At 37.1% G+C, this 288,358-nt stretch overlaps 10 protein-coding genes and 1 long non-coding RNA gene across 12 annotated transcripts; 5 read left to right on the forward strand and 6 right to left on the reverse strand.

Moving 5' to 3' along the window:
- The first annotated feature begins 8,133 nt into the window (after positions 1-8,133).
- LOC137927462 (cytochrome P450 307a1-like) lies at positions 8,134-18,030 on the forward strand. Its single transcript, XM_068771276.1, has 2 exons — positions 8,134-8,586; positions 16,666-18,030. Exons 1-2 carry the CDS (start codon positions 8,208-8,210, stop codon positions 17,904-17,906), a joined length of 1,620 nt encoding a protein of 539 aa, XP_068627377.1. The 5' UTR covers positions 8,134-8,207; the 3' UTR covers positions 17,907-18,030.
- Positions 18,031-38,083: 20,053 nt separating this feature from the next.
- On the reverse strand, positions 38,084-55,354 carry LOC137927348 (tubulin beta-1 chain-like). The gene is made up of 12 exons (XM_068771142.1): positions 55,105-55,354; positions 51,441-51,552; positions 50,408-50,530; positions 48,693-48,794; positions 47,921-48,048; positions 46,831-46,998; positions 46,191-46,305; positions 44,441-44,511; positions 41,209-41,348; positions 40,458-40,617; positions 39,076-39,177; positions 38,084-38,219 (listed from the first exon to the last, which is right to left on the reverse strand). The coding sequence occupies exons 1-12, from the start codon at positions 55,159-55,161 to the stop codon at positions 38,127-38,129; spliced, it is 1,371 nt and encodes a 456-aa protein (XP_068627243.1). The 5' UTR covers positions 55,162-55,354; the 3' UTR covers positions 38,084-38,126.
- Positions 55,355-55,949: 595 nt separating this feature from the next.
- Positions 55,950-58,965, forward strand: LOC137927347 (transmembrane protein 267). The gene is made up of 2 exons (XM_068771141.1): positions 55,950-56,270; positions 58,477-58,965. The coding sequence occupies exons 1-2, from the start codon at positions 55,989-55,991 to the stop codon at positions 58,804-58,806; spliced, it is 612 nt and encodes a 203-aa protein (XP_068627242.1). The 5' UTR covers positions 55,950-55,988; the 3' UTR covers positions 58,807-58,965.
- A 3,599-nt stretch (positions 58,966-62,564) lies between these two features.
- On the reverse strand, positions 62,565-69,863 carry LOC137927280 (serine protease snake-like). Its single transcript, XM_068771062.1, has 7 exons — positions 69,859-69,863; positions 68,900-68,946; positions 67,417-67,584; positions 66,006-66,196; positions 65,088-65,277; positions 64,322-64,485; positions 62,565-62,741 (listed from the first exon to the last, which is right to left on the reverse strand). Exons 1-7 carry the CDS (start codon positions 69,861-69,863, stop codon positions 62,565-62,567), a joined length of 942 nt encoding a protein of 313 aa, XP_068627163.1.
- A 370-nt stretch (positions 69,864-70,233) lies between these two features.
- On the reverse strand, positions 70,234-78,604 carry LOC137927361 (uncharacterized). Its single transcript, XR_011107758.1, has 4 exons — positions 78,519-78,604; positions 72,659-72,759; positions 70,754-70,841; positions 70,234-70,337 (listed from the first exon to the last, which is right to left on the reverse strand). It is a non-coding gene; the product is annotated as an uncharacterized lncRNA (long non-coding RNA).
- Positions 78,605-82,109: 3,505 nt separating this feature from the next.
- Positions 82,110-102,487, reverse strand: LOC137927432 (zinc finger protein 626-like). Its single transcript, XM_068771240.1, has 15 exons — positions 102,306-102,487; positions 100,835-101,009; positions 99,353-99,385; positions 98,759-98,851; positions 97,443-97,574; positions 95,845-96,387; positions 93,562-93,692; positions 92,819-92,893; positions 92,188-92,326; positions 91,513-91,619; positions 89,557-89,716; positions 88,601-88,732; positions 85,673-85,873; positions 84,267-84,410; positions 82,110-82,300 (listed from the first exon to the last, which is right to left on the reverse strand). The coding sequence occupies exons 1-15, from the start codon at positions 102,377-102,379 to the stop codon at positions 82,157-82,159; spliced, it is 2,283 nt and encodes a 760-aa protein (XP_068627341.1). The 5' UTR covers positions 102,380-102,487; the 3' UTR covers positions 82,110-82,156.
- A 1,322-nt stretch (positions 102,488-103,809) lies between these two features.
- LOC137927439 (zinc finger protein 879-like) lies at positions 103,810-124,183 on the forward strand. The gene is made up of 15 exons (XM_068771249.1): positions 103,810-103,941; positions 104,099-104,273; positions 105,581-105,619; positions 107,082-107,174; positions 107,842-107,976; positions 109,159-109,604; positions 110,952-111,168; positions 114,119-114,249; positions 115,190-115,264; positions 115,728-115,866; positions 116,768-116,877; positions 118,361-118,508; positions 120,600-120,731; positions 121,525-121,725; positions 123,808-124,183. The coding sequence occupies exons 1-15, from the start codon at positions 103,868-103,870 to the stop codon at positions 123,961-123,963; spliced, it is 2,271 nt and encodes a 756-aa protein (XP_068627350.1). The 5' UTR covers positions 103,810-103,867; the 3' UTR covers positions 123,964-124,183.
- Positions 124,184-127,727: 3,544 nt separating this feature from the next.
- On the reverse strand, positions 127,728-147,822 carry LOC137927433 (oocyte zinc finger protein XlCOF6-like). 2 transcript variants are annotated; one of them, XM_068771241.1, is made up of 15 exons: positions 147,689-147,822; positions 145,156-145,333; positions 144,207-144,296; positions 141,881-141,973; positions 140,154-140,285; positions 139,050-139,574; positions 137,831-137,958; positions 136,296-136,370; positions 134,780-134,918; positions 134,106-134,206; positions 132,490-132,625; positions 132,245-132,376; positions 129,698-129,898; positions 128,214-128,357; positions 127,728-127,839 (listed from the first exon to the last, which is right to left on the reverse strand). In XM_068771241.1, exons 1-15 carry the CDS (start codon positions 147,760-147,762, stop codon positions 127,768-127,770), a joined length of 2,220 nt encoding a protein of 739 aa, XP_068627342.1. In that variant the 5' UTR covers positions 147,763-147,822; the 3' UTR covers positions 127,728-127,767. The 2 variants fall into 2 exon arrangements, with proteins under 2 accessions (XP_068627342.1, XP_068627343.1); XM_068771242.1 differs by lacking the exons at positions 144,207-144,296; positions 145,156-145,333; positions 147,689-147,822 and having other exon boundaries at positions 140,154-140,281; positions 141,881-141,949.
- A 19,914-nt stretch (positions 147,823-167,736) lies between these two features.
- On the forward strand, positions 167,737-168,868 carry Polr1E (RNA polymerase I subunit E). Its single transcript, XM_068771248.1, has one exon. It carries the CDS (start codon positions 167,780-167,782, stop codon positions 168,854-168,856), a length of 1,077 nt encoding a protein of 358 aa, XP_068627349.1. The 5' UTR covers positions 167,737-167,779; the 3' UTR covers positions 168,857-168,868.
- Positions 168,869-173,749: 4,881 nt separating this feature from the next.
- On the reverse strand, positions 173,750-183,635 carry LOC137927431 (zinc finger protein 600-like). The gene is made up of 2 exons (XM_068771239.1): positions 183,530-183,635; positions 173,750-177,994 (listed from the first exon to the last, which is right to left on the reverse strand). Exon 2 carries the CDS (start codon positions 177,983-177,985, stop codon positions 175,637-175,639), a length of 2,349 nt encoding a protein of 782 aa, XP_068627340.1. The 5' UTR covers positions 177,986-177,994; positions 183,530-183,635; the 3' UTR covers positions 173,750-175,636.
- A 918-nt stretch (positions 183,636-184,553) lies between these two features.
- On the forward strand, positions 184,554-208,476 carry LOC137927281 (zinc finger protein ZFP2-like). The gene is made up of 13 exons (XM_068771063.1): positions 184,554-184,636; positions 190,726-190,857; positions 191,218-191,413; positions 192,113-192,262; positions 192,760-192,932; positions 194,880-195,010; positions 195,763-195,837; positions 197,056-197,188; positions 198,555-198,685; positions 200,237-200,375; positions 202,358-202,471; positions 206,292-206,489; positions 208,312-208,476. The coding sequence occupies exons 1-13, from the start codon at positions 184,577-184,579 to the stop codon at positions 208,474-208,476; spliced, it is 1,797 nt and encodes a 598-aa protein (XP_068627164.1). The 5' UTR covers positions 184,554-184,576.
- Positions 208,477-288,358: the final 79,882 nt, after the last annotated feature.

Below are 288,358 nucleotides of genomic sequence, written 5' to 3' on the forward strand. Positions count from 1 at the left end.
TTTCAATAAAAAAAACTCTTAAATGCTAAAATCTAATAGTCTAATGCTTGATTTATTTAGTAATATACGAAAGGTCTATACCTTGTGGAACTTTATTATATATACGTACACTCAGACCCATGAAGGATTTATTAACTTAAATCGACACAAGTATATTATTATATCTTATATTTATCATATGTCTGTCACTATATTATATATAAACTAACTGATCCCGCAAACGTTGTTTTGCAAAAAAAAAATTGATATTTTAATTTACAAATAAAAAATAAGGGTTGATCGTAGAGGGGTGAAAATTTATGGTTGTATGTATTCTTGTATGTTGTATTATAAAAAAATAAAAACAAAAAATTTCGTTAAAAAAAATAAAAATTTTTTTTTAAGTGTGAACAACCTTTATCACTTAGGGGTATGAAAAATAGATAGTAGCCGATTCTCAGATCTACTGAATACGCATATTAAATTTGGTAAAAATCAGTCAAGCCGTTTCAGAGGAGTTCAAGTTCGAACACAGTGACACGAGAATTTTATATATTAGATAAAATTTTTCCGCATAAACAATATTAAATATTTATTGAAGAAACACCCGTTAGAATATCAATTTATTTAAAAACATCTCTTCGACATTTTCTAGCTTTTAAGTTCTCGTCCGCAAAGTTCTTTTTTGAAAAATAAATATGAAATCGATTTCAACAGTGGATCCCTTTAATAAATGTTTTATTTAGGAAATACTGCAGAGATAAGTTCGCCTGCGAGTTTTGGAAGAACGAAGGTTAACAGGAAGGCTGTTGTTGTTACCCTAAAAGATATCTATGGGGGGGGGGGGGATATAAAAGCATTTCTTTGCAAGCGGGTTGACCCCAAACCCCCTCATAGCGAACTCCACTCGCTACACCCCCGGCTTTTCCTTCAGAAACCTCGTGAGGTGTCCTAAAGACGTCCTTACTGATCCTATCGTAGGGTTCCGACAATCCACTCACCACACACCGCACGCTTCAGACACTTACCACACTGCAAGCGATAACTCACCATCTTTTTTTTTTTTTTCGGTTGGGGAAATCTTCTGGTATTCAAAATGCCCTGCCTCTGGGGGGAGGACAGGGGTATGTAGGATTCCTACCCACTAAAACCCCACTCGGTGGTCGCCCTCTGCGCTAAACGGGGGACCACGGTATCTCCCGGTCAGGGATCGCCACGCGGTCTTCCCTCGCGCCGTGCTGTTTTTCGATAGCCCGTCCCGGGGTATGCGTGGATACGCTACCTCCGAAACCCTCGTGGTACTATCACGATGGTTCGAGACCACAACTCACCATCTACAACAACCACTCAACTGGCGACCGCTCACCACACGAAAACACGCGTGCGATGCACAAAAATCACTCACCACACTTTCTACCGTCCGTTACATAAACGGCGTCGGCCTTCCAACGCTGTCGCCGCGAACAGCGTGGTCGATCTGAGGTAGGATCAGTATCCTTCCTTAGATTGCCGAGTGGTCTACGCTTCTATACACACATAACACGTTCACTGCGGGCCCAATTTTGAAGAACTTTCAGCTGGTGCGGCTGAGGTCGAATCAGCCTCAAGCTGAACTTCCTAGTAGTGCGGTTTAGGCCTTTTCTGCCTCATGTTTCGGTTGAGTGTAAACAGCCGCCGCACTAGAGAGAAAACACGAGTTTTACGCGCCGCACCAGTGCAAAGTCTACCATGAGGCTGAATCGGCCTCAAGCCGCAGTGAATGTGTTAACTCCTCGCTCAGTACACTTCAGCAACACTAACCAGACACGCGCGTTAGCCGCGAGTTCTTCCGACCGTCTGGGACGCTGGGTTTGTGTCCTCGAGGGCTGGCTGGGTAAGCCCCGTTGCTTCTATCTCGCGGCCACTACCCTTGTGACTTCCTCCTCTCCTTTCCTCTACTGATGCGGGTTCGGAAGCTCGAATCCTGTAAATTTTATATATTTCACGGACCCCTACGTTCCGTGAACTCGTTTCCGATGAAGCTGTAAAAGCCGCAAGGCTAAAAGCAAAAACTTCACACGAGACAATAGACAATAGCGAGTTGACGATCGCAGTATGGTATTATGGTACGCAGAGAGCGCTGCTATACATCCTCTGTAAACTTATCTGTAAGCCGTGGTAATCCTATATAATCAATGCACAAAGTGTGAATTATATAATATTGTATCCCGGGCATCGAATCCGCGACCTACGAATGTTATGTCCCCTGCTATTGGTGACCTTTCGTACCCTTATCTTTGGGAAAGACAGGGTCGTTTATTTTCTTTATTTATTTTTTCACGCTTTTTTGTATCACTATCTTTCTCTTCTTTCATTCGTCACATAATCTATCATTCTACTTCTTTCATTCATCACATAAGCATCTTTCTACTTCTTTCATTAATCATATAATCTATCTTTCTACTTCTTTTATTCATCACATAAGCTATCTTTCTACTTCTTTCATTCATTATATAATCTATCTTTCTACTTCTTTTATTCATCACATAATTTATCTTTCATTCATCACATAATCTATCTTTCTGCTTCTTTCATTCATCTCATAAGCTATCTTTCTACTTCTTTGATTCGTCACATAATATATCTTTCTACTTTTTTCATTCATCACATAATCTATCTTTCTACTTCTTTTATTCATCACATAATCTATCTTTCTACTTCTTTTATTCATCACATAATCTATCTTTCTACTTCTTTCATTCATCACATAAGCTATCTTTCTACTTCTTTCATTCATCATATAAGCTATCTTTCTACTTCTTTCATTTATCACATAAGCTATCTTTCTACTTCTTTCATTCCACAATTTTCTCAGTCTTTCTCTTTCTTTCTATTCGCCATACATCCATCCTCAACTACTACATTCTAGATATATTTTACACATTCTAGATATATTTCACAATTTTCTTTATACAGCTTTACATTCTATTATTTACATATATTTATTACAGTTTTTATATTTTATTTTAGTTATTGCAAAATTTTTATTTAAAATTTTATTTAATTTCTTTCTTCAGTTTATTGCTTACTTAATATTTAATTTCCTTTCTGACAATATCTGAGCCTATAATTGTGTTTTATTTCTCTCTATTGCTGTTTTGGTTACCTTCTTACAGTAGTTGGGGAAGGATTTTCTTTCCTCTTCTTTTAACATGATGGAGGCGATGGTTGCTTTTTCTATCTTCTTGCCTAATCTTTATTCGGAGTCAAACCGGAGTACTCTGAATGCGGGAGAATAAGCTACTAGGTCGACCACTGTCTGGTCCACGCTTACATCATAACATTTAGTACTTAAATGGTGACCACGGGCCTGTGGATTTAGCGCTGGTAAACCAAGTATATGAAGCGACAATATAGTTATGCAAGATCATTGTAGCGATTTTTGGGGAAGGTGTATGCCTTGTAGTGAATGTGTATCGGTAAGAGAAATAATCTCGTATAAAGTATAAAATTAAATATGTTTTAATTGTAGTCGTAGTACATGCCTTACATATGTTGATAACTTATTAAAACAGAAAATATTACATACTTTCGTTACAGTGATGTTAAAGGAGAATATACTACTACTACTACTCCGCTAGCTCAGTGACCCAAAGTGGGTCTTGGCCTCCGAAGCGAGAGACTTCCACTTTCCTCTATCTTGCGCCATCGTCTGCCATTGATTGACATTCAATTCTCGCAAGTCTGCCTCAACGCGATCGATCCAGCGATACCTGGGTCTACCCACTGGTCTTCGACTCCTCGGTTTTTCCAGGTACGCTACCTTCACGCTCCGATCCGATCCTATTCGCTCCAAGTGACCAAGCCAGCGGATTCGTTGAGCTTTATATTCGCCAATGATATTTGGCTGTGCTACTAAAGTCTCAATTTCGGCATTCTTTCGGAGCTTCCAAGACAAAGATAAGATAAAGGAGAATATATTTACTATGTATTTATTAATTCTTATTTAGTTTACGAAACTTTTGTTTAAGTTAAGTATGTTCTTTTATATATATTTTACCATGGAACAGCTGTTCTATTTCTTTTTATGTGACTTCCCCTGCTGCCCAAATGGCGTTTGAATATTTCGTGGATGCGAGTGGGCAGAGCGCTGAAGGCGCTTATTTTAAAACCTATTTTAACACTGTTACTGCCTCACGCAATCATATTGACCTACGTATACCTTGTATTATGTGTAGAGAAAATAAATATTTAATGGAATCAGGCGTAACCTCGCGGAAGTCCATCCTAAGTAAGAAAAGGACCAATATTTAGCCACTTCCGCACATGCATACATGTGGTAGTCGTGCAATAAAGTGCACCGCCCGCCAGCCCGCTGATAAATGCGTATGCGGCAAACAATGCGAATCGCACAACCGCCACCATACTCAACTCGTGTTTCACCCCTCCACGGGGCATCTTCAGGAGTTATGTTACACCAATTAGTGCCAAACACAGAGCCCCTGTGTTTTACGCATTTATCAGCGGGCTGGCGGGCGGTGCATTATATTGCACGACTACCACTGCATGTGCGGAAGTGGCTAAATATTGGTCCTTTTCTTACTTAGAGAAAATAAACGTACTCTCCCTCACTGCGGCAGTAATATCTCAGTGATTGATGACAATTCCATTTATTTATGTTTATGTATTAAAAACAATGACATTTCAATGCGTTGTTTAGATAAAAAGTTGATAGAGGAAAGGAATATCTCGGCCATCATGCAAGACGAAGGGGAGAGAGAATGCTTCCTCAGCTACTGCAGGAAGGTGGTAATAAATACAATAGGTAAAAATAAAACGAACACTAAAATATGGAAATAAAAGGAATATAGTAGTACCAAAAATAGTTTAATAAATAGTATAATATAAGATGATAATTACAGAGAAAATACGTGTTAAATATTTGAACAATAAATAATGTTGCAAAATAAAATAGTAAGGAAACCTAGAATGTAGTGGTTGAGGATGAATGTATGGCTAATGGAATGAAAGAGAAAGACTGGGAAAATTGTAGAATGAAAGAAACAGTACGACAGATAAGATGATATATGAAAGAGAAGAATGATAATAATAATAAAAAATGAATAAATTACTAGAATTAAAAAGTCCCTGTCCCACACGAGATAGGGGAACGAGAGGACCCCAACAGCGGGGACCATTTAAAAAAAATGCGTTGTTTACTGAGAGTCAATTTAAAACATCGTCTGTGGGCGGATATAACCACATGTCGCAATAAAAAAGGTTCTATTAAGTTCTATACTGCAATTATCGTGTTAAGGTAGCAAGGCTCGAGATCTCCCTAGAAAGCCTCGGCTGGGGACGCTACATATTTTTATTTATTTAATATTCTTGTACACGTAAGGATACATTTAAAAAATTTCATAATAACATACAAAAAAGTACAATGGGCGGTCTTATCGCACGAGGCAATCTCTTCGGACAGCCATAGTATGGAAACAGTCGAAGTATGAATAACACATAGTTAACGTGTACAAAACATATATAGACATACATACATATGTATATATCATATATAGTTACAAAAAATAATGTTTTATGTATCATAATAAATGCAAAAATAAATGAAAACACCAAACTGATTTTAATCACACTTGCCTTAAAAAAGGATAATAAAACATGGATAGATACAGAAGTGAACTAACGGATAAATAATCATAGGTCTAGTATATATACTGAGAACTATTGTTCTTAAACATTTTCTTAACCCTTTTCTTAATCCTTAATAGCCTAGAGTTTCAATTTTGATACCAATCTTTTAAACCGAATATTTACATTACTATTAGTTTTTTACATAGGTTGGCTGTACATATTTTACTGTTGTATAATATTCTTTCTAACGAAATTTAAAAAAAAGTCTATTTTTCCCTTCATCTAGACCCGCAAGCAAACACAGTAATATTAAAAAAAATCACTTTCGTAAATCAGGCTGTTAAGGGTTAAATATAGGCAGTGAGTTATCACGTCTTATATTCAACGGTAAATCATTACACAATCGAACGACATGTGCTGTAAAAGATTTTGATATAAACCAGGGCTTCTTAAACTATGGGTCGCGACCCCAAACGGGGCCGCATGGCAAAATTCTGGGGTCGGGGGATTTTAATGTCAAACTAATATACATACAATTTTATAATTTTTTGTGCAATTTTAAATTTTAGATTTTCGTATGTTTTAAAACGAATTCTAAAACTGTATAATTTCATATGTATATGCATATTGTTACCTAGTAAATAAATCATCAAAAAAAATTTTTTTTTTATATTTGTATGGCGTCGTTAAGAAACTGGTAATCATAAATGAGGTCATGAATGACAAAAGTTTAAGAAGCCCTGATATAAACGAAAAAGAATGTGCCGGCATTTTTAATTTCAGATTCTCTGATGATGTTAAAGACAAATACTACAATTTCACTGGATTAGGAGGCTTTCAAGCTGTTTGATCACTTCGATGAAGGCTCTCTGGGGTGTTATTTTGTTATTAGAATCAAGGATACCTTGACGAACTATCTCTCATCAATAATACCCGTTAATTGTAATGCTATACGTATAAAAGGCCTTTAAAATAGAAAATCTTTCCATATAGAAGACATACACATATCAATACGAATTTATATTGATTCACGTATTTAACTAAAGTACGTATAAATAAGTTACAGATATAAAAGCCTTAGAGGATCGAATGTATTGCTCATTTGTTGTCAAATAATGTATGTACCTATAAAAAAACTTATTTTTATTTTTTTTACTCGTTCAGAAAACTTAAAACTGATTTTAACTGACGATTTATACATCAAGGAGTCATGACAAGTTTCCGCCTTTAGCATTATTTAGATTGTGAGGGTGTGCAAAAGGATCATAATCCTATATAGAAGAAAGTTACTCAATAATCACTGTAGCATATACAGGATGAGCAACAAAGTTTTACAAGATACGATACGATATAGATATGTACTCACATACATATTATATATAATAAATTGTCGTTTCTAACCAAAAGATATCTATGGGAGGATATACCATAATTTTCACACCTGGCAGGTGATCAAAGTGTGATGAAGAGATGTGGAGGATATAACTGCCCATCATCTGAAAACTTGTTTGTGAGCAGTGGCAATCATATATAAATAATGCACAAAGTGTGAATTACGTATAATTCTATTCAGGGCATAGAACCCGCGACCTATGAGTGCAAGTCTCACTCTACCGCTTGGCTACCATTGATAAATATATTAATTACGTAATCTATATATATAAAATTCTCGTGTCACGGTGTTCGAACTTGAACTCCTCCTAAACGGCTTGACCGACTTTTACCAAATTTTATATGCGTATTCAGTAGATCTGAGAATCGGCTACTATCTATTATTCATACCCCTAAGTGATAAGGGTGGTCCACCCCTAAATTATTTTTTTTTATTTTTTAGACAATTTTTTTGGTTTTTATTTTATTATGATACAGCATACAAAAATACATACAACCTTAAATTTTCACCCCTCTACGATCAACCATTATTTTTTTTGTTAATTAAAACCATATATTTTTTTTGCAAAACAACGTTTGCGGGAACAGCTAGTGATAATATAAAAATTCAAAATTCAAATTACTGCATATTAAAATATATTTTTTTACAATCGGTCCCTGTATTATCTGTTAAATGGAAAAAATAATGTTACATATTACAAAGTTATCACTTTATAAACAAAAGGAAATAGTTGTAAAAACTTAAAAGATTTTTGATAACAAATATAGACTTTTGTTGCTTTTATTTTAAGCAATCACCCTGTATATTTATCCTTTAAATATTATGTATGGTTTGATATTTTATTTATAAACAGAAGCATGAATTAGAATGAATGTGTATATCCTCTTGCATCCAATATTATTTTCTAACGAAAACAAGTTAAATATCTCCGTATATTATATGCTTCATACGGTACAAGTCTGCTAAACACAGGATGCAGTCTTAAACGCCTTATGGTTATAGATATAAGGTATAATTTGCAGCGTATCGGGTGTAAAGTAACAAAACGGTGTACAGGCCTAAAATGCAAATGGCGTGAGTATAAAATGGCTGCCGCACTCCCAGCTGACGCAGTGCCGGACGGAGAACGCTCCTTGTTCCCTCCAAAACTCCTGTCAAACTAGTGTTGCCACTCGAATAAAAAATTTCTTTTTTAGGAAAATATAAAATGAGTGTGCTTCTAGTTCTCGCCGTATTGGCCCTTGTGGCTTATAAGCTTTTCACGCGAAAAACCATAGCGTTGAAGAGGTCCAGTAAATACGGGGACGAGGCAGTGACGGAGTTGAGAGAGGCTCCGGGGCCAATACCGTTGCCTGTGATTGGCAGTTTACACCTTCTCGGCAAGCACGAATCACCGTTCCAGGCGTTCACCGAACTGGCGAAGAGCTATGGCGATATATTCAGCATTAAACTGGGTACCACCCAGTGTTTAGTTGTTAACAACCTCGAGCTGATTAGAGAGGTCCTGAATCAAAACGGAAAATTCTTCGGTGGCAGACCCGATTTCCTGAGGTTCCACCAGCTCTTCGCTGGCGATCGGAATAATTGTAAGCAATTTCTTTTATTCTTAACTATTTTTCACAAATATTCGATTATATATATTGATATAAAATAACTTCAATTCAAGTGTACTTTATAAGAATGTGAGAAAAGTTGAATTTATTAACAATTGTACAGTTTAGAACTACATTCAGGTTGAACTCCTAAGACTTTATTCAACTTATATAAGTGTAAAAAACGCACAATGATAACACTAACTTAGGCTGGTTTTTTATGGTCAATTTTATAACATCCCTACTCCTTGCCTAAACTATTATTTTCTGTTAAAAATATTTCGCAGTTTTTACAAGTTTATTTTAAATAAATATCTTAAATGTATATATGTAATGAAATACCGGTACACAGTTGCCTCCAAAACAGTTTAAACCTTAAGATATAGTACATATTACTGTAAATACTAAAATATATGTTTCAATATTCTTACGAATTATTTAACCATTAAAATAGTTTTCATTTATAAACCTTTCAATTTCAATTGATTTTAATTACGTTAGTCGATATATTGAAGATTAATTTTTCTATTTATTTATTTATATTTTGTCCAATTCGAATATTTTTTGTGATCACAGATGGATGTGTGAGTGTTTAATTTGATATAAACTGAAATCAAATTGTCCTCCCAAACTTAAATTCAAGTCATGAAAATTCAAACAGGTCTTAATCCAAGTATAAATTAATTAAAAATAGATATATTACAAATAATACTTACCATTTTCGATATCACAATTATGTTCACATATACACACACAACTTGTAATGTAAAATCACATAATAATGTACGAACTAAAAAAACTGAAAACTTTAGATATCAGTTACAATTAAAAGCGATTTTTTTTTAAATTTTCAATATCGACTATGGAACATGCACAAGGTCTTGCACCACAATAACTGACAACGCCGTCCGAGATATACCCCTCCCCTCCCAACCCCCCAAGCGTACCTCACTCATACACTAAAACTATATAATTAAAAAAGTAACATGTATAAACATCTCTTTAAAACCAACATTCAATTACATACACAACAGAAATACATGAAGCAGAAATAAATTTTGTATACATTAGAGGAAAAGTTTCAGAAACTTTCCATTGCCAGATTCAAAAAAATTCAAAGAACGTTCGTGTATTAAAGTTTCTGACTTTTTTTACCTTTCTTCCATTGAACATCAATACATGGTTGAAACTCCTTAAATATTCACAAAAAAAAACCTATCGGCATCGTTCTTCCCAGCTACATATAACTTAGAAGGCTTTACATCAAGAGTCAACAGGTTTCTTCAAGTCAATCATGAACCTTCAAAGACTTCGTTAAATGAAGCAAGACAGATGTCAAATGCTTTGCCTATTACAAATTAAAAAAAAAACATATATGAAATATATCCGCTTTCAGTCTATTTCGAATGTTTATTTTAGCATTTAATGCTATATATTATTTTAAAAAATATAGGCACATCTGAGATATTTCATCCGATCAAATAATAAATTCGAATTTACGTTAATTAGAAAAGTGATTATTTGTACAAATATTTTTAAAATTGGAATTAGAATAACGAACATAAACAGATTAAAAAGTAAATATATTTTCAACCGTCAAACAAAAGAGTTTTTACATGCCATTTGTTTCTTATAAATTGCCCCGTAGAAATCTCTACAGGAAAAAAGAAATATAAAGTAAGAATCTATTCTTACTTGTTACTAAATTGGATTACCTTAAAAATATCTTACTAGATTAATGCCACGAAAATATACAGGTTGATCTATTATTGAAGTTTCTTTAAAAGTGTTCTGGTGTTATCTGTCAGCAAAATATTTAAAAGCCCATACACCTATTTTAAATCATCCTATATAAAGTAATTGATCTGAAACATGCCAACAACTTCTAGCAGAATAAAGTCTACATGGCCAGATATTAAACAATAATTTATTTTAAAACATACTAATCTCATTTTCTTACCACGTTATTTATTTGATATTTAGATATATAGCTATATATTTACCCTATTAAAGTTTTTTTATCTGTAAACAATCAACCTGTCGAATAAAACCTATAGAAACAATAAGGAAAGGAACCACACGTGAAGTTTTATTTGTTTAAACACTTCGCCCACTCATCACGCCGCGGTATACTTTCTGCGACGCATTAAAATCTATTCAACAAATTCAAAGGTTTGATAGTTTTGCACCTGTATCCGATCAATCTATATAAGATTTATGTTTAATACTGTACATTGTTATAAAAGATATAAGATAATTCATTCAATAATAATTATCATCAATGTTGTTTCATAAGACAAGAAGCGATGCCAAGACGTTTTGTGTTTAGTATGTATATCATTGCGACAAAGATGATAATAAAAATAAAAAATCTACAACACGAAAAACAAAAAATTCAAATAAATTATAATTGTTCCGTATATTAATTTATAACAAAAAAAAAACGTATCTCAATTTACAACTTAATGATCGACACGCTAAACGATCCCTATATGACCTAATAACATAGAACATAGCCTTGTGAACTTTACACCAGGAACATTAAAATATTACCACGGTCTATATCACAAGCGGGAGCGGGTTAAATTTTAATTATATTTTTTTTGTTCACTATTTCGCTCTTGGAAGTAATTTTGACTTATTTTAATTTCAATAAATAAAACAATTATGTATATAATTTCTTTAAATTTTATTGTTGATTTTTATAATCATTTAGTCATTATAATATAATAAGACAGATAAAATTATAATAAGACTGACAGGAAAGCCTTTCATTTCAGCAGTATATATAATTACAGTAATGGCGATAGTAAAATGCCGGTATTCAACGAATTCCCACGTCTTTAACAAGGCCGTCAGTCGACCTGAACAGACATTCTACATTCCTGTACTTAAAGGCTTTAGCGGACATGTGTTCTACACGCTAGGCGGGCGGAATACTGCCACTTTGATTTAAGAAACCACTAGGCTATATCGGTTACTTTAGAACGTGTTTTTACTATCATTTTTTAACATTTAACTTGAATGTTTTAACAAAATAGAAGTAACACTAATATAGTGCCTTTGGTGGTATTCACTGCTCGTTTTAATTAGGTAAAGTCTATGAGAACTGAGTATTAAAGGTCATGGGCTACCTCGGGGTCTTTAACTTGGGTCACCACTTTAAATTCTTCATCTAAATAGCAGACAAATAAACACTTATATAATAATTTTATAAGCGATTTTTAACCCGCTAATCGCTTATGGCTTACACCGCACGCGATGAACTTGTAATTTGACACTATAATTAGACAATACGCACTAGCGCCTTATAGACTTGCAGCGTGGGTTTTTTTACGCAACCTGATTCGTGTCACAGCCTAGTTCGTGAAACTCGCGGCATCAGCGAACTGGGTGCTATGCGTATATATATGTTTCGTAAATTTTAACATATATATATGTATCTGATAGCATAGATATACAATAATAGTTTAATATTCCCTTGGTAACAAAATATTAGTTATTATATTTAGGTTCAATTTGTTCCGAATGCAATCAAAATGATCTCCCTTTTAGTACTAACCTTCAAATTTAGATCCGAAGCAATACACAAAATTGATTTTCTTTGTGCTCTTTTTCATTCATTGTACTGTTTTGTTCATTATTATTAAACTATTTATATGTTTTTGGCGGGTATAATAAAGTATATGAAATGAAATTAACGAAGGTGTACTAAATGTCTGCGATGCCGGTGATAGCTTAAGGATCTGAGATGTGGTAGTATGTGATGGACTTTACAAGAAGGCTCAAGGTCACTAAGAGCAATGGGGAAAGCTCGGAGGTCCACTGCGAGATCGAATCAGAGAATAAAAATTCTCGAGTCGTAATGTGGGTAGGTCCACTAGATACATCGGAATAGTCAAGGTCGTGGGAAGTCTTGGGAAGTCGGGGATAGTCGCGGGAAGTCGGGGGAAGTCGTGGGGAGTCGCTGAATGCGAGCAACATAGAACCAGTCGTTTGCGATCTTTGGGGGGAGCCCTATGTCTTCTAGTGGACTACCATCGACTGACATGACGGTGATTGAATTAGAGAAATTAATTCCCAGGTGTTTATTATCACAAAAATTTCATTTCATAACAGATTTTTTTGTTAATAAATAAATATGATGTCACGTAACAAAAAGTAAACTTTGTAGGTGTACTTTTGTGGGAATTTATTTACTTTATTGGAGATAAACAGTAACAAAAGGCAGTAAGAAAGTACAAAACTAGAAGCTTAGACATATAAAATTAGTTACAATTGTTACCTTATAACTATCTCACTGAGAACATTTAATGATATATAGTCAAACAATGACAAAACAAGTAAAAACATTACTAAACAGGGAAGATTATGGTTTATATACTTATATTATGTTTGTTTATATATCTATATCATATATTTATATAATGGTTTAAATTGTATTGTGTGTACTCAATAATTTCGAACGAAATGCGACGGAACGGGAAGCGATGAAAGTGATGAATGAAAGGATTTGTGCTTGATTTCGGTTGAAGTTGATGCTGTTAGCCTTAAGGCTTTTACAGCTTCATAGGAACTGAGTTCACGGAGCGGAAGGGTCCGTGAACTTAAAAATAAAACAGAAGCTGAACAGATACTCTAGTTGTACGAAGACATTCGCACGTAGTAAACCGCTCTACTCGAGTAGAGCTGTAGTATTGATATTTGAAAATTTATGAAAAATAAAAGATGAAAAAATAAATTACATTGTCAAGAATTTTTTTATTAATAACAGGGGAACATAAAAATATAAAGCGAGAAACGAAAATATATGTCGTGAAATAAGCTATCTGATACGTGTTACATTCTATTTCTATTTCCTATTTACTGAATCAGCTTGTACTGTCAAACACGAGGTGGCGTCAGGCGTCAATTTACACATAGCACACATTTTTTTCTATACGAAAACATTACACGTGGCGTCTGAAATAAATAATATTTAATTTACATTGTAATATAACATTTTATCGACTAATCATCATCATTTAAATCTAACACGCCCACAGTTGGACAAAAACCTTCATGAATTTTCAATTAAACTCGCCGGAAGTTGGCTAATACAAAATCATCTGTCAAATATATACGTGATATTAAAAAGTAAATCGCATGAAATGTCATGAAGCCGAAGTTCGTAATTGACGTAATTTTTTTTTTAATTAAATACACGACGATTAGTCAAAGGCGTAATAGCTTTTAAGAAGTTATTATATAGCATATTCGTCAGCTAAAAGCATTATATAAAGTATATTTTTTTTCTATTGGAATGTGACAATCTTTTAAATTCTTTCTGTTTTGTAAACAAAATAACTGTAAAACAAAATTTTGTGAGGAATTAGGTGACGGAAGAAAGGTATCGAAAAAGAGGGAAATTGAATGAAAGTAAGAAAAGGACCAATATTTAGCCACTTCCGCACATGCAGTGGTAGTCTTGCAACAAAGTGCACCGCCCGCCAGCCCGCTGATAAATGCGTATGCGGCAAACAATGCGAATTACACAACTGCCACCGCTAAATCACTCAACGTGCTTTACCCCTCCACGGGGTATCTTCAGGAGCCATGCCAATGTCACACCGATTAGTGCAGGTCACTCTGTGTTTTGCACTAATCGTACAAGTAATTATGTTTAGCATGGCATGGCGGGTGGTGCACTTTGTTGCACGACTACCACTGCATATGCGGAAGTGGCTAAATATTGGTCCTTTTCTTACTTAGGATGGACTTCCGCAAGGTAACGCCTGATTCCAATAAATATTGAATGAAAGGGTAAGGCAGACGAAATGTGGAAAGTAATAAAAATAATGAAATAACTTAATATGAATTGATGTAGAAGTGCTGAAATAAAATAAGATGTGAAAAAAAAAATTAAAACGAAAAGAAATGACCCTGTACTTCCACAAGAGCAACGAAGATCTAATAACAGTGCCTAAAAAACTTCTTTCTGGTAATAATTCCAATTTTAATAAACAATTACCAAAAAATGTACATGTTACTATCATATATTTGAACTAGTTACTGGAAATCTGTTGCTAAGCAATAAACAAGAAGCTACTTTATCTTGAATCCGTATTAAATAATGCACATAACAGACAGGCATATGATTACACATTGTATTGCAACTTAAACCGCGATCTGAAACACGGATACGCTTATTAACACACATCTCTCGTACAGACGCAAGAATCAGATAATACTACATCTAATCGACTTAATATACTTCATTATAAATACAGATAATATAATCGTGAAGAAAAAAAACTGTAAATCTATTGTAGGTTCTTTGATAAACACGTATTTTGAAACCTTGTATAAATATTATATAAAAGTTCAATCTGATGCAAGGTTATATCAAAGACACTTCTTTCATCTTGTAGTTTTTACAATAATTATAATAGAGTAATTCTAGAATGAATACAATAGTTGTCTTTATTAAGATTGTCTCTACGGGATCTAAAATCTAATGATCTGTGTTTAGCTTTGGACGTTTAACGGTAGAAATGACGATGGTTTTTTTTTTATGACCCCCGCTATTGGGGGCCTCCCGTACCCCTATTTATGGTGGGATAGGGACTTTATTAGCATTAAATTTATTCACTTAATTATTTTATTTTCATTCTCTTTTTCATTCTTCACATAATCTTTCATTCTGTTCTTTTATACCACAATTCTGCTTTCTTTCCCTTTTGCTCTGTTTTACCATTCTTTCATCGTCTTTTCATTTTACATCTTCTTAATTTCTAGTTTTGTTGTATCACATTTTTATCTTTATCTTTATCACAGTTTAATATTATTTATTATTACATATCTTTTTTGTGTTTGTTTGTTGATGCCTAACTTTTATTTATTTCTATTGCATATTGTATAATTCTTTTGCAATAACTTAGGAATTCTTTCATGGTTTCTTTTCCGCCTATCAGGGAGGGTATTGTCTCCTCCCTGATTTCAACGCCAGAAATGATGATGGTTGCAGGCAGATAGAATAGTGCAGCATAAGGCCTTTGGGCCGGCAAGAAATAAGTCACTTGAAATTGATTCTAAAATCAAATAGAGAGGCATATGTCCAGCTGTGGAAGTTGTGCTTCTAAAATTACTATAATGAACCTTTTTTACACAACTTTTCTATTTATCTCTCGTATGTTCTAGCTTTTATAACCGGTTTATTCTTGTCTATGGTATTATTAAGCCATAAATAAATGTTACATATCACCCCGCCCCATCACGTGTTGTTTTTATTACGGCTCACTGATTGCATCGGCTGCACGCATCGTCGCACGTTGCATTTTCAATTTCTTTTGCTGTACATCGTTGCTTCTTACATGAGTTACATCACGATGTTTTAAATTTATCGGAGCGTGATATATTTTTTATACGACAGCTCAGATGCGAGACTTTGGCCATCACACTCGTATATTACTGTACCTAGTGAACTAATTATGAACATAACCTTAAAGAATCCTAAAAATGGTTCAATAGAACCAGAAAAACGTTTTTTTAGCTTTTTAGAAGAGTGAGGGGAAATATTTTTTGAAAGAATGAGAGTTGTGTTATTCATACTTATCAAAACCCCCTGTAACGTTGGTAGGTTGCCCAATTGGTGGACTGACAACATAGTGAAGGTCGCTGGATACGGATAGCGCAAAACTAATCATAGTTTCAATTTTTAGGGAGACATTATGCCCAGCAGTGGGCGTCTATGACATGATGGTGATGATAATGTAAACGCCTTCGATGGTCGCCATGTGCGCTGTTGTAGTATCTCCATTACGAACTTTTTTATATTGCAATAGTCCCTCACACCACGCACGTTGTTGATATCAGATCCTCTGATCCCAGAGGGAATAGCTCTCTACCCTAAACATCCACGAATCCAAAGACTCCGTTCCTGGTAGAGGAACAACATTCTCTATAAAGTCGTCAAGAAGTACGTCTCTGGGCTGACGGTGTCGTCTCATAGAAGGATCTGGACTATGACAGTCTCAAAGTATGACTTCTGTGTTGTTATATATTGTATTAAATGTTTTTGTATTTTGTTCACAGCTCTTGCACTCTGCGACTGGTCGAACTTGCAACTGCGCCGACGGAACTTGGCGCGACGTCACTGCGGACCAAAGCAGCACACCGACAATTTCTCGCGCATCGGCAGCGTTGCAACTTTCGAATCAATAGAACTGATCCAAACCCTCAAACATATCACCAGGACCACTGACTCCAGTATTAACTTGAAGCCACTCCTCATGATGAGCGCAATGAACATGTTCTCCAACTACATGTGCAATGTTCGCTTCGACTCTGAATCGGATACGGAATTCAGAAAAATAGTCGATCACTTCGACGAAATTTTCTGGGAGATCAACCAGGGTTACGCTGTCGACTTTCTACCATGGCTGGCACCTTTCTACAAGAAACACATGGACAAACTCGCAAACTGGTCTCAGGATATCCGTTCCTTCATTTTATCCAGAATCGTTGAACAGAGGGAGACTAATTTAGACACGGAAGGTCCTGAGAAAGATTTTCTGGATGGTCTACTTAGAGTGCTTCACGATGATCCGACTGTTGACAGGAACACAATTATATTCATGTTGGAAGATTTTCTAGGTGGTCATTCATCGGTTGGCAATTTGGTTATGTTGTGTTTAGCGGCCGTGGCTAGAGATGGAGATGTTGGGAGGAGAATCAAAGCAGAGATTGACAGCGTAACTAAAGGTAAACGTGCAGTCACGCTAACAGATAGGAGTAACTTACCTTACACTGAAGCTACTGTACTAGAGTGCCTGAGGTATGCATCATCTCCCATAGTACCGCACGTGGCGACAGAAACAGCCGCAGTGGCTGGTTACGGTGTAGAAAAGGGAACAGTTGTCTTCATAAATAACTATGAACTGAACAAATCAGAAAAGTATTGGGAGGAACCTGAGAAATTTGATCCCAGCCGATTCCTAGAACGCACCAAGATGAGGGTGCGTCGTAATTCTCAATGCGATTCTGGAATGGAGTCAGACAGCGAGAGATCCAGACCACTGAACAAGGCGTTGGAGACAGAGAAGGAGATAGTGAGCGTCAAGAAGAACATCCCACACTTTTTACCGTTCAGCATTGGAAAACGTACGTGTATAGGCCAGACCCTGGTCACAACAATGACCTTTGTAATGTTCGCAAACATCATCCAGGAGTTCGACGTCGCTGCAGAAAACCTGGAAGATCTGAAGCAGAAACCCGCTTGCGTTGCCCTACCAAAAGACACCTTCAATTTATACCTCTTACCGAGAAAGCATTGAAAATAAGTAGTTTTACTTTTAGATAAACATGGCTGGCCATACGGAAAAGATGTAGATATTTTTGGTGCTAATCTTCTTGAATCTATTCCGATAAATAATCCATTTTTTTTTAAATAGCTCTGTATGTTACTGTTTTTAATCTGTATTTTTTTAATTCAATGAAGATACTATATACACCGATGCCGTATGGCCGTGGAGATTCGCTCAAACTGTTATTTATTTTCGAAGTAATTGAATTTCTAGTTTATATACAGCCTCACCACATCGCATCGAGCGCTAAAAAGAACTTATAATTAAAAAAGATAATTTAATTTAAAACGACTGCATATTGTTTAGTGGATATCGATTAATTTTTATTTTTTATCTGTTATGAACGTGCCGGCGTGAACCTTTTTAATCTATTTCTTTATTTCATTCATATATCAATAGTTTCTTTAAAGAATGTAGATTATATAATTTTTAAATCATTCTTATTCCCAATGCATTTATATGGGCATTTATTAAAGGTTCCTAAGTCTTGAATTTTAGTATATATATTATAATTTGTATAATATTTATCTACATTCTTTGCACATTTTGTAAAAAATGGTTACGAAAAAGATTAACTACATATTAACAATTGACATGTAATGGGTTTTTAAACGCCATTATTATAAAAAAAAACTTTGATAACCTTAAATCATGATTTCCCGCGTTTTCATTTGTCAAAATTTACGTAAACGTAACTTTTTTTTAAAACCATTGTCAACTGAATTTAATTTTTATTATGTATTATTTTAAATAAATAGTTATTAGTAAAATAGAAAAATCTTTGTGATCTGTAGACTGTATATTAGAATTTGAAATTATAGTATTTTGCTATTTTAATGTTTTGTTTTAATTTTTTTACGCACACTAAAAATAGTTAAGTATAGTTTTCTAAGCAATGGCACTTTTAAATATTCCTTTAATTACATTGAATCATATTTATACAAGTAACCACATACGTTTTTAGCCTGTAAAGATACTACAACAATATTACCCGTGTTTTTTATGGAAGAATCTGTCTTTTTAAAAATGCAATAAACAATCCCGTATCGCACCTTTTTAAATTAGACACATGCTTTTAGACTCTTATAGCTTCACCAGACAAATATTCAGTATAAATGACCTGAAGATATATAATTTAGTCAATAAATTCCTGACATTTTTGAACTGTCATCATCATCATGGCGGACTATTTCGTCTCACAAATAAAAAAACCCTATATAAAAATGATAGAAAAAATTTACCACCATCATTCAGCCGTGGGACGCCCACAGCTGCACATCAGGCTACTTCATAGATTTTTTTTTATGGTCCCCGCTGTTGGGAACCTCTCGTTCCCTTATCTCGTGTGGGACAGGGACTTTTTAATTCTAGTAATTTATTCAATTTTTTTATTATTATCATTCTTCTCTTTCATTTATCATATTATCTGTCGTACTGTTTCTTTCTACAATTTTCCCAGTCTTTCTCTATCATTCCATTAGCCATACATCCATCCTCAACCCCTACATTCTAGGTTTCCTTACTTTTTTATTTTGCAACGTTACATTTATTGTTCAAATATTTAACACATATTTTCTTTATAATTATCATAACTTCATAGATTAACAATAACACAGATTAGAAATCTTTGTGGGAGTAGACAATTCGGACGATTTTAACAAGCCAATACCTCTCCTGTTACGGCTTAAAACACAGACGACAGATTAAAAAAATATTTAACAAAGATAATAAAATCTGAACGCGTTTCCGTCTTATTAGATTGTCATTTTTTATTAATTACCATTTATTTTAAAAATAAAAGAAACAAATCAAGAGATCTGCGACAGAATTAAGGTAAGGGATGTAGCACGAATAATTGCTTGCATTTCGAAATCGAGGTCTGGGAAAGTCGCTGAACCGGACGACGTGGCGATCTTTGGGGGCGGCCTAAACCTTGTAATTGGGGTCTAACAGCTGAGATGAATGAATGATTAAGAAAAAATAAATATAATCACCGTATCACATCCTCATGGGCTTTTTTGTGGTGATATCTTAAGGGTACAGTCCATGAAATAAACCTCAAAATCATTTCTTTTGCGAGGTCAGTGCTTTAATATGAAATACCGATGTCAGATTCTAAGAGTGTTCCTGACGGAATGATCTGCATTTAGACAACACAGTTAAAAAATTAAATCCACTTTATTCTTCTATTTATTTTTCACCTTAATAAATATATAACTGTAGTAGTTTTCTTTTAATTTGCATTAAAAATACTAATTCTGCTAGCGGACATCACCAGAGTTATAAGTAAAAAATTACTATGGGCTGTCTTATTACTCGAAGCGATTTTGAACAGATAAACATAGTATAAAAATATAAGTAAATCTAGTAGTAAGAAATCAGCATGTACAATATACGAGATGATAGAGTATATATATATGATAAAAAGAAAATTAATATCATTATATATACCATATTAATTTATAAAGACTAATTAAAATACATATACACGTATATATATATATATAAATATATATATTTATATTTATATGTATATATATATACATATATGCATTATTGTTGCAAGCTATTTCAATATTTATCAAACAATTTGATTTTAAATTATTTTATAAAATACTTAGACGCATTTTAACCGCATAAGTATAAATGAGTAGTTTATTACATTCGTAGCTTTATATAGAAGTATGTTATTATATGTATAATAAATTCAATTTTTTAAGATACATCACCAACCTCCACGATGCAATCACACAGGCTATATAATAAAATGGTGATGGGCGTTGACTGCTGTCAACATAGCAAAAAGGTCCAATAAGCAAAAGAAAAGTTGGTCGGCCGTACAAAAGATGAAAGGATATAGTTCAGGCTATATATTGCATGGAAACTAGGAATCCTTTAAGAGAAGTTTTTAATACACCTTGTATTTTTATGGTTATATCGCAATACATGCATAATAATATTTTGTTTGCAAAAACATATAATACATCTAATATATAAAATTCTCGTGTCACAGTGTTCGAACTTGAACTCCTCTGAAACGGCTTGACTGATTTTTACCAAATTTAATATGCGTATTCAGTAGGTCTGAGAATCGGCTACTTTTTTTTTTCTATACCCCTAAGTGATGAAGGTTGTTCACACTTAAAAAAAAATCTTATTTTTTAACGAAATTTTTTGTTTTTATTTTTTTATGATACAGCCTACAAGAATACATAAAACCATAAATTTTCACCCCTCTACGATCAACCCTTATTTTTTATTTGTAAATTAAAATATCAATTTTTTTTTGCAAAACAACGTTTGCGGGATCAGCTAGTAATTATATAAAGCAAACCAGAGATAGACATGATGTGTACAAGGAATAAAAATAATCTATATGCTCTCAGCTTTCGTTTTAAAAAATTAAACAAATCGTTTATAGCACAAGGTATAGGAACAATAAAATTCCACTTTCGATTTCAGATATGACACTGAAGAAATTTAAAACCAATATTAAAAAAAATATTATAAAAAGAAGTATATTATTGTAACCAAGAATACTATACTGATGTTAATGCGTGGAATTAAATATTGTTGATGCACAGGAATCTAATTATTGTGGCTCGCTCTTTATAAAACTGTATTTGTAAAGAGCAACTGTTGATTTTCTCGCCGGCTCTCAGCAGAACTGCCTTCAGAGCTGGTGGTAGCTTCCTGTAGGGACAACAATACCGAGATTTTATGTTGATTGATGATTCTAAAGTGCTTGTAATAATCTATTAAAATAAAAATATTTTGATTTTGGTTATTGATTTTGTTTTTTTTTTATTTTGATTGAAGCGGGCTCCATCTAGCGAGTTCTGACGATCTAAACAAAATTTGTCTTCATCCTTACAAACTGATTTATCTATACGTCAACAAAAGATTTAAAACATCGTATGTTAAATAAAGAATTTTCTAATTTGTATTTAAAAATAAACATTGTATTTATTTCAAATTAAACATTCTCTTATCGTCAACACTTATGTCATTATATACTTACTCTGGCCATAAATACTGTTATAATTAAAAATAAACAAAACATTACTTTTGAATTTGGAATCTGTCAATTTTATATGAATTTTCATTGTGTTTATTTTCGCGCCAATATATTGTCAAATATTTTGTGATATTAAAACGGTGTGGGGTGAGAAAAAGAACCGAATCGTTGCGATTTCATTACATAAAGTACAATAAATACACGGGACATCTTCAGGAGTTATGTTACACCGATTAGTGCCAAACACAGAGTTTCTGTTGTTTGGCACTAATAGGTGTAACATATTTATCAGCGGACTGGCGGGCGGTGCACTTTGTTGCACGACTACCACTGCATGTGCGGAAGTGGCTAAATATTGGTCCTTTTCTTACTTAGTCAATAGAGTACAACGTGGTCATTATCTGACTTCTGTTATGGTTTGGTGGGCTGTTTTTTATTATTTCTGTTTTGTTTACAAAATTTTATTTCTCGTTTATTGATCGCAGACAGTTGGAAGAGGCTTTGTCGGTATTTGATACGGATCTATCTTTTCCCAGCTGGTAGTTACGACTGCGTTTTATCATTATTTACAATTTTGCTTATTGATAAATACAGCTAAATGTATATACATGTGAAAAATATAATTTTGAAATTTTACTCAATTATACATTAATTGATACATTATATTATTTCAAGTCGCTGCCCAAGCGCTACAGACCGTTAAATGCCTTGAGATTTAGGAGAATGTGCCGGGCCAACTCATCAAAAGATTCTGCTGTAGATTTTTTCTTGAGAAGGTCCGGTAAGTTGAACGGAGTTATATTAACGCTTTCACATAAGGTCACGCGGTTACGTCTTTTGGATTCGATTCGGGAGCAGTGTCTGAGTATGTGGTGAAAAGTCTGTACTGTGGAGCCGTCACATGGGCAAGTATCGTCGATTGTTTTTAAAACGGTGCAGGTACTTGCAGTACCTGTGTCTCTTTAGTAGTTTGTTGTTGTGTGAAATGAAAAGGTGTCTTGATGAGTCCTATAGTGTGCAGACCCTGCGTCGAGCTCTCATATCTAGTCTGCTTGGTCAGGTGTAAGCCATGAAAGAGGGACTGAGCCATATTTTAGTTAAAAACATCGGCAAAAGTGTATCAATATACCATTCTTGAAAAAACAGTTACTCAACAACACCATGTTTAATAACTACGAATGGTTGTTTCAGCAAGACGCCGCTGGGTCATAAAGTTCGATCCACCCAATCTTGGTTAGAATCAACTGTTCTGGACTTCATCAGAGCAGAACCGCTGGGTCATAAATATCGATCCACTCAATCTTGGTTAGAATTAAATGTTCTGGACTTCATCAGAGCTAAACCGCTGGGTCATAAAGTTCGATCCACCCAATCTTGGTTAGAATCAAATGTTCTGGACTTCATCAGAGCTGAACCGCTGGGTCATAAAGTTCGATCCACCCAATCTTGGTTAGAATCAAAAGTTCTGGACTTCATCAGAGCTGAACCGCTGGGTCATAAAGTTCGATCCACCCAATCTTGGTTAGAATCAAATGTTCTGGACTTCATCAGAGCCGAACCGCTGGGTCATAAAGTTCGATCCACCCAATCTTGGTTAGAATCAAATGTTCTGGACTTCATCAGAGCCGAACCGCTGGGTCATAAAGTTCGATCCACCCAATCTTGGTTAGAATCAAATGTTCTGGACTTCATCAGAGCCGAACCGCTGGGTCATAAAGTTCGATCCACCCAATCTTGGTTAGAATCAAATGTTCTGGACTTCATCAGAGCCGAACTGCTGGGTCATAAAGTTCGATCCACCCAATCTTGGTTAGAATCAACTGTTCTGGACTTCATCAGAGCAGAACCGCTGGGTCATAAATATCGATCCACTCAATCTTGGTTAGAATTAAATGTTCTGGACTTCATCAGAGCTAAACCGCTGGGTCATAAAGTTCGATCCACCCAATCTTGGTTAGAATCAAATGTTCTGGACTTCATCAGAGCTGAACCGCTGGGTCATAAAGTTCGATCCACCCAATCTTGGTTAGAATCAAAAGTTCTGGACTTCATCAGAGCTGAACCGCTGGGTCATAAAGTTCGATCCACCCAATCTTGGTTAGAATCAAATGTTCTGGACTTCATCAGAGCCGAACCGCTGGGTCATAAAGTTCGATCCACCCAATCTTGGTTAGAATCAAATGTTCTGGACTTCATCAGAGCCGAACCGCTGGGTCATAAAGTTCGATCCACCCAATCTTGGTTAGAATCAAATGTTCTGGACTTCATCAGAGCCGAACCGCTGGGTCATAAAGTTCGATCCACCCAATCTTGGTTAGAATCAAATGTTCTGGACTTCATCAGAGCCGAACTGCTGGGTCATAAAGTTCGATCCACCCAATCTTGGTTAGAATCAAATGTTCTGGACTTCATCAGAGCTAAACCGCTGGGTCATAAAGTTCGATCCACCCAATCTTGGTTAGAATCAAAAGTTCTGGACTTCATCAGAGCTGAACCGCTGGGTCATAAAGTTCGATCCACTCAATCTTGGTTAGAATCAAAAGTTCTGGACTTCATCAGAGCTGAACCGCTGGGTCATAAAGTTCGATCCACCCAATCTTGGTTAGAATCAAATGTTCTGGACTTCATCAGAGCCGAACCGCTGGGTCATAAAGTTCGATCCACCCAATCTTGGTTAGAATCAAAAGTTCTGTACTTCATCAGAGCTGAACACTGGCCATTATCTAGATATATTTTTAATCCCATGGATCATAATTTATGATCAGTTTCAGAGAGTAAGGCTTGCTATAAACGCCATGATAATTTGGAGTACCTAAAACAATCCATGCGATTGATAGTAAAGAATTTTTCAATAGAAATAGTGCATGCTGCTATTGATAACTGATCTCAACGTAAGGACTGTATTGCAGCCAATGGAACCACTACGAATAAGCTTTGTATCAATGTATTAAACATAGACCCATTAAATATAGACCACTTTGGGAATCACTGCCCAAAGTGGTCTATATCGACCCCTAGGGGTCTATGACAACCTGCAAGGGGTCTACGTCAGCGAAAAGAAATTTGGGGGTCCATGAAATGAAAATGGGGGTCCACAGACTGGACATCATTAGCCGAGATTTAAAATTAACCCTTACATAATTGACACCAAATGTTGATAATTTATTATTAAAGCATCAGGTTTATCCTTCTCACTAAAAATATTGACTTTTTGCTTATGTTATTTTATGTATAGTTTATTTTATGTTTATTTAATGTTATGTATATTTACATAACAGATACAAAATTTTATTTAGAGTAGTTTTAATTTAAATTCAATTAATAAATGTATAAATTTACATGTGTTTTTACTTTAAGTTTTTAACACTAAACTTCACTACAGTTAGAAATTTACAGGAAATCAATATCGGGTAAGTAGAGGGTCTACCCAACACGGAAAAACATGGCAAGGGGTCTACGACATAAAAAAGTTTGGGGAACTCTGTATTAAACTAACACATTGTAATAGTAATAAATGTTACGTACAATAAAAAAATGAATGTATTTGTAACAATATTTATGTAAAAACTGACTGTACCAGCTTCATAAAAATATATAACTAACGCAATATTTATTTATATTCAGCAGAATATTTGCGAACAACGTGAAAAAAATTGGGACAATGTGTGTTGATCAACTTCAAATATAATATATACAATTTTGATATTTAGATCATTATGTGTATACAACTCTGGTGATGATGATTTTAAGCCTGAATCCTCAAAGAGAGTTGGGTAGGAGATATTATTATCACCTTTTCAGTGGTACGAGCTTCGCTAAACCACATAGATCACCGATATAATATGATATGTTTTCGCAGAGAATTCCCAAACAAATACATAATAACATATATACAGAGTAATTGCTATATAAACGTGTTCATATTAAATTTCAATTTAACATTTTACAAAACGTAATACTATACACGAAAGACTTTCTAAGAGAAAAGAGAAGTGTGAATTATAATTGATATACATGTTCATTGTACAGGACGATTCCTCAAAGGTTTCAAAACTTAAAAAAGATGAATGTATTTTCATTTGCTTTCAAGTGATGAATGGTACACTCTATATAAAGTCAATGCTATCAGATATAAGTTAATATTATAATGTATATGTAAAAATCGTAGTATTGAAATCAGGAGGAACCGAAGATGACACCGCTTCGAGAATCTCTAAGGAAAAGACAGCCTTCGCACGGCTCCGTTCTGTATGGCAATCACAGAAGCTGATTAGGAGAGTTAAGCTCAAAATATTCCGGTCCAATGTGAAAACCGTGTTGCTATATGGATGCGAGACGTGGTAGGTTACCAAAGATATCGCTCGTCGGCTCTAAGTCTTCGTTAACAACTGTCTTCGACGTATTTTCAGTATACACTGGTCTGAGAAAGCCTTTAGCGTAGACCTCTGGAAACGCTGCGGTGAGATGTCGATCGACCAGCAGATCAAACGCCGCAAGTGGAACTGGATAGGCCACACGAATGGACCCTGGTCACATACAGAGGCAAGCGCTAGAATGGAATCATCAAGGAAAGCGAAGACGTGGCCGCCCAAAGCAAACCTGGCGGATGATCACTGCAGAAGTGAAGGCAGTTGGAATGACGCGGAGCGAAGTAAAGCGCGAGGTTTAAGACCGCTCGGGTTGGCGACGTACTGTGGACGCACTCTTCCCCATCTTGGGGACATAGGAATAAATGATGAATGATGGTGTATAAAAAATTTTAATTTTAATTTAAAAATGAAACTGTCTTGTTTTAGGGCGGCTCTTAACAGAACAGCGTATAGAGCTGTTGGTAGATTGTAATATTAAAATATTTGACGATTTAAAAGCATATAAATACATACTTAAATAAAGATGTTATCATTTTTTAAATTCATACATCGAATTGCTACATATTAAAATAAATTATTGTTTACTGTCTGTCCGTGCAGACTTTGTACTGCTAGAAGTTACTGGCATGTCGCAATAAAAATAAAAACATTTAAAAAACTTTTAAGTAAAACGGTTTTTCATACCCATATTGTGGTGGTTGTGGAAAAATATGTACCTAGTCCGCCATATTGGAACGGCGTCCATCTTGAATTTTAAATTTTGACATAATCATCGTATTTTACTAGCGTAGCCCTTTCATTTGATACCCATATTGAGGGGGTTAAGGAAAAATATGTAATCCGCCATTTTGTATCGGCGGCCATCTTAGATTGATAATGTTATTGATTTTATTATATTGTATTGTCATCTAAATTAAATGTGTGTACCAAATTTTAGATCATTCTGACAACGGGAAGGTGCTTAAATTTAAATTTCTAATTTTGACCCAAATAAATAAACAAATTCCGTACGGGTCGAACTAAATAAAACCGTTTAATAAACTAATGTAACATATTTCAGACTGATGACTTTATACAGGTTGTTTAGAAATAAGTGCGAAACTCTACGTTGACTAATGAGCTATACATTCATCACTTTTATAACTTGTACAACTGTAACGAATCATACTATATATTTATATATATATATTTATATATTTATATATATTTTTATATATATATATATATATATATATATATTTATATATATATATATATATATATATATATATATAACTGGGAGTTCTTCTACGACGACAAAGTTCTTGCAACGACTCCTAATACACTTGACTCGTAAAACCAATGATCATAATTGATTCAACAATTTTATTAAACGGAAATCTCTTTATTGGCGGAGTTAAACCTGGGGTTTCCAGATTCTGGACCTCCTGCAGCTACTGAATATGGAATACGCAAGTTTGTTTACAGCCAAATATAACTAGATAGTTTTTAAGTGTGAGGAGGTTCCTGTTCGGAGCAAGAATGTACTTTATATAGAGCAATGGAGAGGACTATGCTCGGAGTTTCGATGCGAGATCGACTCAGAAATAAACCGCAGAAGAACCAGGACCAGCTCGAAGAATTTCTCGTCTGAATTGGCAGTGAGCGGAGCACATCGCTCCTGCAACCAATGGCGAGATGGACAGAAAGTTTCTCGAGTGGTGATCACGGGTTGGTAGACCTGCGCAGGTAGACATTCTACTAGATGGACTCAAAACATAGGGTCACATGAAGTTACGTGAATGCGGGCAGGGCAGGACCGATCATTTTCAAGATTTTTTTTTCTTTATGCCCCCCGCTATTGGGGGCCTCTCGTAGCTTTTGTGGGACAGGGACTTTACGGGCAAATTTATTTAATTATTCACATCTTTTTTTATTTTCTTTCTCTTCATGTATACTTCTTAAGATCTTTCATTCAGTTTTCTTACACATTTCTCCTTTCATTCTCTTTCGCTCTGTGACCTTTCATTCCTATCTCGTTACACATTACATTTTATATTTTTATTTCTGTTTGTTTACATTAATATCACATTTTGTATATAACATTTTATCACATTTACATTTCTTGTTATCTATTTACATTTCTATTATTTTCTTTACTTTTTGTTTCTGTGTATCACTTTTTTAATTATTTGTTTACAATATGCGAGGAAGTCGTCTTTGGTCTCTTTTTCGCTTATCAGAGAGGCTATTGACTCCTCCCTGATTTTAACTCCCGACCGGCACTCGAAGTCGAACCGGAGTCCCCCGCGGGACACCGGGCAACAAGGTGGATCACGGTCTGGTCCACGCTCGGTTCACAGAAGCACGAGGGGTCCTCCTTGAGCTTGAACCTGTGGAGGTACTCAGAGAACCCCCGTGAAGAGCTGGGCAGAGACTGCGTCCACCTCGATACTGCGGAGCACGCGGTAGGCTGAAACATTTTCAAGATTGACTAACATCAGTCGAGACAGAGGTCTAAATATCCTCCCAAAAATAATAAAAAAGGAGATGAATTTTTTGAGGTCAAATGATTACGAATTGTAAACTTCCATTTCTTTGTTACCTGAACGTAGACCGCAGTTCAAGACCGCGATCAAGTCTTCCGTGGAATTTTGCGAGATCCTTGATGTAAATGAAGTTGTTCGCAAATAAATTAATATGAATCACTTCTATAACATCCGGTGTGCACTTGGTTGAAATAAATCAAGCGGTGTAAAAATACCAAAAGGGATACGATATGATAAACATTCATGAATAAAACAGAATTGTCTCACCTTCCTGATATCGATGTCTTTAATCGTGTTAATAAAAAAATGTATTATAAATATATTTATTTATTGTAATGCGAATTCCGCTGAACATTGACGGTGGAAAAGTATGCAAATTTTTTTACGTCACAGACAGTTTCATTTGGAAAATGTCGTGTTTAATTTGGTGATGTTCCATAAGCTAATGTATATTTAGAATAAACTACCTATTTTCAAGAAAAAGGTCAAGAACCATTTACTAGACCTATAATTATCTATCTCTTAGTTAATTTCTTTTTCTTCTTCTGTTTCTTTCTGAGGCAAGTGCGATCGAACCAATACTGATCGAAGTCAGTTAGATGTTTTTATTTATTATTGTATTATATTTATAATATGTATTAAATCTTTTATTATAAGTATATAGGTTATATATGTATGTATGTTTAAGTATGTATGTCTATGTGTGTTTATATATATTTATGTTCATTTGTTTGTGAATATGTATTATTTTGTACACGGGAACTATCCTTTACAAGTACTTTTATCTTTTCCATACTATGGTTGTCTGTAAGAGATTGCCTTGTGTGATAAGACCGCCCATTGTACTTTTCTGTATATTATTGTATCTGTATATTATGTATCTTATCGTGTACAATAAAGAATATTAAATAAATAAAATAAATATCTTTACTTCGCTTTTAGTAACAAATTTACTCTGTACATCGGTGTTGCCCAACATGGAGCCCACGCCCACGAGAGGTAATTTCATTGTAAAGGAAGACTCGAAAGTGGACTTGACACGAGTTTAAGCTTTTTAAACAAAAAGTCCGACACTACCTATGTGACGTTTAGTCAGTCGTTGTATTTCGTGCGACAGAGATAACGCTATACGAAGTCGAATTTAGCCGATTGTCTCTTTCCAAAGGTCGATGTGAAATATTTATCGCCGGGTATTGTACACAAAAGTGTTAGTAATCTTATGTAGTCTGGTGAAAAGTATGAAAAGATTATTTTTAGACAACAATAATACTTAACTACAAGTCAAGTAAATAACTTTAAATACAAACTTAAATAATCTAACGAATTTAATTGCAATATACTCAGGACTTTTTTTGTTATAACACATATATACATCAAAGTGAATTTCTAAATTATTATATAATCAACAAAAAATATCGAAAAAACATCATGAGTTTTAAAATTAAAATAAAACAATATATTTCCATATTTTGTTTTGTATTTTATTAGAGGGATCGGAAAGTAACATAGCTTTCTCAAGTTAAATTCACACGACTACATTATTAAAAAAAATTATTTCTAATCAACAATATATTCACCTTCGTTATCAACAACCTTTTGCCGTTTAGTATACAAATCAATGCCGGAGCGGTAATAAATCGATCGATTTATCTGTAAAATATGTCGACAGAAACGACGTTACTTTCCTGTACCCCTAATAATAGAGCGAAATTAAAACAATAAAGAGAATCTTTTTTTATTATATATAGGCATATGCCTCCCAAAGATATCTACACTATGACATTGCGCTGCTTGCGTTCAAAGACTTACTGCAAGCTTCACTTTATCTTCGGTACATCTTAACTTTATTGAAAGGCCATTAAGACCAATAGGTAGACCGAAAATATAGGTAAATTCGCAGGAAGTAATTAGATGCAGTCAGCGTAACACCGCACGTCGTGGCCATCTTTGAGGAAGACTGGAGATGAATGAGGCTCAGGGTAAGAAACCACGTCTTTATGCCCTAAGCTATTGTTTAATAAAACTGCTTTTAAATTTTAACAATAAATATAGATTTATTAAAATAAAACACGCGTCGCGTTATCAAGCAAGAATAAGAGAAGCAAAAATGACAGCTGTCAGTGTTACTGCAAATGTCTGTGTTGACAGAATTACATAACATTTTATAGAATAAATTACAATTAAAAACTAAATAATTAAATTGTTTTATGTTCTGAACTGAACAGCTATATCTGGTAATATATATTAATAGTTAATTTTCATAATACAAGTTACAATGTAGACGGAATGATCTTGTTAAATTAGTTGAAATACGCCAGATCGCAGTGCCTTATTATTTGTATATTGTACACGATACAAAATTTTGATTTATAATACATTTATGCATAATTGTAAAGAGAAATTACAATATACAGTCTTGGACGAGGCAATTTCTTCTAGACCAGAGTTCCCCAAACTTTTTTGTGTCGTAGACCCCTTGCCATGATTTTCCGTGTTGGGTAGACCCCCTACTTACCTGTTATAGATTTCCTATAAATTTCTAACTGTAGTGAAGTTTAGTGTTAAAAACTAAAAGTAAAAACACATGTTAATTTATACATTTATTCATTGAATTTAAATTAAAACTACTCAAAATAAAATTTTGTATCTGTTATGTAAAATATACGTAACATTAAATAAACATAAACTATAAATAAAATAACATAAGCAAAAAGTCAGTATTTTTAGTGAGAAGGATGAACCTGATGCTTTAATAATAAATTATCAACATTTGGCGTCAATTTTGTAAGGGTTAAACTTTAATCTCCTCGGCTAATGATGTCCAGTCTGTGGACCCCCATTTTCATTTTATGTACCCCCCAATTTTTTTTGCTGACGTAGACCCCTTGCAGGTTGTTATAGACCCTTAGGGGTCGATATAGACCACTTTGGAAATCACTGTTCTAGACAATGAGCTATAAGGTTTCTATACTTCCAACTTGATGCATGGACCATATGCTTTTTTTTATGACCCCCGCTATTGGGGGCCTCTCGTACCCCTATCTTGTGGTGGGACAGGGTCTTTTTTGGGCAATTTATTTTTTTCACTTAGTTTTTTTTTTTATTTCCGTTCTCTGCTTCCATTCTTCACATGATCTTTCATTCCATTCTTTTATACCACATTTCTTCTTTCTTACCCTTTTGCTCTGTTCGTCTATCATTCTTCCCTTTTTCTTTTTACATTTTTTGATTTATATTTTTATTTTACATTTTTTTTTACACATTATTACTTATTCTATAATTATTTCTATCACAGTTTTGTTTTCTATTTACATTTTTAATCTGTTTATCTTTTTATACTCTGTTTTATTTCTTTCTATCGCCCTTTTGGCGATCTCTTTACGAAGGGATATGAACGCCTGTTTGTCATCACCGCCTATCAGGGTGGCTAGACCATATGTTTTTTTTTTTTTTTAAATGTCCCCCGCTATTGGGGGCCTCTCGTACCCCTATCTGATTTTGGGACAGGGACCTTTTATACAATATATTTTTTCACATTAATTTTTATTTTTATACTGCTAGACCATATGTTAGGTGTATGACGGGTCGTTCCAATGTCATGATGGTGACGTGATAGGCCCGTGTGCGGCACGCCTAAGCTTATCATCAGATGGAAAAATTTAGTTAGCCTAACTCCAGACTTCATGCATTATGCACACCGGGACCTACCTCAATGTCATTTTAAAAATCACGAGAGACTTGTATTATGTCGAATACACGTCACAATGCGAAAAGCTAATGTCACAATGAAAGCGATAAATAAATTAAATTATGTTAATTGTTTTTTGAACCAGACATTAGACTTACAATCAGGGGCGGCTTGACCTATAGTGCAGGGTGTATAATGCACACGAAAAAGAAATTCAATACATTTCGCTTGTATTCCGCTGTCCATAAAACTTAAAACACAAGACGGAACGTAAACTATCGCGGTTCGCCGCTCAGTTTCGCAACAGAGATGTGCTACAGGCATAAAAACAATGAGTGTTATTCTGCCGTCATAAGAAAGGCCGTAACTAATACCATACTGTAAGCTATAACTATTTATAAAATAGCTTGTTGGAATATGAACAAAACTTTCTTGTTACGACGGCAATGTTAATAGTTATAGCCGCAGGGGGGGGAGGCTAGGGGGCGCCAGGGTTTCATTGCACACGGGCGCTACAAGAGCTAGAGCCGCCCCTGCTTACACTACTGTTTCTAGGCATCCCTCATAGGATCCCCTATCCAATATGACCGGACAAAAGCTGCATACATCTTACATATTCCGCCTCCCTTTTAGGTAGACGATAAACACTGAATTTTCGAAATTTAAAAGTAATATTAAAAAAAATAATTTTGAATTTTGAAAATGGAATGCGTGATAGCGTTATTATGAATTCCAAATTTGAAAGTGTTCTTTGTGTATTAATTATGCTCAATCGTGAATTGAGGATAGGGAAACGTAGACTCAATAAAAATACGACTTTTAATGGTCTAAAGCAGGGCTTCTTAAATTATGGGTCGCAACCCCAAATGGGGTTGCGTAGCAAAATTCTGGGGTCGAGAGATTTTAATGTCAAATATTTGTATATACCATTTTATAACATCACTAGAGTTGACGGAATACAGTGAACTTACAGCGTCTAGACACACGCATTTCTTGAAGGTTTTAAACTAATATAAATACAATTTTATAATTTTTTGTGTAATTTTTAATTTTAGATTTTTGTGTTTCAAAACGAATTCTAAAACTATATATTTTCATATGTACATGTATATTGTTACCTAATAAATAAATCATCACAAATTATTATTTTTTTTCTTTTACATTTTTTTTTGTTAATGGCCCCCGCTATTGAGAGAGGCCTCTCGTACCCCTAATTAGTTGGGATCAGGGTCTTCGTTTACAAATAAGTTTTTCAGATTTTTCATCTTTAGTCTTCACTCACTGTCATACTTCTCAATTTCTTTTATTATTACCTTATTTCCATCACAATATCTTTCATTTTGTTCTTTCATTCCTTCTTGCTTTCATCACCTTCCTTCCATCATCTTATTACTCTTAGGTGGCTAGGTACATTTCTTTTATATTTGTATGGGGTCGTCAAGAAACTCGCAATCATCAATGGGGTGGTGAATGACAAAAGTTTAAGAAACCCTGATCTAGAGTTCGGGCAACGAAACTGGCAGGGATTCTGCCCTTCTCCTTCCATGGTTATTATTATGAGTCTTCTTGTCTCTCACTTCTCTTCAGGATGTAGACTGGCTTAGAATGCCTCCAGTATCGGCTTTTATAGTCGTCAACAATGTTGAATAGGTATTCTGGTAAGTAATAATTTTGATATTTGAAAGTGTAAAATTAATGACATTGTCAATTTTCTTGAAAGCCAACTGTAGTATTAAACCTTTGCAGTAGGAAAACTATAATTTAGATACTCGTTCTAATTGATTTCAGTCATAGAAACTTCTTGAATCTTTTCTAAACATTTTCTGTGTGACAGCTATATTGACGTTAATTTCCTTCGTGATAATTACCTTTCATCTAAATACAAAAATACAACACTTTTGTCGAATATATTCGATCCCAAAACAAATTAATACTGTTACAAAGCACGAGTTACAGAACCCCCTAAACAATAAACACGGAACCCTACGATCAAAAAGTGCTGTAAACACGCGTGACCTTGAAGTTATTTATAGATTTTCGTGTGCGGTTCTCGGAAATTCTAAACGAGAACTATCTCGAACTTACTAGAACCTTCTCCGTGGTATAAATAGGTGTACTCCCCATGTCGACAGTTCAGTGTTGTGTTTCGAGTTATAAGATTAATATCTACGATCAGTGATATATATTGACTATTTGGTAAGTTATTTGGACAAATATTTCTTGAGCTATTTGGAAGCTAAGTTTGGACTAAGCGAAAGTATACTTTGTGTTAAAGTAGGGCGACCATCTGATTTGTGAATAAAAGAATCCTTGTGAACAAGCGGTGTTTTATTCCGAATCAGAACCCATAGTACGTAACAATACAATCGAAGGTATACATAGCCTAGTGAATTGATAAGTCGAAGTGATATTAGATAAGCTTTATACCGCAGAACAGATGGTCGATGGATCCAAGGTAGATACCAGGTAACCACCAAACGATGTCATCGAGGTAGACATGTGAGGTAGATATACGTAACGTTTAACATAAAAATTACAGACATTGTACTACCAGGTGCTAAAGGCCTGGTGCATTTAAAACAAATAATAATAAGTATTTCATATTGATAGTAAAACTTTTAAACGTTTTTTCTCTCGCAAATTTGTCCGCTATCGCTTCGCATCGCGTATGCTACCAACCTTTCAGGATACGCTTATTTAACTTTAATAGCCAAGGACATTTGTGTTGCCCTTGAAATGTGCACACTTCTATATTCATTGATGTAACTCTATGATGTATATATCCTCACGCTTTATCTCCAAAAAGGGTTGGTGGAGTTCGATATAAATTGTTAGGTGAATATCAATATACAATATCGGGTATGCTAATAGAGATATTAAATCATATTGTTACGTATCAGGGTGGAGATTGAATTGTAATTCCATTTATACTCAACGTGTCGTGAGACGACACGTGTTATTTTACAGCACCAAACTTAATCATAGCAATGGATCACTATAATCTCTATTAGTGCACAATTTCGTAACAAAGGGAACACTGGTACTTTTCCACCTTGTAATGTTTCATTTATAGCTTTGTTATCGATTCGTATCGCTGACGAGACGTCAGACGAGAAACTTCCTGCCTTCCTTTTAATGTCTAGACAGTTCAATGCCGGGTCTGGAAGCATCTATTGTAGTTCATACTTTATTTTATCTTGTGGCGTTCATTAGAACGCACCCAAATTATCTGTGAACGCATCTGTTTTTGGCATGCCCCTTCTTACACTGGGTACATCTAGCTCACTTTGCGACGCGCCGCGCTACCGAGCGGACGTGTCGCTCCAACCGCTGTTCAACAAAGGAAATACTTGTAACTCAGATTAAGATCTATTGTTCTGTGATATTATAAGTTTAACCATCCGGCAAGTGTTTTTCTTTACATCGAATTATCTATTACCGGACGAGGGGCCCGTACTAACGACCACTCCTCAATCTTAATACCATCCAGCTACTGTGAAAGATGCGATGAAGTAACGTTTAATAGATCCAGCATATTTTTATTGTCACAATAACCCCCACTGTATCTTTAAGATATCGCGCCGTCAGCCCCGATAGTGTCGTTCGTGGAATTCGTTCTTTGTTCCCGTCGGTCTTGTTTCACAATGTTTTTCATTATGTCATCGGCAGAATAACATTACAGGATTTATGTCTATTACATACACTTTATAACTACAATGTAGGCTATATTCTTTGAAAATATATAGCTATATAATGAAGGATATTTATTTATAACGGCTCCGCTATTAGGGGCATCTTATACCCCTGTCTTTGGGAAGGACAGGGTCGTTTATTGTCTTTACTGTTTCATTCACGCTCTTTTTTTTTATTATCTTTCTTTTCTTTCAAATCACATGATCTGTCTTTCTACTTCTTTCATTTCACAATTTTCTCTCTTTCTCTTTCGTTCTATTCGCCATACATCCATCCTAAACAACTACATTCTAGGTATCTCTATTTACATATTTAATGGAATCAGGCGTTATTTTGCGGGAGTCCATCCTAAGTAAGAAAAGAACCAATATTTAGCCACTTCCGCACATGCAGTGGTAGTCGTACAACAAAACCGCCCGCCAGCCCGCTGATAAATGCGCATGCCACTCTGTGTTTGGCACTAAAAAAGCCCCGTGGAGGGATGAAACACGTGTTGAGTAATTTAACAGTGGTAGTTTTGTAATCCGCATTACAAGAACATACAAAATATATGCTTCTACCTACCTACCACTATCACTACCAATATCATTACCACTACCACTACCACTACCACTACCACTACCACTACTACTACTACTACTACCTGCTAGATCTACCGGCTCGTGGTCGCTACTCGAGAATCTTTCAGCTCCAACGGTCAGCGACGTACCACGCCCGTAGATTCATTCTTCGAGATACGTCGGTGATCTTGAATCAAGCAGCGAAACTCTGAACTTAAACCCTTCTGTTGCTTAGATGACCTTGAGTCTGTTTATGAGGTTCCAACTTAGCCTTTCTAAAATTCATAAGCCCCCCTATGTAACATACATATATACATACTCGTGTCAGGTCCACTTTCGAATTGCACCTTTAACAATCAAATTGCCACCCTGTATGGCGTGGGCCGCACGTTAGGGAACCACGTAAATGCCAGTGTTTCCCTAAGTTTCCTTGTTAAGTGTATTTTTATACATCTCAATTCATACTTCATAATTCGTAATTATTTCTTATCAGAGAATTTTTTTAAGTCTCTCATGATATATTCTAAATATCTTCTGCTATACAGAAATTAAAAATATATGATATTTCTAATCACTCTGTATAAATGATCGATCGTAAATATGTTGCGTTAATTTATTTTTTCTAATGGAATACGACAGGCAAATTACTTCCAGCAGTGCAGTCTGCATGTAGTAAACAATATTTAATCTAATATATAAAATTCTCGTGTGACGGTGTTCGAACTTGAACTCCTCCGAAACGGCTTGACTGATTTTTACCAAATTTAATATGCGTATTCAGTAGGTCTGAGAATCGGCTACTATCTATTTTCTATACCCCTAATTGATAAAGGTTGTTCACACTTAAAAAAATTATTTTAACGAAATTTTTTGTTTTTATTTTTATGATACAGCATACAAGAATACATACAACCATAAATTTTCACCCCTCTACGATCAACCCTTATTTTTTATTTGTAAATTAAAATATCAATTTTTTTTTTGCAAAACAACGTTTGCGGGATCAGCTAGTTTTAATATATAATAAACCCGATTTTTCAAACTATTTTTTCTTAGTATATTAACATTACGTTAATTATTATTTATGAAACCATTGAATGAACATGAACAAAATATACCGTAAATTGATTTTTACCATTCTAAAACTTTTAACTAATCACCTGTATATTGATCATGTGTTTTTATAATTCTTACTTCTCTTTTCTCTTTAGAAAGTCTTTATATCTCATATTACATTCTTCATATTCTATAGTACGAAAAATAAAGATAAGTGGGATATAAAAAACAAAAGAATATTAAATTATTTATTAATAAAAAAATCGTTTATATGAATTCAGCGCGCCAACTGAGCAGCGTCAATTGGATATTGTTCCCTTTCTTCTTCTTCTTCGTCGAACTCAATCTCTTCGTCTTCCACCTGCGCATCCTGGGAGGCAGATGATATAAAATACATTAAACATCATCGTGGTCATTTCAATTGGTTAAGTATGAGCCTGATTGGTGAATATGAACGCCAATTCATTGCAAAGAGTCATCCCTAACCCAAGTACACGAGGCGTCAGCCCCGATAACGGTAATCGTCAAACACAATAACAAATCTTAGGTAATCTATCGAAGCGCCTTTCTAGAACCTAATGAATACAGTTCATTATCATTATCATCGTTTCAGCTGTAAAACGTAAAGCTCTCTTATTTACAATAGAACCTCTTGAAGGTCTAAGTCAAGTGCTTTATCACCTGAACAAGGTAATCTGTCATATGTCCACATTGTAGTCAATTCTCTGCTTACTGTTCAGTGGTTTTCAGAATCTTTTACAAATTACTAGGAAAATTGAGAAAAAATTGGTTTGATCTTTGGAAAGGGGGGATCTATTTACATTATAATAATAATTGATTGTCATGCCATTTTATAATAACTTACTTTTCTATCCTTTCCTTCAAATCGTCAAAGCTATATATTACCAACATATTTTTTTTAAAATGCTTTTATTGGGGACATCTCGTTCACCTCTATCTAGTGAGGTACAGGATGTTTTTTATTTTATATTTTTTCTACTCCTTACATTCGTTACATTATCATTCATTCGTTCTCTGTCTTTCATCACAATGTTTAGCTTTCTTCTAGCTTACTCGTCTTCTTACATCCTTCGCTTCCGCTCCCAGAATTTTACAATAGGTTCTTTTTAAAATTATTACAGTTTTCATTTTTAATTTTGATTATTAATACCAAAATATTACAGTTGATACGAGAGCTATCGTACCAAAATTACAGAAGTACGTACCTGATATTGCTGGTATTCTGAAATGAGGTCGGCCATGTTGCTCGCAGCCTCTGTGAACTCCATCTCATCCATACCCTCACCGGTATACCAGTGAAGGAAGGCCTGAAAACAATTTGCATTTCGTATCGTTATTTCAGTGTTATATTATAAATCGGCACAAAAGGCACCTAGACCTCTTTTAAGGCAGCAAAGCTAAAAGTTAGAGGCCAATAAGTATTTACACAGTAGAAAGCTGCAACCAGCTCTAAACACCTGTTGCGAAGAGCCGCTCCAGAAACTGAACATTTGCTTAATATAAATCATGTAAATAAGTCAACAAACCAAGTTTCACGTATTTCGATCAACTACAAACTATTGAATGCTATAAATAGGTTTAATTTAAATATATTGTAACGAAATAATCACAGTTGTCAAAATGCTTTCGCTTATCTGTCAATCCATCGGTCTGCGCATGCGCAAAATGTAAGGACGCGCGGCGTATGATTTGTAGGCGGCTGTCAAAACCGCGTCTCACGCCGAAAAATATTATGAAATATAATAATGGCGAACAGCGTCAAGTGACATATGTGTTGTTTGTGAATTTGTATTAAATCTTTAGTGCTGTGATGGAATATGTAATTAAATACTACTATATATCAATTTTGAATCAATATTTAATATTTACAAATGAGTGATGAAAGTTTTATATAAAATTATTTAATACGCATGACAAATAATTTATTGCGGCGTTGGTGTGTCTGAAGTTGTAGGCGGATGACTTTTAAAATAAACTGTGTCTATCTTACATCCGAGCGTTTTAATTTTTGTGCTCCAGCTCGCTAGGTGTTGTCTCTAACATTGCCTACCTAACCTGTTAAACTCCACCATAATATACTTTCTAATTTTAGAATAAACTATAAAGCAAAAGATCTAAGATATCTTGTGGAACCTTATTATATATGCATACAACCCGTGAAGTATTTGTTAACTTTTTTATGACGATATTTAGGCGTTACTGGTTTATTAAGGTTTAAAAGCCCCCAGAGAGCAATGGAGAAAGCTGTGCCAAGTTTGGAGTGATGACCACGGTACGGTAGAAGCGATGTGGGTGAGACAGGCAGTAGGTGGATTGCTACCATGGCTGAGGTCAGTCCAAAACTGGTCATCTTGGCGAATTTTGGAGGTGGCCTGTGCATTGTAATGGACGTCCATCGCCTGGATGGAAGAAGTAGAAGCTCGAGGACTCCCGAAGGAGCCAGAATTAAAGTCTTCAATACTATTTCTCCGGGTTAGTAGACCGCCTAAGTCTTGGATCGCTTCGACCAATGCTCCTACGACTAAATTCAAGTGTTATTTATGTCGCATTTAAAATTGTAAGAGGTTTGAAGAATTGGAGATCTCACCCGTCGACGGAACATAGCGGAGAACTGCTCCGAAATCCTCTTGAAGATCTCCTGGATAGCGGTGGAGTTACCGATGAAGGTGGCCGACATCTTCAGACCGCGCGGTGGAACATCACATACCGACACCTTCAAGTTGTTAGGGATCCACTCCACAAAATAACTGGAAACAACCAGGTTACAGTAACTAGTGACCTCAGAAGCCGCAAGGACCCTTCCGATCCGTGATCTTAATTATGATAAACCTGTAAAAGTCCACAGGCTAAGTGTTGACATCATCTGTGACATTAGTCTTGATATATAATATAGAGATGAATAAACGAATAAATATCTTATATATATTTAAATATATATAAGATATTTATTATAAATATCTTATATATATATTATAAGAAAAGGACCAAGATTTAGCCACTTTCAAACATGCCACTGCATGTGCGAAAGTGGCTAAATCTTGGTCGTGCAACAAAGTGCACCGCCCGCCAGCACGCTGATAAATGCGTATGCGGCAAACAATGCGAATCACACAACCGCCACCACCAAATTACTCAACACGTGTTTCACCCCTCCACGGGGCATCTTCAGGAGTTACGTTACACCGATTAGTGCCAAACACAATAATTATTACAAATATAAAATATTACTAATAAATATACAAATATTGTTAAAAAAATAAATTTTACACACTAGTGAATTATTTGAATAATTTTTGAGAATAAATAATAATAAAGGGCTACAAAAATGTACATAATACCTTGAATTCTTGTTCTGGATAGCGAGGATCTGATCATCGACCTCCCGCATGGACATGTGGCCACGGAACATGGTGGCTACAGTCAGGTAGCGGCCATGCCGTGGGTCCGAAGCCGTCATCATATTACCCGGGTTGAACATCTGCGGAAATTAAATATAGCGCCATCTATTGATATAAAGTTAACCACTTCTGTCAATTTTTCGATGTATATATAAATATATATACACACACACACATATATATCTATCTAATAGATACAGACGTTACCTCGCGGAAGTCCATCCTAAGTAAGAAAGGGACCAATATATAGCTATTTCCGCTATGCAGCAGTAGTCGTGCAATGAAGTGCACCGCCCGCCAGACCGCTGATAAATGCGCGCGCGGCAAACAATGTGAAACATAACTACCACCTTTCATCTACTCTACACGTGTTTCACCTCTTCACGGGGCATCCTCAGGAGATGTTAGACCAGTGCCAAACACCGACCGTCACTAATATTAGTCCTTTTCTTAGTATATATACATATACATACTAAGAATACTATATATATATATATATAAATATATATATTTCACACCATTTCATCGCCAGCACCTAATAAACCCTATTACATAGTATTGTACTATTGTGGACTTATTTCGTTTCTATCAGATTCGGTATATACAGGTAGTATTACATTACATATTTACACTACATATTTCTAACGTGAAATAAAGTAATCGAAATTCTCACAAGTAGAGTCGTAAGAGCGAATATTAAATTCAGGAAAAAGGTTCTAGAAGTTTCCATTGGTGGATCAATTTTTTTATGAACATATTTACGGTGTAGTATCATCACCAGAATCTAATTTAAATCGATTACAAACAAAGCGTAGAACTGTAAAAAAAAAACTATTGCGATGAAGTTGGCAGAGATGTACACATGAACAATATCGTATTGCTGCCATACGGTCGATATGAAATTTCACTGGAATAACATTGTAAAATACATTACTCTCAAAGATATTTAAATTTAATTCCAGTAAATTCTATTATCCATCATAACTCAGATATTTTTCTGAATAAAGAAACAAAAAAAGAAAAAAAAGCTTTGATTTGATATATAAATAATCCCTGTAGGTTTAATATAATGGAATTTATTACATAAATTAGGTTATTTGTTTCTCATGTATAATAAATTTTTGGTGTTTACGAGTTTATTTGGTAGTGATTTATAAATACATTATATTTGTTTTAAAAATAGTACATATATTATTATTATTATCTTTGGGCTTTATGAGCCGATGGAGGTTTCGTGGGTAAATCCCTCACTTTTTTTATTACTAAGTCACCTGACATTCTCTGCCGCCATAGCACCTTTCATATAGGTGATATATCTTTTTTTAATTTACCTTTTATTTTAAAATTCATATCTGTATTTACTTTCTTATTTACCTGTGCGATCAACGCTTATAAGGTACCCGGCGATAAATATTCCACATGGATCTTTGGAAAGAAACAATCGGCTAATTTCGGCTTCGTAGAGCGTTATCTCTGTCGCACGAAATACAAACAGTCCGGTATCTATTAGGAGCTGTTACAACAAGTATCATTTGATTACTTTTATTTTTTGTATAAAATACACCAACTTTTCTATAAGTGGTGGCTTTAGGTTGGGGTAAAATAAAATAAAAAATCACCTTATGTTTGCGTATTTAATTATTTTGGAAAATTAAAACTGTATATAATAAACACCGCTGTACCTATTTTTATTTTTATTTCAATATCTCATTTTAACGATTAAAGCCACCACCTATAGAAACAAATAATGCTCTACGAAGCCGAAATTAGCTGATTGTCTCTTTCCAAAGGTCGATGTGCAATATTTATCGCCAAGTACTGTACATTTATTCCTGTTTTTTTTCTAGATTGTTTATTATCAATTACTATATAGAAATTACTAATCATCTGTACATCTTTACGTGATTTTTTTTTTTTTAATTTTTGGTATTTTATCCCTTTCAGGACCATAAGGTTACGGTACCTTATTTAATTAATTTAGCTAGATGTAATGAATTAATAGGCATCCTAAAAACATAATTTATACTAAAAATTCAAAAAAGTTTTACATTTTTTTTGGAAATTTATGGGACAAATATGTCCCTATGGTCGCTAAGGGTTACTTTCTACTTAAACTCCAAATTTTGGTTTACTTGTTGGTAAGCCTGTTTTGTTGTAAATAATGTACATTTGTTACTTAGTGTACTTTTTTTACTTGTTTATGAATAATATAAATATAATAGGGCAAGTTATTTGTGGTACTGGGTGAAACAATTCCTGTTGTTAGATGATTGGTTAATGATTAGATGGATTGTTTTTTTGAGACGTTGAAGGTTCAGGTGATTCTTGCCGTTGAAGAGTCGTCGTCTCTTCAACCTCGACATCAAATACCCCTTGGTCATCATCCTGTACTAGAAGTCTTTGGTCTTCGTCATCAAGCGCTAAGTCATCTTCCTCATCGCTATTGTCGCCCACAAAAATTTGAAGAATTTTATTTTTTCGAAGTTCAAAAACTCCACGTCCCTTACGAAACATATTCTGAGAAAAATATGAATAAGAAAATGATAGCATTTTGGTATATCACCAGGCTAAAAGTTAAGAAATTCCGTATAAAAAGTATCCCTTTACGCCGACAGGGACATCCGTGTCCCATAATCTTTATAACGATATATCACAGAATACAACATAAATACATTACTACTGAATATTTAGAATAACAATTTACTTAACAGGTAATGATAATTTGACACTGTAAAAACTTGAAAAGCACTTTTACAATATCAATTATTTATTCCAAACAGCAGATCATTCGCGCCAAAAGAACTCTAACGTTCCGATGACGATAAACAATAAACGGTGTTAGTTATCCTATATTGCCAGTAAAAAATAATAAAAAGGTACTTTCCGAAATATTAAAACAAAAAAATAATTTACAATGGTTACGTAAATATTTAATTAATCCATGATTTTTGCTTGGGACACCGGTGTCCCCGTGGTCGTGAAAGGGTTAAATCAGGGGGGCCTTGACTGATATGAAGATTTTTTTGTCATCAGGAATATTAATGAGTTTATTCGATTACTTGGATCCGAATGACAGGCACTGCTACTGAGGACCCGACCCACTCGGATCCGAGTGATGAGCACTGGATATGTTAGTAATGAAAAGGTGATTACATATCTTCACATCACTTACTTGACTCATCAGCTCTGGCACTGTCTGGGCGCGGTAGTTGAAGGCATTACGAGCTGTCAGTGGTGCAAAACCTGCGAAGAGAATTATATCTTCAAAAATCTGGTATGTTTAAAATAAATTGGATCTGTCTGTCTATACATGGTGATTGTAAATAGGGATTAAAGCAAACAAATATACATTCATTATTTACACCTATTTTCAATTACACTGTTTATATATGGGAACTATTACTTCGAACGAGGCTGATAGATGTCGCTAGTAGTGGATTGCATCGCGCTATCTTTTGATACGGGTCAATATAAGAACACCGTTAGTTGTCCGGGATTGACTTACTAATAAGAATCAATATATAAAGTATTCACAATGATTGTAAATAGTTATAAAAGCCAACAAATGAGTAATATATTTATAGTATTTACGCCTATTTACAATTACTCTGTTGATATATCGGAATGTTATCAATTCGGATGACGCTGATAGATGTCGCTAGTAGTATATTGCCTCGCGCTATCTTTTGACACGGGTCAAAAAGAACGCCGCCTAATTGTCTCAGAATTGACTTACTAATAAGAATCAATATATAAAGTATTCACAATGATTGGAAATAGCTATTAAAGCCAACAAATGAGTAATGTATTCATAGTCTTTACACCTATTTCCAATTACTCTGTTGATATATCGGAATGTTGTCAATTCGGATGACGCTGATAGATGTCGCTAGTAGTATATTGCCTCGCGCTATCTTTTGACACGGGTCAAAAAGAACGCCGCCTAATTGTCTCAGAATTGACTTACTAATAAGAATCATATGTTATATATAATATATACATGGTGATTGATAATTGGTATATAGGAGATGAACGTATCTCTCATGTCGGCCAAATAATATATTTACAGATTGTACTTGTGTATTACCCATTTTGGAAGTATACAGAAAAATTACTAAAATGATAAAGTAGATACAGTAATACCCCGCTTTACGCGACCCCGTTATACGCGGTTTCACTATAACGCGAATTGCAAATTTCGCGCTCAAATGCCTCGAATTACGCGAAAGAGTGCGTATAAATATAATGAGTCATCAACTTCTCTATGGTGTCTTGACCATCTGTCAAACAATTAAAAACAGTGTTGGGTGTTATGAACGTATTTTACAAGAACGTAAACAAAACGTTACCCAAAAGACTATAGATGTATTTTTCCGTAAAAAATAAGTAGTATGTATTGCATAATGTGTTCCTAGAATTAAAGTGATTGATTAAAATGATTTGTACTTTTTTGTAATAATTTTTGACGTATGTTTAATCATAAACCTCGTTATACGCGAATTTCAGTTAACGCGATTTTTTTTGGAACGTATCCCTCGCGTAAAGCGGGGTATTACTGTACTCTGATATATGTCACATTAATTAATTGTGTTACATCTGGAATTGCAAAACCTGCAGGGACAAATAGTAAACAATAATTGATTTTGACATATAGTAATATGAATTTTAAAAGGCTTCCGGCATTATGTTATTTTTTTTCGAAATCATCGATTTTTCTAGGGACGTACCATTAATAGGCACAAAAAAGATCTAAACATTGACTGTTTTACAAGATATTGCACCTAGAATTGATCACCCTGTATTTATTATGATGCACGGAAACTTCGTATTTACATGCTGTATTTGTATAGAAAAATTGAGACATTTTTTTTCTATACAGATTCAAACAACAAATTTAAAATTAGAATACAGTTGATTCTTACCAGGCATGAAGAAGTGGAGTCTAGGGAATGGGACCATGTTCACCGCCAGCTTCCTAAGATCCGCATTCAGCTGTCCCGGGAACCGGAGGCACGTGGTCACACCTGACATCGTGAGCTAAAAGGAGGCATGATAGATAAAGGTAAAATAGAAAGGTGTAGCCAACGTCATTCTCGTATATACATATATATATATGTACATATATATCATATTATATACATATGCAAAATGATACAATAACCTCAAAATCTCATTATCACGCCTTCCAAGTATGTAATGGGGTACCAAATAACAATCAAATTCTTTTCCGGTCCCCCCTATATATATATATATATATATATATATATATATATTTACCCGACACAATTCTCTCATACACAACGATCTTAATAGACTTCTCCCAACTCAAAAAAATGCTTCTGCGTATAAATTTGCACAAAGGAATATACCCTTTGCCAATACTCACGCACTTTGTGAAGTAGTAAGTTACATCACAACTATATAGGGTGTTTAAATGTTAAGCTTTGGCAAGGGAAAGTTATTTATCTAGATACGAAGATGCTGTCACATATCCCCCCCTAACTCCCCCCCTTTAAGGTACTAAGTACTAAACTATAACAAATCATCCTGTATATATATTACCGAGATTAGGTGGTTGAGGTCCCCGTAGCTAGGGCTGCTGAGCCTGAGGGTCCGGAAGCAGATGTTATAGAGGGCCTCGTTGTCGATGCAGAACGTCATGTCGGTATTCTCCACCAGCTGATGCACCGACAGGGTCGCGTTGTACGGCTCCAACACCACCTCGCTCACCTGAGGAATACGAAATTATTATGTCCTTTGGTGGTGAAACGTTTGGAACTATATTTAACAAACAGGATACAATAATACCTCGCTTTGCGTCGTTTCGTGTTGTGGTTTTTTGGAAATTGCGTCGCTGCTTAATTAGTACTAATTTTCACTGTGCGTCGTTAGATTTTAGAGATTGCGTCGTTTTGGGTTCGAGTCTTTAATTTTTCTTTTTAATTTTCTTTTTTTCTAAAAGATGGCAACACTTTTGTTGTGCTTTTTTAAAAGAGAATAATAAATTTATATAAATTTTTAACGTGTTGTTTCTGGTTACAAAAAAGGTATATATTGTTCCAATTTATTTATTGGCACAGTTATATTATTTTGGTTTTTTAAATGTTTACTTTGTACAATTTTGTTTTTAAAAAGTAGTATTTTCGTAACCCTGGAACCTATCTTCGATCTTTACATGGTTTGCTATAAAAAATCTTAATTCACTTTGCGGCGTTTCAATACTCGTCGTGTTTTTTTCGGAACGTAACCACGACGCAAAGTGAGGTATTGGTGTATTTAATTAAAATTCTTCGTGTCGAAGAACTGCGCATCTGAATGTCAGTGGACAAGGCACTTCGCTAGTGCAACAGACGGCTGTTAGATCCGTTGTCCACCACTGCCCCCCCCCCCCAACTAGGAGGACCGTCGATATAGTCCACATCACGTGACTTCGCTTTATGTGGGCAACACAAAACCAGTAGTGGCCGACCGAAGGTGGACACACAACCTTGTTATGATCTTCGTTGGACTGTGTAAAGCTGCCTAAAGATACCTATGTCCAGCTGTGGACGCCTTCTGGCTGGAATTCTGATGATGACTTTTAAATGAAGGTCCTAATAAAAGTAAAAATCTTGTCAAATCTTCTACATTAAAAAAAACTTTAAATACGTACCTTGGGAGAGGGGACGACGCTGAAGGTGTTCATGATCCTATCCGGATACTCTTCCCTGATCTTGCTGAGGAGCAGCGTGCCAAGTCCGGAGCCAGTGCCACCGCCCAGGGAGTGAGTCAACTGGAACCCTAGTAAAAAGTAACCCAATTGTAATATTATTTATATTTGACGAGTCTAAGGTCTGAATTGAGGAGATTCGATGAAGAACCGATCACCAAAGTAGCAGGATTATTCGTCTGAAGTGCAATGCTGCAAATCGTATACCATCCCGTGATCCAGTTGCTAGGTGCCTAATGAAGCTAATAATTACCGGAGGGTCGGAAAAAAATAATATTCCTTAGATGTACAGATGAAAAATTGTGAGGTAGCCGGCGGCCCTCACGGCACCTATTGTTGGGTATCGTGAGGCAGCCGGCGGTCCTCATGGCACTTAAAAAGTTAAAGATTTTTACACCTACAATCAATCATCCTGTATAAATACCATCACAATAAAAATATTTAGGTCTCACCAGCTGTTGGTGGCAGTGACCCACATCACTGCCACCAACAGCTATTGGGGTCAAAAGTGTCTCAAGTGGCAACCACGTGCCGGTAGACGCGACGTGGATAGGCCCCTCGTTAGTTGAACCGACATAGTCTAGTTCACGAGAAGTCAATACAAGCAGCGCAAGACGTGTCGTTGTGATGACCTTTGAAAGGGAGGACTATACCTTTGCCTGCTTTTTTTCTCTTTATAATTTTTTTCTGTTAAGATGATTAATAAAAAGTTTACCTTGCAGACAGTCACAACCTTCCGCCTCTTTTCTAATCACGTCGAGCACAGCGTCCACCAGCTCAGCGCCTTCTGTGTAGTGGCCCTTTGCCCAGTTGTTTCCTGAACAAAAAAAAATTAAATTTAACTCGAACAACTAATTCAAACTAAATAATCTTCAACTGTTTTTTTTCTAATTTTGAAAACAACACTAATTTAAATAATTAAAACTAAATTTTAAAATAAATAGTAACAATATATATTAATCGTCTTAAATAATAGTTGAGTTTGACAGATGTGGACGTATCGTTGCGATCTTTGTCTCATGTCAGTTAAAAAAATAATATAAAATGACATACATTCAAACATCACATAGATCTAATATAACCATTCCAGACTATATAAATGAGTCGCTACGAATAATTCACATTATTTTTTCTAAAGGAATATGACAAGTAAAAAAAATTACTTTGGTTAAACCAGTAGCGTAGCTAGGGGGTGGCGAGCGAAGCGGCCGCACCAGGCACCACAAGCAGGGGGCACCAAAGTTGAAAATAATTTATTTTAATTTTTTTTAATTATTTTGAACCAAAAAAATTATATATTAACTACATTCTGTTCTGTATTTTGAAATTATTTACTCTTTGGGGGGGGGGGGCAATAAGCCCCAATCTGCCCCAGGCCCCAAATGCCATAGCTACGCCACTGGGTTAAACCATTGGATACGGTGTGTTATATATTTATTTACAGTAAATATCTATATATACAGCCCCTCAGAGCTTTCATATCTATAATAAATCACCTGTGTGGTGATCGGTCTGAAATATTTATTTATTCTAATAAAATACTTCAAGTTAATTACTTCTGGCTGTACAAAGTGTACAGGAACAGATTATACACAATTATTAGTTTTAATATCTAGTAACACGTATTTTGTAAAAGCCTTTTTACTATTCGTTCGTTATTATAATTAAGAAAATGCATTATTTATTATATGTTAGGGATATATTTGTTGCCGACTCCGATGGTTTATTTGCTCTGCTACAAATTAGTTTACAGTACCCGGCGATAAATATTGCACATCGACCTTTTGAAAGAGACAATCGGCTAATTTCGGCTTCGTAGAGCGTTATCTCTATTGCACGAAATACAACGACTAACAAAACGTCACATAGATAGTGTGGGACAGAGTGTATTTTCGATGTCGTTTACGTCTAATACAATTTGTTTTTCGAACTCTGCATGATGTAAATAGTATTACAGAAAATTCACTAGATGGCGCTAATTTACATAATTGGTATCGACAACTCTATTTACATGCAAGTGACGCAACTAGATGGCGCTGTCCTCCGCTTTATATCTGAAGCCTGTATTTTTAAAAATACAATAATTGTCAGCAAATGAGTTATAAATTAACCCATTCACCGCTTCTAAAACATGCTGCAAATCGTATACCATCCCGTGATCCAGTTGCTAGGTGCCTAATGAAGCTAATAATTACCGGCGGGTCGGAAAAAAATAATATTCCTTAGATGTACAGATGAAAAACTGTGAGGTAGCCGGCGGCCCTCACGGCACCTATTGTTGGGTATCGTGAGGCAGCCGGCGGTCCTCATGGCACTTAAAAGGTTAAAGATTTTTACACCTACAATCAATCATACCATCACATACATCACATATAAATATCACAATCATCACATATAAATACCATCACACCAAAAATATTTAGGTCTCACCAGCTCCACTCTGTCCGAACACGAAGTTATCAGGACGAAACAGCTGGCCATAAGGTCCTGAACGTACGGCATCCATTGTCCCTGGTTCCAGGTCTACCAATACGGCTCTGGGCACGTACTTTCCTATATAATCAAAATATATTGGACATTAAAAACATCATCAGTATATTATTGTACACCATAGATAATAAGAATAGAAGAAGTCAATATAGAGGTACAATATATATATATATATATATATATATATGTGTGTGTGTGTGTGTGTGTGTGTGTGTGTGTGTGTGTGTAAAAGATATTAAATAAATACGAATAAATAACAAATGTTGCACAATATCCTATTTTAGAGGCCAGGGACGTGCTCTTTATCATCTTTTTAAATGCTGACAGCGATTTAGAGCATCTTATTGGTTCTGGTATCTCATACCATAACCTAACAGCGACAACAGTGAAACATTTCTCCACAAACATAGTAAAATGAACAGGTTTTATTTCAGGTTCTCCGATTATCTAAGAAATAACGTGAAAAAAGAAATAATTATAATCTACAAATAAATGTACTTATATATGTAAATATTGACTACCCCCTACTTATCCTTCGGTTTCCATACTATGTTTGGCTGTTAGATATTTGAGCCTTGTGTAATAAAATCCCCCATTGTACTTTTTTATATTTATTATACATTATTTATATTACATAACACGGGCATAAAAACAATGAATGTTATTCTGCCGTCATAAGAATAAAGGCCGTAACTAATACCATACTGTAAGCTATACCTACTTATAAAATAGCTTTTTTGAATATGATAAACCTTTCTTGTTACGACAGCAAAGTTAATAGTTATAGCCGCGGGGGGGGGGGTCAGGCCTAGGGGGCGCCAGGGTTTCATTGCACACGGGCGCTACACAAGCTAGAGCCGCCCCTGGATACAGGCCGATACCTACATGCCCTTTAGCAAATTTATGGCGGAGACCTATGTCCAGAGAACGTACTACGGATAATGATGATGAAGTCAGTCGAGTCAGATAATACCTGATGATGCTTCGTTATAGTACACATTGATCCTTTCCTGCTGCATTGGATTCTCTCCATTGTAATATCCAGAGTGATCGACGCCATGCTCATCCGATATGATCTCCCAAAACTGTAACCAAAATGTTAATATAATCCAGAGTTCCAAATACTTTTTTGTGTCGTAGACCCCTTGCCATGTTTTTCCGTGTTGGGTAGACCCCCTACTTACCTGATATTGATTTCCTGTAAATTTCTAACTGTAGTGAAGTTTAGTGTCAAAAACTTAAAGCAAAAACACATGTTAAATTATACATTTATTAATTGAATTTAAATTAAAACTAATCAAAATAAAATTTTGTATCTGTTATGTAAAATATACGTAACATTAAATAAACAATTTTTTTTTACATCATAGGTACTTTTATAAATAATGTAGATGTTTTGATATTATAAGATAGTATGATGTAAGTAAATAGGTACTATCAGTGTATGTGTTGAGATCCACTATTGTGGACCCCATTTTCATGTCATGGACCCCCAAATTTTTTTTCGCTGACGTAGACCTTTTGCAAGTTGTCATAGACCCCTGTGGGTCGATATAGACCACTTTGGAAATCACTGATATAATCTATGGTACTTATTCAAAGTCATTAAATATGGGTTACTTCGTATAGTAATACGAAGTATTGTGGCCTACTGGCCAGTACAGCCACAATACTTTTAAATATAGAATTATTTTTACGCGTTCGAAATCATATTCGAACGCCGATTTGAATATAGAAGCCATCATTAAGATAGTCACTGCAGGGCAAAAAATTTTATCAGCAGTCACGGTATAATTAAAAAATATATATTTTCATTTCTGAATGGTTCTGTATAAAGGCGGCTAAATGCGTTAATTCGACTCTGAGTTGCTGCCATTATGTTTAGATCGAATTTGAGAAAAAAAATACGTGACAACCCGCCAAACGCATATAAGTATTTTGACATCTGTCATTATTGTCTATGTTTCCTTAAAAACAAAGAAATATGACGATCGAAATTTAAAAATTAAGCATAGAAGTTCTCTATTCAAATTCAAACGATTTGGCATTGTTGTGCAAGTTAAACCGTATGGATGTTCAAAACGGAAAGGTTTTATTAACAAAGTTACATGCAGCAGAAATAATACCATGAAAGGTTCATCATCAGCTCCTGGAGATCCACTAAACATACGCCTCCGCTATAGATTTTTGAAAACCTTAACAAGTAAAAAAAATAAAAAAAAACCTTAACAAATAACCTGTCCACCTTGTGGAAGTACCATGCTACGCTCGCCGGTCTGTGACTCCGGTCTTGACTGTGGGAACCCTTCATGCCTAAAATTACCGCATGTACCTTTGTCAATAAAAGAATTTCATAATAATATGAAATTTAGACACGAGTTTTTCTGCATAAAACCGTTTGATTTCTGTTAAGAACCTGTCCACAACTGAAATATATAAGGATATATTTATGAGGTATATACTATTCAATCAAATTGAAATAAATAATTATCAATAAATAAATAAAATTTATTTTCGTTCTTTCCTGGTACAGCAAAAAAATGTTCTAATCTAAATATGTCACAAGAACTTTTGAATTTAGAATGACATTAGCATATCAATTCATCCTTTTCTTTTATTTTATAACAGCCATTTTAATTTCGTGCATGTTTTATAAGCATTCATATTGTTTTAAGTAAAACTACCGCTCTATACAAGATTATCGGAATATGTGTAAAACCTTTAAATGGGCGAATAGCGTATGTGCTTTTTTTAATTAATGTATATATAACATTATGATAATATAATAAGAAGTAAAGGTTTCCAAATACGAATTATTAAATAAAAAATGAATTATTGTTTACTATCTGTCCATGCAGACTTTGTAATGTCAGGAGTTGTTGGCATAGTGGAAAAAAAATTAAGAATGTAATGTATTTTATGGTGATCACTTTATGTAAGTTTATTAAAAATTTGTGTAAAAGTTTTATAGCTTTTTGCTGACAAATGATTACCCATAACCTATTCTGTATAAAAATATACAATAGAAACACAGAAAAAGATTCAATTTATTCCAATTTTTCAATTAGAAAGAAACGGAAAATGTTCACCACGCCATATTTGAATTTCCCGCCACGTCACTGTCATAGGGTTCATTGCCCTCGTGGTTAACAGATCGGAACGAATGACTCGCTTTTCTATGGAATTATATATCAGATTATGTGTTGTGTAGGAAGAGTCGAAAGGCGAACAGATATTTATTTATTATTTTATTTAGGTTGGAATAATGAATAATTGTCTAATCGGAGTTAAGCTAATAACCATAGTAAAGATATAGATTAATTAAATAATATTTAAAAAACCTTACAATGTAAAAGAAAAATGGAATACAAAAAGAAATTTATTTAAAGGCAAACTAAATTTTTACTCCGAGGATAGCTTATAGTAAACATCGATTTTAGAAGTATTTAAGGACACAACATGTAGGTCCATATCAGGAAAACGAAATACAAACAGATAAGAAAAGATATGTGTATTCTCAAAAAAAATATGAGTAATGTAGTATTTATGAATCACTCATTTAACAATGGTTTTTGAAAAGAATGTTTTTAATATAAATCTTTATTTAAATTTATATTAAAAACAATCTTTTTTAAATATTAAAAATTGTCATTTTTTTTTTATAAATGTTTATTATTGTCTGTCATAATATATATAATTATGATTCTATTCGCGGGAACGTTGACGTTTCTAACTTTTTTTTTTTAAAGAAAACGATCCAGGTAACTTTACCCGACTTACCGACCGCAACCGCATCCTATATTTAAACATAGAATCTGCCGTTACAATATATTATTTACATTCGTATGTAAATTAGATTTTACATTAAAATAACTATTTTATGATTATTTATTTTTATTTACTTAGTAAAAAATGAACAATTTTTTTAAAATAAATGGTTTAATTTAGAAATACGTCAAACCACAAACAGGCTATAATTTAAAAATCTTTGTCATACAATTTCACATTTTAACAAATGATAAGAAAATAAAACAATATTTTGTTATTATTACATTTGTTGTATTGTTCACGAATTCTTGTATTTCAGTTGATTTACGTATAATATACTTTTTAATGCAATTTTATCAAAATCTGTTATTTCATCTTTTTCATTACTTTATTTCCACATTTATCTAAAAAGATTATCTAAGATTCAAAATATATTACGTTTTGTGATGATGCAATCTATACTTCAGATTTAATACTAAACGTCTATTTAACAAAATTATGGAGAAGATGCATTGCGCACAATTACTTTTACATAATTCTGAGGTGAAACCGTAATTTTCTTTTCGTGTTAAAGTGAAAGTCGACCGTCACTGTCATTTAAGTAAAAGCAAAAAAATGTGCTACTTCGTGAGTATAGTCTGCACTTCACTTATCAAAGTCTGTCGCTAGTGAATTTTATTATTAATTAACAAACAAATTATAACATTCGACAGCCTCTCATCACAACCTTTAACATAATTTACTAGTAAACAAGTCATTAATATTTAACATAAAATTAATGTATTTTAACGAACTTTAGGTTAACAATGAAGTTCATATAGCTTATGTTAAACGTCTATTGTGTTCTTTTATATAAAAAAAAGTTTCACCTTCGATCCAATCTGATTTCCGCACTGACCAGCCTGTACGTGCACAATTTCACGCATTTTGATGGTACACTCACAAAACACTGGCGTAATAACTAAATTTAACGATAAATGTTAACGCATACTTTTGAAAGCAATGATTGACCGAGGAAAGCCTGGTATTATCGGCGTTATCGAACTTTATCAATGTTATCAACCCATTCGTAGTAAACCGACACAGGCGCGGATAAAGAATGACTAAAACGTGCTTTTAACTGATCTCTCGATTCTGACTGAATGTTACTTAGGAGGGGTCTAATAATATTGGATAATGTGACAAATCGGAATAATGCGATTAAATCGGTTACGTGTGTACCTTGATAAGTATAGTTATACAATACAAAGTATATTTTTATACATATCATTGCATACTTAATTACAAAACCTAGTCTTCTTTTCAATACACTATTAATATATAACACTAATTTATAAACATTTTTAAGTAAAGGCAACAAAAATTACTTCATTTTAAAGAATATTATATTTAACTCAAACTTTTATAAGTATTATTTAGTTAATATTCTTTTTTCTATTATGTAAAAATATTTATTGTGAGTATTTATCATGTAATTTCAAATACTACATATTATTGTATTTTCATATTAAAATTTTAAATAACAATTAAAAATTATTAATACTTATTAATAAGTTAAATTATATTAATTATGGGAATTATTACAGATAGTTTAAAAATTTCAAAGATTGTAGTTTCGTTACCGAACGCAACGCTAATGTCAAAAACCTTTATTATTATAATGTAAATATTTATTAATTAAAACGAAAAGCGATATAAAAGTAACAATGTCTAGATAATAACAAATAATGTGTTGATTGAAACAAAAGAAAAAATGAAATTAATTAGTGTAATACTCACTGTTTTAATATGTTGCACCGCCTTAATTGGAGATTTTGTAGTATTTAAGTCTAAATACTCGGATTCGCAAGTTTTCCGGGCGATTTCTGATAGCAGTACTCATGCGGCTATTGGGCTTCTCTCCGCTTTACTGTTTTTCACGTATGAAACAGGATTAAGTGATCAAGCGCGTTTATACAACGTTATGTTTTGCACTGCCCTCTCATCTTTGATAGACATCGACCATTTTATTGCAGCCAAGTCTTTTAAATTAAAGGTAAATGAAACAAACCTTTTATATGTTATGTGCTATATACTAAATAATTAAAATCATTAATCAAGTATACACTCAACATGCATGCTCCTTAAGTCTCAATATAATAGACTATCCTCATAAAGAACAAAAACTATGTTTAGTTCTACTGTAGAAACGGTTTTAATCTGAATTTATGTATGTCATTCGCCGTTTACTAATTTTAATATATTATATGTAATTCAGTCAATTACAAATGTCCTCTAAAAAACAAAAAAAATTAGAATAGCATAGAAATGCTTTAATATTTAAGAAAGTTATTCATTAGACAAATTGGTCATAACATCTGCAGTTTTCATAGGACTGTGGAGATAAAAACGGAATCCAAGAAGGTTTTGAAGGCTGTACTGGAAAAAGACTGCTGATGCAACCATGTGTTAATGGTAGAATAAATAAAGAATTTATATTTTATAAACAATTTCATTTCATTTCATCTTACTTTTTGATTATAGAATATTTTAATTTATAACAGGATAGTAGATAATGTAATGTACAAAAAGTATTTATTGTTAGATTAAAAAATAATACAAAGTATGTATATGTGCTAAAGGTACACAGTCAATGACTTTATTAAAGAACGCACATGTTGAGATGACATGACACATTCACCAGGCTATTTCAATATCTATTAAATGTCTAATTTTAGATTGCTTTTTAAAAAATATTTATTCACACCGATTTTATTTTGACTGGTGTTATCAGGATTATATCACGGAACAAACAGGTATAAGACTCTCCGTGATATAATCCATTGTATGTGAACATATTCAAATAAATAATATCTTAATTAAAAAGTTTTGGATGCTGCGAAGCATATTCATTGCTTTCATCATTTACTTATTCCATAAAAACAGCAATTATATATAATATGTATATTATGCTTTTAAATCATATACAGGTTGATTGGAAATAGATGTAAACACTTTAACCACTTTGGGTTCTGTTTGTTGGCCATAAAAACAATACACACGGCCAAGCATTGACTTTAGTTTTCAACCAATAAATTTTTATCTATCTCTACAATTATAGTTCTTTGTAATAACATTAAGTTAATGTAATGTATATCTGTATCAGCTTATAATGTAAAAACAATCCAATCACAAATGTGCTTAAGATCAAGATGAGCTCAGTGTTATGGCAGGTAAAAGCCAGTTGTGTACATTCACCGGTGGCCATCTAGTATATAGTCAACACTTGTATAGAAGTAGTAAAAGGGGTATATGTCTAGCTAATTTGTTGTCAATTAACATATGGTCCACCTTATCCAAACATAAATGGTTTCAGAAATAATAAACAATGTTAAAATTCCTATTACAACATATTAAAATTAATTGTTGTTTACTATCTGTGCCTGCAGGCTATACTGCCAGGAGCTACAAGCCTTTCATATTCCAATTGAAAAAAATAATGTGACTTATTTCAGAGTGTTTATTTTATAAATGGCAATTGAAGATGTAATATAAAGCTTTTACTAATAAGCAATCACCCTGTATATCTCAGATTCACAAGTTAAACTAGTATTGGGCAGGCCACAAAGTGCATGATAGCCGCAGGGGCCTTAATGTACTTCAGGACCACAGGTCAGCAAATGCATTGAAAGGCCATATCCACCCACCAGGATGGTCAGAAGGCTTTGGATAATAGTTTAGGTGACTCTTGTAGATAAAAGTAAAACTCGAATGCAGAGAACGGATTGAATTTTATTTGTTTTGTAGTTTATTGTTTCGAAGATGTAAATGGCTTTTACAGCTTTGTCTGACATAAGTTTACGAAGCAGCAAGGGTTGGTGAACTATAAAATTTTATCTGCAGAGACCCTGTATTTATACCAAACTTTAAAGTTATCTTAACTAATCCTAGAACTAACTTTATTTATATAACCAATTTCAATCTTTGTAAATCACAAGTGTTGTTTGTGTGAGAGCGATGGAAGATGCTGCAGAGAAAGATATATATATTGGTTTATTTAAAATCAAACACTCCTAGTTTTGTAACACACAGTCACCGACACAATTGGTTGTAATTGGTACACAGGCTTGTTCTAACTGATTTATATCTATATCTATCTATATCTCAACTATGTTTCACTAGAAGATATATTTTACTAGTTTTTGTATGATGTCTTTTAGATTTTATTGTACGATAAATCAAATGTGTTATCCTTGTTACAGGACCTGGTCCATTTGAAACAACGTGGCATTTTACACTGCACCACACTATGGATCCTTCTCACCGCTATTTCGCTTTTCTTATCACATTTAACAAAGAGATTGAATATATATACATTAACTTTCATGGCGGTACTGGCTTACATGAGCCACCACGTCCGGGATGCGAACCGTAGAGGTCTCTGGTTGTATCCTTTTGGACATACGCCACCTTTAAGCAAATACTTTTACATATTTCTACTTTTGGTATTACCGAGGGTAGTTGCAAATTTGTATTTGTACATGAAACCTGCATATAGACATACTGTGTTGTATTATGATTCTTTAGTATAGATACATTGTTACTTTGGGACCGTTTATAAAATACTTTGTCTTTATATGATCGCTTGGTTCAAAAGGCCCTCAAAGTGATCCAGATGACCACCAGGGATCAACGGAAGACGCGATGGGACTACTTTAGTGTGACAAAAAATGAGATTTCACAGATTAAAGTGAGAACAAAAATGCTGCTTCCATGTTACCTGTCATCATTTTTGTCTGGGGCCTTTCATTTTTTTTGCTTTGAAAGGCTCCCCCTTCAAGGGAGTGTCGTTTAATGTGATATGATGTCGCCCACTGCAAGGCTTTACCCCCCCCCCTCAAATATCACAACTATGACAGGTCTCGCGTTGCCCTTATTGACTTCTCACGATCTAGACTATGTCATCGGTCACTAGGCTAGCCTTTCCTACGTCCACCAGCTCGTGGTCGCCACTCGTCAACCTTTCGACCCCAACGGCCATTGGTTGGCAAGTGATGTGCCACGCCCACTTCCATTTTAGACGAGCAATTTTTCGAGCTACGTCAGTGACTGTCAAGAATGAATATTTAAAAACCCTTGGCGTTTAAAAAACTAGGATGTTATTTATTTGTTTTAATTTTAGATATATTTCATCAGGTCAAGTATTTTCACGTATTTTGGGGGGGGGGGGGGTAAGTATACCGAAGCGTGACAATGACGAGGTAAGATGTTTAGAACGTGACTTATTTTATGAACGGTTCCTCTCTTTCTCTTTGTTGCTCTTTCTCATGTTTCTATAGGTTGTATTCTACAGGATGATTAGTTAGAGATATAATAGTTTTAAAGGGGTGAACGTATAGCTCATTTGCTGTTGATAAATGTATGTTTAAAAAATTGTAATGTAATGATAATACAGTATGAAAAAGCGTTTTTAAAATTCAGATTACAACATATTAAGATGTATTATTGTTTACTATATGTCTGAGTTATAGATATTTTAGAGATCACTTTATATCATCCTTATAGCGTGGTCTTTACATAAAATTTTGGACTCAACGGCAAGTTGCATAAGCGATGATCAACTGCTAGTCGTGCTATTCTTCAAGGTGCGTCTGTGACCTTGGTTCTAGGTAACTCCTCATTTCTTTTTCGATCCTGAAGGTCCAAATAAAATCCTATCCATTGCTCTGTAGGTGATCATGAGCTTTGTTATAACGTCACTCATAAAATGAAGCTTTTCATTCATTTTCAGTCATTCACCTTTTTAAAACTTTTACACCTATAGCTTCACTGTTCCTGTCTGTTCTGACAATTGTTTGCAACATACCTTCCAGTTATCTAGTCACTAATTGGAATTACACCAATACCTCGCTTTGCGTCGTTTCGTTTTGCGTTTTTTTCGAAGTTGCGTCGCTGCTTAATTAGCACTAATTTTCACTGTGCGTCGTTAGATTTTCGAGGTTGCGTTGTTTTGGGTTCGAGTCTTTAATTTTCTTTCTTCTTTTTTCGAAAAGATGGCAACACTTTTGTTTCTTATTGCGCCATGCCATCAAAACTCGGGGATTCCCTTTCTAACTAAAAATCAACGCAATTTGAATACATTTTTATTTTCACTTTGATTTGCTAATTTTATAGTTCAGTTTCAATTACATAGTGTGTTGTAATGTAGTGTGTTGTGCTTTTTTTTTTAAAAAAATAATAAATTTATATAAATTTTTACGTGTTGTTTCTGGTTACAAAAAAGGTAAATACTATTCCAATTTATTTATTGGCAGAGTTATATTATTTTTGTTTTTTAAATGTTTACTTTGTTCGATTTTCTTTTTAATAAGTAGTATTTTCGTAACCCTGGAATCTATCTTCGATCTTTACATGGTTTGCTATAGAAAATCTTAATTCACTTTGCGGCGTTTCAATTTGCGTCGTGTTTTTTTTTGGAACGTAACCAAAGTGAAGCATTGGTGTACAAGTTATTAGAAACTCCAAATTCATTGTATATTAGACCATAAATATATATTATAGTTTGATTTTAAACTGTGTTTGTATGTATGTTAAATATTATATATCTTAATGTTTTTGTAAATAAAATTATGTTGTATTGCTTCAAACCTGTTTTATTAAATAAAATATCCTAATGATACGATTTGTGTCCTTGTAAGTAAAATCGTGGAGATTCGCTGGTCTCATCACAAGTCTGGTCATCTTTGTAATCTTTGAGAGGTTAAGGCTTGCAGAAGGCGTCTATCGGCTCTCGATAAAGATCTATAATTTACATCACAACTATGATCATCACATCTTCTTCTCTAGTCGCACAAGAGGGATTCTTCATAGCGCCGGTAGATCTTGGAGATAATAACAACACCAAGTCCAAAGAACTAAGGAATATGCACATATTCAAACTCAGCACATATTTATAATGATTTAGAATTATTAAAACAATGTTTGACTAATAATAATCATCAGCCAATCACAAGTCGAGAAATAGTGCCCTCTTTGACCCGATGTATGCAAGGAATTATGTTTCTGTGGAATTCCCCTTTTCGATGCGAAGTTGACGTCATGTAGCTCATACAAAGTGGAGACCACAGCAAGCGCAAGAAATGCTGTAGAGTGCCCTCTTTGGCCCGATGTATACAAGGAATTATGTTTCTGTGGAATTCCCCTTTTCGATGCGACGATGACGTCATATAGCTCACACAAAGTGGTGACCACGGTAAGCGAAGAAATGCTGTTGAGCGACCTCTTTATCTCGATGTATATAAGGAATTATGTGTCTGTGGAATTCCCCTTTTCGATACGACGATGACGTCATGTAACTCATACAAAGTGGTGACCACGGTAAGCGAAGAAATCCTGTTGAGTATCCTCTTTGACCCGATATATACATGGAATTACATTTCTGTGAAATTCCCCTTTTTGATGCGACGATGACGTCATGTAGCTCATACAAAGTGGAGATCGCGGCAAGCGCAAGAAATGCTGTATAGCGACCTCTTTGGCCCGATGTATATAAGGAATTATGTTTCTGTGGAATTCCCCTTTTTGATGCGACGATGACGTCATATAGCTCATACAAAGTGGAGATCACGGCAAGCGCAAGAAATGCTGTAGGGCGACCTCTTTGGCCCGATGTATACAAGGAATTATGTTTCTGTGGAATTCCCCTTTTCGATGCGACGATGACGTCATGTAGCTCATACAGAGTAGTGACCACGGCAAGAGCAAGAAATGCTGTAGAGCGACCTCTTTATCCCGATGTATATAAGGAATTATGTTTCTGAGGAATTCCCCTTTTCGATGCGACGATGACTTCATGTAGCTCATACAGAGTGGTGACCACGGTAAGCGCAAGAAATACTGTAGAGCGACCTCTTTGGCCCGATGTATACAAGGAATTATATTTCTGTGGAATTCCCTTTTTCGATGCGACGATGACGTCATGTAGGTCGTACAAAGTACAGACCAAGGCAGGCGCAGCGAATGACGATCTTGGCTTAAACAAGAGGCTGATGATGATGAATATATTTTACTCTATAATACAATATGACACAATATTGCCATTTCATTCAGAAAGCCTGTATTCTTTAAAATGTAAAATGTTGTCTTAAATATAGGATTTATTTCTTCTAAAAAATAGATTTCACTATTCGTCCCCATTAAATTTTTTTTACGCGATAAATATATATAATGAGTTTTTTTCATCCATCCTTAGGCTAAGTTAAAAAAAAAATTAAAAGGTTCTATTCAAGGATATTTATTATAAAATCCTTGTAAAAATGTGTACATTGCCCAGCTGTGGGTAAGACATTGTTTACACCTCATCAGGCCACACTATACTCTCGATCCAATCCAAATAACTGGAGACTCGTGTGTAGATCGATGGTGTGTTCCTGAGAGCACAGTTCTTCCCGAAGGAGGTCACCCCCAGCACGTGGAAGATGCAATGGTTGTCAGACGAAGTCACTTGCAGCGGTGTTCCCGAGTCACCCTGAGGGTAGTACAAAAAAATATTTTAAGTGTTTGACTCTGTGTTTGGCACTAATCGGTGTAGAATGGCTCCTGGGGATGCCCCATGGAGGGGTGAAACACGTGTGGAGTGATTTGGTGGTGGCGGTTGTGTGATTCGCATTGTTTGCCGCATACACATTTATCAGCGGGCTGGCGGGCGGTGCATTTCATTGCACGACTATCACTGCATGTGCGGAAGTGGCTAAATATTGGTCCTTTTCTTACTTAGTATGGACTTACGCGAGGTAACACCTGATTCCATTAAAATATTTTGAGAACTTGGGCACTAAGTTATACCTGCCACTTCAACCCTCATTTTTATCGGTCAATTGCTAACAATAGAGTCTCAAGTGCCAAAACAGATGACGGACCGGCAAAGGCGAAAATTCACACAACTTTCTTTTATTTCAATTAGAATAAGTAATCCTCTGATCCAAACGTCTTCAACTCCTAAAGTGTTGTCATGTTCAATGTGACATTCCGCATCTCACAGCTATGCAAACTGCTATTCCATACAAAATATCTTTGTTTGTACTTGTCGAAGTTACATGGCATTTGACAAAATTATATATATACTTTGCTATCCTAAATAGTATAGCCTGGTAGCAGGGGCGGCTTAACCTATAGTGCAGGGTGTGCAATGCACACAGGCGCCGCGGCAAAAGAGATGTGCTACAGGCATAAAAACAATGAGTGTTATTCTGCCGTCATAAGAAGAAAGGCCGTAACTAATACCACACTGTAAGCTATACCTGTTTATAAAATAGCTTGTTGGATTATGAAAAAACTTTCTTGTTACGACAACAAAGTTGGTAGTTATAACCGCGGGGGAGGTTGGAGGAGAGTCAGGCCTAGGGGGCGCCAGGGTTTCATTGCACACGGGCGCTACACGAGCTAGAGCTGCTCCAGCCTGAGAGACTGTGAGAAGAATAAAAAAGGTCCTAACTGAAAAACAGGAGTCTCTCATGCCGCACAGAGAGCGATCAGTGAGGGCGTTTTAAGGCATTGGGACCCCACTTAACTCATAGGTGTATTTAAAATTCATAAGATGCGAAAATAAAAATTACGTTACTTTGAGTGATCGTCAACATATACCCATTAGCTGTTAATACGGTACATCCTATCGTAAAATCTACGGTTTCAGAAATAATAAATAACATATCGATAATGTAGTAAGATAATCGATTTCCAAATTCCGATATCATATTAAAATTAATTATTTTTTATCTGTCCGTAGTTTGTACTGCGACAAGTTATTGGCCAGTCGCATTACAATACAAAAAAATTAATTAATTTGATATTTAGAAATAATCGCTTTATACAGGGTGATTGTAAATGGGAGTAAAAAAATTTTAAACAGAAAAAATGAGTTATACATTCATTGGTCTAACCTTTTACAATTTCACATCCGTCAAAATGTCATATGTAGCCTTTGAAACACGATGCTAGATTTTTTTAGTGTAGTTCACGGACCCTCCTTCTCTTTTATCGACGAAGCTGGAAAAGCCTTACACCTATAAATAATATGTAAATAGAAAAACTAAGGTGCTTGAGTCGTACCTGACAGGTATCCTTGCCTCCACTAAGTTCCCCAGCGCAGATCTGGGTCGAAGCTAACCGTGGAAAGTGTCTGTGTATGATTGGTGCCAGCAGTTTGTCGCAGGGTTCGTTCTCCAGCAGTGGCAGTGAAACTTTGTTCAGCTCTTTTGAAGGTTCACGTAAAACTGGAATAACAATTGATTCTATTCATTAACCACTCTTCACAACAACGGTAGCTGGTGGTGGTGGTACTGAACTGTCTGGCCAAAGGGAATCCCTCTTGCATCTCTGACCCAGCGGTGGACTAGATCGTGGTGCAAGTAATTACTTGCTGTTCTTCTGCTCTTTCATTCGATATCTTTCACTCCTCACCTCATTTCACAGTTTTACCATTTCCTTATTTTATTTTAAACATTTTGTTCATTTCATTTTTATTTTGATTTATTTTCTATGTTATTGTTATCACTTATTTTTATTTTTAACTTTTATTACTACTTTTTCTGCAAATTTCCTGCAAAGTTCGAGGAATATTCGTCTCTTTCCTCCTTCTTTATTAGCGAGGCCATTAACTCCTCGCAGATTTTCATGCCTCACTAGCATTCGGAGTCAACCAAAGGTCCTCTGGGTCAGTGGGCTACCAGGTGCTCCATCCTCCTTGAGTTTAATCCAGAGAAGGTGCTCGGAGAACCCCCTGTGCCTTGTGAAAAACTGGACCAAAAACGTGTCCACCTCGATACTGTGAAGCACGCGGTAGGCTTAGATGGCCTCCGTGATCAGTAGCACTTACCAGTATCTAAGATACCCCATCCAGTTGCGATCGCCCTCGTGTGGTTCCAGAAATCCGGTCTAGTCCAGAGGCAAGCGGGCCGAATGTTCTCCTCGATGTCCACGTCAGCTGCTAACTCGAACAGAGCTATGTCGTTGTATTTCTTCGGGGGCTTAAAGTCCGGATGCGTGTAAATTGTTTTTATGGGCACCTGAAACATTAACTCGATTATTTAATGGAATCAAGCGTTACCTTGCGGAAGTCCATCCGAAGTAAGAAAAGGACCAATATTTAGCCAATTCCGCACCGATTAGCGCCACTATGTTGTGACTCTATGATTTCCACTAATCGGTGTATCATAACTCATGAAGATGCCCCGTGGAGGGGTGAAACACGTGTTGAGTGATTTGACGGTGGCAGTTGTGTGATTCGCATTGTTTGCCGCTTGCGCATCTATCAGCGAGCTGGCGGGCAGTGCACTTTATTGCACAACTACCACTGCATGTGCGAAAGTGGCTAAATATTAGTCCTTTTCTTAATGAACTCGATTTTATTTATTTATTTAAACACCTGTACCATATAATGACAAACGAACAGTGTTCATATTTTATTTGGACCTGCGCAGATAGCGACTAGATTAAGACTTCTTTTAAGGTAGAGAAGCTTGAAGGCTTTTTCTTGAAGGATCCTTGGCTTGGGCATCGGTTTACATATATCAAAATGTTTCAAACGATATAAAATAAGGGGTCACAATTCGTAAGGGTCCACGAAAACATATATGCTTGTGATAGTGAACTATAGTTGCATATTATATATTCAATAGTGCGTGTATGTGTGCGTGCGTGTGTGTGCGTGTGCGTGCGTGCGTGTGCGTGTGCGTACGTGTGTGTGTGTGTGTGTGTATTTGTGTGTGATGTGCAAGCAATTAATATTTCTCACATCTATTGGGTTGGCACCGTCCTTCACAGACGGGTCGATGTTCTGATCCCCGAGCCTGACAATCGCTGGTCGAGGGTCAAAGGCCCGAGGGTCGCGTGCGCAGTGTCCAGCCGTCAAGACAAACCGGGGGCTGATGAGAGTTCCACCACAGCCAAACTTGTACCCACCATCGTAATCCGGCCAACCGACCGCTGCCTGAAATCAATGTTTATTTTGAAAATTCTAATCACTGTAAAAATCAAAGCTAAAAATTAACCTATCAACTGCCTTTGTACATATATGTACATATATATGTCAAACACAGACTCTGTGTCAGGCACTAATCGGTGTAACATAACTCCTAAGGATGCCCCGTGGAGGGGTGAAACACGTGTTGAGTGATTTAACGGTGGCAGTCGTGTAATTCGCATTGTTTGCCGCATACGCATTTACAGCGGGCTGGCGGGCGGTGCACTTTGTTGCACGACTACTACTGTATGTGCGGAAGTGGCTAAATATTGATCCTTTTTTTACCCTATGGGTGCCTACGGGTCAACTTTGCCCGAAGGGAAACAAGCTGCATTATATCGAATTACATTAGAAATACAGTTTAAAATCACTCGCTTTAGATATTCTACAAACAATTTCAAAAAAATTAAAAAAAGTTCCCGAAACTGACAGGTGTCATGTTGCAATCTTACCCACACCGAAAGGTTAATAAAGAATATGATAACCTGCAAGTGTTAGAAATGCCAATATAAATTATTATAGCATAAAAATAAAACTAAAAAAGCGATATACTCCGACCAACTGAAACTTCAGACGACCAATTCTTAAATTTACTTCGCTGATCTTGGATGTTCTATGTAATTATTTATTTCTGATCCAATCTAGCTCTGTACATTGAATTAGTTGAAATTTAAATAAATAACTAAATTGTAATTGAATATATCTTCAATATTTAATGGAATCAGGCGTTCCCTCGCGGAAGTCCATCCTCAGCAAGAAAAGGACCTATCGGTGTAACATAATTCCTGAAGATGCGCCGTGGAGGGGTGAAACACGTGTTGAGTGATTTGACGGTGGCGGTTGTGTGATTCGCATTGTTTGCCGCATACGCATTTATCAGCGGGCTGGCGGGCGGTGCATTTTATTGCATGTGCGGAAGTGGCTAAATATTGGTCCTTTTCTTGCTTAGAATATATCTTCGTTTGAGCCCATAAACATTCATTACAACACCTCCCCCAAAGATATCTATGAGGGAATATACTATAATCGCCACGCTTGGTAGACAAGATGGCGATCGCAGTTTGTGGTACTATGGTACACAGAAAACTCTGCTGCCTATCCTCTGGAAACTTGAATGTGAGCAATACTAATCCTTATATAACAAGTGAAATACGAAAAAGTAATTTACAATACTTTAATAAACATACCATATGTGGGAATTCCCCGTTTAAGGCAACCTGTCCACCCACTATCAGTTCCACGCTTGAGTGTAGACAGTATGGTATTTTGATCGTCTTGGAGCCATCAGGGTCGAGTTCCAGCGGAATAAATTCCACCTCTTTCACAGCAGCCTTGCTATATTCCTCGCATTCTGAAAATTATTCCCTTGGCGTTACAATTCCGTAAGCTGGTTTATGATCGTATCTTACGATGGTTACTTCGTTGAACTGATAGTGATCACGAGTCAGCAGGTGTGTCTTGGATAAATCCACCACTGGGTGACAGTGTGACCAAGCTTTTTGTTTTAAAATTAAGTTTGAAAAGAACATTAATGTTGATATTTCTCTGACATTTACTATGCCGCAATATTCGTATTAAACCTTGAAATAATTACAGCAAAAAATAATAATAAATAGAGTATCTATGTCAGTTTGAATAAATAGATTATATATTCTGATTTATTGAAATATTCTAGCAGATTTGAACAAGTTATAACTTGTCTATCAGCTACTAAAAGCAGCATAATGTGGTCATATATTAGTGGGACCTGAAAGTAATGTCGCTTTCTTAAGTTAAATTCACACGACTACATTATTAAAAAGTTTTTATTTCTAATCAACAATATATTCACCTTCGTTATCAACAACCTTTTGCCGTCTAGTATACAAATCAATGCCGGAGCGGTAACAAATCAATTGCTTTTTCTGTACATTTCGACAGAAACGACATTACTTTCCGATCCCTCTAATATTTTAGTCACATACTTTGACAACACGCTAATATAAAATTTCGTGTTAAATTGCAAAAAAATGCCAAGAAAGCTTATGATATTGTTACGTACTGTGAGTTCTAACTCGAAATGAAACACCATTGGTTCACAAGGAGACCTTCACAAATCAGATGGTCACCCTTCTTTAACACAAAGTATACTTTCGCTTAGTCCAAACTACGCTTTCAAATCGCTCAGGAAATCACTGTACAAATAACTTACCAAATAGTCACTTTGTATCACTGATCGTAGATATTAATCTTATAATTCGAAAAACAACACTGAACTGTCGACATGGAGAGTACACATATACTACGGAGAAGGTTCTAGTAAGTTCGAGATAGTACTCGGTTAGAATTTCCGAGAACCGTACGCAAAAATCTATAAATAACTTCAAGGTCACGCGTGTTTACGGCATTTCTTGATCCTAGGGTTCCGTGTTTATTGTTTATAGGGTTCTGTAACTCGTGTTTTGTAACAATATGTTAAAATTTTGAAGACCTGTTTACAACTGACTTCAAAAACCAACGAAAATACGCAAACAGTAGCAAAAATAAATGAAACAGAGAACTTTGAAATAGATTGATTTAAATTTGATACAAACTTAAAAGAAAATTCGCAATAAAATTAGTATACATATTATACACATACACACACATATATATATATGTATATATATATATATATATCTACTCACTTCTCTCGCTCACTCTTCTTCCGTCTGTGGACAATTTCCTTTCAGACCTGCGAACATTATAATCTCTATGTTAATTGGTTGAACTTCATACATCCGTAAATAAACATGGAAATTGTTTACAGACCTAAAATAAATAATGTAGTAAGAGAATAAATTTTAAAAATTCTGATTACTACGTATTAAAATTAATTATTTGTTTACTATTTCTTCCTAAAGACTTTATACTGCCAGAAGGTATTGTCCTGTAGGATTCTAAAAGAGGTGTGGAACGTATCAGCGATCTCTGCACAGATACTGAAATAAAACCTGAGGATTTGTTCTTAGGTTTATGCAGAAAGGTAGTGCAGTATGCAATAAGTAAAAACAAGACCCAAGAGTAAAACAGGGGTTGAACAAGACACTAAGGCAAGTAAATTAAGTAAAATTGTAAATAATGTAAGAAAGAAAAATAAAAAAATAAATTAAATAAAAATGACCGGTGATCTAGTAGCGAAAATGGGGGAAGGAAGGTGATGAAAGCTGTATGATATAAAAGAGATAGAAAGATATATAGAAGGAAAGGGAAAGGATTTATGCTGAATAGAAGGAGAATGTAAAATATTTAACTAAAAATAATCACCCGTATATGTAATGTCCAGGGCCAAATAACAAAAAACTGTGGGTGTGTAGTGTGAAGTAGGTACGAGGGAGAGGTCGTATTTACCGTTGTGTTAAAATCAAACGAACTGGACAATTTCCTTGGACGTATATACGTAAAAGTTTCAGAATATAATACGAAAAAGCACAAAAAAATACATTATTTTGGTTTAAAATTAGTTTAACAAGGAACTTTGGGTATCTTATTCACTAATATTGAGTATCGCTGGCAGAATTCGAATTTCAAATTCAAATTAAAAAAAAAACGATCGACGAATGATTGGCCTTTGATTGCGAACGCCGGTAGATCTTTAATCTAATACGACATGTTTATAAAACCCCCATCAATAACACAGATACCGCTATCTCTCTCCCGCTCGCTTGTTTTATGGTATTAGATAATTTTTAATTTGAAATCCAAATTCTGCAACCGGCCATTCCGTTTGTATAATTAAACACCATGACACTCAAGGTTAAGAGCAAAAGAGGAAACAAACAAAGGCACACACACGCTATAGTACGGACTACATAGTGATCACTTGATACAGGGTGATTGTGTAATAGATGTAAAAGATTTTTATTAACAAACGATCTATACAATCAACCTTTTAGAGCTTTTACAACTATTACCAACCATCCTGTATATAAAATACTTATATGCGGTTATAAAGTTCTGTTTGCAACAAGAACTCACCCCACACTGCCTGCCCAGGCCGCTTGAAGAATACTACTCCCGTCCCTGCAGCAGATGAGGAGCTGGTCAAAGGAATGCACGCAGTACGTTGGACGTATTCCATTGAATCTGTGAAGGTATTGATACAGAACAAATTTTTGTAAACACAGAAAAAATTGTTGTAAACACAGAACAAATTGTTGTAAACATAGAACAAATTGTTGAAAACACGTAGAACAAACTGTTGAAAATACAGAACAAATTGTTGATTATTGATATTTTCATTTTTGCCGGAGGCAGTCGTTTCAATAGGACCGATTGGAACAGACCAGCACATAGCGAAGAACACAGGATGATTTTGATACAGTTTCCAACTGCTTCTCCAACAATTTGTTTAATCACAATTCCGTACAATAATTTGTTCTTCTAGCAAACAGGTATTGGAAATCTGCAGGGGAGACCAATGCGTATATATAATAGTACATCCACTTGACATTTCAAGTGGATGTACTACTAAATGATGACGATGACCAGCGGTTACTTACTGGAAGTCATTCTTCGCGGTCATACACTTGTCTGGTGGTGTACACTTCCCCAGTATGTTGGTGTGTTCATTCACGCAGCTGTCACCCTCTTGAATCAAACAATTGATTATTAAAAACTCGACCATTGAAATAAGTTTTTCATTTTTAAACGGTTTTAATTAGTTCGACCCGTACGGAATTTATTTATTCGGGTCAAAATTAGAAATTGAAATTTAAGCACCTTCCCGTTGTCAGATTAATCTGGGATTTGGTACACACATTTAATTTAGATGACAATACAGTATAATAAAATCAATAACATTATAAATCTAAGATCCGATTAGTGCCAAACACAGAGTCACTGTGTTTGGCACTAATCGGTGGAGGGGTGAAACACGTGTTAAGTAGTTTGGCGGTGGCGGTTGTGTGATTCACATTGTTTGCCGCATACGCATTTATCAGCGGGCTGGCGGGCGGTGCATTTCATTGCTCGACTACCACTGCATGTGCGGAAGTGGCTAAATATTGGTCCTTTTCTTACTTAGAATCGACTTCCGCAAGGTAACGCCTGATTCCATTAAACATTTAAAGATCTCAACTATGTCGATCCACCTAGAAGGATATCTACCCACGCTGCGTCTACCGTCTCGTAAATGCCAATGAACCTTTCGGTCCCAACGAACATTGCTGGAACGATGTGCCACACCTAATGCCACTTTAACACGTTCACTGCGGCTTGAGGCCGATTCAGCCTCATGGTAGACTTTGCACTGGTGCGGCGCGTAAAACTCGTGTTTTCTCTCTAGTGCGGCGGCTGTTTACACTCAACCGTATGAGATATGACAAAGACAAATATAGCTTTCTTTATGTCTGCGAAGCATTGACTCAATATTGAAAAAAATGATTGAAACATGAGGCAGAAAAGGCCTCAACCGCACTACTAGGAAGTTCATCTTGAGGCTGATTCGACCTCAGCCGCACCATCTGAAAGTTCTTCAAAATTATGCCCGCAGTGAACGTGTTAAATGGGCAACACTTCAATCTGCATCCTTGATCTTTCATCTACCATACATTAATTTCTATACTAACAACTTTTACACATATTTTTTTTTCCTTACCCCTAATATACAGCTCATTTCGAACATTGTAATATTACAAATACATTAAACGATTTTGTTAGGGTCATCTAAAAATAAAATACACTAAATAAGGGCAGCATTCAGAAAATATTTTTGGAAAACTGTAGAAAAAGTTTATGTCAGAGACATTATAATAATGAAATGGTAATAATAATTTGAAGCAGATAAAATTGATTGATAGTTCTTTCTTTAGCAGGATTTATCTTCTAATGTTGCGTTTGAAATCTTCCGATATTTACCAATAGAGATGGGCGAAATGTATCTCTGACAAGAAAAGAGCGATTATATGTTTTCGATCTTGCTATATATATCTCTCTTTTATATCTTTAACTCATTCAGTTTGGTGCGGCTCAGAGAGAAAATAATGCAGCTGAAACTAAACATATATCCTTTATATCTTCGTCTCTTTTAGCTCAGACTTAGAACTCAGTAAGGCGGAATAAAACGTGTGAAATATTCCTATTAAGCATTTCATGTCTTTGTCATAAAGCACAACAACGCTAAACACGCGCGCGTGATGACGTCGTTTCAACAAACCTATCCGTCTCTCTCTTTTACGTGTAAATTGCTATATAGGCCCATCTCTCTCTAACTCTGAACGAACCGCAACTCGTTATAAGTATAAAGATATAGAGATACAATTGCAACGCGCGCGCTGGAGAGTGATTATATCTTTTGCTAAGATATATATCTTTCTTGTCTTTAGCTCGCGAGCTACCCATCTCTAGTTACCAAGATAATGGTTACATAAATATTTAATTAAGAATAAAAATTCAAAATAACATACCTTTCAACTCTGCCATGAGACTGCGGACCATCAAACATATTATAAAAATTTTCAACATGTCCCCTTGTTTTAAATCAATATCGTTCTGAATTTTGTTATCTCTGGAAATAAATGAGAAAATTCATTATTAACACATTCCATCCCATGCGGGGCGTATATGACCCCCGCTGCACTTTCCGTTCAGGCCATTTGCAGTTCTCATTGAAGAACAAGGGATTCTTAAACAAATGAATTGTAGGTTCGAATATATATAACTTCACATCACGTACGTAATGTATTTTTTTTATATGGCCCCCGCTATTGGGAGCCTCTCGTACCTCCTATCTTGTGTGGGACAGGGACTATTCAACATTATTTAATTTTTCACATATTTTTTTTATTTTCATTATCGTCTTTCATACATCGTATGATCTTTCGTTCTTTTCATTCATGCCACAATTCTTCTGTCTTTCCCTTTCGCTCTGTAACACCTTTCATACATCCCTCATTACTCTTTTACATTTTTATTATTTTATTTCTATATAGGATTATTACAATATCACTTGGTTTTACATTTTTTTTATTTTTGTTGTTTACATTTTTATTAGCTTTAATTTCTATGTATAGTAATACTTATTATTTTTCTATAGAGTAGGAGGAACTCTTCTTTGGTTTTTTCTTCTCTTATCAGGGAGGCTATTGATTCCTACCTGATTTTCACACCAGACCAGCACTCGATGTCGAACGTAATGCATATTGAAATTTATAACTTTTTACAACTAATTACAGCTTCGCAGTATTTTATATTTATTTTTAAAGTGTGGGTCGTATACGCACCACGCGGCCTGATTGGAAAATCTTCGAAAAGTGCCGTGGCACCGACCGTTTCAATACTCGGCTATAAATATTGCACATCGACCTTTAGAAAGAGACAATCGGCTAATTTCGACAGATTACAGGGATACATTTTGCCCATCTCTATCGCGTACCCAAGACGTCAAACGATGAGGTGGACATACGAAAATGTAAAAATCGTCGAAGTACAGTGAAGTAGGTCGCTCTCAACTCACTTATTTATACAGGATGATCGTCAGCAAAAGGTTTTCATACCAATCACCTATATAAAGTGATCATTATGAAATATATTACATTCATTTATCTTATACAATACAATAGTAAAATAACTTCAAAGTCTGCATGCACAGATAGTAAATAATAAATAATTGTATTATGTACTTATTCTTATTTAGAAAAAAAACCTGTTACTATATTAGTATGTCGTTAATATATCTGAAACAATTTATTTTTGAATACTATATACCATACATTAATTATATACAATACAGTACCCGGCGATAAATATTGCACATCGACCATTGGAAAGAGACAATCGGCTAAATTCCGCTTTGTAGAGCGTTATCTTTGTCGCACGAAATACGACTGACAAAACGTCACACAGGTAATGCGGGACAGAGATAGTGCTCTACGAAGCCGAAATTAGTCGATTGTCTCTTTCCACAGGTCGATGTGCAATATTTATCGCCGGTTATTGTATATAAACATGGTATTTAAAATAAAAAAAATAATTAAAACTAAATCATCCAACACATATAAAGATTTAACATAATAATTATATGTACAGAGATAACAAAATCAAATAAATAATTGTTATTGATATCGTTCCTTTAGACAAAAAGCGTTCCAAGTAGACGACCCTCGTATGAGAAACCGGTTTCGTTTTATCAAATGAGTCATAATGAAGTAGGCACTATTGTTTATATAAGGAAAGAGATATTAAATATTATTTTATATCTTCTTTAAGGAAGGAGCTATGCTTGGGATTTTTATAAGAAATCAAATAAGAAATGCGAATATCCATTTTCGTACGAATTAGAAGGTTTAACTTGCAGTGATGCCAATAAGCGTGCAGATGGTCGATGATGATTTAGGACAGAGTTCCCCAAACTTTTTTGTGTCGTAGACCCTTTGCCATGTTTTTCCGTGTTGGGTAGACCCCCTACTTACCTGATATTGATTTCCTGTTAATTTCTATCTGTAGTGAAGTTTAGTGTTAAAAACTTAAAGTAAAAACACATGTTAATTTATTAATTGAATTTAAATTAAAACTAATCAAAATATAATTTTATATCCGTTATGTAAAATATACGTAACATTAAATAAACACGAGACTGCGACTCTCAGGTTTTTACAAGTTCAAAATGCATTGCGACCACAAAGCGAATACCAACATCCTACAACTTACACAATTTTATAAACATATATAATATTTATTTTACTTCATAGGTACTTTTATAAATAATGTAAATGTTTTGATATTATAAGATAGTATGATGTAAGTAAATAGATACTATCAGGGTATGTGTTAAGATCCACTATCGTGGACCCCCATTTTCATTTCATGGACCCCCAAATTTTTTTTCGCTGACATAGACCCCTTGCAGGTTGTCATAGACCCCTAGGGGTCGATATAGACCACTTTGGGAATCACTGATTTAGGATGAACCGACAAAACTTGTTAAATTCGTCTAAAAATAAATGGTCCTTCCCACCAGTGCTATTGGAAGAAACCTATGTCCAACAGTGAACATTCTAAGACTGAAATCATGTACATATTTTATATATTAAGGGTACCGGAAAGTTATGTCGTTTCTGTCAACATATATTACAGAAAAATCTATTGACTTTACAGCTCCGGCATTGATTTTGTATACTAGATGCAGTGGCGTAGCTAGGGGGTGGAGAGCGGGGCGGCCGCACCAGGCACCACAAGCAGGGGGGGCACCAAAGTTGAAAAAAATTTTAATAATGAATAATGAAATGTTAAAAGAAAAATGAAAATGAAATGTTAAAAAAAAACATAAATTAAAGTAAATAACATAAAAAGAATAGGGAATTTTACTATTTTTGTGCTAAAAAAGTTGTTAAATAATATGAACATTAAAAAAAATAAACGGTTACAAATTATAATATACACAGTGTTTAATTCTTTCATTTGCAAAACACATAAAGTGTTTTTAAAAGGGCCCTAAATGACAAAATAATAAATTGCAAATTTTTATTATTGCAAGATTATTTAATGATAAATAGATTAAATCATCTTGCAGTCGACACTATTGATTTTGAAAATGTGATTAAGGACTTTGCAGGCCAAAAAGCGAGGAATTTTCTTTTTAAATTTTCCCAATCAATTTTATTGAGATCTAATGTTATTTTATATATATTTATTATTATTTTGAACCAAAAAAAATATATTAACTACATTCTGTTCTGAATTTTGAAATTATTTAGACTCTATGAGGGGGGGGGGGGGCACCAAGCCCCAATCTGCCCCAGGCCCTAAATACCTTAGCTACGCCACTAACTAGATGGCAAAAGGTTGTTGATAACGAATGTGAATATATTGTTGATTAGAAATTAAAACTTGTTAAAATGTAGTCGTGTGAATTTAACTTAAAAAGCGACATTACTTTCCGGTCCCCCTAATAAAAAATGCGCGTTGTATATTTTTTAATCTATGCATTAAGCTGTAGACTAAATTGTTTCATTTATAACTCACACGTAATTATGTTTCATTTATTGATATTCTTTTATTAAACTGTGAAATACTAATAAAGAAGTCAATCGAAAAAATTACCACAAAATGAAAATAAGTTAGTTCAAAGACACCGAGAAAATTGTATATTTTCAATTTGGCTATTAAAGGCGGTATTGCAATAGATGATATTTATTTCACAGCACAAAAATATACACACAATACCGTAACAAATATATACAGTTTTAGTAACCTCAAGTCTATTATCTTAAATATCTGTAAAATTATAATAAATTTACAAAGGATTTCTTTCGATTAGATTTATCTTTTATAGCATGTATCGCTACAGACAAATGCTTATACGATTTGTTTTTAAACGGTTTTATTTATTTCGACCCGTACGGAATTTGTTTATTCGGGTCAAAATTAGAAATTGAAATTTAAGCACCTTCCCGTTGACAGATTGATCCGAAATTTGGTACACACATTTAATTTTGATGACAATATAATATAATAAAATCAATAACATTATAAATCTAAAATGGTCGCCGATACAAAAAGGCGGACATATTTTTTCTTAACCTCCTCAATATGGGTATCAAATGAAAGGGCCACACTAGTAAAACACGATGGTTATGTCAAAATTATAATTCAAGATGGACGCCGTTCCAATATGGCGGACTAGGTACATATTTTTCCACAACCACCACAATATGGGTATCAAAAAACCGTTTAACTTAAAAGTTTTTTAAATGTATTTATTATTAAAAAAATTACATTCGTCTGGAAATTATCGTGTTTATATGATTTTATAAAAAAATAATGTATATGTTACATGAATCAATAACTTTTTTTTAAAGTAATAAAACCCAAAAGATTTTAGAACTGGTTCTAGAAATTGATAAAAATGAAAATTAACTTGTGTATATACTTCTTAATTGTCTGAAATAAGGATTAGTAAACACAAGTATAAGAGACTTTATATAACAAACCATGGTGAGGATTGTATTCGGGATTTCTTAACAAGATCGAAAAAGTAATGAAAAGATTCTTAGACGAATATAAGTATCAGACATATCCCAGCGATGGGCATAAGAAGGCCATCAGAGACTTGAAGCGAAGACTGCGGACTAGATATGTTCGCTCGCTAGCTAAAGAAAGATATATATCTTTGCAAAAGATATAATCACTCTTCAGCGCGTGGGTATCAATTGTTTCTCTATATCTTTATACTTATAACAAGTTGCGGCTTTTCCAGAGTTAGAGAGAGAGAGAGAGAGATAGGCTGGATAATTTTCGGCACATAACATGCGCGCGCGTTTAGCTTTTGCGCATTATGACAAAGACACAAAATGTTTAATAGGAATATCTCACACATTTTATTCCGCTTTACCGAGTTCTAAGTCTGAGCTAAAAGCCGAAGATATAGAGGATATATGTTTAGTGTTAGCTGCCTTATTCTCTCTCTGAGCCGCAGTCAGCTAAATAAGTTAAAGATATAAAAGAGTGATATATAGCACAAGATCGAAAAGATATATTTTGCCAATCTCTAGTACGGAACCAAGATGTCCAACTATAAAATGGAAATACAGTGAAGTAGGTCGCGTCTACCCCACCTATTTATACAGGATGATTATAGTTTAAAAGTTTTAATACGTAGCTCATTTATCAGCAAAAGACTTTGATATCAATCACCTGTATAAAGTGATCATACTAAAATAAGATACATTAATTTATTTTATTTCCTAGAATATAATAGCAAAATAACTTCGGTGTACAAGGACAGAAACATTAAAAAAATATATTTTATATAAACAATAAATAATTTTATTATGTAGTTATTCTTATTTAGAAAAGAAACCATTTATTTTTGAATATTACATACCATACATTAATTATATACATTACAGTACCCGGCAATAAATATTGCACATCGACATTTTGAAAGAGACAATCGGCTAATTTCGGCTTCGTAGAGCACTATCCCTGTCCCACAATACTTATGTGACGTTTTGTCAATCGTATTTCGTGCGACAGAGATAACGCTCTACAAAGCCGATTATCTCGCCGATTGTCTCTTTCCAAAAGTCGAAGTGCAATATTTATCGCCGGATACTGTACAAAAGTATATTAATTATATATGTCTATATTGTTATTTAGCTTTTTATTAAATTTGAATAATATTTAGCTAAAAAGAATTTCGATGTAACTCAATCACTGTATCCTTATTACGTAAATGTAACGTAATAAAAGATATTATTTACATGAATTATTATAAATATGAAACTATAATTAATAATAATTTAAATAATAATTAATAAAACTAACCTTCAAATGACTCAAGTGTGTAGATTCATTTAAAATATATACATAATGACATTGTAACAAGACGTATCTCGACCGTCAAGTTGCCCATACTACTGCATCAACTCACATTTGCATATAATGCTAACTGGTTTTATATATATAGCCTGCGGCTATGTATGTATTTCTTGTTGTATATTGTTATAGAACATATTTAGGTCCGGGATAAATGTTTTAGTAGATAGAGAACAACTTTTTTTTGAACACAAAATGTATCTGTTTTCATATTTGGAAGAAAAAAGATAACATGTTTGGGATTAGAATGTTTTCGGCCAAATACAATCTTTTATTATTTATTCGTATTTATGTCATACTTTTCCCACGAAAATTTATAATAATGAAAAAAAAAAGAAAAATATATATTTATGTATATATATATATATATTATATATATATATATATATATATTTATGTATATATATATATATTATATATATATATATATATAAACATATATATATATATATATATGCATAATAAAAATTTAGAGTAGAAGTAGATTTATGTAATATATATATAGGTAGCTGATCCCGCAAACGTTGTTTTACAAAAAGTTTTTAATTATCAAATTAAAAAATAGGGGTAGCTCATAGAGGAGTGAAAATTTTTTTTTATATGTTGTATCATAAAAAAATAAGAACCAAAAGTTTCGTCAAAAATTTAAAAAAAGAAATAAAGGATGAACAACCCTTATCACTTAGGGGAATGGAAAATAGATAGTAGCCGATTCTCAAATCTACTGAATACGCATATAGAATTTAGTAAATATCGGTCAAGCCGTTTCGGAGGAGTACGGCAACTAACATTGTGACGTGGAAATTTTATATATATATATATATATATATATATATATATATATATATATATATATTTGTGGGAGTGGGTCTAAATGAAAGACGACAATTTAGTATTATAACTAATTTTATTCAAGAGGAAATCTTAATACGTCTAACACAATGACGGCGTCGTCGTGAGAGAGAGAACTATACTCCCGCATTCATCCATCTGTCTCATTCTTCATTCATACGTTTTCCAGAAATCATCTTACACTCCGTTTACCAATTATATTATTACTACATTTAGTACAATTTTTGTACTATGTATCTGCGTATAGTATTGTACGTATGTACACCCTAAACTGCCTTCTCCTTCTTGTCTCTCATCTCCATCCAAAGGTTGTCTATAAGAGATCGCCTCAAGCGATAAGACCGCCTCATGTACCTCCTATATGATTTGTTTCTTATTTTTTAGTTATTACCTATGGTGTACAATAAAGTGTAAATAAATAAAAATCAATACGTTCCATAAAAACCTTAAAAGCTTGCAAAAATATTTTTGGACTCATTCAACAATTAATCTCTAATTATTTTCCCAAAAAAACCCTGTAAAAGAAATATATTTTTTTACGTTTGTAACACTGCGTAATGACGAACTTGGTGTTGAAGGCGGTGTAAAAAATAACACGTTTTGAAGTCGACATTGTTATAAGCGAGGTAAAAAAATACTATATACTATATACGGTGATTGGTAAACTACACCAGTTTAAATTTTAAAAGAATGTATGCATAATCAATATATGATCGTAAATAAGCGATCTTACTACCCCCTACTCACAACCCACTTTCTAATACCCACTACTCAGTGCCTATTACTCACTATCGACTACGCACTACCCAATACCCACTATATCTACCCACTAAATACTGCCCAGTACTTACTACCCACTACTCACAACCCACTACCTAATACCCACTACTCAGTGCCTATTACTCACTATCGACTACGCACTACCCAATACCCACTATATCTACCCACTAAATACTGCCCAGTACTTACTACCCACTACTCACAACCCACTACCTAATACCCACTACTCAGTGCCTATTACTCACTATCGACTACGCACTACCCAATACCCACTATATCTACCCACTAAATACTGCCCAGTACTTACTACCCACTACTCACAACCCACTACCTAATACCCACTACTCAGTGCCTATTACTCACTATCGACTACGCACTACCCAATACCCACTATATCTACCCACTAAATACTGCCCAGTACTTACTACCCACTACTCACAACCCACTACCTAATACCCACTACTCATTGCTAATGACCCACTACAGACTACGCACTACGGACAGCGCACTACCCAATACCCAATAAATACTGCCCACTACTCACAATCTAATACCCACTACTCACTATTCACTGGCCACTACTTACTACCCATTACCTAATACCCACTACCCACTACCGACTACATACTACGGACTGCGCACTACCCAATACCCTCTATCACTACCCACTAATCACTTCCTACTATCCACTACTTATTACTCAGTACCTATTACCCACTAACTAGCTAAGAAAACTTTATTTGCTGTCACCCTTTAAACAGGAAGTCTGGTATCCGATTTAATTTCTTAAATACGATTATTATAAAAAGTAATAAACGGTGCGGGGGTAGGGCGGTAGGTGGCGTTGGAATCGCTGATCGTGCGGATTTTCTCAGTCACAACGTAGCAGCGGTCGAGTGAACATCGCGTCCGCCGTCGAGGCATTTTTTTTCTTCATTAAATTATTTATTCTTACATAACTATAAGGGATATTGTATACAAATAAAAAAACAATATATATTACCACATTTATTACAACCAATAAATACATTATTAAAATAAATTTTCCACACATACGCTGCATTCTCCTATATTTAATTATATCAAGTTATTCTACAATACTTCGACGTACTATATCTATAATTAAAACACTATATTAGTTTCAAGGATACTGGAAACTTACCAGAGGAAGGAACTGGAGATTAGTGAAAGAGATAAAGAATATGAGAGAAGTAAAGACTGGTGAAAAAGGTCTTTGACCAGTGTGTTGTCGGTGATGAATTATAGATCTGATCACTTACCAATCAGAAATAAGGAAAAAGAACCCAGATCACCGACATAGCTTGAATTGCTAGTTTCAAGTGACATAGGGCGGATCATCGTTTGTACAACCTTTGGAGTTGAAAGATTTTAAAGTGGCAACCATGAACCACCAACCATCAGGTGGTCCAACGAATAGAAGCTTGGTCTTGACCAAGGCATGGCGATCTTTTAGGGAGGCATAACATGCCTTACAGTGGGCTTCGTATTACCTGGCGTGATGATGAAGAAATGGAGGGACATGATTTATGACATTCTTCATTTATATTTGACATACTGCCCATAAAAGGTTTCTCCACGAATTTTAAACTACAAAATCAAATATTACAGAATGGATGCTCGATATTTTGATGAAAAAATCCTCAAAAGGTTCCAGCGATGTTCCTCACCACATTCACCAGGAGACTATTAAAGAACAGCATTATTATGATCCTGAGGCAGATAAAGCCAACGTGACTCTATGGAAAGATAGGAACGAAACTTGCAAAACCTGTTCATCAAGATTTTGCATTTTTAAATTATTTTTCATATCAAAATTACGTATCACTGTAACCAAAAAACTGTTCAACCGGAGTTATCAGGGAAAACGTATGAAGGCAGATAAAGAGAGAGAGAAGAGTGGAATAGAGAAGGGAGAAGTAGTGATACACGTGACACTATATCTTCATATTATAATACATAGGTTTATCGCTTATCATGTTCATGTCGTTCAACTTCTGTTCACACGACGGCCAGACCGGCTGAGTTGTGTCCATCTCGCTCGCACCCACCGGCAAAGCCGCCTGCCCCGGCATCTGTCCCTGTCCATCGATCAAACTATACTTATTTCACTAATAAATTAATCTATATAAAAGTTTAGAGTTACGATTTATCTAAAATAAAAAAAAATTAACACCTCTATCACTTTTTTACTACTTCCATTACCATTCCTTATTTTATTTTCTTCAAAGTGGTTCAAGTGGCAGTTGCAGGTTCGTTGCAGCAGGGCGAAAAAGCTTGGCCTAAAACCTCTTTAGAGGTAGGGAAGTCTAGTTAGTACCGCTTGATACTATAGTTTTGTCTGCCATTTCTCTTAAAATTATGTAACCCTGATATTGAAGATGACCACCTTGGGGTTCTCTTCATCAAAAATAAGAAAGGACCAATATCTAGCCACTTCCATTCAATCCATTAAATGTTCTCTTCATCGTCATAAGATTTCCCCCCCTCCCCCTTAGATTTCTAATAGGACCGTTTGGTAGAAGCCTGTATCACAGCATCTTCAACAAGGCCTTTCCACCATAATATCTCTCCTAAGCTGCGCCAGTCACATGGTCTCTACACCCAGCAGATGTTTGCACGCTATATGACACACACTGCCACTTTAAATCGCCTATCCGCTTGGTATGTTTACTTTTATTTTTCTGAAGATCTCATTACAATTGTAGTGGATAGGAACTCCATACTGTCTTCCCCAGATAACGATGGTATGTTAGTTAGACTTAAGGATCTTATAAGTGGTAGTTCACGTTGAGCTTGAAAACAACGCTAAAATCACATAGCAATCAGAAAAGAACCAAGGATACATACAGACATAGTTTGAATAATGTTTAGCTTAAAGTGGCATTAGGCGAAGCACATCGCTTGTACAACCTTTGGAGCTGAAAGGTTCTAGAGTTACGACTATGGCCCACTACATGCCCACTAAGTGGACCGACAACATAGTGGGAAGTCGCTAGATTGGGGGGCGACCATAACAATGACGCTCTTGCGAGTGTAACTTGCAACACTAACGCCCTCTTTTATTATCAATATCCTCACAAGTACTTTTTCCAAGATTTATCATCATATCAGCCAATATACGCCCACAGCAAGCCAGAGGTCTTCTCCTGAGGTCATCGTGGCGTTCTTTGGGGGAAGCCTATACTAGCTAGATAGGGGGTGTCCATAACAATGACGCTCTTGCGAGTCTAACTTGCGACACTAACGCCCTCTTTTATTATCAATATCTCCACTAGTACTTTTTTCAAGATTTATCATCATCTTAGCCAATATACGCCTACAGCAAGCCAGAGGTCTCCTTCTGAAGTCATCGTGGCGATCTTTGGGGGAACCCTATACCAGTGGTGTCCAACCTAGGGCTAGCGAGCTACATGCGGCTCTTTGAACGATTATTTTTAGCTCCGATTGATTGTCGAATTATTTTAATATTTAAATCTATATTACCCATGCCAGCTGCTGGGAAATCGAAACAAATTACTGGCGTGAACAATTATTATTATTATTCCAGCATAGAATTAGCGAAATCCAAACACCGATCGTAATGAACTAAACGGCGTCTTGAGTATTGTTAGGAGTGCTGTCATATACGTGTGCATATATCTAACTTTAATACACATATTTTATACTTTTGTTTAAATGATTTTATTAAGTATGATTTCTGTAAAAAAAAAAACATTCTTTTGCGTGTTTTAAACGCGTAATTGTGGCTCGAAATAAATTTTAAATTTCGACAAATAACTCGCAATATCAAAGTGTTTGCCACCCCTGCTCTACACCTTGTAGTGAATATCAACAAAGACATGTTGTTTTAAAGGCACCCCCCCCCCCGCGTCTTATTTTGGTCACCGATTGGACTTTTTCATTACGGAACACACTGTATATCTACCAAGTAGAATCTATGTACTTTTACACAAATAAATCTATTGCTAGTGTGATAAGGAGGACAAGAGGAAGATTAATACAACTTGTAGTGATTATCTATCAGCTGATATGATGAGTCCTTACCTGACGGTCGGTACGTTTGGCACGCGCACGCTTGGGCCAGGGTTTCTTGAGGTGAACATAGGCGACGTGGGCTCGCTTCTCACTGGCGTGTTTGAAGCATTTGCCGCACATCTCACAAGCGAACGGCTTCAGACCCGTATGGATCTATCGACATTATATCATCACACATTTTAATAACGAATGTTTTATATTAGAAAACTCGCGTATGTTATTTTGCGGCATCAGAACGTATTTTATAGAGATAGGAAGAAAGATAATATTTTTTTTCATGTTTTGTTTTATGGCCCCCGCTATTCGGGACAGGGTTTTTAATCCCTTTTTATTAATTTTTCCACATCCTATTTATTTTTATGCTCTTATGTCATTCCTCTTAAAGATATATCTTTCCTCTTCTTTCATTCTACAATTGTCTTTCATTCTTTTCCAGACTAATATTCGTTCATTCATTCCCTCACTTCATTCTAGAGATAGGTGCTTCAAACCCGTGTAGATCTATCGACATTATATCATTTAAAACTTTCTTTTACATAACACATTTTAATAACGAATGTTTTATATTAGAAAACTCGCGTCTCTTATTTTGCGGCATCAGAACGGATTTTGTAGAGATAGGAAGAAAGTCAGATGTCGATAACATTTTTTTTCATGATCTGTTTTATGGCCCCCGCGATTTGGGACCTCTCGTACTACTATCTTATTTTGGGACAGGGTTTTTACTCCCTTTTTATTAATTTTTCCACATCCTATTTATTATTATGCTCTTATGTCATTCCTCTTAAAGATAAATCTTTCCTCTTCTTTCATTCTTTTCCATACTAATATCCGTTCATTCATTCCCTCACTTCATTCTAGAGATGGGTAGCTCGCGAGCTAAAGACAACAAAGATATATATCTTTGCGAAAGATATATATCTTTGCAAAAGATATAATCACTCACCAGCGCGCGCGTTGCAATTGTATCTCTATTTCTTTATACTTATAACGAGTTGCAGCTCGTTCAGAGTTAGAGAGAAAGAGATGGGTTTACAGCAATTCACACGTAAAAAAGAGAGACGGACAAATAGATATCTTCAGTGGAGGTCTATGGTTTTATACATATAGAAACCACAAAAAGCCTCACATAGATAAGTCAAAACTGTAATATCTATATAGTCCGATAATACGAGGACTTTTTGGTTTTGACTTTTGACTTAGACTACCTCGCACTTATTAGATTGTACTTCTGTAATCCACTTTAGTACAGTATTACTACACTCTGTTCTCGATATCCAAATTTATAAGATCCTTTTGAACTGCATTAATATCCTTCTAATTTGATTATTATTTTATAAACTGTACAAATAAAAATCGCACAAAAACATGTCTCACTAAATTTCTTTTTTAAAGTCAAGCAGTTTTTGACTTACAAACATATGCCTCTGTCGATTGCTATGCGTCGAGAAGTGCTTCCCGCACAGCGAGCACACGTACGTTGCCCGACGCTGGGCATGGACACGTCTGTGGGCAACCAGACGCTGTCTCATACGGAACGACTTCCCACACGCCTCGCATGCGAATGGTCGCTCTCCCGTATGCACCCAACGGTGGTCTTTTAGTAGCGCATAGCTCTGCCAAAAACAATAAAACATACAGGATGTTCCGTAATTAATAAATACCTATAATTTTTTTAAAAATTACAGGAGATTATATATATAATAAGTAAAAATAAACAGATAACACCTAAATTTTGCTTTGTTTAACCAATCCTTCAAGGATCTAAATCAGTGTTTCGAAACACCCACGTCCCACAGGTGGGCAAATTGATTGTTAATAGGGGCAATCTGAAAATGGACTCGAGGCTGGTTTAAACATTCTACTTTAATAAAATTATATATGTTACATGGTGGGACATATGAATTTTATGAAAGACTAGAATAAAAAAGGTTGGTAAACACTGATATAAATACTATATCTGGCAATAAATATTACACATCGATCTTTGGAATGAGACAATCGGCTCATTTCACACTAACTATGAGAAGTTTTGTCAGACGTGCGACAGAGATAACGCTCTACGAAGCCGAAATTAGCCCATTGTCTCTTTACAAAGGTCGATGTGCAATAATTTTCGCCGGGTACCGTAGTTGTTACATACCATTAATATTGTTACAAATAAAAACAACATTTATTACTATTACAGTGAGTTAGTTTAATATATTAATATAAAGCCTTTAAAAATATATAAAGCCTATTTTAAGTGGTCTCCATTGGCTGAAATAAAGTACTTACGTTGAGTCCATATCAATAGCAGCACGCACTCTATGGGAAAATTCTTTACCGCCAATCGTAGGGATTCAAGACAGATCTTGGAGGCTCCGAAAGAATGCCGAAATTGAGACTTTAGTAGCACAGCCAAATATCATTGGCGAATATAAAGCTCAACGAATCCGCTGGCTTGGTCACTTGGAGCGAATGGGATCGGATCGGAGCATGAAGGTAGCGTACCTGGAAAAACCGAGGGGTCGAAGACCAGTGGGTAGACCCAGGTATCGCTGGATCGATCGCGTTGAGGCAGACTTGCGCGAATTGAACGTCAACCAATGGCAGACGATGGCGCAAGATAGAGGAAAGTGGAAGTCTCTCGCTTCGGAGGCCGAGACCCACTTTGGGTCACTGAGCCAGCGGAGTAAGTAAGTATTCGTCGGGATTGCTTTAGGGACATATTATCATAGCGTTAATAACAAGCTTTACTCTGTAAAACTGACCATAGATCATAAACCAGTGAATTAAGATCTAGAATAGATGACCAATTTTCAGCGATGATACAAAATTGTGTATAAATGCTCATTTGAACTAATATGAATTTCTGAAATTTCATAAGCTAAGTCAACAAAAACCCGTTTTTTTAAAAAGGTACCCCCCCCCCTCTCCCGTCTTTTGGTCACCAATTGGTCTTTTTCATTACAAAACACACTGTAGAATCTATGTCCTTTTACACAAATAAATCTATTGCTAGTGTGATAAGGAGGACAAGAGGAAGATTTACATAACGCACATGAGATATTTGAGAATACGGCTTGACGTTTTGACTACCTATCCCATTCTACCGCAAGCATTAGACCGGAGATATAGCGATTGACAAAACGCACATGAGATTTTTACGGATATATCTTCGGATAACCGTGTTAGAAACATAGTTTTAATTAATATAATAAATTATTATATTATTTTACTTTAGATACCTTAGGATTACTAACAAACGCACATGTCCTATGATACTCAAGTACCAGACCAGGGTAGATAAACATATGTCAAATCGTTTGTTCTGATATATCTCGTGTGCGTCTTGTCAATAACGGACTCTGATTAACAACTCCGTGCACACTAAAGACCACCTCTTAAGGTATAGAGGCAGGAGAAGGGTGGTGAACAAGCGTACGTGGTCTGTTTTGAAATATCTCATGTGCGTCTGTCAATAGCACACTAAGTGACCAATATTTCGCGAACACTATAGACCACCTACTAAGGTATATGAGAGGCAGGAGAAGGGCGGTGAACAAACGCATGAGGTCTTTTCTGTAATATCTCATGTGCGTCTTGTCAATAACTCACTCAGTGATCAACATCTCCGTGCACACTTAAGACCACCTCCTAGGGTATATGAGAGGCAGGAGAAGGGTGGTGAAAAATCGTACGTGGTCTGTTCTGAAATACCTCATGTGCATCTGGTCTATAACGCACTTAGTGATCAACGTCTCCGTGCACACTTAAGACCACCTCCTAGGGTATATGAGAGGCAGGAGAAGGGTGGTGAACAAACGTACGTGGTCTGTTCTGAAATATCTCATGTGCGTCTGTCAATAGCGACCTAAGAGACAGACTATTACGCGCACATTATAGACCACCTTCTGATGTGAGAAGCATGGCAACCAAGGTGGATAAAAGTCAAGCCATATGTTCTTAAATATCTTGTGTGCGTTTTGTCAATCATCAGATACCAATATTTCTGCGTACAAAGTAGGTGATGCCTGAGGTATGTGAGCAGCAGGGCGGGGGAGGTGAATAAAAGTCCAGCCTTTTGTTCTGAAGTCAATAACGAACTTAGCGACTAATACTTCCGCGCATACTACAGACACGTTCTGAGGTATGTAAGAAGCATGGCAATGGGGGTGGATAAAAGTAAAGCCTTTTGTTCTGAAATATCTCGTGTGCGTCTTGTCAATAGCGCACTCAGTGACACTGTCAGAGATATGCGAGCGGCAGGGCGGGTTAGATGAACAAACATAAGTGGTCTGTTCTGAACTATCTCATGTGCGTCTCTTGCCGTGCTATCGCCTTATTTCTAGTGAACTCACCTGGAACATGCGTCCGCATAGCTCGCACATGCACGGCGACTTCATAGACGGGTAGTTGGTTCGATTCTTGTCCGGGTGCATCCTCCTGAAATGACCGTGGTAGGCCCTTGAGTCTTCCAATTGAAGGCCACACTGCGCAGAAAAATCCTTATTATGAACGAACATTGTTTCTATATAAACAATGATAGACTTAATCATATACTAATTACTAGTTACTAGTTTATTTAATGGAGAATTTAAAAAAAAATTAAGTTTATTCAAAATGTCCCCCCTATATATTAGATCAGGAATAGCCATACCTTTGAACATTTAAATATGTTTATGTGGATTTTTTCCCATCAATACAATACTATTATGATATAATAAATCAAAACAATTTCTTTGTGACGAGTTACTTTCACAGCGACTCATTCAAACATTCAATATGAATACGACGCCATTTTTATGTATTAAATATGTATATAATTTTTTTGTTAATTTCACATATTTTTATTCTAATATTTATTTTAAATATAGTTTTGCAGATTATAAATAAGTGTTACAGTACCCGGCGATAAATATTACACATCGACCTTTGGAAAGAGAATTAGCTAATCTCGGCTTCGTAGAGCATTATCTCTGTCCCACACTACCTATGTGACGTTTTATCAGTAGTTGTATTTTGTGCGACAGAAATAACGTTTTACGAATGCGAAATTAGCCGATTGTCTCTTACCAAAGGTCGATGTGCAATATTATCTATCTTGACCTTTTCCAAGAGTACATTAACATGCTATTTGATCTAAGTTGCAGTTTCAATACCTTATTTATTATACTGTGTAGTTTCGGGCGACATTATTAGATGGCGCTCATCGTTAATAAATGTATAAAAGGAATACTGCGCTGTATATGGATATATATATATATATAAACATATGTATATATATCTGGGTTCAAGTTTCAAATTACAATCTTACCTGTTCACAGGGTATAGGTCCAACGACATTCCTTAGTTGACTCGGATACATCTTCCTTTTCTCGCTCGGCTCTCTGCTTTTATCTCTAGTTCTTTTGTCTCTCTCTTTCACTTCTCTTGGCTTTCTACCTTTTTTCGGCTTATCGGGGTCTTTCGAATCTCTGTTAATTGTAACAAACATGATTATTTATTTAGAAAACACATCAGAAACAAATTCATTAAAATGATTACAATCATGACATATATATATATATATATATATATATATATATATATATATATATATATATATATATATATATTAGAACATGATTATTTATTTAGAAAACACATCAGAAACAAATTCATTAAAATGATAACAATCATGACATATATATATACTAACTGATCCCGCAAACGTTGTTTTGCAAAAAAAATATTTTTAATTTTCAATTTAAAAATAAGGGTTGATCGTAGAGGGGTGAAAATTTAGGGTTGTATGTATTTTTGTATGTTGTATCATAAAAAAATAAAAACAAAAAATTTCGTCAAAAAAATGAAAAATAAATTTTAAGGGTGAACAACCCTTATCACTAAGGGGTATGAAAAATAGATAGTAGCCGATTCTCAGACCTACTGAATACGCATATTAAATTTGGTAAAAATCAGTCAAGCCGTTTCAGAGGAGTTCAAGTTCGAACACCGTGACACGAGAATTTTATATATTAGATATATATACAATATTAAGGATATTGTAAAAATAAGCACAAAAAAACTCGCCCGAGAAAAAAAAGTGATATTAAATTCTAATTACTATTAAATTGGGCTCTTTCGGTATTATACGAACGAAGCTATCGGGGCTGACGGCGCGATATTAAACAAGTACAGGTTTATTGTGCATCCCTCGCTATGAAATAATTACCTGCCAGTATTTAAGCTATTGTTACCTCGACGCCGTGAATAAATACATATTTTAAATACAAGTGACATTTTTTAATTCGAGTTTCACTCTCACGCCTTGAAGAAATATTGGACATGTGTACAACATTGAAGGTGATTGACCAATGTACGTTGTCCGATGATGACATGGAGATCCAAGAAGTGGTGAAGGTCACCCAGAACGCCATGAAGAGAGCTATGCTCTGAGTTTCGCTGCGAGATCAAATCAGAAGAACCAAGATACTTGGTTATATTGGTTCTTCTGAATGATTCGAACAATTGATCATCTGAAGTAATAGTGGGCGTGGCACATCGTGCAACCAATAGGCGTTCGGGACGAAAGTTTCTAGAGTGGCGACCACTAGCCGGTAGGCGCAGCGTGAGTGGGTCCCCACTAGGTGGACAAACAACTTACTTAAGGTCGCTTGATGCGGGAAGCGCAGAACCAGTCATTGTGGCGACCTATGAGGGAAGCCTATACAAGTAAGAAAAGGACCAATATATAGCTACTTCCGCCAACGCAGTAATAGTCGTGCAACAAAGTGCACCGCCCGCCAGCCCGCTGATAAATGCGCATGCGGCAAACAATGCGAATTACACAACTGCTACCATTAAATCACTCAACATGTGTTTCACCCATCCACGGGGCATCTTCAGGAGTTATGTTACACCGATTAGTTTACACAGTTACTAAATATTGGTCCTTTTCTTACTTAAGATGGACTTCCGCAAAATAACACAAGAATCCATTAGATATGGAAGCCTATACCTTGCAATGACCGTCTACCAACTGAAACGGAGGCACATTGGCAGATGTCTGGATTACCAAAACATCTTTCTTAAAGAAGAATTGAGAAGCGATTATCCTTGAGTCTCCTAGAGCTCTCTGATGAGGAACCATTCCCCGAGGACCTAGGTAGATAGGTTCCTAAACTCTTTTAGTATATACCACTTGGAAAATATGGCTGGTTTGAGGAAAGCTTATGTCTAGCAGCGAATGTGTTTTGTCTGAAATCATGAAATATATTAGATATCTCACCCCTCGCCCGCTCCATGTCTCGCTGAGACCATAAGGTGTCGTCTATATGCGTCCTGTGATACAAATCGAACACTGCACGTGTCACAGTAGGGACCGTCCTCCGGTACCTGAAAAAATTTATAAACATATATATATATATATAGAGAGAGAGAGAGAGGGATAGAGAGAGGGAGAGGGAGAGAGAGGGGGAGAGAGATAGGGGGGAGAGAGAGAGGGAGAGAGAGATAGGGGAGAGAGAGAGAGGGAGAGAGATGGGGGAGAGAGGGAGAGAGAGGGGGAGAGAGGGGGAGAGAGAGGGAGAGAGAGGGAGAGAGAGAGAGTGAGGAACTTGGTCAGTAGACTCATTTATACGGTTGATATTGTAATATACACATCAAACATTTAAAAAACTTTCATTTAAAATGAGCAGCTGTTGAGCAGATGCTAGCTTATTAATTATAATGTTAAAATAAAATAAACCACAATTCAAAACTGTGTAAATTTCTTCTTGAATAATGATATTCTAATTTTGAATTTGCTTTCAAATCTCCAATAACAATACCGGATGATTGATTATATGTAAATATAGGATGATTTAATAGATGTAATATCTTTGAAGATTTAATCTGATAAATAATCTCTTCACCAATCACCCTATACAATGATTATCCTAATGATCGAATTGTATAGTCTCACCTTGTCACTCTCTAGGCGATGCTTGAGTTTCTTGTGTAGCTCTATCCCTTTCTCGCTCACGAAGGAATACCCGCATAGCTCGCAGACGAAATCCGATGGATGCTTTATACGTATATGTCCCATATATGTCGTGAACTTGCTGAAATACATAATATACAGAGAAATTATATAAAAGATTATAATTTTTTACACCATTAACCAAACATTCTGTATAAAAAATATATTTCTTTATTATGTGTATGTGTGTGTGTGTGTATGCGAGTTATGTTGTTTTGTGTATGTGTGCAAACGGACACTCAGCATGGGACCACGGCCTAGCCACGCTGGGCTTTCATAGGCAAGTGGTAAGAGAGAGAAAGAGACGGAGAGAGAGAGAGAAGAACAAGTGGGGAGTAGTTTCTCAAGTGACGACCAAAAGTCGGTAGACGCAGCGTGGGGTATATGGAAGCCATTTTTTTTGTAAGAAGCCATTAGGTGGAGATGGTAAATCGCTAGATGCTGACAGCACAAGACCAAACATCGTGGCGATCTTTTGGAGGAGGCGTATGCCTTGCTGTTGACATCCATCACCTGTCATGATGACGATGAAGAGAATAAGGAATGACGAGTTTTCTAACAAACACATACTCACACGAATTCGTCTTGACAGTGAGGACACTGGTACTTCGTTCCTTTATGCCAACGCTCGTGGAGCCTCGCCGTCTGCCTGGCACATAAACGCACAAGTCAATACTATGCTTATTGTAGAAATAGGCATTAGAAAAAGAGATAGAAGAATGTGGAGAAATAGAGAGTAGAGAGAGGTATACAGAAGGAGAGAGATTTAGGGGAGAGGGTTAAGATAGAGAAGATGGGGTTATAGGTAGAGAACTAGAGTGAGAGAGAGAAAGAAAGACAGGGAATAATTTGTAGAATATACACAAAAAGATAGGGACAAAGATAAGGAGAACGAAGGAGAACCAGCGCCAACGAAAGAGGAAGAGGGATGTGGAAAAAGGACAGGAATAAGAGAGCAAAAGAGATTCGGAGAATATGGATAAAAATAGAGAAGATAAGGTGAGAGGTGAAGAAATAGAGGGAGAAAGAGAATAATATGGGGAAGATATGGAAAAGGATAAGAAGAACGAAGTGGAAAAGAGAGACAACGGGAACAATAGGAAGAAAGATATAGTAATCGCAAAGGTGAAAGGATATTGAGGAGAGGAAGAAATATAAGCAGAAAGCGATGAAGCAAGATTTTGTATTGCAAAACCTGTTAAATGACCGCATTTTCGCCCAGCAGTATGTTATATCTTAGCATTAGCCATGGCGTTACCAAATTGTACCAAAATGATCCTGTTTCTGGTGATTACCACCAGAGGACAGGTCACTCACCGATGGGTGGTGACGTATGGACACTGGTTGCAGTTGAACCGCTGCGTGTGGTGCGCTGTCACGTGTTTCCGCAGCGCGTGGGGATGCTTGAAATGTGTTTTGCATATCTCACATTCGTACTGTCCACATTGCTGAAACAAACCGAAGATTCAAATTCAAAACACCTTTAAAAGGTGATCAAACCCCAACAGTGGCGTTGGATATATCAGACTTATTTATTGATGATAGCATTTTTGGTCCACTACATAATAAACTTGCAATCTTATCACGTACCAGTGAATATTTGCAAAGTTTATTTTAACTCGTAATTTAAATTTTTATTTTATATATCTACTAGCTGATCCCGCAAACGTTGTTTTGCAAAAAAAAAATAAAGTTTTTAATTAACAAATAAAAAATAAGGTTGATCGTAGAGGGGTGAAAATTTAGGGTTGTATGTATTTTTGTATGCTGTATCATAATAAAATAAAAACCAAATAATTTGTCTAAAAAATAAAAAAACAAATTTAGGGGTGAACCACCCTTATCACCTAGGGGTATGGAAAATAGATAGTAGCCGATTCTCAGACCTACTAAATACGCATATTAAATTTGGTAAAAATCAGTCAAGCCGTTTCAGAGGAGTTCGAGTTCGAACACCGTGACACGAGAATTTTATATATTAGATTGTACTTGTTAATAAAATTTTAATTGTACACTATTTTTTATTTATAATACTTCTTTTGTAATTAAGAAACTTATTGACAAGCATATATGTCACACATATATGTCATATATATATATATTGATAGCTTTTCTTAGAAACATATCTTCTTTTCATTGCTAGGCATAGGCCTTTCATAGAGATCACCACTATGTCCGGCCTTGCGCTTCTCTCACCGACTTCCCACAACCATGACTTTCATCACCTAACCGGGGGCATACTCACGCCACGTCTACTGGCAAGTGGTCTCCATTCGAGAACATTTCGAACCCAACTGCTATCGGTTTGACGGGCGATATGCCACGCCAACTGCCACTTTAGACAAGCAATTCTTTTAGCTACATCGGTAACTTTGCTTCTGCTCAGGATCTCATATTTAGTTCGATCTCACAACCCTTCCCATCCTCTGGGTGACAAGAAATACAACTTATACGCCCAAAAATAATAACATTCAAGCTTTAATAAGACTTCAAAAAACTCATTCAAAAAACTTTACTCGGCTAGTCCCAGTGACATTTTTTTAGTAATAGGAATAGGTGACTTCCTATCCTATATAGATATAGGCTAGAAGGTTTATAGCCTATATAGATATAGGCTAGAAGGTTTATAGCCTATATAGATATAGGATATGAGTTTTTTTTTCTTATGGCCCCCGCTATTGGGAGCCTCTCGTACCCCCTATCTGGTGTGGGACAGGGACTTTTTGTTTACATATATTTAATTTTTCACAACCTTTCTTCCATTCGATATTCATTCCACATCCCTTCTCTCATTCTCTTTCGCTCTATGACTTTCCATTCCCCTCTCATTACACATTTACATTTTATTTATTTTGATTCTGTTTGTTTTACATTCTTTTTATTTTACAATTATTTCACATTAGTTTTATAATTTAATTTATTAAAATTTACTTACAATTATTACTATTATTACTTTTTTTTATTTACAATTTTATTAAACTTATTTAACTTTTGTTTTTGTAAATTGCTTTGGTAATTATTGCTCTACAAAAACGAGAGGAAGTCATCCTTCGTTGTTTTTTCTCTTATCAGGGAGACTATTGATTCCTCCCTGATTTTTACGCCCGACCGGCACTCGAAGTCGAGGCTATGAGGTTTATAACCTATAGATATAGGCTAGAAGGTTTGTTTCTTATATGTTATAGGCAATAAGGTTTACAGTCTAATGAAAGAGAAGAGAATGAAAATAAAATAATGAATTGAATAAATTTAATGCTTGTAAAGTCCCTATCCCAACATAAATAGGGGTACGAGAGGCCCCCAATAGCGGGGGTCATAAAAAAAAAAAAAAAAAAAAAAAAAGGTTTACAGTCTATATAGATGTAGACTATGCGGTTAATAGCCTATATAGATATAGACTATGAAGTTTATAGCGTATATAGATATAGGCTATAAAGTCACCTATTATGGAAAGGGCTATTTACACTATATACCTCCTCTATTGCTTTCTGGATGAACTTGAGACTTCTTATAGAGCCAGCCACAAACGACCCCGTCTCAGGTAAGTCATCACCAGCAACACACTAAATTAGGTTTAATGTTTAACTATATCATACTTACATCGGTATGTCTCGTCATATGACTGTTGTATGCGTCTTCGTCCAGAAAACCTTTGAAGCAGGCGGTGCATTTGAAAACAGAGTTCTTATAGTTCGAAGACTCCCTCCTCTTGTGTATCTCCGCGACTTGTTCCTCAAATGTGAGGTCCGTGATCGTGAAGAGTGTCTCGTTCAGATCGTCGTTCAGGAACGGTTTTCTTCTCCTATCGATTTTCGGCTCGTTAGGATCTTTCGTCTTCTTCTTTAACGTCTCCTTCGCTTTCTTCTTTTTCCTTCTCCTCTCAAGTGGTATACTATCGTCTGATGAGTAATGCGTCAACTCTTCTTTTATATCCATATCATCGTTTATGTATATCTCATTTTTTATTTCAACTTCTGGAATATCTGAATCCATCTCTATCTGCTTTACTTCCGGTTCCAGGTTTTTTTCTTCCGTATGCTGTAGGTGGAAGTCGAAGTGGTCCGGTTGGTAGATCTTCGGCGCGAGATTCGTTTGAAGATTGTTATATTCTCTGTTTATAGTTTTGATACTGTGTGTTGTTATCTGAAAAGAATATAGATAGTTTCTGATTTTATTATAACAACGTTCACTGTTGGGATAGATTTACAAAGGTCCCGTCATAATGCGATAGACATAGCATCCACGAAAGGTCACTAAGATAATTCTCTTGCGAGCTCTGCGACACTAACGCCCTCTTTTACTATCGATATCCCCAATACTACTTTTTCCAAGACTAATCATCATCTCAGCTGATAGACGCTCAGTTCAAGCCAGAGCGTTCACTGCCAGCTGCCAGCGACATCTCGCGAAGTTAACTATATTGTTCTTCCATCTAGAGGGTGGCCTATCCCCGTCGTATCTTACCACTCGTGACCGCCACTCGAGAACCTTTTGGCACCAAATGCCGTACGCTGCAAGAGTCGTGTGCCAACTGCAACTTCAGATGATCAATTCTTCGAGCTACGTCACTGACTGACTCTTCTGCGGATCTCATTTGTGATTCGATTTCGCAGTAAAGCTGAAGGATATAGTTCTCTTCATTGCTCTCTGGATGACCTGAGCTAGAAGTATGGTGAGCTGTATACCATGGTTGCACAGACTTATTAAGATTATGGGGCCACTCGGACAAATCATAAACTGATGGCGGACCGGCCGCCGGAAGTATAGGTAATTAAATTTTTTTGGTTTTATTCTGGAATAGAATTCAATATTTTTCGAATGTACGAGAGTATTATTTTTGCTATCAGCGGGCCACCAGTATTCGACCGGCGGGCCGCAGTCTGTGCATCCACGATGTATACAATTTAAACATGGTCTCTCACTGAGAGGCCCTCGGTCTCTCGAAGAACCATGGAGACGGCTATGCTCTGGATTTCTCTATGAAAATAACTGACACAACCCAAAGAATTGACAAGTTGAAGTGACAGTGGACAGCATACAGAACTGATGGTCGCTGGTGCCTTAAGGTTCTGGATTAAAGACCTTAGACTGACCAAGCTTCCAACAGGTTCTATTGTAATCTACAATAGACAAATTATGCAGGAACACAGATATCCTAATGTTGAATTTTTGGACTTTAGTCTTAAACTTGGACATACCGTTCCTTGTTTTCCAAAGATTTCCATCATCAGATCATGTGCCCGTAGACTCTTACTCCTGAACCGCTGAAAAGACATCAGTCTGACAGCACATTCCGCGCACAACTTCTGTGGTAACTCATCCATACATATCTGTAACAGATTATATAATATATTAGCATCCTGAATGACATAGGACTGAAATGACTTTTGGCCAAAAGATTAAAGACCGATAGTATATTTCGCTGTCATATACTGTGGTACAGTGACTTTGCCCAAAAAATAGAACGCCAGTGATTTTTTGCTGGCAGACTCTAGACAGAAACTACTTTTGGCCATTGCCAACAGATACAGGCCCCTAAAGATATTTGGCACAATGCCATTAGTCCCGGATGACTTTTGGCAATTATAAATTACAATTTAGTTAAATACAATAGAAAGAGCCATTTAATCGGAGCAGCGTCCAAATTACCTTTGGTCGTCATACTCTGAAATTCAGTTGCATTGACCATCATACACTGAAATGCAGTTAGTCATCAGATTCAAGGCCGAAAGCCTTCTTCTTCATTTGCCTAGCAGACATTAGAACAAAATTACCGTGTTACCGTCTTACACTAAAATACAGTAACATTTGACCGTAATACTCGGAAATATAGGTACATTTAGCCATTCAACACTTACATCTAGTTATATTTGGCAATAATACACAAAAATATAGTTATATTTGGCCATAATACACTGAAATACAACTCCATTTGGCCATTGTAACCTGAAATGGTTTTATTTGGCTGTAATACACTGGAATACAATTACATTTAGCCATCTAACATAGACATTTAGTCATATTTGGCCGTAATACACTGAAAAACAGTTACATTTAGCCATATAACACTGACATTCAGTTATATTTGGCAATAATACATTGAAATAGAGTTGCATTTGGCAACAATACATTGAAGTATAGTTAAATTTGGCCATCAAATACCGAAACACTTATATATACATTTGGCATTAGCATACATTTAGCCGGAATATACTGAACTAAACAGTTCCATTGAAACTTAAGTTATTTTGGACGACTTTATTTAGGTTAAAGTGACATTTAAGTTTATGGTAAATATTCATCTTTATCTAGTCTGTTCTGCGTAGTCACCTAAGGTCTTTCGATGTCATATCAGGTTAAGCCTCCACATTGTTCCTTTAAATCTGCTACCAGACAGTAGTGTTATTTACAGCCGTATATGCTACCAATAAAACAATATATATATTATCTATGGTAAGATAAATTATGAAATAAAATTAGTTCTACAAATATATAATGCATATATTATACCAACATTTAATCCGGTCAAATGTTGAAATGCCTGCTCCATTTTGTACTTGCTGATCGAATACAGTTTATGGTCTATTGCGAGACATATCCTGCACACCTGGAAAAATATTAGATTACCAATAAGTGTCTTCTAGTTCTTGGGCCAAGACCTGGCACCATAGGACTTTCGCACACAAGTCGGACCTGACCTTGTTAATATCGTCGAATCACGCCGGATGAAGACAGCTTCCATCCGGTCTTATTGGAAATCTAAGGGAACTTTGCCCAGCAGTGAACATACTATGGCTAAAATTTATGTAGATGTTTATATGGGAGCACATATTCATTCTAGTTTCTTTCAAATTGTTTTCTTCTGGTATCTATTGACATCAAGAAGACAATGGAAATGGCATGGGTAAACCCAGTAGGTGAATTGAAATGGTCAAATTAGCTGGAAGTCGCTATATGCAGTGCAAGACCTGACATCATGGCGCTCTTTGGTGGAAATCTATTGCTACTACCATAAACAGTTGCTCATGAAAAATTTTGATGATGATATGACTGAAGGTTCCTCATTGAAAATGGTGATGATGTGAAAAATTATATTGTAAGTGGTTACCTCTAAGTTTCTTGATTCTTCATCACAGTTATCCTGAAACAAATGTTATACATACCTATTAATTCACTTTTTTAGACATTCTCTACCAGTCAACTCAAGGCGGTGAAGACATAATTTGTAGATAGATAGAACTAGTATATAAATGTTACAGAAAAAAATATCTAATTATACATGAACTGATATGTATTGTGCATATATTTCACATGGTAAAATATTGGAATAGGAGAAAAATATAAAAGAACACAGCCGAAAACCCATAATGGTGAGTAGTCATAGATGTAAAAACTTTAAAGTGTTGAATGTATAGCTAATTTCCTGTCAATTAATATAATAGAGATAAAAAAGAAAAGTGAATTTGTTCATATAATGTAAAATCTTTCATTTATTCTTCCAAACCAATCTAATCCCGTTCAAAATAAACTCCATCCATTATAACACACTTTGGCCAAAGCTTTTTCTAATCATTTTTTAGCCACTTCCGCACATGCAGTGGTAGTGGTGCAACAAACACAGAGTGTTTGGCACTAATCGGTGAAACATAACTCCTGAAGATGCCTCTTGGAGGGGTGAAACACATGTTGAGTGGTTTAACAGTGGCAGTTGTGTAATCCGCATTGTTTGCCGCATACACATTTATCAGCGGGCTAGCGGGCAGTGCACTTTGTTGCACGACGACTATTGCATGTGCGGAAGTGGCTAAATATTGGTCCTTTTCTTACTTAGGATGAACTTCCGCAAGGTAACGCCTAATTCCATTAAATACTTTTTCCAATCCTCGAAACATTGGCACAGTGTTTTTTCGGTACAGCCTTCAAGACCTTCAATTCGGCTTTTAATTCCTCAATCGTGTCTAAATGGCATCCTCACATTGGCTTTTAAAGTTTGCTCAGTAGCCAAAATTCGCATGAAGCCAATTCAGGTTTTGTTGGTTTCTAGCAAAAAAGTCATAAAGAATGAATTCAGTATGACATTGACCAAACAAAACTTGAAGTGTTCGAGACAGAAAACATCCTTCAATATGGTACTACTACTGAGCCAAACGATATTCCAACTTTTGACAAAAAGATGCTTGGCAAATATGCCACGCCTGCCTCCCTAAGGCATGGGAATTTTAAGTGACAATATCCTCTTACTTTTTAATCCTAGTAATATAGTACATTTTATCCAAGAATCTAGTTACAGTCATCATAAATAATCTAATGATATTATTGTAAAAGCAAGCATTTTAAAATTCTGATTTTCAGATGTAAAAATTAATAGTATTGTTTACTATCTGTTCTTATGGACTTTGTACCATGAGAAGTTATTGGCCTGTTGCATTCCTGTAGAGTTTATGAATGACCGCTTTGTACAGGGTGTTTGAAAATTGGTGTAAGAGTTTTGCTCTTTGCTGATGAATTAGCTACATATTAACTCCTTTAAATTTTTACATCTATAAGCAGTCAAAGTATATATTTAAGTAAAAAGGTATACAAAAATTACCTGTAACACAACAGGAACAGCACCAGGTCTGACCTTCCTCAGCCCGCTCTTGGTTTCATAGAGATCATCACAGAGAAAGTGCTCCGAACACACAGCACTTCTATCTTTCGGCTCCCAGGACTGCTTTCCAAGTGCCTTCAACCATAATTCTCGGAGTGACTGTTCAATGGGGAAGCTGAAACAATTTGTCCTCTTCTGTAAAATTATTACTTGCAAAATTTTATAACAATTTTGCCCTTGTAAGACAGTGAACAATAATAATCAATTAATTCATCATCATATCCACATTTTCCTTCAGATCCTTGAGTGGAGACCATCAACATGAGATGACCATATCCATGAACAAAGAGTAGTAACAATCATAGCCCCTCATAATGGCAAGTTGAAGTGACCGGCCAAAGCATACAGTACATATGACCTTCAGGGCATTAAGGTTCTGAAGATCAGACCACAGAGCAACAAGTGCAATATATGACTTCCACCCACAAGATAGATAGACAACCATGTTAAAGTCATGAAGACAATGCAGGTCATTCCTAATCATTCCTTAGGAAATCTATGAAGAAACCAGACATGAATTGGACATCTTTTTATTTTAAATAATGTCTATTTTATACTTTATTTTATTCTATAAATGTTCATGTATTTGTGGCTGCTACTAAAGCAAACTGAGTGCAGTGCCCCTTGGTTGTGGAAACCAGCCATAAAACATAAGGCAATACAAAGCCACAACAAAACAAAACAAAAAAACAACCACAAACAAAGTGGACAAAAATCCTTGTTAAGGTCCTCTGGTAATGGTGTATGATTTCATCATTGATTTATTGATATTAATGTGTTCCTATTGATACCCTATAGAGGAGATTTATGTTTAGCAAGGGATATGCTGTGCCTAAATGGTGATGCAGATAGCAGACTGCTGCTTCTTAAACATAAGTTTCATTTGAATGTGAATCATATTTAAAAATTCTTCTGTATATTTTGAATAAAAAAAAATAATTGTATTAAGTAAAACTTAAATAATGTTTAATTTTATTTATTTAGATATTTAATTTAATAAGATATTTATATATATATATATATATATATATATAAATATATATATATATATATATAAATATATATATATATATATATATATATATATATATATATTTAAACAGTTTAAACTCAAGTTAAAAATTATATTACTTATGCGAAAAGCAATATTTATTTGTTAATTGTAAATACGTTAATGTATTTACGTATGTATAAAGTTTGTTAGTGCTTGTAAGCGTATGAATAGTTCCACAGAATTTGCTTAATTGTAATGGAATATCGTATTATAAAATCGCATACAATGTTAATTATATAGGAAGCAAACATCGAAGTACAAAATATAAGTATAATTAAAGAATATATAGCGAAGGTAAACAAGTAACCGGAACTATAGACAGAAAGTAAAATTATAAAAATAATTTGAGAAACTTACACGTGAAATGTAATTCCTTGCGATTTTGATAAATGTCTCGAGTCGTTTTTACAATTGGAAACACAGCAACGCATTTTTGTGTTTTCAAACAAGAATAACACAACATAACCATATATTAAAGCTGCGTATTTAAGGATATAATTTTATATAAGCACGTCATTAATGTCGTCCACAAATATACAGAGGTAAATTTTAACTTTTCTAAATAAAAACGTAACTTAATTATTACTTAAAAATCTATGAAATACTCTTTTTTAAACATTATATACGACAGTACGTCAAATTCTATTTTCTTAGATTATTACCCGTACTATTTGAAATGTACAAAAAAGCAAAAGTCTAATATGGGTTCACAAATATAATGAATGACGTTCCCATTTAGCCGAATATTAATACTATGTATGTATACATAAGTATAAACAATGTTTAGTCGCATTCATTTCAGTATACTGTGTTGCTCAAAGATAAAATCTTTAATAAATACAGAGACATACATTACTATTACATTGATTTTTAGAAATATGTAATGTACTTTATACCTTTAATGTTCTTAATTAAGATTTATCGTCAATATTAAAAAATTTATAAATTAAAAAAATTCTTCATGCTTTTTAAAGTCTAAATCATTGAAACAAAAATTAGATTTACAATTACAAGGTGAATATAATAATTTAAAAAAAAGGTAAAAATCATAGATAGTTCTATAGTATTATTAATCATATTACCGACGGCTGTTCAAGCCGAAAGATTATCAAAAAGAGGCTTTTAGATCCCTTAGTGAATTCACACCATAGTTAAGATTCTAAGAAGTCGATAGATCCAGGTGGATCTTACGGGGAGGCCTATGCCCCGCAGTGGGTGTTTATTGGCTGATATTATATGGAATTTAAAATAATAATTGCTCAATTATTTTAATTATTATACAAACATGTTAAAAAAAAACCTTTATTGTTACAGGAATATTTTTGCTAAAAACATTTGAGAAGTGTACAGTAAATCTGTATTAATGTATATATAATTTCATTATAAATTTATGATATATTATCAAAAGATATTAAAATTATAAGTAGTAAGTACTAGAAATTAATTTTAATTTTATGAACTTAAATCAAATTTTGAGGATCAATGTTTTGTCATGATTTAATACGAGAAACTCGATAAAACATTATTTAATCTTGATTAAAAGTAAAATTAACATAAAATTTGAAAACAAAATTTACATCGTTTCCAAAATAAATAAAACCTAGTTTATTAATAAATATGTAATGGAATAGAAAAGTCTTATAGATCTGTGTTATGTACTCGGAATGGCGTATCCAGTAGTGAAGCCAATGCTCATGTCATGTTTGTCAATGAACCTTTGAAATTATAATATAAAAACATGTTAATAATAAATAAATTACGCTCGATTAGATTATGAATAATATTATTATACTTTCTACTTTTTCACCTTAACAGTTTTGTTCAAAATATAATGTTAAAAATGAGTGAAATACGGTTTAAAGTTTAGTAAACATAAGTGTAGTTTTAACTATAATTTATATATTAAAATTAAAGCGAAAATGCGGTGTAGCGTACAAAATTGCAGCAACGATACGAAACGGACTACCAAAAGTCATGGAATCACTTTTCATATGTAAGTCACAATAATTAAAAAGTTTGTTTACTTGCGAATTTATGAACCCATTATTTATTAATTTACTTTATGTTCATGTTATGAATACATGTATTTAAATAATCTAGTAACTTGGGACCTATAATTATTTTTTTCAAATGAAATTTAATATTTTCAGGTTCCCGAAGGAGCCCAATCTTCGGGCATCTTGGATGGAAGCTCTTGGTATGATAGACTGGGAGCCCAAAGATCGCAGTACCGTATGCTCCGAACACTTCCGCAACGAGGATTTCTATCAAACTAAATGTGGATTAAGAAAAATTAAAAATGGAGCCATTCCAGTGACAATGCAGGTATTTAAAACTTTTTGTCTAGTACCTTTCGGGTTTATATCGGCTTTCCTTTTAGTCATTCTCATGAATAGAGGTAGTAGGTACTTTTCGCTGTTTTCAGAAAGAGTTATGGACCCTTGCTCAGTAATGTTGCTAGCTTTTGTTTTTGCATCAGTCCAACAAGTAGGTGACCATCATCTAGCTTTTTAACTTTTTGTGAACAGAGGAATAATGGATAGTAAGCTCCTTATTTTACTTAGTTAGGCGCAAATGATAAACAATAATTAATTTTAATATATACCTTATTTTTGCCAAGACTCAGTTCAATAAATGTGAGGTGCACATTGCTATAGAGTGTTATTACATTAATTAATTAAGGAAGATAGTGTATAGATTTTATAGACTCATCTGAAGTAAAAAGTAGTTGAATCCTTTTTTCCGATGGGGTAAATAAAACAGATTCATAATCAGTGATAGAAATGTGATCTAAAAATATCTCTTTAAAATCCAAGGTATTTTTGTTTATCTTGAATCAGAAGATAAAATATTACAAATAGTATTAAAATTCTAGTTTTAGTAATAAAAAGTAAATGATAATTTAAAAACGAGTTTATATTTATTATCCTCTAAGTTGCATGGTGGGATCCTAGCAAGTCCTAACACACTTTCATTAACAAAAAAAATTAAATTAAAGTTTCTAATTTTCTTTAATTTACAATAAAATAACTACTTACATACATAGAAATAAATTATAATGTTAAATAAGGATAAAAGGTTGGACCTCTAAAAATTTTTAATTTCAACACTTGATGAACTTATAAAATGATAATAAACCTTGTCAACGCATTCAAATATATATACAACAAATGATTATAGTGTTACTAACTACTTTAAATAAAAAGGTTCAGAAGAAAATGTACGAGCGCATGGATATTTCAATATTTCGAGGTGACAAAAAATTTCTGACCATGCATTATAACACATCAATAAGGTGGAACCCCAAAGAGTTTAGAACTAAGATTATTGTCTATTGTGACTACACTATTGTATAAACATTTTTTATTGTTAATATGTCACTGTTTAGTGTCTTTAATATGATTGAAATAAAAGTTAAATTTTAAAGAAGGAACATGCCAATCTATTTTTTTAACATATCTCCATGTAAATTTTGTGGCCAGATATATTGGACATGTTTTATTAAAATTATTTATTATAAAATAACCACTAGTTACAATCAATTATATCTATTTATTTACACTGGTGACTATATTTTTATTGATGTTGTCGATGATTTTGTTGAAGGTTCATTTGAATAATATTTTTTTCAGGAAACCAGTGAAGATCTAGAGGCACCTGCAGCCTTAAGGGTGAGATTTTACTCAATATAGCGGAGTCATACTACACGAGGTATAGTCTGGAGAGGGAGATAGATAGATATGAAGGTGAAGACGTTGAAGAGCCTATATGGCTATGGACTACAATAATCATTGGCCCTCTCTTTGCGACCATCCTTTATGTCTTGACTGCTGGTGTTGCTCCATCATAGTCTCCTACATAAGAAGTGTTGAGGGTTGGAAGTGGCCTGAATCCATCCAGAAGTGGTCATACCTTAACGAAGTCATCTGTCTATATTGTGGGTTGACTTCCTATGGTTACCTGTCCATGGTCTTCAATTCCTTAAGGTCTCAAAGATCATCAGGATATGTGGCTTGTTTGATATGACTCCAACTTGCCAATCTGCTAAGCTATGTTAGTTACATTCATTCCTGACTCAATCTCATAGGGAAATCGAGTGTACAGTACCCGGTGATAAATATTGCACATCGACCTTTGGAAAGAGACAATTGGCTAGTTTCGGCTTCGTAGAGCGTTATCTCTGTCGCACGAAATACAAACAGTCAAGTATCTATTAGGAGCTGTAACAACAAGTATCATTTGCTTCTTTTGATAATTATTTTTATTATTTGCATAAAATACACCAATTATTCTATAAGTGGTGGCTTTAGGTTGGGGTAAAATGAATTAAAATACATGTTCACATTATGTTTACTTATTTAATTATTTAGGAAAATTACAACTGTACATAATAAACACCATACCATATACCTATTGTTAAAATGGGACATCGTAATAAAAATAATAATTAGTTACTTCTATTTCACTATCTGTGCTTTTATCAAGTGGTGATATTGTGTGTCAAACTATAATAATGTAGCAAACTGTGGTTTAGGATTGAAGGTGAGAGAAGGAAGGTGATGCACGGGAGGTGATTTTAATGTCAAGAAAGATGGAGATTATGAATGACATATGGGATTTGTCATATAAGAGATTGTATAGGATGAAAGGAGATTTATAATAAAATTTAAAAATGGATTAACTGTAACATCCCTGCCTCACATATTGTGGGGAGAATAAGGGTTCCCCTTAAAAGAGGGGGAGACCATTTAAAAAAATTAATTTACCCTGAATTACTCAACTCGCGTTTCACCCCTCCACGGGGCATCTTCAGGAGTCATGCTACACCGATTAGTGCCAAACACAGAGTCAACACAGAGCACTAATCGGTGTAGCATGACTCCTGAAGATGCCCCGTGGAGGGGTGAAACACGTGTTGAGTGATTTGACGGTGGCAGTTGTGTAATTCGCATTGTTTGCTTCATCAGCGGGCAGACAGGCGGTGCACTTTGTTGCACGACTACCACTGCATGTGCGGAAGTGGCTAAATATTGGTCCTTTTCTTACTTAGGATGGACTTCCGCAAGATAACGCTTGATTCCATTAAATATTACCCTGAATCCACAGATACTTTAAGTAATCTTATATTTTCAGGTGTGCAGGATATGTCTGGCGATGGACATAAAGTTATACCATATAACAGAGAACAGACTTGACGGCATATATGAACAGCTAACTGGATTATTGGTAAGTCTTTTAACACCTGCATACAACTATGCCTGCCTAATCTGATACAAACTAGAATCAGTTTGAACCCCCCTGTAATACAAATAAAGTGTGTTTAATGGAATCAGGCGCTACATTATCCCTGTCCCACACACTATATTTCGTGCGACAGAGATAGCGCTCTACGAAGCCGAAATTAGCCGATTGTCTCTTTCCAAAGGTCGATGTGCAATATTTAACGCCGTGTATTGTACATATGTACAATGAAATTCCACAGTTTTTTTTCAGATATGTCACTGGAGATTTGAAACCAATAATAAACCAAAATAATAAATATTTTTGAAAAACATATGTTTTTAAATCCTGGAATACCATACCTAATGCGTGGAATTAAATCTTATGGGTGCGCAGGAAGTTAATTATTGTCGCTTTATAAAACTATATAAAGAGCAACTGTTGATTTTCTCGCCGGCTCTCAGCAGAACTGCCTTCATAGCTGGTGGTAGCTTCCTGTATAGAAAACAATGCCGACATTTTATATTGATTTACGGAAGTGCTTGGTATAGTTTATTCGTATAAAGAATATTTTAATTTTGATTTAAAATACTGCACATAGTTGCCAGTTGATTTGACATGACTAATATTTAAGAATGGTAACACTGTCAAATTATTTTTTTTTAAATTCCAGCCATGCGAGGACGATAAGCTGCCGCAGAAACTATGCTGGGAGTGCACGCATAGACTGATATCCTGTCATCGATTCAGGATCCGTGCTCTGACCAGCCACGAGCTGATGACGGCGGCTTTGGTCAATGACCGATACGTATGTATATCTTATTACTTCATTACATACAATAGACATAGTAGATATATTGATATATACATATATTTTACACTTCGATCCGAAGGAAGTTCATCACAGAACATTTGATCTTCCCTATAGATTTCCCAAAAGTTTGGACGGCGTCCATCATTTTTCGATGATCTTTTTTACTCTGCGTTGACATTTATATCATCATGTAAGAGTGGTGGTAGTACTATAGCTTCTTGTTAATGTTGACCACACCTCCGCTCGCAGTTATAATGAGCGCGGAGACTCTCAACAGCGCGATGCAAACTTTTGTTGCGTCTACTGTGGCGCCATCTATCATTTATCCGTTTCATTACGACGCCGCCGCGATGCGATCGACTGGACACGTGGGTAAGAGCTCGTTGCTAGGCAACGCGTTTTTCGAGGCGCGGTCCAAAGGCGGAGCGGATAGCGAGTGGCGCGCGATATGCACGCCACAATCATTATCATGACAGTCGATTGTGGAGATGGGTAGCTCGCGAGCTAAAGATAAGAAAGATATATATCTTTGCAAAAGATATAATCACTCTCCAGCGCGCGCGTTGCAATTGTATCTCTATATCTTTGTACTTATAACGAGTTGCGGCTCGTTCAGAGTTAGAGAGAGATGGGCTTATATATCAATTTACAAGTAAAAGAGAGACGGATAGCTATTGCATATTTGAATTAATATGTAAACTACGGATTTTCGAAACGACAACATCACGCGCGCGAGCGTTTAGCTTTATTGTGCTTTATGACAAAGACATGAAATGCTTAATAGGAATATTTCACACCTTTTATTCCGCCTTACTAAGTTCTAAGTCTGAGCTAAAAGAGTCGAAGGTATAAAGGATATATGTTTAGTGTTAGATGCCTTATTCTCTCTCTGAGCCGTGATGAGTTAATGAGTTAAAGATATAAAAGAGTGATTTATATCTCAAGATGGAAGACATATAAATCACTCTTTTCTCGTCAGGGATACATCTATAGGCCTTCCAGAAAAACCGCAATGATATGTCTTGCACTATTCACCTTCGTTATCAACATTTGCCATCTAGTATATTATATTATTATGTTTTATTCATATATATATATATATATATATATATATATATACATATATATATATACATATATATATATATATATATACATATATTATTTTCTTCACAGATAACAGTACGCGATGTCAAATCGGTAAATAGAATCTCTCACGGACTCCAGACGACGCTGATCCAAAAGTGTTACGACGCTAATGACTATGATCTACAAATATGCGACGACGACGCACCGCTGAAAACCGAGGCGAGCGACTACAACGTCATCGATGACGTCACCGACACAATCGACGCGTGCGACGTTGACGCGGTGAAAGAGGAAGTGGAAGCAGTCGCACCGATAATGGAGGTAGAAATAAAAGATGAAACTAACGAGATATTCTTCCACGAGTACGACCATTTTGATAGCGACGACGATAAGAAATTAAGCGAGGTGTACGTGAAGAAGAGTAAAGTGAGAAAGAAGAAGTTGAAAGAGGAGAAAGTTGAGAAGAAAGTGAAAAATGGGAAGACCGTGAAGAAGAGAGATACGGACGACAGCCCATCTACCACCATGGATAAGTATGTTAACATATATATTAATATATATTAATGTTAATTGTGAGTACTTTTGTATGTGATTATTCATATAGGAAAACCTTTGTACTTTTGATTCAATTCTGAAACACCTGTTCGACTAAAAACCACAGTGCCTTAAGGCGAAGGTCTTTGACCAGAATGTTGTCAGTGATTACCTGCAGATTCAAGATGTTATAGCTTATGGTTGGCCTTATAACGCTCAAGGTAACCCAGAGACCAAAGCAGTGCGAGGTCGAATCAGAAATTACAAGATATATAGAACCAAGGTCACCTATGTTAGTCTAAGAATTGTTTCATTTGAGATCCTCAAGTGAGAGCCACTAGCTGGTAGACGCGACGTGGGTAGGCCGCCCACTTTGTGGACCGACATGGTAGAACTCGTGGGAACACGCTGAATAACGTGGTGTTCTAACGAAAAGGCCTTTTATAGTGGGCGACTATTGTTACAGACGATGATGAATCTTGGAAAAAGTATGAGAAGTAATATGGATAGTAAAAGAGGGCGTTAGTGTCGCAAAGACATCGTTGGTATGGTATTATACAGAAAGAGAAAAAGATGTATATCAGATGCAATAAGAAGAAATGAGAATGGCAGATACTATACCGTGAACCATTATTGTAATAATTTTATCTGTGTACATATAAGCAGTAAATTGTTCAATTTTAAATGTAAAAGCTCAGATATCAAACATAGGAAACTTTCCTATGGTCGCCGTTGCAGCCTGAACTGAAAGAAAAGGCTTGGGTGGCAAGTTTTAAGGCTTTGATGCAGTTAGAGCCCACTTTAAAAGGAGGGGGGAAAAGAGAGGGATGGAGACAATTATTTACTATTAAATTTATGATATAATTAACTATACTGCCGTCACTGTAACCGGAGCCTATATTAAAAGTAGGGTGATAAGGACAAAAGATGTAGGGGAGCAAATATATATAATGTATTGTGTGATATAAATAAACCATCACTGCACACATTTCAGCTGTACATTAGTTAAGTGTTCAATTCCAGATGTTAGTGCACGAAAGCAAAGGTAGTAAAACTTATTATTGTCATAGCTGGAGCCCGAACTGGAAGTAAAGAGGGGGGGGGGGGGGTTAGTGCAAAAGGTGGTGGGGCAAAGATTTACTATTTAGTATGGGATATAATGAACCATCAGTGCAACCATTGCATCTGCTATTTAGTTTATGATATAATGAACTATTCTGCAACCACTAGAACTGTATCCCATGCTAAAAGTAGGAGGTTTATGGAAAAAGATGATGGGGTGGGGGGGGGGGGTAATTATTTATACCATTATTTCAGCAGTACAAACTATAAGTAATGTATTTCAGATATAAAAGCTCCGATGTTAAACGAAGGAAGCCTAATGACGGTCTGGACGAATCACTCTTCACCATCTCGGCCCTGACATACGATGAACAGATAGAAGAGATAACGCGGCGTCAAGATACGGCTACATACAGGAATGCGCCCTTCAAATGCACGGTCTGCTATCGGGGCTTCGCCATCAAGGATCGGTACGAAGCGCATATAGTCAGGCACAGTGAGGTCAGTGCTTCATCATATCACCTGGACATAGGTCTTCAGACCGTTTGGAAGCATTTCTTATCCAAAATCTTCCGAAAACAAGATCGTATGTCCAAATAGGGTGAACGACTACATAGCTCTTGCAGTTCCTCACCATCTTCATCACCATTTTAGCTATTTAACGTTCTCTGCTATATATTCTTCTCTATAGATTTCTAATATCATTTGCATCAAGCGCCTTACGATCTTAACGAGGTGTTCTGTTCACCATGTGAGTGAACATCCTTCGCAAGGTTTTGTACTTCATCACCATTATTTCAACTTTCCACTCGGCCAAGGTCGCTTGTCCATCTAAGGAGAACCCCGGTCATTACAGTCCTTCATTATCATCATCTGTTATCATTTCAGCTATTGGACTCCCACTGTTGGACATACACCAATACTTCGCTTTGCGTCGTTTCGTTTTGAGTTATTGTTTTCGAAATTGCGTCGCTGCTTAATTAGTACTAATTTTCACTGCGCGTCGTTAGATTTTCGAGATTGCGTTGTTTTGGGTTCGTCTTTTAATTTTCTTTTTTTCTAAAATATGGCAACACTTGTTTCTAATCGCGCCATGCCATCAAAACTCGGGGATGCCCTTTCTAACTTTAAATCAACGCAATTTTAACACAGTTTTATTTTCACTTTGTTTTTTTTTTTATTTGTTGTTTCTGGTTACAAAAAAGGTAAATATTATTCCAATTTATTTATTGGCAGAGTTATATTATTTTTGTTTTTTAAATGTTTACTTTGTTCAATTTTCTTTTTAAAAAGTAGTATTTTCGTGACCCTTGAACCTATCTTCGATCTTTACAAGGTTTGCCATAGAAAATCTTAATTCAATTTGCGTCGTGTTTTTTTTCGGAACGTAACCACGACGCAAAGTGAGGTATTGGTGTACTTCTATATAGATTTCCAATAACATTTACATCGAGCGCCTTCCGATCTCAACAAGGTGTTCTGTTCACCTTCTGGTTGGACATATTACACTATTTGTAGTTATTCTTTATCATCATCGTTATATCAGCCGTAGGTAGCCCACAGCTGGACTTAGATCTTTTCTCCATAGATTTCTAATAGGACTGATAATAAGCGGCCCGCTTCAAAAATCTTCAGACATTAACAAGCAACCTTGTTTGTCCACCTTCGATGTTCACTGTTGGACATCCTTTCCCAAATAGTTCAAATAAGACCGGTTAGAATCGACCTGTATCCCGTCTTGTATACATTACAATGATACAGGGTGATTGGTTATAACTTTAAAGTATATATATATATATATATATATATATATATATATATATATATATATATATATATATATATATATATATAACTTGTCGTAGACCCCTTGCCGTGTTTTTCCGTGTTGGGTATACCCCCTACTTACCTGATATTGATTTCCTGTAAATTTCTAACTGTAGTGAAGTTTAGTGTTAAAAACTTAAATTAAAAACACATGTTAATTTATACATTTATTAATTGAATTTAAATTAAAACTACTCAAAATAATTTTTTTATCTACTATATATACCAACTAAACCAATCTATTATACCAACATCCTACAACTTACACAATTTTATAAACATATATTATATTTTTTTACTTCATAGGTACTTTTATAAATAATGTAAATGTTTTGATATTATAAGATAGTATGATGTAAGTAAATAGGTACTATCAGTGTATGTGTTGAGATCCACTATCGTGGACCCCCATTTTCATGTCATGGACCTCCAAATTTTTTTTCGCTGACGTAGACCCCTTGCAGGTTGTCATAGACCCCTAGGGGTCGATATAGACCACTTTGGAAATCATTGCTTTAAACGTTCCTATGCGGGATTTCCCCTCTCCGTCTAGAAATTGTAAATAGATGTTAAGGCTCTATGTTAGAGAAACCACGTAAAACTATTAAAAAAAAAAACTTTAAACGTACTGGATGAATAAATCATTTGTCGGAATAAAGAAAAAAGTTTTAAAACTTTTATATCTATTTTCAATCACCCTGTGTAATGTGATCTCTCTGAAATATGTTACATCTTCTAATATATAAAATTCTCGTGTCACGGTGTTCGAACTTGAACTCCTCCGAAACGGCTTGACCGATTTTTACCAAATTTTACATGCGTAATCAGTATGTCTGTGAATCGGCTACTATCTATTGTCCATACCCCTAAGTGATAAGGGTGGTCCACCCCTAAATGTTATTTTTAATTTTTTAGATAATTTTTTTGGTTTTTATTTAATTATGATACAGCATACAAAAATACATACAAACCTAAATTTTCACCCCTCTACGATCAACCCTTATCTTACATTTGTTAATTAAAAACTTTAATTTTTTTTGCAAAACAACGTTTGCGGGATCAGCTAGTTATTTTTAATATATCTGTATACAAGTCTGCATTGACAGACAAAAGTAAACAATGATTAATTTTAATATGTAGTAATATATATTTTGAAATCGATTTATTTGTATTATATTAACTTTACATTATTATTTCTGAATCCATTGTTTTTTCTATAGGGTTTACTATATATTAATTTACATTTTACATTTATAACTAATCATCCTGTATATAGAAGTACACTACCCGGTGTTAAATATCGCACATCGACCTTTGGAAAGAGACAATCGGCTAATTTCGGCTTCGTATAGCGTTATCTCTGTTGCACGAAATACGACTGACAAAACGTCACATAAGTAGTGTGGGACAGAGATAGTGCTCTACAAAGCGAAAATTAGACGATTGTCTCTTTCTAAATATCGATGTGCAATATTTATCGCCGGATAATTTAGTAGTAATTCTAATTTTGTTGATTAATTTCGTATATCTACAATAGTTATTATTGAACCATAATTTATTGACGAGGTTAATAAATTTACTTTGGTGTTTCGAAATACAAAACTGAAAATTACATTTGCTTCAGCAAAGTGGTGCATACGAGTGCTTTATATGCAAGACGAGATTGAAGACAGGAAGGGCTCTCCGAAAGCACCTAACTGCCCAGCACACTGAGAAGTTCAGCTGCAAGGGATGTCCTTTTGTTACGAGGAACAGGTTCGTATATAATTACATTTAATTACATAAAATTATATTTACTATACTTTTGATTTCGTGTCGCTCTCGTTGGTACCCTCACAGCCTTCGGGTATATATAGTTGTAACCTTCCTTCTCTTGACTTCATCAGACATCTTCATGACATCTCCTGCTTTCTTAACGATGTACTCTTCACTTAGGGTCCTATCCATGCGTGTACCAGCCTGTGGTCGCCAATAACCTTTTGAATACAACGGTTGCTTGAAGCTATTTGTCAAGTCCGATACCTTATCAGACTACCAGATGCATCCTGAAATAAAACCAAAAATGAGAGCTGTAGTCTCTAATATACTTACTTACTTACTCCGCTGGCTCAGTGACCCAAAGTGGGTCTTGGCCTCCGAAGCGAGAGACTTCCACTTTCCTCTATCTTGCGCCATCGTCTGCCATTGGCTGACATTCAATTCGCAAGTCTGCCTCAACGCGATCGATCCAGCGATACCTGGGTCTACCCACTGCTCTTCGACCCCTCGGTTTTTCCAGGTACGCTACCTTCACGCTCCGAACCCATTCGCTCCAAGTGACCAAGCCAGCGGATTCGTTGAGCTTTATATTCGCCAATGATATTTGGCTGTGCTACTAAAGTCTCAATTTCGGCATTCTTTCGGAGCCTCCAAGATCCGTCTTGATTTCTCGCTGGTCCCAAGATCTTCCGCATGGTTTTGCGTTCCGTCACTAGCAGTTTTTGTTCTTCTTTCAAAGTATCCAAGCTTCACAACCATACATCAATATTGGTCGTATTACAGTTCTGATATATTATACAAAATAATTTCAAAGCAGTTTTATGTTCACCGTACTAAAATCAACAGATGAGTAAAATCTAATTACTAAAATCTTAAAACAAAAACTGAATATATTTATTTTAGTGTTATGTAAAACAACGAACAATTGTTTTTTCAGGGGTGTAGCCAGAGAGCATGAGAAATGGCACGCGGGAACCAAATACCAATGTCCACACTGTCCATGTGAATTCGAGTGAGTATATACAAAAAAAAAAAACAGAGCTAAAGACAGGAAAGATATATATCTTTGTAAAAGATATAATCACTCTCCAGCGCGCGCGTTGCAATTGTATATCTATATCTTTATACTTGTAACGAGTTGCGGCTACTTCAGAGTTAGAGAGAGATGGGCTTATATAGCAATTTACACGTAAAAGAGAGACGGATAGCTATTGCATGTTTGTATTAAAAAATGTAAACTACGGATTTTCGGAACAACACGCGCGCACGCGTTTATATTTGTTGTGCTTTATGACAAAGACATGAAATGCTTAATAGGAATATTTCACACGTTTTATTCCGCCTTACTGAGTTCTAAAAGTTAAATATTAAAAAAAAACCTTTTAATACCTATAACCAATCATACCGTACATCACTTCAATTCTATACGAAGTATGTATTTATCCGTCATTGATATATGTTATATATAATTTCAGTAAACTAACAACATATATGGGTCACATAAGGATTAAACACGTTTCCGACTTCGTCTGCGAGCTCTGTGGGTATACGTTCGTCAGCAAGAAGGGAATAGAAGTACACAAGAAGAAAAAACATCGGCTGCATGATAAGACGGTCAGTTTTTATTAAATTTCTGACACGGGGCGGTACCGCCCCAATGGGGGCGCTGGAGCTATGTTGAGGGCGGTACTGCCCTGCAGGGGTTGGTAGAGGTATTCATGGGGTAATAGTGGGCGAAGTATTATACCATCATTGTACTAGAGCTATACATATGGTGGTAGTGAATGTTGGAGATATATATATGGTGGTACTTCTCTATACTGGGCGCTTAAGCGGTACTGCCTTATAGTAGGCACTGTAGTTATATATATGATGGTATTTCTCCATGACGGGACCTGGAGTTATACACATGATGACACTTCATACTTCTCCATATTGGGCGCTGGAGTGGTACTGCCTTAAAGTGGGCGCTCGGGCAATATATGGAACGCTACCGTATTATAGTGGGCTCTGTGACAATATATGGATCGGTATTGCTCCCTAATAAACGCTGAGGACTTACTTGGAACGGTACTGCACCATAATGGGTGCTGGTGTGGTACATATGACGGTACTTCTTTATAATGCGCGCTGGAGTTATACATATGAAATTACTTCTCTATATTTAACTCTGGAACGGTACTGTCTCACAGTGAGCGCTTGGGCAATATATGGGACGCTATCTTATCATAGTGGGCGCTTTGGCAATACTCGGGGCGGTACTGCAACATAATGAGCGCTGGAGCTATAGATATGGCCGCAGAAGAGAGAGAGTGTGGGAGTATAGAGAGAAAGAGTTTGTTTGTATATATGCTCTATTTTTAATTTGAGGTATGAATTATTGTAATGTCCCAAACATTGTCTCTCTGAATGTACTCTTACAAACACCTAAGCGATATTTAAAATATATATAGCATAAAGATATATATAGTTACTCCGCGAAAGACTTGTATTTTAATAACAAATAAAATTTCAGATTACCCTCGAAGGTCCGTACTGTGAGGTCTGCGAGGTGCGTTTCATATCTGAGGAGGCCCACACCAGGCATCTCAAGTTGTCCTCTCGTCACAGCAGCGACAACGATCCGTAAGTGTCAACTGGCATGACGCTGCAGGTCTACTTCGAAGACTACCCTGCATCATCAGATAAGAGTTATGATCCATCTGACCCTGGATGGAGGCAGTTTCCAACTGGTCCTATTCGAGACTGAAGTACCAATGTCTAGTAGACGTCATGCATCTGAAATCATGATGAACTTATTTATACAGGATAATTGTATACATAATAGAATGGTCAGCTGAAGTAAAGAATCTCTAAATATTTTATACATATATTTAATCATACCGTATAATGTGATAATTTTAAAATATTTATTTAATGGAATCAGGCGTTACCTCGCGGAAGTCCATCCTAAGTAAGAAAAGGACCAATATTTAGCCACTTCCGCACATGCAGTGGTAGTCGTGCAATAAAATGCACCGCCCGCCAGCCCGCTGATAAATGCGCATGCGGCAAACAATGCGAATCATACAACCGCCACCGCCAAATCACTCAACACGTGTTTCACCCCTCCACGGGGCATCTTCAGGAGTTATGTTACACCGATTAGTGCCTTTTCTTACTTTACAATATTTAATTATATTCTCAATTGGAATATGATAGGGTTTGCTCGGTAAACTACAGTAAATGAGCTATATATTTATTAATTTAAAAATTTTGACACAATCAAATCATCCTGTATCTTGATCTGATATCTCCCTACGCACTTCCTTTCCAAAGATATTACGTGACAAATGATAGATCCTCCCCCTTCCTCCTCCATAAATATAACTAGATTTATTATTTCTGAAACCGTTTAGTTTTCGTATAGGTTGTACCATATATTGTTTAACATTAAATCATATATTAGAAGGACCGAAATGTAATGTTCTTTCTGACGACATATTTTACAGAAAAATCGATTGATTTGTTTACTAGTTTAGTAGTGATTTATTTGTTTGCTTGATTTGTATACAAGATGGCAAAAGGTTGTTGATAACGAAGTTGAATATATTGTTGATTAGAAATAAAATCTTGTTAAAAATGTTGTCGTGTGAATTTAACTTTAAAAAGCGACATTATTTTCCGGTTCCACTAATATGTACTACAACTTATAGAATTATATTTTATATTACTAATTATATATATATATATATATACATATATATATACATATATATATATACATATATATATATATATATATATATATATATATATATATATATATATATATAGTAAGTCTGAGAATCGGCTACTATCCATACACTATCCATACCCCTAAGTGATAAGGGTGGTCCACCCCTAAATTTTTTATTTTATTTTTATACAAAATTTTTGGTTTTTATTTTTTAATGATACAGCATACAAAAATACATACAACCCTAAATTTTCACCCCATATACTATAATTATAAAACAATTATGTTCATCTAATATGATCTCGGTTTTGTAACTGTGGGTAGAACTATATTATATGTACCTCATAAATGAATTTAGATTTATACTAAAATACTTTGTTATCTGTGCAGGAATAGAATACGAAACGACTCACAGAGCATGAACTCGGAGCGCGGGGGGCGGACAGTGCGTCGCATCGAGCGTCGCCCAGTTGTCCACCCGCGGGCGCCCAACGATCGTGACCGCGGCTCCGACACCGGACCCGTGGCCTGCGAGCAGGTACGCCCCACTACCACGTTCAAAATATTTAAATACCCCTCAGGACTTCCACTAGCCAGTTCCCATCACATATATCTATTTAACAGTCCCCCATTGCCATGAAACAAGTCCCCCCCCATTGCCATGAAACAGGTCCCCCCCATTGCCATGGAACAGCCCCCCCCATTGTCATGAAACAGACCCTCCCCAATTCCATGAAACAGGTCCCCCCCATTGCCATGAAACAGCCCCCCCCCATTGCCAAGAAACAGGTTTCCCCCATTGCCATGAAACAGGTCCCCCATTGCCATGAAACAGGCCCCCTCCCATTGCCATGGAACAGCCCCCCCCCATTGCCATGAAACTGGTCCCCTCCGTTGCCATGAAACAGGCCCCCCCATTGCCATGAAACAAGTCCCCTCATTGCCATGAAATAGGTCCCCCCATTGCCATGAAACAGTTCCCCCCATTGCCATGAAACAAGTCCCCCCATTGCCATGAAACAGGTGCCCCCCCATTGCCATGAAACAGGTCCCCCCATTGTAATGAAACAGGTCCCCTCCCATTGCCATGAAACAGGTGCCCCCCCCCATTGCCATGAAACAGGTCCCCCCCATTGCCACGAAACAGGTGCCCCCCATTGCCACGAAACAGGTGCCCCCCCCCCCATTGCCATGAAACAGGTGCCCCCATTGTAATGAAACAGGTCTCCTCCCATTGCCACGAAACAGGTGCCCCCCCATTGCCATGGAACAGGTCCCCCCATTGTAATGAAACAGGTCCCCTCCCATTGCCATGAAACAGGTGCCCCCCCCCCATTGCCATGAAACAGGTCCCCCCCATTGCCATGAAACAGGTCCCCCCATTGTAATGAAACAGGTCCCCCCCATTGCCATGAAACAGGTCCCCCCCCTCCATTGCACTTCCATGAAACAGTTACCTCTTATACTACTATTAAACAGGTAACACTATAAGATTTCATGCCAGCTTTCTATTTTGTTGTTCAATTGTCTAAAAAGGATTGGAATGTTATTAATTAAATACCATTTGTATATACAAGGTAGTTGAAATAAAAGAGAATCAAAAATCACGCACCAGCGCGAGATCGGCACTACGAAAGGAACTCTCTGAATAGATTTTTGTAGTCATATTACAGGCGCAATAAACAAAAATTATAAAAGATAGCTAGAAACCAACAATTTGTCAACTAAATTAGATCGTTTAAGTGCAGTGAAGGGTAATTATTTGAAAAATTAACACATGAAAACCTGATTAACTATAAAATGATGATTCAGATTTAATTTTATAAATAATAACTATATAATAATAATAATATTTAAATTAAAAACGGATGCTCGAAAACTTGCCGAGGACTTTCATTGTGAAGTGTCTTTTAAAAAATATATGTGTATAATGGCGTAAAATAAATTTACTGTACCCGGCGATAAATATTGCACATCGAGCTTTCGAAAGAGACAATCGGCTAATTCGGCTTCGTAGAGCGTTATCTCTGTCGCACGAAATACAACGACTGACAAAACGTCATATAGGTAGTGTGGGACAGAGATAGTGTAACATGTTTTTTAATTTTATTTATTTATAGAAACATTGGTGTATTTTTTGCAAAAAATAAGAATGATTATCAAAAGAAGAAAATGGTACTTGTTGTAACAGCTTCGATAGATACCGGACTGTTTTTGTTTCGTGCGACAGAGATAGCGCTCTACGAAGCCAAAATGAGGTTGTCTCTTTCCAAAAGTCTATGTGCAATATTTATCGCCGGGTACTGTATTTGCATGAGATATTTATAAATAAATTAATTAACTTCAAAAAGGTCTCTCCCAAAGATATTTATAGAGAGATTTACCATAATCGCCATACTTGTCAGGCGGGTTGGCGATCGCAGTGTGGTATTTATGGTACGCAGAGGATACTGCTACTCATATGGAAGCTTATTTATGAGCAGTGAGAATACTATATAATTAATGCATGTGAATTATATAAGATTGTATCCTGGCAATGGAACCCGCTACCTTCGATCACAAGACCCAGTCCACTATAGCTGGGCTATTGGGATACTCCCCTATATACCCCCCACCTTTTAATTTTCAGTGTGGTCTTCAGCTGCGAGATCTCCGCTTGTACGCGCAGCATTTCCGTCGCGCTCACCCAGACAAGAACCGCACCAAGTACCCCGCGATGAAGACTCCAGCTATGTGTGAGCAGTGCGGCAGGATATTCCAGGTACGTAACATATACATACACATATATATATATATATATATATATATATATATATATATATATATATATGTGTGTGTGTACCGAAAACTTAGCCAAGGTCGCAGAAGAAAGAGGAAACTGGGATATCATATATGTTGCAAGGCATTCTTTTGTCATATATGTTATTTCTAGGAAACATTAAAAAACAGATAAAAATAAGGTTGATAGTAGAGGGATGAAAATTTAGGGTTGTATGTATTTTTGTATGCTGTCTCATAAAAGAATAAAAACAAAAAATTTTGTCTAAAAAATGAAAAATAAAATTTTGGGGTGGAAGCACCCTTAACATTTAAGGGGATCAAAAATAGATGTTGTCAGATTCTCCGCCCTGACCGATATGCGCGCTGAGATTAACGAAAATCAGTCGAGCTGTTTCGGAAGAGTTCAATCAAGCAAATGATACTTGTTGTAACAGCTCCTAATAGATACCGGACTGTTTGTATTTCGTGCGACAGAGATAACGCTCTACGAAGCCGAGATTAGCCGATTGTCTCTTTCTAAAAGTTGATGTGCAATATTTATCGCCTTGTATTATACTAGATTTTTCCATTAGATGGCGCTGAAACTTCATAATTGTTTACATCGCGGTGTTTAGATGCAAATTTTTTTATATGACCTGATTTTATTTTTGGACAATTATTTAATTAAATTTCCACTGCTCAAACCTCAAAGACCTCCCTCAAACACCGCCACCATACCTTCATTTACTTGGATCAAAGAGTGGTATATATAATGGTACCCCCACCACCAACAGAGTATGGCGCTACTAAAAGACCACATGTGGGTGCACACGGGAGAGAAGCGCTTCAAATGCTCCAGCTGCGATAAGAGTTTCACCCAGAAGAGCAACCTGGTGTTCCACCTGCGCGTGCACAGCGCACAGCGGCCCAGCTACGAGTGCCCACTGTGTGGCAAACACTTTGCCTTCTTCAACAACCGACGCCGCCACATGTTCGTAAGTATACCCGATAGAACATAAATATATATACAAATGTTAATTATAAGGGAAAATGTAGTTTTGTTCGTGGTCCAATGCTGGGCAAGTGGTACACGGAGTCATGAAGTCAAGAGTGTGGGCATGAAGAATTCCATCCTCAATCCCGTACTATACACCCTTAATAAGTTTTTACACTATCACTAGTCTAGAATCAAGAAGAATAGCCTTAACTTGTATGCGTGGAAATTGCGTCCAAGGCAGCAAGCGGCTGGGATAGTCCTGGCTCGAATGACCAATAGCCGCGCATATCTCTGTTACAGTTTTAAATTATCTAATGAGTTGAGGGTAAACAGAGAACGGTGAAATTCTTATGTACCTTTTTTTTGTTTCGGGGGGGAGGGGGGAATGTTCCGTGTGTATTTATTTCCGTATGGTATGCGTGTATACGCTACCTTCGAAACCCTCGTGGTGCTATCACGATGGTTCGAGACCACGTCGAAGCCGAAGCTAGTGGGAGTTTAGGGCCCCCACCCTAAACTCCCGCGACTCCGAAGGCCCCGTTTATGGTAGGGCAGCACCATTCACCGGAGGACCGTCGCGAGGCGCGTCCCTGCGCTGACGGCGTCGTCTCCGAGCTGGATTTGTCCTCGGCCGCCTCCTTCTGGACCATGACGGTCTCACAGAAAGAGGCCAACGTCTTATGTACCTACTTTCACAAATAAATTTTCATTAATACATAGGAGCGACATGAAGTCATCGTCAGCGGCACATCGAAAAGGGAATTCCCCTTCCACAGAAATATAAGTCTTTATTTACATCGTCATAAATATGGACGCCAGTCGTTCTACTCCGAACTTCGTGTAGATATTACCTCCTCGATCTACCAGCCCAAGGAAGAATCCAAAAAATGTACTACAACGTTACAATATACACTACTTTATGGTAGATAGGTTGTTTGGTAGTTTCATCATTGTAATTTCAGTCATAGTACTTCCTCTAGACAGGAGGAAGCGTCCAACGTTTTCTCTATATTACAATAAAATATACATATTTTTTAGTTTGGCCGTATCTAGTGTCCGATCACGAGTCATTTTTGGCTAGTAATCGGTTTAAAAAGAAAAAAAAACAACCACAGTCCGTCCGCCATTTTGAATTTTCTGAAGGTCGGATTTACCCGGGTAATAGGGACTTTTACGTAACAGGGATATCATATAGTTACTAGGTTATCGAGCGGTGATCACGAGCCAGTAGACGCGGCATGCCACCCCCCCCCCCCTCTCCTCTCTCTAGGTGGACGGACATCACACTTTAGGTCGTTGCGATCTTCGGCGGACGCCTATGGCTTTTTTTGTGTTTATTGGGGACCTCTCGTACCACCCCTATTTATATGGGAAAAGGTTTTTTAATTTATTATTAATTTTTTCACAACACTTTTTTTATTTTCATTTTCCCTTTCCATGGTTTCATTGTCTTTTTCTCCTTTCTTTCATTCCACAATTCTGTCTTTCTCAACTATTCCATTCATCCATCCTTAAAAACTGCAGTTATATCTATTCTATTTGTAATTTAAAACAGATTTTTTTTGGTACACGCCCGGTTCACAGAAGCATCAGAGGTCCTCCTTGAGCTTGAACCTGTGAAGGTACTCAGAGAACCTCCTGTGCCCCGTGAAGAGCTGGACCAAGACCGCATAAACCTCCTTTTAGCGGAGCGCGCGATAGGCAGCGATAGGCGCGATAGGCGTCCGGGAAGAACTTCCACGTTGGCGATGCCATTTATGGACCTCCTATTCCATTCGTCAAGCGTACCCAGCCTAAGCTGTCGCTTGACGATGGCTCGATGATGGGGCATTCCTCATTCTGATCGTTTTTTACTCTTCAGGGCCGCGTCCTTGGCCAGTTGGTCTGCCCTCTCGTTCCCCTCTATCAACATTCTTGCCATTCTCTCTCGTTTTCATAACATTCTCTTTTACTCTTACCGCTAAGGGATGGAGGGTGTCCGATCTTGCGACTGTCTGGAGGGCGCCCTATGCCTTGCAGTGCGTTTATTGGCTGAAGAGAAGTGTTACCATATCAATAAACCATGTATCTTGTGCACCAGATCCACACGGGATTGAAGCCGTTCCGATGCGAGACATGCGGGAAGTGCTTCACCACTGCGGGAGAGCAGCGCGCTCACGTGCAGCACGTGCATCTGAAGAAGCCGTGGCCAAAGCGCGCTCGTGCCCGTCGCGATTGGCACAAGGCACAACTCTAGCCCGCCTAGCTGGTGTCAGCTGACGCAGCTGGAAGATCAGTTTCAATGAGCACCATCTACGTGGGTATCTTGGAGCTAACACAGTTTGAAGGTCATTTCTTATAACAAGAGACTTACTACTATCTTTTCACCTCACCAAGTTTTCAACGCCATCTAGCGGCTATCAAAATTAAATATAATGGCCGCTAGGTGATGTTAGAAACTAAGAAGATACAAATTTCATTATTGCGACAACTGCGCCCTCTGCTAATATCGCACGGAGTAATGTAAGGTATAGCTTTAAAAGGTATTAATATCTGATATATGTGTGAGTGTGTGTGTGTGTAAATGTACGTTTGTGTGAGTAGACCGGTGTTTGCTGTGCAGATTCATGTGAATTTTACAAATACCCTCTAATAAATTTGTAGTCTACCCTCATTTTCTTCTTTGTATCTTCGGAACGTGGTTGAAGGTCTATACTCACTGTTGGGACACAAATGTCAACTGGGAAGGAACTTTCCATTGATTCAATGGTTTCAACACCCTCTATAAGCTTTGCATTCACTAAACGGAATGTAATATTATTTTAGTGTACCTGGCGATAAATCTGTCGCACAGAATACGACTGACAAAATGTCACATAGGTAGTGCGAGACAGAGATAGTGCTCTACGTAGCCGAAAATAGCCGATTGTCTCTTTCCAAAGGTCGATGTGCAATATTTATCGCCGGGTACTAAATTGAACTATGTGAGTGTTTACTGTATTGTACTAATGGGATAACTACTTCGTACATTACGTAGTATTTGCCCATAGTACATATAATTAACAATTGAACGCTCTCTGTAATTTGTACTGTGTTTATGCTTTTTTGTATATAAATGGTCGAATAAAATGCATATTTACTAAAAACCTATTTATTGTGAATTAGTATTAATGTTTTATAAAACTGTGAAATTTAATAAATAATTTGGAATTTTATTTATTAGTCATTTGGATCTTCAGTAAACCATCCTTTATTTCTGATGACAATACTATACGAATTGACGTTCAACACGTTCGCAAATGATTACGACGCCATCTAGTGTTTTATAACTAAAACTAAACAGTAATCTAGTGTTTCGTAACCAAAACTAAATAATATAGTGAATTTGTATGCGGTGAATATTATTCTAACGAAATATCTATAGCCTGCTGGAACTTTTAGACCTATCTAAAGAGAACATCAGGTCATTTCTGGCGTATTTAATATAACTATAGTAACTAATTAGTTTCTGACATTAAAGTGTTTTTTTTGTTATTTGGTCATCATCCTTAATATTTTCCATTAATTTCGCTTTTTTTCTTTCGTACATCGCCACGTTTCCATCGCCTTATTAAAGATTGGTTAGGTAAGGAGAGGAGACGAGCCGGTAAACCCGGCGTGGGTAGGTTCCCACCAGTGGACCGACGACATGTTTAAAGTCGCTAGATGCTGGCAGCGAAAGACTAGTCCTCGTTCTTTGAGCGAGATATATGCCTTGCAGTAAGCTTTTTCAGCTGAAAAGTCTGCCAAAGCATTACAAGGGTTCTTCCTTATGCCAGGCCCCCCTACAACGCGATGAACCCAACACCCGAAGGAATCCATGGAATGCTGAGAAGTTACTTTTCACACTAATGTAATTTCTTTTCTAGCTGTAGATGTTTCTGTAGATGCCGATTGAAATAGTAAACAATTCATGTATATACAGGTTATAGGTTAGTTGTATTCAAAAATATATAGACAGGTGTTTGATTATGAACTCGTTTTTCTGCAAAAAAGCTATGGAAATTTCAACTCATTTTCAATGCTCATTTATAGTGATCACTTTTAAATATATTACATTAATTTTTTTCTAATTCTAAATCTGCAGGGACAGTGAACAAACTCTTTTACTAAGAAAATAGATAAACGGCGGTAGTTGTGTATCGCATTGATTACCGCACGCGCATTTATCAGCGGGCTCGCGGGCGGTGCACTTTATTGCACGACTACTGCTGCATAGCGGAAGTAGCTATGTATTAGTCCCTTTCTTAGTTAGAAAGGATAGCTCGTGCAACCGATAGCCGTTGGAGTTGGAAAGTTTCCGAATAGCGACCACGAGACGATAGACACATAGACGAGATAGTAAAAGTCGCGAAAGGTCACCGGATACGGGTGATCCTATGCCTGGCAGTGGATGTCCATCGGCGGAAAATGAGGTACAACATTGTCAGATTTCTAAATTACGTGACATCGTTTTAATAAAGAATTGAGAAACCATTGTCCGTGTCGTTTTGAGCTCTCTGACCAGGAACCATTTTCCCAGAATCTAAGTCATAGGTTCCCAAACTTTTTTCTCATAGAACACTTTTAAAATTTTGCTGATGCTTGTTGGAAAAGCTTAGCAGTGAGCGTCCATTGGATAAAAAGAATATAAAGGGTTTATTATAGTTAAAAACAAATTCGATCTCTTTTTGTTGGCTTGCGGAAAAAATCTACGTTCAAGATACTTCCCCTGAAGTGAGGTCAGTATCAGATTTATGCAAGATTTCTACTCACTAGACTTGTGCGCATGTTTTTATTAATAGTTTTGTCATATGACGTAATTACAGTAATTTATAATTGTCAGATTAAAGTTAAATTTACGTTAGTTCGTGTCGCGTCACCTGCTGAAAACTACAAAATGGGGTTTGTCAATTTTAAATGATTGTATTAACATGAGGGGTGGTCGTTGGTACGGGCCCCTCGTCCCGTAATAGATAATTCGATGTAAAGAAAAACACTTGCCGGATAGTTAAACTTATAATATCACAGAACAATAAATCTCAATCTGAGTTACAAGTATTTCCTTTGTTGAACAGCGGTTGAAGCGACACGTCCGCTCGGTAGCGCGGCGCGTCAGAGAGAGGGCGAGATGTACCGAGTGTAAGAAGGGTCATGCAAAAACAGATAATAAATTTGGGTGCGTTCTAATGAACGCCACAAACAATTACCTTTTCCTTGAAATTAAAACAATTCATTTCCATACACCTATATTGTTAACTTACTTTAAAGGTTAATATACGCTTTGGTAGAGCCTGTGCTTATAAATTACTGTTTACCATGAGAAAATTACCGCCAATTTTGCCAATTTAATTTTACACTTTTTTATTTGAACCTGAGAGTGAGGGATACCACAGAGCTGATAACACCAATGGGAATGTTTAATCTTATGTAAATGTTGCAGGTAAAAGGATTATTCGAACTATTGTCCGTCGCAGAAACATCGCTGCCATTTTCTTTTATATTTCTTCTCGACACAGGAAGTGACAGAAAAAAATTGTAAAGTCTACAAGGCACCGTGAAAAACTGACTACCAAAGTTTTGACCGTAGTGCGTACCTTTTGTAATAAACGGAACCAAATCTTGTAATAATATTCCGCAAAACATTACTGGGCTAACATTTACAAAATCATTATTAAAAATGAATTGACGGAAAAGACTTATCATTCATTACACGAATATTTAAATGACAAGAATCCTTGGCAGCGATGTCGCCTGATTATTTTTATTTCATTCAGGCTATATCTTATAAAGTGTGTATGTATAAATTTGTATTATTAAACTTTATTAAAAGATGTATTATTGTGGAATTACTTCCTGCTTTTTCTTCACAACTAACCTTACGAAGCAGTCCAATGTAGAATAAACGAATTTTATTTAAAAAAAAAAATCATCTCGGCCCCAATCTGAAAAAAATTCTTCGGGTTCAAAATAAAAGATTGTATATTGCACATGTTTTTTTTATTTAAATATTAAATAATTGTATATACAGTGTGATCCATATTCAGCCGTCCCATATAAGACCCGCATTCGTCTCGCTCGCACCAGTTGCGGTAGTAGTTTGTGAGAGGGTAGTCTGTAAAAAAGCTTATACATTTAAAAAAATCTTTTAAATTAGCGAGAACACTGTAATACATTAGTAAGAGATTTCGATGTGACCACTGCTATCTGTGATCGCCGCAACTACAGTACTCGGCGATAAATAATTCACATCGACCTTTGGAAAGAGACAATCGTAGAGCGTTATCTCTGTCCCACACTACCTATGTCGTGTTTTGTCACTCGTGCGACAGAGATAACGCTCTACGTAGCCGTAATTAGCCAATTATCTCCTTCGAAAGTTCGATGTGCAATATTAATCGCCGGGTATTGTATAATATTGTGAATTCAAGCACTTGTTATATCTAATTTACATCTACCCACACACTTATTGCTGAAATGTCCACCTACCCGCACTTCTGAATGTTTCCCCCTCGTTCTCTTCGGCCACGGCGCTTTCATGTGAACATACTTCACGTGGTCCTTCAGCAAGCTCGCGTGCTTAAAACATTTGCCGCACATTTCGCATTTAAACGGCCTCAGACCGCTGTGGGTCTGAAAATACAAACTAAAATTTTATACATTTTCAACACGATCACTTCCTTAATGTCCACTGTTAGGTACAGGCCTATTCAGAAGATCAAACCACTTTTAACCAGTCCTATTTGAAATCTAAGAGCTTCCACTGGCTGTAATATTGACATGACGAATAGGCACAAAAACCTCTAATTACCAAACAAGCACGAAGTATTAATAGACACCAAATAGGATTCAAGTAAATACTAAACAAGCACGAAGTATTAAATAGGCACCAAATAGAATTCAAGTAAATACTAAACAAGCACGAAGTATTAAATAGGCACCAAATAGGATTCAAGTAAATACTAAACAAGCACAAAGTATTAAATAGGCACCAAATAGGGTTTAAGTAAATACTAAACAAGCACGAAGTATTAAATAGGCACCAAATAGAATTCAAGTAAATACTAAACAAGCACGAAGTATTAAATAGGCACCAAATAGGATTCAAGTAAATACTAAACAAGCACAAAGTATTAAATAGGCACCAAATAGGATTCAAGTAAATACTAAACAAGCACGAAGTATTAAATAGGCACCAAATAGGATTCAAGTAAATACTAAACAAGCACGAAGTATTAAATAGGCACCAAATATGATTCAAGTAAATACTAAACAAGCACGAAGTATTAAATAGGCACCAAATAGGATTCAAGTAAATACTAAACAAGCACGAAGTATTAAATAGGCACCAAATAGGATTCAAGTAAATACTAAACAAGCACGAAGTATTAAATAGGCACCAAATAGGATTCAAGTAAATACTAAACAAGCACAAAGTATTAAATAGGCACCAAATAGGATTCAAGTAAATACTAAACAAGCACGAAGTATTAAATAGGCACCAAATATGATTCAAGTAAATACTAAACAAGCACGAAGTATTAAATAGGCACCAAATAGGATTCAAGTAAATACTAAACAAGCACAAAGTATTAAATAGGCACCAAATATGATTCAAGTAAATACTAAACAAGCACAAAGTATTAAATAGGCACCAAATAGGATTCAAGTAAATACTAAACAAGCACAAAGTATTAAATAGGCACCAAATAGGATTCAAGTAAATACTAAACAAGCACGAAGTATTAAATAGGCACCAAATAGAATTCAAGTAAATACTAAACAAGCACGAAGTATTAAATAGGCACCAAATAGGATTCAAGTAAATACTAAACAAGCACGAAGTATTAAATAGGCACCAAATAGGATTCAAGTAAATATGAAATAGACGCCAAATAGAAATTGAACATAATTTGGTGTCCAAATAGATTTAGGATTAGCTGTAATCGAATAGGCATCAAATAAGCACTAACGGCTTTATGTCGCTGCAAGTTACTGAGGGTGGAGAAAAGTTTCCCGCACACGGAGCACGGGTGCCGGCGCCTGTCTGCAGCGTGGAGACGCCTGTGAGCTATAAGCCTATACCGACGGGCGAATGTCTTGTGGCACTGCGAGCATTGGAACTGCTTCACGCCCGTGTGACTCCAGCTGTGGTCATGAAGCAACGCTAGGCTCTGAACACACATACGTCATCCATTTTTAATCTACAATCATCATCATGGAAATCATAAAATAGAATCAGAATGAACTTTATATTGGCATATTTAATGGAATCAGGCGTTACCTCGCGGAAGTCCATCCTAAGTAAGAAAAGGACCAATATTGTGTGGGTGCGGTTGTGTGATTCGCACTGTATGCCGCATACGCATTTATCAGCGGGCTGGCGGGCGGTGTATTTTATTGCACGACTACCACTGCATGGGCGGAAGTGGCTAAATATTGGTCCTTTTCTTACTTTATATTGGCATCCTTGATCTTGTAGCTATAGGAGAGTTCCAAACGCTCCCTGTTGTGTGAAGAACCAACAAAAACTTTGACCGTTCGTTGGGCGGTATTTTAAAACATCCATATTTATACTTCAATGTGCACCAAAACAGTATATATATGTAAAGAAACTAGTTTCTTAAATAATTCTATTTTGCATTGTGCCGCGCTTGTTCAATGTCGGTAAAGCAGTGTCTGTTTAATCTTTGCACTTCATAGATGGCGCTGTTAACAATTGTGTTATGTAATGTAGTGTGTTTTATATAGTAATATTTATATGTAATTATGTGTGTACAGTGATGAATGTATTAGTATATATGGTTACAAAGCACGAAATACAGAACCCTATAAACAATAAACACGGAACCCTAAGATCAAGAAGCGCCGTAAACATGCGTGACCTTGAAGTTATTTATAGATCGTGTACGGTTCTCGGAAATTCTAACCGAGTACTATCTCGAACTTACTAGAACCTTCTCCGTAGTATAAATAGGTGTACTCCCCATGTCGAAAGTTCAGTGTTGTTTTTCAAGTTATAAGATTAAGATCTACGATCAGTGATATAAAGTGACTATTTGGTAAGTTATTTGTACAGTAATTTCTTAAGCAATTTGAAAGCGTAATTTGAACTAAGTGAAAGTATACTTTGTGTTAAAGTAGGGTGACCATCTGATTTATGAATAAAGGACTCTTTGTGAACCAGTGGTTCATTTCGAGTCAGAACCCACAGTACTTAATAGTATATATATCCTAAATTACCCTCTCTTCCATATCTCTCATTTCCATTCAAAGTTTGTCTGGTAGAGATCGCCTCGAGCGATAACACCGCCTCTTGTACCTTTATATGAATCGTTTCTTTTTTTTTAGTTATTATCTATGGTGTACAAAAAATTGTAAATATATAAATGCTGTACAATATCCTATTTTAGTGGCCAAGGAACTGCTCTTTTACCATCTTTTTAAAACTGACCGCCATTTAGCTCGTCTTATTGCTTCTGGTAGGTCATTCCATAACCTAACAGCGACAACAGTCAAAGATTTCTACATAAACATAGTATAATGAGCAGGCATAGTCAATTTCAAGTTCTCCGATGATCTAAGCAACTTATGAAGTAACTTAAGAAACGAAATCTAGATTTAGGGTAAGAGGGAGAAAGCAGATTAAACAAGATACTAAAGGAAAAGGATGCAAATATTCTAGTCGAAGTCGAATCGGCAACCACTTGGGCTTATAACGAAATTTAAAAACCTGGTCATATTCGCGCAGACCAAATATGAAGCTAATACAAAAATTCTGTACATGATCTAGCTTATTATGTTGTTCTTCAGTAATATCGATATATCTGGCATCAGCATTGAACGGGTGAAATCGATATATACAAACTTTTTAAAAAAAGTCATTAAATTAAAAAACACCTATCATTTTTTTTAATCAAAATTAATGTAATCATAAATATATTATCGGAACACAGTATATTGATTTTACTCGATTCAAAAAAATATTATAATAATAAAAAAATAATAATTTAAAATCCCTAAAACTTGTGGATCCAGATATATTGAGTCAACAAAGGTTTTATCTATACGTTGCATATTAGTGTTTCATATATCTAAATTAAAATTTTAATACAGTAACAAATATTTCAACACATGTTGGGGCACGGTATATCTCAAGTGGCATGGGATCCTGGATACATATCGGCGGACCTTTGTTTTTATAATAAACATTCCAATGCGCCCGCGCACCGGCCACAGCAGTTTACATCGATTACCCGGAAAAAGGACCCTTGGCTCGGTCGCGTTCACTAGCTAGGTGTCGTCTCACGCACCGACGCACACTCTTTGTGTCGGTTGCGTTCACCAGCTATGTAACGTCTCACGCGCCGGGGCTTATTCGAATTTACGTTATAATATATACATATATATATATGTAAGATAATGACAGACAAACATACACTAAATTTCAAAGACCGGTACATTCAATTGCATGAAGAACAGATAATATAATTATGTTATTGTGAGGGCGTTGTAGTCACCTGAAACATCTTCCCACATACTTCACACATGCAGCGGTGTGGCTTGGCGGGGTATCTCGTGCGGTTTTTATCTGGATGCGCGTTGCGGAAGTGCCAATGATATGCCAATGCGTTTGGCAGCTGCTTGTCGCACTGGAAACCAACGGTGTTACTATATATCAAATGCCCTGATAGGATTTCATAGTATAAAATAATTATGATCGAAAAGGCTTTGGAACACATCTTTTTCAAGAAATATACATTACCTGTTCACAAATTATAGGTCCCTTTGATTTATGTCTACTCAATCTTTTTAAAGTTTTCACTACCTTCTTCTTTGCTGTTCTTTCGTTAGACTCGCAGTTAAAGCCTTTCGTTTCTTTATTTGTTCTTATTAATTGCCTGAAATATTAGTATTATTAATATTGTGTACGACCACTCAAATATCCCGCACAAATTAGACCGCCGAGAACAGAGGACTAATTCTGCGAACGAGCCAATCGGGGCTGACGGCGCGACATCAAAAAGTTGCAGGTTATTATAGTTCGGACTAAAATAAAGGATTACATTTTAGGTGGCTTTATTGTTTCTTACACCCACCTCCTCAAACCAGCGTCTAAAAATTACCTGCCTGCAGTATAGAAGGAGGAAAGCGGGGGAGTTTTTAATATGACGTCACGCTAGCGATAAACTAGGGGCAATATTTATGAAACTTATGTACTATGCTCCACCCTCTAAAATTTTCACCCCTCCCCCCTTTGTGACATATATAAATTTTACAATAGCGAAAGGGTTAAATCAGTATCAAGTCTATTTTCAAATTGCAACCCCTTAACTATCAAATTGCTTACTTTCGGGGCGTGGGCCCCACATTGGTAAACACTGTCTTAAAGTGTTCGTGAATTTATGCAATTGTTCGCAAATAGTATACTTCCATTGATATTGTTACTTCAGAGCTGTCTAATAACATACATCTTTTGAAAAAAAAAAAATTTTTGTACACGGGTCTTTTTAGTGAAGGCACATAGCATAGAAATATTTAAAATACAAAATAAAAAACAGACAAAAAAAACATTTTTGGTAACCTTTAAGAAAAAATTTTGGATTAGGTCGAAATTGCCTCAGACAAAAAATCTAATCAAGTTTTCTAAGTTACCGCACTTGATGCAGGTTTAGTTGATATTTGAAGGTTGCTTTAAAATTCACTTCATTACCGCCATGGCGGACACCATGTGTCCGACAGAATACTGTCCCCTGGGGCCACACCATTAAATCAAAAATCGTCAAAAAATCGTCAAGGTGTTTTGCAAATATTGTCAGTAAAACCCTTAAAAATAATGGGCGACTTGCGGAAACAGCGATTTACCCATTATTTTTCAGCGGGGCCGCGCGGGTCACATGCCTTGGTAAAAACAGTTGAAACACTGTCCGTTGGCTCCCTAGAGGCTTCTGAAGTGATCGAGGGCATGCGGACACATGGTGTCCGACGCGGCCTCTTGGACCCAACATGATGGCAGTCACATGGTGTCCGTCGCGGCCCACTGAACTAAACATGATTTTTAGTCTGGCGTTCAACGTGTTAAGCTAAGAATATTGATAAAATAAGTATATTAAGAAATGATCAGGTCCACATAACCAAAGTCACCGGCGTAGCTCGAAGAACTGTTCGTCTCAAGTGGCAGTGGGCGTGGTGGCACATCGCTCGTGCAATCGACAGCCGCTGGGCCGAAAGGTTCTCGAGTGGCAATCGCGGCAGCTGGTAGACGCCACGTGGGTGGACTCGTACGTGGACAGACTACTTGTGGGGACCTGGCGATTTCTGGGGGGGAGGGGTTATGCCTTGCAGAAGGCTTCATTAAAGAAGCCTTGCTGGTTTCCTCACCCGTCCTTGTGCTTCGCAGAGACCTTCCGATGTTGCTGCAGTGCCTCCTCACACACGAAGTTGATATTACACTCTTCGCACTTCACGCTGTTGCCCGTCACCTAATTAGAGAAAACTGTGACATTATCAATAAATTATTCATTTTATTTCCTCATCATTAGTTCTGCTGAAGCATATACACTGCTGAACATAGACCTACCCCTTAGATATTCAATGGGACCAATTGGAAACTGTCAGCATCGAGCATATGTCCCCTTTATGGATGGATTTTCTAGTGTTCTCCACTCTAGAACTTTAAGACCCTATCCTCTGTCTCTGTATTGCACAACAATACAGAGGATTTAGAAGGTAGTCAAGAAGTACTGTCATAACCTTAAACGTAAAAAACGACTTCCAACAAAAACGTCCGAGAAGTTGTAGACTAATCAGTTGGTCGAACCAAATCCATTCGATGCTTGACATCAATCTTCAAGAAAGTCCATGACGCGAAAAACTGGAAGAGATGGTTCAGCATAATGAATATGAAGATTCCGTGTCCAAAGGATCACGACCCTCAGCAGTGAATGAGAACCAAAAGACAAGAGGAGGACTAGATGGTTTATTTTAAAGGTTGAAATATCCTACGGCTAAAACGACGAAGACCTGATATACATGAGAAAAGAATATGTACCCACCACACGCTGGTCGAAGCGATGCTTTAAACTCCTATGTAGCGCAAGACCCTTGGTGCTGACGAACGAGTGCCCGCACAATTCACAGACAAAGTCCGAGGGATGCTTGATGCGAAGGTGGCTCATGTATGTGGAGAACTTTCTGGAAAGAAATGAAGTTTGTCAATTGGGGACGGCCATGATCCACAAAATAACAAGAAAGGATGATGATACTTGACAACTTGCCAAAAATGAGATCTGTGACTAGGTCGACCGACCACATAGCAGTGTCACGTGAAGCTGCCACTTACAAAAATGAAATTATAAAAATACACCTATCCCCCGATTTACACGGTAGATACGTTCCTGGGAAAAACGTGTAAATCGAAAATTAAAAATTTAAAGTCAAAACCGTGTAAATCGAAAAGCTTGCAGAAAATGCATAATTTTGCTATTTGACAGTTGCGATTTTTTTCAATATTTTAAGATGTACACAGAAATAATTATAAAATGCATTGAGAAGTTAAATATTTAATATATTACGGAAATACTGTTTTATTTTATTTAAACAGAAGAACAAATAATATAACCAAAGGTGTTTTATTATCCTTTATCAGTCAGAAATTGCTCTCATTCTTTTTTTCGGAATCGAAGGTTCGAATTCACTTTCATCACTCGAAGCTATTTGTGCCGATTCGATGTTTGACGCAGAAATATTTACATTATGAGAGATGGTAATGCAATCGGTTATCAACAATTGCTTCGAATTTTTGTAAGAGATTTGTAAACTTCTTCATATTGAGCCAAGTCAGTACATAAGTTCGGGATTCCCCGTGAAATGTGTACACAGCACACGTGTTCAATCACAGTAGCATTTAGTAGAGTGCGATAAAAACAAAACTTATTTGGAAAACCGTGCAAAAGCGAAAACGTGTAAAACGAGTACCGTGTAAATCGGGGGATAGGTGTAAACCAGTGGCGTAGCTAGGGGGTGGCGAGCGGGGCGGCTGCACTAGGCACCACAAGCAGGGGACACCAAATTTGAAAATATTTTTTTTTAATTTTTTTTTGAATGATGAATAATGAAATGTTAAAAGAAAAATGAAAACCATAATTTAAGGTAAATAATGTGCTAAAAAAGTTGTTAAATAATATGAACATTAAAAAAAAGTAAACAGTTACAAAAATATAATATACACAGTGTTTAATAAGCCTTTCATTCGCAAAACACAAAGTGTTTTATAAAAGGGCCCTAAATGACAAAATAATAAATTATTACATTATTGCAAGATTATTTAATGATAAATAGATTAAATAATCTTGCAATAATGTCAATAGAACATGAACTAGTCGACACTATTGATTTTGAAAATTTATTATTATTTTGAACCAAAAAAATATATATTAACTACATTCTGTTCTGAATTTTGAAACTATTTACTCTTTAGGGGGGGGGGGGGCACCAAGCCCCAATCTGCCCAAGGCCCCAAATACCATAGCTACGCCACTGGTGTAAACCATAAAGGATACTGCAACATACCCAAAGTCCTCGTTGCACTGCGAACAGTTGTAACGCGTGCCATTGTGATACTTGTTGTGTAGTTTCGCAGCGTACCTGCAAGTAATTACACTCTAGACCAGAGTTCCCCAAACTTTTTTGTGTCGTAGACTCCTTGCCATGTTTTTCCGTGTTGAGTAGACCCCCTACTTACCTGATATAGATTTACTGTAAATTTCTAACTGTAGTGAAGTTTAGTGTTAAAAACTTAAAGTGAAAACACATGTTAATTGATACATTTATTAATTGAATTTAAATTAAAACTACTCAAAATAAAATTTTGTATCTACTATACCACCTAAACCAATCTATTATACCAACAACCTACAATTTTTTTACTTCATAGGTACTTTTATAAGTAATGTAAATGTTTTGATATTATAGGATAATATGATGTTAGTACGAGTAAATAGGTACTATCAGTGTATGTGTTGAGATCCACTATCGTGGACCCTCATTTTCATTTCATGGACCCCCGAATTTTTTTTCGCTGACGTAGACCCCTTGCAGGTTGTCATAGACCCCTAGGCCTCTTTGGGAATCACTGGTCTCGACCTTCGTCCAGATCAAAACTAAACTTATTCCTATCTTAAACTCAGGATCTGGAGACTTAAGCATACTGGTGGAAGACAATCCATCAGTATGCGCAGACTCAGTGAATTTCTGGCCATTATAAAATCTTTCGATATCAAATCAATAGGTATTATTAATCTATCAACCTCAAATCAAGAGGTATTATTATTGCCGGGATTGAATTTATATTCTTGTCCAGTATCTCAATATTTTAGAAAGGGGTGAATGTATAGTACAGGGAAACGAATAAAGCCATAGATTTAGCATATACCTCGAAACCATTAGATACTTTGTTAGAATTGTGTGTTTGCATGTACGCCCGAATCTACGTCTGTGTGTCTTAATCTGAAGACACATCGTGCATCTCAACTTATCGCTATATTGAGTTTAAATCTATATTTAATTGGAAGTCATAGCATACATTTAAGAATTTGCTTCTATATCTGTATGTAACTTTGCTTCTGCATTTATGTTTGCGTCTGCACCTGTATTTATGTCTACATTTGCATCTGATTTTCAGTCAACCACTTCATCTTCATCAAAGTCTTTATCTGCTTATGAATTTTAGTCTGTCATTACATCTACATTAGCATAAGCATTTGTGTCTATATCTAGATCTGCATTTACCTTTGAGTTTGCATCTAAATTTGCATTTAAAGCTTCATCTGCAGTTGAATCTGAGTCAGTAATTGTTTTGAATTTGCGCCTATATTTGTATCTATCTACAACTACATTTGAATTTGTATCTGCATGTATATCTATACCTACATTTGCATGTATATCTATATCTACATTTGCATGTATATCTAGATCTACATTTGCATGTGGGTCTTAGTCGGTTTTTCAAAGTGCTTTTACATCTAAAACTGCGAATGCGTCAGAGTAAGAGTCTGTATGTGTGTGTTCGTTTGTGTTTCGTGTGATATATGAATTTTCATTCTCACCGTCTCGGCGTGACGAACGGACAACGCTTGCAGCTGAACCTGTGCGTGTGCGACGTCAGATGGTGACGGAGAGCGCGCACGTTGAAGAAATGTAACTTGCATACTTCACAAACGTAGATGCCGCATAGCTACAAGACAGAGTTTGATTAAAGCTAAAAACGTCTTCAAACTGTTGAAATTATATACAAATAATCATTAATTAATATACATATACCGCCATCTATTGGAACATAGATTGTATAGTGTTCCTACCGTCATTGTTATAAAGTGAAATGTAGGTATGTTTCTGAACATATAATAAAAGTTAGTTCTGTTCGAATCTCACAACCGGCGTTTTATTATACAAACTGTTAATTTGGCTGTGTTATTGTCGATACTAATCATAAAAATTACATGCTTAAGAGAGGGTACTCTTACAAGTGATTATTAGAAATGTAGGGTAGTCTAGGAAAATATAGAGACATTAGTAGAGGGAGTTGGTGTCGCAGAGACACTGTTCAGAGTGATTTATAAGTTGCGCTGAAAGTGTGTTATCCTGTTAAGAAAGATGTCTTAGGGGAACCGGAAAGTAATGTCGTTTCTGCGCATGTCGATATTTGATTGTCATTTTGTAGCATCAACTACTTGAAAGATGTTGTATACTAGACGGCGAAAGGTTGTTGATAACGAAGGTGAATATATTGTTGATTAGAAATAAAAACTTGTTAAGAATGTAGTCGTGTGAATTTAACTTGAAAAAGCGACATTACTTTCCGGTCACCCTAATATATTTTTTTTTTTATATGGTCCCCGCTGTTGGGGACCTCTCGTTCCCCTATCTCGTGTGGGACAAGGACTTTTTATTTCTAGTAATTTATTCATATTTTTTATTATTATCGTTCTTCTCTTTCATGTATCATCTTATCTGTCGTACTGTTTCTTTCATTCTACAATTTTCCCAGTCTTTCTCTTTCATTCCATTAGCCATACATCCATCCTCAACCACTACATTCTAGGTTTCCTTACTATTTTATTTTGCAACATTACATTTATTGTTCAAATATTTAACACGTATTTTCTTTATAATTATCATCTTATATTATACTGTTTATACCCTAATATATTAAATGTATATCGAATTTGATGAAATAACTAAAAATGTAGCGTCAATTAAAACAATGTGCTAATAAAATTTCTAAATACTGTCTTGGTTTAACTAAATAAAAAAGGGTATACTAACATCCGAATGCCGAGTCATATGGCTCCTATAAATTCCTTCGTCCAGAAATCCTTTGTAACACTGGTCGCATTTAAACGGTGAATTCTTGTAATTTTCCGTCTCTTTCCTCTGTATTACCTCCTTCACCTGTTCCTCCATTGATAGGGTTGTGGTTACGAATGTATTTGGATCCAACTCCTCGGGTGTTTTACAGTTCTTTTTATTTTTCATTCTACCCACGCTTTTGCTTTCTTTGACGTTTAAACAATTTGTGAATATTTCGTTTTGATCATAATTTTCCACGTCTGGATCGCAGTTAGATTCACGTTCATCGTCTTCGTAGATCTCTAGTTTGATTTCAACATCTGATTGTGAGTTTTCATCGTTTGAGTCGTGTATTGGGTCAATATGCTTTTGATCAGATGTTGCCTCACTTTCACTTTCCTCTATATTTAAGTCGCTGTGATTGGTCGGAAATAATTTACTTTTAAGTTTTGTCGTGTAGAACTTATCAATGTCGAGCGATTTAATATTTTCAGGGGTTAACTGTGAAAATAATTACCATTTTATAATTTTATTTGTGTTTTTTTTAAATGAATGTAAGTTTCTCGAGATAGATCTCCACCAGGTGGACCGGTGATATAATGAAGGTCGAGAGAAATCGTTAGATCGTGGGCAGCGCTAGTCTGGTTACCATTGGTCGTCAATTGGTCGATACGATGATGGTCAAGGAGATCCTCGAGCAGCGACCACAGGCTGCGACCATAGACCCATCACTACGTAGACCGACATAGTCAAGATCACGAGAAATCGTTAGATACGGGCAACAGAATACTGATCACCATAGCAATTTTACGGGGAGGTCTATTGCCTAGTAGTGGACGTCAACTGGCAGATATGATAATGAAGATTCTACAGTAGCGATCACAGGTCAGTAAACGCGGGAAGGATATAATAAACCCACCACTAGATGGACCAACGGTATAGTCAAGACGCAAGACTGACCGGTACAGCACATGCATTATATCTAGAAATAAGGAGACCAAAGACCGGAGACTATAAGGCTGGTGAAGTAACGAACTTAGTGGCAGCTCATAGCATTAAACATATTGAATAAAAACTCACATAAGGTTCCACAAGAAGCAAGTCATTCAACAAGGAATCCGAGCGCTTCGCTAGTCCTATAAAGCTGGCACATGAGAGAAGACGGTGCGAACACTCCCAGCACAGCATCCTGGGCCTCTTGTCCTCTTCTATCTAAAAATTTTGATACCTAAAGAAACTTCTTTCAGGTACAGGTACTGTACCTAACATCTCAACAAGTACAGACACCCTCACCATCCACGAGGCTCAGGGGCTGAAGAGCGAGGCCATCGATGTCCCTCGAAACATACCCTCAAGCTGTACAATAGTATCCATCTTGCGGTGGTAGAAATATCACGTCACACAAACTCGTCCGTGTATAGCGGACAGTCCCACTATATCGGACTGTCCTGTCCGCGGCGGCAACATGCGCGCCCTAGCGCATTGACGTAAGTCAGCAGCCCGGATTCCCGGTCGCTCGGCGCGCGCGTCTCACTGCACTCTCAGTCCGGCCGCACATCAGCGCACGCGCAAGCGCGCCGCAAAACTCTCGTTCCGACGCGCCTACCTTTGTATAGTGGTTGTGTGAACAATTAATTTTTACAACAGCATCCGCTTATCTCATTTCACCACCACACGTGAATTGCATGGACTAGACTCAAGATGCGATGGCAAGGTTCATCAATGCCGCATAGATGCGCACAACTTAGAGATTGCAATATGGTGTTGGGATTGCAACGTAATTTAAAAAACTGAACAAATTTAGCGCTTCTTTAAAATAGATTAAAGAGATTTAGTAAACTATAACACGCAAAAAGGTAAGCGAAATTTTTTTTGGAATGACTAAACGTAAATGTAATAAATACATTTAAAAAACTTTTAAGTTAAACGGTTTTTTGATACCCATATTGTGGTGGTTGTGGAAAAATATGTACCTAGTCCGCCATATTGGAACGGCGTCCATCTTGAATTTTAAATTTTGACATAATCATCGTGTTTTACTAGTGTAGCCCTTTCATTTGATACCCATATTGGGGGTTAAGGAAAAATACGTAATCCGCCATTTTGTATCGGCGGCCATCTTAGATTTATAATGTTATTGATTTTATTATATTGTATTGTCATCTAAATTAAATGTGTGTACCAAATTTCAGATCAATCTGACAACGGGAAGGTGCTTAAATTTCAATTTCTAATTTTGATCCAAATAAATTCCGTACGGGTCGAACTAAATAAAACCGTTTAAAAACAGAGGCAATCTTACTCTCTTGATCTATTTCAACGATACCATAACAATGTTTGGTTTTTAAAATTGAACTTGGTGCGAGCACTTCCTCATCCCTACTCCATATCGCCATCCACAGGTTGTCAAGTCATAAGAGTCGCTAAGATTTGGAACGACCTGCCTGGGTCTATTTTTCCTGATGAATTGAACTCTGGAGCCTTTAAGAGTAGAGTGAAAAGGTTTCTTTTGGATGGGCGTGTACCACCTTCGTCTTCATCTAACTTTCCATCGGGTGAGATGGAAGACAAACGCCTATTCCATTAAAACTATATAAAAATACAGAGATATAGTAGATATTGTATATTAACATAATTAACGCATGTGTGTAACAAATGAATATTTCACTGTACTTAAATATCTAATTAATTACGATATCTATATTTAAAACTTAAAATAAAAGGCTTCTACTAAATCGATGGAGGTTCGAAAGGCATAAAATAAGTTATATCCTGAAAAAAATTAAAGGGATATTTCAATAACTTACCTTGATAAGGGTTAAATTTTCGTAGGCCTGTTTCAAATTATTCCAACACACGCTGAACATCTTCCTGTCCATCCTCAGACAAATTCTGCAGACCTGTCATTGACATCATCAATAAACATCCACAACTTGCGATAGTTGAGTAGGGCCAGTCTTATAGCTAACATATGTAACAATTCACTTTTAGAACATAACTTGTTCAAGAATGGACTAACTCCTTGTTCCCTTTCCTGTTGACTTTCTTGTTGAAACTGACTATTGTTTCTGGAGTTGATGTCGCTAAGTAAGAAAAGGACCAATATTTAGCCACTTCCGCACATGCAGTGTTAGTCGTGCAATGAAATGCACCGCCCGCCAGCCCGCTGATAAATGCGTATGCGGCAAACAACGCGAATCACACAACCGCCATCGCCAAATTACTCAACACGTGTTTCACCCCTCCACGGGGCATATATAGGAGTTATGTACACCGATTAGTGCCAAACACAGACTAATCTCTTTTCTTACTTAGGATGGACTTCCGCAAAGTAACGCCTGATTCCATTAAATATCTATAGGATGTTTAATACTGGACGTAGCCTTCTTCCATAGATTTCAATTAGGTTTAACAAGCTCATCTGTTCACCTTCCGGTTGGACGTTCTACACTAAACTTACCGTTTCGTTTTTGGTCCGTATCCACTTTAGAATCTGAAGGCGGCAGAGTTCATCTATTCTATACTATTTTAGATTTATTGAATAACAATTTAGAGACATTACAAAGTTAAGAAGGACGTTCATAATCACAGATTACTTGAGAAGTGGAGGGGGAACTTTGTAAGGTAGGTTCCACCAGTAGGTTGGACCAAATCAGCTAGTTATTTGACACCTGTCTTCAAGCAAGCATCACAGAGTTGCATTTCATTGCACGACTACCACTGCATGTGCGGAAGTGGCTAAATATTGGACCTTTTCTTACTTAGGATGGACTTCCGCGAGGTAACGCCTGATTCCATTAAATATGTTGATGTCGCTGTTAGCCCGGGGGGTGTTTTATGTGTGTTTTATGACCCCCGCTATATGGGGCCTCTCATACCCTTATTTATGGTGGGACAGGGACTTTATTTGCAATTTATTTTTCAAATAGTTTTTTATTTTCTTTCTCTTCTTTCGTACTTTATTGTCTCTTTCGGTCTATTATCTATCTTTCATGCTACAGTTCTACTATCTTTCTCTTATGCTCTGTTCAATCTTTCATTCTTTCATCTTTTGTTATTACACTTTTCGTTTTACATTTTTTTTTATTGTACATTTTTATTTTACATTATTATTACTTATCCTATAATTATTCTCTATCACAGTTTTATGTATCACTTTGGTTCTATTTTATCCTCTTTTTTTATCTATTTTCTATTTATTTATTGTGTTTGCGTTTTGTTCCTTTCAATGGCACATTTTGCAATTGTTTTACAGAGGGCTATGAATGAGTTTTTATCTATTCCGCTTATCAGGGAGGCTATTGACTCCTCCCTGATTTTTACGCCAGACCGGCACTCCGCATCTACCTTACACGAGCTTACTGATGATATCTCACCGCACGAAAAAACGCATGCGATGCTCAAAAATCAAACACGACACTATCCACCAGGGGCGGCTTAACCTATAGTGCAGGGTGTGCAATGCACACGGGCGCCGCCGTCTCAGGAGTCACCGCGGCGCTCCCTGAGTCAGCTAAGAGCATAGTCTTGGACCATCATGGTACAACAATGATATGACAGAAGCGGCCAGCCATCGCGGTGGCGGCAGTTATCAAACGCGAGCGCTCTATTGGCGGCTTCTTTTTCGAACATTTTGTTTCAATCTAAAACCACCATTTATAGAAAATTTAGTGTATTTTACAAAAATTTAAAATAATTTTCAAAAGAAGCAAATGATACTTGTTGTAACAGCTCTTAATAGATACCGGTATGTCTGTATTTCGTGCGACAGAGATAACGCTCTACGAAGCTGAAATTAGCCGATTGACTCTTTCCAAAGGTCGATGTACAATATTTATCGCCGCGAGTACTGCATATTGCTGTGACTATGATAAAAACTAACAAAATATTTATAAATTAACTATTGTATATTAAATTTTGTTATACAGGGTGATTGCTTATAGCGGTTAAAGTGTGAGATTAATGTTAATTTTTTTGCCATTATGATACACCACGTCTAAAAATCAATGGTTTCAGAAATAACAAAAAACTCGCATGTCTCAGGTGGCTTTTAATTTCAATTAGATATGTTATCAATAGTATGTTGAAAAAGGCTGTAAATTAAAATATATATATATAAAAACATATACATACTTGTATCATATCTCTATGATCCAGCGCATCCTTTGTAACTTCAGGTGTGTTTATCACCTCGGTGATTTTCTCATTATTGTCTGATGAAGTCTGTAATGTAAAAACTTTGTCAATTATATAAATAAACTGACTTGTCTATATTATCTGTGGACTCGCTGAGTTTGTTATAAAATTCATTATTATTATTTTAGCGGAGTCCCATATGCAGGTTGTGCCTGGAAGAAGACAAGACTGCTGCCCATATATTACTTCAGTACACAGGGGTACCACCCCACAGGGCAACTCATCTCGAATGTATAGATATTAATTAACATAAATATAGAAATAAGTAATATCATATAAGCATAAACTAAGCAAATACATTGTTAATAGCATAAGAAATAACTAGTGTTGTACAAATAAAAATAATTATTATAAAAGCGTAAAATAACAATAGATATATTAGATAGTAAGGAAATGTATAACTTTAAGAAATTTAATTGTAACAGAGCCGACGGTGGGGGGTTTTAGTTAGTAAGACAACACTGCCTGGGCCCTCCATTCTCAGACGTCCATTTGAGGATCCCTCCCCCCCGTCTATAAATTGTAATTTAGATATATAGGCTCTGACTATGTTAGAGGAAAACTTTGCAATATTAAAAATAAAAAAAAAACTTATCTCGAATTGCCGAGGTGGCTCAAGGTCGCAGGTAACATCAAGGATCTGCAGGGATTTCTCGAGAAATTGAAATTACCCCCGATACAAAATCCAGGAAACCAACCCACAAAGACAATACAAGAACATAGAGAAATAAAACTTATCGGCATAGCCTAACAGTGTGGCAAATAAAAGTGCCGTTGGGCATGCCACATAGCGCACAGAATAGATAACCACTAACACTTCTATATGCAAGTATACCTGTCCAGTAATGGGCTTCAAGAAATGATAATAATGATATTGAATTCTTACATGAACAAATTTTGTTGGCACAGCACCAGATGCCAGAAATGTTACACTCTCTGACTTTATCAGTAAATCATTTTCAAAATGCCTCGAGCAAACTCTTGCATGTACTGATGGTGGTCTCCAATCGCCTCGCCCACATGCCTGCAGCCACAAACTGAAATATGGCTCACTCTTTGGGAATCTGAAAATCAATATTTCAATAATAATATATAGTTATAAAACTACAAATTTATGGGCAAACTAATCAAGAGATAACATGAATTTCTTACAGATCTCTTTGACAAGTAAGCTGTGTAGATAGTAAATATTCGATATCCTGTCTGAGAAAAACAGCTCAACAACCCGAGGAGCATTATATGATGATAGAAGCAGTTCTACCTTAGGCTCCAGGAAATGGCTGCCCACCAGAGTCAAGAGGAATCATTCTACATTAGAAGTAGAGTCCCAAAATTGGCTCTTAATAAATTTAACACATATTGTGAAATAACTACAGTACTTTATAGTGTTAAAAAACATAGTCTAAATAATAAAATTTGACTTAGGAGCAAAGTTATACCTGCTTTATTTATGCAGATTTATGGGAAGATATATATGAGTATCTCAGTTTTATGTGTAACTTCTATTTTGTGAAATAATTCGAAATATTTTAATATATCAGATACATAATTAACAACAAAAATTTTCCACAATTTTGTTTTGAAAAATCACAAAAAAGGAAAAAGAAACAAGAGAGAGTCATTTAAAAAAGACAAAACGATATTATCATTGTGTATATGATATAGTAATATTTCTTCATGGATTATAATTTTTCAGCTTTTCCACTGTTTTCTATATTTTGCAATAAGTTTTAGTAAGCATTTAATAAATTTTTCTGCTTCAACAAATATGACATTGTATGCACTCAACTTAGCAAAATCCAACTTTGTTAACTTAAAAAGTTACACTGAATGTAATAAAAATAGAAACTGTTTATTTCAATTTGATTCGTTATTACAATTTTTTTTATACTAAGATATAATTACATATAAATAAGATGTAATTCTATTATTTTTCTTAGTATTGCTACATATAATACTGAATATGTCTTTAATAATGATTGTTTTAGTGAATAAAATCCCATTAATAGTCCCATTAAAAATTCGAAATATGAATACTTTTTATGATTCTTCTTTTAACACAGTGCTGACTGGCCAAGAGTAAACTTGTGATGGGATTTCTTTGGCATCACTGTTGTTATCTCTGTGACCATGCAGTGCAGTCCTTGGTCAGTATAATAAAAGCTGTTTCTCTTGTTTATAAAAATTACCAAATCTTTAGTTGTAAATTTTATTATAAGAAACCAAAATAATATAACGATGAGGGAATGTAATGAAGAATCTTTCAATGAATTATATGCAGATGCTTTATCTCATTGTCCGAGTGATTATGAATCAAATTGTGGTGACTGTGAACATGTTGCTGCATCAGAAGAGAGCGGCTCTGATGTTAGGCCACCACAATATCAAAAGAGAAATATAGCATTAGAAAGTGACGACGATTTGAAAGAGTGGAATGAATATGATATTACACCAAACTTACACAATTATTTAAATATTCCTAGTGCAACTATTGAACTTGGTGACACTCTGACTATATGTAGGGTAACTGCTTTATTTTTTAATATTGGTGTATTTCATTTAGTCGTGATGCAAACCAATTTACACCATTCTCAAATGAAAGAGTTACAATAAAATTTAAACAAAAACAGTACCTAGCCAGTGATACATATATTTTCAGTAAAATTGCCAGTCAACAATGTATTGATATGTCTTATTGATAATTAAATATAGCCATTTCCACTATGAATCTATTTTTTTGTGAAGGATTTAGTATTTTTTTAAGTTTAAATCACCATATTAAGATGTAGCCAAGAGCTCTTGACAACCACTGGGTAGCTTTTGCTAGTATTTCATGCATGGTACACATCCTTGTAGAATTCTTTCTCTCTTTTTTATTTTAGTGAGCAACCAGGGATTTTACTTTTTATAATTTATTATACATATGTTACATTATACAAACATTGAAAACATATAATGAGGCTGAAATTTATCTGGTAGAGCGGCAAGAGGAAGTGACAGTGTAGTCCACAAAGTTCACAGAACATAAAGCCTTAAAGTTCTGGAGTAGAGACCATGGATTGCCAAGCACATCATAAAACTTCCACCAATTGAAAATCTATGCCCAGTTGTTCATATTCTGTGGCTAAAATGATGATGATGTACATATGATGATAATACTTTATATCTCTTAGAGAAAACAAGAGCAATAGGTCCATAGCTTGTGCAGCATTAAATAATTACAATACAAAAAATTACGGGAAAACACTGGAATAAAACGTATATATCTCACAATTATGTGATCATAAATAAACAGTGAAACGTATTTTAATCTCGTTTATACTTTAAATCGCTTTATTACCATTTTTATTGGTATAATTTAGTAAAACTACACTCCAACAACACAAGTTATATAGCAAGTAATAAACAGATATATTAACCTGTGGAAAGATATATCAATATCGCCGGCGCGTTTACGAGTTTTACAGCCTCGGACGCTACAATTTGACATCATTTAAAATATTTGTTATGATCTTATATCAGTAAATGTCTCCTTTAAAATTATTCTCTCTGTTTGCATACAACTTGTCAACTTGAGTTGATCGAATTTGACAGTTGACAAGAATAACATAATAACATTAAAAAATTGATTAAATGAGTGCTTTATTTTTAAAAATTGACTTTGGTGAATATGGCAGAGCTTTTTGATTTTTTTAACAAAAAAAATATTTTGGGATTATAATAAATAGACAATTTGTTGCACTTGTAGATTTAGCAATTAAGTTCATAATGTTTTAAATTTATAAAGCGCCAAAATTTAAATAAAATATATTTAAGAGTGAAGGTACAAAATGAGAATACTTATCTACTTGAATATTATTTAAATGTTATTAAGCCAAAGCTAATATTGTTTCAAAGTTTGAACTCTAAAATAAATGTTTAGCAAAAATGTCTTTTTAATTTCATTTATTTAAAATTAAATTTGCATTTATATATTTCTAAAAAATGTTCATCGCTTCTTACTGGTTATTACACGAGTCAGCAAGAATTAAGTGGAAAAAAAAAGAAAAAATAGTGTATATTCGATGTTGGTTTTGGCGGGAATTTGAAAGCAAGAGGCGTCGATCTTAGAGACGAATTAATAAAACTAAAGCAGTTAGTTCATTTATACTTGTTATTTTAATTTATAAGTCTGCGATTAAAGTGGAAATAAAACAAAAATAGGTAAAAGAACCGTTGAAAGAAGAATTTGTTTTAACGGATTCCGTTTTGGCGCCAATTTTATACAAGAAATCATTTCTAGTTGTTAATATTAATACATTTCGAACATACGTATTGCTTACGACAAAATGAGCGGAATGTGTCTACGTGATTTGCCACGAATCGATTACTATGAAGAAGAAGAAACCAGACTGGATACCTATGTTTGTAAGTAAAAGAAATAAACTAATTTGACTAGATAGTATTATTCATACCAAAAAGTGGTTCTCATTTTAGAGCACAAATAGCTGAAAATATTTGAAATCTTTGTTTTGGCGCGAAAATAATTTTATTTAAAATTAAATCAAATTTCCACCATTATTAACAAATGACAGCCAAAAATTAAAAGAATAATAATGTTAACCATTCATTTACTTAGAAGAATTTCTAAAATGACATTAAATTGATTATTTCTAATTGAAATATTTAGTTGAGTAGATTTCTTTGAAAGCCACAATTTGGAATTCATACTAGGTGTACAGCTATAAAGTTATTAATATTTTAAATAAAATAAAACTCTGAATTTCAAGTGAAAAGTATAAAATATTTTATTCAAAATATTGGTCATTGCTTTCTACACATTTTCAACACCTTTCAGGAAATTTCTGGATACCATTCCAAAACATTTTTCCTTTTCTAGGACAAACCGGTCAGAGAACCATATTTCTACTTCTGATGAGTACAGAGAATGTGATAAGACTTCCCAGTCAAAAACACATTCTGAACCGGTTTTTCTGTGTGCCGGTGCATTGCCATGAAGCAAAATTACTCTACCATGTCTCATGTCTCAAATAGTTTTCATAGTTCAAATTGGTTTTTTTGTTGTTGTACAGCAAACAATATTAATGGTTTCAAAAATTCATAGTACACTGGTTTTGGTCCAACCAAACACACAGCATCATCTACCCATAATGATTCAGTTTTGTAGTTGATTTTGCTTGTTGTCCTGGATCAACCCATGATTGCATGCATTTAAGATTCTCAAAATAAATCCAGTTTTCAACACTAGCACCAATTTGAAATAGAAAATAACATTTTCTCTATTTTTCAAGCACCTTTCACTGATGGTTTTTCACTATTATTTATCCTGACTTTGGAATCTTTTATGCAATGCATAGACACTGTAGTTGTTGAAGATAAAGCATGCAGACTTGGTGTGTTCATTCTGATCTTATAGAGACCTGAGTTATATTTCTCAGGAAATAAGGAAGCCGGCTGATTGTTCCTTACACAGGCTATGCAGATTAAACATAGAATCAAAATGTTTAGAACTCCTCCTGAGGAACTCCACCTTGTAAGAGTGGTAGTGGTCCGATATTCTACTCGTCATATAGACAATCAGGGATGGTGGGAATAAGGTCCAAGTACTGCAGCGCATTCCTGGAATAAATCCTGTAAGAATATGACAGCCTCGCTACTCGGTGGTATTGAACGCTGGGAAGTTTCTTAGAAACTAACCCATAATCAACTACAAGTCGTACAGCACGCTGTTCTACAGAGTCAAGAGCTTAGTGCTGGTATTTAGACACACCCTCCCAAAACTGGCAGCAAGTTTTCAAACTTTTTTGATGTTCCACATTCTTTATTTTTCAATGTGTAATATTTTCATCGTAAAAACCGATTTCTGCATGCTTTAATCTGATCTTACATGTTCACCATGAACATTTGACAAAAATTCGACGATTTTCAGTTGAATTTTCTATTTTGAACATACAAAATACAATGCTATTTTTACAATGACTTTTTGTGTCATAAATATTTTTGACAGATGTCATACAAGCTTACCATTAATAAAATTAAGATTCATTCAAATATTGTAACAAATGATAATACCAACCGACTATATAAGTTTATTCACATTGTGACAGTTTGCACCGGCTGCCGGGACTATGTCTTCGAATATTGTTCAGTACACGGACCTTTACTTGTTATTCCTGATAATAAGGTGAGTGTTATTATTATTTATAATAATTATATATTTATAGACAAAATACAGGCACCAAAAACAACCGGGCGCATAGGTTACTGCACGCTACAACACTTACTTATTCTCTGTTGAAGTACGTGCTGTTAGCCTGAAGGCTTTTACACCTTCATCTGAGGTACATTACAATTGAATACACGGTTGCGAAATAAAGAATGGGGTTTCAGTCCAGAAGGGACAGAGTTTGCGATTACCGGCTGTTTTGGGTTGCAGTTAATTGAGAAAAAAAAGATGGATGGCTCGACCTGATTTACTTTTTCTGTGTAGATGTTGATGCTGCCCTAAGACTCTTACAGCTTCATCAGCGGTCCGTGAAATTAAAAACATACAAACTATAACATAAAGCTGGTAGGGCGCGTACCAGTTGCACGGTGACGTGTGCACGTAGCAGAGAGGTCTGTCCGAGTAGATCTGTGAAAGAATGTGTTTCTGATGTGTGTTTGCGACTTGGGACGGCAGCGTGGACCACGGGCGAGCCGAAGAGGGATCCGGATCCAACCACGGTTCGCCCGCGTTTGATTTCTTTTTTCGTTCTTTTTTCGATTCTTGTTTGCGGTTAGGGAGCGGGCGGCCGTTCACTAAAAACGGGTGTTGTGGCATGGTGAGTGGCGTTTGGTTCTGTTATGTGTAGCTGGTGGTGCTTCGAGGTTAGCCCTTGCAGTGTTGTGAATGTCTGCAGCGGGTGTGGTGTGGTGAGTGTTCTGTGGGAACCCTACGATGGGCGTGAGGAGTACGTCTTCAGGACGTCTCTAGGCCTTTACTGAGGTTGGGGGGGGGGGGTAGCGAGAGGCGTTTGCTATAAGGGGTTTGGGAAGTGAAAAAGCCGACTCAAAGAATTTGAGCAGGCCTGAAAGAACTCCTGGACCGTTTGGAATTTGAGGTTACTGTGTAGCGAGCTGTCGGACGTTGAACTTTGTTGCACGACTACAACTGCATGTGCGGAAGTGGCTAAATATTTGTCCTTTCCATCCTATGGCTGAAATGGTGGTGATAAAAAACCTATTGCAGTGTAAAATATTGCTTAAGTGATAACAAACTTTAGTAATAAATTGCTCTAGTAACTTTAATTAAGTATATTTTTGAAGGTGATGATTGAGTTGAAGGATGCTATTGTAGGAGAGATCAATGACGTTTCACTTTTAAATATTTAAAAAAAGGCTCAAGATCACTCGGAGAGCATTTCAGAGGGCTATACAAAGATCAAGATCTGCAAAAGAAGCAAGGTTACCAGCTTAACACGAAGAATTGCTCATTTGTAGTGGCAGTATTGGCGGGTCACATTCTTGAGTACCACTAGGAGCCGGTAAACGTGGTGTGGATATGCCCGCACTTGGTATACTGACGACATAGGTCGCAAAAGTCACTGAATACAGCGTAAGACGGCAAAGCCTATACTTCGCATAGGGCATGTTTCGGCTGATGATGACGGTTGGTTATCTGCAAAGCTAAAACTGTGACAAAGAACAAGGTCCACTGCTCACTTTATTATTAAAAAAAACTATATGTTTATTAAGCAATGTTAGTCAAACAATTGTTAGGTTCCTGATAAATCGAAGTTCCCACCCTGCGTCCCGCGAGCCGCCCTGACTATCCCCGATGTATTCCTGCACCTTAATTATTCAAGCATACCAGGTTAGAGTTGTATTTTTTTTAACTTTATTAACATGAATGACTTCTCAATGATCCCCAGCAAATTACAGGAAAATAGATTGCGATGATAACATTAATAACACATTCAACGAAAACCAGATGACCACGTGGTAAAAACTGCCTTAAGCCTCCCAGAATTCCCAAGAGGGAGAGGGCGTCCAAAAGCTACGTGGTGGTCTAATATCAGAAAGGAACTGGAAACCCTTCAACTTGACAACACAGGATAGAATGGCCTGGCGCAAATTGATAAGGAGACCCGACCCCAAATAAAGGGAAAAGGGAAGGAAGAAGAAGAAGGACATGAATGACTTCTATTTATATGTACGAATGAGGGCGTTCCATTTGGCGTCTCTCTCGCACACTTTAAGAAGGGAGTGCCGCATAAAATGCGCGTTCGTGGGAAGCCGGTCCTCAGTAACTGTCGTACGGCGTATGCGCTGAGCTGCCACAACTTAACCAGATTTGTTTCCAGAGCCCTAAATATTTAACAGAGATTTTTCATTGCATCTAAACTGAAAAATATCTTAAGTTACACCGCAGAACTTCGGATATTTTATGCACAGACTTATTTAGACTAGGGGCCACTCGGGCAAATCATGAACTGATGGCGGGCCGGCCGCCAGAAGTATAGGTAATTAAAGACAATAAAGAATTGATAATAATTAGAATTCAATATTTTTCGAATGTACGAGAGTATTATTCTTGCTGTCGGCGGACCACCAGTTTTCGACCAGCGGGCCGCGGTCTGTGCATCCATGGACTAGAGGCTGGTCGACAGAGCCGGTGTCTATTTTTGTAGGAATTACATTACGTCATCGTCAGAGGCGCATCGAAAAAGGGAATCCCACAGAAATAAAATTCTGTATATATATAGCGCTCCTCAATACTTCTCGACGCGTGTTTGGCTGGCGATTTTTATTGGTTGAACATTGTTACCATAGTTCTAAATCGATATAAATATGGGCTTAGCGTGAATATGCATACTTCTACTTCGGACATTGTGTTGTTATTACATCCAAAACCTACCGGCCCTAGGAAGAATCCCACCAATTAATTTGGTCTGCTTTTACAAATGTCACCAATTTAAATACTTTATTAAATAAAATAGGGCCTAGCTTTCATGCGTTTACAAAACGTCAATTATGTGTATATTTTTACTTTACCACTGAGTTCGAAAAGATGATATGCACCAAGAGCCAGCAGCAAGAAACTCGACTAATTTGCTCTTTTCAAAAATCCAAGAACATAACGTAAGTGGATGAAAGCGGAGATGATTGTCACCAAGAATGATTGTCATTGAGATATTCGTAAAACTACTAAAACCTCCTTTAAGGTAGGGAATCCCCAGGTCTCCTAGTGGAGCGGATAGACTTAAGCCTCCACGAGGGTACCCCGGCTTCTACCTTGACAGGTCGGTAATACTGGTTTAGTATGCCGATTCTGGCCTGATAACATTATTACCTCTTCGGAAAACATCGGACAATCGCGCACGTATCAAAAAGTCCGTCACCCCTCGAAGCAGCGTTTTTCAAAGTGAGCCGTACATTGACAAAGGCACGCCGAACGCCAAATCGCCCTGTGTTAACACATATATGTGTGATAAATATATGTATATATGTAATCCTTTATAATAGTGGTAGGTACCCAGGTACCTTTGCAGAAACACCACTATTGCGAGCTTTCGTGTCCAAGATACTAAGGTTTGAAAATGATGTAACGCGTCCTAAACTTTTTGAGCTGATGAAGCAGTAGGTATTTGAGCTATACTTCAAATTTAGATATAATGTACAAGCTTCGTGAATGGATTACTGTTTTGGTTTTGGATTACTGAAGGTTTTCGTTTACGCCCGCCATGATATGGCGGCTTCGAAACCTTAAAAGTATGGCATAAAAATATTTTGGACTTGTGATGCAAATAATTCTTACTCCCTAAATGAACAAATATATACACGAAAGTCAAGTAATTTCGTCAAACAAATGTTGGAGAATGCAATATGTTAGATTTCGTGGATAAATATAAGAATCCAGTACTGAATGTTACTGAACGGTTTTTGTTACTCCTCAACTAGCTCATTCCTTAAATTCGTGAAATATGGAACTAGTTGGAGCAGTAAGAATAAATAAATGATTTATTCCTGCAAATATGAAAGTTTAGAAGGAGAGAGAGAGAGATTCTTTTAACTACGCCTTTGTCAAAGTAGCAAAGTTCCCACATACCTAAAAAGAATAAAGCAGCAATAATATTGTCATCAATGCACATGTTATTAATAGTGATACGATGAAACTGCTAAGTCAAATATAATTTTATATTACAATAAAAACAAAAGTGGAGCCGGCAATGTACTGTTAGCTTAATGTACCGTAAAATGCAGAAAGAATCGGTGGCATTGCAGTTTTTACAGCATACATCATTTACATGGAACATCACCCACAATTTGTCTCGAGTTATAGACATGGAATGTTTTTGAAATTATTAAATGTACAACTTTGTGGTAAAAATATAGAAGAAAGATAAAAAAATTGCAGTCACATCAAAAGTACGTGTGATGTCTGCAATTCAGAAAGTGCTTGGCCAGAAACTAACGCTTTCGATTACTTCCGAATCTACAACTTTTATAACTTAGACTAGACAAAATTCGCCAGAGCGTTATGCAGTCGTCGGAAGTTGCTACGTATGCAAAAAAAAAACTCAAATGCAATCAAAGAAAAACGCGAAAAACATGCGCTAACTGCAGAAAAATAGTTTGTTAAGAACATGCTGTAACTCGTTCAACATGTAACACGTGCTTCTAGACCTACACTAATTGTACATAAACAAAGAATTTGTAATTCTTATAGGTTTATTTCATTTTTGTACGAAATTATAAATACTATTTTTAGTCCACAAATGGGAAATTGGGGATATTGTACACAACATTAAAATATGTATATATAATTCATAAATTTATGAGCATTCACGAAATTATAGTTACCTACAGAGATTAAAACATACTTTTGTATTTAAAAATTCTTAAGTTTGCTGGGTATTTAATACATAGGCATTAATAAATGTGTGTGTAGCCCCTATTGTCACATCTACAGAGGAATAGACTCGGTAAGAATAGTTCACTTTTAACCCGAAGTTGAATTGCTCCAAAATCTATAACCAGCGACAAACTCCCTTCATCGATACATTTTCCCAACTACACTAGACATGGTTTCCTTGTGATGAACTAATAAATAATATGTTTTGTTAACACGTTCACTGTGGGCCCAATTTTGAAGAACTTTCAGCTGGTGCGGCTGAGGTCGAATCAGCCACAAGCTGAACTTCCTAGTAGTGCGGTTGAGGCCTTTTCTGCCTCATGTTTCAATCATTTTTTTACAATATTGAGTCAATGCTTCGCAAACATAAAGAAAGCTATATTTGTCTTTGTCTTTGTCATACCTCATACGGTTGAGTGTAAACAGCCGCCGCACTAGAGAGAAAACACGAGTTTTACGCGCCGCACCAGTGCAAAGTCTACCATGAGGCTGAATCGACCTCAAGCCGCAGTGAACGTGTTAAAATATAATTTAGGAGCTGGCATTGGTGTGTTTTCAACCCTCACCCTTCCGGCCAATGTGCGCTTCGGTCCCTATCGCGGTGAAATAACCAAACAAATTGAGTCTATGTATTGCTGGCAGGTAAGTGTTTGTTTAATTTTTTTTTTATGGGAATCTCTCGTACCTCTATTTCGTTTGGGATACGGTTTTTATTTCCTTTTTTATTTATATGCTCTTCTGTCATTACTCTTAAGATATATCTCACCTCTACTTTCATTCTACAATTTTCTATCGTCCTTTTCCATACTAATTTCCGTTTATTCATCGCTTCAATTCCTTCGCCTAGTTTCTCTAATATCATATAAACATCACATTTGTATTTCACTATTTTAAATTTGTATCCTCCTTATAAAATGCTATTTATTACTATTACAGATTACCATTTTTGACGTTTAATTCTCATTCTACTTCCTGTTTACTTTGAGACTTACCTATATTTTGTTTAGAATGATATCTTCGTCATCATTTCAACCACAGGACTTCCACTGCAAGTCATTGGCCTCCCCCATTTCCAAAATAACTATCTGGAAACTACCTGCGTATAGCGCCTTCCGATGACCTAATCAAGGTCGTTTGTGCATCTAGTGGGTGGACCTCCGTGGTGTCCATTCCAGAAACTTGAGACACCATCAGTTACGCTTTATGTGGCCAGCCTACTGCCGATCAGCTGGTTACTCACGTTCCTCAACGGATCTTCTCATTCCAAATTCAATCCACTATAGAATTCCCAGAATAACGCTCTTGATGCTTCTTCGAGCAACTATAAACTTGCTAATCAAGTGAGAGACCACGTTTCAATGCCATATATCAGCATAGTTCATAAAGCTTCGTCTTGAAGAACTGAATGATATTGGACGAAAAAATTTCTTGTTGATTTCATTGAGAATATATTCTCCCACAGTATTCTTACTAGGAAGATCGTAGAAGCAACAGTGAACAAATATCATCTTCTCATGTAGTCATGATGGTAGTTGGCCATACCAATGATCATTCATCAAATCCTCCACTAGTCAAGGCACGTGGATTGGATTTTAACCTGATCCGTTTTTTAGAAACTATATATCTACCTTTAAATATTCCGTTTTATATTTTTCTCTTTACCCTACAAGACAACATGACAAAAGTGTTTAAAATTTTGAGATTAAACAATTTCTATGAGGGTACGCTTTGTTTTGAGATACTAGAAAATATAGAAATACTTACGGCAAGATTAAAACATTTTCTAAGGCACCAATATGCTTCTGTCTTGTTTCTTTTATTTTCCGTCTTGTTCGTAAAACAACACTGGAAACATTAAAGATTTCACAGGATGTGTCGTTGGTGCTTGAATAACACTACTCTCTGTTACGTAGATTACACTTTTGTTATAGATGTTATGTGATTTCATATTTCGATTAAAATATACCACGGAACGACTTCAAAGACAGAAAAAAAATTCATTATTCTTACTTGAAATGCTGCCACAAAATTTTAATGAAAAATATTTACCTTTGATATGGCCTCATAGGGCCTCCGAGAGGTGAATTCGACTCGGAATGTCACTAACACGCATTTAGCAATCCCACTCAAGGACGACGAGCGGATCCTAGATTTGTTGGGTTTCTATTAACTGGCTAACGTCAATGTTTAGCAGTCAACATCTTTTGGCTGAAATATAATGATAATAAATCATTCTTTCAATCTGTCTTTTATTCATTGATGATAATCATAAAGCGAAATGTTTTGGGTAATTTCTCAGCGCATCGGAATTGAATCCCATTTAAGTTTCCAGTATCCCATTTTGAATAACTTTCATTTCCTATCCTTTTTTTCCGTGGGGAAATCCTGCATGGGATACCCCTCCGCTGCGGGGGCCACTAAAGAAACTAAAAAAATTCCAGGGTCGTTTTGAACGCTTTTTGTTAAAACCACGGGAACGCTTTCAAACACTACCACAGTTTCAACGGAGATGGCCTAGTGCCTCAACTCCTTACTTGCAGCGGATCACGAAATCCGTCACCAAGACCATGTTAACACGTTCACTGCGGGCCCAATTTTGAAGAACTTTCAGCTGGTGCGGCTGAGGTCGAATCAGCCTCAAGCTGAACTTCCTAGTAGTGCGGTTGAGGCCTTTTCTGCCTCATGTTTCAATCATTTTTTTTACAATATTGAGTCAATGCTTCGCAGACATAAAGAAAGCTATATTTGTCTTTGTCATATCTCATACGGTTGAGTGTAAACAGCCGCCGCACTAGAGAGAAAACACGAGTTTTACGCGCCGCACCAGTGCAAAGTCTACCATGAGGCTGAATCGGCCTCAAGCCGCAGTGAACGTGTTAAGAGGGTTGGAAAAAAGCGCAGTATAACACTCTCCGACGTCCTCGGTCTTTTGGGTAAGATCAAAGTGTAGTATCTGTTATTTTTCGCTTTATTTCCTACCCTTCGCTTATAGATATACGATGGTAACAACAAACCGAAACACGTGGTGGACGCGAGTGACGCGGAACGTTCAAATTGGATGCGCTACGTCAACTGCTCGAGGCATTGGAGCGAACAGAACCTCCTGGCTTATCAGTACAAAGGGCAAATATATTACAGGTTCAACATTTTTCTTGTCAACCTTTCTTATTTCCTACCCATTATTGTTCGCTTCTTGACTACATAAGACAAATTCAACAATGTTCCTGCCCGTGGTCGGATGTTGTGAACTGTGAGACAGCAAATTACAGTACCCGGCGACAAATATTGCACATCGATTTTTAGAAAGAGACAATCGGCTTATTTCGGCTTCATAGAACATTGTCTCTGTCCCACACTACCTATGTGATGTTTTGTCAGTCGTGCAACAGAAATAACGAAATTACCCGATTGTCTCTTCCCAAAAGTCGATGTGCAATATTTATCGCCGGGTATTGTATTTAAACGATTTTCTATATCACTTGAGCAATTTTTGAAACGAAAAACTTATTATTCGTTATCTTTATTTTTTATTTTGAGTCGATTACAATTACCCCACTTTTCGTGATGCTCGTTTATTATTAATTGAATAATAAAAATTTTGTTTTAATTAAAAACATTGGCGAATACAACCATCATATATAAACTATGTTTACCAAAATACTATGTATCTATGCTACCAATTTTCGTATTTATGAGACGAACAATAAGAGAAAACAACGAAGATATTAAATAAACCTGTTCCGTGAAAAACTGATCGGTAAAATAGTTTTTAAGTTAAACGTTTTCATGCATAAAAGATCGTTTTTGGTAGAATGGATAATAAATAGAAATATCTCCACAATTAAGCCCATAAGAATCTATAATCATAATCATTTCGGTGGACATGGAATAAACTTTATTACAGAACAATCAAAATTATACCTCCCTTCACTGAACTCCTGGTGTACTACGGCAGCGAATTCGCCAACTCCTTAGGTGTCAATCTGAGTTTATATAACTCCACCCAAAATATACATGGTGAGTTTTTTTTCTAAGCTGTTGTCTAAATAATTTAAACAGAAGTTTTACTAAATAGAGATAAATATGAATATCTCAATCCAAACAAACGGAAAGAGCGTAACAAGAGTCAATTATTACTCAAGGCTAAAGACTAAAGACATAGAGTTCTCATATATCCGTTTCCAGTTGAGGATCTTCTCGCAGCTGAGAGCAAGCCACCATAACCAGCACTGTCTAAACTCACACAAAATTTTAAGCCCCTAGTTTGACTAGGTACGAATCCGTAAAATTTAACATAATTATATCAAGATTTAAAGGAAAATTCTGTCTTTAGTATTTTTCCGACACCAGCTTAAACATGTGAAGGTATTGGAAGACTTAAACCTACCTCCGAAAAATAAACAGGAACTTAATAAAGGTTGTTTACTTCAAATTTCTAGATATACCCACACAGGACATTTGGCATCAGGTGAATGTTCCGATATAAATCATGACATTAATTTCTCTGTAAAACTTTATAGGATGTAAATGCTGTTTACAATATATATTATTGTTTTCTCTTGACTATCTTAGAACTAAACCGTTCTAGATTTATTTTTAAAAAATTTCACTTTTCAGATCGAAATACTATGAAAGAATTCGAAAAAACTTCTGCTACCGCCGAACCACTAACTAACACCAAAGTAGATAAAATAGAAAACGACGATAAAAAGGATACACCAGAAATACATACTAATTTGAATAATAAAACGAATGTGACTTTTCAACACCTCCCCAAAAAGATTCTAAAACATACAATCATTAGAAAAGATTTGGGCAAGGTAATGAAAAACGCAAAAAAACGTACAAAAACCAGTCCAAGCAATTTTAAATGTGATAAATGCAGTCTTAGCTTCGTTGAAAAAGATGCTTTAAAACAACATATTCTTAAAAAATGTAACAGTATCACAAATAATTCCATACAAAAACTTCCCATGCAGCCCGAAAGAAAAGAATCTAATTTTAAAGAGGAGATATTTACTTGTGATATGTGCAAGTTCACAACTACTAACAAAAGATACATAGAGTCACATTTAAAAGTGCACACCGCAAAAAATATTTTGTCGTGCCATATATGTGGATACAAAAGTAATCATAAAGGTCATTTAAAATTTCATTTAATGACCCACACCGGAGAAAAGCCGTTTTCGTGTCATTTATGTGAATACAGAAGTAATCATAAAGCTAGTTTAAAAAGACATTTAATGACCCACACCGGAGAAAAACCGTTTTCGTGTCATTTATGTGAATACAGAAGTAATCATAAAGGTGATTTAAAAAGACATTTACTGTCCCACACTAGGGAAAAACCGTTTTCGTGTCATTCGTGTAAATACAGAAGTAATCATAAAGTTAGTTTAAAAAGTCATTTACTGACCCACACCGGAGAAAAACCGTTTTCGTGTCATTTATGTGAATACAGAAGTAATCATAAAGGTGATTTAAAAAGACATTTACTGACCCACACCGGAGAAAAGCCGTTTTCGTGTCATTTATGTAAATACAGAAGTAATCAAAAAGTTAGTTTAAAGAGACATTTACTGACCCACACCGGAGAAAAACCGTTTTCGTGTCATTTATGTGATTACAGAAGTAACTTTAAATGTAATTTAAAAAAACATTTACTGACCCACACCGGAGTAAAGTTTTATTGAAAACTGATCCATTAGTAGATACGTTAGAACTGAGATAAGATACGAAAAGCTGCTGCAGATCTTATACAGATTTAATATATTTATTTATTCTTTAAACAGAAAAATAAAATACATAAAAACATTGTATATGCTTTATAGACATGAAGGGAAGTGCTATTTAGGGCGTCCATAAAAGCATAACCAGGGGCGGTTCTAGCTCGTGTAGCGCCCGTGTGCAATGAAACCCTGGCGCCCCCTGGGCCTGACCTCCCTCCCTCCCGCGGCTATAACTATTAACTTTGCCTTCGTAACAAGAAAGTTTTGTTCATATTCCAACAAGATATTTTATAAGTAGGTATAGCTTACAGTATGGTATTAGTTACGGCCTTTCTTATGACGGCAGAATAACACTCATTGTTTTTATGCCTGTAGCACATCTCTGCTGCGAAACTAAGAAACTAAGCTAACTAAGCACAAAACAATCTGTATGTAACACAGCAAATGCAAATCGATTCTAGTTTTGGCGCCCTTTATACAAGAATAAACAAATGTACCCCATACAGAACTATTCAATTTTTTTTTTTTCAAATTTACAATAGCTATTTACTTGCAAGTGATAGCTGTAATTTCTTCCTCTACTCACATTTACCCCACCACAATTCAAGACATTCTCTTTCCGTATGCCTTTCAACAGATTTGGGTGAGCATTTTATTTTCCGATAAAAACTATCTCAGAATCTTGACTTCGTTTCCCATTTCGATTTTCATACGTTATATGTTATTTTACTTTAATAAATAAGTAAAAAAAAACTAATTTTTGATACATAATTTTCAATACACTATTAGAAAAAAAAAAGTTCGTTAAAATTACATTTTGCAGTTTCATATTAAAACTTTACTTTTCGCATAAATATCACTTGTAATCCTTCGATTTGTTAATATTTTTTGATTAATTACTTATTAATAAACTAATATGATTTTATTGTTCTTTTTAACATTTATTATTTCTTAACTTGATTTATTTGTTACTTTTTTAGATTTTGAATAATAAATGTATGAACTCTACAGAAGTGTTTGTATTTTACTAAAAAAAAACATATGTTTTTGAAGAAAATTCAAGTTACTGGAGGTAGATTTTGATATGGGGGTATCAAAAACGGGAAAGGGGTTCCGTATCGTAATTGCAATCAAAAACTGTTGTGAAAAATTTACCACATGACTGTCCCGTGCGAAACGGCAATAAGAAATGCTTGTACAGTGGTACAATTGTACAATTGGTACAATAAACAAAAAGTGGTTTAATTCGTTCCGCAATCTTGCTCGTATCATATCTCGAAGCAAATTTCCCCATACAAAACAATTGAACTACCATTAATCCGTTCCAACCTCCAAAATGTCACCCCAGTTATTTTTGTTACGTGGTTTTGAATAATAAAAACGTATTTATAAATATCAAATATTTATTGCACAAAGACAAAAAAGAGAATGTAAAGAAATAAATTAGATATCCTCACTGGTCTTTGCCTTTTTCGCTACATTTTAATCGCTTTCACCTGTAGACCGTTTAGAAAAAAAACATGTCCAAGGAGGTTTGTTTCTTCCTCCCTCTCAGAATGTTCCGGAAATGAGTTAGGCAAGTGCCATTAAAAAGGTTAGATGCACGACCTGTTGCAACTTTTTCTGGGTTGTAATAATATTGCTATATAAGAAGCCGCCATAAGTGAAAGTTCCCGCGGACGTCGTCACAACGCTTAACCTTTTGTTCGTCTCGCCCACTCGTCCCGCTCACTCGCACGGCGTGCACGATACGCGCTCTTGCTTGCTCTTGGCAGGTAGCCAAGACGCAGCACGTGCGCCCGCGGCCGTTGGAGTTCTCGAGAGTCGGATTTGAGCCATGGTTCGATGCGCAACCGCGCGTAGGCGAATTATTCATTTTCCGCGCACAAATTGTTTTAATAATTAAACATTTTTCCACATCACAGGGTGTTTTTTTTCCACGAACTGTGAAACTCTCTCCCACATTCCTAAGATCTCCTTTATCTCACTTGTAGAAATAACCTCCTCCTCTGACTTCTCAAAACCAATTTCTTGCATAAACTCAGTATGCTGCTGTGACAATAACTCTTGTATCTCCTCAGTCGTCAGTTCCTGGGTGTGCTCCTCGATGAGCTCGTTCACGTCTCTCTCTTCCACCTCTAGACTAATCTACACTCTGACACTAACTCAAAGCAAAAAATCACTTGCTCGTCGGCACGTATCTCGAAACGAGAACATACGAGTTATGTTGGGGCACTCGTATGTCGAGGTACCACTGTATTTGTATTGAGCGTTGTTTGTTAATACTGCTAGCCTGGGAACTTTTACAGCTTCATCTAAGATGCGTTCACGGAACGGACAGTTGTCACAATTACGACAAGCAAAAGACGGACTCTACATTTTTTTTATTAACCCTTTGCACTCGAAGTTTTTTTTGAGTCATATTACCAGCAACTCGAAGCCATTTGAGTGAAAAGATCATATTCACATGTAAGTTCATGATATACGCTTTGAAAGAAAAGTCATCGTTGTATGTTATAATTTTTTTAATTGTTTATGGATACAAATGTTAGGATATATAAAAAAAATTATAAAATTATTACATTTTGTAATCTTCCAAAGTGTGATATCTCTCGAAGCAATTGCCAATATGTAATCTTGGCTTCTCTAGACAGGTATCACAAAGATAATGGGTCTACCGTCTTTCGCCTGGAATTTTTCTATTCGAACACACTACACAATCTTTCTTGGTAGGTGGTTGTTGAGTCTGGCCTCCGTATTTGGTGTGTAACTGTATTCTCTATCGGTCGGCCCGATCTACTCCACGCATATTTTTTGTGTAATCGATAACAATTTTAGGTTTTTGTATTCTGACCAATTCACCACCACGTACTCTTCTATCAACCGATGTCAAACCCGCTTCATTACGAGTACTTAACAAAGTGACAATCCTTTTGTCCTTCCATGCGAGAACTAGGGTTTTGCCTTTTCTGTAAGCCACTGTTTTCCTGTCTCTTACAAATTGATTCATGGCTTAGTTCAATATTGTCTGCTTCATCACGGCCAAGAGCGTCTATGTTATTTCTGTAATGTTCACCATGAACTTCAAATTCTAATTCGTCGCTACTACTTTCAATATCACTATAATTTTCACAAATTTTTCTTTTATTTGCCATATCGAGGATATAAATATGAATTTAAAATATAAAAACAACAGATAAACTAGAATCTGATATACACTCTACTGCTGAATAACACGACTTAACTCACTTGCATCCAAGTGCGGAATGCGGAATGTTGCTCAAACCGCGATTGTGTGCTGTTATCGAGAGCATAACAATCTGCGAGCCGCGACCGTCATTTGTCACCAACAGCGAAATATCCTAAAACTACTATTATAGTCTGTATAGCTAAAGTGTCTTGTTTACAAAAATTTTTTGCATTTACTGAGCGCAGACAGATGGGACTGGCTGCTTTTCTTTTGATTCGAATCTTTCGTCCCCCAGCTGCGAATCACGAAAGCGTTTTATTATTACAATTTTGTTATGGGTAAATACAGGTAAAATTTAAATATACCTAATATATAAAATTCTCGCTTCACGGTGTGCGTGATTGAACTCCTCCGAAACGGCTCGACCGATTTTCGTGAATCTTAGCACGCATATCGAACTACATCTCTTTTCATCCCCCTAAATATTAAGGGTGCTCCACCCCTAAATTTTATTTTTAGACTAAATTGTTATCTTTTTATGATAGAGCATTAAAAAATACATACAACCCAAAGTTTTCGCCCCTCTAAGATCAACCATTAATTTTTATTTGATAATTAAAAACTTTTTTTTTGCAAAACAACATTTGCGGGATCAGCTATTATACAACATAATTTAAAAACTTTTATTCAGTTATACATTAATTTCTGTATCATTTTATTTTAAATCGCTGCATAAGTGTTACAGGCTGTTTAAATGCTTTATGGTTTAAGACAATGTGACGGGCCAACTCAACAAAAGATTCTGCCGTAAATTTTTTCTTGAGGTCCGGTAAGTTGAAGAGAGGTATATCAAGGTTTTCGCAAAGGTCACGTGGTTACGTCTTTTGGATTCGAATTGGGAACAGTGTCTAGTGTTAAAATGACTGTATACTGTGGAGCCATCACGTGGGCAGGCATCTTTGCCGATTATTTTGAAACGGTATAGGTACTGCATGCAATACCCGTGCCTGCTTAACACGGTCACTGCGGCTTGAGGCCGATTCAGCCTCATGGTAGACTTTGCGGCGCGTAAAACTCGTGTTTTCTCTCTAGTGCGGCGGCTGTTTACACTCAACCGTATGAGGTATGACCAAGACATATACAGCTTTCTTTATGTCTGCGAAGCATTGACTCAATATTGTAAAAAATGATTGAAACATGAGGCAGAAAAGGCGTCAACCGCACTACTAGGAAGTTCAGCTTGAGGCTGATTCGACCTCAGCCGCACCAGCTGAAAGTTCTTCAAAATTGGGCCCGCAGTGAACGTGTTCATAGTTGTGTGAGATGGAAAGATGTCTCAATGAGTTTGCGCAGTGTTTTTATATCGGAGATTTTCGGAAGGAGTCCTATGGTGTGAACCCGAGCTCTCGTATCTTACCTCAGCACTCTACAACACTTCTCGCTTTATGGTTGGCTGACGATTTTTATTAGAATCTTAATACAAAATACAAGGAGTCCTGTTAAAAGCTACACACCGTAAAAATTTTTATCGTGTATGTCTGTCAATACACAGTGATAAAAGAAATTTAAAAAGGCAAACAAATTCACACTGGAGAAAAGCCGTTTACATGTGATGTTTGTAAATAATGGTGTAATAATAAAAGAAATTGGAAAAAACATATATAAACTCACACAGGGAAATAGCTGCTCCAATGTCAAATTTGTGGTTACCAATCTAATATCCAAAGCATTTGAAAACATATTTATATACAAACTCACATTAAAGAAAAGCCCTTCTCATGCGATGTTTGTATTCTGGCGTTACAATAAAAGAAATTGGAAATAACATAAACAAACTCACACGGAAGAAAAGCCGTTCTGATGTGATGTCTGTGAATTATGGTGTAATAATAAAAACAATTGGACATAACATACACAAACTCAATCAAATCAAATTTATATATACATATGTATACATATCTGATAGAGTTGACAAACATGAAGGAAACTGCAGTTTAGTATGTACATAATAGCATACAACAAAGATATACATTAGCGCCAGTTCTGGTAATTCCTATGAGAATACACAACAAAAATACTTTTACTTCTAATACTTGGAAATTTAGTTAAAATTCACAAAAAATCAAAACTACCCAATAAATAACTGTAAAAAAATTATTTATTTATAAAATAATATTGTTTACTAGCAAACAAAGAAATGTGATATAGCATAATGAGTGCATTTGAGTAAGCAATGTTATTCTTATTATGTATGTGTGACATACATTTATTTCGTACAGCTATTTGTCAAGAATTTGTTCAAAAATATTCTTCATATATATATATATATATATACTGGTCTAGTAGGTTTCATCTAGTACCTTTCTCATGTTATTGTAATTTCTTCATGTACCCACATTCGGTAATTTTAGTTTGACCATACATTTCCATTTCATATACACCTGAAAATATGGTGTCCCATAGTGTACACTCAATGATTCGTTGTCACCAATATTTCCATAGATCAAGGTTATCAATTTTGACGTCATCAAAAAAAAATTTGTCTGAATCTTAATCTTTTTTCACATTTTGATTTTCATACTTTGTTACAATATATATACAAATTTGGTTTAATAAGTAACTAAAAAGTTTTATTTTTATAATATCTATAAATTTACTATTTGACATTGTTTCATTTAAAAAAAAATTCTTGTAAATTAAAAAAATATTCAGTTTTCCATAGATTATAATTACATTTTGCAGATTGAAATTAATATATTTTAGCATAAATATTACTTGTAGTTGTACAAGTGATTCTCCTTAGAATTGTATTTTTTTTTAAAAAATAAAATAATATCATCTTTCTTTTAATATTTATTATCTTTAAAAACAATAATTTTTATATATTTTAAATTTATATTAATAGATATATGAACTCCTCAGACACTTGTTTCTATTTGTAAAATAAGATTACTTATTAGTATTAAGTTTGAAGAAAAAACATGTTATACAAAATAGGGTTCGGTATTCCGGTATTAAATCTATGAAAAGCTTCGTGTTATTAAAAATATATTAATGCCTGGATTATTTAATCGAAATTAATTATCATAACAATGTTACAAAATCAATAACTTTTCACAAAGTAGTGAAAATATTAGTAATAGTTGAATTATTTGCCATAACTTGCTTCATACTTCCAGAAATTATTTATTTGTCGCACTTCATAGTAAAATATAATTAACACTTACTTCATCCGATCCCATTATTTATTGATTAAATATTTTAGTAAGAAACGATAATTTTCAAAAATAAGTTTTTTTTTTTAATAATTATTCGTTTGTTCTTTAGTGGTATATTAGGGAGAAGTATTTTAATTTACGGTGTTTTGTATGGGAAAACAGAAATGTTGTTTGTAAAATTTTCTTCAGTTTGCCATGCTAAAATGAAGATATAAAAAAAAGTTAAATTGTTTGAGCCATTTTTTAGTACGCCGAGTAACATTAGCAATAAGTACTTATATAAAAGTATAAATAATGATAAACATTTCATTAATTTTAACGTCAATCAGGTACCAACAACAGTCAACTAATATGCCAGTTTCCTTTGCCTCTGTGTTAAAAAAATCGACTATCAATGTCACTTCAATTTGTTTACAAACTTCATAACCTTTAAACACGTGTATATATCCTTTATAAAGTAAATAATCAATAACATAATGCCTAAATTACAAATAGATGAAGTATATTCTAAAAATAAAGTACTTCCGATGATTATTAATTTTCAAAATGGCTACACGACCAACGAGTTTCGGCCTACTGAGTGTGCATTATTTCAGGACGAAAATTCTAAAACAACAATCGCTACGCAATTAAACGACTTCGTTTACGCAGGCGAAGAGGAGACAGAAGGTTTAGGAAAGACTTTAATATTGACTCGCAATAAAACTACAGGTAAAGTACGTTTGATTGAAGTGGGTACCGCAGGATTAAAGCCAGTGCTGAAAGTTGATCTCGACACAACCGAGCTGTTAGATACGAGCCATTTAGAGTTAAGCAGGAAGTTCGGATCCAAAAAGCAGAAGCAGCGAGTGGAACAGAAAGAAAAATTAAAAGTTAATGTTCAAGTTGTTAATGAACAAATGCAAAATGTAACCCAAGAGATATCTGAAGATACTTTAGACATGTCATCGTATGATAAAGGAGATTCGGATGATTTTTACATACCTCCGATCGACAGAGAGGCGCAAAAACCTGAATTAGTCTACAGTCTAGATAAGATATTAAGCGAAGAAGAATATGAACAGATATATTCAGAGCTGGAAAACAAAGACTATAGTTCCGATGTGCCTGCATGGATTAATACCATGATAATGTCAAAGAAAAATCCAAAACATGTTGTATTAGGTGTGTATGCAGGTGGTTTAATTAAACTGTATTCTACAATGGTGCGAGAAATTACTAAAAAGATGTTTACGGTATGCCAAACATCTCCGACACTCAACAACATTATTTTAAATAACTTTATATTAACAGCAAATGGTAAACGCAGTCGTCCTTCCCCTTACAAGGATAAAGCTTTATGTCATGCTATAGTGTTTCTCTTACTTATTAATAACTTAAGTTTAGATTTGGATGCCCTCTGTCAAGGTATAAAACTTACACCAAATACAGCATCAACTAAGCTAAGAGTAACAGGGGCATCAGTTGTTACGGTCAGTAATAAAAAAATGGTACAATTGAAGTTACCTCTGAGGACAAAAACAGTGTTTCGAAGAAAGAGTGCTAAATTCTAACATATATATATTGTTAAGTGTTAATTTTATATGTAAAAAACTTGAAAGTACAGTCATATTTGAAATGTACATAAGTGTATTTTATGTAACTTAAAAAGAGACAATGGGCTCAACTTCAGTGGTTTCTTTTTATCAGGGGGACAGGAAAATAATGTTGTTTCTGTTGACATGTTTTACAGAAAAACTGATTGATTTGTAACCACTTTGGCATTGAAAATTTGTATACTAGATGGCAAAAGTTGTTGATAACAAAGGTATATATTGTTGATTAAATAAAAAAAACTTGTTAAAAATGTAGTTGTGTTAATTTAACTTTAGAAAGCGACATTACTTACCGGTCTCACTAATAAGTGCCCCAGTTACTGAACTGAGTGTACTGAAATCGGCAATTGATTTGGCACGTCGGCAATATTAATTTATTAAAAAAAATTGGTTTATTCTACTCAATACATACTAAATTCAAGCAATGGGCAATGAGCGATTGTTATTATACTATATTCAAAAACCTTAGTCATCTGCTTGAGGTGTCAAATCATATGCACTTCAGCACCCACTTTCATATAAGAGCAGTTGCAAAATGTTTATAAATACATCATAAAAAAACCATTAAAAACAAAAACAAAATATTAAATTAAAATGGAACTTACTTTCTGGTCCCCCTACTACATTGTGTCATTACTATTGGGTCAGCTGATTTTCAAAGTATGCTACATTGGCTGGTCTTCTTCTAGCAACATCTAGCAACTACTCACAACTTTGACATGACTTTCCTAGCTATCCTCAAAGTCCCATGACATTTTATCTGACCTGTACACTGCTTGCATAGATTCAAGAATAACTCCATTTGAACTTCCACCTAATGTATCTACCAGCAAGCTGGGCAAAGTTTACATGCCTTGGACAAAAACTCTTTAAATAATAGGGGTGGCCAAACTGTAGCTCGCAGGCCACAATGGGCTCTTACAATGATTATTGTTTGGCTTTGATTTATTGTTAAAATATTTCAATATTTAAATTTATATAACTTATGTCAACTTCTGGGAAATCAAAACAAATTACTGTCGTGAACAATTATTATTATTATTCCAGCATAGAATTAGTGAAATCCAAACACCGATCGTAATTAACTAACCGGCATCTTAAGTATTGTTAGGAGTGCTGCATATACGTACGTGCATATATCTAACTTCAATGCATATATTTTGTACTTTTGTCATATAACTTTAATAAATATCATTTTTGTTAAATAAAAAATAAATATAAATTTTGTTGTGGTTTGCGAAAAATTTCAAATTTCGAACAATGGCTCGAATTATCTAGGAGCATGGCCACCTCTGATATATAACATCATCTTTTAAAATTTATCAAGTGATCCTTGGTTTTGATCATCAAGAGAAAAGTGATATCAGTACAATGCTGAAACCATGTTGCTTTTTTCCCTCATTTTCAAGACATAGTGCTACCAGGAAAGCTAAGAGATCTGGGAGCCGAGGCACAAGTGTGAACTGTGCCAATACCGCCACCCCTCTTGCCCCGCGCACACCTTAGGCGCGGTACAGCGGTATCGGTAACACTATAGTAATTTACCGGTTTCGTTGGAAAAGAGGTCGGATCGTAAATCATAAGGGACATCAACTCCTGATCATGCTAGATCTGGTTCCTTGCTGGAGTTTCTTCCGCTACTAGCTCTCCCAGCTTTCCGAAGTGTTAGTAGTGATATTAGTAGAGGTCCCCCGTAGCGGCTTTGAGCTTTGTCATTACATGGAATGTTCACCGAAGCTATCTAAGAGGAGATCTTCGACCCCCTAATCCTGTAAAATAGTAACATATAGCAGCTTGAGCCGAAGCTCACATGGAATTCCTCGTAGCTTGTCTACTTTAAAATAGGTCTTAGGAGAGCCACTGCCACTTAATACCTGCGGAATGTGCAAATGCCATTTGGGCAGCAGTGAGAATGCAATCCAAAAAAAACTCTAGCAATACACTTATATTCTCTCACTTTAACGATCAAACAGATACAATATGCATGGAAGATGAAAAGTTAAAATTATTTCCTAATAAATATATTTAATTGAGAATTGTTCAATTCTTTTCCCCCCCTAGCTAGTATTACATTGACAATTAAAATATTCCTTACATTATATTTTATATTAACTGGAATGTTTTTGAAACTAAACTTCAAAAATTATTATAATCACTTTTTTTAAAAGTTTAATAAATTGTTATTTTTTTTATAAAATATTTGGTTTGAATTGGAATCCCATATATTTATCCTTAAAAGTGTGCAGTACTAACCAAGCCTTTTTAAAAGCCAGCAAAATTAAATCAAGATATCTAGAATTTCAAAATTTTTCAGATTTTAAATCAACAATTTCAGCTTTTAAAGCAACATTAGTTTGATCATATTGAATTTGGTTAAATAAAAGAAGAATCTGGTGAGGTGAAGTTGCAAAGTCTGTTGTTTGCTGCCTTTAATAAAAATCTTTAGTAAAAATGTGAAAAAAATGTATGTATGATATATTATCATAAGACTTTATATTATATATTAATACTTTAGAAAATCACATATAACAGGTTTGAACGTTATTTAGTTTCTTGTGGTGTCTTCGTCGCGTAAAATATTTAAAAAAAAAGTTTTTTTTTGTTTAAAAATTATTCTAAAATAAAAGTAGCCAAGTTACTTATTATTACATCTTCTATCTGCCTGTATAAGTCCAGTCAATATAGGTCCAGCTATTTCAAAGATAAGCCGGAACAGACAGACAGAATAAAATAAAAATATTTAATTATGGTAAATGTATATATATATGCCAGGTAGCAAAACTGCCGCTCTGAACGATTATTTTTGGCTCCGATCGATCGTCGAATTATTTCAATAGTCAAATTTATATAACCCATGTCAGCTGCTGGGAAATCTAAACAAATTACTTGCGTGAACAATTATTATTATTATTCCAGCATAGAATTAGGTAAATCCAAACACCGATCGTAATTAACTAACCGGCGTCTTAAATATTGTTAGGAGTGCTGTCATATACGCGTGCATATATCTAACTTCAATGCACATATTTTGTACTTTTGTTTAAATAATTTCAACAAATATGGTTTAAAAACATTCTTTTGTGTATTTTAAATGCGTATTTAATTATTCGCACTATCAAAGAGTTTGGCCACCTATGATATATAGGTTTCTTAGAACTTTTCATTGCTGCTCTAATGTTATTTGCAGATTCTGTGTTCTAGGAGACGGGTAGCTCGCTAAAGACAAGAAAGATGTATATCTTTGCAAAAGATATAATCAATCCCCAGCGCGCGCGCGTTGCAGTTATATCTCTATATCTTTATACCTAAATGCGTATTAAATTGCGGTTCGCAAAAAAAATCTAATTTCGAAATAAATCGCACTGTCAAAGATCTTAGCCACCTCTGGTATATATATTCATATGCATATAGTAAAAAGCGCATATTGTAATATCACAAAAACTTTGAACTCTCTCTCTCTAACTCTGAAAGAGCCGCAACTCGTTATAAGTATAAAGATAGAGATACAATTGCATCGCGCGCGCTGGAGAGTGATTATATCTTTTGCAAAGATATATATATATCTTGTATTTAGCTCGCGAGCTACCAGTCTACTATACATTCACGCTTTCAACAAATTTAGAGATATATATAGCTAAATTAGCTTTGTCCTATAGACTTTTCCTTTGTAAATACTAAGCAAGAAAAGGACCAATATTTAGCCATTTCCGCACATGCAGTGGTAGTCATGCAATAAAATGCACCGCAAGAGTTATGTTACACCGATTAGAGCCAAACACAGACTCGGTGTAACATAACTCCTGAAGATGCCTCGTGGAGAGGTGAAACACGTGTTGAGTGGTTTGGCGGTGGCGATTGTGTGATTCGCATTGTTTGCCGCATACGCATTTATCAGCGGGCTGGCGGGCGGTGCATTTTATGGCATGACTACCACTGCATGTGCGGAAGTAGCTAAATATTGGTCTTTTTCTTGCTTAGGATGGACTTCCGCGAGGTAACGCCTGATTCCATTAAATACTAAGAAGCTTTTATTTTGCTAAGAATACAGTTTGAATAGTCAGGTATTTATTTTTGCGTTATTAGAGTTTTGTAGGTAGGTATAAATTTAATAAAAAAAAAATATTTGATTCATTTAATTTAATTCTTACATTGCTTGTGCATTTATATATCACTAGACAACCTTACGTACATCGCCTACGGTTATATTAAATTAGAATGCATCAATGTTTCTTAATATTACAAAAGTCTTATTTTGTCATGATATTTGAGTATATAACTAAAGATGATTTCTTTTTACCATCCTAAAATAGAATAGTTTTTCAATACAGTACCCAGCGATAAATTTTGTATGTCGACCTTTGGAAAGAGACAATCGGCTGATTTCGGCTTCGTAGATCACTATCTCTGTCCCACACTACCTATGTGACGTTTTGTCAGTCGTTGTATTCCGTGCGACAGAGATAACGCTCTACGAAGCCGAAATCGCCGGATTGTCTCTTTCCAAAGATCGATGTGCAATATTTATCGCCGGGTACTGTACTAAAATTCATGTCATTATTTTGAGCTAAATGAAGCTATAATAAAAAGAAAATTATCCATGATATATTAATTTATCACGTTCTGTATGTTGGTTTACATAATCCTAACATATTAATAATTACATAAACATATAATGAATATAGCAATACATATATATTTTGCGATTCATTTAATTACAAATTTCAAATGGTAAAGTTCACAATTAAAATAATTTTTATCATTTTTGAAGCAAACAGTGATATCCGTTGGGAATAATTTTTACTAGATTCAAAAATAGAATATCATTATACCTACGCTTTTTTAACACTGGCATGTAATAATGCACATACTGTAGCAACTACATAATAAAATTATTAAATACAGGATGATTTATTATAGGTGTAAAGGGTTATTTTTGAAAATAATAAATTACGTCAAGATAAAAATAAAATTAATAATTGTGACTATGTATCAATGTAGATTTATTGCTAGTTGTCTGTCGCATTACAAAACAAAAAATATATTAATGTAACATATTTCACTTTAAGAAAAGAACCAATATTTAGCCACTTCCGCACATGCAGTGGTAGTCGTGCAACAAAGTGCACCGCCCGCCAGCCCGCTGATAAATGCGTATGCGGCAAACAATACACCGATTAGTGCCAAACACAGACTTTGTGTTTCTCGTTGTGACATAACTCCTGAAGATGCCCCATGGAGGGGTGAAACACGTGTTGAGTGATTTGGCGGTGGCAGTTGTGTGATTCGCATTGTTTGTTTGTTCTAGGAGACGGGTAGCGAGCTAAAGACAAGAAAGATATATATCTTTGCAAAAGATATAATCACTCCCCAGCGCGCGCGTTGCAGTTATATCTCTATATCTTTATACCTAAAACGAGTTGCGGCTCGTTCAGTGAGTTAGAGTGAGATGGGCTTATATAACAATTTACACGTAAAAGAGAGACGGATAACTACCGCATGTTAGTATTCAAAATGTTAACTACGGATTTTCGGAACGACATCACGCGCGCGCGTTTATCTTTGTTGTGCTTTATGACAAAGACATGAAATGTTTAATAGGAATATTTGACACGTTTTATTCCGCCTTACCGAGTTCTAAGTCTGAGCTAAAAGAGCCGAAGATATAAAGAATATGTTTAGTGTTAGCTGCCTTATTCTCTCTCCGAGCCGCACCGAGCTAAATGAGTTAAAGATATAAAAGAGTGATATATATCGCAAAATTTAAAACATATAAATCACTCTTTTCTTGTCAGGGATACATTTTGCCCATCTATAGCCGGCACCTAGTCTAAGACCTCTTTTGAGGTCTTAAACTAAGTGCCCTCTCCTGGGGAGACCACGGAGTCCACATAGGCTCAAGGGTCCAAATGAAAGCTTGGCTTGCGCTGTCATAGATAATTCTTCTTTAGCATTCCGACTCAAGAATAATTAGTTTAAGAGGTTAATATAGTAGTAAATAACCTAATTTGTTAGCAAAAAGGCTTCACCTATAAAAAATCATCCTGTACAACATTAGAATTTTAAAAAAAAATGATTTACATTCCTATCATTACATATTGTAATATTAATTTGAATTTCTATTTTGCATTTTAATTTAATATTTTGTTTTTGCTTTTAATGTTTTTTTTTAATGAAATATTTATATACTTTTTGCAACTTCTCTTATATGAAGGTGGGTGCATTAGTGCATATGATTTGACACCTCAAGCAGATGACTAAGGTTTTTGTATATAGTATGATATCAATTGCTCATTGCACAGTGCTTGAATTAAGTATATATAGAGTAGAATAAAGCGATTTTTTTAATAAATTAATATTGCCGACGTGCCAAATCAATTGCCGATTTCAGTACACTAACTGAGGCACTTATTAGTGGGACCGGAAAGTAATGTCGCTTTCTTAAGTTAAATTCACAAGTCTACAATTTTTAACAAGTTTTTATTTCTAATCAACAATATATTCACCTTCATTATCAACAACCTTTTGCCATCTAGAATGCAAATCAATGCCGGATCTGTAACAAATCAATCGGTTTTGCTGTAAAATATGTCGACAGAAAAGACATTACTTTCCGGTCCCCTTATTATATATGTAATTGTATCAAATAAATATTATAATGTACTTTTATAAAATTAACATGTTGGAAATAGCGTTTGACTCTTGAATTAAGTTTGACAATTTGAAAGATAATTATTTAAATTATTGATATTCTTCCGGGGACATTGGTTCAGTCTTAATTTGAAATAATAATTCTTCAGTCACTTCCAACTTGATTTCGGCAGCTGTGTTCTCTTGCTTCACCAGCTCCGATCCATCATAAGCGAGATGGCTGTCACAATCACTCATTTCAGCTGTGCAGAACTCACTTAAAATCATTTTACTTTTACATGCATTAACCACTTTATATCTCAACACAGCATATTCAAGCGCATTATATGAGGATAAACACATCTTACATTGAAAGACAATTGATTCTCTTAAATGCTTCATGTTCTTGTAAAGATTATATTTAACATCATCACTTAAACTTTTGATGCATTCTTCACATTCCACATTAGTGACGTTCACCAGCCAGCCATAATTGGCAAGTTCTTCAACATCAAGCTCCTCGTGGAACTTCTTTATATGTCTCTTCAATGTTTTCCTCGAGCTGAAGTCTTTTACACAAATAACACACCGAGGCAATGATTTCCTTTTAACATTTAATACAACATTACAATGGGTTGCTTGATTATGTAGGTCGAACTTCTCATGGCCTTTGAAAACAAGATTACACTCTTCGCATTTATATATCTCGTCTTCAGCTAAATGACTCATCTGAAGATGTATATTAAGAGCTTCCATAGAATTAAAAGAGACTGAGCATAAATCACATGGATGTGTGTTCATATTAAATGAATGTAAAAGTTTTAAATGTATTTTACACGACTTTGCAGATTCAAAACGTTTGTGACATATATGACATTCGGGAAATAGACTTGAATTTGGATGTTTAATTCTCACATGCTTTCTAAGACTTCTTTTCTCTTTAAACAGTGTCGCACATTCAATACATTTATATCTTTGCATACCGAGATGTGTATACTCTATATGCCTTCGTATATTTCTTTTCGATTTAAATTGTTTGTCGCAGTAATGACACTTTGACCAGGCAGTGGCAGTATGAACAATTTTGATGTGAGATGCAAGGTAGTACTTATTACTGCAAACTTTACCACAGAATTGACACTCTACTGTCTTCTCCGCTGTGTGTTTCAACTTTATATGGTGTTTCAGAGACCTATCACTGTAATACACTCTGTTGCAATGTGTACATTTATAGCAGCCAAGGTCCAAAGCCTCATCGGAGAGAACTGAATCATTAATTTGAGTTTGCGGATGGAAAATCCTTGTATGGAACTCCAGACTCGAGATGTCAGTAAATAATTTGTTACAATATGAACATGAATTTGCATTCGGTGGTGGGAAACATATTTTTCTATGTTCCAACATTGTTTCCTTACTATAAAACTTATTGAAACACACATTGCACGATGATAAACTGTATTCTTTATCGTGGTTCACTCTCATATGATCTTTTAATTCGTGGACATTTACAAATGCGTTTTTACAGAATTCACAATTGATGAACTGTCTCTTTTGGTTCGTTGTTTTGACTAATTTCAAAAGAGATCTTCGACAGTAGTTATAAAAATCTTGAAATGAATGCTCTGTTTTTATATGCCGACGCAATAGAGGTTCCTCATTGAATGATTTATTGCATTTAGTACAAATATTTTTTAGATTGAAGTCTGTATTATTGTATACATTTGTCAGATCATATCCATGACAATATGTTACATGTCTATTTATATCGTCCGTTCCAAATACAGTCTTGTAACATTTTGGACAATTGTATTGTATATTCTTAAGGCTATGTCGAGTTCTGGTGTGCCTTTTTAAACTCTGATTAGACGTGTAGACTTTGGGACATGAATCGCATTTGAATTCACCTCTTTCTCCATGAAACATTTCCACATGTCGTTTTAAATTTCTATTATTAGTGTATACTTTATCACACAGCTGGCATTTTATCATCCCTCTTTTTGTCACTTGGTGAGTGGATAGAATATGGGTTATAAGAGACTGTTTCCCTTTAAACACTCTCTTACATTCATCACAAGTTGGATGTTTTGTATATGGGTTGTGAATTTGATTCGTATGTCTCTTCAGGTTTCTTATCGTTGTGAATGTTTTATCACACACTGTGCATCTGATTTCTGATCGAGCACCTTGTAAATGCACTGTGATCATGTGAGAAGTTACATTTTGTTTCCTCGTAAACACCCGTCCACATATATCACACTCCGGATAAGCCTGACCGTACCTGTTGTGGCCACGTGAGAGGTGTTGTTGCAAACCGGCAGGGCTTCCAAACCTCTGCTCGCATATTTCACAGCAGCACGAGGAGTTCAAATGATAATTCTCAATGTGGCTCTGAAGGTTGTATTTCCTCGTAAAGCTTCGGTTACAATAGTCGCATACAAAATCCGCTTGACTTTGAAACATATCCACAACCTGAAACAATTTTAAAAAATATGTCATTTACACTTTCTTGTACATCGTAGAAAATATTTAAATGAACTCTCCAATGCCTAGACAAGACAAGACTGGACTAGACAAGACTAGACAAAATAAGACTAGACAAGATAAGACTAGACTAGACAAGACTAGACAAGATAAAACTAGACTAGACAAGAAAAGACTAGATAAGACAAGGCCTAGCGAACTGAAGGCATCTATTGACAAATTCACAATAACTTTATTCAAGTAGGGATTTACATACACTTCTGAATCATCGATTATTTTAACATATGCAGCAGGCTAACACCGGCTCCGAATGAACTGAACTGCTAACAGCTGGCCAGAAACTCAATGGTTGCCATTTCAAAAACAAATTTTATATGGTTGATATTATATGTACTATTAATGTGTACATATAATATCAACCATGTAAATATGCCATCAAACCATGTTTCATACATTTCAATTGAATAAAAACATCTGAATGATATAATAAGATTTATTTAATAATTCACATTTAATTTTAAATTTAAAACTGAGAAAAGGAATGATAGATATCATTTGGAACTCAAGAATCATGTAAGTTCCAAAATACACTTTCAAATATATAGAATAAAGAAAATAAACTAAACGAACATAAATGTAACCACCCTGCAAGTGTAATGAAAAAACCAACATTAATGAAATATTTTTTCCAATATTAATTATTTGAATAAGTGCAGAATTATAAGACAAGAAACTAAATTGTTATAGTGTACAAAGAGTTAAAATTGTTTTCTTAGATATATACAGGGTGGACAACTTGCGGATCGCTAGCAACATGCGGCACTTTGAACGATTATTTTTGGCGCAAATTGATGATAGAATTACGTCAATTTACAAAATATTCTATTGTATATATCAGAATTCCCCAAACTTTCTGGTGTCGTAGACCCCTTGCCATGTTTTTCCGTATTGGGTAGACCCCCTACTTACCTGATATTGATTTCCTGTAAATTTCTAACTGTAGTGAAGTTTAGTGTTAAAAACTTAAAGTAAAAACACATGTTAATTTATATATTTATTAATTGAATTTAAATTAAAACTACTCAAAATAAAATTTTGTATCTGTTATGTAAAATATATGTACCATTAAATAAACATAAAATAAACAACACTATAAATAAAAGAACATAAAATATATCCATCATAGGTACTTTTATAAATAATGTAAATGTTTTGATATTACAAGATAGTATGATGTAAGTAAATAGGTACTATCAGTGTATGTGTTGAGATCCACTATCGTGGACACTTTTTTCGCTGACGTAGACCCCTAGCAGGTTGTCATAGACCCCTAGGGGTCGATATAGACCACTTTGGGAATCACTGGTATTTATCATAGTTCATGGTATATCGAAACAAAGTACTCGTATGTCTGAATTCAGTCCACCCTACAATTAGTGATAATCATACACCAATCATAATTAACTAACTTGCATCTCAGGTATTATTAGGAGTGCTGTCATATACGTGTGCCATTATATCTAACTTCAATGCACATAATTTGTACTTTTGTTTAAATAATTTCAATAGATATGAATTTTGTTAAAAAAAATACATTCTTTTGTGTGCTTTAAATGCGTAAAAATGGCTTGCACTATCATCAAACAGCTTGCCTACCTTTGCTATATAACAATTGCCCATATATAATATGTATTATAGCTACCAAAAATTGTGAAACATATATCTCCCCCATAAAAGTAGGTAAATCCACAAAATAATTAGTATAGGTTAGTATTAAAATTGACATTTTTAATGTTAACCTTATATACATAAAATCTTTTTAAATATCTTGATATATATATATCAACTAACATCAAGATTCTGTAATAAAAATTCGCATCTTTTAAATGACTCCAACTGACAAAGAACTTGACCACCGCTCATATATAGTATGAATGGTTATAGATTTAAAAAGCTTTAAACAGTTGAACATATAGCCTGTAGTTTCAGCCTATAAATGCTCATTGCAAGGAATAGGTCTTCCCTAAAAATATCCGTGGGATGATATACCACAATAGCCAATACTTCACTTTGCGTCGTGGTTACGTTCCAAAAAAACACGACGCAAATTGAAACGCCGCAAAGTAAATATTACACGAAAATACTACTTTTTAAAAAGAAAACTGAACAAAGTAAACATTTAAAAAACAAATAATTTAACTCTGTCAATAAATAAATTGGAATAATATTTACCTTTTTTGTAACCAGAAACAACTCGTTAAAATTTATATAAATTTATACTTCTCTTTTAAAAAACCACAACACACTACTTAATAGAAACTGAACTCTAAATTTAGCATAACAAAGTGAAAATGAAACTGTATAAAATTGCGTTGATTTTTAGTTAGAAAGGGAATCTCCGAGTTTTGATGGCATGGCGCAATTAGAAACAAAAGTGTCACAATCTTTCAGAAAAAAAAAATTTAAAAAATTAGACTCGAACCCTAAACAACGCAACCTCGAAAATCTAACCACGCACAGTGAAACTTAGTGCTAATTAAGCAGCGACGCAACTTCGAAAAAAAAACGCAAAACGAGGTATTGGTGTATATGAAAATACATTTTGTAAGAGAGAAATAAACTTTTACTATTTTCATGAACTTTAATAGCCTCGTTATTTATATTTTTTAACGAATAGAGAAAAACTAGTGTCATTGTATTTTTCTCTATTTCATCCTTAGTATGCTGCTTTTTGAATTGTGTAAATATTGTTTTATGTTTGGACTTTATGAGCACTTTCCGTAACCCAAGCAAAACTGTGAAATTCGACACACAAAATGACACCTCTTTTTGGTCTGGCTATAAAAGGTTTAGGAACCTATCGCCCATCTGCTCTGCAAGCTATGCTGCCTATATATGCCTATATATGCCACTTGACTATGTTGGTTAGTTTTGTTTGTCCACAGATTTAGTCATTCTTCAATCACCCCATAGGTAAAGTATAAAGTCCTCTCCATGGATCATTGAGCAAATGCAACCATTATTACATTATATCAACACATAAAACACATGAGAACATATTTAACTTTACATCTAGGCACGGGACATACTACTATAGTTGTAATGGCATTGCACTACAACTATATTAGTATGTCCCGCATTTGGATGGCTCCGATATGAGACCTAATGCCGGCTAGGCAAAAAGATAGAGGAGGCAACACTTGCCTCCATTATAATGGAAAAGGATGAAAGAGAGTGCGTCCTCAAATTCTTTAGGAAAGTTGCACGATATGCAATAGAGAGGAACAAAACATAGTAAAGTTATTAAAATAGATTCATTGCTATTAAAAAAGTAATTGCAAAATAAATCCGTAATAAAATTGATGTACATGAGAAAATAATTAAACCAATTAAAACTGTGATAGAAATGGATAACTGAAGTGTTTGAGGATGTACCAAAGGAATGGAATGATTGAGAAAGGAAGATGGAATTGTAGAATGATATAAGGAGGAAAAAAAGATATTATGTACTATGGAAGACGAGAACGAAAATAAAAATTCTAGTAAAAAAAAATTATTAAGAAATACAAAACCCTGTTCCCAATTAAATAGGGGGTGGAAGTAAAAAAAAAATAAAACTATAGTAGTATGCAAAAGACTTTCCACAGTTTAGATATAAACCACCAAAGAACGGCTGTGAAGTTTTAGCTCAGTGATTCCCAAAGTGGTCTATATCGACTCCTAGGGGTCTATGACAACCTGCAAGGCGTCTAAGTGAAAGGCGCGAAAAAAAAATTTGGGGGTCTATGAAATGAAAATGGGGGTCCACAGACTGGACCTCATTAGCCGAGGAGATTTAAGATTAACCCTTTCAAAATTGATGCCAAATGTTGATAATTTATTATTAAAGCATCAGGTTCATCCTTCTCACTAAAAATATTGACTTATTGCTTATGTTATTTTATTTATAGTTTATTTTTAATTTATTTAATGTTACATATATTTTACATAACAGATACAAAATTTTATTTTGAGTAGTTTTAATTTAAATTTAATTAATATATTTTGTATGTATAAATTAACATGTGTTTTTACTTTAAGTTTTTACCACTAAACTTCACTACAGTTAGAAATTTACAGGAAATCAATATCAGGTAAGTGGGGGGTCTACCCAACACGGAAAAACATGGCAAGGGGTCTATGACACAAAAAAGTTTGTGGAACTCTGTTTTAGCTATTCAAAGTCCAGCATAACAGTCTCCAATATTCAGAGGCAGCATATCTAATGAGGTATTGTTCGCAAAAAGGCAGTGACATATACAGTATATGTATATGTGTTTCATTTAATCCTCCGATCCTAATATTAGCATTCTATTTAAATATCTATACCATTTAAAGAGTATATATACAGGATGTTTGATTATAGAGGTAAAAACTTTAAAGGTGTGAATATTTAGCTCATTTGCCATCAATTAATGTATGGTACAACCTTTTTAATAATCAATGGTTTATAGATAGTAAATATAATTATAATATAAAAAGAATTTTCAAAATTCAACAAAGTTTTGGCTGTCATATTCCAACAGAAAATAAAATATGTTTCAACACTGTACAGATTGAAAATAACTTTAAAAAGCTTTCAAGCTTTTTATTTAAACACACACACCAACATATATATGTACAAATATATAGTCACATTGATGATGGTTGGACATTAACAGATCTTACAACATGCCAGTAAATAAGAAAAAAAAAAGGTAAAAAAAATGTTTGTATGTGTTTTCATAAATATATGACTGCAGTTTATTCAAAAGGCTTACTGATATGAACATCCATGGCTAGGCTTTTGTCTTCCCTAAATATTTGTAATAAACAAGGCTTTATATGCTATTACTTGGCTAATGTATTAAATACTCATTTATCATATAAAATCAAGCTGCTAGATGAAAATATATTATTAGAAAATTATTAACATATAAAAGAAGAGTTTAAACAGACATACTGGTCACTGTGAAATACTTTTGTTGATCATTCTTTATTTTTAATATTGGAGTGTGATAAGCCATTAATTTAGATGGATAGATAAATGATAATATATTTTAACATATAGTAATCAAAATTTTTTGAACACTTTATATATCAATAAGTAATTTATTATTTTTGAAACAATTAATCTTTCAATTGAAAGTATATAATTATGATATATTAATTTATAGCAAATGAGCTATACATCTCCAACCAAACAGCAACATATATATATATATATATATATATATATGTATGTGTATAAGTATATATATATATGTATGCTTAGAGACCGGAGACTAAGGGATTGCATGAGAGACACATAGGTATGCTACATGTTACTTCAAGTCTAAATTCACCCTTTAATCCTATTATACCTTTAACCAATCATCCTGTATGTAAGTCTGTACAGATGGAAAGAAATAATAAAAAACTCTATATTACCTCTTTCATAGACGATCACGAAGTTTTAAGCACGAGAAAAAAAAAGAATTAACATATACTTATAATAATATTTACCTTCACTTTTTCCTGCAGCTATAAATGCAAATCCTAATTAATGAATATTCCTTTGATAGCATTTTGATAGTTTGCGATAAACTATATATTTGTTTGGCAAATATTGTTTCTATTTTTTTATTTATAAAGAATTAAGTTTTACACAAGTGTAACTGTCAAAATTTACTGTCATTTTCGTAGGGTTGCGCTTGGCTTGGGTTGCCGCATAATTACGTTTTATATTATTTTTATTAGCTGTCCTTCGCCCCCTTCTCGTTGTGTAAAATATATAACATAACAACAACAAAATCCAAAGAGATTTTGCATTTTATGAGTGTAACTTCATAAAATCTACTCTGGGTAATCTTTAATATGCCAAAAATTTATATTTATAAAATACATTTATAAGAACGTAAGCTCTCTCAGCCCCGGTTACAGGTAGAATTTCGTAAAATCTGTTCTTTGCTGACTTCTCGATGAAAGAAATATTCCCACCTAATTTCTAGACTCTAATTATTATGTTTTCAGAAATATTTTAATAAATCCGTATACAGTATATATATATAAGTATAGACTTACTATAACTGTATAATAATATCATTATGTATGTTAATACACCATGATCTTCTAATTATTTTATTTTATGAAAATATAAAATGCTTGGAATTGCATTTTCTCTTGCCATCTTCTGATAAAAAGGCAAACGCATCGTTCGGGTTCACTACAACATCTTTTCGGCAGTCAATATAAAATACATAGTTAAAATGTAGTTTGACTGCTAAATTAGATTTTTGATTTCGAACTTTATTTTATTTTTTATTTATTTAACAATGCGAATGAAAATAACAGTTATGTTTATTTTGGTTTATACAATTTAATGTATGTACAAATACATTAGAGTTACTTAGTCTATGGTATATTATCTTTTTCACACAGCTTCGTTATGTTTTTCAATTTTGACAAACTTAAATTGGACTACCGGCTTTATAAAATAGAAGATTATTAAATAGTTACCCGACCGACATGTCTAAAGAAATTTGTAGAATATGTTTAGTTACTAATGTAAGAATGTTAACATTGAAAAATACTTCTCTGAATCATTTATATGAAACACTGGTTGGAGGATATGTAAGTACTATTACAGAAATATATTTCTAAACGATTTAGTTTTAATTTATTGGAAGTGTAAATCATTATAATTTAAAATAGTTAGGCTGACCACTACGACGCACAATACTTTTAAGATAAATCATACTTTTACGTTCGAATTCAAAATCATGTAAATTGTAAATACTCTGCATATGTGGTGAATACACGATCAATCGTGGCTATTATCACCTTCTTCAACGTGCTTGGGTGGTAAATCACTTCTACCTGCTAAACGCGTATACTTTATCAAAGCAATATCAGATACATGATACGACGGTTGCTCACTTTTGCGCGGTAATCACGTATAGTTAGGAAATAAATAAATGGTGAAAGACAACTTCTATTTTCAGAGGATTTTTCCTAAAAATCTTTATTTAATAATTTAAAGAGAATCTGACAGGTAGTTTGTGAAGAAAGCAGTCTGGTAGAACACTGTATCAAATGCTGAAATAAGTATGTTAACATTACTTAGGCTACAAAACACAGATGAACCATAGTTTTGTCAATTGTAAAGCTATGGTTCGGTCATATTGTGAAGAATTGCTTGTCTGAATTGCACATTGCTTGTGCAACCAACGGCTGTTGGGATTGTAAGGCTGTTGGGATGGATATTGACTGATATATTTAATGGATTCAGGCGTTACATTGCGGAAGTCTATCCTAAATAAGAAAGGACCAATATCTAGCCACCTCCGCACATGCAGTGGTTGTCGTGCATGAAAGTGCACCGCCCGCCAGCCCGCTCGTAAATGCGCATGCGACAGACAATGCAAACTACACAACCGCCTCCGTAAATTCACTCAACACGTGTTTCACCCCTCCACGGGGCATCTTCAGGAGTTGTTACACAGATTAGTGCTAAACACCGAGTGGAGTGAATTTACGGTGGCGGTTGTGTAGTTTGCATTGTCTGTCGCATGCGCATTTACGAGCGGGCTGGCGGGCGGTGCACTTTCATGCACGACAACCACTGCATGTGCGGAGGTGGCTAGATATTAGTCCTTTCTTATTTATTGACTGATATGTTGATAAAGGTTTATTCCTCTCAGATTTTTTAACTGTTTGGGAGTACATAATTTTTTTTAGGGTATAACATAATTTGTTTGAACAGCATATTTTATGCAAGATTACATTTATTTCATGATATATGAACATAAGTATGATATTGGGATAATTTTTAAACAAATTGATGTTATAATAAAAAGTAAATATTATTAATAATTTTGAAGAATATTCTTCAAAACAGGTGGGTAAATGCATTGGTGAAACCACTGTAACCACTAAAAAGTTTTTCATCAGATTGATCAGATCACTTATTCAATTAAACTTCTGTAATCTTTTTCAAAAATTGTCTCACTAATTTGTGTCATTATAGGTCAATATAGCACAAGATATGTTTTGATAATAAATTATTTCTCCCGTTGCAACTAATACAAATTTCTTTGAAATATACAAAAATGAACATGTTAAATAGTGTCCCAATTTCAACAATATATCGGAACATCATGTGTTACTATTGTCAAATTAATGCATGATGTTCTGAAACGTCGAATGTAGTCAAAGGGTTAATGGTAAGTGGGTAATGTGTGGCAGTCCATACCAAGTTGCAATGGAAGTCTCTTTGGAGCATCCATCCTAGCAATGCAGAAACTTAGGCCTCCAATTCATTGAGAATGTAAATCCTAGTAAATTAAGTAATGACATTGCTCAAATAAAAAAAAAAACATTAATGTATCAGGGGACCGGAAATTAATGTAGATTTCTTAAGTTAAATTCACATGACTGCATTTTTAACTACTCTTTATTTCTGATCAAAAATATATTCACCTATGTTATCAACAACCTTTTGCCATCTAGTACACAAACTTTCAATGCCAGAGCAGTAAAAATTAATTGTTTTTTTTTTTTTTTTAATAAAATTTATCGACAGAAATGCCATTACTTTCCGGTCCCTCTAATATTTCTGTTTTAATCTTAGATCATATACAGGAATCACTTGTATATTAAATATAGTATAATATATGAATAGTCCGATTTGATAAAAAAATTGTATTAGATTGATTTCTCTGTAATGACTGACTTAAATAAGTTTTTATGTCCTTTGCATGCAATTGAAATTGCATGATGATTCTGAGAGATTATATGCAAGTTAATTATAAAACCAGGGGTAGCCAAACTGGTATGCAAGCCACATGCGGCTCTGAACAATAATTGTTGTCTATGCCAGCTCCTGGGAAATTAAAATAAATTACAGGTGTGAATAATTATTATTATTCCACCATAAAATTAGCGAAATCCAACCGGCATCTTAAGTATTATCAGGAGTGCTGATATATACCTGCGCTATTTATTATATCTAACTTCAATGCACATATATTGTACTTTTAACATATAATTTCAATAATTATAATTTTTGTAAATAATATTCTTTTTAAAAAAAATTTAAAATTTTCAAAAATGGTTCGCACTTTCAAAGATCTATTGTTTCTCAAGATGTTAATGCTGTTAGCCCTAAGGCTTTTACAGCTTCATCAGTACTAGTTCACGGAGCGGAAGGGTCCATGAACTAGATGCTTTCAAAGAGCTTGGCTACCCCTGCTATATACAATTGTCGATGTAGAATAGTTGCTTGTAGCTACCAACAATTGCAAAACATATATCTCCCTTACAAATGTGGGTAAACCCACAAAATATTTACACTCCACAACAAAAGTATAACCCACCCCCCCTAATTTTTTCATATCTGATAAAGAATTATAGTTATATTAATATATTACTAATACACAAAATTTGGGTGTTAGTAAGTTTATTATACTATCAATACATTATTTATTAAATGCATAATTAACCAAATATAAATGCTATTGGGTTTTGCAGTGCGACAAAAGTATAACCCAGGTAATGAAATTTAAATAAAAATTCGAGAAAAATATAACAAACAATAATCATTCATGTAATCTAATATTTAGTAGATCCACCACTTTTACTTATCACCTCAATCATTCGGTCCGCTAAACTGTCATATAGCTTTTTAATTACGTCTTGATTTATATATTGCCACTCGTCAACTATGACCTTTTTTAACTCTTCAACAGAAGTAAATTGTCTTGATCCACGATAGACAGCTCGTGATAAATTTCCCCAATAATTTTTAATTATGTTCAAGTCAGGGGAATATGCTGGCCATTCAAGAACTTGAATATTTTTTTCACTAAAGTAGTCTCTAACTACCTTTGCTCGATGGATACTGGCATTATCTTGTTGAAAAATAAAATAAGGACCAGCAATTCGCACTGCGTGAGAGTTAATTTGCTCGTTTATTACTTCTATATATTGTTTACTAGTTATTTTTCCAGAACAGAACTTAATATCCATTTTACCTGAGTATCCAATGCCAGACCATACCATTACACTACTACCTCCGGCTTGCCGACGGCTCAATATAAAATTATCTTTTCTTAAATCGTGAAAATAGTAAGGTCCATCCAAATTAAACTTCATTTCATCAGAATAAATAACTTTTCGCCACTTTTTTTTCCATTCAACGTGATCTTTTGCAAATTGTAATCTAACTAGTTTATGTTTAGCAGATAACGGTGGTTTTTTTGGTAATTTCTTACGTTTTAAATGCTTACACTCACGTATAATGCGTTGAACGTTTCTTAAATTAGTACTAACACCAGCCTCCGCTCCGATTTGTCTTGCGGTAAGCGTAGATTTTGACGCAACTCTTAGAATTGACCCTCTTTCTCGTGGTGTAGTTGCTCTCGGTCGACCTGTCCGTTTTTTCTTACCATAGTTGTTGGGATCTTTTAAAAAATTTCGCACAACACGATGACTTCTGTTGATGATTTTTGCGATTTTGGCCTTAGAATAATTTTCAGAATGCAATTTTTTAATTATATTAATTTCAGTTTCGTTTAAGTGTTTTCCCCGTGGCATTTTAAATAAAAAATAGACAAATATTAACTTAAACAATTTATTTATACGTAAGAACTTACGAGTTACACGAAACAAGTATAAACATGAATTGACATGTCCAATGCACCGAGCTGCTTGAGCCAATGAGACGAATGGGTTATACTTTTGTCGCGCTATCAAACCAATAACTTCGCCGCTGCATAACAAAGCAGCATCGAAACGTAACCATATATATACCATAGTACTAGAATCAAGAAAACAATGCTGGCGCTTTAGGAATTTATTTAAGGTAAGGGCACTAGTAGTTGACCATGTACTAGTAGTTGACCGTTTTGTATGAAATTTTAAATAATAAGCGTTGTGTTTATCGTATCTAATTAAAAAAATAATTTATAAGTAGCTGCTTTAGCTAGCTCAGAACTAAAGCGCATTGTGTGTAGCAGGAGCCGATAGTTGTTTTTGACAAGGTTCAACTGTGAGGCACGTTTCTTGATTTCGTGACTGAATATTATATTTATTCTATGTGAAAATTAAAATTTTAAGTTTTGACATATGTGTGGTCTTATTTACCATAAAAGTAGGTTTTTATTCATATGGTCAACTACTGATGCTAAATACGGTCAATTACTAATTTTTTTCAGATTTTGATTGGTAATGAAGCAAAAACTTAATATGAATCAAATTAAAATTTTAGTGTTTACGATTTGTTAAATTGAAAGACTTCTTAGCAAAACTTAATCTAAAGGGTATTAGAATTTCCTTTAAGCACCCACTGATATTCTAAAATTTGAATGTATGTGGTCAATAAAAAAAAAACATTTTAGCAGCGCTCTTAAGTTGTCAACTACTGGTGCCGTTACCTTACTTGTATTTAGTTTTACAGTAAATATAAAAAAATTCGAGGGGTGGGTTATACTATTGTCGCGTAGTGTATTAATAAAATAAAGTCTATAGGTGGTATTGTATACAAGCTTATTTCTTTCTAAAAATAACCTAACACATCAAAATTTTCATAAATATCTTAATGTTATATTTATTATGCAATAAATCAAAGACATATAGCAGTGAATTTTTTTAATGGATCACGCTATTTGGGGCCTATTGTACCCCTAACTTATTTTTGGGATAGGGACTTTTATTTTCTTTTAATTACTTTTTTGCAAAATACCTCGCTTTCGTTTTGCGTTTTTTTCGAAGTTGCGTCGCTGCTTAATTAGTACTAATTTTCACTGTGCGTCGTTAGATTTTCGAGGTTGCGTTGTTTTGGGTTCGAGTTTTTAATTTTTTTTTAAATATTCTTTTTTCTAAAAGATGGCAACACTTTTGTTTCTAATTGCGTCATGCCGTCAAAACTCGGGGATTCCCTTTTTAACTAAAAATCAACGCAAGTTTAATACAGTTTTATTTTCACTTTGTTTTCCTTAGTTTAGATTTCAGTTTCAATTACGTAGTGTGTTGTAATGAAGTGTTTTGTGGTTTCTTAAAAGAGAATTATAAATTTATATTAAAATTTATATAAATTTATATACGTATTGTTGTTATATAATTTATATGTATTGTTATATATACGTATTGTTTTCTGGTTACAAAAAAGGTATATATTTTTCCAATTTATTTATGGGCAGAGTAATATTATTTTAGTTTTTTAAATGTTAATTTTGTTCAATTTTATTTTTAAAAAGTAATATTTTCGTGACCCTGGAACCTATCTTCGATCTTTAGATGGCTTGCTATAGAAAATCTTAATTCACTTTGCGGCATATCAATTTGCGTCGTGTTTTTTGGAACGTAACCACGACGCAAAGTGATGTATTGATGTAATTTATTTATATATTTATTATAATTGCTTACATTTATTCTATTTTATTTATAGTTTTCTTAAATTATTGACTCTATTTCTTTTTGTTACTTGTATCACAATTTTTCTATATAACCTAAAGAAGTCAAGTCGCATCTCATTGTTCTCAATTAGCAAGGCTATTGTGTCCTCGTGGATCTTAGTGCCTAACTGACATTCGGAGTCAACCTGGAGTTTTCCGAATACACTGCTATATGAGCAGTTTATTGTAATACTAGACCAAGTTGCCCACACATATAACAAGTGCAACTTTATTTGTATTATATCACATTATCATTGTTCATTTCAGCCAAACACAAAACATAACATGTCAGATGTGGTATGTTATATGTGCTATGCGAGACTGAAAAGTTGCAGAAGATTGCAGATGCAAGCGCTCAAGTCTAAAGACATATTACAGGAGATGATTGGAGAAGTTATGGTATTATAAATTTGATCATTTTATTAATCATCATTATCATTATAATCACGAGACCCACTGCTGGACATAGGCCAATGATATCTTCCAATAAGACCAGTAGGAAGAGGACTGCATTCTGCCCACAGCCTAAACAAAGTTGTCTGTTTACATTAAGGGTCGACATCCCACGCTGTGGACATCCAGAACCTTTGGTCCCATTAAGATTGGAAGATACATTATAAAGTATTTATTTAATATATGAGAGAGTTTTATGTAATATATGAGGGAGGCCTATGTGAGCCAACAGAAAAAAAAAATCTTGCCGTTGACTTTTTATTTATATCTATCTTTATATATTTTATTTGAAATATATTATTACAGAATGTACTAACACAATTCAACACACAAGTACCTGGAGATTCATTGCATATAACACCGGTGTATCATGTAAATTTGGAACCGATGCAAGAATTAGATTTGGAGATTACTTGTAAAATTGAACCGGAGCCTTTTCCTAGCACTGTTAAACTTGAAAATAGAATTGGGATTCAGAAAGAAGACAATATAGCAGTAGCAGGTATATATAAGCTTAGTCCGATTAGAAACTTAGAAAACAATGTTTAGCTAATTAAAATTGTGAGCCAATCACGAAATGAGGAGTATTGTAGAACGCCCTCTTTCGCTTGATGTATGTAAGCAATTATATTTCTATGCGTTTCCCCTTTTCGATGTGTTGCTGATTTATGTAATATAGCTTTTACAAGTTTTTTTAAATTGTTTCTTGATGGAAATCTCAACTCAAAAGTTTAATCAATAGATTTGGTGAACTTTCCCTGAGCTTGAAGATACTTTGAAGTTAATTAATGAATTAGTCCAGGCACCAGACAATTTGAAAGATCAGGTGCTTATCATTTCAGCCTTGGAATGTCCACTTCTGGACTTAAAGATTTCAATAAGACTGGGTGGAAGCGGCTTTCATCTGGCATCTTCATACAGCCTTAATAAAGCAGTCTTTTCACCATGGGTGAAATGTTTAAACTGCACTTATCAACCTTTGGTCTCCACTTTATAACTACCATATGCTATGCATATGTGGTCATCCACTCTGTATGCTATGTAGCCTGTCTGCTAAAGAGGTATCCAGAGCATAACCTCCTGTGGCTTGTGCAACTAGTTTATCAATAAGGTCCAGCATGGTCATCAGTAGTGATGACGGGATGTTTCATGTTTTATTATTATTCATGAATTAACTTTAAAATTCAATGAATTGTTACAGAATTTGATAAAATTGAAGATTTTCCAGAGGATTCTACTCAAGATAGACTAACCGATTCTGAAGATGATCTGCCGCTGATATCAATTGGATCTAATAGTAAAAAGAAACCAGCAAGTACTGTAAAGAAAAGGAAAAGTAGAGATGATAAAGGTATTAATTTATATGTTTATCTAGATTACATTAGTAACTTTTTTGTGGGCACCGATGCCCGCGTATAGCATTACAGTACATCATCAGGTCAGCCGTTGGTCACCCACAAGGAATGCCTCCTCCCACAATGACTGGTCTTGGGATACTCGCATCCAGTGACTTTCAACAACCATGACTATAAGGTTCACCAAGGGTCCATTTCAGATGAAGAATTCTTCTAGCTACATCTTTGCATTGCTCTCTGAGTGATCTTCAGCCTTACAAGGCCCGTCGTAAACGACCACGTCTCAAGGTCTTTAGAAATGGCTGAATTTTGGAGGAGATATTCCGGAGCTTCTCGAACCTCCATTAGACGTCTGTGACATTCATATATTGACCCAGAGCTCATAGTGTGACTCTTAAGGGCTAGTAACACGGCTCTTCTGTCGGAGATCCAACATGGACATCCTTTAACTGAAGTTATGATGAATGATGAGATTTATTATTACATATTTCAGAGTTCAAAGTGGAAGCAAATGAGATAGAGTTGACAGAGGAGGAGCAGAAAATGGAACTGCTGGTCAGAGCCAATTCGGAGAACTATTTGAACTCTCCATATAAATGCGAGAAATGTTACAAGGGCTTCGTCCATCCACAAGCGTTCAGCAACCACATGGAGAAACATGATCAAGTAAGTTGTGTTTTTTTATTAACACCTTTGTCTACATTAGAGTTCCCCAAACTTTTTTGTGTTGTAGACCCCTTGCCATGTTTTTCCGTGATGTGATGGGTAGATTCCCTACTTACCTGATATTGGTTTCTTGTAAATTTCTAACTGTAGTGAAGTTTAGTGTTAAAAACACATGTTAATTTATACATTTATTAATTCAATTTAAATTAAAACCACTCTAAATAACAAAAACTTTGTATCTGTTATGTAAAATATACGTAACAAACCACAAAGCGAATACCAACATACTACAACTTACACAATTTTATAAACATATATAATAATTTTTTTACTTCATAGGTACTTTTATGAATAAGGTAAATGTTTTGATATTATAAGATAGTATGATGTAAGTAAATAGGTACTATCAGTGTATGTGTTGAGATCCGCTATCATGGACCCCTATTTTCATTTCATGGACCCAAAATTTATTTTTGCTGACGTAGACCCTTTGCAGGTTGTCATAGACCCCTAGGAGTCGATATAGACCACTTTGCGAATCACTGGTCTACTCGATACTAGCCAATTGCGCGAGCTATAGTAAACAAAAGAATCGATCGCGGGCCGCGCCATTCATCTGTTCAGCCGCGTACCTGAATTGGCGCAAAATGTGTACCATTCATGACATATGTTTTTCAGAGTAATGAAAAGAATTGTGAAATTATAAACAATGTTTAGGTGAAAATAGTAATTTTTAGATGTCTAGGGTGCATTCATAATCAATAAATCAGTTGACAAAAATTATATGTGGCATCTTATGCACCCGTGACACGTGGCTTTCGTTTATGGCACAAATTCTTTACCACGAGTTAGACTTGTGGTTTTCGTTTATGGCACAAATTCTTTACCACGAGCTAGACTTGTGGTTTTCGTTTATGGCAAAAATTCTTTACCACGAGTTAGACTTGTGGTTTTCGTTTATGGCACAAATTCTTTACCACGAGCTAGACTTGTGGTTTTCGTTTATGGCAAAAATTCTTTACCACGAGTTAGACTTGTGGTTTTCGTTTATGGCACAAATTCTTTACCACGAGCTAGACTTGTGGTTTTCGTTTATGGCACAAATTCTTTACCACGAGTTAGACTTGTGGTTTTCGTTTATGGCACAAATTCTTTACCACGAGCTAGACTTGTGGTTTTCGTTTATGGCACAAATTCTTTACCACGAGCTAGACTTGTGGTTTTCGTTTATGGCACAAATTCTTTACCACGAGTTAGACTTGTGGTTTTCGTTTATGGCACAAATTATTCACCACGATCAGAGTTGGTAATAGACCAAAGGGTTAAGTAATAAGAAATTGTTTAGTCAGATAAATATTTAATATTGGCACTACCATAATATAAGATTTGATTGGTCATTTCAAAGTTATATATTTCAATCATTACAATGTTATTATTAGATATTGATAGATTTGTAAACACCTTTTTATCGCAGCCTGGGTAAGTTAGTCACCGATATGGTTAGGGATGCAAGAAGTTGCTGGATACGGCTAAGACTGGTCATCGTGGCGATTTTTCGGGGAGACCTATGCCCTGCAGTGGGCATCAATAAATATGACAATGTACCTATGGCATATGAAAAAGAAAATTATTGTTTGAGCCGCTGGTGTGTTTGGGTTTGTTAGAACATACTACCACAGGTTTCGCTAAAAGGCATGTTACTCTATTTCAGAGTATATTAACGAATTTTTTTTTGGAAATGAATTGTTCTAATTTTAAGGAAAAAGAGAGTTTAGATATAATTACCAAAACATTCAAACCCTACTGAGTGTATTGTTCTTAGTTGATGGTGCTTTACATTCTAGCCTAAAAATTAATTTTAAGCTTAAAATTATAAATAATTGTAACGAGTTCATATAATAAAGCTGTTTTAATATTGACATCTTACATATACATATCATCTTACAGAGAAGCGGTGCCCACGAGTGTGGTGTATGTCGTCTCAGATACGGAGGCGCCAGGCAGTTGCGAGCTCACGTGGCGTCTGCACACGCCCGTCGGTACGCCTGCACTAAATGCCCTCATCGCTCTCACACTAGGTAAGTCAGTACTATCGTAGACACGCTCTGAAGACATGTGAGGCAGGCCACTTATAATTGGTCCTATAAGAAATAAGGGGGCTCATGTCTAGCAGTGGACTTGTTACGGCTAAAATGATGATGAAAGACAGGCCCTTACGCACAATTTATCTTTATCGGATACATCTGTTGAAAATCGCGCACTCGTACACACAGCCACTCACATATTTGGCCACACGTACACTCGCACACTCGGATACTAGGACACTCGCACTCTGGAGCACTGACATTCGCACATTCACACGCTCGGACACTCGCACACACGCACTCGCATACTCACAAACTTGTACACTCGTACCAACGCACACTCGGACACTCGCACACTCGGATACTCGCACTTTGATCACTGATATTAGCACATTCACACACTTGCACATTGACAGTCGCACACTCGGACACCCAAATACTCGGAACCTCGCACACTCAGACTCTCAGACAAACACTACACGGACACTTACTAAAATACCACACCACACTAATACTGGTTAAACTTCATGAGTTCAAAATTCAGATAATTTTTTAATAAAAAGACATTAGACGGAGGTGAACCGACGACGTAGTCATGATCGCAATAACTGGATACAGGCAGCGCTAGACCGGTGATCGTGTCGAGATTTGCGGAAGAATTTGCCTTGCAGTAGAAGTTTATCAGTTAAAATGGTGATTATGAAAAAGGTATTACCATTAAAAATGTTCTATTAAAATGTTTCCAGGCACCAAGCAAGAGATCACGAGAAATGGCACAATGGCCACACATACCCTTGTCAGATTTGCGGACAGAAGTTTCAGTGAGTAATGTAACCTTATTTAATAAAAAAAAATATATTTAATGGAATCAGGCGTTACCTCGCGGAAGTCCTTCCTAAGTAAGAAAAGGACCAATATTTAGCCACTTCCGCACATGCAGTGGTAGTCGTGCAATGAAATGCACCGCGCGCCAGCCCGCTGATAAATGCGTATGCGGCAAAAACCCACCAAATTACTCAACACGTGTTTCACCCCTCCACGGGGCATCTTCAGGAGTTATGATTCATTGTACGTTCATTGCACGACTACCACTACATGTGCGGAAGTGGCTAAATATTGGTCCAAAAAAAAATATATATCGCATTGTTATTAATTCTTTATAATAAGGTATACAACTAATGGCTGCAGTGGTCTAAAAGTTTTCTCGTAGTCCCTACGAGCCGGTGGACGCGGCGTAGATACAACCCCCCCCCCCTACGAGGTGTACCGACGGCATAGTTAAAGTAACGTAGACGCTGGAGGAGGGCAGCACAATACCGATCATCAAAGCAATCTTTGAGGAAGTAAAAAAAAAGAAAAAAAATCTTTGAGGAAGGCCTATCTACCGGTTGAAAAGAAAAAAACGAAGGTCATGTACCTTCTTTTTCTTCTTTGTCGTCATCATCATCATTACAGTTGCAAGAACTCCACTGTTAAACATAAGCCATCTCTTATTTCATATAGGACCAGTTGAAAATGACCCGTAGACCATGTCTCTAGTGTGCACTGACTTACCTAGTGTAAGTGCGATGAGGGCATTTAGTGCAGGCGTACCGACGGGCGTGTGCCGACGCCACGTGAGCTCGCAACTGCGTGGCGCCTCTGTATCTGAGATGACATAGTATGTTTATGGGCACCGCTTACATACAGCCTTGTGCACCTCGTGACTGGATGTTCTATGCTGTGCTTGATGGTTCATAGTCTTAATTCCAGAATATTAAGGCTTTGCTGTGGCCTTCACATTGCCATTTACATTTTTCAACCTGCAGAGCTATGTGGGCTCTTATCTTTTTATCATCATCATGTGAGCCGTTGGATGCATAATTCCTCAAAAATCTCCACGATGTCCAGTTTTACGAGTAGGTCTAAGGGAAGAGGGAGACAGATGAGCAGCTCTTATGAATGCCAACATCAGTGATGTCCTTCTGCAAGATCTATAATTTGATTTGATCTCCGGAAATAGCATATCTATTTCTAACAATCTGCAAATTTATTTCCAGGAAACCTACTTCGTACCTCACGCATGTAAGAAAGCATCATTCTGAGCATGTGTGCGAACGTTGTGGAGACAGCTTCGTGGGCAGACACGGTCTCCTGATGCATCTGAGCAAGTCCCACAAACGGGACGATCCGGTGAGTTTTCTTTCTACCTTCTTTGACATAAGGTTACTTGGTCATTCAATCCAGTGGTATACTACTACATATATAAATTGATAAACCCATTCAGTTTTGTGCATTTTTGAACCTTCAGCTTTAAATTTAAAGATGCAATTAATAAATATATTACCACTGGCTCAGAAAGCTGATCTGATGAGGGTCAGTCAGAAACTTCACAGTTAGTCTTGTGTACAATATAATATCGAACACGTATTTAAGTCAACTAAGTTCCACATATTTAGATCAACTTGTAGGGAAATAATCACAGTTGTCAAGATGCTTTCGCTTATCTGTCAATCCATCGGTCTACGCATGCGCAAAATGTAAGGACGCGCGGCGTATGATTTGTAGGCGGCTGTCAAAACCGCGTCTCACGCCGAAAAATATTATGAAATGTAATAATGACGAACGGCGTCAAGTGACATATGTGTAGTTGTTTGTGAATTTGTATGAAATCTTTATTGCTGTGATGGAATATGGATTTAAATACTATCTTATATCAATTTTGATCAATGTTTAATATTTACAAATGAGCGGTGAAAGTTTTATGTAAAAATAATTTCATTCGCATGACAAATAATTTATTACGACGTTGGTGTGTCTGAAGTTGTAGGCGGATGACTTTTAAAATAAACTGTGTCTATCTTTCATCCGAGCGTTTTATTTTTTGTGCTCCAGCACGTTAGGTGTTGTCTCTAACATTGCCTACCGAACCTGTTAAACTCCACCACAATCTTAAAACTCTTAAATGCAATAAGATTTAATAATATAATTTTTTTTAATTTTAGATTTGAAACTAAAAAAAGAAAGGTGTATTCTGTTATATTCTGTGGAATATAATTATGTATATATATGTGCACACGTTTAAGTGACAATTTACATATCAGGGGAACGGGAAAGTAATGCACTTTCTTACGTTAAATTCACATGATTAACAACTTATCATATGTATACTCGAGATGTTTTTAAAGACATAATTTAGGTCTTACGAGTTTAAGTAAAAAGGACCAATATTACTCACACTCTGTGTTTGGCACTAATCGGTGTAACATAACTCCTGAAGATGCCCCGTGGAGGAGTGAAACACGTGTTGAGTGATTTGACGGTGGCAGTTGTGTAATTCGCATTGTTTGCCACATGCGCATTTGTCAGCGGGCTGGCGAGCGGTGCATTTTGTTGCACGACTACCACTGCATGTGCGGAAGTGGCTAAATATTGGTCCTTTTCTTACTTAGACTTCCGCAAGGTAACGCCTGATTCCATTAAATTCTTATGAGTTTATCCTTATTTATTATATTTATTGTATGTCATTATTATATATAAAAAAATAAAATGTTCACAGCAACAAGACGATTCCACGGAGGCTGCGTTGGAGAGGTACTGCAGTGAGTGCAATATACAGTTCCTGACCATAAATGCTTGGAAGAAACACATCCTTACCTCCTTCAGGCATACCGGGAAGAATGAGACCAGGTGATTTACTTCTTATATTTCAATAAGTGTGCATAAAAATTGGTGCCTATAGATGCTGCAGTGGAATTAGAACATCTCCTGAGGATGCCCCATGGAGGGGTGAAACACGCGTAGAGTAGAATAACGGTGGTAGTTGGGTAATTCGCATTGTTTGCTGAATGCGCATTTATCAGCGGGCTGGCGGGCGGTGCACTTTATTGCACGACTACTGCTGCATAGCGGAAGTAGCTATATATTAGTCTCTTTCTTAGTTAAGAAAAGTAATTTATGATATAATAATAATCTTAATATATATAAATCTCGTGTCACAATGTTTATACTCAATGGACTTCTAAACCACTTAACCGATTATAATAAAATTCGCACACCATGTGCAGTTCGATCTAACTTGAGAGATAGGATAGTTTAAATCTCAAATTATAGTCGCAATTTTAATTTATTGCTAATTATTGTCTGTTATTATTTGACAGTCACAATTATCTGTTAACTCCAAACGATTCTAACAGATGTCGATACCTTTCGACTGGGTTGAGTAAGTAATCAATAGATGGCGCTGCTATGGTAAATCTACGAACGTGTCATATAAGCTACATTTTAACAGCATAATTACCACGTGTTGTTGACGCTATAAAATTAATTAAATTTATTTTGTAGTGGACGAAATACCGTATAATTCAATTATTTCCACTTTTTAAATTTTCACAGCAACGCGTGGCCAGGTCAGCTAGTACATATATATACGTGAAGAGACTGAATGTTCCGTTACCTTTGTTTTATTTTTTTTTTTAATTTTTAAACATTCAATGACAGATGTCAGTGCTAGATTGTTAGTTGTCAATAGTTTTTAATTAATAAACGAATGATTAGTTGCTTTAATTATTTATTGTTTTTAATTTAATTAAAAAAGTTATTTAAAAAATGATAAGTTTTGATGTAAAGAGACATTAGATTGACACAACAAATATACAAATGTATGTACATACATATAATTAATTATATTTGTGAAGTCATCAAACACAGTAATTGTTTCTGAAATGAAAGTTTTATTTTCGCTAATACTATACAGCGCACAAGTTTAATCATAGTAAAAAAATTATATATAATTACCTGAAATGAAAGAAACGATATTCAAAACATTTAATTCATATTAATTAATTTTAACGTTAATTTTCTTGATTAAAAATTAAAGGTTAGGAAAACATTTAAATTTTTTTTCCCACAATTCATTGACACATTGCCACTTTGACATTGACAGTTAAGAAGTTATGAAAATATAGATAATTAAAATAATTATTATGAAAAGTGTATTTTCCTTTTTTATATATACACTTCTATTTACTAGTTTTTGACAGCTCGACCAGATGTCGAGACGTAAAAGAGTGCCTGAAAGTTAAAAAAATACAGCATAATTCCACACACAGATACAATATAGCAGTAACAGTAATATATATACACAAAAGTGTTACTAGTAAAAGTCAAATAAAAACATAATTCACCTTGTTAATATTAAAAACAATTTGAAGTCGTGTCAAAACAGCTTGTGTTTCACAGTTCAAGGTGTGACTTGTGCGGGGAGGAGGTCAGTTCACTAAGCCGCGGCGCCCATATGAGGGGGCACATGCGGGAGCTTCGGGAACCTTCCACCATCACAACCCACCTGCCTGCCACCCCCGCTCTGCGCTGTGGACAGGTGATAACTTATTACTTCAAAACACAATATATAAATTTTTTTATTGCAAGGATGGGTATATTTTTTAGAGTTTTTATTATACTTTTTTTAATTTCTATGTTCCTAAGTTTATTTTTATTTTATCTACTGAATGTTCAATGTACTTTCTGGAGGGAAGAAACAATGACTTGAAGGATAACAGAGTTCTAAGATTTGCTTCTAATATTAAAAACTGTTAGTTATTCGTATTTATGTAATATCTTTTACATATAAATGTATGTGTATACACATGTAAATCTAAGTATTCTTGTATAGGTGTGTGGTAATGTATGCATTTGTATGTATGTACACCGTTAACTACCCTCTCCTTCATGTCTCTCTTGTCTGGTAGAGATCGCCTCAAGCGATAAGACCGCCTCTTTTACCCCAATATGAATTGTTTCTTTTTTTCTAGTTAACGTTTATAGTGTACAAAAAAGTATAAATCATAATAAACTAAATGTTATTTAACCGCCAAGGTTAAAATATACATATAAATATAGTGTTCACATAACAATAAACTTAAAATTGTAAGATCTTAATATCTTTAAAATCTTCGTAGTTATATAATAAAGTTTTTCATGATATCCTGGACCTTTCTGTTCTTAGTTTTAAATCTAAAATTAAAAGCGTATTATTAAATAAATCTTATTATTACATTTGAGAGTTTTTAGTTGATCGAAATGTGTGGAACTTGGTCTCTTATTTTTTTACTTTATTAGAGATAATGATTGATTTATGATTTATGACTGATTAATGATTTAAAGTAAAACAATGACAAAACTAATAAAAAATTAGTAAACAGGCATTCTGCATATCACACCGCAATAATTACGAGTCACAGCAAGCCGTCACGTTCCAATGAGGTTTAAATTGTATTGTGTGTACTCAATAATTTTGATAATAATAAGATAGACGCATTTACGATATTTTTAAATTTTGTTAAGTTTCTAGGCAGCTCTTAACCCTCCGTTTGCCACAACGTGACGCCTGTCGGTGTCGGGAACGAATGTTTTCAAATGATAAATGAAATATTATTGTTTATAATCCTGTGGTCTGTAGTACATCCAGAGCAAGCGATTTTAAACTGTATTTCTAAGGTGATTCGATATAATGTAGCCTGCTTTATTTCTGGCAGATCTGACCCATACACACCCAGGGAGTTCGGACAGATATGTCCATAGGCAGTTGACGGGTTAACAGATAAGAATTGCGAGCGAGTCATAGCTTACAATTTATAGTTTAATTTTAATTTGTTACTCATTTTTGGACATGTTACAAAATATATACATAGTTGTATAATAGTAAAGAAAAAGTACAATAGGTGGTCTTATCTTACGACGCGATTTCTTCTAGGCGACCATAGTATAGAAATAGGATATGTAGTATGTGTATATATATATATTTTAATGTATGGGGATCGCCTGATCAACCAATAACACGTTAAACATTAATCCATACTGTTGTCTCGCTCGCACAGTATTGAATAGCGATATTGAATATAATGTTTCTTATACATTCGACGAACTAAACGACCTATCTCCTACAAATATATACAGTACCCGGCGATAAATATTGCAAATCAACCTTTGGAAAGAGACTATCAGCTAATTTCGGCTTCGTAGAGCGTTATCTCTGTCGCACAAAACACAAACAGTCCGGTTTCTATTAGGAGCTGTTACAACAAGTATTATTTGCTTCTTTTGATATTTATCTTTTGCCGATTGTCTCTTGCCAAAGGTCGATTTGCAATATATATCGCCGGGTACTGTACTCATTATGTTAAAATAACATCTCAAATGCCCACCAGAAAAAAAGATATTTTGAATTTTAATTTACCTCAATGTCTGTCTTGTTTTATAACGCAAGCATGTGTGTTCATACATTTTTCAGACATTTTTAACAGCGACATCTAGTTTAAAATTGAATAAACATGAAGTGACGAAATTCTTTTGACGCTCCAGTGTGAGGCCCAGTTCGTGACGCGGTCTCGTCTCCAAGCGCACGTGAAGCGGGTGCATCTCGGAGTCAAGTATAACAAGAATGTGGTCTGTGAAATGTGCGGCAAGAGGTGTACGGTAAGTGAAATATTTTACAGTAACAATGTCTATAAAATGGCGTCTTGTACAATGCGGGTCACCTGTTGTGGTGGAGTTTAACAGGTTAGGTAGGCAATGTTAGAGACAACACCTAACGAGCTGGAGCACAAAAATTGAAATGCTCGGATGTAAGATAGACACAGTTTATTTTAAAAGTCATCCGCCTACAACTTCAGACACACCGACGCCGTAATAAATTATTTGTCATGCGAATGAAATGATTTTTACATAAAACTTTCACCACTTATTTGTACATATTAAACATTGATTCAAAATTGATATAAGATAGTATTTAATTACATATCACAGCACTAAAGATTTAATACAAATTCATAAACAACAAGACATATGTCACCTGACGCCGTTCGCCATTATTATATTTCATAATACTTTTCGGCGTGAGACGCGGTTTTGACAGCCGCCTACAAATCATACGCCGCGCGTCCTTACATTTTGCGCATGCGCAGACCGATGGATTGACAGATAAGCGAAAGCATTTTGACAACTGTGATTATTTCGCTATAAGGTCATCCAGGAATATTGTCTAATTAAAAAATGTGAATTTGTAGTATACTTGTGGAAAAATGAAGGGATTAGGAATAAATGATACTAATGAAAGAATTTGCGCTTGGTTTCGATTGAAGGTAATGCTTTTAGTCCGGGGGCTTTTACAGCTTCATCGCAACTGAGTTCATGGAGTGAAAGGGTTTGTGAAATTAAAAATAAAACAGAAGCCGGACAGACGCGTTTCAGTTGTATGATGACATTCGCACATAGTAAACCACTCTACCCTAGTAGAGGTGTACGGTGTTTATGTTGTATATTTGTGGCTTGATACGGTAGCATAGACCACAGATGCTGTCTACAGTTAGAGAGCTGGTGGCCGTCCCCTAATAACGGGTGTTGTGGTAAGTGGAGTGGGATATGCAAGGTTTTTTTTTTTTTAAATAGCTTCCGCTATTAGGGGCCTCTCGTACCCCTATCTTAGGTTAAATTTTTTTTCACATATTTTTTTATTTTCATTCTATTTTATGCCACAATTCTGCTTTCTTTCACTTTTGCTCTGTGGGATATGCAAGGTCACAGTCTTACCTGGAAGAAATGTTCATCTGTAGTGGCAGTAGGCAACGGCCTGGGTGGAAAGGATCCCAAGTGGCGGAGTGCGAGACAGATGTGGAGTGTGTTGGTCCTCCACTAGGCAGAATGATGATGAGAAAACGCCAACTGCATGTTTATAAACAGTATTCCGTCCTCGGGCGTTAATTCACGCCATTAAAAAGTACCGTTGCGGCCCACAGGCGTGAAATCACGCCCGAGTGACATTTTTTTTTTAAGTTTGTTTTTCGTTTATTACTTTGACAAATTGCAAAAAAAGTATGTCGTACTTGATTATTTATAAGCAAATATATTACAATAACGTCAAAATCTCTTTGACACGACTTCAAAGTAATGAGCTACTGAATGACAATAAAATATCCATTTAATGGAATCAGGCGTTACCTCGCGGAAGTCCATTCTAAGAAAAGGACCAATATTTAGCCACTTCCGCACATGCAGTGGTAGTCGTGCAATGAAATGCACCGCCCGCCAGCCCGCTGATAAACGCGTATGCGGCAAACAATGCGAATCACACAACCGCCACCGCCAAATTACTCAACACGTGTTTCACCCCTCCACGGGGCATCTTCAAGAGTTATGTTACACCGATTAGTGCCAAACACAGATTCTAATGAAAAAATAAAATATCTACATGCGCAGACGACATTACTTTCCGGTACCCTTAATATCATGCTCGCATTTATCAATTGATCAAATAAATCGGTGTATAACATGTGTTGTTTAGGCGAAATGTCTTAACGTTTTCAATAACGATGGACTCCGCTCATTGGTCACTTTTTAAACGGTTTTATTTAGTTCGACCCGTACAGAATTTGGGTCAAAATTAGAAATTGAAATTTAAGCACCTTCTCGTTGTCAGATTGATCTAAAATTCGGTACACATATTTAATTTAGATGACAATACAATATAATAAAATTAATAACATTATAAATCTAAGATGACCGCCGATACAAAATGGCGGATTACATATTTTTCCTTAACCTCCTCAATATGGGTATCAAATGAAAGGGCTACACTAGTAAAACACGATGATTATGTCAAAATTTAAAATTCAAGATGGACGCCGTTCCAATATGGCGGACTAAATACATATTTTTCCATAACCACCACAATATGGGTATCAAAAAACCGTTTAACTTAAAAGTTTTTTAAATGTATTTATTTGCAATGATTTTCCTATAATAACCTCCCTTTATTGCTCTTGTTACTTTGAACCCTTTAAGAATTTCAACTATCTATATGCGTTAGAGCATGGTTGCACAGACTTATTAAGACTAGGGGCCACTCGGGCAAATCATGAACTGATGGTGGGCCGGCCGCCAGAAGTATAGGTAATTAAATTTTTTTGGTTTTATTGTGCATATGTATACATTTCAATATTTCTCGAATGTACGAGAGTATTATTTTTGCTGTCGGCGGGCACCAGTATTCGACCAGCGGGCCGCGGTCTGTGCATCCATGCGTTAGACCAGAGTAACCCAAACTTTTTTGTGTCGAAGACCCCTTGCCATGTTTGTCCGTGTTGGGTAGACCCCCTACTTACCTGATATTGATTTCCTGTAAATTTCTAACTGTAGTGAAGTTTAGTGATAAAAATATAAAGAATTTAAATTAAAACTACTCAAAATAAAATTTCGTATCTGTTATGTAAAATATACGTAACATTAAATAAACATAAAATAAACTATAAATAAAATAACATAAGCAAAAAGTCAATATTTTTAGTGAGAAGGATGAACGATGCTTAAACAATAATTTATCAACATTTGGCGTCAATTTTGTAAGGGTTAATCTTAAATCTCCTCGGCTATTGATGTCCAACATCCTACAACTTACACAATTTTATAAACATATATAATAATTTTTTTACTTCATAGATACTTTTATAAATAATGTGAATGTTTTGATATTATAAGATAGTATGATGTAAGTAAATAGGTACTATCAGCGTATGTGTTGAGATCCACTATCATAGACCCCCATTTTTATTTCATGGACCCTAAAGAGTTAGCGTCTTATTAAAAGACGTTTGTAACACTTTAACAATTTATTTAACACACGAACAAATTTTTATTAGCGCTTGAGGGCGAGCAAAAAGGTCGTGCATTCGTCGTGGGACTCTGGGGCGCAATGTGCTCTGCGACCGAGTGAAAGCGGGCAAAAGAAATAAAAGAAACAAAAGTAACAAAAGGTCTGCGCCCGCGTCACCGGTGCGTGCATGTGCTCGCTGCACTAATTCGGCACACTAAGTTCGCCCGTCGGCTACGCTCGCCCACAAAATCTTACACCTATTATTCATTCAGACATCACATCAGTATATATACGACTCCCACAGACCCCAAATTTTTTTCGCCTACTTAGACCCCTTGCAGTTTGTCATAGACCCCTAGGGGACCCCTAAAGTCCCATTAGCTTCGGCGAATCTGAGGCGGAAGATGGTTCGAGACCACGTAGCGCAGAGGGCGACCACCGGGGGGATTTTAGAGGGTAGGAATTCCACATACCCCTGTGCTCCCCCCAGAGGCAGGGCCATCTTGAATACCGAAAGATTTCCACCACCGAAAAAAAAAAAAACGACCCCTAGTGGTCGATATAGACCACTTTGGGAATCACTGCGTTAGAGTATGTTTTTGTTTGTCGTATTATTGAAGAGTGTTTAATGTTTAATATTTTTTACAGTCGGCGGCAGCGTTGCGATGCCATCAGAGACGGCATACGGGCGAGCGTCCGTTCGCCTGCTCGCAGTGTCCGGCCCGGTTCGCGGAGCGGGGCCGCTTGAGGGTGCACTCGCGGACACACTCCGGGGAGCGCCCCTACGCTTGTCACGCCTGCCACAAGCGCTTCAGTCAGAAGCCTGCGCTTAACCGCCATTACAGAGTGAGTCATCATAATCATCGTTTCAGCCAACGCCCACTACTGGGCGCAAAAACATTGCATACCTACAGAGCGGTACAGCGGTTTCGGTAGCACTAAGCGAAATTAAATCACACATGATTTCAACATCACTGGACGCGAAGTAGTATACCTACAGAGCGGTACAGCGGTATCGGGAGCATTAAGTGAAATTAAATCACACTGGTAAATGGTAGAAAAAGGTCATGCGGAGTGATGAGTATAGCAGTAGGCTACAGTACATACATCATCATGATTTATTCATCACTGGACACGAAGTAGTGGACCTACAGAGCGGTACAGCGGTTTCGGTAGTATTAAGTGAAATTAAATCACACCGCTGAATGGTAGAAAAAGGTCATGCGGAGTGATGAGTATAGCAGTAGGCTACAGTACATACATTATCACGATTTCAACATCACGGGACGCGAAGTATAGTATATCTACAGAGCGGTACAGCGGTTTCGGTTGCATTAAGTGAAATTAAATCACACCGCTTAGTGGTAGAAAAAGGTCAGGCGGAGTGATGAGTATAGCAGTAGGCTATAGTACATCATCATGATTTCATCATCACTTGACGCGAAGTAGTATACCAACAGATCGGTACAGCGGTTTAGGTAGTACTAAGTGAAATTAAATCACACCAGTAAGTGGTAGAAAGAGGTCATGCGGAGTGATGAGAGGCTACAGTGCATTCATCATCTTCAATATACAAGTTTTTGTTTATTGAACACTTGGCCGGCTGGTTGGCATTCTTAGTATGTTATTATGGTAAACAGAGGACGCTGCTGTTCATCCTCTGGATGGAATTGTCTGTGAGCAATGGCAATGCTATATAATTAATGCACCAAGTGTGAATTATATTTGTTTGTGTCTATATTTGTAGTGACAATTTTTTGTACATCACTCTTTTTAATACATAAAACAGATGGTCATATATATATATATATATATATATATATATATATATATATATATATATCTGTAATGAAACCGTTTAAGATTGAACAAACAGACATTAACTATAACATCATTTAACGTCTCCAATTGTCTCCGATCAGCTGCAACCCCTGGTTACGAGCCAGACTTCTATGGCTGTTCCTGGGGTACAAGACTGTCACCCTATTTGCTTAATGTTTAATCTTAGCTAGCATATGATCCATCCATCTGCATTTTTGGTGATATATAACATATATATATATATGACCATCTAGCTGCCTAGAAACTTAACAAAATTGTAACACTATCGTAAATGCGTCTATCGTATTATTATCAAAAATATTGAGTACACACAATACAATTTAAACCTCATTGGAACGTGACGGCTTGCTGTGACTCGTAATTATTGCGGTGTGATATGCAGTATTGTTTACTTTTGTTACTGTTTATCACCAATAAAGTAAATAAATAAATAAATAAGAGGCCAAGTTCCACACATTTCGATCAACTAATAACTCTTGAATACACCAATAAGATTTATTTAATAATATACTTTATAATTTAAGATTTAAAACTAAGAAAAGGTTCAGGATATCTTGTGGAACTTTATTATTATATTAAGAGACCAAGTTCCACACATTTCGATCAACTAATAACTCTTGAATACACCAATAAGATTTATTTAATAATATACTTTTGATTTAAAACTAAGAAAAGGTTCAGGATATCTTGTGGAACTTTATTATTATATTTACGAAGTTTTTGAAGATATTAAGGTCTTACAACTTTTATATCTTCATGAAACTTCTAGAGAGTTCCTAGATGCATCACCTAAGTTTAATGAATCCATGATGGATCTTTCTCGAAGGTCCATTCGGGCGCCCGGCCGTACGCTTGCGGCCAATGTACGAAGTGCTTCAGCCAGTCGAATTCGCTGAAGCTTCACATCCGCACCGTGCACCAGAAGCTGCCCAGCGTCAGGAAGCAGGAGAAAACCACACCAGTTGCCAACACCATCGCCGCGCAAGATTAAATGCATCTTCGGTAGTTGTAACTTTACTTAGTTTTATCTTTATCATGTAAGCCGTGAAATGCCCACTCCAAGGCGTAGTCCTCCCCCAGGGTCCGTTATGAGAGGTCTAAAACTGCCCACATGGAATTCACGTGTTCAGATTACTTCTGGATCACCGGTTGTGGTGGAGTTTAGCAGGTTAGGCAGGTTATGTTGGTGACAACACCTAACGAGCTGGAGCACAAAAATTAAAACGCTCGAATGAAAGATAGACACAGTTTATTTTAAAAGTCACAGTTACAACTTGAGACACACCAACGCCGTAATAAATTATTTGTCATGCGAATGAAATAATTTTTACATTAAACTTTAACCTCTCATTTGTAAATATTGAACATTGATTCAAAATTAATATAAGATAGTCTTTAATTACATATTCCATCACAGCACTAGAGATTTAATACAAATTCACAAACAACAACACATATGTCACTTGACGCCGTTCGACATTATTATGTTTCATAATATTTTTCGGCGTGAGACGGTTCTGACAGCCGCCTATAAATCATACGCCGCGCGTCCTTACATTTTGCGCATGCGCAGACCGATGGATTGACAGATAAGCGAAAGCATTTTGACCACTGTAATTATTTCGCTACAGTCTCAACTATATCGTCGGTACTAGTGGGGGCCTAGTCTGTCGCGTCTTTGGGCGCGTGGGTGCCATTTGAAAACCTTCCCCCCTTAAAGAAGCAAAGCTCGAGGACTCCTGTGAGAGCCTCGGCTTGGGCCTCATTACGGATCGGGAGGCTGCAGAGCTCTTAGATCGCTTCTGTGAGCGCTCTTCCGCTGCCGTTACATATGAGCGGTTTATCGAGTTGAAAGTTTTTCTCCACCTCTCTTTTAATACTACCAAGTTCTCGCAGTAAAAATAGAAAAAGTAACTCCGGGAAATTTTGGACAATTATATATCGATGCACCGCGCTCGCCACCCGTTGGTTGTTTGCGCGATACCAACACGCCCCACCCCAGCGCATCTAACAGCACTCCTCAATAGATAGGATTCGCATTTGGTTCTCACCTTTTTTTTTTTTCGGTTGGGGAAATCTTCTGGTATTCAAGATGCCCTGCCTCTGGGGGGAGGACAGGGGTATGTGGGATTCCTACCCACTAAAACCCCCCCCGGCGGTCGCCCTCTGCGCTAAACGGGGGACCGTGGTATCTCCCGGTCAGGGATCGCCACGCGGTCTTCCCTTGCGCCTTACTATTTTTCGATAGCCCGTCCCGGGGTATGCGTGGATACGCTACCCCCGAAACCCTCGTGGTACTATCACGATGGTTCGAGACCACGTCGAACCATCGTCCGCCTCACCTTTTCACCTTCACCATCTTGACCCAGCCATCTTTCCCTGGATATATTTCTTGAATGAAGCCTCTAGGCCACGTGTTCCATTCGGCTCCACTACGAATACTAGATCTCCAACTCGTAACGGCCGTCGTTCCTGGTTCCACTTCCCCCTGAGCTATTACGTCATGTTGGACGTGTCAGTTGCTACACTCCCGATGCGTTTGGACTGTATTTTTCTTCAACAGCAACTAAATCTGCCGCCAACTGCTTGTCTATTAGTTCCATTTGTATTCAAAGCGAAAGAATAAATCACAACGCTTATAAAAATATACCGGATGGCGGTAGAACTAAAATTAGTATCATAGTTTTTTTATTTCGTAATGTTTGATAAGTTATTATTGGTGTTTTTATATAATGGCCCCCACTATCGGGAGCCTCTCGTTCCCCCATCTTTGGGAAGTACAAGGTCGTTTTTTGTCTTATTATCTTTTTTCATTCATATTCCTTCTTACAAAGAGGAATGAAGCCTTCAGCTGTGATTGCAAACTCATTTGCTCTGCGGTAAGGTGCTACACCTGGAAATCCCATCATATCGATGTCTGAGAACATTGGTTCGTTCCTGGGCTTTAATCTAGTGCTAGATAATGTGGTAGGTTTGGGTCCAGTCGAATTTGGGTCTCGTGATGGTAATAGAGGGGCTGCTGCATTCTCTGAACCCTTCGACGCCTTTGGGGAAACCTTCCGTTTTTGGCATTTCGGCATCTCCCTAGGTCACTTTTGTTCTGGCTTCTCCATACCGATATCTTTTGTGTGGCCATTTGAAATAAAGTTTTGCTTCCGTGGTGAATCGTCCAAATTAGATAAAACCAATTTGGGAGTTATTATTGGTATTTTTTTTTATTTTTTCATAATTTTCTCTAACATAGTCAGAGCCTTAATATCTATTTACAATTTCTAGAAAGAGGGGAGGAATCCTCAATAGGACGCCTGGGAATGGAGGGCCCAGACAGTGTCAGACTCTTACTGACTACCTCCCCCCCCTCCCCCCGTCGGCTTTGTTACAATTAAGTTCTTAGTTTTTTGCTTATTCTCTAATATTTCTATGGTATTAACTCTTATTTATATTACACTTATTATTTTCTTAAGATATTTACATGTACGAGGGTCAAACTGAAAGTTCTTAGAAAATCAAAAACTAAGCATTCTAGCAAGTTATTAGTTTTATTATAACTTTTCAAAATAGCGTCCATTTACATCAATACATCGCTGCATTCGATGGAACCATTGAGAAAAGCACCTTGCCCACTCGGCCTTAGGGGTCTCTTCGACGGCGTTTTGAAACGCAGCCACTGCTTCTTCGGCGTCCATAAAATGTTTTCCTCGAAGTTTTTCTTTTATTTTCGGGAATAAATAAAAATCGCAGGGTGCGAGGTCGGGGCTATACGGCGGGTGACCCAGTAATTCCACGTCTGAGGTCGCCAAATAGTCGATCGTTTGCCTGGCGGTGTGCGACGAGGCATTGTCGTGATGAAGGAGGATCCTGCTGCGAGGTCGTTTCTCTCGAACTTTTTCCAAGACAAGTGGCAAACAGTTGTTAGTGTACCACTCTGCATTAACCGTTTTCTGATCCTCTAAGACAACTGTCGCGTAATGACCTGTCTTTCCGAAGAACGAGGCCACCATCTTTTTTCCAACACTTCGACCTCTCTTCACTTTAGTTGGCAACTCTTCGGAAGGAAACACCCACTGAGCAGACTGTCTTTTGGTTTCCGGATCATAACAGTAAATCCAGCTTTCGTCACCCGTTAGTATGTCGAACACAGCATTTGAGTCACCTCCGTTAAATTTTTGGATCATTTCTCGGCACCAATCAACACGGCGGAGTTTTTGAGCCTCGGTCAAATTATGCGGTATCCAGCGGGCACAAAGCTTCCTGACCGCTAAATGTTCGTGGAGGATTTTGTGCACTTGACTCATACCTATGCCTAGACTTGTCCGAATCTGCTGATAGGTCACTCTTTTGTCAGTCTCTATCATACGCCGCACAACACTGATATTGTCTTCAGTCGTCGCTGTAGAAGGCCGTCCCTCACGCAAATCATCGGTGAGATTAGTTGGACCACGTTTGAATTCATTAAACCAGTTGTAAACTGTGGCACGAGATGGGGCTTCATCGTGAAAAGCCAATCGAAGTCTATCATAACTTTCTTGTTGACTTATATGACATCGAAAGTCATAAAAAATCATTGCACGAAAATTTTCTCGGCTTAAATTCATTCTGACGTGCACAGACAATTTTCAATTTGCCGCCAAATCGTAAAACAAATGACAAATGAATGAAATATATACTCAATATTATTGGTAAAGAGTTCTATTTTCAAAATTTAAACTTTTTTTTTTAATATAATGCTTTTAAGTTGCCAGTTCTAAAAACTTTCAGTTTGGCCCTCGTATTTATTAATCGGTACTTATATGTGAGTTCTACATTTAATACTAATTCCCATCTGTATATCCTAATACAATACAAAAGCTTAGTGCTTATACTCTTAATTTCTAGTTATTATTGGTTACCGTGTGTTATAAAATACAAGCTGTAGCGGAAAGAAACTTCGGTAGAGTTTGATAACGGTGTCTATGTGAAATAATGAGGCGGAAGAAGTATTATCCAAAGAAAGTTTAATTCGTGAACAAACACAGAACTAACATCGCGGCAATGAGCCAGTAAGCGAAGTTCACGTGCCATGTTCTTCCCGTTCTACACGACTCCTGCGCATGCGTTGCTGAAGCAAGCCGCGTTATTACGACCGCCAATAGATGGCGCTGTATACGGAGCGAACAAAGCCTGTTGTAAAGTGTATAGTGTTATCACATCGATTTTTTTAATGTATACTACTCAAAACAAAATAGGGCCCACCATCATTTTGCCCCTTAATTTATGTGCATACATGATTATTAAATTTTTACAATTAGTCGATGTTGAATTAGGGTTTTACACATTAAGTAAACACAAAATAACGTTTGAATTGTTTAATTTTATCGCAATACACTCAAATACACATTTTTAGAGAAAATGAGCACTAAGTAGACGGTCCATAAAAACTTTTATAGTCACTGTTTGTTTTTAATAAACTTGCCGGGAGCTTTTCTTTAGTATCGAGTAGGACCTCCTTTGCTCCGTATGCACTCTCTGAGCCTATCTGGAACACTCTCAATCAGATGAGTGATGTTTTCGGTCGGGTATTCGTTCCCAACAGAGTTTCAGCGCGTTTATGAGGTCCTGTTGGCTGTTAACGTGGCTATGGGTCTCTTTAAGACTTCTTTTCAATTGATCCCATAAATGCTCTATCGGGTTGAAATCGGGACTCATTGTTGGCCAAGGTAAAACCGATATATTGGCATCAGAAAGTGCCCTCTACTAGTCTCCTAGCTGTATGCGCACGAGCGTTGTCTTGCATAAACACAAAATTATCACCTACTCTTTGTGAATATGACTATGCAGGTATATGCACCAAATAAATAATAATGCGTTCATCTGAAATCAAAGCATGCTTCGCTTTCTTCCAGTCGCTACATCCAACCGTCGTGGACGTGAAGGAATTAGCGCGCCATGTTGCAAATGCATTTTATACAGAGACCTATTTCGTCTTTGAGACTAACATAGTCTTTAACAGCGTTGGTCACTTCTTCTTCAAAATTACAGCGGTAGGGGGGCTGTATTTGGCGTATTCGCATTATTTTCTTGACGCCTCTCCGAAGAACTATTTTAAATATATATCTTTTAAACACCTCAACTTATCAATAAGATCATCAATCATTGGCAAGGGAAATTCATTCTCGATTATCTGTTTATTAAGCAGCCAATAGTCCACACATATACGTATTTAATGGAATCAGGCGTTACCTCGCGGTAGTCCATCCTAAGTAAGAAAAGGACCAATATTTAGCCACCTCCGCACATGCAGTGGTAGTCGTGCAATAAAATGCACCGCCCACCAGCCCGCTGATAAATGCGTATGCGCCAAACAATGCGAATCACACAACCGCCACCGCCAAATTACTCAACACGTGTTTCACCCCTCCACGGGGCTTCAGGAGTCCTTCACCGATTAGTGCCAGTGTTTGGCATTTATCAGCGGGCTGGCCGGGCGGTGCACTTTCATTGCACGATTACCACTGCATGTGCGGAAGTGGCTATATGTCTTTTTTTCTTTACCAATACCAGTGGACTTGAATACTCTGAATAACTCACCCTTATGATATCCTTACGCATCCATTCATCTATTTGTTCTTCTACAATCCGCTGCACCACTAAGGATAACCGTCTAGGTCGTTGACTGACTGAATGTCATCCCTCAATATGATTTTCAGCTGTATGGGTGCTTCCTCTGTTTGCATAAGTTTGTATCCATGCACACACTGGACAACCTTGCTTCGAATCTCTGTATCTTGCACATGGGCTACGTATATATCTGTACATCTTGCGAAATAGTCAATTTTATCTATCCAATGGTCATTCCTAAACCACACAACCTCTCCATTCATTATCATGGTGTTATTAGTCAAAAATTCTTGACCTAATATTGCATCATAAGACATAACTTCGTTAGTAACTACATGAAATACAACATCGCGATACATTTGATCATCTACTACCATATCAACATGAACCTTCCCTATTGATAGAACGTGGTACCCACCAAACCCCATAGTTATATTTTCGTCGTTAATTACACTCTTTATTTCCGAATATACTAGTGCAGACATTAAATTGCAGTCACTTTCTGAATCTAACTAACGATTCTACATTGAACTTATTTAATAACACTGATTTTACCGGCTTTTTTCCACGTCAAAAGACGTTATTTATTTTATTTTTATTTAACAGATTATTGTACACAATAAAAACACTAAAGTAACAATACAAATATAACTGACACAACAGGCACTACTTATTTCTAACCAGAAATTTCTTCCAGTAGGCCTACGTTTGTGTACACCAGAGTTCCCCAAACTTTTTGATATTGATTTCCTATAAATTTCTAACTGTAATGAAGTTTAGTGATAAAAACTTAAAGTAAAAACACATGTTAATTTATACATTTATTAATTTAATTTAAATTAAAACTACTCAAAATAAAATTTTGTATCTGTTATGTGAAATATACGTAACATTAAATAAACATAGAATAAACTATAAATGAAATAACATAAGCAACAAGTCAATATTTTAGTGATAAGGATGATCGTGATGATTTAATAATAAATTACTCTGAATAAATTATTCTGAGACTGCGACTCTCAGGTTTTTACAAGTTCAAAATGTATTGCGACCACAAAGCGAATACCAACATTCTACAACTTACACAATTTTATAAACATATATAATATTTTTTTTACTTCATAGGTACTTTTATAAAAAATGCGAATGTTTTGATATTATAAGATAGTATGATGTAAGTAAATAGGTACTATCAGTGTATGTGTTGAGATTCACTATCGTGGACCCCCATTTTCATTTCATGGTCCCCCAAATTTTTTTTTGCTGACGTAGACCGTTTGTAGGTTGTCATAGACCCCTAGGGGTCGATATAGACCACTTTGGGAATCACTGGTTTACACTTTTTTTTTTTCGGTTTGGGAAATCTTCTGGTATTCAAGATGCCCTGCCTCTGGGGGGAGGACAGGGGTATGTGGGATTCCTACCCACTAAAACCCCCCCCGGTGGTCGCCCTCTGCGCTAAACGGGGGACCGCGGTATCTCCCGGTCAGGGATCGCCACGCGGTCTTCTCTTGCGCCTTGCTATTTTTCGATAGCCCGTCCCGGGGTATGCGTGGATACGTTATCCCCGAAACCCTCGTGGTGCTATCACGATGGTTCGAGACCACGTCGAACCATCGTCCGCCTCAGAGTCGCCGTAGCTAATGGGAGTTTAGGGCCCCCACCCTAAACTCCCGCGACTCCGAAGGCCCCGTTTATGGTAGGGGAGCACCATTCATCGGAGGGCCGTCGCGAGGCACGTCTCTGCGCTGACGGCGTCGTCTCCGAGCGGGATCTGTCCTCTGCCGATCCCGTTCGGCTGCCTCCTTCTGGACCATGACGGTCTCACAAAAAGAGGCCACGGCCCTCCACGCCGATGACCCACTCAGCATCGCCGACACGATTGCTGGCAAGGAAAGGTCCTGTCCGATCTCGTCCGCCAGAATCCGCCGCTCCGACTGCCACGCCGGGCAGACCGCAAACGTGTGCGAGGCGGAATCCTGGGCGGCTCCTCCGCAGTGGAAGCAGTTCACCGTCGCTTCGCGACCAATCCTACACAGGTAATCACCAAAGCAACCGTGCCCGGTGATCATCTGCGTAAGCCTGTAGGTGAGCCTTCCGTCTCGTCGCTGCATCCAGGCCTTGAAGACGGGCAGGATCGCTCCAACGACGCGTCTGCGCGCATAGCGCTCTTCCGAGAGCTTAGCGCGCCACGTCGCGAGCGCCCTGCGCCGTTCCTGCCGTCTGACCGCCTCGAACACACGGTTCGGCTCGCCACCGCCGTCTCGGCGGAGGGTGCGGACTTGGTCGTAGACCCTCGCATCCGACTCCGCTAGAATGTCCAGGGGCGGAAAGCGCGCCAGGACTGTCGCAGCCTCGAACGATATCGTGCGATATCCGCGTACGATCCGTATGGCCATCCTCCGCTGGACGCTGTAGATCTTAGTCCTACAGCGTCGAATCGCCAGCCTTTTTGCCCACACGGGCGCCCCGTACAAGGCTACGGACTGTACGACCCCTGCATAGAGGCGGCGGAATTCCTCCGTGGGTCCCCCGAGATTAGGCAGCAGTCTATGCATGGCACCCGCTATCCTCTCAATCCGGGGGACGAGGCGATCGAAGTGCTCTTCGAAGCCCCAGCGACTGTCCAAAGTGAGGCCGAGGTACTTAATGTACCGCCCCACCGTGACATCGTGCCCACCGACGCGAACGCGCGAGTCGGGAGGTTCCCTCGTTCGAGGCAACCGGTGGAACCATAGCGCCTCGGTCTTGTTTGGCGCTATTTCCAACCCCAGCCTGCGTATTTTAGCGACGACGACTTCCGTCCCGAGCTTGGCGAGCTCCCTCGTCCTCTCGAAGTTGTCTCCGCTGGCGACTACCAGCGTGTCGTCGGCGTTGTATGTATATATATATTTATGTATATATATATTTATGTATATATATATGTTGTATGCATATATATAAATACCGCGTGCTCCGGTTTACAGAGTTGGGACACATGGCGCCGACGTGTCCCTTCTCCAGGCACCGGAAGCAGTGCATGGGTCTGGGTTCCAGGGGTGCCACCCTTACCGAACCCCAACCCACACGCACGCGCCCCGCAGTCACCAGAGCATGGGCCACCTTGACCGGGCACCGCAACCAGCAGGTGCCCATGCTCGTGTTTGTTCGGTGGACGTCCCCGACCTTGACGTCGTCCACCGAACAGCCGCCCGCCTCTGCCACTGCTTCCGCGACCTCGCCCGGACTGACGGCGACGTCGAGGTCCCTCAAGCGGATTTCGCTTGTCTTGACGGGGCGGCTGATCTTGACCGCCACATCACGAAGGATCTCACGCATCCTCGCCGCGAGGTCGTCTGCCTTTCGGCCACAATCCTCTCCACTGATCTCCAAGAGGAGCGCTTCAGTCACGGCACGTTTTTCGCGCAGAGCCTCGATGCCGAGGTCCGCCAGCCGTATTTTTGCCTTCGCCGCCTTTACTACCTCTGCATAGGTGGAGGTGGAGCCTTCCGGCAGCGTAACCGTTACGGCCGTCGTAGTGGGAGCTCGCTTCGCCTTCTTGGTCCCACGGCTCCTGGGTGCTGTCACTGGAGGCAGTTCCGGCACAGGAGGAGGCGCAGTCTTCCTCCTGGGGCGCCTAGACCGCCGCGGTCGCGGCGGCTGCGATGCCGACGGTGCTTGTGGAGGCTGCGGCGGTGCGAGCGGCTCGGAAGGGACCGTCGACTGAATCGGACGCGGTCCAGTCCTACTGGCGGCCAACGGCGGCCTTATTGCCCTGTCGGGGAACAGTTTGGCCTCGAAGGCAGCCAGTTTCGATTCGATGAGGGCTCCAATGCGATGCATGAGCCCCTCTTCGGTAGACGCGGACGTCCTTGGCACTGGTGCTGGCCGGGCCCGCGGAGGCGCGGGGGCAGCTGCCTTGGCCTGCTCCGTTGTAGCACTACGGATGCGACGAAGTTCCATCGTAAGGCTTTCCACTTTCGCGGAAAGGCTGGAAAGCTGAGAACGCAATTCTGCGTTCTCTTGCTCTAACTTCTCGACGGTGGAGTCGCCCGCCATCCTGCGCGACATCTCCTCCAATGCTGCCTTGACGTTCCGCGCAGCGAGCCTCAGGCTACGCACGTACGTGCCCTTGAGGTTGCTGGACCGGTCCGTCACCTTCTCGATAGCCAGGAGGTTGGTCTCTGCATATTGCCGGGGATCAGCACATGCTCGCAATTCGCGAGCCAACTGCTCCTGACTCGGAAGCCCTTTCTTCGACCTAGTGCGCAATGGCTGCACAGAGGGGTCGAAGAGTCCCTCCTCCTCACTGTCGGTTCCGCCGACCGTTTCCGTGCCCTCGGTCTCCTGGGCAGAATAAGCCGCATATTTTGCGGCCATAGCACCAGGGCTCGGAGGCTTGGCCTTTCTCTTAGCGGCCCTTGAGAACGCGCCAGGGTCGACCAAGGCGCGAGAGGCGTCTGATCCGCCCTCGCTTTCTCCGACCGTACTAATCGCCAAACCGGCGGAGCGTATAGATCGCCCGCGCTTATCACGTACCGGGCCTGATAGACGGCCCGGCACCTCCGGCTCTTTAAAATTTTGGGCCCCGGATGTTAAGGGCCCAGCAGCAGACGCTGAAGCGTTGCCGCGACGCAAGTTTTTGCCCCCCCCCCCCAGATACGGCGGGGCTGCCTGGGCAAGGCCCAGGGGTGGATTCTCCAGCATCGCTGGTACCACCCTGGGGAAAATTTGTTTTTTTAACTGCGTCCATTATTTTATTTTTTTTTCCTTTTAAGGGAGAGGTCCCTTCGCGCTTGTGACTGAACTCCCTTCCAGCCATTCATCCCGTCGGCACGATCCAACCTTGGGATTAGGGTTATTTTTGAAGAGGTTTTCTTCCTCGCAGCTCCGTACAGGTACGGAGCCCCCGGTCCCTACTGGGATTACGGGTTGTCCGGTGTCGGCAGAAGCCGAGTGCACCTGGCACATCACCGCACTGGTCACATCCTCTGTCCCATCTCTTAAAGATGGGCACGGGATGCTACCTCAAGCCTGAGCGGCTCGTCTCTGGGACTGTGCAGTCCTTGGCCGTTTCTGATGAGGCGCCAGATGGAAGGTCTGGCAACTCCATACGGGAAACAATGTTCTTCCTTTGTGACTTTATCCTATTTAGTACTTCTTCCATCTGTCTATTTAACTCGTTCGCTACCAGGGTCTTCTGGGAAAAACGTCCACAATAGCCCAACATTTTTTTGGTGGTTATATTAAATGAATTGAAATAGATTTTACGTATGTATATTTAGAACAGTCTAAAAAAGTAAAATAAGTATTCTTTTAAACTGACCCAAATATGTGACGCTGGGCTATAGATAAAAACTAAACCCTGTAGCCCACGTGTCACATATATATGACACATTAAATTATAAGAAATTGATTATAAGACAAAAAAAAATTATAAATACAATTTATCGATATGAAATTCATTTTATTTTGTATGATAAATTTTAAAACATTTGTCAACGCACAATCCAATCGGTTGTCCATTGTTTGTTTTTGGCACATACATGGCATCTAACTCGTTTCTCCAGCTTTTTCACAAAGTGCTGTCTATATAAATTAGGGCCGTGTGAAAACATAGGTATTTCGCTATCAGAATTAAGTAGTGTGAAGGCAATATCATCTCGAAACTCTAAATAAGTTGTTTTAGTTGAATGAATTTTATTGTGCATCCAACAAGAATTCCAAATTGCCACGTCAAGAATATGAAAGAAAAGTTTTAAATACCAGCGTATCGACTTCCTAGGGGTAGAATAATAGGAAATCATTTGGTCCGCTCTATCAATTCCCGACATATTTTTATTATAGTCTGCTACAGTGGAAGGCTTAAGTTTTGTATGCCCTCTTTTGGACACTACTTCTTGAAGTGACGCCTTATGTTTTGTAGATATTGTCAGGACATCCCGACGATCTTTCCATTTCTGCACTAAAATATTTCCTTTTCTTGCAAAAACAGATTCATTCTTTTTTAATTTTTTTTCAATTACAATTGTCGGGTTGCCTTTGCGATATCTGCGAAGTGTCCCTGCAACGTGGGTTTTATCGTTATAAAGAGAAGTAGCTAATTTGACACTATTATAATAATTGTCCATAAATATAGCATGCCCTTTTCCTAAATATTTTTCCAACAACTGATAAACGACGCAGTAAGAATGTCCATCTTCGTTACTTACAGTATTCTTTCCGCTGTAAATAATAATATTTAGCACGAATCCATCAGGTGTACATAGCTCATATATTTTAATTCCGTATTTGGCTTTCTTTTGTGGAATATATTGTTTAAATATTAAACGCCCTTTCCATAATAGTAAAGCCTCGTCTATTGATAAGTTCTCACCAGGGTAATAAACCTTTTGAATATTTTGTAGTATATGATTCAACACTTTATCGATTTTATAAAGACGATTTGTTTGATCGTCTGTTTCATCGTAAAACCTTAGGCAGCGAAGTATTGATTCAAACCGATTTCTACACATAATTTTTCCAAATAAGGGATGATTATAAAGCATATTTGTACTCCAATATGCCTTTAACGAAGGCATCCGAATATTGCCCATCACGATACATAGTCCTAAGAATTTTTTTAATTCGTCCTCTGTAACCTCAGTCCACTTTTTTAAATTTGAATTAGATGAAATATGTGTGGTATTCAGCAAAACTTCAGCGTGAGCATTTGTCCAATGCACGATTTTTCCAATGAGAACGTTATCGAATAATAACGAAAAGGCGTCAAAAGGTGAACTATCTATTGATAGATTTGCTTTCAAACCCTCTTCTCCAATAAAACCGTGCAAAACAGGGTCTATATCGTCTTCTGACCAGTCTGAATTATTTTCCTGTACTCTGCTATTATCATTGTTAACACTGCTATAATTATCTTCGATGGAGAAATCATCGTCATTTTCATCACTAATTATTGAATTTGACGAGCTGCTCATTTCTTCACAATCCGTAATAGAAAAATTATCAGTTGGATCTGGTACTGGTATATTCTTATTAGATTCCATGTCATCACTGGAATATATTATGCATCTGTTCTTCATTTGGGGTTTCTTACGAAAATTATACATTTTGTTGAGGGATATGTTTCTGTTAAAAATCTTATTAATTTGGCTTCACAAATTCTTTTTCTTTTTAATTTTAATTTATTGCCTACTAATTTCACTAACCTTGCTTAACCGACCTATTCAACTGCTATAAAAACTGTAAATAATCTAATACGAGAGCAGACCAACTACAGATTTGATGCATTTTATAGTTTTAGAACTTAACAATTTAGTTCAATACTCAACATGTTCAAACATGCTTTTGTAAATTATACAAAAATATCTGTCACATATATGTGTCGCCGGGCTGTTGTAAAGAAACGCGGTGACACATATATGTGACGATTGGTAGCGAACGAGTTAAATAAACATAGAATAAACTATAAATGAAATAACATAAGCAACAAGTCAATATTTTAGTGAGAAGGATGAACGTGATGCTTTAATAATAAATTATTCTGAGACTGCGACTCTCAGGTTTTTACAAGTTCAAAATGTATTGCGACCACGAAGGGAATACCAACATCCTACAACTTACACAATTTTATAAACATATATAATAATTTTTTTACTTCATAGGTACTTTTATAAATAATGTAAATGTTTTGATATTATAAGATAGTATGATGTAAGTAAATAGGTACTATCAGTGTATGCGTTGAGATACACTATCATGGACCCCCATTTTCATTTCATGGACCCCCAAACTTTATTTCGCTGACGTAGACCGCTTGTAGGTTGTTATAGACCCCTAGGGGTCGATATAGATCACTTTGGGAATCACTGGTTTACACCTTGCATAACCTCACAGGTCCCTATCGTTGACATCTGTCAAATTGACGTTTCTTCTCTCGTACTGATTTAGTCGGTGGTCGTCGTTCCTTTCGTTTCCGTTCTCGGCGTTGTTCACGCCCATCTCCGGCGTGCCGTGAATTTCACACTTCTTTCCGAACACAGACGAACGCCGACCGAAGTCACCCGAACCTGCCCGATGATTTCCAACGCCACCGCTGTTACTATGTATGCGCCTGCCATCCGCCATTTTCGAAGTAATCATAATCAAAAATATGTCTAACTAAAATATAAACTAAACCACACATAGCACATACATAATTCGCTACATGATTATTCTTCCGTGAAAAGATCTGGAAACTTCTTTTAGAACATATACGGATCTACCGTCTCAAATTCCGAGGGGAATTTTATTCAAAAGCAGAACGTTTTGGACATGAAAAGCATTCCATTTCATAATATATTTGACGTTTCTCTTTTTTATCTTCTTCCTTCCCTATTCCCTTTATTTGGGGTCGGGTCTCCTTATCAATTTGCGCCAGGCCACTGGGTTGTCTCTGCATCAAGTTGAAGGGTTTCCAGTTCCTTTCTGATATTAGACCACCACGTAGCTTTTGGACGCCCTCTCCCTCTTGGGAATTCTGGGAGGCTTAAGGCAGTTTTTACCACGTGGTCATCTGGTTTTCGTTGTTTCGTTTCTCTTTTTTATAATTGTTTTAAATTGTAATAGCTTTTTAACTCATTTAAATTATCTATGCTTATTTTACTATAAGCTGTACTTTATAGATCTCCGTTTCGTGTCTTGTTTTGCACCCATTCGTGGCGCCACTGGACTGTTATATCTATAGCCAATGCTGCGTCGTGCTAATATTGAAAGTAATAAAAATTTCAATATCATGGCAGCCATTTTTTAAGGTGTAATGGTTTAATGTCGCCCGGCTGTTCACTAACTTATCACAGAATTAGTTGGCAGAGAGATGAGTGCGAGCGTAGATCTTATTGATGCTCCGTGTGGTAAATGCGTTGCATAGTTAACAATAATTGGCCTAATTAATATGGTTTTATACGAAAAATCGGCACAGTCTCATTGATGCCATTAAGAATAATAAAAATAAATAAATAAAATGTTTATTTCTCTCCACAAACAAGGATTCTTAATACTAAAATTTACAGAACTTAAAGTACTCATTACAGTCTGAGTTTGTGGTAGCTGACGCTTGCACTAGGTTTGCCAGTTGTGGTGGAGTTTAACAGGTGAGGCAGGTTACGTTGGTGACAACACCTAACGAGCTGGAGCACAAATATTAAAACGCTCGGATGAAAGATAGACACAGTTTATTTTAAAAGTCATCCGCCTATAACTTCAGACACACCAACGCCGTAATAAATTATTTGTCATGCGAGTGAAATAATTTTTACATAAAACTTTTACCGCTCATTTGTAAATATTGAACATTGATTCAAAATTAATATAAGATAGTATTTAATTCCATATCCCATCACAGCACTAAAGGTTTAATACAAATTCATAAACAACAACACATATGTCACCTAACGCCGTTCGCCATTATTATGTTTCATAATATTTTTCGTCGTGAGACGTGGTTTTGACAGCCGCCTACAAATCATACGCCGCGCGTCCTTAGTTTTTGCGCATGCGCAGACCGATGGATTGACAGATAAGCGAAAGCATTTTGACAACTGTGATTATTTCGCTACAGTCTCAACTATATCGTCGGTACTAGTGGGGGCCTAGCCCGTCGCGTCTTTGGGCACGTGGGTGCCATTTGAAAACCTTCCCCCCTTAAATGAAGGGTTTTGTTAAATTACGTTGCACATACGTCCCAAGAGGGCGTTTTATGCTAATATTCGACTATATGTCGCTAATTTTAATTAAATAAATATACTTTGCAATTTCTTAAAACGCACAAAAACTTGCTTTAGAAATCTAAAAACTATCAGTGGGGTGTAAAAACCACCGACCTTATTTATTTCGTAATTTTACGTATTTTCAAACAGATTTTGACCTTTGTGGTGTCTGTATTTAATGATAATTTAAATACGTAATTAAATAAAAGACTACTAGAAAATGATTTAAGGCTAATTTTAAGATTTTTTGACAATGCTTTTTAGAGATTTAGGCCTTATCAACAAATGACAAATTTTCAAAATCTTTGTCTCTCTGTAACTCTACGAAAAATTTACTTATCTTAAATGTCCGCACTGTTTTGGGGTCACGGCGAAGTCTCCAACGGTGGGTCGCTCTTGTAGCTGATCTGGTACCACGTTGGCACGTGGTACTTAGATTTCTGGTCGCCCTGGGCAGGTGGTTGACTCCAGCTGGTCATGAGTATACTCAAGACCTAGCCCGGAACGTGATGAAGCTGGACGTATTTTTTTTTTCACTATTTAACTTATTTTGGCACATCCGTAATTATGGAAAATCCGTATTAGAATGTCCAATAAGAACGTTTGGACCTGTAACTTCGCCGTTTTTCACTGAAAAAATCCGAATCATGTGTCGTTTTGTAGAGCTCAATAGCGCGCACAAACTAGCAATTCAAAAAACATATGTTATCGCGTCTAATCGCGCGGCGTTAGTTGCTGTTTTTCCCCCCTTTACCGCACTTAATTCACTATTTTGTCAATGTAAAATCGAAATATAATCCGATCACAAAAATTCTTTTGACACTGTATTGGCGAAGAGTTTCCTGATTTTTTGATGTAAAATTCAAAAAATTTAGACGACTATAACTCACTTAAACTGATTTTTGAAGCGTAAAAACCACTCGACTAGCGGAAGTGTGCGTTTAGCTCGGGAGCGTAGTGCGGACTTCACGTCGGTTCATCCTGTGGGGGCCTACCCACTCCGCGGGTATGAAATGGCAGGGAGAGTGCGCCTAGTCTCTGACCTCTTTTAAAGAAGCAAAGCTCGAGGACTCCTGTGAGAGCCTCGGCTTGGGCCTCATTACGGATCGGGAGGCTGCAGAGAGCTCTTAGATCGCTTCTGTGAACGCTCTTCCGCTGCTGTTACATATGAGCAGTTGAAAGTTTTTCTCCACCTCTCTTTTAATACTACCAAGTTCTCGCAGTAAAAATAGAAAAAGTAACTCCGGGGAATTTTTTGTTTTTATATATCGATGAACCGCGCTCGCCACCCGTTGGTTGTTTGCGCGATACCAACACGCCCCACCCCAGCGCATCTAACAGCACTCCTCAATAGATAGGATTCGCATTTGGTTTTCACCTTTTTTTTTTTTCGGTTGGGGAAATCTTCTGGTATTCAAGATGCCCTGCCTCTGGGGGGAGGACAGGGAGCGGGCTGGCCGGGCGGTGCACTTTCATTGCACGATTACCACTGCATGTGCGGAAGTGGCTAAATATTTTTTTTTCTTTACCAATACCAGTGGACTTGAATACTCTGAATAACTCGCCCTTATGATATCCTTACGCATCCATTCATCTATCTGTTCTTCTACAATCCGCTGCTCAACTAAGGATAATCGTCTAGGTCGTTGACTGACTGAATGTCATCCCTTAGAATGATTTTCAGCTGTATGCGTGCTTCCTCTGTTTGCATAGATTTGTATGCATGCACACACTGGACAACTTTGCTTCGAATCTCTGTATCTTGCACATGGGTTACGTCTATATATGTACATCCTGCGAAATAGTCAATTTTATCTATCCAATGGTCATCCCTAAACGACACAACCTCTCCATTCATTATCATGGTGTTATCAGTCGGAAATTCTTGACCTAATATTGCATCATAAGACATAACTTCGTTAGGAACTACATGAAATACAACATCGCGATACATTTGATCATCTACTACCAAATTAACATGAAGTTTCCCTATAGATAGAACGTGGTACCCACCAAACCCCATAGTTATATTTTCGTCGATAATTACACTCTTTATTTCCGAATATACTAGTGCAGACATTAAATTGCAGTCACTTTCTTAATCTAACTAACGCTTCTACATTGAACTTATTTAATAACACTGATTTCACCGGCTTTTTTTCCACGTGAAAAGACGTTTGTGTACACCAGAGTTCCCCAAACTTTTTGATATTGATTTCCTGTAAATTTCTAACTGTAATGAAGTTTAGTGATAAAAACTTAAAGTAAAAACACATGTTAATTTATACATTTGAAAAATGAAAATGAAAGATTTATTGACAAAAATTATTTACAGTTTAGATTTGGCGTTATAGATTAACAAAGTTTACTTATTTCTAAAATTTCTATTTCCTATAACCCTCACACTAGGCTAAGCCTGTGTCGTGAGGATTATGTACAGATGAGTTATCACTTTTTTTTTTTTTTTAGTTTAGCCGATTTAAATCCAGGTTATTCTCGAGTTCGCCATAGGACAACGAGGCAAGCCAGTTTGACACGATATTTTTTACCTCGTAGATTTTCTTGTTTTTAATGTTACAGTGCATCGCCACTCTGTTATATGTAAACGCCTTGGCAAAGAGACCGTGGCGTTGCGCGAAGGCAGTATTCACCACTGGCATATTCACTCTGTAGACCCTTTTATCTCGTAGATATTTGTATAGATATTGTATTTTTAATTGAATTTAAATTAAAACTACTCAAAATAAAATTTTGTATCTGTTATGTGAAATATACGTAACATTAAATAAACATAGAATAAACTATAAATGAAATAACATAAGCAACAAGTCAATATTTTAGTGAGAAGGATGAACGTGATGCTTTAATAATAAATTACTCTGAATAAATTATTCTGAGACTGCGACTCTCAGGTTTTTACAAGTTCAAAACGTATTGCGACCACGAAGCGAATACCAACATCCTACAACTAACACAGTTTTATAAACATATATAATGATTTTTTTACTTCATAGGTACTTTTATAAATAATGTGAATGTTTTGATATTATAAGATAGTATGATGTAAGTAAATAGGTACTATCAGTGTATGTGTTGAGATACACTATCATGGACCCCCATTTTCATTTCATGGACCCCCAAATTTTTATTCGCTGACGTAGATCCCATGCAGGTTGTCATAGACTCCTAGGGGTCGATATAGACCACTTTGGGAATCACTGGTTTACACCTTGCATAACCTCACAGGTCCCTATCGTTGACATCTGTCAAATTGACGTTTCTTCTCTCATACTGATTTAGTCGGTGGTCGTCGTTCCTTTCGTTCCCGTTCTCGGTGTTGCTCACGCCCATCTCCGTCGTGCCGTGAATTTCACACTTCTTTCCGAACACAGACGAACGCCGACCGAAGTCACCCGAACTTGCCCGATGATTTCCAACGCCACCATTGTTACTATGTATGCGCCTGCCATCCGCCATTTTCGAAGTAATCATAATCAAAAATATGTCTAACTAAAATATAAACTAAACCACACATAGCACATACATAATTCGCTACATGATTATTCTTCCGTGAAAAGATCTGGAAACTTCTTTTAGAACATATACGGATCAACCGTCTCTGATTCCGAGGGGAATTTTATTCAAAAGCAGAACGTTTTGGACAGGAAAAGCATTCCGTTTCATAATATATTTGACGTTTCTCTTTTTTATCTTCTTCTTCCTTCCCTTTTCCCTATATTTGGGGTCGGGTCTCCTTATCAATTTGCGCCAGGCCACTGGGTTGTCTCTGCATCAATTTGAAGGGTTTCCAGTTCCTTTCTGATATTAGACCACCACGTAGCTTTTGGACGCCCTCTCCCTCTTGGGAATTCTGGGAGGCTTAAGGCAGTTTTTACCACGTGGTCATCTGGTTTTCGTTGTTTCGTTTCTCTTTTTTTATAATTGTTTTAAATTGCAATACCTTTATTAACTCATTTAACCCTTTGCACTCCAGCCTAGTAATGCATAGAGGCTACCAGCAACTCCAGCACTATATTAGTTCCAAGTACATACCTATGATGTAGAAGAAAAATAGAGTCGTTTCAATAAAACAAAATTTTTATTTCTTAGCTATTTTATAAACAAAACATATTCTAACTTATATTATAAAAGAAAAACATAAATTTTAGGACTTAAAATTTCTTAAAGTGTGATATCTTTCGAAAAAATTGCCCATATGCATTCGCGGTTTACCGGGACAAGTATCACAGTATTCCGAAGTTTCGCGTCTTTGTCCTTTTTCCTGTCTATTAGAACAAACAATACAATCTCTTTTCTTGCCTTTTCGCAATATGTGCAGTTTTTTGTCCAGTCTTGTTTCAGTTGCTGAAGTGGAAGGTCTTGATCGATCTTCGCGGAATTCACCTACAAGTTGATCGACTAATCTCTTGACGAACTTCAAATGGGACAGTGGTTTTTCGTTCTTACTTTTTTTTACACACTTATATAAAATGTATGCATTTATTGCAGACATCTCCATTCCCCAAAAGAACAGCTTCCTCCACCACTTAAGAGATTTTCTTAGAAAACAATATGATGATGCGTATTGATCAGCGCGATCAACACCACCCATTGAAGCCGTGTAGTTAACAACAATTTTTGGCTTTTCCACATTTTGTTGTTCACCTCCTCTTACAAATCTGGTTTTTGTAATGAATCCAGCGCTATCACTGGTGCTTATCAGCGTAACCACCCTTTTATCTTTCCAAGACAATATCATCGTTCTTCCCTTTTTGTAAGCGATCGATTTATTAACGAAATAAACTTAAATAGAGCACTTTTTACTCTTATTACAATGTAAGCATAATAAACGTATCATAAACACTATAAGATAAGCACAGACTATTTTGCTTACCTAACTGTTAAGGGCACCAAGGCAGCAAAACAACCATGTCGCCGCTACGGCGACAGCGGATTTATTGTTAGCTTTTTAATGTCGCAAATACGGCGACAACGGAGTGCAAAGGGTTAAATTATCTATGCTTATTTTATTATAAGCTGTACTTCATAGATCTCCGTTTCGTGTCTTGTTTTGCATCCATTCGTGGCGCCACTGGACTGTTATATCTATAGCCAATGCTGCGTCGTGCTAATATTGAAAGTAATAAAAATTTCAAGATCATGGCAGCCATTTTTTAAGGTGTAATGGTTTAATGTCACCCGGCTGTTCACTAATTTATCACTAAGTTAGTTGGCAGAGAGATGGGTGCGAGCGTAGATCTTATTGATGCTCCGTATGGTGGATGCTTTGCATAGTTAACAATAATTGGCCGCGTGAGGTAGGTGCGATTTTATACGAAAAATCGCCACAGTCTCATTGATGCCATTAAGAATAATAAAAATAAATAAATGAAATGTTTATTTCTCTCCACAAACAAGGATTCTTAATACTAAAATTTACAGAACTTAAAGTACTCATTACAGTCTGAGTTTGTAGGAGTTGACGCTTGCACTACGTTTGCCAGTTGTGGTGGAGTTTAGCAGGTGAGGCAGGTGACGTTGGTGACAACACCTAACGAGATGGAGCACAAAAATTAAAACGCTCGGATGAAAGATGGACCACAGTTTATTTTAAAAGTCATCCGCCTACAACTTCAGATGCACCAACGCCGTAATAAATTATTTGTCATGCGAATGAAATAATTTTTACATAAAACTTTCACCACTCATTTGTAAATATTGAACATTGATTCAAAATTAATATAAGATAGTATTTAATTACATATTCCAACACAGCACTAAAGGTTTAATACAAATTCATAAACAACAACACATATGTCACTTGACGCCGTTCGCCATTATTATATTTCATAATACTTTCCGGCGTGAGACGCGGTTTTGACAGCCGCTTACAGATCATACGCCGCGCGTCCTTACATTTTGCGCATGCGTAGACCGATGGATTGACAGATAAGCGAAAGCATTTTGACATCTGTAATTATTTCGCTACAAGTTGCACTTGTACTGCGAGTCATCAGGCCCCGACTCTTGAATTGTAGTTTGATTTTCATGGTACTGTCGAAATAGATTAAGGAAAACATAAATTTTAATTAGTTTTCTTTCGTCAGTACTAAGTAAAAAGTGTCATTAAAATATTGTTTTGCCTCATTACTTTTCCGGATTTTGTATTTTTGAGTGTTGTCACTTCGTTTATATACTTTACTAGCATTGGGATTTAAACTTTTTGTCAATAGTGCATTTGCTTGGGCTGGAATTTGATTTTTAACTTTCACATTTGGATTCTCATGTATCAATAGATGACATGATGTAACGTCATAGATAAGATTGCGGAAGGTCTGCTAGATGCGGGTAGTGCAAGACTGTGGGCGTCTATACGCACTTCGCGTCTATTTCTTTATTTTCTTTATTAAAAATCGGATTACTGTCCGATTTTAATGGTGTTGGCGGCAATCGATTACGCGTAATAGCGCGCTTATTTTGGTATATCGCACTTGTATTTTCTTTAACTTTTAACCACAATTTTTATTTTTTGAAACTTTACGAGACGTTCTCGAGCACGTGGGCACGTGTGAATAGCTCAGGAGCGCGCGGCGGACTCTGATAAGATTGCGGAAGGTTGCTAGATGCGGGTAGTGCAAGAAAGGCCATAGGGGCGATCTATAAAGGTATCTTATGCCTTGCAGTGGGCGTCTATGAGCTGAAAAGAAGAATTGTAGACATAGTTAATATCACGAAAAATATACGAGAAATATAAAAGTAATAAATTAACATTGTTCATTGAAACACAATGTCTTAAGTACATTTTAATTCATGTTTAATAACTTGCTTTGTGTAGTTGTACAGGAAAGTGGACTAACCTTTTTGACGGTAATTCGAAATCTTTAGACCTGTGCGATTTCTATTCAAAGCCTGATGTTCCAGAGCTGCACGTTGTTTTTCTTCATTGCTCCTTATTTTAAATTGTAATGGCTCATATCTGCGTCTAAATATGTGGCCTAAATAAGCAACTGTGTTCTTTTTGACGGTAATCCAAATTTCCGAGTGTTCCGTAAAACTTTGTCTTTATACCTACAAGATGTTGAAAATTCTTCTAATGTTAAATGCCAAATAGGAAGCAAACGTTAAAAATATGTACAATTTCTGTAAATCGCTACACAAGCAGCAGTTTTTTTCGGTGTACATTATTTTTTTAACACACTGGTTATCCAGAGGTACGTCACTTGTCAATTTGTTTTCATGTAGAAAACTGCTTTTATTATATTATATTACTGGTAGTATACAGCTCGTAGAAGTTTTTGTGTAACTATTCAACATGTCCACCGATAGACAACTGCAAAGTAGGGTTATTTTGCATAAGTCCATCCTAAGTAAGAAAAGGACCAATATTTAGCCACTTCCGCTCATGCAATAATAGTCGTGCAACAAAGTGCAAAGAGCTCAACTAATTTTTAAATTCATCGAACACGCTTAAAACGATAGCGAAATCTTTACTAAGTATAATTTTCACATTCTCAATCCCAACAACCGAGTCATATAATATCCGATCCGATAGCAGCCGATCGACAGTTCGATGGAACTCGCCCCAGTCTGCCCTACGGGTAGTGTACTGCCGTGTGGTCCGCTTGACGTCCGTGCCTTGGGACCTCTCAAACTTCAGATTGAACACAATTGCCCTGTGGTCCGACGAGAATATGTCGTCCATGAGGCTCCAGCCCACCGGTCGAGCAAGCAGTGATGTCGACGCGACTGGAGTAATGCTTACCGCCCCGATACGTATCAAACGTCGGCTCAGACCCCTGGTTCATCACGTGCACCCCCAGTTGGTCGAGGGCGGCTGCGATCTCAACTCCCCTTCAGTCCGTGGACCGGCTGGGTAGCCGGGTTCACCAGGTGTTATGCGCATTGACGTCGCCTCCCAGCACCACGTTGGCGGTCCCCAAGCCCTCCACGGCCAAGCCGATCCGGTCCAAGTATGGTCCGACGGGCGTATTAGGCTCCAGGTAGGCGGGCACCACCCCTATCTCCCAAGCCCCAGTTCTCAGCCTGGCCACAGCAACGTTGCCGGACGTGAGTTGGGGACATTGAGTGATGTCGATGGTGTCGTCGAATAGCACAATGGCCGCCTTAACAACCTCTCCGTTGCCCCGTGCGACGCACTGCACTACTCTTGTCCCTGGGTAGTGCCTCATCTCGCCAATAGCGCCGATATACGGCTCCTGGACCAATGCGAACGCCCAGCCTCTCTTCAGCGCTTCGCATATCAGCTCGGCAGTGGCGAGCTTGGACCTCTGAAGGTTCTGCTGCGCCACGCGATACTGGTGGTGCCCTGCGCGGCGAGTACGGTGGTTCACCTGGGTGCCCTTAGCAATACGCTACGAACGCCCGTGCAATGGTGTCCCACTTTCTCCGAACAGGACAGTCTTCGTCGAATGCGCCGTGGTTCCACCGGTCTGCCTTTGCTAGTCGGCATTTCCGGCAGGCGGGAGGTTTCCCGGCCTGCCGGACCGGGCACTCGGCGCGTAGGTGCCAGTCACCACAATGGCTGCACCGATCTTCGCTCTCGGCGCAGTGCCGTTTGGTGTGGCTGTAACCCAGACACCGAGTGCACTGAACGAACGGGGAGTGGTCCTTCACCCGCACTCGCTGGAGGTCCACGTGCATATAGCCCGCAGCCGTCAGCCGTCCCCAGAGTGCAGGCGACACGCGCATGACCAAATGGACCGTCTGCACGTTTCGCGCCCTCCTCCTAAACCTCACTTCTGCCCTCTGATTCTCCTCAGAGACGTCGACCAGGAGGTGTTTATTCTGCGTCTTGATGGCTTTGACTATTTCTTCGTTAGTGTTATAAGCCATCACGTCTCTGAGGAGCACCAGTGGATCCTTGTTCTTCACCTCCGCGAGGCTCAGGTCCTTTCCTGCCTTCCTCAGCCCCTCGCGCACCCTCGCCAGCTCGGCCTCTGTGCCGCAGCCCAGAATGACACGACCGTCCCGCACATTGCGGATCCGGTCGACCCTTATGCCGGTCTGGGTGGCGTTGAGAGCTTTTCTTATCTTGCCTAGGACCTGCTCACCCGTGTCGGTCCCCGACGAGACCGCCACCGAGTGCTTAGGTTCGCATCCCGGTGGCGGCCTTTTTGCCGGGCCGACCGCCACGCTCGCGTACGTGCCGGGAGGCTTCTCCTTTCGTGTAGTTTTTTCAGCCACGAGAGACTCCCTCAAGCCCTCCAATTCCTTGGTATTGGCTTCAAGGAGTCTCGCGTGGCTGTCTAGTTTTTTGAGGAGCTCGCAATGACTCACCGGCGGGGGGTTTGCGGGTGGATTCTTCGCTTCTACTTCCACCCGCTTCGCCACACTCGCCGGTTCCTCTACTGGACCCTTTGTTGGGTCCCGGGTTCGCTCCCTATTTGCGAGCTCCGCCTCCTTAAAGAGCTCGTAGAGCCGGTTTATAGCGTGTAGTACCTGCTCCTTAATTTCCGTCTTCAGGTTGCGCGAGCTGCCCAGATGCAACTTTGCCTTTGTTAGGCACGCTCGCGCCTCCTTCACTCGGTCCGCGGACGCCGGTTTGTCCCCTTTCGGGGATTGTCCGGCCACCGCGGGAGCAGGTATCGGCTCCACGGCCTTCGGCATCGCACGCGTCCTTGTTTTGACGGCCGGTACGACACTACGGGGAGAGGTCCTGGGCTTCTTTCCCTGTCCTTCCCACTCCCCCACACTCCTCCGGACGCTTCTAATGGGCGAGGTGCTCACCCTGCACGCCTGGCTGGCGCCTGCCTGGCTCACCTCGCCCGCGTCGGTGGTTTTTGTGGGGGTCCGGTACATTGTAGGGGTACTCGTCTGGAATTTAAAAATTTATCTCTTTACAATGTTATAAAAGTATATATAAATTTATAAAATTTTGTCAGTAAATATGTATATTTTTGTCTAATCGTTAATTTAATTTATTTAAGTATTATATACTTAGTCAATAATATATTTGTCTATTCGTATACTTAATTATACTCAAGTATTATATACTTGGTCTATTTTCTAAATATAAGTTTAAAATGTAAAATACAATATCAGTCAATTTTTAAAATAAAATAAATTAGTCCACTTAATTCTAATGCAATATGGCTCTTAACCTAAGGCAATAGGGCCACTATTCTATTGCTGTTTGCTCTATTGCTGGGATTACGGGTTGTCCGGTGTCGGCAGAAGCCGAGTGCACCTGGCACATCACCGCACTGGTCACATCCTCTGTCCCATCTCTTAAAGATGGGCACGGGATGCTACCTCAAGCCTGAGCGGCTCGTCTCTGGGACTGTGCAGTCCTTGGCCGTTTCTCGGTTCTGGGAAAAACCGATGGTACGCCCACAACTCTACCAGTTTTGGTCCACGCCGGAACATGTCCGATTCCACCCATATCTGGGTGGCGTTCCCCTGTCCGCCCGATATGAGACGCCCGATGGAAGGTCTGGCAACTCCACACGGGAAACAACGTTCTTCCCTTGTGACTTTATTCTATTTAGTACTTCTTCCATCTGTCTATTTAAGGTGGCTTGAGTACTATAGGGTACTGATGAGTCTTTAATCACAGTATATAGGGAGCCTCCAATATATGTGTTTCTACTCTCACCCTTTTCTATCTTTATGTCTCCAGATTCGATAGACCTGACGGACACAATCTTCAGACCTTCTTTAGCAGGGTAAACAATTTTGTATCCTTCTCATATTCTTGACAATAACTCTGCCCTTTCTATTTTTCTCAAAGATCGGGCAACTTTCATTCCGTAAAGAAGATAACTGTTCACTTTTTCACTATAAACAAAAATGCCTTTTTCAGCTGACATATCGATTATTGTCCCATCAGGTAAACAGTAAACTATTGATCTAACACTGGCTCCTCTTGGGTCACTGTAGCAAAAACAGTATAAGAAACAAACATAATGCATGTTGGTGTTACCACTATCCATCAATTGACTAATCATTGATCTCGACATCAGAGACATCTGTCTAGCTGATCCTCCTAAAAACTTACGAATGTAATGGTTTTTCCAGTTAAACTGTCTGTCCTTTATCTTCTCAGTAAGCGTTTCGATGTTCTTGAGATGGTAATAAAACATTTCTTTGATTGTCTCTTTTATGTTGAAATGATTCAACATTCTGTGGTTCCTACAAACTACATCTGATGATAATGGAGATAAGCGCTTATTTGAAACACTAACATGTATCATTAGACGTGTTCCAGGAAGCATTATATCTAATTTCCCATCCAAGGCGACTTGGTAGCAACCAGCAGTTATATATTCTGAATCCGGTTGATACCTGAATTTGCCACAATTTTGTCCAGCTTTTAGTGTTCCAATAGTTGAAAATTGTGTTATTCTACAATCGAGGAATTTGTATGGAGCATTGTCTATTGTTTTCTCAATCATCCTGTCATTGCTTTGCTCCCTAATGTCGTTTGTTTCTTGAAACTTATAACTGAGATGTTTTGCTATCTCTTTTAATACGGATATTAAGTCTCTTATCGTCGTGAAAGTACTGACGATCTCTATCAATGTCTGTCCATTATATACATATTTACCCCTCATATCACCATGTTTGAAATTTACCACTTGATTTCCCATTTTAATAGTTCTTGAAACACCTTTCTTATTTAATATCTGGATGTCTCTCCCCTCTCTAGGATTAGGACAGATTGTCATAGAGCCTCTCTTGTACTCTAATGTTGTTGATTTCTCGAAAAGAGCCTTTGCCCACAGAAACTATGGAATCACTAACAGTGTCAGATTCTAGCATGGTTAAAAAATGAATGTTAGATATGCTTAAAGGAAGGCATATTTCTTTAAGCTCCTCAGACGATATTTTAATTTGGAGGTACTCGTCTAGTTACTAAAAGTTTTAGGTTTTGCAACCTTATCAATTTTTAAAATCTAAAATTTAAATCTAATAAATAATTCTCTAAGCCTATTGCACCAGATTGTCTATTAGCATAAACGCACGACAAAAAGCTTGTGTTCTAGTTAAAATTTTGACAGTGTTGTAAAAATTTCTCCTTATCTTAGTGCAATAGGGCGGTCACATACTTAAGCACATACTAGTTAAAATGTTAAAATTTTTCTTTAAAATTTTTGTCCAAATAATAATACTATATTTACATTATCTTATCCTAGTGCAATAGGGCAATATTCTTAATCTAAGGCAAAAGGGCCCACTAACTTACTGTTTAAAACAAAAATAAAATTGTTTATGAAAAATCGAAATTGAGTCTAATTTTAACAAACTTCGCTGCACTAGATTAAGGGTCCGCCATCTGGATTTTTTGATGTAAAAACTAAAAATTTCTATCAGCTGAAACCCACTCAAAACAATTTTCAAAGAGCAAACTGTGCTCTTTTATGTCGCGGACAGGTGCGTTCGGCACGGGAGCGTGCGCAAGACTAAATAAAAACTCAGATATTAGGAATCTACTTTATTTTTAGGTTAAACATAAAACATAAATTAGCACTGACACGTCTATACAACTGACCTAGCCAAAAGTCATGTTTTTCGGAAGCGTGCGCAAGACCAAGCGGTATGGCTTTTTTTTTAATGATCCCCGCTGCTGGTGACCTCTCGTTCCCCTATCTCGTGTGGGACAGGGACTTTATTTTCTAGTAATTTATTCATATTTTTTATTACTATCATTCTTCTCTTTCATTTATCATATTATCTGTCGTACTGTTTCTTTCATTCTACAATTTTCCCAGTCTTTCTCTATCATTCCATTAGCCATACATCCATCCTCAACCACTACATTCTAGGTTTCCTTACTATTTTATTTTGCAACATTACATTCATTGTTCAAATATTTAACACATATTTATTTTATAATAATCACATTATATTATACTGTTTATTTTATTTCTATATTTTAGTGTTTGCTTTATTTTTTTTATTCATATTTAAGTCTACTTGAGTCTATTACTGTGTTTTATTTTTACCTATTGCATTTATCACCACCTTCCTGCTGAAGCTAAGGAAGCATTCTCTCTCCCCTTCGTCTTGCATGATGGCCGAGATACAAAGCAGTATGGGTTCACGTGTTTGACTGTACATCAGATTGTGCTCCGTGTAAACCATTGGGCTTTAAGATGTTTTAGTTAAATAAAGACGTAAGCCAGATGGTAAAAACGAAATTGTTCGTAATTATTTTGCGAAGAAGACGTAACTAACGCTGTTAAAGACAATGCTGTTTCCATATTCAACGCTCTATCACCTCTCACTCGCTATCACCATTGCAAAACTAAACATGGTGATTATAAACGAATGCTATATAATTTGTACAAAAAATACTAAATGTAAAATTTACGAAACTATACATACCACGGATTTCATAGGAGTAAATGAAATACCAAAATCAGTTCCACGGAAGATTTATTTTTAAGCAATCATCATAAACCATATCAATAATATCATTATTTATTTAATGGAATCTGGCGTTACCTTGCGGATGTCCATCCTAAGTAAGAAAAGGACCAATATTTAGCCACTTCCGCACATGCACTAGTAGTCGTGCAACAATCAAAGTGCACCGCCCGCCAGCCTGCTAATAAATGCGTATGCGGCAAACAATGCTAATTACACAATCGCCACCGTCAAATTACTCAACACGTGTTTCACCCCACCACGGGGCATCTTCAGGAGTTATGTTACACCGATTAGTGCCAAATACAGTCAGCCAAAAACAGACGGTTGTGTAATTCGCGTTGTTTGCCGCAAACGAATTTATCAGCGGGCTGGTGGGCGGTGCACTTTGTTTGTTGCACGACTACCACTGCATGTGCGGAAGTGGCTAAATATTGGTCCTTATCTTACTCAATATCATTATTTATTATTATCATAGCTTCTTTATTTCCATTGTGAATAATATATTAAACAAGTATAAATACATTTGTGTTTTTGTTACTCAGGGACAGTGAAACTAACTAGACTTGTGTTGCTCTGGCGAGAGAAACAACAATTAAAGCCAACAAATTTCTCGCCAGCTCTTTTCAACAGCCCTTAACAATAAATAATTTCAATGTATACAAATTTTAAATGATAAATAAATTAACTTTTTTTAACTACGCATTCATTTCTTTTTTAAAAATTTATGGCATTTTCAGTGTATTTGATAGATTTCAGTTTATTCAAAGACAGTAAGTAGTAACGTCATATTTTTTTTAAATTATACTTTCATGAAACTAGAATAAATATATAAATGTGATTAATTTAAATTAAATTGTTGCAGTCTTCGTATATATTTTATCAATGTATTTTATTTATATTTAGCAAAGTAATCATAAGTTTTTAATGTTTATGTAAGAATGCGCGAAATTGTATAAAAACGTCTGTGAAGCGCCAGTTAAACGCTGGAACTGTACCCAACTCACAATAAGCGGAAGCTCTGTTTAAAAATACAGTTTGTTAAACTATTAAACCTTTTAATTGTGCTCCCATATCGAGGCCCCATCACAAAGAATCCTGGTAACGAACGGGTTCTCCCTTCGCACGGCTCCGCGTACAGCGCCACCTATCAGCGCTCGTTGTAATAACGCGGCTTGCTCCGGCTAGCTGCGCATGCGCAAGAAAGCTCCGCCCAGCTTACCGTAATTACTTTAGTTCTGTGTTTGTTCAAGACTATTTTATATTTAATGAATTAAAGTTACTTTTGACACGTTGTCTGCCTGATTTCAATATAGGCACCGTTGTAATAACACGGCTTGCTCCAGCTAACTGCGCATGCGCAACAAAATCGCGCAGAACGGAAAGAAGAACATGGCGCGATTGCTCCGCCCAGCTCACGGCGATTAGTTTAGTTCTGTGTTTGTTCAAGACTATTTTATATTTAATGAATTAAAGTTACTTTTGACACATTGTCCGCCTGATTTCATCTCTGGATGTGTAAACCTAATTTTGTTAACCATCTCTTTATATACTATCAAAATCAAACACTACTATTCAAAAGGCGTGGCCTAATGAATTGTGGTACTCAGGCTGTTATTGGTACTATAGTTAGTATTAAGAATACTTGTTTGTGGAGGGAAATAAAAATTGTATTTATTTATTTTATTTCATATAGACACCGTTTTAAAATTCGGTGAGGATTTCTTCCAAAGCTTGCCTGCCCTACATCCTGTATTTTTAATTGCTTTCTCATTGTATATAATAGCGTTAAATTTGTTAAACTATTTTAGTTCCAAGGAGCGCCGTCGCGCTGCTATCGCGAATTGTGAAAAATCCCAGCGACGCGATAGCGCTCCTTTTTATAGTGCTCTTTTGGGTAATACTAAAATCATTTGTAATTTATCTGTAGTAAGAAAATGAGTAACTGGAATTTACATCTAGTATTATAAGTGCACTAGAGGAAAAAATGGGTAGATGGATAAAATTAAGTTATATACATACTTCGTCGAAACCGAATCTTGGCTTGGAAAAATTGCCAGGACGAAATTTACATGCAGCTGTAAGAACAGAAGTGGAGTGAAAAGATGCAACACGATGCACATCGTGTAAAGATAGAAAAACACTTTCGCAAATCTCTTGTTTACTTTCCATATAATTTCTGTAATTTTCTTGTGAATAAATATGTAATATTCAATTTGTGTTTCTATCAATATAATAATAATTATAATGATATATATAAAGGAAGATAAAGTTGAAAAAATTATGAATATTGGTGTATTGTATCGGAAATGGTGAATATTTCTCTTGTTTATATAAATTATCTATAAAAATGCACTTTTTCACTTGCATTTATAGTATATTTTGGTGAAACATGTATGTCAATAAAAAGGTTTATAAATAAAATTGAAAAATATGTAAAATTAGACAGCAAGATCCCATGCATATATTGAAATAAAAAATTTGTTTGATATTCAAAATGAAAATGTGTTTTATTTACATTCACTTTCGAAACCAATAAATGGATAGATAATCTTACATGACAAGTTCGCTAGAGGAAACAGCAAGAATATTAAATGGACTTGGTGGTCAACGCCTCGCAGCAATGTCTGAAGTACTGCTGAAGTTCCTGATATGTTCGGAGTTTATGGCGATGAGGAACAACGGTCCTAGGCTCTTATTTCTCGTCCTCCTTGAGGAGATTTATTCAGAGAAAAAAAATGCTATATACACCATGACATTCACCACCACACTGGACTAAGCCAAGGATGGGTAACTTGTATCTCGCGGTCCACATGCGGCTCTTTGAATGTCAACCACCTCTTTATTTATTTACACTGTTCTCTTTTCATATTTAATGGAATCAGGCGTTACCTCGCGGAAGTCCATCCTAAGTAAGAAAAGGATCAATATTTAGCCACTTCCGCACATGCAGTGGTAGTCGTGCAATAAAATGCACCGCCCGCTAGCCCGCTGATAAATGCGTATGCGGCAAACAATGCGAATCACACAACCGCCACCGCCAAATTACTCAACAAGTGTTTCACCCCTCCACGGGGCATCTTCAGGAGTTATGCTACACCGATTACTGCCAAACACAGAGTGATCTGTGTTTGGCACTAATCGCAACGCATTTATATTCGATTATATATATATATATATATATATATATATATATATATATATAGGCGATTCGATGAGGGCTCCAATGCGATGCATGAGCCCCTCTTCGGTAGACGCGGACGTCCTTGGCACTGGTGCTGGCCGGGCCCGCGGAGGCGCGGGGGCAGCTGCCTTGGCCTGCTCCGTTGTAGCACTACGGACGCGACGAAGCTCCATCGTGAGGCTTTCCACTTTCGCGGAAAGGCTGGAAAGCTGAGAACGCAATTCTGCGTTTTCTTGCTCTAACTTCTCGACGGCGGAGTCGCCCGCCGTCCTGCGCGATATCTCCTCCAATGCTGCCTTGACGTTCCGCGCAGCGAGCCTCAGGCTACGCACGTACGTGCCCTTGAGGTTGCTGGACCGGTCCGTCACCTTCTCGATAGCCAGGAGGTTGGTCTCTGCATATTGCCGGGGATCAGCACATGCTCGCAATTCGCGAGCCAACTGCTCCTGACTCGGGAGCCCTTTCTTCGACTTAGTGCGCAATGGCTGCACAGAGGGGTCGAAGAGTCCCTCCTCGTCACTGTCGGTTCCGCCGACCGTCTGCGTGCCCTCAGTCTCCTGGGCAGAATAAACCGCATATTTTGCGGCCACAGCACCAGGGCTCGGAGGCTTGGCCTTTCTCTTACCGGCCCTTAAGAACGCGCCAGGGCCGACTGATGCGCGAGAGGCGTCTGATCCGCCGTCGCTTTCTCCGACCGTACTAATCGCCAAACCGGCGGAGCGCATAGATCGCCCGCGCTTATCACGTACCGGGCCTGATAGACGGCCCGGCACCTCCGGCTCTTTAAAATTTTGGGCCCCGGATGTTAAGGGCCCAGCGGCAGACGCTGAAGCGTTGCCGCGACGCAAGTTTTTGCCCCCCCCAGATACGGCGGGGCTGCCTGGGCAAGGCCCAGGGGTGGATTCTCCAGCATCGCTGGTACCACCCTGGGGAAAATTTGTTTTTTTAACTGCGTCCATTATTTTATTTTTTTTTCCTTTTAAGGGAGAGGTCCCTTCGCGCTTGTGACTGAACTCCCTTCCAGCCATTCATCCCGTCGGCACGATCCAACCTTGGGATTAGGGTTATTTTTGAAGAGGTTTTCTTCCTCGCAGCTCCGTACAGGTACGGAGCCCTCGGTCTCTGCTGGGATTACGGGTTGTCCGGTGTCGGCAGAAGCCGAGTGCACCTGGCACATCACCGCACTGGTCACATCCTCTGTCCCATCTCTTAAAGATGGGTACGGGATGCTACCTCAAGCCTGAGCGGCTCGTCTCTCGGACTGTGCAGTCCTTGGCCGTTTTTCGGTTCTGGAAAGAACCGATGGTACGCCCCTAACCCTGCCAGTTTTGGTCCACGCCGGAACATGCCCAATACCACCCATATCTGGGTGGCGTTCCCCTATCCGCCACCCGGGGGACGCGCCCGATGGAAGGTCTGGCAACTCCACACGGGTCACTGGTTTACACCTTGCATAACCTCACAGGTCCCTATCGTTGACATCTGTCAAATTGACGTTTCTTCTCTCGTACTGATTTAGTCGGTGGTCGTCGTTCCTTTCGTTCCCGTTCTCGGTGTTGCTCACGCCCATCTCCGGCGTGCCGTGAATTTCACACTTCTTTCCGAACACAGACGAACGCCGACCGAAGTCACCCGAACCTGCCCGATGATTTCCAACGCCGCCATTGTTACTATGTATGCGCCTGCCATCCGCCATTTTCGAAGTAATCATAATCAAAAATATGTATGTGTATAACTAAAATATAAACTAAACCACACATAGCACATACATAATTCGCTACATGATTATTCTTCCGTGAAAAGATTTGGAAACTTCTTTTAGAACATATACGGATCTACAGTCTCTAATTCCGAGGGGAATTTTATTTAAAAGCAGAACGTTTTGGACATGAAAAGCATTCCATTTCATAATATATTTGACGTTTCTCTTTTTTATCTTCTTCTTCCTTCCCTATTCCCTTTATTTGGGGTCGGGTCTCCTTATCAATTTGCGCCAGGCCACTGGGTTGTCTCTGCATCAAGTTGAAGGGTTTCCAGTTCCTTTCTGATATTAGACCACCACGTAGCTTTTGGACGCCCTCTCCCTCTTGGGAATTCTAGGAGGCTTAAGGCAGTTTTTACCACGTGGTCGTCTGGTTTTCGTTGTTTCGTATCTCTTTTTTATAATTGTTTTAAATTGTAATAGCTTTTTAACTCATTTAAATTATCTATGCTTATTTTATTATAAGCTGTACTTCATAGATCTCCGTTTCGTGTCTTGTTTTGCACCCATTCGTGGCGCCACTGGACTGTTATATCTATAGCCAATGCTGCGTCGGCCTAATATCGAAAGTAATAAAAATTTCAAGACCATCGCAGCCATTTTTTAATGTCGCCCGGCTATTCACTAACTTATCACAGAATTAGTTGGCAGAGAGATGGGTGCGAGCGTAGATCTTATTGATGCTCCGTATGGTACATGCGTTGCATAGTTAACAATAATTGGCCGCGTGAGGTAGGTGCGATTTTATACGAAAAATCGCCACAGTCTCATTGATGCCATTAAGAATAATAAAAATAAATAAATAAAATGTTTATTTCTCTCCACAAACAAGGATTCTTAATACTAAAATTTACAGAACTTATAGTACCAATTACAGTCTGAGTCTGTGGTAGCTGACGCTTGCACTACGTTTGCCAGTTGTGGTGGAGTTTAGCAGGTGAGGCAGGTTACGTTGGTGACAACACCCAACGAGCTGGAGCACAAAAATTAAAACGCTCGGATGAAAGATGGACACAGTTTATTTTAAAAGTCATCCGCCTACAACTTCAGATGCACCAACGCCGTAATAAATTATTTGTCGTGCGAATTAAATAATTTTTACATAAAACTTTCACTACTCATTTGTAAATATTAAACATTGATTCAAAATTGATATAAGATAGCATTTAATTACATATCCCATCACAGCACTAAAGATTTAATACAAATTCATAAACAACAACACATATGTCACCTGACGCCGTTCGCCATTATTATATTTCATAATATTTTTTGGCGTGAGACGCGGTTTATACAACCGCCTACAAATCATACGCCGCGAGTTCTCTGCGCATGCGCAGACCGATGGATTGACAGATAAGCGAAAGCATTTTGACAACTGTGATTATTTCGCTACAAGTTGCACTTGTACTGCGAGTCATCAGGCCCCGGACTCTTGAATTGTAGTTTGATTTTCATGGTCATTTCACTGTCCAAAGAGATAAAGGAAAACATAATTTTAATTAGTTTTCTTATGTCAATACTAACTGTAAAGTGTAGTTAAAATATTGTTTTGCCTCATTACTTTTCCGGATTTTGTATTTTTGAGTGTTGTCACTTCGTTTATATACTTTACTAGCATTGGGATTTAAACTTTTTGTCAATAGTGCATCTGCTTGGGCTGGAATTTGATTTTTAACTTTCACATTTGGATTCTCATGTATCAATAGATGACATGATATAACGTCATAGATAAGATTGCGGAAGGTCTGCTAGATGCGGTTAGTGCAAGACTGACCATTGGGGCGATCTGTAAAGAAATCCTTTGCCTTGCAAGTGGGCGTCTATACGCACTTCGCGTCTATTTCTTTATTTTCTTTATTAAAAATCGGATTATTGTCCGATTAATGGTGTTGGCGGCAATCGATTACACGTAAGAGCGCGCTTATTTTGGTATATCGCACTTGTATTTTCTTTAACTTTTAACCACAATTTTTATTTTTTGAAACTTTACGAGACGTTCTCGAGCACGTGGGCACGTGTGTATAGCTCAGGAGCGCGCGGCGGACTCTGATAGATAAGATTGCGGAAGGTTGCTAGATGCGGGTAGTGCAAGAAAGGCCATAGGGGCGATCTATAAAGGTATCTTATGCCTTGCAGTGGGCGTCTATGAGCTGAAAAGAATAATTGTCGACATTGTTAATATCACGAAAAATACATGAGAAATATAAAAGTAACAAATTAACATTGTTTATTGAAACACAATGTCTTAAGTACATTTTAATTCATGTTTCAATAACTTGCTTTGTGTAGTTGTACGGGAAAGTGGACTAACCTTTTTGACGGTAATTCGAAATCTTTAGTCCTGTGCGATTTCTATTCAAAGCCTGATGTTCCAGAGCTGCACGTTTTTCTTCATTGCTCCTTATTTTAAATTGTAATGGCTCATATCTGCGTCTAAATATGTGGCCTAAATAAGCAACTGTGTTCTTTTTTATGGTAATCCAAATTTCCGAGTGTTCCGTAAAACTTTGTCTTTGTACCAAGCAGATGTTGAAAATTCTTCTAATGTTAAATGTCAAATAGGGGGGCAATCGTTAAAAATATGTACAATTACTGTAAATCGCTACACAAGCAACAGTTTCTTTCGGTGTACAGTATTTCTATAACATAGTTATCCATAGGTACATCACGACAATTTGTTATCAAGTGAAAAACTGCTTTTATTATATTATATTATATTACTGGTAGTATACAGCACGTAGAAGTTTTTGTGTAACTATTCAACATGTCCACCGATAGACAACTGCAAAGTAGGGTTATTTTGCATAAGTCCATCCTAAGTAAGAAAAGGACAAATATTTAGCCACTTTCACTCATGCAATAATAGTCGTGCAACTAAGTGCAAAGAGCTCAACTAATTTTTAAATTCATCGAACACGCTTGAAACGATAGCGAAATCTTTACTGAGTATAATTTTCACATTCTCAATCCCAACAACCGAGTCGTATAATATCCGATCCGATAGCAGCCGAGCGACAGTTCGATGGAACTCGCCCCAGTCTGCCCTACGGGCAGTGTACTGCCGTGTGGTCCGCTTGACGTCCGTGCCTTGGGACCTTTCAAACTTCAGATTGAACACAATTGCCCTGTGGTCCGACGAGGATATGTCGTCCACAAGGCTCCAGCCCACCGCTCGGTCGAGCAGGGTGGTCGAGCAAGCAGTGATGTCGACGCGAGTGGAGTAATGCTTACCGCTCCGATACGTATCAAACGTCGGCTCAGACCCCTGGTTCATCACGTGCACCCCCAGTTGGTCGAGGGCGGCTGCGATCTCAACTCCCCTTCAGTCCGTGGACCGGCTGGGTAGCCGGGGTCATCAGGTGTTATGCGCATTGACGTCGCCTCCCAGCACCACGTTGGCAGTCCCCAAGCCCTCCACGGCCAAGCCGATCCGGTCCAGGTATGGTCCGACGGACGTATTAGGCTCCAGGTAGACGGACATCACCCCTATCTCCCAAGCCCCAGTTCTCAGCCTGACCACAGCAACGTTGCCGGACGTGAGTTGGGGACATTGAGTGATGTCGATGGTGTCGTCGAATAGCACAATGGCCGCCTTAATAACCTCCCCGTTGCCTCGTGCGACGCATTGTACCACCCTTGTCTCTGGGTAGTGCCTCATCTCGCCAATAGCGCCGATATACGGCTCCTGGACCAATGCGAACGCCCAGCCTCTCTTCAGCGCTTCGCATATCAGCTCGGCAGTGGCGAGCTTGGACCTCTGAAGGTTCTGCTGCACCACGCGATACTGGTGGTGCCCTGCGCGGCGAGTACGGTGGTTCCCTTAGCTATACGCTACGGACGCCCGTGCAATGGTGTCCCACTTTCTCCGAACAGGACAGTCTTCGTCGAATGCGCCGTGGTCCCACCGGTCTGCCTTTTCTAGTCGGCAGTTCCGGCAGGCGGGAGGTTTCCCGGCTTGCCGGTCCGGGCACTCGGCGCGTAGGTGCCAGTCACCACAATGGCTGCACCGATCTTCGCTCTCGGCGCAGTGCCGTTTGGTGTGGCCGTAACCCAGACACCGAGTGCTCTGGACGAGCGGGGAGTGGTCCTGCACCCGCACTCGCTGGAGGTCCACGTGCATATAGCCCGCAGCCGTCAGCCGTCCCCAGAGTGCAGGCGACACGCGCATGACCACATGGACCGTCTGCACGTTTCGCGCCCTCCTCCTAAACCTCACTTCTGCCCTCTGATTCTCCTCAGAGACGTCGACCAAGAGGTGTTTATTCTGCGTCTTGATGGCGTTGACTATTTCTTCGTTGGTGTTATAAGCCATCACGTCTCTAAAGAGCACCAGTGGATCCTTGTTCTTCACCTCCGCGAGGCTCAGGTCCTTTTCTGCCTTCCTCAGCCCCTCGCGCACCCTCGCCAGCTCGGCCTCTGTGCCGCAGCCCAGAATGACACGACCGTCCCGCACTCTGCGGATCCGGTCGACCCTTATGCCGGTCTGGGTGGCGTTGAGAGCTTTTCTTATCTTGCCTAGGACCTGCTCACCCGTGTCGGTCCCCGACGAGACCGCCACCGAGTGCTTAGGTTCGCACCCCGGTGGCGGCCTTTTTGCCGGGCCGGCCGCCACGCTCGCGTACGTGCCGGGTGGCTTCTCCTTCTGTTGCATTTTTACAGAGAGACTCCCTCAAGCCCTCCAATTCTTTGGTGTTGGCCTCAAGGAGTCTCGCGTGGCTGTCTAGTTTCTTAAGGAGCTCGCAATGACTCGCCGGCGGGGGGTTTGCGGGTGGATCCTTCACTTCTGCTTCCACCCGGTTCGCCGCACTCGCCAGTTCTTCAACTGGACCCCGTATTGGGTCCTGGGTTCGTTCCCTATATGCGAGCTCCGCCTCCTAATAAAGCTCGTAGAGCCGATTTAACGCATGCAGTACCTGCTCCTTAATTTCGGTTTTAAGGTTGCGCGAGCTGCCCAGGTGTAATTTCGCTTTTGTCAGGCACGCTTGCGCCTCCTTTATCCGATCCGCGGACGCCGGTTTGTCCCCTTTCGGGGATTGCCCGGCCACCGCCGGGTCCCTCCCATTCCCCCACACTCCGCCTGACGCTTCTGATGGCTCACCCTGCACGCCTGGCTGGCGCCTGCCTGGCCCACCTCGCCCGCGTCGGCGGTCTTTCGGGTCGGCGGCCTTTCGTAATTTAAAAACCTAATGGAAATATCTAATAGGGTAAGACTAGTAGGGGATTTATAATCCTTGTCTGTTTTCCTTAAAATATAATCTTTAAAGTTTTGTCAATAATTATTAAAACTTTACTATACCTATTTATAGCGTTAGCAGAGCAAAGGGGAGGGCCAGGCAGTTATTTTTTAAAAATATTAAAATATAACTATAAGACTAGCTTTAATTTCGTATGTAGTTTAACGAGCTCGCTGGCCTTGACCGCGGCGCAGGTGCGCGGCAGATGTCGCGGTGCGACGCGCGGACGGATTAAAATTCTTGTCAATATTTTAAAAACTTTAAATTTTTGCTACTTATAACTATTCTTAGAACTATGAGTTGGGTCAAAAAACCACAACTCAGTAGCAGCCGCCGAGTATGATAATTTCTTGTATTGACTAGATTTTGTGGTGGGCAGTATTTTCTTTATCTACCCTTGAGCGGGCCCTACAAATAGCACCCTGCGATGTGCGCAGGGTCCGCGATAACTTTTATTATCTACCCACCACTCTTTTTATTTTAAAACTCTGTGTAATACTCGGCGGCTACCTTACTTATTTTAAATCCAGGGCGCTCCCGGCTGCTTCCCTTGATGTCCTCGGAACCTTTTGGGCTCCAGATGATCACAGATATTCACGAAGAAAGGCTCCAACTGGATTTACAAGTTTTTTCCAGTTGGAGTTCCACTTCTTCGGCTGCAGCTCTTTTATTTTTGGCCTTAAAATTTTGATTTTTGTGTCAGCTTGTAGGCCTTTATATTGCGCACCACTCCACAATTTCCGTTACGCACTTTCCCGCTGCTTTTTTAGGCAGCGTTCACTATTTTCTGCAAGCCGCACTCCGCGCCTGTTTCTTTATTTTGTTTATATAAAGTCGGATTTTAATTTCGAAACTACCATTGAATTCCTCGCAGCAGTGCGCTTCTTTTCATATATTGCACTTTATTTTTTTTACACTTTTAACCACTTTTTCGAATTTTTCTTGCGTTACGTATCACTCTCGGGCACGTGGGAGCGTGTGTACTGGTCAGGAGCGCACGGCGGAAAAAAAGGCCCCGAATGTTAAGGGCCCAGCGGCATACGCTGAAGCATCGCCGCGACGCATGTTTTTGCCTCCCTCCCCCAGATACGGCGGGGCTGCCTGGGCAAAGCCCAGGGACGGATTCCCCAGCATCGCTGGTACCACCCTGGGGAAAATTTGTTTTTTTAACTGCGTCCATTATTTTTTTTTTCCTTTTAAGGGTGAGGTCCCTTCGCGCTTGTGGGCTGAACTCATTTCCAGCCATTCATCCCGTCGGCACGGGCCAACCTTGGGATTAGGATTATTTTTGAAGAGGTTTTCTTCCTCGCAGCTCCGTACAGGTACGGAGCCCCCGGTCCCTACTGGGATTACGGGTTGTCCGGTGTCGGCAGAAGCCGAGTGCACCTGGCACATCACCGCACTGGTCCCATCTCTTAAAGATGGGCACGGGATGCTACCTCAAGCCTGAGCGGCTCGTCTCTGGGACTGTGCAGTCCTTGGCCGTTTCTCAGTTCTGGGAAAAACCGATGGTACGCCCACAACCCTACCAGTTTTGGTCAACGCCGGAACATGTCCGATTCCACCCATATCTGGGTGGCGTTCCCCTATCCGCCCGATATGAGACGCCCGATGGAAGGTCTGGCAACTCCACACGGGAAACAACGTTCTTCCCTTGTGACTTTATCCTATTTAGTACTTCTTCCATCTGTCTATTTAAGGTGGCTTGAGTACTATAAGGTACTGATGAGTCTTTAATCACAGTATATAGGGAGCCTCCAATATATGTATTTCTACTCTCACCCTCTTCTATCTTTATGTCTCCAGATTCGATAAACCTGACGGACACAATCTTCAGACCTTCTTTAGCAGGGTAAACAATTTTGTACCCTTCTAATATTCCTGACAATAACTCTGCCCTTTCTATTTTTCTCAAAGATCGGGCAACTTTTATTCCGTAAATAAGATAACTGTTCACTTTTTCACTATAAACAAAAATGCCTTTTTCAGCTGACATATCGATTATTGTCCCATCAGGTAAACAGTAAACCATTGATCTAACACTGGCTCCTCTAGGGTCACTGTAGCAAAAACAGTATAAGAAACAAACATAATGCATGTTGGTGTTACCACTATCCATCAATTGACTAATCATTGATCTTGACATCAGAGACATCTGTCTAGCTGATCCTCCTAAAAACTTACGAATGTAATGGTTTTTCCAGTTAAACTGTCTGTCCTTTATCTTCTTAGTAAGCGTTTCGATGTTCCTGAGATGGTAATAGAACATTTCTTTTATTGTCTCTTTTATGTTGAAATGATTCAACATCCTGTGGTTCCTACAAACTACATCTGATGATAATGGAGATAAGCGCTTATTTGAAACACAAACAGGTATCATTAGACGTGTTCCAGGAAGCATGATATCTAATTTCCCATCCAAGGCGACTTGGTAGCAACCAACAGTTATATATTCTGAATCTGGTTTATACCTGAATTTGCCACAATTTTGTCCAGCTTTTAGTGTTCCAATAGTTGAAAATTGTGTTATTCTACAATCGAGGAATTTGTATGGAGCATTGTCTATTGTTTTCTCAATCATCCTGTCATTGCTTTGCTCCCTAATGTCGTTTGTTTCTTGAAACTTATAACTGAGATGTTTTGCTACCTCTTTTAATACGGATATTAAGTCTCTTATCGTCGTGAAAGTACTGACGATCGCTATCAATGTCTGTCAATTATATACATATTTACCCCTCATATCACCATGTTTGAAATTTACCACTTGATTTCCCATTTTAATAGTTCTTGAAACACCTTTCTTATTAAATATCTGGATGTCTCTCCCCTCTCTAGGATTAGGACAGATTGTCATAGAGCCTCTCTTGTACTCTAATGTTGTTGATTTCTCGAAAAGAGCCTTTGCCCACAGAAACTATGGAATCACTAACAGTGACAGATTCTAGCATAGTTAAAAAATGAATGTTAGATATGCTTAACGGAAGGCATATTTCTTTAAGCTCCTCAGACGATATTTTAATTTGGAGGTACTCGTCTAGTTACTAAAAGTTTTAGGTTTTGCAACCTTATCTATTTTTAAAATCTAAAATTTAAATCTAATAAATAATTCTCTAAGCCTATTGCACCAGAGTGTCTATTAGCATAAACGCACGGCAAAAAGCCTGTGTTCTAGTTAAAATTTTGACAGTGTTGTAAAAATTTTATCTTTATCCTAGTGCAATAGGGCGGTCACATACTTAAGTCTAAGGCACTTACTAGTTAAAATGTTAAAATTTTTCTTTAAAATTTTTGTCCAAATAATAATACTATATTTACATTATCTTATCCTAGTGCAATAGGGCAATATTCTTAATCTAAGGCAAAAGGGCCCACTAACTTACTGTTTAAAACAAAAATAAAATTGTTTATGAAAAATCGAAATTGAGTCTAATTTTAACAAACTTCGCTGCATTAGATTAAGGGTCCGCCATCTGGATTTTTTGATGTAAAAACTAAAAATTTCTATCAGCTGAAACCCACTCAAAACAATTTTCAAAGAGCAAACGGTGCTCTTTTATGTCGCGGACAGGTGCGTTCGGCACGGGAGCGTGCGCAAGACTAAATAAAAACTCAGATATTAGGAATCTACTTTATTTTTAGGTTAAACATAAATTAGCACTGACACGTCTATACAACTGACCTAGCCAAAAGTCATGTTTTTCGGAAGCGTGCGCAAGACCAAGCGGTATGGCTTTTTTTTTAATGGTCCCCGCTGCTGGTGACCTCTCGTTCCCCTATCTCGTGTGGGACAGGGACTTTATTTTCTAGTAATTTATTCATATTTTTTATTACTATCATTCTTCTCTTTCATGTATCATCTTAACTGTCGTACTGTTTCTTTCATTCTACAATTTTCCCAGTCTTTCTCTATCATTCTATTAGCCATACATCCATCCTCAACCACTACATTCTAGGTTTCCCTACTATTTTATTTTGCAACATTACATTTATTGTTCAAATATTTAACACATATTTATTTTATAATAATCACATTATATTATACTGTTTATTTATTTTTTCTATATTTTAGTGTTTGCTTTATTTCTTTTATTCATATTTAAGTCTACTTGAGTTTATTACTGTGTTTTATTTTTACCTATTGCATTTATCACCACCTTCCTGCTGAAGCTAAGGAAGCATTCTCTCTCCCCTTCGTCTTGCATGATGGCCGAGATACAAAGCAGTATGGATTCGCGTGTTTGACTGTACATCAGATTGTGCTCCGCGTAAACCATTGGGCTTTAAGATGTTTTAGTTAAATAAATATGTAAGCAAGATGGTAAAAACGAAATTGTTCCTAATTATTTTGCGAATTTCTGTTAAACTATCAGCGCGTAATGTTGAAGAAGACGTAACCAACGCTGTTAAAGACAATGCTGTTTCCACATTCAACGCTCTATCACCTCTCACTCACTATCAACATTGCAAAACTAAATATTGTGATCATAAACAAATGCTACATAATTTGTACAGAAGATACTGAATGCAAAATTTACGAAATTATACATCCCTCGGATTTCATAGGAAACTGTAAATGAAACACCAAAATCAGTTCCACGGATTTATTTTTAAGCAATCATCATAAACCATATCAATAATATCATTATTTATTTAATGGAATCAGGCGTTACCTTGCGGATGTCCATCCTAAGTAAGAAAAGGACCAATATTTAGCCACTTCCGCACATGCACTAGTAGTCGTGCAACAATCAAAGTGCACCGCCCGCCAGCCTGCTAATAAATGCGTATGCGGCAAACAATGCTAATTACACAATCGCCACCGTCAAATTACTCAACACGTGTTTCACCCTACCACGGGGCATCTTCAGGAGTTATGTTACACCGATTAGTGCCAAATACAGTCAGCCAAAAACAGACTGTTGGGTAATTCGAGTTGTTTGCCGCAAACGCATTTATCAGCGGGCTGGTGGGCGGTGCACTTTGTTTGTTGCACGACTACCACTGCATGTGCGGAAGTGGCTAAATATTGGTCCTTATCTTGATATCATTATTTATTATTATCATAGCTTCTTTATTTCCATTGTGAATAATATATTAAACAAGTATAAATACATTTGTGTTTTTGTTACTGAGGGACAGTAAAACTAACTAGACTTGTGTTGCTCCGGCGAGAGAAACAACAATTAAAGCTATTATTTCACTAATATAATTTAGTTCAAAGTTGGAGATAACATTTCTCGTCTTAACATTAACAGTTCTCTTTATATTCACCCCCCCCCCCGTCTCGACGTCAATGCCACAGACCACAGAACCACGTGCAGTACGCAGATAAAAAATATATCGAAGCCGTTACGCGGCAGAATTCTAATGAATGATGTGTCATGCATTTCGTTTACATACATATGATTAATTATTGCATATGTGCAATTCAATATTACTATTAATAATCATTAAATTTATTTCCCCTTAACAATAAATAATTTCAATGTATACAAATTTTAAATGTGAAATATATTAACTTCTTTTAACTACGCATTCATTTCTTTTTTAAAAATTTATGGCATTTTCAGTGTGTTTGATAGATTTTAGTTTATTCAAAGAGTGATGGTAGTAACGTCATGTTTTTTTTGAAATAGTACTTTCATGAAATGAGAACAAATATATAAATGTGATTAATTTAAATTAAATTGTTGCAGTCTTCGTATATATATTTTTTCAATGTATTTTATTTATATTTAGTAATCATAAGATTTTAATGTATATGTGAGAATGTCCGAAATTGTATAAAAACGTCTGTGAAGCGCATGTTAAACGCAGGAACTGTACCCAACTCACAGTAAGCGAAAGCTTGTTTAAAAATACAGTTTGTTAAACTATTAAACCTTTTAATTGTGCTACCATATCGAGGCCCCATCACAAAGAATCCTGGTAACGAACGGGCTCTCCCTTCGCACGGCTCCGCGTACAGCGCCACCTATTAGCGCTCGTTGTAATAACGCGGCTTGCTCCGGCTAGCTGCGCATGCGCAAGAAAGCTCCGCCCAGCTCACCTTGATTACTTTAGTTCTGTGTTTGTTCAAGACTATTTTATATTTAATGAATTAAAGTTACTTTTTACAGTTGTCCGCCTGATTTCAATATAGGCACCGTTGTAATAACACGGCTTGCTCCAGCTAACTGCGCATGCGCAACAAAATCGCGCAGAACGGAAAGAAGAACATGGCGCGAAAGCTCCGCCCAGCTCACCGCGATTAGTTTAGTTCTGTGTTTGTTCGTTCTGTATTTAACGAATTAAAGTTACTTTTGACACATTGTCCGCCTGATTTCATCTCTGGATGTATAAACCTAATTTTGTTAACCATCTCTTTATATACTATCAAAATCAAACACTACTATTCAAAAGGCGTGGCCTAATGACTTGTGGTACTCGGGCTGTTATTGGTACAATAATTAGTATTAAGAATACTTGTTTGTGGAGGGAAATAAAAATTGTATTTATTTATTTTATTTCATATAAACACCGTTGTAAAATTCGGTGAGGATTTCTTCCAAAGCTTGCCTGCCCTACATCCTGTATTTTTAATTGCTTTCTCATTGTATATAATAGCGTTAAATTTGTTAAACTATTTTAGTTCCAAGGAGCGCCGTCGCGCTGCTATCGTTGTGAAAAATCCCAGCGACGCGATAGCGCTCCTTTTTATAGTGCTCTTTTGGCTAATACTAAAATCATTTGTAATTTATCTGTAGTAAGAAAATGAGTAACTGGAATTTACATCCAGTATTATAAGTGAGAAAAAAATGGCTAGATGGATAAAATTAAGTTATATACATACTTCGTCGAAACCGATTCTTGGCTTGGAAAAATTGCCAGGACGAAATTTACATGCAGCTGTAAGAACAGAAGTGGAGTGAAAAGATGCAACACAATGCACATCGTGTAAAGATAGAAAAACACTTTCGCAAATATCTCTTGTTTACTTTCCATATAATTTCTGTAATTTTCTTGTGAATAAATATGTAATATTCAATTTGTGTTTCTATCAATATAATAATAATTATAATGATATATATAAAGGAAGATAATGTTGAAAAAATTATGAATTGGTGTATTGTATCGGAAATGGTGAATATTTCTCTTGTATATATAAATTATCTATAAAAATGCACTTTTTCACTTGCATTTATAGTATATTTTGGTGAAATATGTATGTCAATAAAAAGGTTTGTAAATAAAATTGAAAAATATGTAAAATTAGACAGCAAGATCCCATGCATATATTGAAATAAAAAATTTGTTTGATATTCAAAATGAAAATGTATTTTATTTACTTTTATTTTCGGAACCAAAACATGTATAAATAACCTTTCATGACAAGTTCGCTAGAGGGAACATAGCAAGAATATTAAATGGACTTGGTGGTCAACGCCTCGTAGCAATGTCCGAAGTACTGCTGAAGTCCCTGATATGCTCGGAGTCTATGACAATGAGGAACAACGGTCCTAGGCTCTTATTTCTCGTCCTCCTTGAGGAGATTTATTCAGAGAAAAAAAATGCTATATACACCATGACATTCACCACCACACTGGACTAAGCCAAGGATGGGTAACTTGTATCTCGCGGTCCACATGCGGCTCTTTGAATGTCAACCACCTCTTTATTTATTTACACTGTTCTCTTTTCATATTTAATGGAATCAGGCGTTACCTCGCGGAAGTCCATCCTAAGTAAGAAAAGGATCAATATTTAGCCACTTCCGCACATACAGTGGTAGTCGTGCAATAAAATGCACTGCCCGCTAGCCCCCTGATAAATGCGTATGCGGCAAACAATGCGAATCACACAACCGCCACCGCCAAATTACTCAACACGTGTTTCACCCCTCCACGGGGCATTTTCAGGAGTTATGTTACACCGATTAGTGCCAAACACAGAGTGATCTGTGTTTGGCACCTAGTAATTTGGCTGGCGGGCGTTGCATTTTATTGCACGACTACCACTGCATGTGCGGAAGTGGCTAAATATTGATCCTTTTCTTACTTGTTCTCTTTTCATCTTGTATCATTGTATCACCCCAAAGCTCTACTCCCTTGAACAGAAAAATAGCGATTTAAAAACACAACTTGTGTAATATGGAGATACGGTGGGTGCGGCGTTCTGCGTTATGCGGGACGCCGCACTGCTGTACAGTGAAACGCTCAAGTTGGGCAGCTTCTGCACTGTATTCCACACACAGCTGCTAGCTTAAGCGGAAGCGACAGGGTACGCGGCCGGCGGGTCGGCGCAGTTGCGCCATACTAAGTGACTGGCGGTCTGCCCTCCAGACAGTCGCAAATTCGGACATCTTCCATCCCTTAGCGTTAAGAGTGAAAGAGAATGTTACGAAAGAGAGAGAAAATGAGAAGAATGTCAGTTTGTATTGGGTGAAAGCGCACGCGGGGACGGAGGAGAATGAAAGAGCGGACCAACTGGCCAAGGACGCGACACAGAAGAATAACAACGACCGGAATATGAGGAATGCCCGATCGCATTCGTCAAGCGACAGGTTAGGTTAGCTACACTAATTATTTATTTAATAAATTTTTCATAACGTTTGGTTTTCATTTAACTTTAATTTCATTTAACTCATTTCGCTAAAATTCAATTTTTGTTACTTTGTGTTTTGAAATCGATAAAATGCAAAAATATTATTCCGATTTTTGAGATTATGGTATCATTTTAAAGCTTGTGTGAAATAGGCTTTCAATATATACATGTACTAGCTAACCCGGCGAACTTCGTACCGCCTAACAGTCAATGAATGTCGTGTTACCTTTTTGTTGAACTAATTTAGGCTTTGATGAACGTAAGGCAATGATACAAAATAATTTTAATATAGATAGAAATATAAAAGTATTTTATTGTGCTGAATGATGATGAATACATATAGAATGAGAATAAAAATTTAAAAAATAATTAAAGACTTCAAATACATGTCAGAAAACAATGATTGAAAACTATGTTGTGCAGATTGGGATACACTTTGATTAATTCATTAATCGTATTTTCATTCAAGCACCTTGTGGTAAACGACATTCTTTGTTCTTTGATCAGGCGCAAGAACAAATAAAGCGGATGGTTTGCCGACACGTGAGCATGCCACATACAATCTCTAGATTGAGGCCACAAATAGTCAAGGAATTGTTGTGATTTGTTGATCGTCATGGCGAAGGCAAGACGAATCGGGAATTGAATTCATTTAAACTCAAAGGGCATATCTGTTGGGATCATCGGAATCCTTGGAATAAGAACTTCCTCGTATTTAAATTTTCCTTTAAGTATCGACGCGTGAATCACATTGCTCATCAGTTTTCTTATCACCAAACGCGTTCCATTGCACAGTTTTGGTTGGTTTAAATTTCTAAGCATGATGACAACCGAGTCAACCTTCAGTTGTAAATTGTGCGGTGGTACACCAGGCACATCTAAGGAGTTTAAAAATTCAGTTGGATAATTAGTGGCTTCATCTTCGTTTGTTACACAATCGATAGATTTGAACGAATACAGAGTACCTACGATTTGATTTTGAATTATAAAACTGAGGTCATCTTCATCTTTATTTTTAGCCGCCAAAATTGCTCGCTCACTTAACCATTTAGTATTTTTGTGGTTAGCAATGATATTCGGAAATACTTTGTTGATAAGCTCGTCTTTAGTTGAGACGAAATTGCAAAAATTTGGAGGAAATTAAATCAAACCGCTCGATTCGTCAACAGGAACACGGCCATTGTCGATGGTCAGCAATTGCTTCGAGAAATCATCAGCAGAGAGATCGTTCAACAATACAACTCTCATGTTTATAGACAGTTGAAATTTCTTTACATATCGCCACAGATTTGATGCTTTGAGGCAAGCGTTTATTTCGTCGGCAGCAGTAGATCTTGGAATGACTGGTAGTGTTTGTCTGAAATCGCCAGATAATAAAATCATTACACCACCAAAACTTCTCGAGTTATTGCGCAGATCTTTTAATGTTCGGTTTAGTGCTTCCAATGCACGTTGTGCGCCAATGTGCATTCGTCTCATATGATGATTGTTGATGCTACTAAAACTGGCCATTGCGGAGTGTTTCCAGATGTTACATGTCAGTTGTTCAGTAGTTTGAAGGTTTAACGGCAATTTTAACGCTGAATGAGCCATACGGCATCCGTCTAACAATGTGGCCGCTATTCCAGAAGAAGCAATTGCTACCGCAATTTCGGATCTCGCACGTACAGTGGCCAAAATCAATAACATGAGGAATGTCTTCCCAGTTCCTCCGGGGGCATCCATAACAAATAAGCCACCATTTCCATTATCAATTGCATTCCAAACTAAACGATGCAAGCTGTAGTCGATGGTGCAATCATATAGAAAAGATGCTCGATTCAAATCAACACTTGAACCATTTCTTCTTGCACTTCGAAGATTATTCCTCTGTTCAATAATAATAATAACAATACTGAATATGCACTTGCACAAAACCACATAAAACAACCAAATATAAAAACAGTGAACTTGCGAGACATAGACAATAGCTTATCAAGAAAAATCATAGACAACCTATAAAGACATTTACACTTGTTAACCTGTAGAAATAAATCCTGGGTATTATTTTCGGAAATAAAAAATTAAATTATTTAATATTTTACACAAATTAATGTCTAAAACAAACAAATATAACAGTACCTGAACTTTTGAGACATTTTACACAAAATAAATTTCTGATAGTTGTTTCAGTATTTCAAAGGATTGGACAACAAATATTTGACATGTAATAATGAAATGAGCATTTATTGAAATGATTAAATATTCATTACACATATCGAGTTTTAATTGTTTTTAAGTATTCTGTTATTCGGGGCGGAGACAAATCCAACGAATCAATAACCATGAAAATTGGTTCAGCAGATCTCGAGTTACTAGCATTGTAACAAACCCGTCTTTGTTTTGTGAGCGCCTGGCCTCTTTTGTTTATGACATGACTTTTGTTTAGGTCAGTTGTTTTGACGTATCAAAGCTAATTTCTGTTTTATGTATAATTTGTGTTTCCTTAAAATAAAGTAGATTCCTAATATCTGAGTTTATTTATAAGTAACTATGTAATAAGTATAAGATAAGTAATAAAAAAGAAGGCCTGAGAAAAAAAATGAGATAGAACCAATATTTATAATAATAATAATAACAATCATAACACTTAAATTACCAAAAAAAGGCCAGCACGACTAATACTAGTAAGTAAGATATAACCAATAAGCAAAGATTTGAAGAAACACCTTGACCTGGAGACACATAGAAGGATCTAGAAAAAAGGCATCGACCTCCATGTCGATGGACCAATTTGAAAAGTGGGGAGATTGGCAAATGGGGTTTTTAGTCAGTTAGAGTTCGACACTACTTGGGCAACGTTCTCAGGTGACCAGGAGGATTTTCCCCATTTGCTAATTAACTCTACAACATTTAAAAAAAATATCTGAGTGTTAATCAGGAATCTACATTGGTGACCCCGATGTGATACAAATAATAACGGCGCAGCGCCACCACCAAATACACAACAAACGGCTGATGGAGAAGCCATTTGCCGAGTTTGCGTGCGCGTGCCCCCCATTATGGCCTGAAGAACCAGCGGTGTGGTTTGCTCAGCTAGAAGGTCAGTTCGCTTTGTCCGGAATATCGCAAGATGCAACTAAATTTTATCATGTCATCGGACAGCTCGATCCGCATTTCGCCGTTTAACCCTTAACTGCTCGCATGGGGTCAACGCATTTTCGCGTATCGAAAAAATGCACTTGACACGGTTGGAACCTCCCCGTGCGCCCGCTAGCCTCCTAATATGCGCTAAAGAACATACTTTAGTACCGTTTACGCCGCTGCAGGTGAAGACCACGCCGCTGCTCTCTTGAGCGTGACCCCGTGCGAGTACTTACGTAACTTTTTTGAGAAAGGTAAGCTTTTTATATTCTATTGTTTTTATTTAGATATTGATATAACTTTTAATGAAATATTATAGTGAATGATAATTTCTACCGTTTTACTGGTTTAGAATTTTTTTTTGTATTTTTTGTACAAATGTGTTATTTACATAGGTCTTTTTTTATTCCTCAGTTATTAAACATACATGCAAGAGATGAACGTTTTGCTCATTGGCTACTGGATGTACCTGATAACCAAAATTCCAACCAGTTCCCTCTTTGGATTTCAAAAAAACAATGAGCATGGTATCCTATGTACCAAAGCCAAATAAATCTGTGATATTACTGTCTTCAAAGCAGACATTGACCCAGTGTCTTGTGATAAGAATTAGCCTGCTATAATTACTTATTATAATAGCACAAAGGGTAGAGTAGATACTAATGACCAATTGTGTGGGACATATAATGTTGGAAGGAGAACCAAACGTTGGCCATTAGCATTATTTTTTTGAATGTTACATGCATAAATGCATTGGTTGTTCACAAAGCGAACACAAAAAATGTACGTACTCACGTGAGGCGTCTATTCTTACGACAACTTGCAACGGAACTTGTTGAAAGTCATCAAAAACATCGAACCAACGTCAACGCAACTCCAAAAATAGTAAAAAGGTGGCTCTTGGAAGTACGTGGTTGGGAAACCCCACCTGCTCCATCTACCACTAAACGTGGGCGGTGCTATAATTGTCCGAGAAAGAGTAACCGAAAAGTATCCACAAAATACAGTAAATGCAAAAAGTTTTTGTGTAATGAGCACTTCATTGTTTATTGCCAAAACTGCAATAACGATGATTGCCATAATTCCTAAATATTCATGAAATTTTAATGCATGATCTCATGTTGTGTCAAAAATGTTCCTTATTGTAGAAGTTTATATTTTAGTAATTTTTATGCCTTAGAAGATTTTATTTTAAGTTGTGGTTTTTATGTCTTATAGATTAAATAAAGTACTTTCATAATTATTATTCGCTTGTTTCATTAAAAAAAAGGTATCATCAAATTTCATCCATACAAATTGGGGTCACCACGGACCCCGTGCGAGCAGTTAAGCGATTTTATTCGTGCGAGTAGTTAAGGGTTAAGTGAAGGATATAATCCTTTCGCCACCCAATACAAACAAATACGAAAAACTGAAAATGGAATTAATTCGACGAATGTCAGTATCGCAGGATCAAATACGCAACAACTCATGCAACACGAAGAACTAGGTGACCGTAAACCCACACAATTTCTGCGACATTTGAGAAGCCTTGCGGGACCGTTGGTGCCGGATGAGTTTCTACGCCCAGTCTGGTCAACCTGCCTATCTGCTAATATTCAAACCATCGTCGCGTCGCTATCTAAAAGCTCGCTTGACAATGTGGCGGAGCCAGTGGCGTACCTAGGGGGGGGGCTTTGCTTGCGGTCCGCACCGGGCGGCACTTACCTTGGGGCGGCATTTTTTAAATTTACTTATAGTTGTAAAAAGCAACTTTTTCATTTCAATTTTATTTTCTTTCTTGAATAATAAATGATTATTATAAGTTTAATATTTGATTTATATAAATTATGATTAACTTTATGATTTCGAATATTATTCCTCGGTGTATATAAATGCATTTTAGTGTAAATTTTGGATTCTAATTTAAGAACAAGATAATAATTTTCTTTTTGTATTTATTACAATTCGTTGAATTCGTAAAAGATCCTTTTACGACTTTGTTCGGCAATTTTTCCTAACTAAAATTTTTTGATGTCACTTTATTTTTTTTTTTATTAAATGTCATTTCTTTTGAAAAGTGTATATGATTACTTTGAATTGATATATCAATATTTTTTAAATCAAAAACTACTATTTGATTGACATATAATAGAAAGGGCGGCAAACTGGAGATCGCCCCGGGCGGCAAAAGTTCTAGGTACGCCACTGGGCGGAGCTTGCCGACTGCATTCAGGAATTACGCACGAGCACCAGTTACGAGGCATGTGGCCAGCACATCATCAGACACATCAACGTCCGAATTATATCAACGCGTAGATCGCCTTACACAGCAAGTCGAAGCACTACTGAAAGCCGAAAATCCAAACCGCCATGGCAGACCGGCTGGACGAAACTATCGATCTCAGAGCAGGGCTCAATCGTGCTCCAAGTCTCGCCAACGTTACTCCACGAGCTACCACGAGGTTCCTGAAGGATTTACCATCTGCTGGTACCATTACCGCTTCGGGACTAATGCAACAAGCTGTGTGCAACCATGTACTTTTAAATCGGGAAACATACAGGGCAGGCAATAGTGGCCGAAAACGTCTGCCCTAATTCATCAGGCCGTCTATTCATCACAGACCGTTCGACAAAAGTTCAATATTTAATTGACACGGGTTCAGACCTGTGCGTGTTTCCACGATCGGCAGTTAACGAATGCCGAAAGAAGACTAAATACGAGTTGTACGAGGCTAATGGTACAACTATAGCTAAGTAAGAAAAAGACCAATATTTAGCCACTTCCGCACATGCAGTGGTATTGGGGAATGAAATGCACCGCCCGCCAGCCCGCTGATAAATGCGTATGCGGCAAACAATGCGAATCACACAACCGCCACCACCAAATTACTCAACACGTGTTTCACCCCTCCACGGGGCATCTTCAAGATATGTTACACTGATTAGTGCCAAACACAGAGTCAAGCACTATGGTGCATTTCATTGCACGACTACCACTGCATGTGCGGAAGTGGCTAAATATTGGTCCTTTTCTTACTTAGGATGGACTTTCGCGAGGTAACGCCTGATTCCATTAAACAACTATAGCTACTTATGATTATATTACATTACAACTGGATTTAGGTTTGCGACGGGATTTTGACCGATTTTTCAAAACCTATCATCGGCGTTGACTTTTTAGCATACTACAACTTGCTCGTAGACTGATGAAATCAAAATCTAACTGATGGAACTACCTCTCTCTCAATTTCCGCGCCGCACTACAGCGTGTCCGAGGTTATATCGTCGATTCACACAACCTCACCGAGTGACTCTAGTTACAACTTCTTCGAGCCTTCCCAGACATCACACGTCCAGCCAGTATGCTAGGTGCCCCCCTACCTGCTACCCCCGGTTTCCAGCCGCCCGGATCCAGAACGCCTGAAGATTGCGCAGAAAGAATTCGGCGACATGCTTGAGAATGGAACGGCAAATATGAGAGCCCATGGTCACCACTACACCTGGTACGCAAGAAAAACAAAGGATGGAGGCCATGCGGCGATTATAGAGCGTTAAATGCTAGAACCATTCCAGATCAGTATCCTGAGCGGAACATTCAAGACTTTGCTTACTTTCTAGCCGGAAAACAGATTTTCTACTATTGATCTCATAAAAGCATACAACCAAATTCGTGTACATGAACCAGATATTCCTAAAACCGCAATCACCACGCCGTTCGGAATGTTCGAGTTCCCGTTTATGACATTTGGTTTACGCAACGCAGTTCAAACATTCCAAAGATTTATGGACGAGGCGCTTCGTAGTTTTAACTTTGCTTACGGATACCTCTGAGTCAGGTTTGGATATACACTATGACATCTCGACGCTTTCGCCAAGGCCATACATCACGCCTGCATTCCGCCGCCAAATCTTTTATTCATTTTATAATTTAAGCCATCCAGAGGTTAAGACAACAACAAGTCTAATAAGTCAAAAATTTGTCTGGCCAGGCGTAAGAAAAGATTGTCGGGTATGAACAAAAGAATGTGAGCAGTGTCAACGCAGCAAAATTACGAGACACACAAATGCGTCTCTATCAGAATTTAGCCTTCCGGCAGCCCGCTTCCGTCACGTGCATGCCGATATAGTGGGACCCCTGCTACTGTCTTCTGGTTTGAAGTATTGTCTCACAGATGTTGATCGTTTCACGCGATGGCCGGAAGCATACCCACTCCGCGACATTACAGCAGAGACCTATGCAGTGGCCTTTGTTGAAGGCTGGATAGCTCGATTCGGTTGCCCGGAAAGTTTAACCACAGACCGTGGACGTCAATTTGAGTCGCAACTCTTCAGAAAGAGTTTCGCGTTCCTGGGTGCAACTCATCTCACCACCACAGCCTACTATCCCGCTGCCAACGGCCTTGTGGAAAGGCTTCACCGCCAGCTCAAGGCGGCTATTATGTGTCACGCTACTACTATTTGGACAGAAGCTCTGCCATTGGTGCTATTAGGAGCGCATGAAAAGAGGATTTGCAAAGTTTGTCAGCAGAGCTAGTCTATGGCGAACCATTTACGCTCCCTGGCCAGTTCTTTTCTGCCGCAGCCCAAGATGCGGTAGTAGACCTCACTGATTTTGCAAGCCGTCTGCGAAATCCCATCAACAAACTAGCACCTCGGCCATCTTTTTGGCATACTAGTTCCAATCGTCCTTTCTATATTCCAAAAGATTTGCACACTGCAACTCATGTGTTTTTGCGTCAAGGACCCGAATGGCGAGCTCTGGAAACACCGTATCAAGGTCCATTAAAGGTGCTTCGTCACGGCGCAAAAACCTTTGACATAGAGGATAAGGGAAAAACAATTACTGTCACGATCGACCGGCGTGAACCGGCGTATTTAGCAAAAGAATGCATGACACCAACCGATATCAATCAGCGATGAGGCTACCAGAGACCAGAGTGCCAATCATAGGTCGCGTAGCGGACGTCATATACATTTTCCTTCCCATCTTCAGGACTACTATCGACCGTAGCCACGGTTTTGGAGAGGCGTAATGTGGGCGCCTGGCCTCTTTAGTTTTTAACATGACTTTTGGCTAGGTCAGTTGTATAGACGTGTCAGTGCTAATTTATGTTTTATGTTTAACCTAAAAATAAAGTAGATCCTAATATCTGAGTTTTTATTTAGTCTTGCGCACGCTCCCGAGCCGAACGCACCTGTCCGCGACGTAAAAAAGTTCAGTTTGCACTTTGAAAATTGTTTTGAATGGGTTTCAGTTGATAGAAATTTTTAGTTTTTTCATCAAAAAATCCGCCATTTAACCCCTAATCTAGAGCAGTGAAGAGTATTAAAATCAGACTTAATTTCGATTTTTCAAAAAAGTCTTACGAGATTTTAATGCCCAAGTGGGGAAGGAAGGGATATTCAGACCTACGATTGGGATACATAGTCTGCATGATAAGTCCAACGACAACGGAGTTAGATTGATAAGTTTTGCGTCATTCAAAAACTTGGTCGTAAAGAGCACTATGTTCCCACATAAAAATATCTATAAAGGAACCTGGAAATCTCCAAATGGGCATACCATCAACCAGATAGACCATGTCCTAATAGATGACAGACATAAGACCGCCATTCAAGATGTAAAAACATTCAGAGGGGCCGACTGCGACACCGACCACTACATGATAGGTATCAAATTAAAATTAAAAATAAAAATACTAAATAGAATACACACAGTTAATGAAGAAAGTGCGGCGTGCATATCGCGCGCCACTTGCTAACCGCTCCGCCTTTGGACCGCGCCTCGAAACACGCGTTGTCTAGCAACGAGCTCTCCGCGCATGCGCCGGGCCATCGGGGACCGAGCGGCGCACAAGCCGCGCCACGGCCAGTCAGTCCAAGCTACCTCGCCACGCGACGCATGTTCCGCGCTTCTCTAACGCTATTACTTATTTACGTTTTACCTAAATATTGTGTATTACTGACTCATGTGACATTGTGTGCTTCATTAATAAACGATTTTAACCAAGTGTAACAAGACTTATCTTTGTGAAACATCTCCTGTTACTATTTTCACCTGAACCTTCCGCTGCCTACTAAGCGGCGAAGTCGAGCTTGTTGTGGGACAGGTAGGTACCACCCAGTCTCTCACAAAAGAATAGACATAGAAAATCTTAAACATGAAACAGTTAGAAATAGCTTTGTATTAGAATTGACAAACGCTTTTGAGGTTTTAACTATAGATGACAATTTAGATGGGGTATGGGAATATATGAAAGACATAACACGCGAAGTTTCACTTAGGGTTATAGGACGTATGAAGAAAAGAAAAAGGAAGAAATGGTGGACTCCAGAATGTGAAAACGCTGTTGAAAAAAGTTTACGGAAGAATTTAAGGAAGTGCATTTAGAAGCCAAAAAAGTAATCAAGAAAGCTAAAATAGACCACCTTGACAAAATAGTCCGAGATAAGGAGACCCTCGTCAGAAATGACGAGCCGAGAAAATTCTATGAGGAGGTAAGGTCATTTAGGAAAGAATACCAGCCCTCGTTACAGACGCTGGTCGATGATACGGGAGACCTCATAACGGACACCGAAAAAATAAAGGTGAAGTGGCGAGATTATTTTAAAGAACTGCTTAACTGCCACTCAATAGAAAAACCGGCAACCGAAAGGTTAAATATCGAAGGGACTGTGGGTGAGGTGGAGCCGTTATCTTTTCCGGAAGTACAAAAAGCGATAATGAGATCGATGAATCACAAATCTCCGGGCATTGATGGACTACCGGGAGAGATATGGAAATACGGAGGTGCAGATGTACAGAAAAAGTTGTATGACTTTCTCTGTAAGATCTGGGAGCTAGAACGCCAACCTAGTGAATGGAACACAGGAATAATATGTCCCATCCAAAAAAAAAAGGATCCAAAAAAGTAGGCACCAATTATCAAAGGGATTGCTTTACTACCGACGGCATATAGGATATTGTCATATGTTCTGCTGAATAGGCTGGAACCGTATGCGGAAAAAGTTCTTGGCGACTATCAGTGTGGGTTCCGACGAAACTGCAGAGCAATTGACCAAATCTTTCTTCTCCGTCAGATCATGGAGAAGAAATGGGAGTATGCTCAAAGCATTCACTCATTGTTTGTGGACTTTAGGAAAGCTTACGATAGCATCGATAGATCTGCGCTGTATAATATTTTGCGTGGCTTTAACATACGAGTACCTGCCAAACTAGTCAGGATGGTCAAGACGGTAACATCAGAGAGCATTATGCCGGTCAGAGTTGGCGTTGAACTCACAGAAGAGTTTGCAGTAATCACAGGACTTAGTAACATGTCCTTAAAAAAGTGTTTGCGCTGGAAGAAGGAGTAAAATTAGGAAAAGAGCATAAGGTTATAGGGTACGCAGACGATTTAGCGTTAATGGGTGAAAACTGCAACGAAATCCAGGAGTCCGCGAAAGCACTTGAAGAGGAAGCCACTAAGGTGGGTCTCAAGATCATCACTAAAAAAACCGAGTACCTCCACATGAAACTATACAAGAATAAGCTTTCTAAACGAGATGACCTTCATGTTGGAAACGTTTCATATGCGGGAGTGGCGAAGTTCCGGTATCTAGGCTGCACCATAACGGATGACAAAACCAGAGAAGAGGTGATCGATATCCGTATCCAGAACTCGCTGAGATGCAGTGCAGCACTTCACAAGGTTCTAGTGTCTAGGATCCTAAGCAGAAGTACAAAAGTCCGTATCTACAAAACCGTAATACGACCAATATTGATGTATGGCTGTGAAGCTTGGACGCTAACTTTGAAAGAAGAACGAAAACTGCTTCTGACGAAACGCAAAATCATGCGGAAGATCTTGGGACCAGCGAGAAATCAAGATGGATCTTGGAGGCTCCGAAAGAATGCCGAAATTGAGACTTTAGTAGCACAGCCAAATATCATTGGCGAATATAAAGCTCAACGAATCCGCTGGCTTGGTCACTTGGAGCGAATGGGATCGGATCAGAGCGTGAAGGTAGCGTACCTGGAAAAACCAAGGGGTCGAAGACAAGTGGGTAGACCCAGGTATCGCTGGATCGATCGCGTTGAGGCAGATTTGCGCGAATCGAATGTCAACAAATGGCAGACGATGGCACAAGATAGAGCAAAGTGGAAGTCTCTCGCTTCGGAGGCCAAGACCCACTTTGGGTCACTGAGCCAACGGAGTAAGTAAGTAAAATTATAAAACAACTGTGAAATTTTCCGAAAACTATAAAGACCCGGGCGCTGCAACCGATATAAATTGAACTGCTATCTTGTGCGCGCTCGCAAGAGCTACGCGATAGCCTAAACGAAAAAAAATTCTGGCGAAAACTCGCGAACCAGCAAGAGAAAAAAGGAAATTCCATTTGGAAATAAACCAATGAGAATTCGGTCAAGAAAAAAAAACATTGGTGGAGACTCCGGTTCCGGCTCGACCAACTCTACACTTCGGGGCTACATTCAGCTCTTCTCAGACGCATAACCAAGGAGCGGGGGCCGAAAAGAAATAGCGGCCTGCCCACGAGGTCGTCGAAACCGGACACCCACGGCCAAGCCAGGCAGTGGGTTCGAGGGGGAGTGCAGCCGGGAGTCGCACAGCGCAGGAAGACTTTTACTATCTGAGGTAGCCGCCGAGATATTAACATTCAAAATTTATAATATTTAAGTGGTGGGTAGACGGTTAAAGTTGTCACGGATCCTGCGCAAAATAGCTGGGTACCATTTTTTAGGGCCCAAAAAAGGGCAGACAGCTTCAAAACAAGGAAAACTTCACCCACCACAAAGGTCGAAATTGCACCATAACATCGTTAATGAAATTTTTTGGCGTAGATTAGGAAAACAAAAATACTCAGCGGCTGCCACTGAGATTGCGTTTCCGTTGACCCATTTAGTAGTGCTTAAGACCTAGTATAAGTAGGAAAATTTTTAAAAACTGTAACAAAAATTTTACAAAAATAAAAGACGGGTAGATAGTAAAAAGACATAAAGCGAGACACTTTCGCGCCGTTGCGTAACATCTGATGCACACGTGCGCGCCGCGATCAGCGAGCCCGGGCAGCGCAACCGTTTATATTAATTGAGTAATATAATAAGGTTTTTAAAGGTTTAAGGCCCTTTTGCCTTAGATTAAGAATATTGCCCTATTGCACTAGAATAAGATAATATAGTGTTATTATTTTGACAAAAATTTGAAAAATTTTTAATTAGTACGTAAGCGGCCTTATTGCCTTATATTAAGTATATGACCGCCCTATTGCACTAAGAAAGGGAAAAATTTTACAACACTATCAAAATTTTAACTAGAAGACATGCTTTTTTGTCTTAACTTTATGCAAATAGACACTCCGGTGCAATAGTTTAAGAGAATAAATTATAAATTATTTTAAAACTTGATTAGGTTGCAAAACCAAAAACATTTAAAAATTAGACGAGTACCCCCTAGTAACATGATTAGAAACCCCGCTAAGGCCGCCAACGCGGACGTGGTGAGCCAGGCAGAAGCCAGCGTGGCCTGCAGGGTGAGCACCTCGCCCATCAGAAGCGTAAGGAGGAATGTGGGGGAGCGGGAGGGGCAGTCCAAGAAGCCCAGGACCTCTCCCCGTTGCGTCGTACTGGCTGTGAGGCCAAAAACGCGGACGATGCATATGACAATGGCCGACACCTGCTTCCGCGGTGGCCGGGCAATCCCCGAAAGGGGGCAAACCGGCGTCCCCGGTCCATGTGAGGGAACCGCGGGCGTGCCTGAGCAAGGCAAAACTGCACTTGGGCAGCTCGCACAACCTCAAAACAGAAATTAAAGAGCGAGAGGTGCTAAGTGCTATAAATCGGCTCTCTCGAGCTGGTTAAGGAGGCGGAGCTCGCGAGTAGAAAACGAGCCCGGGACCCAGTTAAGGATCCAGTGGAACCGGCGAGTACAGAGAACCGGGTGAAAGGAGAAGAGAGGGTTCCACCCGCAAATCCCCTGCCGGCGGAGCACAACAAGCTCCTAAGGAAATTAGACAGCCATGTGAAACTTCTTGAGGCCAATACCAAGAAACTGGAGGGCCTCTCTCGTGGCTGGGAAGGTTAAGCAACAAGAAAAGCCTCCGGGCACGTACGCGAGCGTGGCGGCCGGCCCGGCAAAGAGGCCGCCACCAGGGTGCGAGCCTAAGCACTCGGTGTCAGTCTCGTCGAGGACCGACACGGGTTCTGGGAAAAATCAGGAAAGCTCTGAACGCCACGCAGACCGGCATAAGGGTCGACCGGATCCGTAGGGTTCGGGACGGTCGAGTAATACTGGGCTGCAGCACAGAGGCCGAGCTGGCGAGGGTGCGCGAGGGGCTGAGGAAGGCAGGAAAGGACCTGAGCCTCGCGGAAGTTAAAAATAAAGATCCACTGGTCCTCCTTAGAGACGTGATGGCGTACAATACAAATGAGGAAATAGTAAAAGCCATCAAGACCCAAAATAAACACTTGGTTGACGTCTCTGAGGAGAATCAGAGGGCAGAAGTGAGGTTTAGGAGGAGGGCGCGAAACGTGCAGACGGTCCATGTGGTTATGCGCGTGTCGCCTGCACTCTGGGGACGGCTGACGGCTGCGGGCTATATGCACGTGGACCTCCAGCGAGTGCGGGTGCAGGACCACTCCCCGCTCGTCCAGAGCACTCGGTGTCTGGGTTACGGCCACACCAAAGGGCATTGCGCCGAGTGCGAAGATGAGTGCAGCCATTGTGGTGGCCGGCACCTACGCGCCGAGTGCCCGGACCGGCAAGCCGGGAAACCTCTCGCCTGCCGGACCATTGTGCTATTCGACGACACCATCGATATCACTCAATAAACATGGGGTCTCGCCAAATCTCGTGGCGTTAGTAGCGAAATATAACTGCTCGTTTATAGTCGTCCGATTTTGATGAAACAAGTGTCAGTGAGTGCGCCTAAGCGCGATCTAAGTGTCGGTGTTTAGTGCAAGAACGTGACACAATTTTCTGGATTGTTTTGAACGTTTGAACCGAAATTTCCAGGTTAGTTTTTACTGTTTCTTTAATAACTCGAGTTCCAGAACTCGGAGACTCCTTCTCTTTTCACCGTTCGGGAAGCCTCAAGAAGCTCTTAAATAAGCAAAAAATTTGGAAGTCTCAACTCACTGGATGACGTCACAAACAACAGAAAACCAATTAACAAAAAACACGTGGTAGCAGAAGGAAGCAACTGTCGACGCTCAAATTTTATATGACAATACACCCAGGTGTATCCATCAATTTTCTACATAAAAAAAAATTTTTGACTTTTAGTTTTTGAATAATTAATTATTAAAAAGTCAAACTTTGGAGGGTCATAACTCTGAAACAAGATGTTGTAGTAATTTGAAATTGCCGCGTTCTCAACTTCTCACTACGTCATGACGTTTGACTGTTTTGTTAAAACGTCCTTGCCGCCCTCTCTGCTATAAAAGGTTTTGCTAATGTGTATTATTCTGTTAAATAAATAAGTAATTAAGTATAAAGCCTATTAATTACATCAGGTTATGGGCCCAGAACGTAATCTGTTTGTAATAAGTATCAGTGAGAAGTAATATCAGTGAAATAACGATATACAAAGTCGCCGGTCATTAAAACTGACACGACATAACCTAAAGCCGCGTGGTTTGTGCAGAAAAATATTTTTTATATAAAATGTCTTCAAATACAATGACTCTTATCGAAAAGTTAAGTGGTCGAGATAATTACAATACATGGAGATTTGCCGTGATGACGTATTTACAACATGAAGACCTCTGGTGCTGTATCGAAAATAATGGCGAACCTGTTGATTCAAAGCTCGACCTGAAAGCAAAGGCAAAAATTATATTGTTGGTTGACTCAGTGAATTACATACATATACAAGAGGCAAAAACGGCAAAAGAAGTGTGGACCAATTTACAAAAAGCTTTTGACGACAAAGGGTTGACAAGACGCGTGGGCTTATTGAGAGATATGATTACAACGACGTTAGAAAATTGTCAAAATGTTGAAGATTACGTTAACAGAATAATGAGTGCAGCACATAAACTTCGAAACATATCATTTGACATCAATGATGAGTGGCTGGGTACATTACTCCTTGCTGGATTACCCGAAGTCTACAAGCCAATGATTATGGCCCTCGAAAGTTCTGGTGTGCCGATTACAGCAGACTCTGTAAAGACTAAGCTCTTACAAGAAATAAAGAGCTCCGAGTCAGTAGCATTGTATGCAAGTAAGTCAAGTAAATATAAACAAAAGGACTCTGATAGTTCTCCGAAGTTTAATAAAGGTCCCCGTTGTTTCAAATGCAACCGTTATGGTCACATAAGTAAAAATTGCAAAACAAAGAAAAAGGACCAAGGCAAAGAAACTGGATATGTCGCTGTGTTCTCGGCATCCAGTGCAGCAAATGACAGTAAGAGCTGGTTTGTTGATTCAGGAGCGTCCATGCATATGACAATGAGGCAGGACTGGCTATACGATGAATCATCACCTCCAATTACAAGCATCCGTATTGCTGATGATAAAATGCTTAAAGTGAAGAGCTGTGGAAAAATAGATCTGCCTATATGTAATAGTGTAGGACAAACACAAACCATACAATTAACCAATGTGTTGTATGTGCCTGAGTTAGCAAGCAATCTTCTCTCCGTGAGTCAGCTGATAAAGAAAGAATGTTCTGTACAGTTTAGTAACAATGGCTGTAAAATATTCAACAAATCTCAAAAAGAAGTAGTAGCTTGTGAATTAGTGAATAACATGTATCGTCTGAACTTAAGTAGTGCACAAGCATATGCATGTGATACAAAGGAAAGTGACAGCTACTTATGGCATCAAAGGATGGCTCATCTCAATATGACTGATCTGAACAAACTCTCCAAATGTGCAGAAGGTGTCAAGCTTACTGACAATAAGCTGGATATGATATGTGAATTTTGTCAAGAAGGAAAACAGTCCCGGCTGCCGTTTCCTAAGGAAGGTTCTCGTGCTAAGAAGGCTCTAGAACTTATACATTCCGATATCTGTGGGCCACTGGAGGTGAAATCAGTTGGAGGAGCGCAATATTTCCTCACATTTGTGGATGACTATACCAGGAAAGTATTTATTTATTTACTTAAAAACAAGTCTGAAGTATTTAATAAATTTAAAGACTTTAAAGCATTTGTGGAAAATCAACTTGAATGCAAAATAAAGAAATTAAGAACTGATAATGGAAGAGAGTATCTAAGTAACGAGTTTATTGAATACATGCAAAATTGTGGCATTATACATGAAACTTCTAATCCATATACCCCACAACAAAATGGGTTAGCGGAACGTATGAACCGTACATTGATGGAGAGAGCTCGCTGTATGTTGCTTAATGCTAATTTACAGAAACACTACTGGGCTGCTCACAGAAACACCAGGTTGATTACACAGAAACATTCTCACCAACTGTCAGGTATGACTCTGTAAGAGTTTTGCTTTCTAAAGGGTGTCAGGATAACTTGCAAATGATACAGTTTGATATTAAAACTGCTTTTCTCTATGGATCCATAACTGAAGATATCTATATGAATACACCAGATGGTTTAGATGTACCTGAAGGGCATGTTTGTAAACTTAAAAGGTCATTATATGGGTTAAAACAAGCACCCAGGTGCTGGAATCAAACATTTGATTCTGTTTTAAAGAAATTTGGTTTCACCAATAGTCACTCAGACAAGTGTATCTATATTGGTCAGTTAAATGGTAGTAAGGTGTACCTAATACTGTATGTGGATGATGGACTAATAATTTCCAAAGATAAAAGTGTGTTAAACAAAGTTATTGATGATTTAAAAGTAAATTTTGAAATAAAAGTATGTGAACCTAAAAACTTTGTTGGCCTAGAAATTGAGAAAGGAGAAAACTACATATTTCTACATCAGACCACATATATACAAAAATTGCTGAATAAATTTAGTATGACTAATGTCAATGGGAACAGTACACCAGTAGAGACAGGTATCAAATTAGAAAAGAATACATCGGAGCTAGATAGAAACATTCCATATAGAGAAGCTGTGGGCTCCTTGATTGCTCCTTGCATCTAGCTATAGTCAGCAGGCCTGACATAATGTTTGCGGTTAGCTTAGTCAGCCGATATCTGGATGGTTATGATAGTACTCACTGGAATGCCGTAAAACGAATAATGAAGTACCTCAAAGAAACTAGTGATTATGGTCTGTACTATACACCTTCACAAAATAATACACTAGAAGGTTATTGTGATTCTGACTACGCTAATGATGCTGAAACAAGAAGATCAATGACAGGATATGTATTCATTAAGAATGGTGCTGCTGTTACTTGGGCCAGTCAACGTCAGCAAACGATAGCACTATCTACAACTGAAGCAGAGTTTATGGCTGCCTGTAGTGCTACAAAGGAAGTTATTTGGTTAAAGAGACTTTTGTTAGATATAGATGAATATAATCAGGATTCTGTAACACTTAACATAGATAATCAAAGTGCAATATCTGTCATAAAAAATGAAAATTATCATAAACGATGTAAACACATAGATATTAAATACAAGTTTGTTAAAGAGAAATATGAAAGTACAGATATTGATCTAAAGTATATAAGTAGTAATGAACAAAGGGCTGATATATTTACTAAACCCTTATGTAAAAGTAAATTTAAATATCTAAGAAGTAAATTAGGTATTAGGAAAATGTAACTGTACTTATAAAACTTGATTCTGTAATACTTTGTTTAGTAATACTATGTATGTATAAAGTAACTTAACCTATTGTTTTTGTTAGTTACTATTATTTGTTTCACTTTACAATGAGGAACGCTGTAATTTGGAGAGAGTGTTGTAGTAATTTGAAATTGCCGCGTTCTCAACTTCTCACTACGTCATGACGTTTGACTGTTTTGTTAAAACGTCCTTGCCGCCCTCTCTGCTATAAAAGGTTTTGCTAATGTGTATTATTCTGTTAAATAAATAAGTAATTAAGTATAAAGCCTATTAATTACATCAATAGTGTTATTATTTTGACAAAAATTTTAAAGAAAAATTTGAAAATTATTTAATTAGTACGTAAGCGGCCTTATTGCCTTAGACTTAAGTATATGACCGCCCTATTGCACTAAGAAAGGGAAAAATTTTACAACTTTAAGAGAATAAATTATAAATTATTTTAAAACTTGATCAGCTTGCAAAACCAAAAACATTTAAAAATTAGACGAGTACCCCCTAGTAACATGATTAGAAACCCCGCTAAGGCCGCCGACGCGGGCGTAGTGAGCCAGGCAGAAGCCAGCGGGGCCAGCAGGGTGAGCACCTCGCCCATCAGAAGCGTCAGGAGGAATGTGGGGGAGTGGGAGGGGCAGTCCAAGAAGCCCAGGACCTCTCCCCGTAGCGTCGTACTGGCTGTGAGGCCAAAAACGCGGACGGTGCATAAGACAGTGGCCGACACCTGCTTCCGCGGTTGTCGGGCAATCCCCGAAAGGGGGCGCGCAGTCCATGTGAGGGAACCGCAGGCGTGCCTGAGCAAGGCAAAACTGCACTTAGGCAGCTTCCGCAACCTCAAAACAGAAATCAAGGAGCAGGTGCTAAGCGCAATAAATCGGCTCTACGAGCTGGTTAAGGAGGCGGAGCTCGCAAGTAGAAAACGAACCCGGGACCCAGTTAAGGATCCAGTGAAACCGACGAGTACAGAGAACCGGGTGAAAGGAGAAGAGAGGGTTCCACCCGCAAATCCCCTGCCGGCGGAGCACAGTAAGCTCCTAAGGAAATTAGACAGCCATGTGAAAGTTTTAGGGCCCAGAAAAGGGCAGACGTCAAAATCTGATCAAAATATCGCAAACAAAAAAAATTTTTGGCTTACATTAGAAAAATAAAAATACTCGGCGGCTGCCACTGAGATTGTGGTCCTATTGACCCATCTCATAGTGTTTAAGAATAAGGTTAATTAGTTTAAGTATAATTACTGAAAGTTTAACAAAACTATATGTATTAACAAAACGTTTTGAAAGTTCTTGTTATAAACAGTAACATAGTGGCCCTTTTGCCTCAGGTTAAGACTACTACTGCCCTATTGAACTAGGATTAATTATACTGCTTTTATCTGACAAGGTTTAAGACAAATTTAAATTAGCTAGTAAGTGGCCCTATTGCCATAGGTTAAATATATGACCCGCCCTATTGCACTAGGATAAGAAATAATTTTATAAAATTGACTAAGTTTTTAATTTGAGGACAGGCGTTTTTGCCTTATATTTATAGACTCTAGGGTAATAGATAAGTGTTCGATATTGTATCCGAACGTAACACTTTTTATTTGGACTTGAGTGCGTGTATCGGAACGCACGGCGTCTTTCTCCGGCTTCTAACAAAAGACGATCTTTTTGCATCTACCTTCAACGGACATTTTACAAATTTGATTTCTTAACATTAAATAATTAACTAAATGTGCTTGTTTTATATCGAAACCCAACAATAAGGAAATTAAAAGTAATTTTTTTTTTAATTGATAGGTTGTAAACCTATAACTTTAAGTACAGACAAGTACTCCCTTATTTAAAAAAAATGATTAGGACCCCTACAAAGGCCGCCGACGCGGGCGAGGTGAGCCAGGCAGGTGCCAGCGGGGCAGGCAGGGTGAGCACCTCGCCCATCAGAAGCGTCAGGAGGAGTGTGGGGGAGTGGGAGGGGCAGACGAGGAAGCCCAGGACCTCTCCCCGTAGTGTCGTACTGGCTGTGAGGCCAAAAACGCGGACGATGCCTAAGACAATGGCCGACACCTGCTTCCGCGGTGGTCGGGCAATGCCCGAAAGGGGACAAACCGGCGTCAGCGGATCGTGTGAGGGAAGCGCGGGCGTGCCTGAGTAAGGTAAAACTGCTAGCATCGGCCGTGCCATCGGGAATAGAGCAGCCCGGCCAGTCAGTCCAAGCTACCTCGCCACGCGACGCATGTTCCGCGCTTCTCTAACGCTGTTACTTATTTACGTTTTATCTAAATATTGTGTATTGTGTATTACTGACTCATGTGACATTGTGTGCTTCATTAATAAACGATTTTAACCAAGTGTAACAAGACTTATCTTTGTGAAACATCTCCTGTTACTATTTTCACCTGAACCTTCCGCTGCCTACTACGCGGCGAAGTCGAGCTTGTTTTGAGACAGGTAGGTACCACCTAGTCTCCCACAAGATCATTGATACTGATTTTCAATTTGGTCGGCTTCGCGATAATATTTCTTTTGTTTTAATTTAAGCATCGCGATAATATTACTTTTGTTTTGTTTTAATTGGAACACAGAATACATCGTTGGAGGATTTAATGCCGCGTTCTGAAACTCAACAAAAGTGATGTAGCGAACCCGACCAAATTGAATAGTCACAAAATGTACACAAGATCATTAGTACTGATTTTCAATTTGGTTGGCTTCGCAATAATATTTCTTTTGTTTTAATTTAAGCATCGCGATAATATTACTTTTGTTTTGTTTTAATTTAATTAATTAATATCCTTATGTTACGTACATAAAACATTGTGGGTACGGCTTGAAGGATTTGACTCCAAGTCATATAAAATTCTCAATGTCAATTTGACAGTGTAGAAGTGTTGTTTATTTTGGATTTTCTGTTACCTACCGCGTTGGTTTTTGTGTTTTGTGCAGTGTTTAGTTACCAATGACATTATAGATATGCCTCCTATAAGACGAAGAAATTTAGGTAGAAAAACCCGAAATGCTACAAACCAAGCTAATTACCGATCTAATCTTAGTGCACAAGAACGTAACGACCGAAATGAACGTGAAAGAATTCGGATATCACAAACGCGTGAAGCGCGAACGCGACATTCAACTAATAATCGCGCAACTTTGAATCGGGCTGCTTTCAGTTACGATATGTCTATTGACTACAGTAAGTACCAATGTATTGTTATTGGTTCTATGAACTCGGTTTGCTCACATTGTAAGGCATTGAAATACAAAAACGAAGCCAATAGATTGTATTGCGCAAATGGTAAAGTGAAATTGATACCTTCGGATCCACCACCAGAGCCATTGTACTCATTAGTTTCAGGAAAAGGACCAGATTTCATGCACTTTTCGACAAATATTCTACAATATAACAATTTCTTTCAAATGACTTCATTTGGGGCAACAAATGTTGTCCGGGAAAATTTTATGCCAACTTTAAATGTATGTATTATTGCAGTTGATCATAATTATTTTAGTGAACAATGTTTTCTGTCAAACAAGATGTGTCATCACTTAGTCTTCATATTATTTGGTGTTACAGTTTTAGTGACACTTTCATTATTTTGAAACCCAATACAATTATTTGATGATAGATATTAGTTACAACTAAATATCACATATTGGGGTATCTAAGGATATGAAATATTGTTTAGTGATTAGGAGACATTAGGAGATAGATTCTAAATTAACATATGAAAAACATGTAGACTACGTAGTCAGTAAAGCTAGCAAAGCAATGGGTTTTGTTCTTAGATCTTGTTCCCAATTTTCAAGTACAAAGGTGATGAATATTTTATATTGTTCATTGGTGTGTAGTAACCTCGAGTATTGCTCTCAGGTTTGGAATCCTCCTTACAGTGTACATGTTAATAGGATTGAGTCAATTCAACGTAATTTTTTGAAATACTTGCAATATAAATGCAGAATGTTCGATTCAAATTATATCTCAAGGTGCATCAGACACCACATTTTACCACTTCAAGAAAGAAGGACAATTGCAAACATTGTTTTTCTAGTGAATATTGCACAGAGTTTAGTAGATACTCCACACTTGCTAACTCATGTTCACTTAGTTGTTCCAAATAGGACAATTAGACAGCCTATGTATCTTAACATTCCCAAATGTACATTAAATTACAGACAAAATTCCTTCTTTATAAGATCAGCGAGAGAGATGAACAAACTAGCTCGGTACCCCGAACTAGATTTGTTTGTCTCTAACACGCATCATTTTAAACAAACTTTATCGAAGGCGTGGTTTGACAGTTCCGGAGCGTGATGATAGCTTCATATTAACTTTAGTGTATTCGCTCAACTTGAAGGCAATAATGTATTTTTTATTGTTTTTTACTTTCTGCGTTTTTTATGTTTGTGTATCAATGTGCGAAAACATGTAATTGGTGTATAGTTTTTATTTAGTTTTTTATTTGTAGTTATAAGACACTGTTTGTTTTCCGAATAAAATAAAATAAAATAGTATACAAGAGAAAGATAGATAGAATTGTAGAGTGAGAGAACGGAAAGATAGATAATGTGATGCTTGGAAAAAGAGTATGGTAATAAAAAATGGAATGTGAAAAAATTAATAAAATCCCCGCACCCACGCAAATAGGGGTGGAAGGAGAGATCCCCACTAGCGGGGGCCAAAAAGAAATGTACGACTGTGTAAAATTTTTGTGACATCGGTGATACCTGCCCTCTCGAATTGTGCCTCGATCTGCGCGAACCAAAGTTCAGGATCCTCACACAAAAATGGCGAGCGCTCCTACCTTGTCCGCGAACAGAAGTTGCATGTCAGCATCCCATATATCCTAATTAAAATCTTACCAAAAAAATTGTTGAACCCTTGGCGGGCAACGGTACATCTCAAGTGACGTGGGATCGTGGAAGTGTGCTACAGTGGACCTTTGTTTTTATAACAAACATTCCAATGCGCCCGCGCACCTACCACAGCAGTTTACATCAATTACCCAGGAGAAGGACCCTGGCCTCGGTCGCGTTCACTAGCTAGGTGACGTCTCACGCATAGACGCACACTCGATGTTCCGGTCATGCTGACCAGCTATGTGACGCGTCACGCGTCGGGGCCAATTCGAGTTCATGGCATTAATTTACCCTATAAATTCTCGTCTCGGTTCTTCAACTTTATTATCGGAGCATCATTAAAATCACGCCACAATCTTTATATCGCCTGGCGCCCTAACGGTGTACAAGTTTTATTATTAAAATAACATTCGGTTTATGAGGTTGAATCTATTCGTACCTCGCACCGGCATGAACACATCCTGTCTGCTACCGGTGCTCCCTGCTCCCGACCTGCTGCCACCTGACCAATCCTGAGAAATCGTGCCGCTGCTTACCACCACCATCAGGGGAGTAACAAACTGCGGTGCAAAATCAGACCAAGCCTTGTGCCCAATATCTTTTTGATTTAAATATGTTTTTCTTTTGTTGCAAAGTTGTTGTTTTCTTTTTACCTTACCACCTACAGCTAAATATGGCACACCACCTCGATTTAATAGAACTATTAACTGTCTTCTGTTTACAATAATACTTTTCCGTCATCGACAGGCTTACGCAATGGCATGAGGCAATATCTTCAAAAGATATCACAGCCGACACCTGCGCGGCTACACTGCTAGCGGGCTGGATATCCAGATTTGGATGTCCCCAGCGGAACACTACTAATCGCGGCACTCAGTTCGAGTCAGACTTCCACCATCGAGTCGCAGCAATTCCGTACAACAGCGTATCATCCCCTCTAATCTCCATTCAAAGGTTGTCTGGTAGAGATCACCTCGAGCGATAAGACAGCCTCTTGTACCTCTTTGTGAATCTGTTTGTTTTTTTTTTAGTTATTATCTATGGTGTACAAAAACCCAGGACGGCGGAGCATTTACTTACGTAAATTACTCGTGGAAACAGAATGGAAAACCCGAAACTTAAAGATAATTAAGAGAGATTGAGAGAGAGAACGATTAAATCGCCGCCTTAGCAGGGTCAACCTGGGACTCCAAGACGAGAAGCAGCGGGTTCGCCGCTGCAAGTACAGCGAAAAGAGAAAACCGGAGCGATGGTTTAGAGTAAGACTCGTCCGCGAGGCTTCCGGCAAATCAGAGGAAGGTTCCGCCGCTCTGCCTGCTACCGAAGAAGAGAGCGGCGTCTGAGCGCAAACACCAGGCGGGGTGGCTGACGTCAGAAGATGATTTGGTACAAATTCTGGACTCCTCAATGAACCGAAACTCGTCTCTCTAAGCCAAAGAAATCTTCAGGGAACGGTAAGACTGTCGCTGGCCTGGACTCCTGCATCTAAGTACAGCTTCTGGTCTTTGACAAGGTAGCGATTCACAATTGCCTATCATATACATATGTTGAGAAATCATAATTACCTACATTTATAGGCAGGAACATTTTACTCAATTTATATTGAGTATACTCGTCTTCGCTGGAAAATAATTAAGCAGGCAGGAGAAGTTTTTCGAAACAAAATTAAACAGATAAAAGGTTATGTAACTGTCCCTTTGGACCCAAGACAGGGGTTGTAAGACAAGTCTCCAATACCAGGGATCATATAAAATAAAAAAGGAAACTTTTGCAGGTCACCCTAGACTAGTGTCATTGAACAACGTCCAGGAATTAAAATAAATCACACTGATGCATTCAGCGACCATGTAATGCAGTTGGCGTTGAACTGAAGTTGAAAAGAACTAGAAAATCAAAGGATAAGTAAACTCGAAGTGTTCCAGCTTTTGAATGTTATAAATAGTTTTTCTAACTGATGTTTTGGAAAGAATTTATATTGAGGAGTTGCCAGCTAATCAGTTTTTATTAGAATACACTTTGGAAAGTGTTCGAAGGCTCTTTGTGAACTGATTGAGCCATCTCCATTCCTTTATCGGACACTACTAGGTGTAGGCAAAAGTTTCATCCATACGTTGACATACCCAAAAGTCCAACTAAATGGTTTGCTCATTTTTGGTGTTCGTCGCCAAGATTTGGAACGACCTGCCTGGGTCTATTTTTTCTGATGAGTTGAACTCTGGAGCCTTAGTAGAGTGAACAGGTTTCTTTTGGATGGGCGTGTACCACCTTCGCATCCATCTACACTCACCATCAGAGGGGATAGAAGACAAACGCCCATTTCAATACATAAATAAAAAATATATTGACGGTGGTAAGGCGTATATTTAAGTTTTGGTTGCGAACAAGAGTACTGGTAGTGCATAGTAATTTTTTTTAAACCGATATGGATATGGTTTTGGTACTATTAGCTTGAATTTTTAAAAGTGTTTTTAAAAATAAATACATTTAAAAAACTTTTAAGTTAAACGGTTTTATTTGATACCCATATTGTGGTGGTTGTGGAAAAATATGTACCTAGTCCGCTATATTGGAACGGCGTCCATCTTGAATTTTAAATTTTGACACAATGATCGTGCTTTACTAGTGTAGCCCTTTCATTTGATACCCATATTGAGGGGGTTAAGGAATAATATGTAATCCGTCATTTTGTATCGGCGGCTATCTTAGATTTATAATGTTATTGATTTTATTGTATTGTCGTCTAAATTAAATGTGTGTACCAAATTTCAAATCAGTCTGACAACGGGAAGGTGCTTAAATTTCAATTTCTAATTTTGACCCAAATAAACAAATTCCGTATGGGTCGAACTAAATAAAACCGTTTAATTATAGAAGTATTGTTCCTGATAAATATACCTCCAGTATTTGTTAGAGGCTGTGGATCAAACTGACTGTTTCTTTAACGATATTGTCATGGGAAGCGAACTGTCAAATTATAAAAATTACCGTATAACGCGGGGAAAACAAGAAACATAGCAACGGTGACATAATTATACGCAGGCAATTACAAATGAATTAAATGGATAGGTTGTAAGATGTCTTGAATAGAAGCAAGCGGTGATAAATCGTGAATATAAAATATCCCACAGCAATCATGTTTATAATGTGACTACAGCCGAAGTGCCTGACGCAAAGGAGACCACCGGGAACAAACGACCAATTTCACAAACGAGCCAGTCGGGGCTGACGGCGAGATCAAACAGTTGCAGTTAGAGCTCTATTGTGCGTCCTTAGCTTTGTCTCTTTCATTTTAGCTAACAGGCGGTGAGACGAAATAAAGTACGGACTACAAATAGAGGTTAGTCCTTCAGGCTTCCTTTATAGTTTATTTATCTACATCCCCACCCAACTTCTAACCGTTCATTTATTTTATCTGTTGTGCTACCCGCCTGCGGTACTTAAGAAAAGGTCCCGAAATAAATTGAGTCTTTAGTCTGACGTCTCGTCAACGATACAAAGCGATAAAAGCAATAGACATCACGTGCACTAAGATCTGCGAGGATGTTATAGCTTCGCTTATCGAGAATGATGAGATGCGATCAGAATTTCTTAGGCTGTGTAGAAAAATTGTGATAAACGTAATAAAAAGAAATTAGACTCAATAATCTAAGAAAAACGTAAATAAAACGAATGTAAGCAAAATGATAAGTATGTAAATAAATTATATAAAAAAATTGTAAAAAACTAAGAAACGAGGTGATGATTAAAGGCATCGGAAAAAGGGAAAATAGAATGAAAGGGCATGGCTAGAATAGCGCCAAAATAAAAATACAAGTGATAAATTATTATAAAGAAATAAAAGTCTCAATCTAACCCATAAGTAAGTTAGGGGTACAAGGGGCCTCCAACAGCGAGGACCATTAGAATTTTAAAAAATAACTAGACTGCACGTTGCCGCAGTTTGAACTAAAGTTTACGACGTGAACACTGAGGATCTTCGAGATGTTACAATGTAGTAGTGTTAGTGTAGCTCGCATAGTTCTAGTCTTGTAAGAAAAAGACCAATATTTAGCCAATATTTAGCAGGAGAGAAGGTGCAGCAATGTGCTTACTGTAAGTGTGATCACAGGATATTTACTTGTAAGGCATTTAAATTATTACCATCCTCGGAGCGGATCAAATTTACAAAGTCAAAAAGTTTGTGCATGATATGTCTAGGGTCATATGCCGGCAAATGCAGGTTCCATTTTCGGTGTGCAGAGTGCAAACAAGCACACAACACTCTGTTGCACTGCGAGAATGTCCCTCCGGCTGTAGTAAACCCAGTTTTTCAAGCTTCGGCCCCGGTCACACCGACTGCAATAAATCAGGCCGCAGCCTTTCCTGCCACATTGACAGGCAATAAACAAGCTTCGGCCTCGGTCACACCGACCGCAACAAATCAGACCGCAGCTTTTTCTGCTGCACTGGCAGGTAATAAACATTAACGGCAGGCAATATTAATAACACCGATGTGCTTCTTCCCACAGCAAAGGTCAAAGTCATAGCTAGGGACGGCAGAGAGGTACATCTGAAGGCACTTTTAGACAGTGGGTCACAACTGTCCTTCATATCAGAGAAGGCGGTACAGCTGCTTGGTTTGACACCCACTCCAAATAATACCAATATAATAGGTATAACTAATTCAAAAGGTCTAGTAAAATATTGCTTACCAGTGGAAGTACAATCTTTAATCACTCCATGTAAAGTTGAAACCACTTGTCACGTTGTTAAAAACATTACTTGCAAATTGCCCCAATACAAATTTGATTTGACCGACTTCACAATTCCTCCAAATATAAGACTAGCTGATGAGGAATTCAACGTACCTAGTGAAATAAATTTACTAATGGGTGCTGACGTAGTATTCCAAGCTCAGCTGCCAATGCAGCCTTTGAGCAACGAGCAGGAGCAGCAGGCGACGCAAGCCCAGCCTGACAGCCCGCCGCCGCCTCGCACAGTGCCGCAGCGGCCTGATGTGGAGGCACGGCCTAACATCATCAACACGCAGTTCGGCCACGTCATCGGAGGCAGCATACCCAAGCATAAGTCCTATAAAGTCTGTAATAAGGTATCTTTAAAATGCACTACTTGTGACTCCGAGATCTTCAAGTCCCTAACACGCTTCTGGCAAGTCGAGAGTGTCCAGGCTTATGTGGCCAAGAGGATTAAGGTAATAAAGGAGCACACAGCTGAATTTCATTGGCTTTATGTCAAGTCGAGGGACAACCCCGCTGATCTGATCAGTCGAGGAGTCAACCCTCAAGAGCTCGGGGTATGTAGCTTGTGGTTTGTTGGGCCTGCGTTTCTGCATGACAGTGAGTACAAATTTAATTCAAATCTAGACATATCAGCTGATTTACCTGAGATAAAAGCTGCAGCAGCCAGCAACCAGGTTTCTGCTGGACCAGCTGCGCAGGATAACGTATTAGAGAGATTACGCAAGTATTCTAGCATACACAAGATGACAAGGGTTCTAGCTTACGTTATTCGATTTTGTAATAATACCAGGGCAAATAAACCCGCATTGATCAAGTAACGAATTGCAACATTCTACTATGCTCATCATTAAGGATGAACAAAACAATTTATTCAGAGACGAAATAAATTCTCTACAAAAAGGTAGCTCTGTCAAAGGAAATTTAGACTCGCTTCACCCATTTATTGATGGAAACGGGCTGTTACGAGTTGGTGGCAGGTTACATCATTCTAATATTCCCTATTCACAAAAACATCCAATCATTTTGCCCAAGAGCTCTGTAATAACTAAACTCATTATCACTAGTGAGCATTTAAAGCTCTTACATAAAGGTCCTAGTTTGGTCTACTAATTTAAGTCAAAAGTATTGGATTATAAATGGATTAAATGAAGTGAAAAAGATCACTCAAAAATGTATATTGTGCTTCAGACAGAAAGCTGAAGCAGCAAGGCAGCTGATGGGCTCCTTGCCGGCCGAGAGGGTGACTGCAACTACTCGTGCATTTTTCATAGTCGGTATTGACTTCGCAGGTCCTACAAGCGTAAAATTGTCACGTGTAAGAAAGCCAGTAGTCGGCAAAGGCTACATTTGCGTTTTGCATATACAACCAAGGCGGTCACCAAGGCGGTCCATCTCGAATTAGCTTCAGACCTCACAACCGATAGTTTCCTTGCTTGCTTAAGAAGATTTGTAGCAAGACGCGGGTATCCCAGCGATATATACTCTGACAATGCCAGCACCTTCAGGTCTGCAAGGAATCAAGTAGTTGAACTGTATAAGTTGCATTCTTCCCAAGTCCACCAACAGTTAATCCAAAATTATCGCGCGCCTAATGGCATAAATTTTCATAATATTCCATGTTATTCGCCCAACTATGGAGGTCTCTGGGAAGCTTGTGTTTCTTTAACAAAATATCATTTAAAAAGAATACTGCAGAAAAATGTCCTCACATATGAACAACACACGAAGCTTAACACTATGCTTGTAGAAATAGAAGCTGTAATTAATTCTAGGCCTCTTATACCTATTTCAACCGATGTCGATGATTTTAGCTACCTAACGCCAGGTCACTTTCTAATAGGAAATTCTTTGACTATGTATCCTGAAACAGACTTAGTTAATAAGCCTCAGAATATACTTAAATTTTGGCAGCAATGTACTGTTAAAGCAGTCATTTTGGAAAATGTGGTACAAGCAGTATCTCAACACGCTTCAAAATAGACCTAAATGGCGTTTAGTCAATAATAATATAACTATAGGAAGGCTTGTAATATTAAGAGAGGATAATTGCCCGCCTATGTCGTGGCCCATGGCCAGAATTACAAAGGTTTACCCTGGTCATGACGGACTTGTGAGAGCAGTAGAAGTTAAAACCTCCAATAGCAAGGCTCACACTCTTTCCATCACCAAGATAAGCCTCTTACCTTTAGATGATGATTCATAGTAATAAGTGATTTGAATATATTATGTAGAATTTTATTTCAATTTCATGTGTCGTGCAAACATGTGATAGATGGCGCTAAAGTTAGTTTAATGTAATTTTAGTTAATTGTGTTTCCTTTTGTCTTCGGCTGCGCCCCGAACATGTTGGCAATAGTACCAACCAAAAATGTTTTAGGCAAAATCTTGTCTATGGTTTGGCGAATTTGTAAAATATTTTTATCTGTGCTCGCTCTCTCTCTGCTCCCTACCGCCACCGAGCACACGTGTCTCCGCTTCCTTGTGAAATTAAGTCTTAATAAATTAATTCTTTCTCTGGACCAAGACCTTTTAATTAAATACAGTCCACTAAAGTTAATCCCCATCTTATACATACCCACACTGGTATATATCACGCAGGCTCTTACTGCAAAGGGTGGACGACTATTCGTGGCTTGGCTTCTTCCGTCGAATATAAATATAGTTTGAAAACAAGAGACTGAGATCAAAGATGAAAACTTAGTTGTAAAAAATGTTTCCCTTTGAACCATTAAAGATGAGAACTTTGTTTACATACGGTGGGGGCCAGCAGAAGAAGGTGCGCGCACGGGGTCGGCGTGGAGTGCGTTAGTCAGTTGGAGTCACGGAACAGGAAATGAGTAGAACCAACCAAAGTCGCCGATACAGCAATCAAAATGTGTTTCTTTTGTCCATTCCGTCTAAAGAAATCTTTTGACAAATACAAGAGCTTATCAAAGTAAAGCCAACCAAAGTCGACGATACAGCAATCGAAATGCGTTTCTTTTGTCGATTCCGTCCAAAGAAATCTTTTAACAAATACAAGAGCTTATCAAAGTATAGCCAACCAAAGTCGACGATACAGCAATCGAAATGCGTTTCTTTTGTCCATTCCGTCCAAAGAAATCTTTTAACAAATACAAGAGCTTATCAAAGTATAGACAACCAAAGTCGACGATACAGCAATCGAAATGCGTTTCTTTTGGCCATTCCGTCTAAAGAAATCTTTAGACAAATACAAGAGCTTATCAAAGTAAAGCCAACCAAAGGTCGACGATACAGCAATAGAAATGCGTTTCTTTTGTCGATTCCGTCCAAAGAAATCTTTTAACAAATATAAGAGCTTATCAAAGTATAGCCAACCAAAGTCGACGATACAGCAATCGAAATGCGTTTCTTTTGTCCATTCCGTCCAAAGAAATCTTTTAACAAATACAAGACCTTATCAAAGTATAGCCAACCAAAGTCGACGATACAGCAATCGAAATGCGTTTCTTTTGTCCATTCCGTCTAAAGAAATCTTTAGACAAATACAAGAGCTTATCAAAGTAAAGCCAACCAAAGGTCGACGATACAGCAATAGAAATGCGTTTCCTTTGTCCATTAAGTCTAAAGAAATCTTTTGACAAATACAAGAGCTTATCAAAGTAAAGCCAACCGAAGTCGACGATACAGCAATCAAAATGAGTTTCTTTTGTCCATTCCGTCCAAAGAAATCTTTTAACAAATACAAGAGTTCATCAACCTTTTTCAGAGAGTTTCTCCCATTATACGTCCATAACAATACCGACCGGTATAAATGTATACCTTGGAAATATGCAAGAAGATCAAACAATAACGTGGTACGGTTGCAGGGCAGTAGCTAGAATCCCGGCGGTCTTCGTCGAAGCTCTTAGTCTGATGCGCTATATATTAGAACGAGATAAGAGCACTTTACAATAACAGATAGTGAGCGCAGTTTGGAATATCATGGTCATGTCTCGCGGCTCCTCAAAGAGCGAGGGCCTTGCTTTAATTGATTGGGTCTAAGTTCACCTGTATAAAAATCCTATCATCATCAGCGGCTCGAAGTGATGCATGGTTGAGAGGATGTCAAACGTTACCGATTCCCCATCCCAGGTACGGGCCGGCACAGGGCAGACTGTCCACATTCACTACTCGTGGAAATACAATATACATATATAAGAGAAATGATTTAAAAGATATATAGAAGATAGGAGGCGATAGCCCCCGATTGACCCCGCTATCAACACGAAACCATAAGACAGGCAGGTAGGTACTTGGTACGTGTAGCGACACAAGAAAGAAGTGGAGGTGGAGAATCAGATTTATTCCACTCGGTCTGTTGATTCTTCAAATCGACTTGAAGGGAGGGGGGCTGGACACATGTCTAGTAAGTGCTTAAGCCCGCGTGAGTTGACGTCGCGAATTGGAACAAAAGACGTGGTAATGCGCGACTCAGATTATTTAAAAATATTTAATATGGAAAGACACGCTGTTTGGATGTAGTCTATTAGTAGGTAGAAAACAAAATTTTTGCAGTTGCTCCAGTGTAACTTGCCTCTGCTACATACGCTCATTCCCATTAGAGGGTTATCGACCTGCGCAGCCGACACCATCTCCCTCTCCAGCAAGCTACTCATAAAGCTTGTTTCAAGATTGAATTCGAAGATTTCATTTCGCTTGTCGTCAAATTTAAATATTAGAGGGACCGGAAAGTAATGTCGTTTCTGCTGATGTCTATAATTGTCATTTGGTAGCTAACTACGTACTTGGAAGGCGTGACAATGAAATTTTGAGTTTATTGTATCAGATTTGCTTCTGAATAATTAAATTTTTTATTTGCAATTTGGGCAATGGCCAGCCAAATACCAGAAGAGCAATCCAGCATTATATGCTTATTGACTAAAAATAGGTCCTGTACTACATTTCGAAACGCAAAAAGCAGCGTGCCTCAGACGAAATGAATTACCACCAACTAATACAAGGCAGGTATACACCCCAAAAAGGAACT

The sequence above is a fragment of the Battus philenor genome, unplaced genomic scaffold (genome assembly GCF_028537555.1).
Source record: "Battus philenor isolate CCGP_79_NKW_IND1 unplaced genomic scaffold, ilBatPhil1.0.hap1 SCAF_30, whole genome shotgun sequence".
Classification (NCBI taxonomy): Eukaryota; Metazoa; Arthropoda; class Insecta; order Lepidoptera; family Papilionidae; genus Battus; species Battus philenor.

Excerpts from the sequence above, each read along its gene's own strand:
- LOC137927462 (XM_068771276.1), top strand. The coding sequence starts at position 8,208 with ATGAGTGTGCTTCTAGTTCTCGCCGTATTGGCCCTTGTGGCTTATAAG. Across the intron at positions 8,587-16,665 it reads CGCTGGCGATCGGAATAATT|CTCTTGCACTCTGCGACTGG; the intron begins GTAAGCAATTTC and ends TTTTGTTCACAG.
- LOC137927348 (XM_068771142.1), bottom strand. The coding sequence starts at position 55,161 with ATGCGTGAAATTGTGCACGTACAGGCTGGTCAGTGCGGAAATCAGATT. Across the intron at positions 46,999-47,920 it reads GCGTCGTCCCCTCTCCCAAG|GTGAGCGAGGTGGTGTTGGA; the intron begins GTACGTATTTAA and ends CGTATTCCTCAG. Across the intron at positions 38,220-39,075 it reads CAGAATACCAGCAATATCAG|GATGCGCAGGTGGAAGACGA; the intron begins GTACGTACTTCT and ends TCTGCCTCCCAG.
- LOC137927347 (XM_068771141.1), top strand. The coding sequence starts at position 55,989 with ATGAAATTAATTAGTGTAATACTCACTGTTTTAATATGTTGCACCGCC. Across the intron at positions 56,271-58,476 it reads CCAAGTCTTTTAAATTAAAG|GACCTGGTCCATTTGAAACA; the intron begins GTAAATGAAACA and ends TCCTTGTTACAG.
- LOC137927280 (XM_068771062.1), bottom strand. Across the intron at positions 67,585-68,899 it reads AAGAAGAGTGAGCGAGAGAA|AATGCGAGGAATATAGCAAG; the intron begins GTGAGTAGATAT and ends AATAATTTTCAG. Across the intron at positions 65,278-66,005 it reads ACGGTGCCAACCCAATAGAT|GTGCCCATAAAAACAATTTA; the intron begins GTGAGAAATATT and ends TTAATGTTTCAG.
- LOC137927432 (XM_068771240.1), bottom strand. The coding sequence starts at position 102,379 with ATGCGTTGCTGTGTTTCCAATTGTAAAAACGACTCGAGACATTTATCA. Across the intron at positions 99,386-100,834 it reads CTGTTCCTGTTGTGTTACAG|GATAACTGTGATGAAGAATC; the intron begins GTAATTTTTGTA and ends CATTTGTTTCAG. Across the intron at positions 82,301-84,266 it reads CCAAACGTACCGACCGTCAG|GGACAGATGCCGGGGCAGGC; the intron begins GTAAGGACTCAT and ends ATCGATGGACAG.
- LOC137927439 (XM_068771249.1), top strand. The coding sequence starts at position 103,868 with ATGCGGTGTAGCGTACAAAATTGCAGCAACGATACGAAACGGACTACC. Across the intron at positions 105,620-107,081 it reads AGGCACCTGCAGCCTTAAGG|GTGTGCAGGATATGTCTGGC; the intron begins GTGAGATTTTAC and ends TTATATTTTCAG. Across the intron at positions 121,726-123,807 it reads ACCGACGCCGCCACATGTTC|ATCCACACGGGATTGAAGCC; the intron begins GTAAGTATACCC and ends CTTGTGCACCAG.
- LOC137927433 (XM_068771241.1), bottom strand. The coding sequence starts at position 147,762 with ATGATGTCAAATTGTAGCGTCCGAGGCTGTAAAACTCGTAAACGCGCC. Across the intron at positions 141,974-144,206 it reads ATCATAGAGATATGATACAA|GTCTGCAGAATTTGTCTGAG; the intron begins GTATGTATATGT and ends TGTCAATGACAG. Across the intron at positions 132,377-132,489 it reads GACCTATAATTTGTGAACAG|TGCGACAAGCAGCTGCCAAA; the intron begins GTAATGTATATT and ends GTTGGTTTCCAG.
- Polr1E (XM_068771248.1), top strand. The coding sequence starts at position 167,780 with ATGCCTAAATTACAAATAGATGAAGTATATTCTAAAAATAAAGTACTT.
- LOC137927431 (XM_068771239.1), bottom strand. The coding sequence starts at position 177,985 with ATGTTTCAAAGTCAAGCGGATTTTGTATGCGACTATTGTAACCGAAGC.
- LOC137927281 (XM_068771063.1), top strand. The coding sequence starts at position 184,577 with ATGTTAACATTGAAAAATACTTCTCTGAATCATTTATATGAAACACTG. Across the intron at positions 195,011-195,762 it reads CCTCATCGCTCTCACACTAG|GCACCAAGCAAGAGATCACG; the intron begins GTAAGTCAGTAC and ends AAATGTTTCCAG. Across the intron at positions 195,838-197,055 it reads ATTTGCGGACAGAAGTTTCA|GAAACCTACTTCGTACCTCA; the intron begins GTGAGTAATGTA and ends ATTTATTTCCAG.